This window comes from Crinia signifera, chromosome 19, assembly GCF_055691185.1.
Source record: "Crinia signifera chromosome 19, ASM5569118v1, whole genome shotgun sequence".
Classification (NCBI taxonomy): Eukaryota; Metazoa; Chordata; class Amphibia; order Anura; family Myobatrachidae; genus Crinia; species Crinia signifera.
Genome location: NC_139226.1, coordinates 133,334,944 through 133,623,301, shown reverse-complemented (window position 1 = coordinate 133,623,301; position 288,358 = coordinate 133,334,944). Strand labels below are relative to the sequence as shown.

Genomic DNA, 288,358 nt, shown 5'->3' with positions numbered 1-288,358 from the left:
AAAACGTAACTTTTAATTCTTGTTCCTCTAAAAAAGAGAAGTGACGTTAGTCACACTGGTCTGCACCTTGTGATCATGAGATGCAGGTCCTGTCAGTATTGAAGATAATACAGACGTTTACACACAGATATCTTTTTTATATAAAAGAAGTGATGATATCTATTCAAATATTTTTATCATTCATTAGACACAAAGATTAATTTTTTCTCCAGTTGCGAAGATTTATAGAATAATGGTATTTCAGATGTCAGACGCGCGTTTCGCTCAGGGAGAGCTTGGTCACACTCGATTCTGTGTGAGGCTCCCTTGGTCAGTCCTATTTTTAACTGTTTCCATTGATTGAATAATTGCCTTCTATTGCCTGATTAGCCCATTACTGGAGGTATTCTTATCTTTGATCGCTATTATTAGTAAAAGTATGAGGATAAAGAAGTCAAAGATATTTGAGAAATGTATTAGTTATATAATAAATGATGGGTTATGATAAATTTGTATCAATGATTTGTTGTACGAGAATTTTTATTGGATTTAATTATTTATTAATTTCTATGGTATTTTGTTATCTGTTAAGTAGTTCTAAATGTTATTAGTGCACTCTGTAGTTTAAGTCAAAAGCATTTAAACTATATTGGGTCAGAGGTGTCAGTTTATTTTAAAGGGATTATATGACAGTTTTTTGGGGATTTTAGTTTTAAATTATAACCCGTTTGTCTGACTGGTATGAATCTTGATACCTTACATAAGTATTGATACTGATGGAAGAAGAGGGGACGGGGGAAGTAAGAAAATGGGGGGGAGGGAGAAGGACTGGGGGAGGAAAAGGGGGAGGGGAAAATAATGAAGACGGTTGGGTGGGGGAGGGGGGGGGAGGTTGGTGGAATTGAAATAAGAAGAAGGAAGGGAGGGGAAATCTTGGTTGGTCATGTTGGTAGGTCCTGTGTTTGTGTGTTCTACAAGAAGACACTATAGTTTATGAATTCGTTCATACCATTGGGGTATAGGGATCCAAGTCTGAAAGTCCACTCACTCTCCTTTTTGAGAAGGGTTTTTGTCAAATCCCCTCCCCTTATCCCCATGGTAACTTTTTCCAAGCCAAGAATTCTGAGGTTTGTTGGTGAACCCGCATGTTTGTACAAAAAGTGTCTTGCCACTGATGTTATTTGTTTCATCTTCAGTTTATCAGAGGTCGCATTTCGAATGTTTCCTATATGTTCAAGAGTCCTGATTTTCAACATTCTGGTAGTGATGCCCACGTATTTTTTGTTGCATGGGCAGATGATGCAGTAGACAACATTGGTACTTTTACAATTGAAGTAGTTTTTTATTGTTATATTGTTGTTGTATTTGTCTTTGATTTCTTTCACTGGGGAAATGTGATTGCATGCTTTACAGTTTCCACACGGGTAACTACCTGTAAGTTGCAATTCTTTTGTGCTTCCTGATGTGAAATGACTGTGCACCAATTTGTCCCTGAGATTGGGTGCCCATTTCCAACTCATTTCTATTTTGGGTTTGAGCATTTTGGACAAGTCTGGATCTGATAGTATCACTGGCCAGTGATTCTGTAGAATTGTTCTTATTTCTTTCCATTCATCACAGAAGTTGCCGATGAATCTCACAACACTGGTATCTTCTTTAGTTTTTTGATTATGAAAGATTGTCATCTCTTTTTTTTGTTGAGGTCTCCTTTTTAGCCCTTTTGATGCATCTGGAGCTGTATCCGCGTTCCTTCAATCTTGCGCTTAATTCTATGCTCCTGTTTTCGTATGTTTCGTCTGATGAGCAGTTCCTTCTAAGCCTTAAGAACTCCCCTTTTGGAATATTTGTTTTCGTAGGGGGGAAGTGTGAGCTACTGTGGTGGAGTAAGCTATAAGTGGCTGTAGTTTTCCTGTAGATTTCTGTGGCTAAGTCGTTGTTCTCTGATCTGTAGATGCGTAGGTCCAGGAATGATATGCTGGTTGGGCTACTTTCATATGTAAATTTAAGATTTATGTTGTTGGTATTCAGATCTTTGATGTACATGTCCAGCTCTGTTTGGGTCCCATCCCAGATAATCAGGATGTCATCTATATAACGAGTCCAAAAAATGATGTGCGTGTTGGTTGCTTCCCGACTTTCATGAAAAACAATTTCGTTTTCCCACCAGCCCAGGAAGAGGTTTGCGTAAGTAGGGGCACAGGCTGCCCCCATCGCGGTCCCTCTTACCTGGGTGTAGAAAAGGTTGTTAAATGTAAAGTAATTTTTTCTCAAGACGATCTCAAGTAGTCGAATCAGGAAGTGCTCAAAGTCTCCCATCTGCTTCATGCTCAGAAAATATCGGGTCGCCTGAATTCCCAAATCATGGTGTATACTCGTATACAGGGATTCAACGTCCAAGCTCACCAACAGGTAATTTTCACCTAACTTGATGTCATTGATTTTTCGTAGGACATCTGTAGTGTCCTTTGTGTATGACGTTAGCTCCAAGACATGTTCCCTCAGGTGCGTATCTAAAAAGATGCTGGCTTTCTCAAAGAGACTCCCATTCCCAGATACTATGGGTCTACCTGGTGGGTCAACTAGGTTTTTATGCACCTTTGGTAGCATGTAAAAAGTCGGGGTTCTTGGATTGGTTACTGTAAGGTAGTCATACTCCGATTTGGTGATTGTACCTGTGTCGTATGCTTCTTTGATGGTATTAGTGTAGGTGGAAAGGTATCTTTGGGTGGGATCAAACATGCTTTTTGAGTAGCATTCCGGATTATCAAGTTGTTTCTTAGCTTCTCTTAAGTATTTATCTTTTGGCCAGATCACTATATTGCCTCCCTTGTCCGAAGGTTTAATTAGGACATCATCCATTTTTTGTAGTTCTTTTAGTGCTTGTTTCTCTTTCCATGTGAGGTTACCTTTTGGTTTTTGGGGGCGTTTCTTTAGATATAGCTGATCAAGGTCTCGAGATACCATGTTGATAAAAACTTTAACTTCTGGACATATGTTATCATTTGGAAAAAATTTTGATTTATTTTTGCAAATATATCTGCTCGTATTGGTATGCTGCGATGTTCCCTCATTTGCTAATTCTTCTAGTGTTTCAATGGCTTCCAGTTCTTGATTTGTAAGATCAGATGTTTGGTCTGTGGCCTGTATTTTGGTAGAAAAAAACTTTTTAGGAGTAGCTTCCGGCCAAAAAGCTGTAAATTTGTTTGCCACTGGAATCTGTTGAAACTAGTATTGGGAGAGAAGGTAAGGCCTCTGGTTAAGACTTCCTTTTGTATGTCAGAGAGGGTGTGTTGGGAGAGGTTGATTACCTTGAGGGCAGTTGTTTCTTCCTCTAGGTTCTGTTCCCTCGTACTGGGTAGCGATCCCGCAGTGGGGATCCCCATCTTTCCTTTCCCCTTCTTCTTCTTTGACCTCCTTGTTTTCCTTTTCCTCTTTGGCTGTAATTCCCACTGCCCTGATCTAAAAAATGGCCTCGTGTTAGGATATCTTCCCTCTAGTAGTTTCTACCTCTCGTCCCTTGGGTTTGGTCCAGAGGTTCTTCACGGCCAGATAGTTCAGCTTCTGAGGAGGATGGGGTAATGTGACGACCCTCTCTAATACCCTCTCTTTTGTTGGTATGTGTCCAGCGGAAGATGTTTCCAGTGCTGAAATCTTTTTTATCCCTTGAGAATTTATTCTTTTTTCTTGTGATTATTTCTTGTTCATAGGCATCCAATTCTTTCTGCAGTTTGTCGAAGTTATTCTGGAAGGTGATGTTTTGTTCCCAGGGTTCTAGGTTTTTCCTGACTTGTTCAATTTTTTGTGTACATTGTTCTAGGATTAGATTGTTGTGCTTAATTAGAATGTCAATTAGATCTTGGGAGCACTTCAGCAGGCATTTCTCCCAGTCTTGTTTGAGACTTTCTGTGCACAAATCAAAGGATGGAAACAATTTTGGGCGCAGACCTCTTGGAGTGATTTTTTTTTGCTATATGTTTCTAGGCTGGTAAGATCCCAATTAGTTCTTAACTGTCGTCGTAGAGTGTACTTTAGGGTAGTCAGATCTTCTTCCCAGTTTGTGGGTTGATCTGTGATAGTTAGATCTGTTGGAAAAATGCTCTCTAAGTCATCAACTCGTCGTTTGGAAATAAGAGCCTCCTTCAAGCTAAAGTTAGACATGCCTTGGGAGTATCTCTTTTTAAAGGAAGTGGTTCGTAAACAATTGAATTTGATTCAAATTGTATTGTACGGTGCAGGATTCTGAGCTGAGAAAGACCTCAGTTTTAGTCACTAGAAAAAAGTTTTTTTTGTTTGTTTGTTTTTTGAATCCGCACACAGTCTTTAATTAGTCATATATAGAATTAACCAACATGCATATCATCTGAAAGAGTGATCTATGATATAGCCGGTTGGTGGTGCTCCCAGAAGAAGTTTCAGAGAACTCAACTAGAAAAACGGGGTCTTGTAATAGGTTACAAGAAAAAGACTGAATTAGTTTTGCCTGGGGCACACTTTGTTTGATGTATGTAATATTAGTTTAGTTAAAACGTAACTTTTAATTCTTGTTCCTCTAAAAAAGAGAAGTGACGTTAGTCACACTGGTCTGCACCTTGTGATCATGAGATGCAGGTCCTGTCAGTATTAAAGATAATACAGACGTTTACCCACAGATATCGGTTTTTATATAAAAGAAGTGATGATATCTATTCAAATATTTTTATCATTCATTAGACACAGACATTAATTTTTTCTCCAGTTGCGAAGATTTATAGAATAATGGTATTTCAGATGTCAGACGCGCGTTTCGCTCAGGGAGAGCTTGGTCACACTCGATTCTGTGTGAGGCTCCCTTGGTCAGTCCTATTTTTAACTGTTTCCATTGATTGAATAATTGCCTTCTATTGCCTGATTAGCCCATTACTGGAGGTATTCTTATCTTTGATCGCTATTATTAGTAAAAGTATGAGGATAAAGAAGTCAAAGATATTTGAGAAATGTATTTATACCTTTTAGAGAACTAATTTCACTTGGGTAATTTTTATTAAGTAATATCAATTTCAGTTATATAATAAATGATGGGTTATGATAAATTTGTATCAATGATTTGTTGTACGAGAATTTTTATTGGATTTAATTATTTATTAATTTCTATGGTATTTTGTTATCTGTTAAGTAGTTCTAAATGTTATTAGTGCACTCTGTAGTTTAAGTCAAAAGCATTTAAACTATATTGGGTCAGAGGTGTCAGACTCCTAAGGTGTGTCCAACCTTAACCATGTCCCCTATCCAGATGCATTGTCTACTCAACCAGTACTTTATGTCGTCAGCTGGGATAGTTTCATCCCTCACCAATATCCTTGCTCTGACATTCTCTGGTTTTGACACTGATAAAATTTCATAGCCCTTATATGCTTCTTCAAATTTTCTTACTTGCCATTGGTCTACAACCTCATTCATTTTCCTCATAAAAACAAAACTGAGATAAAAAATTTGAGACCTTTCTGGATGGATACATGCCGTTAGGTCATGAGCACTGCAATCCAGAGTAAAGATTAAATTAAGAAATTTTTCTTTTGTGGGTACCGGATCTGACTTAACCCACTTAAACTGTATCACATTTCTCCTTCTCTGAATTACACTCTGGCTCATGACCTGACTTTGTCTGTCTTCATTTCTTTTATTTGTTTGTTTTATCATATTGGCATAAGATATAGGTGCTGGCATTTGAATTGGGTCTGGAGTTCCAAGCTCAGAAACTCCACTACCCTCACCGGCTTTTACCTGCACTTTCTTTGTACGGATATTTTCTGCAATCAACTTGAAAGCAGCCCCAGCTCTTTCAGGTACTAGTACATCCCCATATACAGTTTGCATTATTTGTGCCTCATCAGCCTTTAAATTTGCCTTATTTAAACATTTTTGGCCCTGTGCCAACTTTTCAGCTTCACACAATTTTACATTTCTGGTAGAAACATTATCATTACTCTCAGCCGTTTCTTTAACACCTTTAAAACATTTTTGGGCATTAGCAGTAACATTGCTCGGTCCGGGCATCTGCCCATCATCCTTCATCGCACAATTTGTATCCATTTTTTCACTGTCCATATTTTCCCCTCCCCCAGCTGTCCCTGCAAGGTTGGGAGTACTGTCTGCAATGTAGACAAAACTTTCCCCTTTACCTGCACCCACAGCCGGAGTTAGAGCACTGTCCCGTATCATACAGTTTTTTTCATTGGTTTCAGACTTTGCACAAGAGTCTCCCCGGGACACAACATTTGCAACTTTCATACTTACTGTGTCCAGGGGGACCTGCTTCATCTTTTCGGTGCCTTCCACCTCAGCTGTTAGTTGCACTCTCTTTTCCTCTGAGTCCATTTGCATGGGCTTCTCATTCTGCAGCTGCATCTCCATGCTGCTGGTTTTTTCCTTCAGCTGATCTGGACTTGCAGGGAATAGGCCGCCTCCTCTGCAGCTGCTCTCCATTACCTCATCTGCATCAGCTGGAGCAAAGGAATCCGGAAGCTCCTGGCTTGCAATTAACCCTTTCTCCGCCTGAGGTAAATCTTTGCTTTTTCTTTCACCTTTCATTTTTTTTGCAATATGAGTCTTTAATTTTGACAAGATTTTTGAATTTGTAACAATGGCCCTTATTCTGATTGATGCGGACTTTACCGCGTACTTACGGATCGCGTCTTTCTGACGTCTGCGCATGCGTGGAGAACGCTACGCGCATGTGCCACGCCTTGACTCGGTACCAGTTCGGCCAAATCCCGTCCAAAACTGTTCACCGCTATCAGTCGGGAAATAGGGGCGTATTATGGGCGTCATGCGGAATGACACATGGGCGTAGTTTCAAAGTGGGCAAAACGGGGCGGAAACATGGGCGGACACGGGGGAGTACACTTATGTTGGGGGGCGTACATTCGGAAACCACTACGAATGCACGCGATGAAAAAAGGGCAGAAATGTGCGGTGTCCACAAGTGTACTATTGCTTTGCGGACACCACTCGTTCATGCGGTTGGCGAACGTACGCCTAATGACTACAACCATTAACACCTGAACCCAATAGAATCTACTCCTTTACTCATTACTCACTAATAGGACGCTTGTCAGTGCTTTAATTGAAACCATTGCTGCTTCAAGGAACCCGTACTAAACACCCACATATGCTGTACTTGTCAGACACTTTCAAACTGCTAACAATGGACATGACAGAATATTAATACTAGCAATACACATGTGTATTTGACATGTACTCATGAAACCACACATTTTGGGTAAAGTAAACACATTTATTTATATTCATGTCACAGTCAATGGCAGTGTGATGCAATGACCATAAAATAATACATACAAACAATAAACAACATGGCAGGAATGCCGCAAAATAAATAATAATACAAAACAAATATAATTGCACACAGATGGACTCCAGCACCTCCTATGTGCCACTGCACATGCAGCCAGTGGGAAATGAGGAGGCTGCTGGCCCTTCTACAGCAGGGCAAGCTGCACCTGACCATTCAACAGCAGGGCACCCTACACCTGGCCCTTCTGCAGCAGGCCAACCTGCAGCTGGCTCATATGCACCATCAGCAGAATCATTTGGAACACAACCGGGGACTTCACAAGATAGTACCATGGCCATCACTTCAAGTACAGCTGACAGTAATGCCAGGCAAAAGAGGGCAACAGGGGAACCACAAAGGACATATGAAGCAAGGCCTCAGCTGGTTCCCCTCAGCACGTGATTGGACACAAGAAGCTGACACACACAGCACAATGGAAGATTTGGGAACACATAACGGCAGAGATTAATGCAGCCACAAGTTCATTTCCGACCACGTTTGGCCTTGGTAGGCTCCTTGGCCTGTGCAGCAGCTCTTCGGGGACGGCCAGATGCTGGGGCAGGTGGAGCAGATGATGTGGAGGGGTTGGCTGGTCTACCCCTCCTGCCAGCAGGGAGTGTTGCCGCTGGTAATGCACCAGAAACGGATGCCATTAGGACCCTGTTGCTGGTAACCAGCTCCACCATAAGCTCATTATGGTGGAGGAGGAGATCATTTTGGCGGGTGGCTTGCTCGGCCAGCACCTGAGCACTTGCAGCCATGGCCTGCATGCTCGCAGCCATGGACTGCTGGGTGCTGACCAAGCTCGCCAGGATCTCCTCGGTCCTACGCACCCGTTCTGATGCCAAGTCTCCCTGCTGGTTGATGTCCCCAAGCACCTCGGCCAAGGCGGCCAAATCGGCTTGGCCCGATGCCTGCTGCTGCACAGGCCTACCTCTGGGGCCAGGTGGCACGGACTCCTCCACCTCCTGAACAGAGTCGTCACCAAGCGGTGGGGTGTCTGTGGGCAAAGATAAACACAATTAGGAGACATTCTACGATAATTACTTGCACAAGTTTATGGCATGACCAATATTTACCTTCCAGAAAAGACGCAAACACTTCAGCTGGGGCCTCGCTATCCATAGTGCTCACCCCCCGGATCTCCTCAACTGATATGCAGCTCTCGGCCATCACCTCCAGGGGGGTGAGCTCTAGCCCTGATGGCATGGGGCCGGCCCCAGATGTCTGGCTGTGGTCCCACCGCTTGGTCAGCTTCCTCTTCAGGTTGGTTTTGAAGTCCTGCCACCTGCAATGTAAGTTGACATATTAATACATGTCACTCCCAATGTTAGCTGTTGCAGCCATTGCTCTGTGCTACATATTACAACATGTGATTATTGTCCCATATATAATTTTACATGCAACTATGATATCAACCGTTACAATACACATTCACAATCACCGTACTCTAACTCACAATGAAATTACATGGCAATAATGTATGTGTATTGTAACAACCTCACGGGCCATTTGCTAAATGCATCTAAGCATCAATTCAATCATTACTTGCCTATTACTGGCCACATGTATCACAAAACAACTTGCCTCTTCTTCACATGGTCCGTCTCACGAACTTGTGGCGCTACTTCATTAATCTCTGCCGTTATCTGTTCCCAAATCTTCCATCTGCGTGTGTGTGTCAGCCTCTCGGATGGACACTCTATCCAATCACGTGCTCGGGGAACCAGGATGGCCAGCTCCTGTGCTTCATATGCCTTATTTTTTTTGGGTGGTTCCGCTGTTGCACTGGCTCGCCCCTTGCCACGTCCCTGGCCACGCCCCCTGGCACCAGTCGCTGCACTTGAAGTGCTGGCCATGGTACTACCTTGTGAAGTCCCCTGTTGTGTTCCAAACAATTCTGCTGATGGTGGATATGAGCCCGCTGCAGGTTGGCCTGCTGCAGAAGGGCCAGGTGTAGGTTGCCCTGCTGTAGAATGGTCAGGTGCAGGTTCCCCTGCTGGAGAAGGGCCAGCAGCCTCCTCATTACCCACTGTCCGCATGTGCAGTGGCACATAGGTGGTGCTGGAGTCCATCTGGTCAAATAGTTGCTGCAGCACTGGGTCCACCTCTGGTTGGGTTCCAGACATGTTAGCAACAACATTGTCACCTTCTAATACACCTTTATATACTGTTTGTGTAATCTGTTTGGCGGACATCAGCGGCAGCTGCGTTCCGTGCGTGAGCGTACGTCGCTGGTTTTTCGCGCCGCATACGGTGGCGGAAATTCCATTGTGTAAAACCTGGCGAAAGTTCGACATGAAATACTGGTCACCAATGCTAACATTGCATCGAATCTTCTGATACACCTGTGACTATTGCTCAATACACATGCTATTTGCTAGCATGACATGACATTTCATTCATGACTACTGTGGTATTGTGGCGTTTTAGTGCAAGCTAAAAGTAGCCCATTCCCTTAGAGAATCCAGGCCACAAGTCATGCAATACTCATCTCTACTGTTATAGACCACACATGTGAGAGCCCTATAAATAATGTCTTCCTGCTAGAATCATTTGTCTTCAGATCTGGACTTGTCAGGGTCTAAGGTAAGCTCTTCCATGCTCCTTGTAGATATGATATCCATTAACAATGTAAGTGTATGAATGTATGCACTATTGCCTCACTGACTACAGATTGTTGGGCCAGCAAAGTGGTGTATTATTATTGCAACATGTCACATGTTCACTATTTCACTCACAGGGCTTAAACCTGTGTGGGTTCATCTATTGCAGGACAACATGTCCCAGCAATAGATGAAATGTGTCATAGTACATGATGTCTGCAAAAAATGCTGACACCTTTATCTGTGTGTTTTGGACGGTGTGTATTGAGTTCATATTATTGTGTCATCATTAGAGAGTCAAATGGATCTGCGGGATTTCATGGGGCGGCCATCTATTGTACGTATTGAAGGCTACAAATCTATTTGTAGTGGGATATGGCCATTATGTGCATAGGTGCATCAGTATTTATGTTCATTTCTTTATAGGTTGCAGAAGCTATTATGCGCTACATGGAGAGGAGGCTAAGGGCACTTGCGGCTCTCCCCACTCGTCGGCCAAGGAGGCCAGGACGTGCTAGAATCTATCGCACACGGGTGACTCTGTTTGCTATGCCCGATGATGAGGTACTTACTAGGTACCGGTTACCGCCACATGTCATTCTGGATCTGCTCACCTTAATTCAGAGCGATCTGGAACCTCTACACGGGATCACGACAGCAATTCCGCCTCACACACAGCTGCTGGCGGTGTTGCATTTCTGCGCCTCAGGATCATTCCAACAAGTAGTGGCAGTACTTGCTGGAATATCTCAGCCGGCCTTCTGCCGAATCCTGAGGCGTGTGACGTCGGCCATGTTCAGGCGCAAGGGGCACTTCATGGCCATGACATTTGCCACCGAGACCCTGCGCAGAAGCCAGCAGGCCTTCCATCAAATTGCTGGCTTCCCTAATGTGATAGGGGCTGTGGATGGCACCCATGTACCATTTGTGCCTCCATCTCGAAGTGAGAAGATATATAGGAACCGCAAATTGTTCCACTCACTGAACGTGATGGTGGTATGTGGCCCATCCATGGAGATTCTCGCCTTCAACTCGAAGTTTCCCGGAAGTGCCCATGACTCTCATGTCATCCGACAAACCGGGATATGGCATAGACTCCAAGAGCTGGAAGGCCGTGATGCGTGGGTTCTGGGTGACTCCGGTTACCCATGTACGCCCTGGCTACTTACGCCGTACAGCTACCCAGCACCGGGCCCACAGGAGGCATTCAATCGGGCGCATGTTGCCACCAGGCAAGTGGTGGAGCGCTCAATTGGGCTTTTAAAAGGTCGATTTAGAGTGCTCCACCGCACTGGTGGTGACTTACAATATGCGCCTGAAATGGTGTCGAGGATCGTGGGCCTGTGTATATTTTTCCACAACATTGCTGTGCGGCGTGAGATACCCTTTGATGAGTGGGAGGTACCATCTGAGCCGCAAGATCCGCCCATGCGCCCATCCCGCGCCCCTGAATGCCGGAGGGGATACCAGCTGCGGGACTCTGTGGCGCAAAGATACTTCAGGTACATGTTATTGAGTTGACAGAACACACCAATTAATGTACAAATCACCCCTTCAAATAAGTACAGTGTGTTAGTTGTCAGTGTTACAACACGAAAATTAGCCAGCCTGCCCTCCTAATGGCAAAGAAATAGGAGATATTTATCATATGTGCTTAGTTTGGGGGGAAGTTCAATATAGGTGCTAATTATTATACCTTGGACAAGGGATCTTATGTGTTTGTTATATCTTCATTATTGTAGTTGATACTATCCCTGATGACTGGTGAGTACATTGATTTATTCTATCATGTGTTGGGGATTATTTCCTGTGTTGATGTATGATTTGTTTGCATATATAGATATATATCTATATATGATGTTGGAATTTATTCACATGTTTCAACATTTCAAGGAGCATGCAGGCAGGCAGGCAGGCAGGCAGGCAGGCAGGGCTGGTGTATAATGCTGGTTTCAGGATACCTGCAAGTGTGTGTATGTGTCTTTTACACATAAATGTACGCATACACATAGATGCATAGAGTAATTAATGCTAACTACAGCTATGCGTTGCTAAGCTATAGCACGCGTTGCTTGGCGGAGCGCGGCCTTATTGGATTTGCTAAGGGCATACACACTGTGTTTTATATATATCAGATTTGTTCATTGCCATACATCAACACTACGGTTTTGAAGGCATGCGAATTTGTCACCATTTGTGTTGGCGCAGAGACGCTGTTAATGTCAAAATGAACAATAAAGTTATTATCACAAATAACTGTGATCAACCAATGCCACCACCTGATTGGTTGATAGATGCCATTGTCAACATGGCGGAGACACGAAGGGCAGAACCCTTCACGCATGAGGAGCTGCGAGTTCTTGTCTCCGTCATGGAGACAAGGCTGGGCCGTGCAGGGCCCTTTATAACAAACAGGCACAAGCGGAGGGCCTATGCTGCGGCAGGGCGCCGAATTTACGCCCGCACTCGGGTGCGGAGGTCCCTCGGGCAGCTGGAGAGGCGGTGGTCGGACCTCCGCAGGCGCCAGCCCCAGCTGCTTCACCAACTCAGGGGCGAAATAGCTGAGTGTGAGTATTTTAGCTATGAAATTTCGCACTTACAACATAGCATATATAAACAATAAAATGTGTCTCATGATAAGTGGGTGTCCATGGGTTTAAAAGTCCATAGACTGTTATGTGTGCTTCTTCCTGGTTAACATGCAGTCATGTGGCTTTTATATGTAATGGCATAGCATTGAGGATTCTGATGCATACAATGTGCCAGATCTAATATGTGTTACACATTGATAAATGCCTGGGTTGTAATGTGTGAACAAATTACTACCAATCACATACTAATTTAAATGTCACTATTTGGAATCCATTAACAGTAAGGAGCTACTTTCCTGCATCGTTTGCCATCATTATCACCCTTCCATGTATGTCTTGTTTTGGATTAATAAATGTGCCCCAATGAGCCAACATTGACCATGATGTTTTTTTCTACCACACAGCACGAGCCCGAGCCCGACAGGCCCGTCAAGAGGCGGAGGCAGGCCTGGCCCAGGACGAGGGCCAACACCCCGAGGAGGACGTGCCGGCAAGGGTGGAGGAGGAGGAAGTTGGCCAGGAGCAAATGGTGGAGGAGGAGGTGGAGGAGGAGGAGTTGCGTGAGGAGGTGGAAGAGGAGTTTGTGGCGGAGGAGGAGGTGTTGGTGGCGGAGGAGGAGGAGGAGGAGGAGGAGGAGGAGGTGGTGGTGGTGGTGGAGGAGGAGGTGGAGGAGGAGTTGGAGGAGGAGGTGGAGGAGGAGTTGGAGGAGGAGGTGGAGGAGGAGTTGCAGGAGGAGGATGTTGTGCCCGAGGAGATGGCGGAGGAGGGGGCTGAGGAGGCCACAGTTGCACCGGACACCTCCAATTCAGAGGGGGAGGAGGCGTGCCAGGCACCGGAGTCGGCGCAGATCGGTATGTTGACATAATGCATAATTCATGAAGTAGTTGTACTGGTATTTGTTTTTTAGCACTGGTGATTACAAATTTTGGGCCCATACTAATCATATAGACCCCAAAGTGGGTAGCTACAGATACAGGTACGGGTTAGATGGGGTGTCCAAGGCATCCCTTTCATCCAGGACACCTCTGAATTACACAGGTTTGTGGGATGGGTTGGAGGTCCATTTTGACTGCCACATAACCGTTGTAGTTAAACTGGATCCTGGAGTAAAGGGATGAGTGGATCATTTGTGGCTTAAATTCACCTGCTGCAAGCGTGGATTATGACCCATCAAATAGTGGAATCTATATTGTTGGTGAATGTTATTTATAAACTCTAGGATGTATGCTATAAATGGAGTATGGCCCGGCCTACCTTGGAATGGAGTCAGAAGTTGCCAGTGTCCCAGGAGCCTCCTCTACCTAAACACCCCCTGTACTTCAGTTTTTTTTTTGGCCGTCACAGAATTGTAGGTTGGTTTAGACAGAATTATGATTTTGAGGATGTGTACTGTGCATTCCTTACATTTGCATAACTCCCATGCCACGAACCATCACTGAACTTATAGACTGAGCAGATTGTGACAAGTTCTTATTGACGGAGCCCATGACCTGCTTGTCATTGGTTAGTCATGGGTGGGTTGTGACTGAGAAGAAACAATATGACTGTTATGTCTTCTGCAGAGTAAAGTGTATAGGCCAAAAAATACAGTATGTAGTAAATAACTTAGCATGTATGTATATATGTGTCATATCTATTTATCTATGTGTGTCTCTATCTCTCTACATCATGGGTCCTCAAAGTGCGGCCCTCCAGATGTTGTGAAACTACAAATCCCGCCATGCCTTGCCACAGTTTTAACACTTCCTTATAGCAAAACTGTGGCAAGGCATGCTGGGATTTGTAGTTTCCCAACATCTGGAGGGCCGCAGTTTGAGGACCCATGCTCTACATAGATATATATATATATATATATATATACACACATGTCACCTAGCATTTGTGCAATTTCTGTCGCAGTATGTGAAATGTATGCAAGAATAACATGACTAATTGTTGCCCCTTTGACATGCCCACAGATGACACCACACCGGCAGATGAGGGTGTGCATGGGGCCCTCCGGCGACTGGAGCACCATCTGCGGCTGGCGCAAGCAGACCTGCAGGACCTGAAGGACCTGCTTCTTTAATTTCTAATTTTATATTTTTTTCATTATGTTATTTGTCTCGTTAATAAAAATCTTTATGCAAGTTCACAGTTGTTGGTTTTATTTGCACTTTAAATAGTATATGTGTAGATTGTTTATAATCTTTTACACAGGGTGTAATACAAAGCATTGCACTTACATTGCTGTAAGGGTTAATGTGTGCAATGCATGTGTTAGGCATGCTTGTAAGGATATATTGGAATCTAATTGATTCCAATTCCAAATAAGCAGTTTTTTATGAGGATAGGTAATTGAATAAGTGGGTCATGTGATGTCTTGCAGAAGATACTTCATAGTGGGTTGTTTGGCGTAAATCCTCCGCTTACGTGCGGTAGCACCGCTTGGCTCCCGGTCGGATGCGGTATTCCCGAGCATACTCTGTAATACTCTGTAATACCGTGCCGAATCGGAGTGTTTCTCCCGCACACGCATGATTTGTATGTCGTCCGTAAACACGCCCTGTTCTTAAAGAGTGAGTCCGTCCGAATGCGGAGGACACGTGGGCGTTTCTACGGACGATGGCCGCATGCGGCAAAACACCGTGGCGTGCGGACCGCTCCGTAAGAATGCGGGAATTTCCGCACAGATCAGAATAAAGGCCAATCTTATCTCTCCATACATGGCGCTCCCATGAAAGGCAAGAATTTCTCTTTTTCTTTGCTTTATAGACTCTTTGGTAAACTTTTTTCGCCTCTTTATTTAATTCCTCCAGACCCATTTTCTCAAAAGCATTATCTTCTTCTGCACTTAAGTCTTCATCCTCAGACTGCATTTCTTCCTCAGACTCTTCTGACATCATTTCACCAGGTCCCCCCGCAGCGACTGCTATGTCACCACCGGCGTTTGCATCCCCGCCGGGTTCTTCCATAATTTCCCCCCGTGGCTGGCTTGCCACAGGGGTACCTCCGGATTCATCCGGGGGGACATTTTCCATTGTACTCACTGTATCTTTGTCAGGGATGTTCTTCCTCTTGGACCGGCTCTCAACTGCACGACCTCCTCCACGTACCATAGAAAGGTACAGCAGGCCCTTGCCTGCAAGCTTCCCCCACCAGGGTCCCCTGGCTTGGGGATTCCCAGAGGAGGAGCTACTGCAAAAGTCTGAGTCTCTACCTTCTCTGGAGCACCTGCAACACACACCCTCCTTGCAGATCACCTCAGCGCTGTGAGGCAGTAATGTAACCATTACACCATCCGTACTGCCCCGTATATAGAACACATGGTGGGGATAGAACCCATGACCTCAGCGCTGTGAGGCAGTAATGTAACCATTACACCATCCGTACTGCCCCGTATATATAACACATGGTGGGGATACAACCCATGACCTCAGTGCTGTGAGGCAGTAATGTAACAATTACACCATCCATACTGCCCTGTATATATAACACATGGTGGGGATAGAACCCATGACCTCAGCGCTGTGATGCAGTAATGCTAACCATTACACCATCCGTACTGCCCCGTATATATAACACATGGTGGGGATAGAACCCATGACCTCAGCGCTGTGATGCAGTAATTCTAACCACTACAACATCTGTGCTGCTTCACAATTGCTCTTCTTTAATTATAAACACACCACTGATACATAATAACATATGAACTATCTGTCATTTTATATCATAATCTCATTGCTCGGATGATGTATTTGTTGGTATTTATAATAAACGTTTTCTTCTAATAATGAGAGCACCGATTGAAACAAATTCATTTTTTTCTCACCTTAATAGGGGCGCAATACTAAAACACAAACCGGACTCTAAACCAGCCATTTACGGGAATGTTTTGTTATCCTCACCTGAAACATGACTGTAAACCATCAGGAAACATGATTCCCCAAAACACAGGAACTTATTAAAACCCCATACACACTAGACGAGTTAACATAAGATATCACTCAGAAGGGCCCCTACGCCGTGTGTCGGAGCCGCGCACCACTATCACTATGGCCCCATACACACAGAGTAATGTAGAGTCATTTTCTAAGTGATCTAGGGCCTTATTCTGGTTCAGGCGGCCAAACATACGTACGTTCCGTATCAGCGTACGTTTCTCGTACGCGGACGTTGAGCAAAAGTCCACCCACAAAACATCCGCATACGGACGGCCACAAACACCGACAAAGGGGAGTGGCGTACACTTGAGCGTACGCCACCGTACACGGACGGATCTCCTCCTATACACCGATAACTGGCGTATAACAGAGCGTACGCCACCATATACGGACGGCTTTCGTCCGTTTTCACAACGACATCTTACGGCTATCTGAGCGTTTGCCACCTTTTAGATGTGGTTTATGTATTTTTATCATAATTAAAAAAACGATGTTTGTATAAGAGTGAAAAGGTTGACACATGTCGACTTGTGTAGATTGAGTGTGCTGCTGTTTAAAGTATATGAAAACACTTTCTGAATGTGTGTAAATGGTTTCCAAATAACTACCTTGGCATATATAAGCAGGTCTTAAAAATAATCTTAACTAAAATTAAACCAACCTTTACATGTAGAGAAGTGTAGAAAGCTATGCTTCCAATGTGTTTGAGTGCTGTGTGTGGCTTACAGGTAGTGAAATAATGGTTTGGACTTAATAGACTTATTACATTCAGGTGTATGTGTTTGAGTAGTAATCAGCGTAAATTAGCAAACCCAGGCGTCCGCTGTCATGCGGTATCTGTAGGGGTGGTCTGAGGTGGCGGTGGCGGCCGCCTGTTTTGTGTCCGAAATGCACGTTGCTTTCGCCGATCGAGCGGTAGTAGCAGCGTACATTTTTTGTGCACACCACCGTGTACGCCCATGTTTACGCCCAGTTTCCCTCATTATTTCGGCCGCTCCCCTCAACACGCCCATATGCCGCCCACAATGACCGTACTCTTGCGGACAGGTTTTTTCGCACGGAAAGACCCGTCCGTGAGCGTTGTGGAGTCGTCGCGCCTGCGCATTGCGGAAGGTACGCATGCGCAGATAAAAAAAAAACCCGGAACGTACGCTAACGGCCCAGCCGCCCGAACCAGAATAAACCCCTCAGTGAGATTGCTTATCTGTAAAAGGGTCTTCTTTTTACGCTAATCTGTAACCTCCTATAAACCTAGAACAAAACCGTGACATGACATGGAGATTAATTATTCAGTAACAGTCCAAATGGTTTCTTCGTTATAGATATACACAATTAAACAGCTACACCGGAGCTTATTAAACTGGTACATGTACTGTATAATAAGTTAAAGTTCTTGAAAAACTAACTCTCTAAATGACAAATTTCCAGTGGTGAAAATAATGCTGTCCTGAGAAAGCCCGGACACATGGGAATTCTTCACTTCCTCTCGATGTTTCTTTAATAAACTCAATTTACATACTACAGATTTCTATATAAAATTCTCCTACAAAAACATGTGTCTTGCATTACGGCAGGGGTGGGGAACCTAAGGCCCGGGGGCCGTATGCGGCCCCCCATAGCCGGTCTGAGTGGCCCGAACACCCACCCGACGGCTTTGCCGGGAGTCAAGTACAGGGGAATTCTGGAGAGGTCGGTAGTTCTTGCGAGATTTCTCTTAATCAGCAGCAGCCGGAGACTGTCAGTCCTATTCAGTGGCAGCCGCTGTAGCGTGGGACGGCTGCAGCAGGACAATTTGTAAGAGAAATTTTTACTTATGCTTCCCAAAGGATTTTTTCCCCATACAAACGGCCCTTGGCACAAAAAAGGTTCCCCACCCCTGCATTACGGTGTATGTTTGCTTTCAGTCTGCTTTTTGATTTTGTTTATTTTTTTCCAGATCAGTTATTCTGTGAGTGCCGAAGTATTTAGTGATAAAAGTATCTATCCCTCCTTCTACCGATCGATTCCGAGTGACAGTAAACAAGTGTATGGTATGGTTACATTGATGACATTCTTCAAGTGGAACTGGATAGCTGCTGTAGCCAGCGACAATGACTATGGTGCGGCGGCTCTTCGACAGTTCTCTTCTGCTGCCATGGCCAGTGGGATCTGTATCGCCTACGAAGGTCTAATCCCAACATATCTTCCCATCACCGAGACACGTGCTGTTATTGATGACATTTTGAACAGCATAGAGAAGACTGATGTCAATGTGGTCCTTGTGTTTGCAACATTACAACCATCGATTGAGCTTTTCAAGAATGTTATTATGCGAAACATGACAAGAGTATGGGTAGGAAGTGCATCCTGGGTCCTCTCACATTCAATTCTTTCTTTACCAGGGATGGAGCGTGTTGGCCCGGTGATAGGGTTTTTCCCAAGTTTGCAAACGGTTTGGGGATTCGATGGGTTTTTGAGAAATATGATCTCACAAATGGAACTGCAACAGTCCTCTCTGGGAGCCATTGATGGGTTTCAAGGTATTTATCTTGAGACTGATAAAATCCCGATCATTTTAAACCCCCTTACATCTCTGTATGCACAGAGCGTTTACACTGCAGTGTATGCACTGGCTTATTCACTGCATAAACTTCTCAACTGTACCTCTGTGAAGTGTAACAAGCAAGAGTCTAACATCTACGAATGGAAGGTGAGTGACTATTCTAAAAATAATTGTGCACAGTAATGTCATTTTCATGGGTTTTTCTCCCAAATATTTTTTTTAGCTTATAAATTCAGTTTAAAAAGTACAATGTATTTTTTATACAATATCTCGCATCTAAATATGGCTGTTACCATGACATTTATTGGATGTAAATTGCTATTACCAAAACTTAGTTGCAGGGGAGGGTACAGTCTTTCTCCCAGCAGAGCACACCCCAGCCCGGCGACAGGGGGGGTCAAGGGGGACAGCTGTGCGGGGCCCCGATGTACTGAGGGGCCCCATGGCCCGCCAGTTCCCCCGCTCAGCCTTCCGTCCCCCCTGCCTTCCCTTCCCCTCGCTCAAATGTCCTTTAGGCTGCGGGCTGCCAGCCTTGGATCAGAAAGCCTGCGTCTCTCCCCCCCCTCCCCCGAACGAGGAGAATAGGGGATGGAGTTACACAGGACTTGAAGGGGCTGGGTTAAACAGGTCCTGGAAGGGGCGGGGCAACATGTGACTTGAGTGACAGACTCCTGCTGTGCGGCCTGAGCCTGGTTAAGAGGAAGAAGAGAAGCTGCTGTCTTTCCAGGGCCACCCACAGAGTGAGATTGCACTCTTACATCAGTGTGATAGTGCATAACCATGGGCTATGGGAGTGCATCAGGGTGATAGAACACAGGCCACAGGGTGAGGGAGGGCATCAGTGTGATAGAACATAGGCCACAGGGTGAGGGAGTGCATCAGTGTGATAGAACACAGGCCACAGGGTGAGGGAGGGCATCAGTGTGATAGAACACAGGCCACAGGGTGAGGGAGGGCATCAGTGTGATAGAACACAGGCCACAGGGTGAGGGAGTGCATCAGTGTGATAGAACACAGGCCACAGGGTGAGGGAGGGCATCAGTGTGATAGAACACAGGCCACAGGGTGAGGAAGTGCATCAGTGTGATAGAGCGCAGGCCACAGGGTGAGGAAGTGCATCAGTGTGATAGAGCGCAGGCCACAGGGTGAGGGAGCACATTCGTGTGATAGAGCGCAGGCCACGGGCTGAGGGAGTGCATCAGTGTGATAGAGCGCAGGCCATGGGCTGAGGGAGTGCATCAGTGTGATAGAGCGCAGGCCACGGGCTGAGGGAGTGCACGTATGATAGAGCTCAGGCCACAGGGTGAGGGAGTGCGTCATTGTGATAGAGCGCAGGCCACAGGGTGAGTGAGTGTGTCAGTGTGATAGAGCGCAGGCCACAGGGTGAGTGAGTGTGTCAGTGTGATAGAGCACAGACCACAGGGTGAGGGAGTACGTCCTTGTGATAGAACACAGGGTAAGGGAGCAACAGATTTCATCGGTGCGCTACTAACTGCAGCTGGTACTGGGGTTGTCAGGTCCCAAATGTATACAGGTAAAAAACAAAATGGTGTACCAGCGCAGGCTGAGAAAAATGCAGTGAGTGAGTATCCTTTACAAAATATGTTATTATATTAATTAGCTGTGATTGTGGAATTCCATAAAACATTAAGTAAATATTAAAATATAAAATTATATAATGGACAGTATAAAACAATGTATAAAACATCACAATGCAACTAACATTTGTATGGGCATATTACCATGAGGACATCATAATTTTGTTGTATCCCATGTATAGCAGATAAGCACCAGGTGGCCAGTGGGTCCCAAGAGCAGAGTCCATAGATGAATTAGGGTCCTCTGAAGGGGAAGGTGGTATAACCTGGATGACTTGATTAGTCTGTAGCTGCCTCGGATAGCTTTCCGGATGGGAATGAGTAAATAGATGACCAGTGTCCTTATTTAATGTATTGCCGTAGGTGATGTTTGTGGGGAATGTCCAAGTTTAAAAAGCTCAACGCGTTTCTCTGGGATTAGCCTCCCAGCTTCTTCAGGATCAGAGCGAAAAAGGGATTCTTTACAGAGGCTCTATATATATACCTCTGTGATAATTGCATAATGAAGTACAGCTGTACAATTGTGCATAACAATTAGGATACCGTTCATAATATATAAATAAAATATTCATTAGTAAGCAGATCTATATGTCATTTTATTATACATCTTAAATATTCAAAAATCAGACATTTGCAATAAATCTTTATAAATAAAGCTGTTTTTTTTATTTATTATTATTCCAGATTAATACCACGTGACCAGTATTGCGGTCACATGGTACGAGCGTCATACCCGGAAGTAAGTGTGTGCACTGACAGATAAGCGATCTCAGCCATATTCTGGTGGAGCTGCCCACCCGGCATTATCAGAGAAAAGAGTAGTGTCCACGCATCTAATAGCACACTACACCTCCCTGAGCCGGTCACATGTGTGCTGGCGTCCAATCAGAATGAAGTCACGTGACCGCTGTCATTCCGATCACATGGGTGCTAGCAACCAATAGAGATCTTTTCTCTAAGGAGATTGTTTGCGGTTACCAGGGAAACTTGATTCTAATCGTGTCAGATATTTATTGAGTTATGTGATTGTCTTCAGCCTATGGTGAGCGGCTGGGATGTTATTATCATGTAATTGAAAAACAGATTACGACTTGATCTAGATATTTCAGCATTTTGGTTTGTTGTCCAAAGTGTCCATGGTACTGGCGCAGGCACCAAAGTGGCGGTGCGTCGCGGCCCCGATCCGATTGTCACAGTGCGCAATGATCGGGGTCACGGATCACACTACCAACACGGAACCGCACCCCCCATGGGCAATGGACATATACAAATATAGCAAAAATATATAACAAAAATATATGATTATGCACATAGAAATAAGTAAATAAATGAAGAAAAGGGAAAAAGGAAGGAATAATATGAAGAGGGGAACACTGTGAATAGTTCTAATATATATTGGTGTATTATTGTATTACTGAATTGAGTTCCATATTCTCGTTGAGACCATCTGGGTGCATTGAGTTAAATTTTAACATCCAATATACCTCATGTTTACAAAGTTTATTATACCTATCACCCCCTCTCTGGGTATGTTCTATTGCTTCTAAACCTATAGAAGATAGATAGAAGATAGAATTCCTTTATTCGTCTCACAATGGAGAAATTTACAATTGTTACAGCAAGGTTCAAGTACAGATAAGGGTGAAAATAGCAAATAAGATAAGAAGTCCAAACAATATAAATCTAGAATCTAAGAACATGTAGGTCCCTACAGACCATGACAGTTGTACATTCTGATTGCAGCAGGTAGAAAAGACCTGCGGTACCTCTCCGTTGAGCATCGAGGGTGAAGCAACCTATCACTGAAAGTGCTACACAGATCCGTCAAAATATTTTTGAGAGGCTGTGAAGCATTATCCAATAATGATGTCATCTTGCTGATCATTCTCCTCTCACCCACAATCTCTACAGAAACCAAAGGCATTCCTAGGACAGAACTGGCCTTCCTCACCAGCCTGTTTAGTCTCTTATTGTCGGCTGTTGAAACACTGCTGCCCCAGCAGACCACTCCGTAGAATATGGCTGATGCCACTACACAGTCAAAGAAGGTCTTCAGGAGCGCTCCCTGCACTCCAAAGGACCTCAGTCTCCTCAACCGATAAAGTCTACTCTGCCCTTTCCTATACAAAGCAGCAGAATTATCAGTCCAGTCCAATTTATTGTTTAGATGAAAACCCAGATACTTGTAAGTTCTTACGATCTCAATATCCATTCCCTGAATACTCACAGGAGTTGGGGGGGTATGCTGACGTTTCCTGAAATCAACTACCAGCTCCCTAGTCTTCCTCGTATTGAGTTGAAGATGGTTCCCCTGACACCAAGTAGCAAAGTTCTGCACAAGTTCTCTGTACTCCCTATCTTCATCATCTACAATAAGGCCCACAATAGCAGAGTCATCAGAGAACTTTTGTAGATGACAGGTTGATGAATTATATGTGAAATCTGCAGTGTAGAGGGTAAAGAGAAATGGTGCCAAAACCGTTCCTTGAGGTGCCCCTGTACTACAAATAATAGTATCAGAATGGCACTCGCTGGTCCTCACATACTGTGGGCGGTTAGTAAGGTAATCCAGGTGATTAGATGATGATCCACCCCAGAGTTGACCAGTTTTTCCCCCAGAAGCATGGGCTGGATGGTGTTAAAAGCACTGGAGAAGTCAAAGAACATTATTCTCATGGTGGCCCCAGCCCTCTCCAGATGAGGTAGGGATCTCTGCATTAAATATATGACAGCGTCATCCACACCAATTCCCGGCTGATAAGCAAACTGCAGTGGGTCCATAGAAGTTCTCACCAGGGGTCGAAAATAGCCTAGGACAAACCTCTCCAGGGACTTCATCAGCTGAGATGTCAGCGCAACCGGCCTATAGTCATTGAAGTCCTTGGGACGTGATGACTTTGGCACAGGTACCACACATGAGGTTTTCCACAGCTTTGGTACTCTCCTTTGCTCCAGACTTAGATTAAAGAGGGTTGCCACTATCCCACACAGCTGCCCAGCACAGGACTTAAGTGCTCGTGAACTGATACCATCTGGACCCTCAGCCTTCCTTACATTACACCTACTTAGTTCTCTCCTCACCTGATTTGTTGTAAAGGACAGGGTGGAGGCGATAGGGATAGTAGAGAATTTATTGTTAAAGTAGAAGGATCACTATTATGAAATAGACTAAAGTGTCTAGGTACACTATGTAAGTTATTATGGTTCAATATATTCCTTCGGTGTTCCATAAATCGGACATGAAGAGGTCTAATCGTGTGTCCGATATATGGAAGATTACATTTAAGGAGATAAATAACATCATTTGAATTGCAATTCATAAAAGACTGTAAATTATATATTTCTTCTGTAATAGGTAATGTAACTGCATTAGTTCTTCTTGGAATATAGTGGCCCATCGTGCACTGGTTTTTGCTGCACTTAAAGAAGCCATTCGGTTTTTGAGTTAACCATCTGTTTCCATCACTTCTTTTTTCAGATTTTTTACATGGGTTCAGATGACTGGGTACTAAAATTGTTTTGAGTAACAGTTTTTTTCTGTATATGACCTTAGGGATTCTTGGGAGAATGTCGCCAAGAATTTTGTCCTGTTAATGGATTCTATAATTTTGAGGTATTATTTTCTTTATTGCAGTAGCTTGGTTATTATATTTACAGACAAAAGTAATGTCCTCATGCTGATTAGATTCTCTTTGTTGAGGACTTTTTTGGAAAGTAAATCTTGTCTATTCATATTCTGGACCTCCTCTAGTGCTAAGTCTATCAATGAATTAGGGTAACCTCTATCTCTATCTCTGAACGATTGTCACAAGTACAATTACGTTTAAGTTGCATTAATTTACTTTTTGGTATATTTTGCTTCCACGGTAAGTGGTGTGTATAATGGAGATAGGAGTTTGTATTGATAGATTTGATATAGTTCTGAGAAACTATATGATCTAAATTTGATTGAAGAGTCAGATCCAGAAAATTAATAGTGCTGGTGCTGTAAGTGTGTGTGAATGATAGATTATATGAATTATTATTAATATGTGTGACAAACTGTGTGGCAGAGTGTAAAGCCCCATCCCAAATAATAAAAAGATCGTCTATGTAACGGCCATAGAAGACTAGGCTGTCACCCCAGCCACCGCCCCACACATAGGTGTCTTCAACCTCACCCATGTATAGGTTGGCATAGCTGGGGGAAAACCTAGTCTCCATGGCCGTCCCCTTCACCTGGAGAAAGAATTGATCCGAAAAAAGAAAATAATTGTGTGAAAATATGAATTTAATTGAATCGATTAAGAAGGCCCTATGTTTGCAGCCAAGGTCCACATTTTGTATTAATCTCCTCTCTATTACGATACACCCCAAATCGTGCGGGATGTTAGTATATAGGCACTGACATCAAGGGTCATGAATGCATAGGTGGATTTCCTCAGAATGTTCTGAATTTTAGATAAAAGATCGGTCGTATCTCTGATGTAGGACCTCAGCTGCACAACATAGGGTTGTAAAAAGTGGTCAACATAATAAAATAGATTAGAGGTTAAAGAATTAATGCCAGAAATAATAGGACGCCCCCCTTGTGGGGAAGTGAGTGACTTGTGTATCTTGGGAAGAAAATAAAAAGTGGGAGTCATAGGAAATTTGGAAAATTAACCTCAAATAATCTCCTTAGAGAAAAGATCTCGGTACTTATGTATTATCTGGACTCCCATGTTAAATGCACCCCATTTTTTCATACCCCTACTATCCAACTACGCATGGAGTTGATTTTATATAGTGTGGCAAGCGCAGCGAGCCACCGTGCCCGAAGCGTGGCGAGTGCAGCGAGCCCCGCAAGGGGACGCGGTCTCATAAGAAAAACGGAAGCCCAGATATTACATAAGTACCAAGATCTCTATTGGCCGCTAGCACCCATGTGATCGGAATGACAGTGGTCACGTGATTTCATTCTGATTGGACGGCGGCACACATGTGACGGTCTCAGGGAGGTGTATTGTGCTATTAGATGCGTGGACACATGCGCTGCCTCTGGGCGACTGACCCTTGTTATTTAGTCATAGTTAAGCGCTACTCTTTTCTCTGATAATGCCGGGTGGGCAGCTCCACCAGAATATGGCTGAGATCGCTCATCTGTCAGTGCACACACTTACTTCCGGGTATGACGATCGTACCATGTGACCGCAATACTGGTCACGTGGTATTAATCTGGAATTGGTGTGGGGGCACCGGTAGAAAGATCACACTTTGAATTACTCAGCCAAGATTACAGTACAGTATTCAGCCTTTTATACCCTATTACATAGAACTCCAAACATGTTTTAACTTCTCCTTCACTCACGTCACTGACTTAAACATTTTATTAAGCATTATTGCTTTTCTTTATTCCATGACAGTTGCTGGAGGAAGTGAGGAAGGTAAACTTCTCTTTTGCTAATTCTTCATTCCATTTTGACATAAATGGAAATCCAAATATCGGCTATGACATTGTGACCCACAGAGAGATTGGGTTCACAAAAATCGGCTCCTACAACAACAAATTGGATTTGGATAGTTCTCTCATTAACTGGGGAACTAAACTGAATGTGGTAAGAAGCTGCAGAATGTTGTGCACATCACTTTATATAAGTGTATTCTCTCTTATACAGAGAGAATACTGTATTATGAAAATGGAATATAATAAACTACAGAACATTACTCAAGATGAAATGTAATGGAAATAATATTTAATATGGTATTTTAGCAAGCAGATGCATGACCATCGTAACAGCATTGAAGGGTCTGGGCAAAGCAGAGCACAGGGCCCCCCCCATTACCAATTCTCAAGAATAAATGTAAAAAAATCATAGCTCCGTCTCACCAATTCACAGGAATACATAAAAAATAAAAAAAATATACCACCAACTACCCACCAGACAGCAAGATGGCAGCAAATCACTATATGGGTGCAGGCTGGAGGAAGGTAGACAGTGCAGTACTCTGATTGGTGGATAGCTCCAGCCAGCCCAAAAATCTGCAAGTTGACAGCCATTCGATGTCTTTCTACTGTACAGTCTGGGCGGTGGGTAGATAATGCTGCCTGGCCACTCTGATCGGGTTTACTTCACAGCATTCTATACCTGAGAAGGTGCCAGCTGGGGATGCAGATGCCCTCTTGCCCAGCCCATCCCTGCTTGGAGGTCCCTAGAATTGTGGGGCTCTGGGCATCTTCCCAGCGTGCCTATACATTAATAAGTTCCATTAAGATGCCATTGTTGTTATACAGTATGTTGATTACACTAGCTAACAAAAAACAACTTTTTATTTGCTTCTTTTACAAAAATAGTAATTTTTTACTTAATTTGGGTCAGGAAAACCGAATTTGACCTTAGAATTTGTTTATTAGCTCTAGTTTTTTAAATACACTACTTGTGATACATGTACTGCTGTAGTAAAAAACAATATTATATTAATATGATATCTGTACACAATACAAGTAGCAATTGTTTTAATTCAGTCTATGTACAGGTAAATTAGCAGAAAATAAGATAACAAGCCTTGCTATTTCGTATGACGACCTATTTATGAGTGCGCCTTCGTTTTGCTTGTCGTTTGTACTCTTGTACTGGAGCATTTCTTGTCACCGTCCAACAATAGTCTGCAAGCATGGAAACATCCCATTTACCCTGATATCTTCGTTCCATAGTTGAAATATCTTGTTGGAATCTCTCACCATGCTCATCACTTACTGCACCACAATTTGGAGGAAAGAAGTCCAGATTAGAATCGAGAAAATGAATTTTGAGTGACATATATGACTAACATATATATTGAGTAACAAAATATGGCTGACAATAACTCAGGATACCTGTACTAAGGATTGCCAACCTACAATTTATTTAAATAAAAAAAATTCCTAGTATTTTTCAAAAATCCCTCAAATTCTCTAGCATATAATTAAATGTGGATATATCTCAGAACATAGAGCTAACTCAGCAATTTAAATGCCATATTCGTATTTCCCATGCTCGAATAAACATGAAATGACTATTTTTGTTTCGGAAGCATTTTCACTATTGGCTCGTGTTATTTAATAAGTGCTAATGGCTATACACTGACATTAACGAACTAATTAGGAGTTATGTGGTGAGTCATTGATATCACCAGTATTATAATGTTATTATCTGGGGTACAGCTGATGTATTTGAGCAATTAGCTGTTCTATGACAATATGCATATACCATACTTGCCAAATTTGTGTCATCAAATGGGAGGGATTTCAATGTTAGGGCCTATGCTATGTTCAACTCAATTCACTCCACCAACATTGCATTAAATTGCATAAATGAAGTGTAGCTGTGTGTACCGATATTGATTATTCAAAGGGTTGTTAAGGTAAGTGATTGTAGGGCTAGTTCAGTAGCTCTCGCAAATTGTCAAAAATTGCCAGTGCACAAGCTGGAGCCCTTACAATGACCACAGTTTGCGCTTCTTTACAATGCCCCAAATTCACTGCATCATGGTCCCAACTTCACTGCAGGTATCCTCAGGGAATAACACATTTATCTGATAGAGCACAGATTCTCAAACTCAGTCCTCATGCTGCCAAAACACGGTGCGACGGACAGGTGCGACACGTTGCAGAATAGGGACCCTACACAGTTCAGGTGTTCTAGGTCACCTGTGAATTTTTTAAATGTGAGAGTTGGTGATACACGGTGCACCAAACATATGAATATTTGTCTTATTACTTCGTTGAATGTATTGATTACCACTTTTGTTTAATTTAGGTCCCTGAGTCTCAATGCTCCAGAAACTGCTTACCAGGACAATTTAAGAGAGTGAAGGGAACACATTCCTGCTGCTTTGATTGTATCGACTGCCAAGAAGGAATGTATCAGTCTAGTGAAGGTACGGCTCTTTCATCATGTGTACCATATATCCCGTGTATGTTACACAACGACTGTGATGTTTCTATATGGTAAAAGCAATGGGTGATAATATATTTGGACTATGGCTACTGCTCATTAGGGGCATGGCTACTTGGACTGGGAAAGTGACCTCTGCAGCTTGGGGGCATACCTTGGGCCAATCAGGGTGTGATTATTGTTGCCCTGATTTGCAAGAAAAAGATACAAAGGTGCAATTACTACATGCCTAGAAGATGTCATGACAATCCCATTAAATTACAAAGGAAATTATCTTTAAGGTATAAATCAGACCTCCCCACTTCCCAACAGCACACATTGCTGCCCATATCTCTCTAATCTGTTACTGCTCAAGAACGCAAATAGATGGAGGGCATGGGCATTCAGAAGGAAGTGGGCTGGCAGCTGACATCCGGTGATGTGCCCACGTCACCGGGCCCGGTGCACCCGGTGTATACATACTGTATGCGCAGAAATGCAGCTAACCCCCAATGACTGTGACTGTCCACATGCCATGTCACACCCTCTGACAGTAACATACCTCCCAACAGTCCCGAAAACCACAGGAATGTCCCGGATTTCGGGGACATTCCCGTGTCCCTCCCGTGGCCGTAGGGGTCCCTCGGTGAGGGGGGGCTGTTGGAAGTCCCTCCTGTCATGCACAGCGTCTATTCCCGCAGCCAGGGGGCTGGGGGCATGGCTAGACCCTCTGGGTCATGCCCCCATAGCGCCAAAAACAGGGCATGGCCTCGCGGGAGAGCCACGAGTATAGGCCATGCCCCTTTTATTAGGCAACGCCCCCAACATTTTCGGCGGGGCACATCCCTCTGTCCCGCCTCCGTCTCCCTGAAAGTTGGGAGGTATGCAGTAATCAATTATTTAAAAAAAATACAGGTCACTTAATAAACAATAGTAATGTAGAGTCTCTCACTTCTGACTTCTCTTGCAGATGAATATCAATGCCATTCATGTCCAGCGGGTCAATGGTCCAGTATAAGGAGCACCAGCTGCAGTAATCCCACCTACATGTATTTACAATGGACTGACATCTCTATTATAATTCTCCTGCTCCTGTCATTAGTCCTCATGTGTCTTGTTCTGGGAACCCTCTTTCTCTTCCTCCAACACAGACATTGTCCTCTGGTCCAGGCCTCCGGAGGTCACATGTGCTCCTTCGCCCTCATTTCTCTGCTTGCCGTAACATGCAGCTTGTTCCTGTTCATTGGAAAGCCGGTTGATTTTGTCTGTAAAATGCAGCAGCCGTTCCTGGCTTTGGGGTTCACTTGCTGTCTGTCTACCTTCTCCATCAAGGCCCTACAAGTGATGTTAGTGACTGATTTCAAAGATGTCCCTCCTAAGTATATTCTATGGTTAAAAACCACAGGAACATGGTTCATTTTACTGTCTAGTATTCTCCTCCAGGGCTTCTTCTGTACCTGGAACATACTCACTACAACTCATACGTCTGTCAATGAAGAGGTCACTTTTCTGTATAAAGTCCTCAGGTGTGAAATCGCCAACATCTTCTGCTTTTTTTTGATGTCTGGATACAATGGAATCCTCGCTCTTATATCCTTCATGTTAAATTGCGTAGCCCAGGCTCCACCAGGACAGTACAACCTGGCCAGAGATATCACGTTCTCTACCCTGGCATACTTGCTGGTATGGATTGTGTTTGTTCCTGTCTATGCCCTGCTCACAGACCAGAACCAGCCTCTTCTGCAGATGGCAGTCACTCTCGTCAGCTCCTTTGGTATAATGTTGGGTTATTTTGTTCCAAAATGTTATATTCTCATATTTAAACCAGAAACGGCATCAGAAGAATATTTCAGAATTTATAATAATTAATTTGCTCTTATTTCATGTTCTGAGCAATAAATGTATTTGTACCTGAAATAAAAGTAATGCATCAGCTCTGAGTTATGATTACAATGAAGTAATTCGGCATGGTCTCACACTAGACAATTTCACTTTGCTTTAATACTGTATGTCTACTTCTGTTATTAAAAGTAAGGGTTATAGGGTCGGATGCATCAAGCATTGCATTTTGCATGTCATTCGTCTGTCAATGATTGGAAGCAGGGCCGGTGCTAGGGTGTTCAGTGCCCCACTGCAAACTATAAATTTGCACCCTCCCACACTTTGCCGAAGGTGCACACTGAAAAAAAAAGGTTGTATAGTGCCCCTAGTAGTAGTGCCTCTTATACACATAATGGTCCTTATTCAAGTCCATTCGTTCGGACCCCTTCGTTCGCAAGGGGTCAGATGGTGAGCGTATGTGCAGGGTCATTTCTGGTCATGTGCTGCCACGGTGAACAAGGTGTACGCTGGGGGGGGGGAGCTTTTGCATATGGGATCGATGCTGGCCAGAGAGAGGATGAGGGCAAATGCTGGGTAGAGGGGGGACATATCCTAGGCAGAGAGGGGTAACAGATGCTGGACAGAGAGGGGGAACAGATGCTGGACAGAGAGGGGGAACAGATGCATGGTCAAAGTTGGGGGCAGATGCTGGGCAGAGAGGGGGCAAATGCTGGGCAGAGAGGGGGGACAGATTCTGAACAGAAGGTGAGCAGATTCTGGGTAGACAGAGTATAGAGAAGAAATATAAAACATGCAGGAAAGAGAGAGAATGAGATGGGGGGTGGGGTGCGGGGGTGGGGAATAGCAGGAGCTACAGAGACAGAGGAGGCATGGTGCTGGATGCTTACTGTAACTCACCGATTGGGCCATTCTGTTAGATAATGATCTTTAGTAAGTAGTTCAGGGGTCAGAGGAGCACATGACCGAGCCCTCCAATCCGGAGCTCCTCTAATCAGCAAGTGCTGAGCTCCTCCAATCACAGCTCGGCACATGCTGTTCTGACCCTGATGGTGGAGGGCTCGGCACCGCAGTGAGCCTGGGAGATGCAGGGACTTCCCCCGCTGCTGCTGTTCCCTGTCATGCAAGTCCTTCCCTCTGCTGCAGGCGCTGCTGCCTTACACCACACACCAGGAAAGGTGCAGCAGCAGCCGGCAGCACTGTACACAGCCTGGCCCCTCCCTGCTTTGCAGGCTCTGCTGAGCGGGTACCGCCAGCCCTGATTACAATGGCATTACTAATGACTTCTACTTAAATAGAATCGCTAAGGATAGTTCTCCTGGGAAGAGCTGTCCTTATCGGTGATAGGTTTTCCTGACTGGATTGGATCCCTGCCAGTGCACCACACGACAAGAAGCCCATTTGTTTCTACTGGGTATAGAATTTGTTACATGCAGTACCAGCACCAAGCTTATGCGGAAAACGGTCAAACCACCAAAAACAGCATTTTAGGAGGTTTGACCACATAAAGATCTACTTTGATGCATAGTATCCACATATTGCATTAATCGGTCAAGCAAACCAACCAATTTACATGCTGATAAAACTAAAGACTGCTGTCTGCCTTTGGATTCCTGTGTTCCTGCATTTCCCTGGACTCCTCTGCTGTATTCCATCCTCAGCCTGTGAGCCTGCCGTGGACCCACAGCTTCCATCTTCCGTGGGTCACAGTAGCTGCCGCAATCGGCTAAGGTGTGACTAATATAATAATTTGAAAGCCACCACTCAAAAAAGAGTCTAAAAAAATGATACAGTGTATTGACAAGATCTGTAATATGACCCTCAATCAGTACATGTATCACAAAACATTTAATTCCTACTGTATCAATTATGTTAATACAGCCGGGGGTCGCGTAGTGGAGCGATTTGTCTGGTTAATTCCGATAACGAACGAGACTCCCGCATGCTAACTAGCTACGCGACCCCCGGCTGTATTAACATAATTGATACAGTAGGAATTAAATGTTTTGTGATACATGTACTGATTGAGGGTCATATTACAGATCTTGTCAATACACTGTATCATTTTTTTAGACTCTTTTTTGAGTGGTGGCTTTCAAATTATTATATTAGTCACACCTTAGCCGATTGCGGCAGCTACTGAGAACCATACCACACTACTGTATCTCCTACACACTGTACGATATAGTGCTTTGGATATAGTACTTTTTCCTATATATTTTTCGCGTGTTGTTAAACTTTTAGTGACATCGTATCACTAATTTAGAAAGGTTAAACTGTGCAAATTTGCACGTATATGTTCTTCGTTGTGTTGTCTGTTATGTAGTTTTGTGACATTTCTTTTTCTTATCTAATAATAATTAAAAGCTAAGTTTTAAATTTAACAAAAAGCGTGCCCCCACAAAGAGAGAGTACTTTCTTTCCTATCTTGTTCTAACTAACCATTACTCTCTGGGGAGCACCTCCACTACAGTGATACCGATATTAAAATCATAATTCATCAGTACAGTGGATCACAATAATATAATTCTGTACATGTCTGTTTTCTATTATATTTGCTACCTGTGCGGCAGTCACTTCCCACCTTCCCCCCTTTTCCCTTTTACAAATCTACTGCCTCTCCCCAGCATCATCTACTGCCTTTTCCCAGCAACACCCAATGCCTCTCCCCAATGTCTACCCACTGCCTCTCCCCAGCATAACCTAATGACACTCTCCAGCGTGACCCACTGCCTTTCCCCAGCATCACCCAATGTCTGTCACCCGCTGCATCCCCCCCGCCCAGTGTTACCCACTGCCTCTGGTAGTTACATAATGACTGCTGGTAATGACGTTTGCTTGTGCTGCTCTTTATGGTGCTGATTGTTGCTCCTGGTATGAAGTGTGCATACAACACCTTTACAGAAGAAAGACCTGCTCTTCTCACTGAGGGTGTTTCACAGTAACACGACTGTGGTCTGGTGGATAAAATCATGTCCTCGGCTACTCCGTCAATATTTAAGCCATGTAAGTTTTAGATTAACATTACTGACCCTGTGTTCCTGAGTAGTTCAGTTCTTGAGTAAGTCGCTATTGGGGTTAGTATTTTAAGCTGCGGAGAGAGAGATAGAGAACCAATCAATCAAGCTACAGTACAACTGCCATGTGTTAAGCACAGCCTGCACATTGACAATTAGAAGCTGGTTGGTATTTTATCTCTCTTTACTTTATATGTCTCCAGCGCATGGTACATCTCACTTTGGGCGGGATGTTCTAACATATGCGATAATTATGGCAAAGGACAGCTCTTGCATTAAGAGCTGTCCTTTGCGGTGAGTCAGTGGGTCCCATCGGGTCCCGGCGGCTCCCCCCTCCCCCCCTTACCCGGTGCTGCTGCTGCGGGGGGGCTGGCTCTCCTCCTCCCTGCACCCGGAAGAGGATTATAGTGCAGGGAGGAGGAGGTCACAGGTCCGGGCAGCACAGCTCTGTGCTGCCCGGACACAGGTAGGGGGGGTCCGTGCGGGGCGGCAGTGGGTCAGTGCGGGGAGGCGGTGGGTCGCGGTAGAAGCCCATAGGCTTCTATGGAGGCATTCCCAGATTTTTCTGGCGATGCCCCTCATTGCGGTAACCCGGCGGGGGATGCTTAGAGCATCCCAAAATGCAGTAAAAACCCCAATAACAGGGTTTTTACCGCATTTTTAGTTTAGAGAATCTCCCCTGTGCATGTTCCCCTGAATGATAATTTATCACTAGTTTCCAAACTAAAACCCTGGCCATTCGAAATCCTAGATATATTTCTCCCCAACATGTTGACAGTCAGGGGGAATCAGGTGAGAACAGTCCTACATGAAGATGTGGTGCGTGTTATCAGCATGTCACGTATGTGAGATGTGTGTTTGCCTACTACCAGCTGGGAAGCAGAGCGCTGTACACAAATCCAGCAGAGCAAATAGCTGCTTATTTTCATGCACTCTGTAATCAAACGATTTTCTGCAATACCAACGGACACATAAACACGCTCCTGCGTTCTCAATGGAGATCTCCAGCTTTGCTGTATTTTCCATTTTATTACTTGTCCATTACCGGCCAGTGTGGGCTCATCTGAAGACGGACTTTACCAGGCTGACATCGCTCAACAAACCTGGAGATTTCAAACTTGGTGGTCTGTTCTCTATCCATAAAGAAACGTATGTGCCAGGCGACAGGAGGAATGACACAGCTGCATGCAAAAAGTAAGATACACTTATATATATATATATATATATATATATATATACTGTATAGTAAGGCACTCCACCTCAAAAAGGGTAAGATGCACTAAGCTTCAAAAAGCTTCGAAAAACAAACAACCAATTAGCTCCTAACTGCTATGTCACAGACTGTGTTTGAAAAATGTCAGGCAGGAGCTGATTGGACAGTTGTTTATCACTTTTGAAGCTTAGTGCATCTGGCCCAAAGGCTTAATGGTCTCCAGTTCCCTCTGCAGAATGATCAGCGGCAATCTTGAAAATGTAAGTACAATATAATGCATTTTAAAGACTCTGAGTGCCCCTGATCATTCTTCAATATATATATATATATATATATATATATATATATATATACAGAGAGAGAGAGAGAGAGAGAGAGAGAGGAGTGGGGACTAGTGACATGGCCAACAGCTCACAGAATGCTGGGCATGCCCACACAGTGACAAAAGTGTATGGCAATCTCAGCATTTGTAGCAAGGCAATGTCCTCTTTTGGGGCTGCCACTGGGAATTTTGGGGCCCCGGACTGATTTCTAGTCTGGGCCCCGGCAAACCCCCCAACCCTTCCCCCAGCCCCACCCTCACCCTCACTTCACTTACTGCCCGGCTCCCCCTTTTCCCCCTTCCGTTATGTTGATTGCGCTGCTCAATGGCTAAACGAAGCCTTGTTCCCGGAGCGCAATCTTCTTCACTTTCAGACACCGATGGCTAATTAATATGCGGCACCGGGTGGTGAGCCAATCAAAGCTCACGTTCGGCAGCCACTCTGATTGGCTAAAGATACATGAACTCTGATTGGCTCAGCACCCAGTGCCACATATTAATTGGCTACCAGCGTCCTGATGTAAAGAAGCACAGTGGAGGGGGAGGGGGGTTGTATTACAGTGGACACTCTCAGAGAGGTCGGGACCAGGACAGCTGTACCCAGAGCACCCCCCTAATGGCGGCCCTGCTCTCTTTTGCTGAGGCCATGCCCTCTTTTTGGAGGATAGATTGATAGGTTGAACAATAAATAGATATATAGATAGATTGATTGATTGATTGATTTTGAAATGTAAGTAATTTCCATTCAATATTTAATAAAACATTAAAAAATGACCTAAACCCAATAAACAGCCATGATAATTTACCCAAAATATGACGTGCATTGGTTCTTTTTATCTCATCCTAAAATACTTTTTCTGCAGCTTAAATCTACATGAGTTCATCGGCTTACTTGCAATGATGTTCACTGTGGAGGAAATTAACAACCGCAGCGACATCCTGACTAACATCAGTCTCGGATATGAAGTATATGACACCTTCTCTCGTACAGAAGTGACCCTACAAGCGGCTCTGAGGCTTCTGGCCGGGAGAAATGACACAACTCTGCAAGTCCTCTGTAACTACACAGATTACAAGACAAGGGTGTTGGCTGTCATAGGACCTTCAACATCAGGCCTGGTTCTGCGAACTGGAAAGATATTTAGCTTCTTCCATATGCCCCAGGTAAACACAAGAAGACTTGCTTCATGCTAAGGTTATGATATTACCTTACGTATATTTATCCCGGTATTCATGGAAAATCTTTGATTCACAATATTTATTTTTAGAGATATTGTATTACTGGATCGTGGTGTAATCGCCCGGACACAGATATTTATTTATTAACAGTTTCTTACATAGCTAATAACATAACTGGATAGATACAGACAGACCAAGGGGGCAATTTATCATTTAATATTTGTAGCTAAATTCCCAAAAAATAAACCATTTTCAGGGGTTGATTGCAAACATTAAGTACCCTGGAATGCAGAGGCGTAACTAATATTGTGGCGCCCCCCCCCCCCCCCCCCGCCAAAAAATTACCTTACCCCTCCGCATGCTGCCGCCGGCCCCGCATTCAGTCCGGCACCGCAGATAGCCTCCGGGCTCCGTCTCCTGCAGTAATGAAAAATGACACGACAAAATGGCTGCCCCCGTACAGCAGACAGTTTTTTTTAGGGATGTTAGAGGAGGCGGCGGCCTCCTCTAGCATCCGTAAAAAACTGTCTGCTATTAGGGGGCAGCCATTTTGTCATGTCATTTTTCATTACTGCAGGAGACAGAGCCCGGAGGCTATCTGCGGTGCCGGACTGAATGCGGTGGCGACGGCATGCGGAGGGGTAAGGGGGGGTCTGACCAGAGTGCCCGGGCACCGGGGGCGCCCTGCTGGCGCTTGCTCCCCCAAGCAGCCGCGGTGGCTGCCTTACGGTAGCTACGCCTCTGCTGGAATGTATCACGGAGGAACCGCATCAGGATCTCCGATCCCTGCGGTGATCCCTCCTGCCCCACCGTCAGTCGCATCCATGTAGGTTTCTATAGGGGATGCAATGCTGGACAATCAATACTGGGCAGCATCAGGTCCTGGGGGTACCACCATTCTGAGATTGCAGAAGCCCATTGTAGACTAAAGGCTATTTACTGCCTTTCTGGTGGGCCAGTGCGGTCACTGACCCCAGCTCTAACCGCATCTGTGCAGACCTCCCAGCCCCAAACTGGGAGCACTTGTCCCTGCGTGTACAAGAAGGGCCATCCCAGCGATAGGACTGCATATAACAATGCGATCCTCTTGGGGCATCCAATCTGGTGCAAGTAAGGAGACCTGTTACTGGTAGCAATGTATCACCTATCTGCATTAACCCATGTTGTCCCTGCAGACTCTCTAGCCAAAGGCTGTGCTGGGTTGTGTACAGCATGTCTCAGTATCCTTCAGACAGACATGCTAAGACTTATAGTTCCGCAGGCTTTGGGTGTACCACATTATTATTATTATCCTTTATTTATATGGCGCCACAAGGGTCCTGCAGCGCCTTACAAAGTACATAAACAATGAGCAGAGCAAGAAAACAGCGAATAATACCCCTTTTCCACTGAAATTCCAGGTCTCACCAGGGTTCTGAAACAAGTTTCCAAACCTGGTCAGACCCCGTTTAGAATGGCACGTTGACATAGGTTATGCCTGGCACTCAGGCGAAAACAACTGTGGGAAGTAACCGGTCAAAGAATATATGCTTGCTTGCTTTTATTCATTTCTGCAGCGCTTAAATACAAATGTATTCCATTATATGAGCCCAATTGAGCAGCTCTTGTATTTTCCAATGAAACCATAGCGCAGTGTCCACCTTTCCTACTCGATTTGAATGAGATTATCAGGGCAGGGCCGCCGCCACCACTAGGCAGGTTTAGGCATTTGGAGGGCGGTAGTGAGCTGCAGGCCAGCAGCAGCAGGTAAGCTACCCCAGCAGCAGCAGCAGCAGCAGCAGAGAAGCAGGAGAGCCGGAGGAAGGAACTCACAGGTCTTCAGTGAGTGAGCAGCGCCCCCCCCCCGAGCAGCATGGCGGCAGCATCGCACTCCCCCCCCCCCGGCGGCCGGGTGGCCACATTGCGCATCCCCCCAGCAGCTCGGCGGCCACATCACAGGCCCGGTGGAGCGGGTGAGCGCCGGGGCACATCTCCCTCCTGGTGTGCACCGGCCCTGTGTATCAGGGTTGCTGTAGCATTGAGCTGAGATTAATTTGGAGGGCAAAAAAATTTGGTAAAAGCCTTGTTTTCTGGGTTTTTACTGCATTTGTAAATGTGCTAAATCCCCTCCCGGTGGCGCTTCACTGCATAAAGGGGTTTCACCAGGTCTAGGAGGTGTAATCCCATAGAAGTCTATGGGCTTCTCTCCGTAGCGCTGCTGTGTGAGGGATCTGCCACAAATCCCTCGAAGCATGCCCCGCAGCCTCCATGTCTCTACGCATGTGCAGAGGGATTCCCAGGTCACAGAACAGGAAGTCCAGGCAGCGGCGTGGATCACAAAAGGCAGCTGTTATAGGGATAGCTTCCCTTTCGTTTTACTCATCGCATACAATATGTCAGTACATCAGCGAGGAGCATCAGCGCGATAGATAGAATATGAGAGAGAGAGCTGGTGGAGGACATTAAGGAGACAGGTGATAACAGGGGGCAGAATAATGAATTGGGTAGACACTTATTGATGGGGTAATTGAAGAAAATTTAATCATGATGTGGATGAGAAACATGAGGCGGAAAACTGGAAGTAGGAATTGAGGCAGTGCAGTTATTTGCAGAGGAATGCAGGTGAAAGTTCAGTGTCGGTAAATCATACTTACCTACTTTTTTTTGTTTGCAATGTATTGCCTCTCCGGGAGAAGTTGGAGAGACAATACGTTGGGTAACGGGGATGAGGCTGACTTCACAATGCTATATACGTCATTTTAGCCCCACTCCCTCTCCGTGGACCTGTGAATTTTAATATTTGTGCCCACGGAAAAGCAGGGGCTCCAGCAGTGGCGTGCGGTGGGGTGAGGCAGGTGAGGCACAGCCTTTCCTGTCATACTAGCATATAAGCCAGAGTTTTGAATTTATAAAGTATGTCAAAAGTACAAAGAATATATAAAATCTTATTTTTATTATTCTAATAATTTTTATAGTCAAAACTCTGGAGTAAAAAGTCTATGGCAGGTGAGGCAGTGCCTCACCTACAGTGCCTCACCTGCAGTGCCTCACCTACAGTGCCTCACCTGGCTACCTTTTCTGTGCATCTCTTATCAAAACTCAGCGAATCTCCAGCAGTGTATATTGCTGCACATGTGTATAATGCCGGCATGTACCCCTGGGGTCATATATATTATGTGCAAATCTGGGTCTGGCACTTGCCAGGGACTCTTCACCACACCTCCCTGGGCTCCATGGAGCGAACAGGAGATTTGATACTTGTGTATTATAGCGGCGCCCCCGATGTACATCGTACGATGAACGTATCGCATCGCATGCCATGTACCCGATGGCATGCGATGCGATGCGACGCGACGCGATTTTGACCCCCTATACGATAAAAAATTGTATAAGCACCCTAAAGGGTGCTTACAATGTTAAATGCACCCCCACCCCACCCCCCCACTATAAACGTGAACCCGAAGCGCGGCGAGCGCAGCGAGCCCTGCGAGGGGACGTGGATACCTTCACAGGTAAACGCGTCCCTTTGCGGGCTTCACAGGTATCTGCGTCCCCTCGCGGGACTCGCTGCGCTCGCCACACTAATCTATTCTCAACTCCACGCCGACGTGGATAGTGGGGGTATGAAAAGGTCGTAGAACGCGTACCGCCGCCCCACGTGGGCTCGCTGCGCTCGCCACGCTTCGGGTTCACGTTTATAGTGGGGGGGTGGCGTGGGGGTGAATTTAACATTGTATGCACCCATTAGGGTGCTTAACATTTTATAAGCACCCATTAGGGTGCTTATACAATGTTTAATCGCATCGCATCGTATGGCATTGTATGCCATGTACAATGGCATACAATTAGAAAATTGTATGCCATCGTACACTAACCAACGAAATCGCGTCGCATCGCATACCATCGCATGCGTTATGGTATACGATGCGATGGGCGCCGCCAAAATACACAAGTACCGGAAATTTATCCACCAGCCCAAGGGGCAGGGAGGGGGACCCGGTTTTCGGGAGACTCCCAGCCATTACAGGAGGGGAGGCAAGCATGTGGTAAATGTGTATCCGCTGGAATTCCAAGTTGATCAATTCTGCTCTATTTAGCAATCGAGTACTGTATAGTGCTCAGTACACTACTGTATAAAGGACTAGGTGATTCAACCGTTCTAAAACACTGTGAATATATATGTATTCAAATCTGTACACACAATTCCAGTCTCACCAATTTAATTTATTCTTTATTTATTACCAATCGCCCCAGTGGAGCTTACAATCTATATTCCATATCCACATGTACACGCAAACACACACTCCAGGGGTAATTTGTTGGGTGCCAATTAACCTACCAGTATATTTTTAGATTTTTGGAAACGCACACAGGCACAAAGGGCCTTATTCTGGTTCACTCCTTCTGGAAAATTCCTTCTTATATGGACAAAACCATGTGCACTGCAGGTGGGGTAGATGTTACTTGTGCAGAGAGAGTTAGATTTGGGTGGGGTTTTACTTTAAAGTGAGATCTATATTGCAGTGTAAAAATAAAGCAGACAGTATTTCCTCTGCACATAAACAAAATAACTCACCCAAATCTAATTCTGTTACATCTGCCCCACCTGCAGTGCACATATTTTTGCCTATTTTGTGAACAAATTTGTGCTGCGATCAGATCTAAATAAGGGCCTATATATTAACTGCATGATCTTTAAAATCACCCTGAACATGAGCACTTGTGTTAATGATAATAGTCGTCATCTTTATAATATTTTGCACTTCTCTCACGGGACCCCATGTTTTTATCATATTTACAGATCAGCTATGAAGCTACCAGTGAAAGGCTGAGTGACAAGTCTACATTCCCGTCCTTTCTGCGCACCGTTCCTAGTGACCGAAGCCTTGCACAAGGGATGGTGCAGTTACTGAGGGAGTTCCAGTGGAACTGGGTGGCAATCGTGGCTAGTACGAATGAATATGGAAAACAGGGCCTATTACAGTTCACCTCCGAAGCTTCCCAAGCTGGCGTTTGCATTGCCTACCAAGGCTACATCCCTCAGAACACAACGGACCCCAACTTTAACACATCTTTGAAAAAAATACTTATTGAAATTCAGAACACTGCAGTTAATGTCACTGTTATATTCTCCACTCTACCCGAAACACTGGGATTTTTCCAAGTGGTGATAGCTTCAAAGATAAGACTGGTTTGGATTGCAAGTACAAGTTGGTCTCAGGCTGATGGTATCCTACAGCTGCCAGGCATTCGGGCTATTGGCACGGTCATTGGCTTTGCTGTACAGCATAAAACATTGCCTGGCTTTAAGGACTATGTCCAAAATATCTTAGATCAGATACAACAAGAGAGGAAGGAACTTCTGAATGGTAGCTTACCAAACCTAAAAGTCAGCCAGCAATGTTTACTCCGCACCCAAGACCCTCAGGAGGAATGGGGATTATGCAGCATGCTGACTACGGAAAGTATAACAACGATGTTCCAAGACCCAGCGTTGCCCAGCCTGGCATACCAAGTGTATACAGCTGTATACTGCATAGCTCAAGCACTGCACAATTTTATACAAAGTCCTAAGTGTAATCAGTGTACAGGTGCATCCAATATACTCCCATGGCAAGTAAGTATGGCAATCTCCGGAAAAGTGCACGCGGTGCATCTAGAAAACGGTTTCCCTCTAGTTTCTGTGGAACCGCAAGCCCCAGCAATGACTGACAGAGAGTGCTTGGATTTGTACTTCCTCAATAGCTAAAGGGACACTGTGTCCAAGCATTATGGGGTAGTTTTATTAAGGCCTGTGAAGTGATAAAGGGGGAGATTCTCTAAGAATCTCCGCCCCCCTTCGCATTTATAATTATTGCATATGTTCTAACATATGCGATAATGATAGCAAAGGACAGCTGTTGCGTTAAGAGCTGTCCTTTGCGGTGAGAGTTGCCGGGTCCAGCAGGTCCCGGCGGCTCCCCCCTCCCTCCCACACCCGGCGCTGCTGCTGCGCCGGGCTCTCCTCCTCCCTGCACCCGGAAGAGGATCAGTGCAGGGAGGAGGTCACAGGTCCGGGCAGCACTGCGCTGTGCTGCCCAGACACAGGTGAGGGGGGAGGGGGCGATGTGGGGCGGCGGGGGTCCGTACGGGGCAGCGGGGGGTCGTTGCGGGGCGGCGGAGGGATGCGGTAGAAGCCCATTGGCTTCTATGGGGCATTGCCAGATTTTTAACCCGGCGGGGGATGCTTAGAGCATCCCAAAATGCGGTAAAAACCCTGATAACGGGGTTTTTACTGCATTTCTTATTTAGAGAATCTCCCCCTAAGTGTCTGTTTTTTTAATCACCTGACAATTGGCTCCTAACTGTCATTTTGGTACTCTTTACCTAGAAGGGCGCCAGCGATTGGAATCGCGGGCGTCGGGGGTAAAAATCGCGGTCATCGCGGGCATCGCGGGTAAATCGCGGGTACATAAAAATCTGCTACCCGCGATGACCGCGATTTTCCCATAGGGAACAATGTTAAAAAGGCTGATTGAGCGCGATTTTCATGTAAAATGCCTCAATGCCCGCGATTTGGCCATAGGAATCAATGTTACATGGGCCACAGAGCCCAAATAGGCAAAATTAACCCTTAAATGTCCCCCCAAATTTTTAACGCCACCCCACGATCCACGCCAACCCGAAGCGTGGCGAGCGCAGCGAGCCCGCGAGGGGCGGCGTTACGCGTCCTCCGACCTTTTCATGCCCTACTATCCACATCGGCGTGGAGTTGAGAATAGAATAGTGTGGTGAGCGCAGCGAGCCACCGAGCCCGAAGCGTGGCGAGCGCAGCGAGCCCCGCGAGGGGACGCGGATACCTTCACAGGTAAACGCGTCCCCTCGCGGGCTTCACAGGTGTCCGCGTCGCCACGGACACCTGTGAAGCCCGCGAGGGGACGCGTATAACTGTGAAGGTATCCGCGTCCCCTCGCGGGGCGCGCTGCGCTCGCCACGCTTCGGGCTCGGTGGCTCGCTGCGCTCGCCACACTATTCTATTCTCAACTCCACGCCGACGTGGATAGTAGGGCATGAAAAGGTCGGAGGACGCGTACCGCCGCCCCTCGCGGGCTCGCTGCGCTCGCTGCGCTCGCCACGCTTCGGGTTGGCGTGGATCGTGGGGTGGCGTTAAAAATTTGGGGGGACATTTAAGGGTTAATTGTGCCTATTTGGGCTCTGTGGCCCATTTAACTTTGATTCCTATGGCCAAATCGGGTCCATTGAGGCATTTAACAGTAAAATCGCGTCGGTCGGGCCATTTAACATTGATTCCTATGGGAAATCGGGTGCATCGCGTCGCGGGCATCGCGGGTACATTTATGGACGGCCGCGACGCGACCGACGCGATTTCCATGTTTAACATGGGTTTCAATGGGAAATCGCGGGCATCGCGTCGGTCGCGTCGCGGCCAGACATAAATGTACCCGCGATCACCACGACGGGCGCCCTTCTAGGTAAAGAGTACCGTCATTTTTAAACCAAGCCTGTAACTTCACAGTTAGGAGCTGATTGGCCGGTGATAAAAAACAGACAATTTATCACTTCACTGAGCTTAATAAATCTACCCCTGTCTCTCTTCTTTATTCAAATCTGTAAAGGTGCCCATACACTAGTAAGATTTATCTTCAGATCTGGCTGGTTGGAACAAAAACATGGTTATGGATGAGTGACAGTTTGTCAGTTTTCCAGCATTTCCAAGCAAATGGTCAACTGTCATTTGCTCTCATACATAACCATGTTTTTGTTCCAACCAGACAGATCTGAAGATAAATCTGCGTGTGTATGGCCACCTTAAGTCTTCTGTGGATCATTGAAATTAGCTCACGCCTCAGCATTCTATGGCAATTCATTGAATTCGTAGGTATAGACCTTCAGGACAGGTATCTTTTTGTTTTGCCATTCATGGCCCTTTAAGCCCTTATGAAATGTGTAACTCATTGTGGGGTACATTAATCAAAGCAAGGAGAGAGATATCATGTGCAAGGGTAAGGTGCAAACCAATCAGCTTCTGCCATTTTACAGACTGTGATTGGTTGATATCTCTTTCTACTTTATCTCTCTCTCTAAGCTTTAATACATCTCCCCCATAATTGCTTTCTCAAAATTCTGACTACTTAACAAAATGACAATATACTGTACAGTATTAATAGGAAAAATGTCCCGTCGGTCGTCGATATTGAATCGCTATGAACGACTGCCGGATCGAAGCGTCTGTACAACCCTCTGAACAAATGTGTGCTTACATTGGGGTGGCCTAGTTTTTCTTTTGCGTATTATGGAAATCCAAATGTAGAAGTGCCTGCAGATCCATCCCCATCCCCATTCAGTAGGGTAAAGATGGCAATTCTCACAATAGTTAGTGCGTTACACAATTATTTAATACAGAACATTGCATAATTATTTTAACCAGTCACTGTGTTACTCCTTCTGACAAGTAATGATGGGCAGTGGCATTGCCTGTTCCTTTATTTCAGTATAGTACTGCATTGCGTTTTTAATTACATAGTAGTATGTAGGACCAAAATATTATATTTTCTATCCTGAGGGCGCTGACAAGCTCGGGCATCCAGAAGGTAAAATGGTGAGGGGTAGATGTATGAAGCAGCAGAGCCGGATTAAGCCTTCGGGGGGGGGGGGGGGGAGGAGGCACTTTAGAAAGGAGGGCCTTGACTTCTGATGCTCAGCACCATTAATCATTGTCACATTGGCAGATAGGTGAAGCTGCAGCACTACCCCGCTCCCATGCTCAAAACCTTTAGCTAAAAAAAAAAAAAATACATGCCAACCACAGGGGCCCCTAGATAGAGGGGGGCCCAGGGGCACTGATCCCCTGTGCCCCCACTATAATCCAGCCCTGTGAAGCAGTGATAAGGGAGTAGAAGTGAACCAGAGGAGGAAGTGGCTCATGGCAACCAATCAGCTGCTCTGTATAATTTTATATTATGTAAATTATAAATGTTACTTCAGTGCTGATTGGTTGCCATGGGCCACTTCTCCTCTGGCTCACTTCTCCCTTATCACTGCTTCATACATCTACCCCTAAGTCCTTTCCAATATTCGCTCTCTGTGCATTCACCAATGCCTGTAAATCCTCCAATAGTATAGTGGTGAAGTATCTGGACATGTTATGGATATATTTTAAATGAACTAGAGACCCATCTAATGTATTTGCCCCCACCCTTCCTTAGTGCCACAAAGCATTATCTTGGTAGGAGGCAGTAGCGCATGCAGGGGGGTTTCTGGGTACCCAGAAACCCCCCAGGAGTCTAAGTGTCCTAGGCTGAAAGCTGAGGGTCCCCTCTTTCCATGGGTGCAAAATTTTTAAAAATCGGCCCTTGGGAACCGGAAATATCTGACTTCAAAGCAGTGGTCCCCATCCAAGCCTGTTAATTGCTATTCCCAGTCAGATATTTCAGGTTCTGTCTAACTTAGAGTTTTTCTGAGGGTATATTCCAAAAGCTGGGACTCTCCCCCTTTGAAGGACACTAGTAACTTGTCTCTACTGTGCCCAGAACCAGAGATATCGGCCCTCCAGCAGCTGGTTACTGCTGCAGCTCCACACACTTGGTACAGTATGTAGTTTTATATACTCGTTGGCGGATTGCTCTGCCTCCTGAACTCTGATCCCCTAGTCCCCAGTACCATTTGGTAGGTGGGATTCTCTAGTTTTTAATTCCATTAAAATCTAAGAAATCTATTTCCAGGAACTGGATATCTGCAGTCAAGCAAGTTGTCCTCCCACCAGAAAATTATGAATAATAAGCCCACTCCACTATATATATATTTATTATTATTATTATTTATATACATTTGGTCTATCTATAATACTTTAACTGACCCGGCTTTGCTCCGCCCCTCTGGAAACCCCCTTCTGAAAGTCCTGCGTTTGCAACTGGGAGGTCTGGATTTTACACGTCCTATATAGGCAACACGTTACTTGTTTCCTAGCACCGCCACAATCGCGGGCATCGGGTGTTATTTTTAGTGGTATACGACGCGATGCCCCCGATTTTCCCATTGAAATGCATTAAAAACTGTCAAAATCGGGTCGGTCGCGTCGTATGCGGCTAAAAAAGGCTTAAATGGTCCAGACGCGATGCCCCCGATTTCCCCATAGGAAACAATGTTAAATGGCTCAATGTACCCGCGATGCCCCCCGATTTCCCATAGGAAACAATGTTAAATGCCTCAATTTCACCAAATCATCATAGGGAACAATGGTAAATGGGCCACACTATTCTATTCTCAACTCCACGCCGACGTGGATAGTGGGGGTATGAAAAGGTCGGAGGACGCGCACCGCCGCCGCTCGCCACGCTTCGGGTTCGCGTTGATCGTGGGGTGGCGTAAACTACTTTTGGGGGGACATTTCACTGTTCTGGGGTGTTTTTTGGGTTTTCTGGCCCATTTACCATTGTTCCTTATGATGATTTGGGTAAATTGACCCATTTAACATTGTTTCCTATTGGAAATCGGGGGCATCGCGGCTAAATTGAGGCATTTAACATTGTTCCCTATGGGGAAATCGCGGGCATCGCACCCGATTTTTTAGTGCATGCGATGGCCGCAATGCCCCCGATTTTTCCTCACGATGCCCACGATCATGATCTTTGTGGCCGTGCTAGGAAACAAGTACCGGCAACACTACTGTAGGGAATCATTCACTCATAGGTCCTGCTGCTACAGTACCTTGACCACCTTTGTATTTCCAATACAACCCCAATGTCGGATATCAGATACTGTACCACCTTCCCTAATTTAAACATTTAAACTGCTCCACAGCTGACATTCTCTGATGCTGAATTACTTATAAGTGAGTTATGTTCTCTCATGGTTTATGTGAGTTATCTCCTGAGGTGAGGAAGTTTTAGACATTGGACCACTATGGTTAACATGAAGGATGGGTGGAGTTCTATAATAAAGTAGGGCTTCTAAATGAGTATTAAGTTGAATCCACTCCAATGGGACAAATATTCCCCAATGCACAAACAGTAAATCTCAATAGTGTTTCCAATAACTAAACAAGAGGTTAAATTATAATTTGAGTGACTAAGAAAAAAATATTGGATGATTTTTGAACGGGATTGACTGTGTCAAGCATGGAAAGCTCTGGATAATATTAAGAAATAAGGGAACACCAGAATATGTCATTAACCCATACAGAATGTCACGCTCTTAGAAGCACCAGCTGGAGAGTAACGGAGGCTGGGTGCTTTAACGTATGGTGGTTGCATCCACGACAGAAGGGAGTGAAACAAGGAGGATAAAATATAATGAATTTAATGAAGATATTGCAGACAGTGATAATGATGATAAAAACGGTATATGGCAAGTATGCAAATATAAAGTCAATTGTCCAGTAAGTTATTATAATAGATGATGAAGCTTGGTCCTTGAAGAAATTTTGCAATATAATTGAAGAGTGGAATAGAATATAAACCGGAGTAGTAATTAAGGGTTGCAGAAGGAATTGAGGATTGGATGACTTGAAGAACGAATGAAGATTGTATTGCAGATTGGATGAAGGTTAGAAGATTGGATGATTGGGTGATGTGGATGATGATTTGAAGATTGGATGATTGGATGAGGATTTGAATATTGGATGATTGGTTGCGGATTGGAGGATTGGATGATTGGATGAGGATTTGAAGATAATAAATGAAGATAACTGGAGAAGAGGAATCCTTGCAGTTTATGGTCGTGGCTGCTGCCAGAGGTAACCTTTGGAAGTGACTGTCGGGAGTATAGCAAGGGGAGACCCCTTTGAGGATCTGACCTCGCTGTCCACATAGGCGGTAAGCAGAGTCCGGTGGTACTTGATGCAGTAAACGGCAGGATCTTCTCCAGGGGAAGCTCAGGATTGTAGTGGGAACTACAGAGCCAGGTGAGAGCGGAAGCTCAGGATTGGAGTGAGTACTACAGAGCCAGGTAGGAGCAATGATGCTACGGGATCGACATCATTGTACTGACTGCTGGACTAGCCTGAGCAGCCAGTACTTACCAGGTGAGCTGTGCTGGGATTGGTCAGGCAATCAGAGAGGGAGGCGGAGCCGTGCAGGAGAGGCTGGGAAGCCCTGATTGTATGCAGCTGCACAAGCACCGGCCTTTACACAGACCAGGCACAAACACACATGGCGATATGCTACTCATGTCCTGCATGGAGCTGGAGCACAATACACCAGTGTCACCACGCGATGACAACACGGCCACATGTACCCCAGTGGAGCCAGAGACATAGCAGAGGTGAGCGCCATGGTGGATGTGACACAGAATCTTTACATAGATCAAGAAGCTTTAGTTTGAATAAATCAAGGGAAAACAGAGTGGTTTGAAATCAGCAATGGTGTCTATGACCATGCTGCGTCCTCCCACCATATCTGCTTAACAATTGCTGAAGATACCACTTCATTAGCGGAAAATGAAGAAGATCCGAAACAGCTACTAATTAAGATCAAAGAATGTAGTCTGGAAACTGACTTGCATCTTAATGTGAAGAAGAGAAAGATTTTAACATCAGCCTCAGACATTTTCACCTAAACAGAGGCGGAATTGGAAAAAGTAGATAGTTTTAGCCTACTGTGATCACTAATCAACATTAAAGCAGGGAGGGGGGGGGGGCATTTAATAGGATGAGAGATTCAGAAGATGAGAGGTTTGGTAAGAAATCACCAGTTATTTTAAAAGCGGCAATCCTTTATACTGCAAAACCAGTTTTTAGATATTTCAGTTTAAATGATTGCCACTAACCCCCCCCTCCCTCCCTCCCTCTGCAGCCTAACCCTAGTCTCCTCCAGTGCCTAAACCTTCTCAGCATAAGTACATCCCAGATATCAGCAACCTCATCTATGTTTAAGTTCTGGTGTCTGTGTTCTGATGGCAGTCGGGATTCCATCAGCTGGCATTCCGACCACGGGTAACATAACTGGCACAAAAATCTGTACACAGCTGCAGTGGCTCCAGCGTCTAACTGCCTGCAGCCATGCTGAGTGACCATAGCAGTGACGTGCGGTGAGGCACTGGCTTGGTGGAGCCAGTGCCGATGGGCTCTGTGGGGAGCGTTGGGACCGGGTTGCTTCTGTGCTGACAGGTAGGTGCGGGAGCTGCCGCCTGCATAAGCAGCAGAGACTGGCAGAGCAGCTCCTTCCTGTCAATGCAGAAGCAACCCGGACCAGCGCTCGCCACAGACCCCGTCGTCGCTGGCTCCACCAAGCCACCATGGGGTCTGCCCACATAACTGTTTCACTTAAAAAAACCATGTGGCCAAATGTACAAGCCTCTGAGTTCAGTGGCTGTGCAGGGTGCCGGCTGAACTCAGAGTTTTTTGTAACAGGGCAATCATTTACAATGCATGGTTTTGTCTTGTAGATGTCTGCCTCTTTACAAGAACCCCTGAGTTCAGCCAGCACCCCGCACAGCCACTGTACTCAGAGGCCAGTACATTTGGCCGATATACTTCATTCATTTAAAAACACACAGCATTTTACACAAACACACAGATACACATCTCTGTCACTTTACACAACACACACACCTCTGTCACTTTACACAAATACACCTCACTTTTTAATGGGCTTTTACAGCCCAGTGCTCAGCCCTGCCCCCTGCCCGCCCCCTGTTTCTGTTACTGTACTGTAGACAGTGGGAGGCACCGAACTTGATGCCTCCTAAATTAATTTAAAAAAAAGGTAAAATGATTATAACAATACAGAACATATACCTATGACACATAATTTATGTTATAAGTATTTTCTTTGTATTTTTTAATGATATTAATCATTAATGACAGAAGAGTCCCCTGACTGCACGTCCCTGGACCATAGGACCATTCAAAAGTTCTATAATTGATTGATGTGTGACCAACGCTGGGTGTTTGTATGGAGCCACTGTGACCCTGAAGCTGCAGATGAGAGTCTGAATGCAAACCCTTAGAGCTGTGGCATTTACATATGTTCCCTCAGTCACTGTGTGTACATGTGCAGCTGCAGCGCCATTAGAGTACATCTCTGAATCAGGCCCTTTATTGGTGAGTAATGGAATGTAAAATGTGGTCTGTCGATTGCAGCCTTTATTTATTTGTACCTGATCATTTATTTTATTTGCCATACATATAACTTAAATAAAACTTTGTTCTCCTTTAAGGTTCTGCAAGAGCTGAAAAATCCCAATTTCAGCATGGGCGGTGTTACATTTGACACCTCTGGCAAACCAAACATTGGCTATAATATCCTTAATTGGAGATATAACGAAAAGAATCCATTTTCTACAGTGGGAACATTCCAGAAGAAACTGACGCTGGAGAGATCACAGATTGTATGGTACAGTGCAAAGGTAATAGTTTAGTAGAATTATATATAAGGTAGACCCGCCATATATATGTTCACAGTCATGCCGTCCCATTATTTAGGGCCTTATTTAGCTTCGGACACAGATGTCCGAAAATCGCAAACAGAAAAAGTTTCACAGTGAGGTTGTATCCCCGATCGCACTGAATTTGACAGTAGCGTGTGGTTGAGGCGGCTATGCAGCAAATTTGGGGCAGTGGTCAAACCCATTTTGGCCCATTTTCTCCTGGGACAAAGTTCATCAATGTAGATATGAACTAATCCCCCCTACTCTACACTGTCACTTACAGGGCAGCCGAGAGGTATGCCAGTAATATTTTGGGGGTGTGACCTAATCACAGGAGGTAACCAACCACACCTCCCTTGAATAGGCCACACCCCCACAATGTTTAGAGGGGGTGAAAAAGTCGAGCAAGCCTGGGTCCAGGTAATTAGTACCTGCTCCCCCCCCCCCCCCCTCTCAGCGGCCCTGGTCACTTACACGGTAGTGGGGACAGACAACAGCAGGACCATCTTGTATCCAGGAGTGGCACAGCGGGCAGCCGGCATCGGTACAAAGGGCGGTGACTGGGAGAGGAACAGCGTGCAGGCAGACCGGTGCAGCACGACAATGGCGGGCGGGCTGCGCAACGTGACCTCTGACATCACATTGCACTACGCACAGTCGCACAGATGGGTTCAGGAGCAGCCGGGCAGTGTTTGAGGTGCTCATTAAGAGCAAGATGCACCAGCTTCAAAATGTGATAAAGTAGGAGTGATACACCGCCAGTCAATCAGTTCCTAACTGCCATGATACAGGCTTTGTTTATAAATTGACAGTTAGGTCTGGAGCTGATTGGCTAGCTGTTTATCATTCTCCACTTTTTGAAGTTTTGTGCATCTGGCCCTACAAAAGTAGAAGAGGGTTGACTGGGTTATCTGTGAGTGGGACCTCTACTGGCGGCATTATGCTAAGACAGGTGCCATTCAGATTAGCATTCACTGAATACATGAACACGTATTGGACCTTATTCTGGTTGACACACTCCCATGCGAATTCGCACGGTAGCACGATGTTTTGCATCTGTGCATGCGCACACGCATTTATGCGCATGCGCAAATCCCGGTGTGAATGGGCACGGCAAACTGCAAATTCACTGTCCCATCCGCACCCAACAGTGTGAGCGTGGGGCAGGGGTGGATAGACGTCTTCCAATGAAAACGGTGGGCGTGCCCAGGGAAATGAGGTAGAGGCGCGGCTGCTGGGGGTGATGTCAGCTGCCTACCCTATCCTCCAGGGCTGGCGCCACCACTAGGCAGGTCTATGCATTTGCCTAGAGCGCCAGTTTTCAGCAGGGAGCAGAGAGGTGAGTGGCACCGGCAGCTGCCGATACCCCCCCACCCCCCCCCCCCGGGAAATGACGTGGCGGCCCCTGCCAACGACTCTCCCCCACCCTCCGCCCGGGAATGCCGCAGCGGCCTGCCACCGCAATCACCGGCACCCCCCCTCCCGTACAGAGGCCTTGCACTGGCACTGCTGTCATGTGAGTGTCACAGTGACACCTGTGAGTGTCTTAGTTTTGCGTGCGACCATCCAATGATGTGGGTCTCATCCCCATGGCTGCAAATGTCCATTCATCTATTCACATCTGTGCGGGCGAATTCGCCATGCGAAGGGAGTGGGCGGCAATGTGAACGCGGACGGGCTTAAAAACACGCCTCGCTGCGTGTCAACCAGAATAAAGTCCATTCTCCGTAGCTAATATAGTATTGCTAATTTAACGTGATCCCACTGACACCACAAGAGGGAGCTGTTTTGTTAGAATTTCAGGTTTCTAGCTGAGCAGAGAGCAGGATTTATACTGTGTGCCTTTTCTACGTGTGTAATAAGTAAGTACATGCATAGTAAGGACAGTTTTTCCACTCCATGGGCCAGATGTATCAAGCTTCAAAAAGTGATAAAATGAAGAGTGATAAACAGCCAGCCAATCAGCTCCTGTCTGTTATTTTTCAAACCCAGCCTGTGACATGGCAGGTGGGAGCTGATTGGCTGGCTGTTTATCACTCTCCATTTTTTCACTTTTGAAGCTTGATACATCTGGCTCCATATGTAAAGTTGAACATGCTCGTGTGTCTTGTGTGCTTTTACCCTGCGTATTCTGCCTAATTCATGTTTGGCAATCGTACATTACCAGGGAAGTCCAGGAACAGAACATTTCCTCCCTGAAGGAGAGGGTCAGGTAGGCAACCCTGGCGCAAATGCAATTGCAACTTCGGGTACTTGTTTCCTAGCACGGCGCCCACGATTTCCATCCTATGGCATCTTATGCCATCACATGCATCGCAAGCCATAATACCGCATACGATGCATGCAATACGATTTTTAAATGTTTAAGCACCCTAACGGGTGCTTACAACATACCTCCCAACAGTCCCGATTTTATCGGGACAGTCCCGATTGTCAGGGACTGTCCCGCTGTCCCACCCGCAGGCGGCAGTGTCCCGCGGTGTGGGGGGGCTGTTGGGAGTCCCCCCTGTCAGCTGCTAAGCAGCGGGGAATAAACGCTGTGCGCATGCGCACAGCGTCTATTCCCGTAGCCAGGGGGCTGGGGGCATGGCTAGAGGCTCACAGAGCCTCTGAGTCATGCCCCCATAGCGGCAAAATGGGGGCGTGGCCTCGCGGGGGAGCCGCGAGTATAGGCCACGCCCCCAAATTAGGCCACGCCCCCGAAAATTTCGGCACGCAGCAGCGTCCCGCTTCCTGTCCTCGCAAAGTTGGGAGGTATGTTACAATGTTAAATGCACCCCCACGCCACCCCCACTATTAACGCAAACCCGAAGCGTGTCGAGCGCAGCAAGCCAGGGGGGGTGGCTGTACGCGTCCTCCGACCTTTTCATACCCCCACTATCCATGTCGGCGTGGAGTTGATTTCAGATAGTGTGGCGAGCGCAGCGAGCCCCATGAGGGGACGCGTATTACTTTACATGTATTCCGCGTCCCGCGCGGGGTCGCTGCGCTCGCCACGCTTCGGGCTCGTTGGATCGCTGCGCTCGCCCCACTATATAGAATCAACTCCACCCCGACGTGGATAGTGGGGGTATGAAAAGGTCGGAGGACGCTGCCTCTCAGGAATAAGGATACACCAAAACTGCGTAAACATATTGCAACCTATGTGCAAATGGAGAACATTGAGGTTACGCATACCTCCTAGCAGTGGCATAACTAAGTTTTGGGCGCACCCCCAATCCCCCGCCGCCCATGCAAACACCCCCCCCCCCCCCCAATCCCCTGCAGCCTTACCTATCGCGCTGGTCCCGGCGGCTCCGTTCTTCTTATGCTGATGACCACCACAAAATGGCCGCCCCCATACAGCAGACAGTTTCAGAGAACTGTGTGCTATATGGGGGCGGCCATTTTGTGGTGGTCCTCAGCAGAAGAACGGAGCCGCCGGGACCAGCGAGATAGGTAAGGCTGCAGGGGATTGGGGGGGGGGGGGGTGTAACTATAGCACCGCAGCCCCCGGCGCCCGCACATGCACAGCGCCCCCCCCCCGCGGTGGCGGGGGCTGCGGTGCTATAGTTACGCCGCTACCTCCTAGTCAGAGTCCCTACCCTGCTGCATTCATTTTACTGAGCCTTCCGCTGCCCCTCTAAGCTCTCTTACCCTCCCAGTTTTCAGTGGGTCACCGCCTAAAATCAGGACTGCACATGCGTTCTGTTCACTGGGTGTACGCACGCTACATGGCGGGCAGGGGGTGGAGAAAGGTGGGGGGGGCGTCGAGCAGCCCCATTAGCATATGGGAAAGCCCAACGTTTCATGGGTGTTCCCCGCTGGGCTTCTCATGGTAATAAGGCCGTGACGCGGGTGCAGGGGGTGGGCAGCTGACATCACTGGATGCCAGCTGCCCGCCGTGTCCTCACACAGGGCGCCCGCAGTTTAGAGACACAATATAGGTCGTCGTTGACCATCGTATGATTTCTCCCCGCCTGCGAATGGATGATCATGTAAATCATCCATTCGCAGCCGTGCGGGGGGTCGTGTGTGCGAGGGGCAGACGGAACAGCGGGCAGGGGGCAGCATCTGATGGACTCGCAAGGCCTTGCGAGTCAATCAGAATAAGGTCCATTGAGTGTGTATAAGGGGCACTATTCCTGCCGGCATTGTGTGCATAAGGGACACTGTGTATAAGGGGCGCTATTCCTGCCGGCATTGTGTGCATAAGGGACACTGTGTATAAGGGGCGCTATTCCTGCCGGCATTGTGTGCATAAGGGACACTGTGTATAAGGGGCGCTATTCCTGCCGGCATTGTGTGCATAAGGGACACTGTGTATAAGGGGCGCTATTCCTGCCGGCATTGTGTGCATAAGGGACACTGTGTATAAGGGGCGCTATTCCTGCCGGCATTGTGTGCATAAACTGTGCTAATCCTGCAGACATTATGTGCATAAGGGGTGCTATTCCTGGGGGCATTATGTGTGTAAGGGTGCTATACCTGCAGGGATCGTGTATGTAAGGTGGTGCTATTCCTGCAGGGATCGTGTATGTAAGGTGGTGCTATACCTGCAGGGATCGTGTATGTAAGGTGGTGCTATACCTGCAGGGATCGTGTATGTAAGGTGGTGCTATTCCTGCAGGGATCGTGTATGTAAGGTGGTGCTATACCTGCAGGGATCGTGTATGTAAGGTGGTGCTATACCTGCAGGGATCGTGTATGTAAGGTGGTGCTATACCTGCAGGGATCGTGTATGTAAGGTGGTGCTATTCCTGCAGGGATCGTGTATGTAAGGTGGTGCTATTCCTGCAGGGATCGTGTATGTAAGGTGGTGCTATTCCTGCAGGGATCGTGTATGTAAGGTGGTGCTATTCCTGCAGGGATCGTGTATGTAAGGTGGTGCTATTCCTGCAGGGATCGTGTATGTAAGGTGGTGCTATTCCTGCAGGGATCGTGTATGTAAAGTGGTGCTATTCCTGCAGGGATCGTGTATGTAAGGTGGTGCTATTCCTGCAGGGATCGTGTATGTAAGGTGGTGCTATTCCTGGGGGCATTATGTGTGTAAGGGTGCTATACCTGCAGGGATCGTGTATGTAAGGTGGTGCTATTCCTGCAGGGATCGTGTATGTAAGGTGGTGCTATACCTGCAGGGATCGTGTATGTAAGGTGGTGCTATACCTGCAGGGATCGTGTATGTAAGGTGGTGCTATACCTGCAGTGATCGTGTATGTAAGGTGGTGCTATACCTGCAGGGATCGTGTATGTAAGGTGGTGCTATTCCTGCAGGGATCGTGTATGTAAGGTGGTGCTATTCCTGCAGGGATCGTGTATGTAAGGTGGTGCTATTCCTGCAGGGATCGTGTATGTAAGGTGGTGCTATTCCTGCAGGGATCGTGTATGTAAGGTGGTGCTATTCCTGCAGGGATCGTGTATGTAAGGTGGTGCTATTCCTGCAGGGATCGTGTATGTAAAGTGGTGCTATTCCTGCAGGGATCGTGTATGTAAGGTGGTGCTATTCCTGCAGGGATCCTGTATGTAAGGTGGTGCTATTCCTGCAGGCATTGTGCGCATAAACTGCTCTAACCTTAGCTTCTTTCCCTTCCCCTGCCGCCAGCACCATCAGGAGATGGTATCAGATGGCAAGCCTCCCGAGTCCTGACAAACATAGGAATATGTATTGCTTCCATGCCCATGCCATTGTAGGGGGTTAAGGCTGTGGGGCTAAGATGTACAGAAACCCAATGATGCCAGTCCATCTGTGCACGGTGTCACTTCCCTGGTCCATTGGGTTACGGTGTAAATGGTATACAATGTCTACGGTGACAGTCACTAGGTCAACCACTAATTTTTGACAGTGACTAGGTTGACACCTTGAAATGGTCAACATACCCAAGGTCAACATTGACAAACGGAAACCATCAAGGCTAAAAAAAAAAAAGAAAAATCCCATGTCGACCTTTATACTGTCGACCTTCCCCCATGTCAAAAAATCCCATGTTTTACTGTCAACCTTCAGTCATGTTGACCTTCCTGCATGTCGACCTTCAGTCATGTCGACCTTCATGCATGTCGACCTAGTGTTGTTCACCTTAAACTTGTTGGGTGGCCTGGGATGGGTTGGTGACAAGCCATGAGCCTATCAGGTTGACAGGGGGCATTTCTTAAGTACAGGGTATATATAGGTTTTTCCCATGATGCCTCTTCCTCTTCCCTGTTTGGAAGAACCTCCCGCCCGCCCTGGATTTTATGCGATTTGGCACTAATTTTTGTTTCCCGCTGTCACGATCCGGTCAGGTGATGGATTAAATAAGGCATGTGTCCTGTCATTATTATGTGTGAGATGAATGTATTTCTGGTATTGTTTGTAAAATCATGTCTGCTATTATTATGTGTGAGATCGGGGCATGTCTTGTATTATGTGTGTAAACTTAATGTTGTCACAACATTCAAGTATTTTAGTGATACCTGCTTGTGAAATCCTGCTGGTTCTGCTCTGTCTCATGCTGCTGACAGTGCTGTGTTAGTTTGAACACTGCAGGCTGATTACAGCACCTGGGTGAGTCCATGCTGCCAGACAGTTCTGTGTAACCTGACCATTGCTTAATGATTAAAGCACCTGAGTGAGAGACATGCTCAGCCCTCGTTGATTGAGGCACCTGTGAGAATCCAGTTCCTTGTGCTTCGTATAAAAGGCAGACAGACCTTGCCAGAGTATAGGTTCACTAACCTGCTCCAGCGTTCCCAGTGCTTGGTCTGATATCCTGTCTTTCCAGTGTATAATTCCGGCTATTCTCCTGACTATTCTCCTGCCTGATCCTCTGGTACCGTGTCTAATGATTCCAGTGTATGACTTCGGCTATCCTGGTGACTATTCTACGGTTGGCTCCCTCTGTACTGCATCCGTGACATCCTGTGTATGACCTTGGCTTGTTCTGTGACCATTCTCCTGCCCGCTCCCTGTGTACTGCATCCTGTGACTCCCAGTGTATGACCTTGGCTCGTTCTGTGACCATTCTCCTGCCCGCTCCCTGTGTACTGCATCCTGTGACTCCCAGTGTATGACCCGGCTAGTACTTGGACTCTTGCTCAAGCCTGCTCCTTCATTACCTGTATCTGTCTGCAAGTTCTTAACCCGGCTAGTCTGACCATGAGCATTCCAGAGCTGACCCTGCCTTACGCCCAGTATTTGCCAGCACCATGTGGGAAACCTGATCAGGGGACCGCGACCGGCGTACCGAGTGCAGCGAAGCCCAAATCCCGCTTGGAGGGGTCACTGGCGAAAACCACCGGTACAGTTAGATTCCGCACCCCTGGGTCAGGTAAAGCCAATTCCCGGTCTGGTATTCACCTTTCCGAGTTTAAAACCGTGACAAATGTGATCTGAAAGGGGGCTGCCTGCCATTTCCCCTTGAGTGTAAGCACTGTGAACATTCCTCAGAGTAACCATCTCTTATCAGACTTGAAGCCTGTCTGTTATGCATCTCACTGGATAAGGAATGTGTACCAATCACTTTGAAAGCAGCAGACGAATTCTTCATGTAGAAGTTTAATTATCTAGGGACATTCACTAGGTCCAGCAGGGAAATGGTAAAAATCCCAAGGGTGGGAGGGATGAGGGAGCCTGCAGGTAACTGCTTATCTTGCCCCTGTGGTTTTGGTACTTCTTGATGGAACAGCAAGCTGTCTGGAAGTGACCCGTTTGTTTCAGGTGGAAACCCCCCACTGCAGAATGAGTACTTGGGTGTAAGATACAGTTCTGTCTTTTTAATTCCCTTTTATTTTGTTTGAGATGTATTTCTTTTGTGTGCACTTTTAAAAGCTTTATAACCATTTTTACCACTAAAGCTCTGTAGTATTTTCTAGGAATAAATCATACATATTTCCAGTTCTGATTTTGTGTTCTGAAGACTTACGCCAGAAGAGAACGCTATAACCTTCTCTATATATTGTGTTGTGTGGTTAGGTGCGAGCAAGGCGTACCTTGTGCAATTTAAAAGTGCTAAATCAAGCTTTGCTGGAGGCAGTGTACCTCAAAGAGGGGACTCGTGTGTCCAAAGTAAGCTCCAAGCACGGCCGGAGCTGCTCAGATTGATGTACCAGTGGGTCCGCGACAGAGCCAGCGGTCAAAGAATGGCATAAGCAGTCATTTTGGGGCACCCACTTTTGGTAGGACGGCGGTTATGTCCTTCCCATGCGGGTGGACAAGGGACATTCCTGTGCGGGAGTGCCCATTGTTCTGCCAGGTTAAAGGGTGGTGTGTCCTGCACAATGCAGTTTATGCAGATAGGAGACGGTGGTGAGACCCTCCTAGAGTTTTTGGAGTTAAGTTGACTGGGCTGGCGTTTTAGTAGCAACTTGTTTTTTGCCATTCTCCACATTTAGTTTAATTAGCTTAAATCTAGTTTAAATGGCAGCTACAAAATTTAGTTTAAACTAGTCAACATGGTCACCAAAAATAAATGATTGTTGACCTTTAAAAGTAAGCACTTGGTTGTCCGTGTCTTTATTTATTGTCCGTGTAAGCTATTTGGTGTCGGTGTCATCTATTGTTAGTTAAGATAGTTTAAGTTAAGGAAAAAGGTATGGCACAATAAGTTATGGGCACCTTGTACCCCGTCCTTTCCTGACAGTATGCTGAGAATACCCCGTCCTTTCCTGACAGTATGCTGAGAGTACCCCGTCCTTTCCTGAGAGTATGCTGAGAATACCCTGTCCTTTCCTGACAGTATGCTGAGAATACCCTGTCCTTTCCTGGCAGTATGCTGAGAGTACCCCGTCCTTTCCTGAGAGTATGCTGAGAATACCCCGTCCTTTCCTGACAGTATGCTGAGAATACCCTGTCCTTTCCTGACAGTATGCTGAGAATACCCTGTCCTTTCCTGGCAGTATGCTGAGAGTACCCCGTCCTTTCCTGACAGTATGCTGAGAATACCCCGTCCTTTCCTGGCAGTATGCTGAGAGTACCCTGTCCTTTCCTGACAGTATGCTGAGAGTACCCCGTCCTTTCCTGAGAGTATGCTGAGAATACCCCGTCCTTTCCTGAGAGTATGCTGAGAGTACCCTGTCCTTTCCTGACAGTATGCTGAGAGTACCCCGTCCTTTCCTGAGAGTATGCTGAGAGTACCCCGTCCTTTCCTGGCAGTATGCTGAGTGTACCCCGTCCTTTCCTGAGAGTATGCTGAGAGTACCCCATCCTTTCCTGACAGTATGCTGAGAGTACCCCGTCCTTTCCTGACAGTATGCTGAGAGTACCCTGTCCTTTCCTGGCAGTATGCTGAGAGTACCCTGTCCTTTCCTGAGAGTATGCTGAGAGTACCCCATCCTTTCCTGAGAGTATGCTGAGAGTACCCCGTCCTTTCCTGAGAGTATGCTGAGAGTACCCCGTCCTTTCCTGGCAGTATGCTGAGAGTACCCTGTCCTTTCCTGACAGTATGCTGAGAATACCCTGTCCTTTTCTGACAGTATGCTGAGAGTACCCCGTCCTTTCCTGACAGTATGCCGAGAGTACCCCGTCCTTTCCTGACAGTATGCTGAGAGTACCCCATCCTTTCCTGACAGTATGCTGAGAGTACCCCGTCCTTTCCTGACAGTATGCTGAGAATACCCCGTCCTTTTCTGACAGTATGCTGAGAGTACCCCGTCCTTTCCTGAGAGTATGCTGAGAGTACCCCGTCCTTTCCTGACAGTATGCTGAGAATACCCTGTCCTTTTCTGACAGTATGCTGAGAGTACCCCGTCCTTTCCTGAGAGTATGCTGAGAGTACCCCGTCCTTTCCTGACAGTATGCTGAGAATACCCCGTCCTTTCCTGACAGTATGCTGAGAATACCCCGTCCTTTCCTGAGAGTATGCTGAGAGTACCCTGTCCTTTCCTGACAGTATGCTGAGAGTACCCCGTCCTTTCCTGAGAGTATGCTGAGAGTACCCCGTCCTTTCCTGACAGTATGCTGAGAGTACCCCGTCCTTTCCTGACAGTATGCTGAGAATACCCCGTCCTTTCCTGACAGTATGCTGAGAGTACCCCGTCCTTTCCTGAGAGTATGCTGAGAATACCCCGTCCTTTCCTGACAGTATGCTGAGAATACCCTGTCCTTTCCTGACAGTATGCTGAGAATACCCTGTCCTTTCCTGGCAGTATGCTGAGAGTACCCCGTCCTTTCCTGACAGTATGCTGAGAATACCCTGTCCTTTCCTGACAGTATGCTGAGAATACCCCGTCCTTTCCTGGCAGTATGCTGAGAGTACCCCGTCCTTTCCTGACAGTATGCTGAGAGTACCCCGTCCTTTCCTGACAGTATGCTGAGAGTACCCCGTCCTTTCCTAACAGTATGCTGAGAGTACCCCGTCCTTTCCTGACAGTATGCTGAGAATACCCTGTCCGTTCCTGGCAGTATGCCGAGAGTACCCCGTCCTTTCCTGACAGTATGCCGAGAGTACCCCGTCCTTTGCTGACAGTATGCTGAGAATACCCTATCCGTTCCTGGCAGTATGCTGAGAGTACCCCGTCCTTTCCTGGCAGTATGCTGAGAGTACCCCGTCCTTTCCTGGCAGTATGCTGAGAATACCCCGTCCTTTCCTGACAGTATGCCAAGAGTACCCCGTCCTTTCCTGACAGTATGCTGAGAGTACCCCGTCCTTTCCTGGCAGTATGCTGAGAGTACCCCGTCCTTTCCTGGCAGTATGCTGAGAATACCCCGTCCTTTTCTGACAGTATGCTGAGAATACCCTATCCGTTCCTGACAGTATGCTGAGAATACCCCGTCCTTTCCTGACAGTATGCTGAGAATACCCTATCCGTTCCTGACAGTATGCTGAGAGTACCCTGTCCGTTCCTGACAGTATGCTGAGAATACCCCGTCCTTTCCTGACAGTATGCTGAGAATACCCCATCCTTTCCTGACAGTATGCTGAGAATACCCCGTCCTTTCCTGGCAGTATGCTGAGAATACCCCGTCCTTTCCTGACAGTATGCTGAGAATACCCTGTCCTTTCCTGACAGTATGCTGAGAATACCCCGTCCTTTCCTGACAGTATGCTGAGAATACCCCGTCCTTTCCTGACAGTATGCTGAGAATACCCCGTCCTTTTCTGACAGTATGCTGAGAATACCCTGTCCTTTCCTGACAGTATGCTGAGAATACCCCGTCCTTTCCTGACAGTATGCTGAGAATACCCTGTCCTTTCCTGACAGTATGCTGAGAATACCCCGTCCTTTACTGACATTATGGTTTGGATGTGTTGTCATTCACAGATACCTGAGTCTACTTGCTCCCGACAATGCTCAGCTGGCCAGGTGAAGATGATCAAAGACATCCAATCATGCTGCTTTGAATGTATCACATGTCCTGAAGGAACCTATGCAAATTCTACAGGTGACTATTACATCAGATGTGGGCCACCACAGGACATTTAAAAGGGTAATAAGCTATGTAATTAATAGAAAGGTTAACATATCGTATTTAGCTTAATTTTCTCCAACAACCAGTCTTATCCTTCACTAAGACTGCTGCTGCTTTCTGCCGGAACAATTTAAGACTAACTATAGAGTCCTTGTGTGCTCCAACTAATAGCATTACACTTAATCACCAGTAGCTGGTGGAGTAGACTGGAAATCCACTCTATGGTCCAGATGTACTAAGCTTCAAAAGTGATAAAATGGAGAGTGATAAACAAACAACCAACCAGCTCCTGCCTAACATTTTTTGAAACACAGTCTGTGACATGACAGGTAGGAACTGATTGGTTGGTTTTTTTATCACTTTCCATTTTATCACTTTTGAAGCTTAGTATCGGCTGACCACAAAGCATGTGCTGAACTGCATGGCATCCATAGTGGCTGCACCAATGGATCGTTGGCTTCCCAACACTGCTAGGCCCCACAGTAGCTGCTGATGGTGCTTTGGGAGTATATTTATATAGTCAACATGTCACATATCATGTTTTATTCCTATATTGCTGTAATCTCCAATTTTGCATGCATAGTGATATCAATAATGTCTTTCCTTTCTCACAGACTGTCCATCATGTCCTGCCGGCCAATGGTCCAAGCCAGGAAGTATAACCTGCCAGCAACCCACTTTTCTCTTTTTAACGTGGCAAAACTACTACGTTCTTGCTCTCCTTGGATTCCTGGGACTCACCATATGCCTTGTTTTGTCAACCACGGTCATCCTGTTCCAGCACCGGCATACTATTCTGTTTGTTGCTTCTGGTGGCCTTCAATGTTTCATTATCCTACTTGGGCTGCTATGTATGTGTGTCTCAATCATCTTTTACATTGGAGAACCTTCTGATTTAAAGTGTCTTCTACAGCAACCGTTGCTGTCCCTGAGCTTTACCACATTCCTGGGACCTATACTGGTGAAATCCATACAGCTTCTGTTTTGTTCTCTGTCAAGAAGATCATGTCTTTACAAAGTCATACACCCAGGCAGGTGGATCATCTTACTCTGTACTTTCCTGGGTCAGTTTCTCTTCTGCGCTATGTATGTGAAGTCCACCCAGCCCTTCTCGGTGGGAGTGGCTTCCTTAGATGTAAGTTCATTGGTTATTTATCTCAGTTGTAAATATGAACCATTGCTACAGTTTGGGCTGATGTTCGCCTACAATGGGCTGCTAGTCTTGCTTTCCTTCACATGTTCCTTCATGGCTGAGAAACCAGTCCATCAGTATTACATGGCGAGGGATATAACTGTTGCGATGCTCGCTCTGATTCTGGCTTGGATCATTTTCATTCCCACCTATGTCAGTGCAGGTGCTGCATACAAATCTCCCATTCAGATGGGTTTTATTCTTAGCAGCTGTCTTGGGGTCTTGTCGGCTGTTTTTTTCCCCAAATGCCACCTTCTCATCTATAAAAAAGAGTTAAATAGCAGCGAGTATTTTGGGACGTACATTCCGACCAGACAAGATGAAAGGATGGCAGAATAGAGACACATTTTAATTTAACTGCCTAAAATATAATCTATTCTTAAAAAAAAAATCATGATTTGATTATTTTTTCTAAAGGGGTTGCGGGCATACTGTACTGTGACTTTCATCTAAATATAGCTGCGGTCGGTGTCGCCTCTGTTTCCTTTCCTTCTGTGTCGTTCTCCCCCCCCTTCCCCCCCACAGTCTGCCCCTCTGCTCCCTGTACCCTCAATCTGGGGACTGTGGGTACAGCTGTCAAGGGCCCGGCCTCTTTGAGAGACAGAGAGAGAAGGGCACGGGCCACTCATTCTTCCCAACGCACTCCACTCTGCTGTGATGTGCTGCCTGCCCTGCTCAGTGGCTGAACACAGGCTTTTTTACATCAGGACGCTGGCAGCCAATTAATACGCGTCACCGGGTGGTGAGCCAATCAGAGCTAGCGTACTGTTAACCAATCAGAGTGGCTACCGGTACGCAGGCGCTAATTGGCTCACCACCTGGTACAGCATACTAATTGGCCACCAGCATCCTAAATCTAATGTCCAGGAGCAGGGCTTTGTTCAGCCACCGAGCAGCGCAGGCAACACAGCGGAAGTGGGAGACAGGGGAGGGGGGGTGGTAAATGAAGGCGGGTGGGGCGGTGTCGGTGTCCCGGGCCTGGACTAGAAATCAGTCCAGGGCCCCAAATTTCCTGGTGGCAGTCCTAATCCACCTCTTTTACCTTCCTGTAACTATCCCCCTCACACTACATAGCCTGACATTGCTCCAGTCAGCTCATCTTCTCTCTCCTGCACTACTGCTCTCCCTCCCATAAGGATGCAGTCAGCATTCCTCCGGTCAGGATGCTGGACTTCAGTATACTGAAGCCGGCATCCCATCTGCTGCCAAAACAATGGTGCCAATCACTCTGTATGTGGGGCAAGTTAGGGTCGGGCTGAGGAAGGGGATTTAAGTTTAGACACAAGTACGGGACTTAGAGTTAGGCTGCAGGGGAAGACTGTTACATACAGCAGTACATAGTTAATGAGGTAGAAAAAAGACAATTGTCCATTGAGTTCAACCTAGAAATTAATAAATACGAGATTTAAGAAAGTAATTTTAGATAGACGTCCCCTTGTTTAATGACCAATGTATCATTGACCGGTCCCCCTATCACACATTCCAATAGGGGGGGGGGGGGCTGTATACCACCTGGTATATACACACGCCACACCCCTTTATTTGGCTCTTATTTAGACTATGGTCTATCATCAGAAATGATGCGTCTCATAGGTCACAATTGTAATGTCTAAGACGCACACTAGACAAATACACCGAAGACATTATGCTATCATTTTGGTTTTGGACAGGAGAAGGATCACTTCTCTGTTGACATGTCCTTAATTCACTCTAACCTTATAATAAAAGGAATGCTTTGTGCAACCAGAATATTGTATTAAATATGGCAAAAAGATAATCATTTCATTTCATCTGTGAATAATGCTTTATATTGCTACATTAAAAACACATAAATAATGTGAATTAATTTTTTATACATTTTCTATTCATGGTTCCATTTTTTAAACTCAATAAATAAACACGCCCTCTTGGCTCACAGAATACAGTATGTCAGGAAACCGCCGCCTTTGTACGCCTACTTAATTCTATTTGCACATTATGCCTCTGGCATTATTAAGACAAAGCTTCGAGTGCAGGACAGGGGAGATGCAAGAAAAAGTTACATTATTTAAAATGATAAGCCGTTCTTGCATAAAGTATAATAAAGTATAATAAATAGGTAACGTGCTATTTGATATTACATTTGAAATCCTTCTGTATACCACATAAATTAATAGCTTTATTTTATTAGTCAATATATTATATGAATCATAGTTGCTACGGGATACTCTCATGTCACATGGGCCCTTATTCTAGCTGAATCGGTCAGATGCATATTTTCGGACGGAACCGAGTGTTCCTAGCCCCGCCTTCCATACGGATCGCTCACACCGTCCCAATGCGGTAAGAAGCCGACCGAATGGACCGCGAGTGGATTTTTCATGTGAACACCTCCTCCAACGCCTCCCCCATCTTTCGATGGTCGCCGACCATCGAATGCTGGACCGAGTGGTCAGGCAGCACCGAGTGCTCCAGACCATTAGGGCATTTCTCAGTGCAAAACCAGGTATATGGGCGGGCAGCTGGCATCCGGCTATGTCATATGTCCGCCCCCCAAACGTGCATCACGGGCGGATTACCATACGTACGCCCAGCGGTTTCCTGGGAACGCCTATGAAATGCGGGGCGTACGCATATGGTAATGATCCCAAACAGCCCTTCACGCCCCTTTCCACCCCCTGTTCGGATTGTTCCAACTGATCGTTTTCTGTACAGAATTTACGCCATATTCGGACATGCGCAAACACCAACCATCGGCCGTCCATCCGCATTCGGAGCCATCCGACTCAATCAGAATAAGGGCCATGGTGACATGTGGCCTAGGTTAAAATCTTACCAATAGCAACATTCCTTCGACATTTTGGTGAGCATCCGCCCTGACCAACTTGATGTTTCCATGGTCTACAAAGTAGTCTAATCAACTTCCTGCGCAACTTGCTGTGCCCGATCAGCAAGACAAGGGGGCTGAAACCCATGAAGATATACGCTCCAAAGTTTGCCATGGTCAGAAGGAACAATGTAGAAGATGAGCCTTTGGTAAAGTTGTAGAAGTTGGTTGCCAAAATGTTGGTGCCCCAGCAGATAACAAACAGTACCACCAAGGTGGTGATCACCAAGGCTGCTTTGCGCTCAGATGCCATGCGGTTGATGGATTTTTGGGCCGATATGGTTTTGGAGTGCTGTTGAAGGGCATATAGGGTACTTATGTTGGTACTTAGCATAAGTATGACAGGAATGGCTTCATGTATGACCAGTGATGCAGTGACAAATAAAAGGTTGGAATTAACACTGGGGAAGTCCCATACACAGCCCAGCAGAGGCCTGGTACTGGTGCTTATTAACTGCACTGAAAAGGTCACGTTGGACTTCCCACGGGCTGAATACAACAGAGCTGGTATGTAATACAAGAAGTTAAATATCCACAATGCAGCTAGGGCTTTGACTGTGGTCCAGAAAGCATTTCTCCTCAGTTTTAAATAAGAGTTCTTGATGCTAATATAGTGGTACACACTGATGGAAAATGTTCCCCAGACACTCATAGACCTCAGAAGAGTCCATACGAACATAAAGACCTTACACCAGAATGTGGAGAATAATATGTCTATACCAGTCTGTAAGGTGACAACTAAAACATTTCTGAAGAGGGACAGTAGGAGGAGAATGACGGTCAGGTTGGCCAGTATCAGATCGGAAGCTGGCATCATTTTGTGCTCTACCATGTTGCTTAGTACCGTCACAAGAACCAGTGTGTTACCCAAGAGTCCACATGCCACCAAGACAATATAAAACGCTGATTCTATTGCTATGGACATTATAGTTTGCAGTGGTTTCGAGCGGCTCGATGATAGATCTTGGTAGATACTTTGAGCAAGTCTGAGAAAGAGAAAAAAAAAAAACAGTTTTTTTTTCTGCAGAATATTTATGCAGAATGTATTCACAGGTTTGGTGACATCAAAGTGAGGGAAATAACTAGAACTCTATAATTAGCCAATCACAGGGGGCCCAGGAGTACTGACCCCCTGTGCCCTCATTATATTCCGGCCCTGTATATATCCAAACAATTCTGATCGGCACTCACAAAAAACAGCATAAGAGGGTAATGGCCTAGGTTCCCTGACCTGTGTGTTAGACACACAGTATGTAGTAGCAGGATGGGGACCAGCACTCATAGGACTTGAAAGGAATTAGACAGACCCAAGAGTCTTTCAGCAACGTCAAGAGCTTGACCCTATCCTGCTACACACATACATACATATATATAGATAGATATACCATGTATAACTAGAACATCTCCTTTGTGCACCCCTAGTGCTCCAGTGTGGCATATGGAAAACACATGGGTCTCTATGAATAAATGTTCACATAAATTGGAAAAATACAGTTTTTTCTCATTCTAAAAAATGCTGGTAATTGTCAGTGCTTTGTGGAAAGACCCTTTTTAAAATGTTTTAGTTCTGAAACTAGTTATTATCTCTATTACATTAATTATAATTTATATTTCAAAAAGGATATATGTCTAAAAACAACCGAATGTGAAGTGAACAATCTGATGTGACATTTCCAGCCCAAACCCTGCGGCTACCTTCTTTTTGCCAGGTACTGTGGTATAACTTGTAGGCTGTTAGAGCAGCTTTGCTGAGTTACATTTAGTCTATGAACTATATGTATTTCTACTTATAGTAAAAGATAAAGGGCCAGATTCTCTAAGCTTCAAAAGTGATAAAATGGAGAGTGATAAATAGCCAGCCAATCAGCTCCTACCTGCCATGTCACAGACTGTGTTTGAAAAATGTCAGGCAGGAGCTGATTGGCTGGCTGTTTATCACTCTCCAAGTTATCACTTTTGAAGCTTAGAGAATCTGGCCCAAGGTTGGGTTTGGCCATGTCACAAACCTAAAATTGGCCACTTATCAAATTAATCTTATTATAGGCAGTAACACCCTATGGCAGAAGCACTTACCTGTGACTTTAGGAATATGTCTTCATTTGAGTCTGAGGTCGGGTACACTGGTCACACAGCCTGGGAGAATTGTCAGCAATCTATTCAGGAGCATCATTTTTTGCTGATAAATCGAGTTTGCAGCCCAGGAAACCAGAGCATTAGATGCTAAGCAACTACAGAACTCATTCTTCAGGTGTACTAAGATATTAGTAATGTCTACCTAAATCACATTCTGTATGAGTCTTTCATTCACCTGTCCCAACGCGCACTTAAACCTCATTGCACACAGGTTTCCCATCGTCCCAAACCCCTCCCATCCCTCACCTGTTCCTATTGAGGATTGGCCACAAACCATTGAAATAATGAACGGCCAGACACACTAGAAACCCGATTGAGAAAGCCTAAACGGTGAAACGTACGTCTCGGTTCCTGGTTCCCGCTGTGCACGAGCGGGACCCTCACCGCCTCATTCATTTGTCATCCAGCTTCCCTGCAAGCCGACCGACCTGGACAGCACACGTAGCTGACGATCGACACACTCCAGACGCCCCTAACCGGCGGCTCACTGTTGAGCACACTGCCGGCTTCCACGACGCAAAACAGAGACTTTTTGTCCCAGGACCTATACGGCACGGTTCCTAACATCCAGACTACCGTGCGCCCACTCCCGCTTAAACACCCAGCGCTTGACATCGCGACCCCGGCACACAGACTTAATCACTCCTGAGCAGACAGTGCCGGCTCCCGTCGGACACACAGCGCGCTTGACAGCGCGACTCCGGCACACAGACTTTACCACTCCTGAGCAGACAGTGCCGGCTCCCGTCGGACACATAGCACTGGGACTCCGGCATTTACACTCCACAGAGGACATCTCTCCCTTACCGGCAGCTGCATCCTTGCTGCCACAGGCGCTCTCACTCCATCTGGATACAGCGCATAAGACCTCTACATTACCTGCAAAACGGCCACCGTGGGGTCCTGTCCGTGAGTGTATCAGCCCTTGTGGCACCATTTAAATAATTGTGCTTAACAGATAATTGCAGCAGTATACACATCTATTGCCTTACCAAACTGCTATCCTTAACAGCACTAGAGTAGTAATATTTAGCTTAAATCAGAATTGTGAGTTGCAATACACCTGTCTCAGCTTTCACTACCATAATACCTATATTAGTGAAATTATTGTAGCACTAACGTATCCAACGTGGAACCAAACTGTCGCTGTTAACTAAAAAACGGTGCATTGTATACAATTAGCGGATCACCGATGACCATTAAGCTCAATAAACTATTCTCTTGCTGTGATTTCAATTCCCACTTATTAAGGAAGAATAGACTTGACAGCCAACTCATCTTTTAGTTTTAAGCATTACAGTGTGGCAGAGCTAATATTTGCTTATAGTAAATGAAACTGACCATAAGAGTATGCCTGTATGAAAACTGTCTAATATCACGTCCAAGTTAGGGTCCCACCCCCACCCTCTCTTAAAACTTCGCTCTGGCTCTACTTTTTTCGCACAGCATTCCAGCGGCAAACGATAAGATCCTGAGTGTCAATCCACCTGCAATGTCACTTACCTGACAACAGGAGGAGACCTTGGTAATCGTATTAATACCTATCTATGTGCAAACTACACTTTTTTCGACACCTCACCACCCGGGTGGTATCGCTCAACCTCTGTTCACTACAGCCAGCTCTGTACACAGAGGACAGCAGCATACACCAGGGATAGAGTGAAGGAGTACTCTATACTTACTACCTATACCTACTCAGGGTTCTCTCATTTCTAGGGGACCCGGGACCCGACTCTGCGCTGTCGTTTGTATAACAGAGCCAGGCAGGTCACCCCTGGAAACAGCAGAAACTCCCTCATCTATATTCTGATACCTGTGACGCTCTTGGGGTCCGCTCAACTGTGCATTCACTGGCATTTGTCACATGCACAGGCAGCAGCGACTCCTTTAGCAAATTCAAACTCGGGTATTCTCCAACTCTGCCTATACTGCTATACTATTCATACTCTGGTGAAACGGGGCTGTGATACTATTATTACCACAGGGAACATTACCGTAATATAATTTTTGATGCTTATTGAGACAAATTGAATATATACATTGGTATTTGAGGTGTTTATTGTCTAATAGGATTTCCTAACAAAGTATTCCTATATATAGTTACTGATATCTGGAGGGATTATCTCCCCCTCAAATCCATTGACATAACTATCAAGAGGAAATCATATTTCACTACTTTCTCTCGCATATCGTTATAAGTGTTATTTGTTTGTCTTTGTCTTCTGTCCTCGTCTGACCCAATTTTAGGGTCATGTTTTAATCAAATAAAGTTTGTATTAACAGTTACCCACTCTTTCTAGAAGGCTGTGCCCCACCCGGGAGACTTTTTTGATATCCTCTCTTGGATATCTAAATTTTTCATGTCACAGACTGTGTTTGAAAAATGTCAGGCAGGAGCTGATTGGCTGGCTGTTTATCACTCTCCAAGTTATCACTTTTGAAGCTTAGAGAATATGGCCCAAGGTTGGGTTTGGCCATGTCACAAACCTAAAATTGGCCACTTATCAAATTAATATTATTATAGGCAGTAACACCCTATGGCAGAAGCACTTACCTGTGACTTTAGGAATATGTCTTCATTTGAGTCTGAGGTCGGGTACACTGGTCACACAGCCTGGGAGAATTGTCAGCATCTATTCAGGAGCATCATTTTTTGCTGATAAATCGAGTTTGCAGCCCAGGAAACCAGAGCATTGGATGCTAAGCAACTACAGAACTCATTCTTCAGGTGTACTAAGATATTAGTAATGTCTACCTCCTGACCTCGGAGAATTCTCAGCATTTATTATTTTCTGCAGCAAAATATGACCTGAACACCAGGGAAACCTTTTAAATACCCCTCTTAACATGACTGCATTTCTTTCCAGGTGTCTGGGCATACAGTAGAACAATAAAGTGTCAGTGTTTAATGGCTGGTAACACTCAATTGTAAACTATTGTAGTTTGTAATGCTTCTAATGCTTATTATGCATGTACCGATGTAACTGCTGAGGTCTGTATCTGGGATATACTGTAATCAGGGCCGGCAATAGAAAATTTCAAACACTATCACCCCTTTTGCTGGGACAAAAACTGGAAGCGCATGCCCATTACTGGAGTGGTGTGCTATCTCACTCTGATGTACTCCCTCACCCCACGGTCTGCGCTTTAGCACACTGACGCGCTCCCTCACCCTGCGCTCTATCAATTGACATGCTCCCTCACAACGCGGTCTGCGCTTTAGCATACTGACACACTCCCTCGCCCAAGGCCTGTGTTCTATCACCCTGACGCACTCTCTCACCCCGTGCTCTGCGCTTTAGCAAACTGGCGCACTCCCTCACCCTGTGTCCAGCGCTCTATCACTCTGACACGCTCCCTTACCCTGCAGCCTGCGCTCTATCACACTGACGCACTTCCTCACCCCGTGTTCTGCGCTTTAGCAAACTGGTGCACTCCCTCACCCTGTGTCCTGCGCTCTATCACTCTGACACACTCCCTTACCCTGCAGCCTGCGCTCTATCACACGGATGCACTCCCTCACCATGCAGCCTGCGCTCTATCACACTGACGCACTCCCTTACCCTGCAGCCTGTGCTCTATCACATGGATGCACTCCCTCACCCTGCGCTCTATCACACTGACACACTCCCTTACCCTGCAGCCTGCACTATATCACACTGACGCTCTCCCTCACCCTGCAGCCTGCGCTCTATCACATGGATTCATTCCCTCACCCTGCAGCCTGCACTCTATCACAGGGATGCACTCCCTCAACCTGCAGCCTGCGCTCTATCACATGGATTCATTCCCTCACCCTGCAGCCTGCACTCTATCACATGGATGCACTCCCTCACCCTGCAGCCTGCGCTCTATCACACTGACACACTCCCTCACCCTGCAGCCTGCGCTCCATCACATGGATGCACTCCCTCACCCTGCAGCCTGCACTCTATCACTCTGACACACTCCCTTACCCTGCAGCCTGCGCTCTATCACACGGATGCACTCCCTCACCCTGCAGCCTGCGCTCTATCACACTGACACATGCCCATTACTGGAGTGGTGTGCTATCTCACTCTGATGTACTCCCTCACCCCACGGTCTGCGCTTTAGCACACTGACGCGCTCCCTCACCCTGCGCTCTATCAATTGACATGCTCCCTCACAACGCGGTCTGCGCTTTAGCATACTGACGCACTCCCTCGCCCAAGGCCTGTGTTCTATCACACTGACGCACTCTCTCACCCCGCGCTCTGCGCTTTAGCAAACTGGCGCACGCCCTCACCCTGTGTCCTGCGTTCTATAACTCTGACACACTCCCTTACCCTGCAGCCTGCGCTCTATCACACTGACGCACACCCTCACCCCGCAGCCTGCACTATATCACACTGATGCACTCCCTCACCCCACGGCGTGTGCTCTATCACGCTGACGCACTCCCTCACCCTGCAGCCTGCACTCTCACACTGATGCGCTCCCTCCACGCGGCTCTTGCTCTCATACTTATACATACTCATCATACTTATCATACTTATGCACTCCCTCATGCCCCGGCCTGTGCTCTATTACACAACATGCTCCATAACCCCCCCCCCCCCCCGCAGCCTAATCCTGATTCTCCTCACTTGTGCCGACCCTGGTAGGCTGATACCTAACCCTTACCTCCCTCCACCCCCTAACCATAACCCACCCCACATATATGCACACACACCACTTACCTCAGAAACACCAGCAGGGTGCAGTCTTACTGGCTGGGCATCCCTGCTTGGAAGTTCCTGGAAGTGCAGCAGCCTCTCTTCCTCCTCAGGCAGCAGCAGCATCTGTGTGAGTGCCCTGTAGCCCCGCCCCATTGAGCCCAGTGTAGCTCCACCCCCATTGAGCAGGCTGCAAGTCAAGACACTGCGGGGATCAAAGCTGTGGGACGGCTGAGCAGGGGGGGAGTGGATGGCTGTGGGGCCCCTCAAATCATCAGGGCCCGGGTCAGCTGTCCCCTTTGACTCCCCCTGGCGCCGGGCCTGAGTGTAACTAGACTTTTGTGGGCCCCATAGCAACATATTTGAAAGGGCCCCCCAGCAATCCTCCAAAATGAGGGGGGGCATGTTGGGGTCAGAATAGAAAAGAGGGATGACAGAATAGAATGCAGAACAAATAGATAGAGAGCAGGAAAGTGGTGTGTGTGTGTGTGTGTGTGTGTGTGTGTGTGTGTGTGTGTGTGTGTGTGTGTGTGTTGGGAGGAAATAGATATGAGGGGGACACTGGGCTGGAGGGGATTCCTTATGGGGGGCAGTGGGTTGTTTGAAAGGGAAGAGAGGAAACACTGGGTGTCAGAGTGTGAGTCAGATGGAGGTCTTTCAGCAGGTGGGGACCCTGTACTGGATGGTCAGAGTATAGTTGGAGGACACTGGCTTTGTCTACTTTTTAGATTTCGATTTGGGTGGGCCAGATGTACTAATCTTGAAAAGTGATAAAATGGAGAGTGGTAAACCACATGCCAATCAGCACCCACCTGTCATTTTTCAAACACAGACTAACATGACAGTTAGGAGCTGATTGGCATGTGGTTTATCACTCTCCATTTTATCACTTTTCAAGCTAAGTACATCTGTCCCAGAGTGAGATCTATATTACAGTGTAAAAATAAAGCAGCCAGTATTTTCCCTGCACAGAATAAAAATAACTCACCCAAATCTAATTCTCTCTGCACATGTTACATCTGCCCCACCTGCAGTGCACATGGTTTTGTTCATTTAAGAAGGAATTAGTTTCCTAACGTTTATATAATTCAGTGGTTTGACCATGGTTCAGATGACCATGATGCATTGCACACCACTCGTATTTAGTGATAGAGGTTAGATCTGACTATAAAAAAAAAAGGTACTTGTTTCCTAGCACGGCCACAATCGTGGCCATTGTGTGCCTTTAAGTTAAGGTACACAAAAAAGAAGAAAGTTGTGCCAGCGCTGGCTGTTTTAAGACAAATACAGTACACGGTTCTCAAAAGTATAACAATTTATTAATAACATCAATTACAATAAGTATTAAAAGAAGTAAAAAAGGTAAATCACTCTAGTGGTGTAGTTAATGATACACAATTTTGAGCTAGCTATCACGGGGATAATCAGATTTGAATTTAAGCTTTTAGCTTAAGGCCCCCATACACTAGCCGATTTTGGTCCGATTTCGGCCAGATCAGTCGGATCTGGCCAAAATCGGACCAAAATCGGCTAGTTTTGATGTCCCCTCAGATCCGATGCGCGGTCCCGTGCGCATCGGATCTGCGTCGGGTGGTCGGACCTGCTGCACGTCCGACCACCCGACTTGGGACCTAGTGGGGCGGCGCGGCGGTGGAGGGAGCAGGGGGGACTGGGGACGCTGCGGGGGACACAGGTGGCATAGAGCCGGGCAGGGGGAGCCGGGAGCTGTCAGTACTGAATAAAAAAAAAAAGCCCATACAATGAATGGGCGGCCTGTGATTGGCTGAGCGCTCTCTGAGCCAGTCAGCAATTGGCTGAGAGAGCGCTCAGCCAATCACAGGCTGCCCATTCATTGTATAGGCTTTTTTTTTCTAGCACTGACAGCTCCCGGCTCCCTCTGCCCGGCTCTATGCCGCCTGTGTCCCCTGCAGTGTCCCCAGCCCCCCCTGCTCCCACCAGCAGCCCTGCTCTGTAGCCCCCCCCCCCCCTCCCTGCTCCCCGAGTTTTTTACATGTGATAAATCAAGACGATTTATCACATGTAAAAAATGGCACATCAAGTGCCAATCTAATCAGCAGCCGGGGAAGCTCAGGGGGAAGTCGGGGGCGACTTGTCCTAAGGACAAGTCGCCCTAGTGTATGGGGGCCTTAAGGGTGAGTTCAATTGTGAAAAACAATGTGAATAGGCCTATTCACATTGTTTTTCACAATTGAACTCACCCTAAGCTAAAGGCTTAAATTCAAATCTGATTATCCCCGTGATAGCTAGCTCAAAATTGTGTATCATTAACTACACCACTAGAGTGATTTACCTTTTTTACTTCTTTTAATACTTATTCTAATTGATGTTATTAATAAATTGTTATACTTTTGAGAACCGTGTACTGTATTTGTCTTAAAACAGCCAGCGCTGGCACAACTTTCTTCTTTTTTGTTTCCTATATATTTGGGCTTGACAAACCCAGTGCCAGCAGCTGCTGATAGCGCACCACACACCAACCAAATTTTTTTAAGTTAAGGTACACGATGCCCGCGATGGACCCGATTTCCTTTGAAATCAGGTCCATTTTGCCGGCAAAGGCAAAATCGGGGGCATCGCGTCGGTCGCGTGCATTAACATGGCCCCCGACGCGATGCCCCCGATTTTGCCATAGGCTTTAATGTTAAAATATTTTTAACATTGAAATCGGGAGCATCGCGTCGGTCTTGTGCCATAATAATGGCACAAAATGAGATGGACTTGATTAAGTCCATTTTACATAGGAAACAATGTGAAATGGGCCAATATGACCCATTTAACATTGTATATGGCCCCGTCATGGGTTACGCAAACCCATTGTGAGCGTCACCCCACGATTGCCGCCAACCCGAAGCGTGGCGAGTGCAGAGAGCCCGCGAGGGGCGGCGGTGCGTGTCCTCCAACCTTTTCATACCCCTACTATCCACGTCGGCGTGGAGTTGAAAATATAAAGTGTTAAGTTATACGCGCGCCACGCTTCGGTCTCGGTGGCTCACTGCGCTCGCCACACTTTATATTCTCAACTCCACGCCGACGTGGATAGTAGCGGTATGAAAAGGTCGGAGGATGCGCACCGCCGCCCCTCGCGGGCTCGCTACGCTCGCCACGCTTCGGGTTCGCGTCAATCGTGGGGTGGCGTTGAGGGGGTAAAATTGGGGGTCTGGGGAATACTTTACATTGAATCCAATGTAAAATAGGGTCCCAGGGGCCCTATTCACATTTGATTCAATGTAAAAATCAGGTCGTTCACATTGACGCGATTTTTCCGACACAATCACCCCGATGCAAATCGGTGTGGCCGTGCTAGGAAACAAGTACCAAAAATAATGAGTGAATGATGAGTGAAATGTATTTCAAGAGAAAGCAAGTGAAGGTAAAAACAAATAAGCAACATGCTCAGTATTTATACAACCATGGGTTAAATGAAGAAGTATAACATGAAGAGACCACCCACATATTGGCCATAAAACGGGGGGGGGGGGAATTATTGGCCTCCACATGAACGAAAAAATCATATTAGACCCCATATTAAAAAACAATCCTTCATACTGTTCCCAACAGGACACAAAAATAAGACGCATTGGCCTCCAGATACAATACAGAGTTTGAGCCAGGTTTATTTGCTTTCAGAGACTGGAGAGACCTTATACCAATTCCAACTGTTTTCAATATGGAGTGCCCCAGGGTGTAGAGTTTAAAATGCATCTCTGCGCCGATGGCACACTAATGCTGAGCTAAAGCGTACACAAGGAGAGCCAATCGGATTCAATTAGGTTCTTGCACATTATCCCACTTGCAATTGTTGTTTGATATTTGAGGTGCTACAATGCCTCAATGGATAGAATATTCCCATATTGCTCCAACTCCACAACCTGCCAAGCAAGTATTGTTACTTATAAATTATAATTACTGAAATTAACTTTTAAATAAGTCCATTAAAGGCTAATGGGGCCTACACAGGCAGCGAGTTTGCTGAGCATTCTGAGCGATTGTACAGCGCTCAGCAAGGTCGCTCAGCAGACAGTGCCCCACACCCTATTCTATCAATGCTAATCTAGTTTGATTTAATCTACTTGGATCGGGATTGTTTATAATGGAACTGCACATTGTCCCTTACAAAACCATGTGCACTGCAGGTGGGGCAGATGTTACTTGTGCAGAGAGTAATAAGATTTGGGTGGGGTTTTACTTCAAAGTGAGATTTACTGTATATTACAGTGTAGAAATAAAGCAGCTAGTAATTTCCCCCAAATAACTCACCCAAATCTAATTCTCTCTGCACAAATTACATCTGCCCCCTGCAGAGCACATGGTTTTGTCCATTTGGCCAATGTACATTGAAGAAGCTGTTTTTTTATTGACTAAACAAATATTAAGACATACAATATATAGTAATACATAAATAAATTATTGTATTACATGTAGGGAAAAATAAATTCAGTGACCTCTAGTGGCGCAATGCTGCCTGAGATGTATAATAGGGCGGAGTGAAAAAGTTGAAATTAAGATATTCAAAATCGGCTAGTGTGGAAAAGTTGTGACTTGACCTGAATAAGAAACGTGCAAAGTCAATATCTTCTGTTCTGGCAAGACTTCTAAAGTTTCACTTTTTAGCTAAAAATAATGAAACGTATGAAAAAGCTCCGATCTAGTTATATTGGGCGAAATTTAATAGGGGTCGATTTTTCGGACATTTTCCGAAAATCGCATATTTTATGCAAGTCCTTATACAATCGCATATTTTATACAAGTCCCCCCGGCCAAAGCATTCATCCCCCTTACCGGTCAGCATGGGCAGGGGTCCCTGGGAAGTGGGGACCCCCCAAAGAAGGGGTCCCCCCCTCCAGAACTTACCTGCCCATGCTGAAGCCCGGGGCTGTCCTCGATGCCCCTGGGCGGTGGGCATCGAGCTGATATTTGGAGTAAAAAATAGATGAAAAACTATTGTCTTATACTGTGGAACTATGAGTCCCAGCAAGCCTCCCCCGCATGCTGGGACTTAGAGAACCACAAGTCCCAGCATGCGGGGCATTAAAGGGTCCGCTGGCACTTGTAGTTCGACAGTAAAAGAAATAGTTAAATAAACACACTGACACCCAGTAAAAATAAAACTTTAATACATACAAAGCCCATACATACTGATACTTACCTATCTTGAGCCCGTCGGTAGGTCCCTGGGTCCGGTCCGGGGGCTTGGTTCCGGGGCGGTTCAATAATATACTTTAGCATAGTAAAAAGAGTACGAGCTTGTCCTAGTGCAAAGTTACTGACTTTGGCAGGAGAAAAAAATTCCTGATAACTGACCCATTTTCATGGTCACAATTGGGAATATTGTGTGTTTTCACCCAAAAATATATATATATTTTTTTTGGTACTTCTTTACTTTCACGGCGCGAGCGTAACCCGGAAGTAGCGCGGCGCCATGCTGGCGCCGTGAAAGTAAAGAAGTACCATTTTTTTTTTTGGGAGAGGATACTCTGTAATTGAAGTGACCAAGAAAAAAAAACTTGGGGCAAAAAATAAGGGTAAATCCCTTTTGTTTGCCCTTAATATAATAGTGCACCTCTGTTTCTTCTAATGTCCAACTCTTTACTGAATGCTACAGTAAGTTAAGTAAACAATGCATTACACTCTGTTCTTTAGGTGCAGTAGTTTATACACTTATGTTTATTGTCTTTAATTGTGGCAGTTTATTTTAAACATGAATTGGTCTGAAAAACTGTTTTGCATCCCCTATGCTGTTAACATGAGATATACACAATATCTCACACCTGATCATAGGCCCCACCCTTGGGATATGGACACAAAACAGAATTAAGGAATACATCTCGTCAGCATACTCCCCTATGACACCACTATTTGATAATCCAAACTTCATACCAGGAGACTCCAAAATGGCTTTCAAGTCATGGTATGAGGCGGGTATCTCGAGAATAGGTCAATTATACAATTCTTCGGGTGTGTTGCCATTCCCAGAGGTCCAATCCAAATGGCTCCTCTCCAATAGGGAAATTTGGAGATACCTTCAAGTTAAACACTTCCTTTAGTCTAAGGAAATGAGGTTGGCAGGCTCTAGAGACTTAACACTCTTTGAACAACAGAGCATTCAACACATCTTACATCACATATACAAATATTTAATTGAAAATCAATTCTCCACTTTAAAAAATTGAACACAAACTGGGAGAGTGACTTGAATTTGACACTTACTGTAGTGGAAATCCATTTTGTGAGTCACAGTGGAAATCCATTTTCGAGAAATCATGGAGCAGCTCCACTAACATACTTACTTTAGAAACCCATTTCAAGGTTATCTCTTGATGGTATCGCTGCCCATCCTGGTTCCCCAATACATATTTGGTGGACATGTCCGACATTACGGCCCTTCTGGAACAATGTGATTGCGACCACTAGAGAAATACTGGGTCCAGAGATTCCAGAATTTTGGCTACTAAACCTACACCCCTCCCCATTATCAAAATATAAAAAATCCAATGGAAATAAATCTCCCCACCATCCCCACCATCCCTTTTAAATTGGTTCCAAAGGATAGAGCTCTACAGAACAATGGATGACATTATAATGTCCTCCCCTGACAAATTCCAAACATACTCCATGATTTGGCTCCCTTGGCTAGAATTCTGTGAAACAGACAAATACAAAAGTACTGCTAACAAGCCTCAACCTCCGTCCTGAGCCCAAGCACACCAATAGAAAACAGCACAATCCCCGATAGATGTTCCTGTTGGTTCCCACACCCGACTTATCCCCCTTCCCCCTATCTTCTCTGTCTTTCTTTCCCCCTTCTCTTTCCTTCACAATATATTGCTGATATATATTTTCTGTTAAACCTGTCAACAACAAGTTCATTGTTAAAATGTTTATTGGGAATTATATTCAAATGTAATGCTATGTATTATGTCACCTTTTTGTTTTATACTTGATTACGGTAATTCTAATAAAAATTAACATGCAAAAAAAAGAAAGTACACACCTCACTTAAGGAAGGGTGAGGTATATAAAATATATAAAGGTATCTTTAGGGCCAAAGTTTAGGGGGTGCCAGACAGTTTCCCGACAGTCAGGATCCCGTCAGTCATCACCCCGATGTCGGGATCCCAACAGTCAAAACCCCGACACTCGTGGTCCCGACGGCCACCGGCTATTCTCCCTCATGGGGGTCCACAACCCCATGAGGGAGAATAGAATAGTTGGCGAGCATAGAGAGCCACCGTGCCTGCAGCGTGGCGAGCGCAGTGAGCCCGCAAGGGGCTTTGTTGTGCTCGCCCCGCTGTCTGAGTCCGGCCAGTCGGGATCCCAACTTTGGGCTAATGACTGTTGGGATCCCGACTGTTGGGACCATATACCACACCCAAGTTTATGTATGTGAATAATGCAATAGCATACCTTACTCACCACTTAAAGATAGTGAGGAAAACCCAAAATGGTTTCTTTTAGGGCATAGAAAGGTGGTCGTACCCAACTCACTGTATAGTAGTTTATTTTAACAGCCAGATTGGAAACCTCATGTAGGGTGGCTACAAGTTTTTTGGGTATACACTTTCACACAAATACAGTAGGTAACCATTCCAAAAGTTTTAGTAGTCCAATATATATATGAAAACTCAGGAGTAGGAATACACAGTACTCCAAGGAAAAAACAATATACACAGAAGTTTGGTCGCAGTCCTAGGGAAATCCACAACACCGTAAAAAGTTAAATAAAAACAACAATGAAAAAAAATCGTTAAAAATAGTAAAAGTTCTAAAGCAATTAGTGGCTGCTCACGGTTCTCAAGCACCGTCGACGCGTTTCGGTCAAAGGACCTTTCTCAAGACGTGCTGGAGGAGAGTATGCCCGTTGCATTGCTTCATCATAGGAATTTCTGACTACGCCATCCGGTTATCATCATATATCATAAGCTTACCTTTAAACTATATCAGACGTGTCATTACCAAACATTTCTTCTGATTCTGTTACATTCATCAAAGTTAGTGGGATGTCAGAAGTACAGTACATAGAAAATGGAAATGTGTAATTATTATTAGCAATTTACTAATAATGTTCTGAGTATTAAGATCTGCTTTCTATTCTTTTATCGTTTTATTTCACTTTAAAATCAGCAGCATTTGTACATTTGTTTATTTGCTTATTTTACTTAAAGGATTAAATGGATTTTTTTTTTGCTGCAATAATTATTAATCCAAAGTGTTTACAATATTTTAGGTTAGAAGTTTTGTTTACATTTTGTTACTTTTTTTCTCTTAGTGTTTGTTGGATATATAAAGCAATCATTATCTGGAAGGAAAATGCGTCACGTTTGCTTTTCAGCACAGACGTCTTGTCCCCTAAGATTAATTACTTGTGACTCTTGAATCAGCAGATTCAGTTTTGTACCAGACATGCTGAGCTCGCTGCGCCCCCCATTCCTTAAACCTCTGGAGCGATTAATATCTCCTCAATACATATACAGTAGGTTGACTGCTTGAAGGTTATAAAAAGAACCAAGTCATCATGCACACTTTAAGTATTTGGCACTGCTACACCGAGTAACAGAGAGGAGGTGTTTTGTAAAATAGAAATGAAGTTTTGTCTTCTCGTCATTACGATTGTTATTCTCTAACCCTATTATTGGTTCTCTAAACCTATTATTACACCCCCCTCCCCCTTTTTTCCCAGTAGGAACATAAGGAGCATGTACTCATGGGGAATGGACATGACGTATCTCATGCTATGCTGTCCCTTGTCACAATATATATCAAATTCACCCCCTCCTCAGAGAAGAATGCAGAACTGGTACTCTGGATAATCAGCAAGGGGGATTACTCTGGTTGATCCGCAAGGCGGCGAAATCACAGCCTTGCGTGTCCACCAAACCCTGGCCTGACCGCTACCCATTCGCAAGGGCGATTCCCTCGCAGGGCCTGTGAATGGATGTTACCAGGGCCGGCTCTACCACTAGGCAGCTTTAGGCAGCTGCCTAGGGTGCCAGGATCTTGGGAGGCACCACTGAGTCTGGATCCTGGGCTAAAGCCATTTAACTATGTGGGTGCGCCACAGAGCTCTAGTGGAAGAGCAGTGATCACACATGGATCCCGCTGTGAACCGCACAGGTGCTGCTGTACATGCAGGTGCCCCTCCAGTGCTGTTAATCCAGAGGATTGCCTCTGGGAGTTATGTTCCTGAGGGGGCAGAAGGTTGATGTTTTGCCTAGGGTTCCGAGAAACCTTACACCGGCCCTGGATGTTACACAGTAACATCCATTTGCAGCCTAGTGGGATCCACGCACATCATTCAATGGTCGGCGACAATCGAATGATGGCGAAGGTGCACGCATATAAGAGTGACTCTCAAGTAACTTAGATATGCGTGGATGCTCGGGAGGAAGTGGGCACGGTGCGTTCCCATATGCACATGGCCGGCCCGCCGCCCCACACCCACACACTTGGGCGTGTGCGCCCAGCGAACATCATCAAGACGGAGAAGGCGGATTATGAGTCCTACTCCTGTGCCGTTATGTGAAAAAAAAAGAAAAGAAACTGAACAAATAGAGGAAAACGAACACACAGAAGCATCGTTGACAAAGAGCCTATGCTCAAAACGCGTTGGGTTGCACACCGCTGATGACCGGAAGCGCACGCAGCTGAACTGCCAGTCAGACAGGAAGATGGGACAGGCCGAAGATGGCCAGCAAACCAGCACGCTGCCGCACAACAACACGATGCAAGGCGGTCAACTAGGCAGCGTTCTGACATCCCCTACAAGTCCGGAAGAGGACACAAAGGTATGATAGGGACAGATTAGCATACCGGAAACTTCTTACAAAACGGACCCTTAAGCCGCATACCATCAACAAACCAACTTCCCAAAAAAGAGCTGATTAACATCTGCTTTTACAAAAATCTTATTTTTTATTATTACAGGTACCAATCTTCAACAGTTTATTTTATTCATTTTATGGTACTTGTTTCCTAGCACGGCCACAATCGCGGGCATCGTGTACCTTAAAGTTAAGGTACACGATGCCCGTGATGGACCCGATTTCCTTTGAAATCAGGTCCATTTTGCCGGCAAAGGCAAAATGGGGGCATCGCGTCGGTCGCGTGCATTAACATGGCCCCCGACGCGACCGACGCGATGCCCGCGATTTTGCCATAGGCTTCAATGTTAAAATATTTTTAACGTTGAAATCGGGAGCATTGCATCGGTCTTGTCTTATAATGGCACAAGATGAGATGGACTTGATTAACTCCATTTTACATAGGAAACAGTGTGAAATGGGCCAATATGACCCATTTCACATTGTATATGGCCCCGTCATGGGTTACGCAACCCCATTGTGAGCGTCACCCCACGACTGACGCCAACCCGAAGCGTGGCGAGCGCAGCGAGCCCGCGAGGGGCGGCGGTGCGCGTCCTCCGACCTTTTCATACCCCTACTATCCACGTCGGCGTGGAGTTGAGAATATAAAGTGTGGCGAGCGCAGCGAGCCACCGAGCCCGAAGCGTGGCGAGCGCACGCGTATACCTGTGAAGTTGTACGCGCCCCCTCGTGGGGCTCGCTGCGCTCGCCACGCTTCGGGCACGGTGGCTCGCTACGCTCACCACACTTTATATTCTCAGCTCCACGCCGACGGGGATAGTAGGTGTATGAAAAGGTCGGAGGACGCTCACTGCGGCCCCTTTTTATCCTAATGCCCCCCAAAAAACGGAGCAGCTCCCACCACCCGCACAGAAACACTTCTTTTAGTACCAGCGAATGACCTAATGACCCTGTCGACCTAGCCCCATGTCAACCTTCAGACATGTAAACCTTTAGAGGTCAACCTAATGACTGTCAACCTAATGCTTGTCTGTCCAATGATCCATACCCATTTATGGTAAATACTTTGAGTAATAGAGAAAGACCTGCAGAAAAGTGGGTGAAGGGGGCTGCAGGCTTAAATGCATTGATCAATACATTAAATAAATCTCCACTATTTACTATTATTAGTTCATTTATTGAGTCTCTCTCTCTCTCTCTCTCTCTTTCTCTCTCTCTCTCTATATATATATATATATATATATATATATATATATATATATATATATATATAGCAAACAGATGGCGGCACTCAAGTAAATAAATCCAGTCAAGGCTGCATCAGATAATCAATCAACATTGCAAACCTTTATTGGTTCTTCATCAGGACATAACAATACAGTAGACACAATAACACATATTTATACCACTGCCATGTAGAGCCGGGTGTGGGACGCGTGTCCCGTGCCGTTCGGCGGCGTCATCACGCCTCGCCAGCCCACGTCATCACACACAGCCATCTGTGCGAACCAGTCAGCGAAAAAAGTTTTTATGTATGTGTTTTTTATTATTGTGATTAAGTATCGCCCATTAAAAAATAGGGCATAATTATAATTCTTGTTATAATTACATTTTAATGTTTTTAGTGACACTGCTGTATAATTCCAGTCCAGTGATACTGCTGCTAAAGACCAGTCCAGTGATACTGCTGTATAATTCCAGTCCAGTGACACTGCAGTATAATTCCAGTCCAGTGATACTGCTGTATAATTCCAGTCCAGTGATACTGCTGTATAATTCCAGTCCAGTGATACTGCTGCTAAAGACCAGTCCAGTGATACTGCCGTTAAAGTTCAGTCCAGTGATACTGCTGTATAATTCCAGTCCAGTGATACTGCTGTATAATTCCAGTCCAGTGACACTGCTGTATAATTCCAGTCCAGTGATACTGCTGCTAAAGACCAGTCCAGTGATACTGCCGTTAAAGTTCAGTCCAGTGATACTGCAGTATAATTCCAGTCCAGTGATACTGCCGTTAAAGTTCAGTCCAGTGATACTGCAGTATAATTCCAGTCCAGTGATACTGCCGTTAAAGTCCAGTCCAGTGATACTGCTGTATAATTCCTGTCGAGTTATACTGCAGTATAATTCCAGTCCAGTGATACAGCTGCATAAATCCAGTCCAGTGATACAGCTGCATAAATCCAGTCCAGTGATACAGCTGCATAAGTCCAGTACATTGATACAGCTGTATAATTTCAGTCCAGTGATACTGCTGTATAATTCCAGTCCAGTGATACTATTGTATAATTCCAGTCCTGTGGGAGAGGGGTGCTGCTGTAAATTGTAAATTGCGTTACTGATGAATGACGACACACTGGAGAGTTATCCGGGCACTGAGAGAGAGGTGTGGTGCTGTATTAGATATTGTGTGTGTGGGCGGGTGGCTTGTATTACTAGGGATAGTCCTCAGGACCCCAAATGGTTCATGGCTTCCAGGTCACCTTTGTTTGGAGTATAATACCAATGATTTATTGTAGATTTAAAATTGAAAGCACATACGAGGGTAGATCAATAAGTACCCGTGTTAAGAATGAAGACGAAATTTTTTCACAAAATTTTTTTATTTATTTTTCAACATAATCTCTTTCACGGCAATAGATTTTCCCAACATCCCTGCCATTTCTTTAAATCCTCTAAAAAAATACGATTAGTGAAACTCACGTAGGCTTCTGTGTCGACGTTGACCTTCTCGTTTGAGCTGAATTTTTTCCTGAGGCACGGTTTCAGGTTAGGGAACAGAAAAAAGACGCAGAGAGCCAAGTCTGGCAAGTACGTTGGATGCGGCAACGATTCATAGCGCAATTCACGCAATTTGGCCGCAACAATTCCGGATGAGGGAGCTGGTGCAAAAAAACTAACCTATGAATCAATCTGAAATGTGGTCTGGCGGTGTTCGAAAGATGGTCGTACATGACAGTAATACCAACTTTCCTCAGCAATGCCACCTGTCTTCAAACACAGGTACTTATTGATCCACCCTTGTACTTTTGTAATTATACTTTTGGAATTTTATTTGATTACATTTAAAATGTAACTGACAAAAATATTGGTACTCTTTACTAGCACGGCGCCCGCGATTTTGATCGTGGGCATCGCAGGTAAAAAAATCGCGGGCATCGCGGGCATTGAATGCACTAAAAATCGGGTGCGACGCGACCGACGCGATGCCCGCGATTTCCCATAGGGAACAATGTTAAATGTCTCAATTGACCCGATTTTCATGTTCAATGCCTCAATTGACCCGATTTTTCCATAGGAAACAATGTTAAATGGCCCACAGAGGCCAAATAGCCACCCTGAAGTGTGAAATGGCCCCCACAATTGTTAACGCCACTCCACGATCAACGTCAACCCGAAGCGTGTCGAGCGCAGCGAGCCCGTGAGGGGCGGCGGTACGCGTCCTACGACCTTTTCATACCCCCACTATCCACGTCGGCGTGGAGTTGAGAATAGAATAGTGTGGCGAGCGAAAGCAAGCCACCAAGCCCGAAGCATGGCGAGCGAACGCGGATACCTTCACAGGTAAACGCGTCCCTTCGCGGGCTTCACAGGTATCCGCGTGCGCTCACCACGCTTCGGGCTCGGTGGCTCGCTGCTCTCACCACACTATTCTATTCTCAACTCCACGCCGACGTGGATAGTGGGGGTATGAAAAGGTCGTAGGACGCGTACCGCCGCCCCTCGCGGGCTCGCTGCGCTCGCCACGCTTCGGGTTCACGTTGATCGTGGGGTGGCGTTAACAATTGTGGGGGCCATTTCACACTTCAGGGTGCCTATTTGGCCTCTGTGGGCCATTTAACATTGTTTCCTATGGAAAAATCGGGTCAATTGAGGCATTGAACAGGAAAATCGGGTCAATTGAGACATTTAACATTGTTCCCTATGGGAAATCGCGGGCATCGCGTCGGTCGCGTCGCACCCGATTTTTTAGTGCATTCAATGCCCGCGATGGCCGCGATGGGCGCCGTGATAAGTTAAGAGTACCAAAATATTAACAGTGTAAATGTCCTAATTACATTAACAGATAGATTTTGTTCATTACTGCAACATAGGATTAATAGTAATTATACAGATGTGTTATTTGCCCATTAAAGTCTCGGTTAATAATGTATTTTCATCATAAAAATAATCAACTTAATAAACATAAAAAGAAAATGTTGTTTTTTTTGTTCGTATAGTGCTCTTGTGAATCAGAGCTCAGATACAAATGTAACACGATGTGATAACGGTATCAAAACATAATTATCCTAATTGTAACAAACATCTGTTTAAGCCTAGAGCAATTTATGACCTCAAACGCAATAACATTTTTTTTTTAATATAATAATAAGTGGAAACATAATAATTAGTTTAGACGTCAAATAAAGAATTAGAATAATTAAAAAAGTTGAGGCTGTACAGACAAAATCTAATAGCCACAAATCTGTGGGGGGTGTGCCTATATCGAGGCAGGTATTAAAATAAATAGAAGTCATTTCCAAAATGGTAATTTTCTAAAAGCAGAACTCTGAATTAGTGATGTGTACCTTTCTAAGGAGATCAAGAAATGCTTAAAGGGACACCAGTTGAAACAGCGTTCATTGGGCCTGATTCAGACTCAGTTGAGGCTTAGTGAGGCTTTGCTAAAGGGGGGGGGGGGCTGGGGGCAATTCAGTGTAGATTGCATTAGAGTCCAAATTTCCCAGTAGAGGGAACCAGCTGCTGAGCAACTGACAGTATCAATTACTGCCCTGTGGAGCAGCATATCTGTTTATCCACCAGAAGCCACTGATCATCTGTTTATCACATCATAGATAAAGGAAGGAAGAGCTCCAGTGGAAGGCCACATAGATAAAGCCATCAAAACACCTGAATTAATTAGCCGCAGGGCCCGATTTAGAACTCATGGGGCCCTAGGCAAGATACCACCTTGGGGCCCTCCCAGGGCCGGTGGAAGGCACCTGAGCGCCAGGGGGGGGGGGGGGGAGCGCACTGGCGCTCACCCACTCCACCGTGGGGGTGGGGGGGTCACTCTGTCGCTCTACTGGGGGGGGAGTGCCGGGCACTCCGGCGCTCACCTGCTCCGGTCGCTCCGTCGCTCCACAAGGGGGTGCCCAGTAATGCGATGCGGGCCGCCGCGACGTTCAACGGAAGGGGGCGGGTGCAATGCGGCCGTGGAGTAACTCCACGGGGGTGATGCGGCGGTGGCGGCCACTGAGTCGCACCAGGGGGGGAGATGGGGGGAGAGAGTTGCCGCTAACCTTCATCCACGGGGACCGGCGCCCTAGGCAAATGCCTAAGGCTGCCTAGCGGTGGCGCCGGCCCTGGGCACCCCTCCCTCACACAATTCATTGCACTATATCTTCATTCCTGATTCTGAGTAGCATCCCAATAGTGCTCAGTCCTCAGTACTAACAAAAGTTGCATGAACATTAGCATTGCCTACAAATTTGAATCTTTGGAAGCAGACACATTTAAAGTAAACTGACCTCCCAGATAAGTGAATAAACAATAAATATAAAAAAAATAAAAAAATGTTCACCAGTGACCCCCGCAAGGAAGTATGGGCATAGCTGCATCCAGACAGCAGGTCGCGGCCCCTAGCAGGAAGTTCCCACAGTCATCCAACGGTACAGTATGGCGATTGGTAATGTAAGCAGGCTGCAAATGGATTACAAGAATGACTAGGCTACAGTAGCTTCAGAATGTTCTTAGACAAGAACTGAGGTATGAAATGTATCTCCAAAAAACAATAAAAAATGGCATATAGTGTAACACCATTTATTTGACAATAAAATACACACAACAAATGAACAAGGCTGGATGGACAAAATAGCTAGTTACCGTAGGTGGTGGAGAATCTGAAATGCAATTTAGTTCTCAAAAATCACAGAATAATAGATAGTGATACCCGGGATACAAGAATCTGATCTGAAATCGGTAATAAGTCCAGGTACTCCAACTGCGTTTTCAACTGCTACTGGCTGCAGTCTTTCTCAAGGAGAATGTACATACATAAAACAAGATGGGGTTTAGATAACCCGCATATTCTATCACCAACGGCCTATATCTGATTGACAAGAATTTTAGCAAATAAAATCGCAGCCCGCCATGTGACTTCCGGTCGGGCGCCACATGTGATACTGATCAGCCCACAGTCTCCACTGTGGCGTCATCAGCCTGCGCCAACTTCAGACACTGGCCGGGTGCCGTACATCACTCAGCCCCGCTTCCGGTCCTTCCTTCCAAAACTGTCCTCTATCCGCGCTGGACATCACTTCCGGTCCGCGGCACATGCTTCAGCCTAGTAAGGTAGAATAAGTCTTAACTTTACCTAAATTACCCAAATGTAATTTGCAACTTAGGACATTTCTTGGTCTGGTGGGATACTACCACTGGTTCATATAGGATTTTTGCCACTAGAGTGGTTCCACTAACTGAATGTCTTAAAAAAAACATACCCCACACAAAATAACGTGGTATAGACCAGTGGAAACTGCTTAGCAGGATTTAAGACAAGCTTTGGGTACAGAAGCCGTCTTGCAAGCTCCTGATTTTTTTTTTTAAGTTTGTGCTACAGATGGATGACTCTGCGACAGGATTAGGGGATTTCCTTTCCCAGGAGGTAGAGTGAGAGGAGAAGCCCATCCTCTATCTTATCTACCCTCCTTTTCCCCTGCCTTTTTCTCTACAAATCACCTTAGGGGGATGAGAGAGAAAGGGGGGAGTGAGGTAGAAAGAGGGTGTCGGTGTTAGAAAGAGAGAATGAGTTATAGGAACAAGTTGGAAAAGGAGAGAGAAAAGAGAGCACGTTTTCAAGGAAAAATAGGGAATGAGAGAAAGAGAAAGTATCAGGGAGTGAGAGGGAGGAGGAGCGACAGTGTCAGGGAGTGAGAGGGAGGAGGAGCGGGACGGAGAGACATTACTTGATTAGAGCACAGGATGGGGTGGAGGCATAGACAGATGGTCTGGAGAACGGATGGCGGCACTGACTGGCAGATGGACAAAGAGAGCACAATATTGGAACACAGACAGACGGACAAACGGGAGGGAGCGTAAATGGATGGATGGTTGGGAGCGGCATAGATGGATGGGTGAGGGCGCATAGACCAACAGGCTGAGAATCATATGTAGATATAGACGGATGGACGGCTGTATAGATGGATGGACAGATGGATGGGTTGGACGTAGATGGAAGGACAGATGGATGGGCGGGCGTAGATGGACGGACAGGAGCATGGATGGATGAATGGAAGGGGGCATAGATGGACGGACAGATTGATGGGTGGGGCGTAGATGGGCGGACAGATGGATGGGTTGGACGTAGATGGAAGGACAGATGGATGGGCGGGCGTAGATGGACGGACAGGAGCATGGATGGATGAATGGAAGGGGGCATAGATGGACGGACAGATGGATAGGTGGAGCGTAGATGGACGGACAGGAGCATGGATGGATGAACGGAAGGGGGCATAGAAGGACAGACAAACAGACAGAGCACCCTCTGAGCATATAGATGTACAGATAGGGGTATAGAGAGATGGACGACAGATGAGAGGGTGCATAGACGGACAAACAGACATATGGAGCACCTTATGGGGGTGTAGATGTCTCATACATGGCCTTACAATATTGATTGCATTTTAGATATAATAATGTCCTATGTATATCTGTGTGTTCATGGGACTGGACCAGAGGAGTGGAATAAAAGAGTAGACATAGACCGCTCTGGTCCGTTCGTAGTGGCTGCTCGTTCACATGGGGACCGATGTTATCCGTATGCCCAGCCGCATTTCTACGCATGTGCATACTCTGGGTACGTCCATGGGCGTTCCCACGGAAATCACCCAGTGACACGGGCACAGCGAGCGGGCAGATGACATCGTTATCTCAGAGTAACCTTAGATGTGCGTGGGCCTTCCACATCATTAAGGTCGGCGACTATTGAATTATGAGGGTGTTCCCCTACACCAGGGGTGGGGAACCTTTTTTGTGCCAAGGGCCATTTGTATGGGGAAAAAATCCTTCGGGGGCCATATGTAAAAATGTATCTTAAAAATCACGCTCCGGCAGCCGCCGCTGAATAGGACTGACAGTCTCTGGCTGCTGTTGATTAAGAAGAAGCTCGTGAGAACTACCGACCTCTCGCAAGAATTCCCCTGTACACAGCCTCGGCAAAGCCGCCAGACGGGTGGGCCACTCAGACCGGCTATGGGGGGCCGCATATGGCCCCCGGGCCTGAGGTTCCCCACCCCTGTCCTACAGGCTGTGAATGGATGTTTATGTTAAACATCATTTCACAGCCGCTGCAACGTGGCGTGTATGGGGGGTGTGCGTATCGGTATTCGCATGGCGATGTCTGGGGGACTCGTAAGGCTGTGAATATCCCCCCCCCCGCCATATATCTGGTCTTGTGCTTACTATTGGGTGCCTTTATTTTTATCTCCGGACACTAATATTAGTATTCTCACTGTGAACTGTAGCATACTGCTGACTCCAAGATACAGCTGCGATGTCCTTCCTAGAAGAGATCTGCAGGACATAGCTAGGAATGTTATACGTGGCATATATACTAGCCCTGCTAATCAGCGGGGGCGTGCTACAGCTGAAGCGCCAAAGGTTGCCCAGCCATTCCTCATATAAGCTATTGTCACTTACCATGCAGAAATAAAACCATGCCAGCCTCTCGCTGGCTTCACATGGCTGTCAAACAACATTCTGCATTGTTAACCTCCCTGTGAATGAGGCACAAGTAATATGACCCTCTTCCCAAAACTGCTCCTGCAGCTGTGTTGTCCTTGTCCTGCTGCTCACAGCATATAACAGATACACTTCCAGTAATGGTTTCTCCTCCAGAGGAAGCATATTCACCAAACAGGATGTTTCTCTGATCTAGTACATTAAATAATCAGCTCTGGACTTTGATATGACAATCTGTGTCATTTTAATTGCTGTCTGCAATAGCAAAAATCTGCTGAATCTGGTACCATCTATTCTTAAGGTAAATGAATGGAAAGTCATCTACCAGCAAACAATATGTCAGTGCTCACACGTTATTAAAATATGTTCATCAACAGAAATCTTCGTCCTCTTAGTGAAAGGTGCCTGCCATAGTTAGTAAGTATACAGAGCACTGCACAGTATAATCAATTACAGCATGTCTCCTTGCCAAGCAGCAGGAAGCTGTATCTTTACTGCAGAAAATCAGACTGTGGGAGTCTCATTATGAAGAGCATCATAATTGGTAAACAGATTATTTTAGGTTTGTTTTTCGTGACAACTGTTCTTCTCCATGTGTCTGTTGCGCCACCTAATATATGATGCAGACTGAAAAACTTCAGCACTTTAGAGCCTGAGTTAATATGACTTTATTATATTTTTAATCAATTTAGGCATTGCTATACTGCAGGGTTGCCGACCCTCCCAGAATTACCGGGAGTCTCCCGAAAACCGGGTCCCCATCTCGGCCCCCCGGAAGGGCGGGCAACCCTCCCGGAATCAGGGGGACCCCCACTGAGCCCCCCGATCGCAGCATTTAAATGCCGCAATCCGCAGGTCTCAGAGGAGGGGGCGGAGCTAAAATGGCACTCGTGTCATTTTAGCCCCGTCCCCTCCATGGAGATCAGTGATTTAGACTATTTCCCGTAATGGGGGCGGGGTTTAATGACGTCACAGTCAAGCCCCGCCCCCCGAATGGGTAACGAAAGTCTCCTCTCCGGGCTTCTCCCGCAGAGGAGAATTTGAAAGTCGGCAACCCTGCTATACTGTATATAACATAGGTTGGGGATTACTGAACTGACTAACATATACTAAATGGTATCCGGATGGGTGGCAGTGTCATGTGATTGACATAAATACTGTCCACGTGGTCAAAAGATCAACCCAAGCAATACAGTAGGTCAATGGTCAACACAAGACAAGACCCACAATAAATAATTGCAATGTTTCCCATAACTACATCATATAATATATGCAGCATTGGTTGTTTTTCACTGAAAATATTTATTAAAAACAAAAAAACAAAACTTTTTTCTCCCGTTAAGCTCCGTACACATGGTTCAATTCATTTTGTATTCATTCACGACTTGATCAGGATCGTATCGCACGGTGCGGTGTACACATTTGATTTTGAGTATACGATACAGATAGTCCTATATAGTCTTGCCTGCACAGTCTGATTTTCTGTTTGATTTTGATGCTGCTGCATTGAATGGGCAATGGATGTGGCTGAAATCCGTTCCATGTCTATTCGATTTTGATTCAATTTTGACTATAAAGTCACAATCAAATTGAAAGCTAGTCAGAATCCCACTGTGGTCCTGATTCTGGATCACTTGCAAAAGCAAATTCTCTCTCTAATGGACAAAACCATGTGCACTGCAGGTGGGGCAGATGTAATGTGCAGAGAGAATTAGATTTGGGTGAGTTATTGTTTCTGTGCAGGGTAAATACTGGCTGCTTTATTCTTACATTGCAATATAGATATCAGTTTGAAGTACAAACCCCACCCAAATCTAACTCTCTCTACGACGCTACATCTGCCCCACTTGCACATATACAGTATGTTAGTATGTAATTTCCGAGTCAGAGCTTTCTAGCTCTTAGATGCCCCTTTTCTATGTACTGTTCGCTACAGCACTGCTGTTGGTTCTAGAGTGTCCACCATCAGCACCTATCGCAACCACCATAGACACTTGAACTTGCATTTTGGCAAGTGCATTGTCTCCAGATGGACATGGTCTCTGCGGAAGCAGCTATGAATCTGAGAATGTAGCTCGCTTCTGCTAACATTCCCACAACTCTCCCATAACATGGCAAAGATTAATCTCATTCACTTGGTGCCACCTCCCAGTCACCACCAGGGCCGCCAAGAGAAATCCTGGGCCCCGGTCCAACAAATTCGTGGGGCCCCCACGGACGGAGCTCCCTGCACACTCTGTGGACCCTTGTTATGCCACTGCTTTGAAGGTGGATACAAGGACAAAAATTTACACCGTAATGCCGATTACACACGTCACACACCCATTACATATTATACCAAATGCCATAATGCTTATTACATGTTATGCCACACACCGTAATGCTCATTGCATATTATGCCATACACTGTAATGTCTATTACATATAATACCACACATATTATGCCACCAAATAAAAAAAACCTGTGTGTCCAGGCCTGGGCCCCCCTGGCAGGCCCAGGCCCGGTTAAACTGTACCTGCCCCCCCCCCCCTCTCGGCACCCCTGGTCACCACGTATAAAAACCATGAGCACCTTTATGTAAACGTAATTTCATTGTTCAGCAAACATCTACAGCAAAATCTATTCACTGTGTCTGGAGAGGTAATACTTTACTATGAGTTATATTCATTATTGAAATGGCCCCGCCCTGATAGTTAAGAATTGAGCTGACTGCAACAGTGGATAGAAAAGTACGAGAGCAATGCAGCAATGCTCCAGTGGTGGGAGAAAAGAACAGAAGTGCATTAATCGCTATTCAGCAATTTCCAGAGAGCCCTGAAACTGCGATCAGTGCTAGACAACGGAGCGGCAGGGAGCAGCATCTGACTGCTTTGTGGGAGTGGTCTGGACAAAGCAGTCATGTCCGGACCATTCAGCTGTGTGACGCCACATGCAGCCACAGAAACCCCTATCATGGCAGCCTGCATCTAGCTTCGTAGCCAGGGGGGTAGTAGGTAATGTGCGAGCGCTTTACTGTGTAGCAAAGCACATTCACTTAAGCGATTCGCAGGTACAACGCAGAGTTGGACCCAGTAAGCAGGACAGCCTTGCCCTGTGCTGGGCTACTGCAACTTACACTGAATCAGGATACTGACACCGGCACACTGATAGGCGGACGGAAGATTGTCACCAGAAAATGCCGATATCAAAGAGGATGCTGATGCTGGAATCCAGTTCATATATATATGCAGGGCGGGTTAAAAGTAGGCTGGGGGAAGTATAAGTTTAGTTACTAAAGGGGGAGTGTATGTCTGCATCCATCAGACTCATCTAAAGGATTCGAACATGCTGCTATGTAAATTACAAGATTTAACGAACATTCCCCCAGAAATGCTTATGGCCTCAATAGATGTCACAAGCCTTTACATGTGCAAGGGGAGGGGCTCGCAGCTACGAGGAGACTAATCATTGGTAATCCAAGCTACCAAGGACCGGACATTTACTTTTTTATGCTGCTATTACAGTTTACTTTACAGCATAACTACTTCCTGCATAATGGTCATTTTAAAAGCAGCTGATAGGATGTGCAATGGGGTCCCCGGTGGCCCCGACATTTGCAAATGCTTTTATGTGGGAAGTAGAGAGGGATATTTTCTTTGTACATGAGGAGATATCTAAGAAAGTATTTGTATATTATAGCTATATAGATGATCTCTTACTTTTCTGGCTGGGCACAAGGGAGGATCTGGAACAGGTTATTTTTTAACAGAACGGTTCTGATAGTCCGATAAAATTTACGTTTGACAGCAGTTACAGTTCATTATTTTATCTTGACTTACAAATAATGGTACAGGAGGGGCAGAAAACGATGAAATTGTACACCCACCACATAAATTTAACTGGATGAGATGATGGGCAAATTCATCCAAAGAGGCCATCCCCTTAAAGAACTGGAACAGGCAAGAAAAAAAAGCCTTAGCCATTCCATGACAAGAGATCCTAAATAAGATGCCCGAGAGAGATAAACAGAAAAAAGTAGAGCCCTTTCCATGGGTGAATCAGTACAATACTATTAGTAAGGCCACAAGTAAGAAGGCGGAGCAATTTTGGCCTATTATCTCTACAGACAGGGGGTTAAAATTCTTACACAACAAAAGGATCATGTCAAGCTACACACGTAGCAAAAGCATAAAAGATATTGTCGTCAAAACTGATATCAGTAAATTCAAGAAAGCAACAGTCTCACACATTTTATCTATAAAATATGGTTGCCTTGGTTGCAGGACATTTAACTATTTGACACCAGGAAACTACATACTGCATCCACAAACGGGTAATCGCGATGAAATCAAATGGCCACTAACTTGCGGTTGTAAATTTGTGATGTATGTAATTATCTGTCCGTGTGTACTATATTACATAGGTAAAACCGAATGCCAACTAAAAGAATGCATGGCACAGCACCACACAGCAATTATAGCCGCTTTGTTTACAGGGACGGGAGAACAAGTGGTTGCCCAACATTTTGCAGAAAAAGGACATAGCATGGCAACACTGCATTATAAAGCAATAGATCATGTTCCTAGTTCACAAAGGGGAAGAGGGCGAGGAAAATTACAAAGCCTGCTGAAGCACAGATTACCTGCAGCGAGAGTGGTAGTGGGTGGGTGTAAATAAATACTTCCTTTGGAGGAGTTCTGGGAGATAGTCTTCTCTTATTCTGATTTCAAAAGATTATCTCTCAGGACATCAGTTTTCAATGCATAAAAGGAGAAAACCAAGAAAAGAACCAATGTTAACTTCTTGTCTTCACGGTAACTATGGTATGTCTAAAATAGTGCATACATAACTTACACAGAATTAAGGGTGGTAACACATATAGCGGTATCTTTAATATGCAATTGGGGTGGCGTACCCATACTCACGATGTGGTAAGTAACTAATCTCATCAAAGTATCTTTTGGTTTTCATATACATAAATTCATATTTATTATGAGAAAAAGGGAAATTTCATTCTGGTTGACTTGCTCGGATACACATACGCACATATCCGAGCGTATGCCTCGCTCACTCGCTCGGAGAGCGAAAGCATGCCCATAAAGCCACTGCACACATTTGGTCGGTCACACAAGCAAAGGGGAGTGGCTTGCAAATGCACGTAAGCTACCGTGCTCAGACGGATCTCATTCCTACCGCTTGGAGACTGGATAGCTATACAGACAAAAGAAACAAAAATCAACCTTTGTGTCTGTATTGATTTTGGTAATCATGTTATTCGATTTTAGATAAGATTTAACTTTTAATAAATGTATTATTAAAAATTCCCTTTCATGTGGTTTCATTTATTGAGACGAGAGGGAGTAGATTTTCAAGGTGAAATAAAGAGTTAAAATCATATACAACATTTAACACACATAGTGCTCAGACATGAAGAGAAATAAAAAGTGTAAATAGTATTTAAAAATTCAGAGCCCGTTTTGTGCTACAATGTATTTTATAGTATATTCATGAGAGACATAGTGTAATTTATTTGTTGCACTTTATTGCCATTCAGCCCAGATAGGTCTCTGTTGGGTGGTGTGTGTTGGTTACAATTGTTTCTTCTTCAGTTAATCTGGAATAATAACTCCAATTATACAGTATTTTTCTCTGAGAGAGGATCTATGTGCCGAGATCGACTAATATAGTTGTAAAGAACAATTGTGTCTTGAAATTTAAATATGTATATAATCCCTCCGTTTATGTCGACGGTAAGGATTTTTTTATATTTACAGTAATTTGTCCATCTTTGTCTCGTTGTTCAGTTAGATGAGATATATTAATTATATCTTATATATGGAAATGCTTGTCATCTTAATTTAACACAATCATTATAGTGCAATTGTATCCTTGGGCAAAGATATATCCATATATATATAGAGTCCCCCTGCCTGGACTGACAGGCTGCTGTATGAGAGGATCCACAATGATTGGTCCTTATTAATATGTATAGCCCCCTGTTCAGTATTAGGATGTACACTATTCTAGTGTTGTTGTATCCTGGGATATAAATATTATAGTGTATATGGTTCCTCTGCCTGGACTGACAGTAGGAACTTCTGTTAAATTACTATATTTGGGGATCCACAATATTTGATCCTTATTTATAAATATGTCCCCTATCCGATATTAGGATATACACTTATGAAAGACTGTGTTTGTGGAACTTCCTATCTGAATAGCTGGTTGCGCTGGGTCCCTTCTCATGCACACACATACTACTTATATTTGATATTGTCATTACATAGACATATAAATTAGCATTTAAATGAGCTCTGAATGAGTCGTGACACGTGTTTCACCTTTTACAGGCCTTTTCAAGACCAGACGGGTCTTGAAAAAGCCTGGAAAAGGTGAAACACTTGTCATTAAGAGCTCTTTTAAATGCTAATTTATATACCTATGTAATATGACAATATGAAATAAGTTACCAGGTTTCTCAGTGAATTTCGGCATTAGTTTCTTAGTAAAAGTCAGCATGCTGGTATTAGTATTCTGGTGTTGGATAAATGATAAAGAGAAAAACAGCAGTGACACAGAGGAGTGACAGGATCAACATAGAGGAATGTAATGGCTGACAGACAGGTAAGCCAGCAGTTAAGACCCATACACACTTGCCAACATTAAGCTGAAACTCGCTCAAAACATCTGTTTTGAGCGAGTTTCAGCTTAAAGTCTGCAAGTGTGTATGGGCCACCAATGCCCGACTAGCGATGATGCACACTCCTGCATCATCGCTAGCAAAGTGGGCTGTCTGCTGGTTTTACAGCACGTCTAGCGATGATGGCTCATATTTGAGCCATCATCGTTAGGTGTATACGGCAGTTGGGCTAAAAGATGAGAGACTTTCAGCCCGACTGACCGCCTGCTCCCTCCCCCTGCTCCCCGGCCCTGGCACATACTCACCCCATCGCACCACTCTACTCCATCTGGAGCTCTGCTGTTCCCCTGCCCAAAGCTTCCCTCTGCTGTGTACGCTCAGCCGTGCTCCACACGGAGCATTCACTGCCCGTCAATGATTTATTTAGTAGGCAGTAATATATACATTGCTGGCACAAAATTTAAATCTACAAGTGTGTATGGGCCTTAAGATACAGGCAACCAATGGAGGGACTGGCAGAGCAGATCAGCAGACGATGAGCGTCTTGCTTGGAAGATCAGCCTAGCAGCAGCATTTAAAATGGATTGTAGCAGTGGGAGTCTGTTCTTGGGAAGACCAGTTAGGAGACTATTGGGTACTTATGTATTATCTGGGCTCCCATGTTAAATGCACCCCATTTTTTTCATACCCAATTACGCATGGAGTTGATTTTATATAGTGTGGCGAGCGCAGCGAGCCACCGTGCCCGAAGTGTGGCGAGCGCAGCGCGCCCCGCGAGGGGACGCGGTCTCATAAGAAAAATGGGAGCCCAGATATTACATAAGTACCAACTATTGCAATAATCAATGCGGGATATAATGAGTGCATGGATAAGAGATTTAGCAGTGTCTTGTGGGAGATAGGGTCGTATTTTGGATATGTTTTTTAGATGCATGTAACATGATTTCGAGACGGATTGAATGTGGGGAACAAAGGACATTCCGAGGATGACCCCTAGGCAACGAGCTTGTGGGGTAGGGTAGATTGTCGAGTTGCCAACATTGATGGAAATATCAGGATGGTAAATGTTCTTGGCTGGTAGGAATATAAGTAATTATGTTTTGGAAATATTAAGTTTGAGGTGGCGAGAAGACATCCAGGATGAGATGACAGAGGCATTCAGAGACTCCGCCCACAGTTCCACACGTGCAAGAAAATCTGGATTCTGTCTGTGATCTGTGGTGGATCTGGCTGCAGAAATGAATCTTATAGTGACGGCCTGTTTCCAGAATGTTGTGACTGATGCTGCGCAGTTCCATGCCTTACAACTTTCTATTTGATGGTTGCAGGACTCCTTGCAGATTTTTCTGGAGTGTGGCCTAGCAATACGGGGAGGCATGGCCACACCCCCGTTTTCAGCACTGTGGGGGGATGGCTAGCTGCTCTCTGAGCTGCTGGCTATGTCCCCAGCCCCTCAGGCTAGAGCAGTGGTTGCCAACCCTAGCCTTCGAGAGCTACCACAGCTGCACTCATTAATCACTGGCATATTTTGAAAGACACACAGATGGAGCTAATTAGCTCACTTGTGATCCTGTGAGGAGATCTGCAAAACATGCACTGTTGGTAGCTCTCGAGGACTAGGGTTGGCTACCCCAGGGCTAGAGAATAGGGGGTGACAGGGGGGAACGACCCAAAAAAAGGGACATTCCCGCGAATAGCGGGATGGTTCGGAGGTATACAGTTCTATCTTAGGCAGCAACTGAGTCCAGCAGGTTGGATTCAGAGGTTTTTCCTGCATACACTGGCCATCGTGACACAGCAAGATGATTGTAATACGCTATAAAAGTCATTAGAATTGGTGAAAAATATAGAAGGTATTATCACCTTTTTCAAGCTCTGGAAAATACAGAACTTGAAAATAGGATCAAATATATTGGAGGCAACATGTTTATAAAAGGGGCTGACTAGATGGGCCAAGTGGTTCTCATATGCCAACAAATTCTATGTTTCTATGGAAATGTGTTTTATATAAATTCAAAGTAGATATGATATGTGAATAATCTAAGAGGTAATTATCTGAAAATAAAAGAAATGAAATAAAATATTTTCCTTCAGCAACGGATCAATTCTACTCCTCATCTTTCTGTGATTTAAGAAGAATTATTTTCTTATGAGGCGCTGCGCTTCCAATTTATATCCCTTCTGCTCCATTTGTGAGGTTTCTGTCCTCCCTGAGCTTGCCTCAGGCTACATGTTACATCTGCCCCACCTGCAGTGCACATGGTTTTGTACATTAAAGAAGGATTTTATTTTTGCAAACCACCCTGAATTAGGCCCATTATTATTAAAGCAAAAAAATACAACTACAAAAATAAACACAGTTATAAACCACATATAAAAAATACAAGAAATTAAAATGATAACAAAAAACAAGTGGCCACCTGTGGAAAATAATATTCAATGCATTATATGCCGGCAAATGACAGGATCTGATTCTTCAGGCAATTAATAATATTGTTGTTGTTGATTGCATCAACCGTATATAATAATTTATCCTTTTATGTTGAACTATAAAAAATGAAATATATAAATGTATCCTTATAAATAATAATAGTCAGCTGTTTTGCAAATAGATATATAAGTGAAATAAAGCTTGATGGTATAGTCCAAGCATGTCCAAACTGTGGCCCTCCAGCTGTTGTGAGACTACACATCCCAGCATGCCTTGCAATAGTTTCAGCATTCCCTAATAGCAAAACTGTGGCAAGGCATGATGGGACTTGTAGTTTCACAACAGCTGGAGGGCCATAGTTTGGACATATCTGGTATAGTGACTTCAATGAGTTCTACTAGTGTCCAGGTACCATACCTCCCAACTTCTGCCGAGCTCGATCGGGGGTGTGGCCTAATTTTGGGGGCGTGGCCTATGCTCGCGGCTCTGCCGTGAGGCCACGCCCCCATTTTGCCGCTATGGGGGCATGACCCAGAGGCTCTGTGAGCCTCTAGCCATGCCCCCAGCCCCCTGGCTGCGGGAATAGACGCTGTGCAGCGTTTATTCCCCGCTGCTAAGCAGCCGACAGGGGGGACTCCCAACAGCCCCCCCTCACCGCGGGACACTGCCACCCGCGGGTGGGACAGCGGGACAGGCCCTGATAATCAGGACTGTCCCGCTGAAATCGGGACTGTTGGGAGGTACGCCATAAGGACGGGAACCAGAGTTCTTGTGTCTGGGGAATAATACACAGCACTACCTGGCTGATCGATTACAGTTCTGGATCACCATGCACAGATTACAGAAGAATGGAAACAATCGAGTCAACTTCTCTCTTGTTCATGTTTTTATCATTTTCATTTCTTGTGTTTTGTATATGTGGTTTATAACCGTATTTATTTTTGCACTGGGATTTTTATTGTTCTCTTTTACAATTGCCTTCAATTAGAAACAATAAATGTGCTAAGTTTCTTTCTAAATATATCATGTGACGTGATTTAAAAATGAAGCGCAATGCCTCATATGTTGTTTTTGGTACAATATCCAAGGAGTCTGCCGATTGTGGGGACTCCAAGGCTATTGTTTTTCTGGGTGTGTATGGGCAGACGTACCGGAGGACAGCAGTTGCCATTATTGAAATCATTTAGGTTTATAATCATAGAAATGTAGCGTGTATTGGACAAGGCGTTACGGCTGGAATGTCACCCTCCTCTACGCAGGTGAGTATACTAGGTGAGTTTAGGTTTTCTTCCTTGCAGGTACAATCACGTGAATGCGGAATAAATAACTTTGGTTTATTAACGTTTATTAGCAGGATAATGAATATCAGAGAACCATAAACAATAAGCTGGCCTGCAAGCCAATATTAGATTTTCACAACAAAGGCAACAAGGTTTTTATTATGCCGGAACGTGCTCTGATCATCCAGGCCTCCGCTTCCTCTCTAACTTCAGGATTCACCAGCAATCAACCTTACCTTGGTTGCTCACAAAGGGGGAAATTTACTAAGATGTGTATTCTACTTCACATGTGATGTTGCTATGGGCAACCAATCAGATCCGGTCTACTGTCTTCTAGAGGGGGCTAAATAAATAAGAAGTAGATTCTGATTGGTTGCCCATAGCAACATCACATGTAAAGTAGAATACACATCTTAGTAAATTTCCCCCAAAGAAAGATAAACAACACGTTTACTTAACTAATTTCCTTAAGAAGTGATAGGCCTTTCACTAATATCACTCTAAAATGCTACAATTATTATTGCGCAATAATGAGCAGGTTATCTTACTAACACATAAACTCTACTTTGGTTACTATAGATTCCTTATCTACTCTTCATTGAACTACAATACATTTCTTGGTAAGTGTACACAATGTATCAGCATAGTCTATCACTGTATAAATTTCAGCATCGCCGTCTAATGTACTGTACTTCTGCTTAGTTAACAACTTTCTGTCTCTGTTAATATAATCCTTCCTTGATGACGCCGATATAAAATCTTCCCAGCTGATTCCAATGTCACCCAAATCTATCTCCGTTTATACACAGTCTACTGTTAACTCTGAACTCCCTGATGCTGCAGATGGATCTATAGCAGTCTCTGTTCTTGCCTTTACACCTCTGCCAATGACCCTGTAGCTGATGATATTGGATTAGTACTTTCTCTGTGGACGTCCCCTGGCTCTGAGCCTGGTTTAGTCCTTCTTCTTCTATCAGTGGTGACAGGGTTAATAGTGACACTTCTGCACTGTATGGTTATGAATCTAGCGTCTCTTCTAAATTGGCGCTGATAACTAGTGGGTGTCCCCTGACATTTTACATCGGATTTAGCCCTGTGCTTCTGGCTGAGTTCTCTGACTCCACAAGTCTCTGTGACAGTGCTTAAGCTGCAGCTTGAAGATACCCTCCTTTAAGGCATCCCCTGACCAGATAGGTCGGGTTTCACCCTCCCCCTTGCACAGTCACTCTGAGTGACAGGAAATGGTTGGGAACTGTATCAACCTATAGGCTGGCTGGGGCGGGGTTTGCACTCACCACTTCGACGGGCGCTTCAAATGCAGGCGGCTCTGCTTGATACTGCCTTCGCAATGACACAGCGCCTCACTCATCCAGTCCATCGGGTCTGCGTCACTGCCGGAACCCCGCCTCGGATGCTGCGTCACTACCAAGTCACAGGTCTCTTCCGGCCTACTTGACTGCCGCCTCCGTGCAGGAATACACCGCACTGTCGCCGACCTCCGTGCGCACCGTCCAGCGCTCCTTCCTCTCTCCCCGTTCTCGGTCAGGGTCTCCCTGTCAATGCCGTTGGTTACTGCCGGTACCCGGGCCGGAGGATAATTACTTGGCTGATCTCCGGTGAGTAGCTCAGTACCTCACAGCAACGCTTTCCCCTTCATCAGCTGCCTAGCTCTGCTGTTTATTCTGTCCTGACGGCAACTGCCCTCCAGCCGTTAACGGCTGTTAATTTATCAGTTCCCCGTGCCTCACGCACAGTACCCTTCTCACACCGGGAAACTTTATTGCCAGCCTTCCATCCTTGACAACTTCTTAGAGCACGAGGACTACAGCACTCTCTGTTGTTTTAGCAGTAATGCTTCATGGGTGCCTAACATATGTGTAAACAGTCTATTCAGCCCATATAAGTATCCCATAAGAGCTGATAAAACACCCAGCAGTCTCAATCTTCCCCAGTATATACATATGTACAATTTGCTCTATTAGGGGCTGCCACAGGTACTCACTCTTCTGGCTGCCCTGGTCACGCGAAACGACGGTCTTACTCCCAAGTTCCTCTCCTGCGGTTCCTGGCTGATACTGCTGGAAACAAAATCGGAATTAACAAGAGTCCGCCACTTGCCGATCTCATCCGTGTGCAGTCCCCAAGCCGGCACTCAGGGAAAAAGGGAATTTCTGTTTTGATATTGCTCAGTGTGACTCAAAAATTGTGGTTCAGGGAAAAAGGGAAACAGACAAACGGAAGGAATACTCCTGCGAGCTGGTCACCTTGATGGACGCTTACCTGCGTCTACAGGGAAAAGACAGACAACCTCCCTATCCTACAACCTTTCCTAGCGCAACACTGGGGGAGGCGGCGGGGACCGGTGGCAGGCTCCGTTTGACAAGGGGCACGCGAGTGTCTCGTGCGCCCGCTGGCGGGGCTGGCGATAGAATCGCCATCTCCTGCAAAGTTAAGGCCGGCTCCATCTGTAGGTAAGTGGTGGCTGCCCAGGGCCACTTACCCCAACTGCTGGGAGACTCTTGGGCCTTCCTGGTGGTACTGCCGGGTCTTCGGTTCCTGCTGCCGGCTCCCCCTGGTCCACTGCCGCTGCTTCTTATTCTCCTGCTGGCGCAGGGGAGTCTTCCTCTTCTGCTGCCGTCTCTTCTTCCGGGTCCCCACTCCGTTTGCGCCTCTTCTCCCTCGCTGCACCACCGTCTTTCCCTCTTCCGCCCATGCCTCCTGGCCTCCAACCTCTGACGCAGGAAGGGGGCGGGGCTAACTCGTGGCACTACACCGTCGGCCGCTCAGCCCTTTACATTTATGCCAAACTTCTTTTTTTTTTTTTTTAGTTTAACACCAGTTAATGGCAAATGCATTCATGCTTACAGGTGTTATGTTAAAGGGGCCTATACACGGAGCAATGTGCGCCAATGATCTGAGCGATGCTAAATCGCCCAGTAAGATTGCTCAGCACACAGCGATGCACCAGCGATGTGTGCTGAGCTATCTGGCAGGGTCAGGGTACTCCGGTGAGAACACTGGCGATGTGACTAGATTTACTGCATGCAGTATAAATCTAGATGGGCAATATCGACTCACGGGACTACACATCGCTATCATGATGGCTCCTACACAAGGAGCAATTTTCTAAGCGATCTAGTAAAATCCAGTCAGATTGCTTAGAAAATGACCCACATTTGCTCTGTATATAGGCCCCATAAGATAATAGTGTGACATTATATGGTTATTTCCACTGGCATTAAAGTGTTAATGTAGCAGAAACTTAAAGTGTACTGAGTATTTGTCACAACTGAAGGGCTGGATGAAGTCGTGTGGTGTGTAGCAACCGGAGGCGGACCAGAGGAGGAAGGATTAAATCGTGCAGGTTTAATAATAGAATTCATAAATGGAAAACAATACACACTTAAATACTTTCTTTAAGTGGCAGTTAGTGGTAATGATATTTGAGCCAGCACGGCACTTTGGAAGAAGAAAGTTCATTTAAATAATGACAGTTCAAGGCACTGAGGACGGCAGGCTGGGGTCTTGAAGAATGTGAGGATCCGGAAAGAGAATGTACTTGATGGTAAATGAAGGATCCTTGAAGACTGAAAGAAGGTGAATGATGACTGGAGAATGAAGAATTGTTTGGAAGCAGAAGACTTGAAGAGCTAGGTCAGGAAGCTCAGGGATACAGGCAGAGACCAGACTGTGGAGAGGACTGGCAGCGATGGGGTTAAGAGCTGGAGTCAGCTGGGAGCTGTGAACGCTGCCTGCTGCCCACCAGACTGCCGCTGCCTGCTGCCTCTGAGCCGGAGACCACTACACGCTAGCCGATGGCGGGCGCGAACGGGTGAGTAATATGCCCGCCGCGCACTGCCGCAGCTGCGTGTGACAGTACCCCCCCCTTTCTGGGTGACTCCAGGGCACCTACGCACCTTGTGTGGATTCCTTTGAAAGAATTGTCTCACCAGTCGGGGAGCATGGAGGTCTGCATCATCAACCCAGGAATTCTCTTCAGGACCGAATCCAAGCCACTCTACCAGATACTGAAGATGGTTATTGCGACAACGTGAGTCGATAATGCGCCTCACCTCTCTCTCTGTCTCTCTCTCTGAGCCAATTTTGGGCGGTTTAGGCACCTTCTTCTGATATAAGTTCAATCTCAAGGGCTTTAGAAGAGACACATAGAAAGAATTTGATATCTTCAGGGAAGAAGGGAGCTGTAGTCTGTAGGCCACCGGATAAATCACCTGAGTGGATTGGGTACGGCCCGATGAACCGGAGAGCCAGCTTCATGGATGGTAACCGAAGGCGTATATGGCGGGTAGACAGCCACACTCGATCTCCAACCTTCAATTTAGGAGCCGCTCTTCTTTTCCTGTCTGCCATCCTTTTATATCGAGCGGATGCTTTGAGGAGAGCGGTATGAACGTCTGACCAGATTTTTGCAAACCGTTGTAGGGAAGAAGCAGCTGCAGGTACATCGGACGGAGATAAGTCTGAGAACTCTGGAGATCGGGGATGTTTGCCAAAGACAGTAAAAAAGGGAGTGGTGCCGGAGGATGAATGATAGGAGTTATTGTGTGCAAATTCCGCCCAAGGCAGAAGGTCTACCCAGTTGTCTTGAGAGGAAGAGATGAATAAACGGATGAAGGCTTCCAAGTCCTGGTTGACACGTTCCGTCTGCCCGTTGGTTTGTGGGTGGAAAGCAGTGGAGAACTTGAGCTTGACTTGTACAGCGGAACAGAGGGCCCTCCAAAACTTTGCAACGAACTGCACTCCACGGTCAGATATAATCTCTTTGGGCAACCCATGGAGTTTGAAGATGGTGGAAATGAAGAGCTGAGCCAAAACTGGAGCGGATGGGAGGCATTTCAATGGGAAGAAGTGCACCATTTTTGAGAACCGGTCAACTACCACCCAGATTACCGTATACCCTTTGGAGGGAGGAAGTTCGCAGATAAAGTCCATAGAAAAGTGGGACCATGGTTCTGTTGGTATGGCTAGAGGCAGAAGAGGACCGGCAGGAGATGTTCTGAAGGCCTTATGCTGGGCGCACTTTACACAGGAGGCGACAAAGCTGGTTACATCGCGACGAATGGTAGTCCACCAGTATGAATGCAACAGGAACATTAAGGTCTTCTGTGCCCCAGTATGTCCTGTGAAATGGGGAACGTGTGCCCAGGACAGCACTCTCTTGCGGAGATTGAGAGGAACGAAGGTCTTGCCTGGTGGGGGTGAAGGCTGGACCGTTACTTGAGCAAAGACCAGAGGGTCGAGGATTGGTCGAGGAAGAGTCTCAAGGTCTGCCGGGGTCTCAAAAGAGCGTGAAAGAGCATTGGCCTTGGCATTCATCGTCCCTGGTCTGAATCTGATTTGAAAATCGAAACGTTCGAAGAACATGGCCCAGCGGGCTTGACGAGCTGTAAGACATTGGGCGTGCTTGAGGAATGAGAGATTCTTATGGTCAGAATACACAGTGATTTTATGTCGTGCCCCCTCCAGGAGGTACCGCCACTCCTCCAACGCTGATTTGACTGCCAGTAACACCTGCTCCCCAATGGGGTAATTCTTCTCCGCAGGAAGAAACTTCTTGGAGAAGAAGGCACATCAGTGAAGTTCCTGGTCCTCCCCTCTCTGCGACAAGATTGCCCCTACCCCCTCTGAGGATGCGTCCACCTCGAGAATGAAGGGTTTGTCGAGGTTCGGCTGGAGAAGGATTGGGGCGGAGACAAAAGCATTCTTTAGTTGTTGGAAGGCTTGAGAGGCCTCAGGTGACCATTGACTTGGGTCTGATCCCTTACGAGTTAGAGCAGTAAGGGGTGCAGCGAGGGTAGAGAAGTTCCGGATGAAGCGACGATAATAATTTGAAAAGCCCAGGAACCTCTGGATGCCTTTGATCGTGGTGGGCGCTGTCCAGTCTAAGATGGCTCTTACTTTTTCTGGGTCCATCTCTATCCCAGTGCTGGAGAGGATGTGGCCAAGGAACGGAATGGAAGTGACCTCGAAGACGCACTTGTCTAGCTTGCAGAACAGTTGATTTTGGCGAAGGCGCCGCAGGACTTCAGATACTGTTTGACGATGGAGATGGAGGTTAGACGAGAAGATGAGTATATCATCGAGATACACCACGATGGAATGATACAGTAAATCTCGAAATATGTCGTTTACAAATTGTTGGAAGACGGCCAGGGCATTGTAAAGACCAAATGGCATCACCAGGTATTCATAGTGGCCGTCTCGGGTGTTGAAAGCCGTCTTCCACTCGTCTCCAAAACGGATTCGGATCAAGTTGTACGCCCCTCTCAGATCCAGTTTAGTAAAAATAGAAGCCCCTCTGATCTTATTGAATAATTCGGTGATGAGGGGTAAAGGATAGCGGTTCTTGATCGTGATATCGTTCAGGCCCCTATAGTCGATACACGGCCGGAGAGTTCCATCTTTTTTTTTTTACGAAGAAAAACCCCGCTCCGGCTGGCGAAGTAGATGGGCGAATGAACCCTTTATTCAAGTTCTCACGAATGTAGTCGGACATAGCCTTGGTCTCAGGTAGAGACAAGGGGTAGATGCGACCCCGAGGTGGAAACTTCCCAGGCATCAACTCTATCGGACAGTCCCAGGGTCGATGAGGCGGCAGGGTGAAGCTGGTGAAGACGGAAGACTGGAAACTCCTTCTTCTTGAGGATTAGTTTGATGGAGTGGAATGACATGAGGCATACAAGTGGTTAGGCAGTTCGTACCCCAGGCTTTGATCTCCATACTGGTCCAATCAATATGAGGATTGTGTTTAGCAAGCATGGTAGGCCCAGGACCATCTGGTGTGACGACTGAGGAAGGACCAAAAACTCTAGAGCCTCTTGATGTAAAGCACCCACGAGAACTGTCACTGGATTGGTTTGAAGGGTGATTTGCCCACTGCTGATGCGACTCCCATCCACTGCAGTGAGGACCAAGGGATGGACCAAAGGTTGTCCAGCCAAGGAATGTTGAAAGACGAAAGAAGAAGAAAGAAAGTTTCCAGCCGCTCCGGAATCTAATAAGGCCTGGATCTTGATTTTCCCCTGAGGGCAAGAAAGGGTAACAGGAATGGTGGAAACAGTTGAGGAGGGAGATGAAAGCAGGACTTCTAACCTGGCCTCCCTCGGGGAGGTTAGGAGCGGTCGTTTCCCGGACGTAATGGACAGGAAGACAGCAAATGAGCGGAAGAACCGCAGTACATGCAAAGATTCTCTCGACGTCTACGGGATTTTTCTTCCAAGGAAAGCCGAGAGCGGTTGACCTGCATGGGTTCGTCTGGTGGTGTAGTTGCGGAGGGACCTGGTCTAGGAACAGGAACAGGGTTGGTGGTGAAACGAGGGCGGAGGCGATCGGAGCGATTTCTCTCTAGTTGGCGCTCCTGCATCCGTAGATCTACTTTGTTGCACAAAGAGATGAGTTCGACCAAAGTAGCAGGAGAGTCACGGGTAGCTAATTTGTCCTTGATACGACCTGTCAGCCCATTCCAGAAGGCGGAGACGAGAGCCTCTTCGTTCCATTTTAATTCTGAAGCCAGGGTCTGGAACTGCACAACATATTGTCCCACTGATTGGCTACCCTGGCAAATCCTCAAGATCTCAGTGGCGGCAGAAGACACTCTGCCAGGTTCGTCGAAGATGCGACGGAAAGAGGTAATGAAAGCTTCATAGTCATTGAGCAGGGGGTCAGAGCGTTCCCAGAGAGGAGACACCCAGTCCAGAGCTGGCCCTGCCAGGAGAGACACAATATATGCCACCTTTGCCTTGGAGGTAGGAAAGTGAGATGACTGTAAGGTGAAATGAACATCGCATTGGTTCAGGAACCCACGGCATCCCTTCTGGTGAACCATCATATTTGCTGGGGGTTGGTAATTGCATGTGATGAGGAACTATGGGTCCAGGTGTAGGAACAGGGACTGGAACCTCTGGTGCTATAGCCACAGAAACTGAGGGAGCCGCCTGGGGCGGAGACAAGGCCTGAAGAAATTGAGCCACTTGGCGTTGGGTAGTCTCCACTTGCTCTATACGAGCCACGATGCTTTGAAATGCGTCCGCCATGGAAGCCTGTTCTTCACCCGACTCCATCGGGTCAGTACAAACTGTCACAACTGAAGGGCTGGATGAAGTTGTGTGGTGTGTAGCAACCGGAGGCGGACCAGAGGAGGAAGGATTAAATTGTGCAGGTTTAATAATAGAATTCATAAATGGAAAACAATACACACTTAAATACTTTCTTTAAGTGGCAGTTAGTGGTAATGATATTTGAGCCAGCACGGCACTTTGGAAGAAGAAAGTTCATTTAAATAATGACAGTTCAAGGCACTGAGGACGGCAGGCTGGGGTCTTGAAGAATGTGAGGATCCGGAAAGAGAATGTACTTGATGGTAAATGAAGGATCCTTGAAGACTGAAGACTGAAAGAAGGTGAATGATGACTGGAGAATGAAGAATTGTTTGGAAGCAGAAGACTTGAAGAGCTAGGCCAGGAAGCTCAGGGATACAGGCAGAGACCAGACTGTGGAGAGGACTGGCAGCGATGGGGTTAAGCAGTAACCTCGACCAGCCACAGAGCACAGGAAGCAAGGCACCAAGTCAGGAGAGGTGAGTCAGAGAGACAGAGTCAGCTGGGAGCTGTGAACGCCTCTGGAGACTCTTTGTACTGACACTGAACAGGCCTAGGCAGATCCCCTATATCCCTAGAGGGCGGCTGCCATTGGCTGTCAGGTCAGTATGGGCGGAACCTCAGACATGGGCCAATATGCTATTTGCCCTTAACCAAGATGGCGGCGCCGGCCTCCCGGCGCCACTACAGCACACACTGCTACACCTGCCGGCGTCCCACTGCCGCTGCCTGCTGCCTCTGACCCGGAGACCACTACACGCTAGCCGACGGTGGGCGCGAACGGGTGAGTAATATGCCCGCCGCGCACCGCCGCGGCTGCGTGTGACAGTATTGGATGTTTGGAAGTTACGTGCCCTGTATGCTACAAGGCAGAAGTTGGCTTCTTATTCAGAACATTCACTTTTGCAAGGGTTAATGAGTCTTGGGCCACAAATTTGACACCTGAAATCAACAAAGGGGTGTCACGTACATATACTGTAATTGAGAACCTGTTCCAATCCAGGAACCACAACGAGAGAGAAAGGCGAACCACCGGGGACAGAATGATGAACTGGAAACGAATTCCGTTGTGAAACGAACCCTAACCGTTTCACTAAAATCTCCCTCTGGAGAGGACGGGAGTGGAATTGTGCATACTCCACCATTTCGAAGGGCAAGACCATCGACCCCAAGACCTTTGTGCACGAATGCACCAATACCCTCCTGTAAGAGAGCAGGTCCCGGATCCAGGACTGAAGAGTCCTGCATCTGTCCTCTGGCAGGAAAACCCGGTACTTATGTAGTATCTGGGCTGCCGATTTTTTGATTGTATGCCTTAAGTTAAGGCATACAATCAGATGCGATGCGATGCGATATCGCATCGCATACGATGCGATGCGATGCGATGACCCGATTTTTCCATAGGATTCAATGTTAAAATGGACTGAGTCCATTTTAACATGAAATTCAATGGGAAAAAGGGGTCCTTTTCATACCCCTACTATCCAAGTGGGCATGGAGTTGGATATAAACCTGTGGCGAGCGTAGCGAGCCACCGAGCCCGAAGCGTGGCGAGCGAAGCGAGCCCCGCGAGGGGACGGTATTCTGTGTCCCCTCGCGGGGCTCGCTACGCTCGCCACGCTTCGGGCTCGGTGGCTCGCTACGCTCGCCACAGGTTTATATCCAACTCCATGCCCACTTGGACTCAGTCCATTTTAACATTGAATCCTATGGAAAAATCGGGTCCATCGCATCGCATCGCATGCGATCTGGTCGGGTGCGATGCGATGCGATGGACCCGATTTCAAAATCGGCAGCCCAGTTACTACATAAGTACCGAAAACCCTATTTTGAACCAAATCCAAGCAGGCCCCCAGATGGATTATGGACTGAGTCGGAACCATCAATGACTTGGGCCAGTTGATGATCCACCCATCTGCAACAGTGCCACAGATTTGGTCAAATGCTCCTGAAGCACCTGCGGCGCTCAGACGCTGCTTGGCATTTGGCTGCGTATCTGCAGTCTACTCCTGAAATCCCGGGATTGCAATCCTGGCAATTTTGGGGCCAAATAAATCCTGGGATTGGTGACGCTAGTACTGGTAGCTGCTGCTGTGATTTGTGCTGGGTGCTATGTTGTGGGGGCTGTGCTGGGTCACAGTTAGAACAAGTGGCGGTGCAGCTGATCCATTACACTGGCCCCCACCGCAATGAAGGGGCCCACAGCAGATGGCATTATGATAGCATTAAATTCGGTGGTGGAATTATCTCATACCTCCCAACAGTCCCAAAAATCACGGGAATGTCCCAGTTTTCGGGGACATTGCCGCGTCCCTCCCGCGGGTGGCAGTGTTCCACGGCGAGGGGGCTGTTGGGAGTCCCCCCTGTCGGCTGTGAGCAGTGGTGAATTCCCGTCTATTCCCGCAGCCAGGGGGCTGGGGGCATGGCTAGAGGCTCACAGAGCCTCTGGGTCATGCCCCCATAGCGTCAAAACGGGGGCATGGCCTCGCGGGTGAGCAGGGAGTATAGGCCATGCCCCCGAAATTTTACGACATGCCTACGGCGCGCAGTCCCCTGTCCCTACTCCGGCTCCCAAGTGGGAGGTATGTTATCTGCTAGGGGGCAACAACTAATATTTTGCATAAGGGCATTAAATTTGCTAAGGCCGGATCTGTACCTTTTTACCTGATAGAGCAGATTATTGTTAGTGGGGGGCAGGTTTGCTAAACATTTGCCTAGGGTGCATTTGCCTTGCACCGGCCCTGATGTGCCCCAATAGGTGAAAAGGTCGACAGGGTAAAACGATCAACATGAAAAATGCTGACATTCAATAAGTCGACAGTGTCGAAACAGTTGACATGTAAAATGTTGACATTCAATTGGTCGACAGTGTCAAAAGGTCGGCGGGGTCAAAAGTTTGATATGAAAAAGGTAGATGCAGACATTCCTCACTTAACGACCTACCTGTTTATCAACCGTTCAGACTTACGACCCCGCCCACTCAGACTTACAACCCGCCCTTGCGTCCCGCCTACCCATTCGTACCCACCCAGACGGTTTAGTGACCCGTGCTGCACACATCTGCAGCGTCTCCGCGACATGTCAGAGGATAGAAGTATATCTTTTCTTTATTTAGGAGTATACTGTACATGTATTATGTATTTTAAACACGGGATATTGGTATAAAAGTGGTATTAGTACATTTTTGGGTGATATTCTTTTTTACAAACCTATCTAATGTTGTGGAATTAGTTTTTTTGTTTTTACATGCTTACTACCTCCAGGCCGGGGGAGGTACCGATTATCGCATGCGTTTTAGATCAAAATGCATCGAATGTGGATAAAATCGCACCGTGTACCTGTGGAGCATGCGATGCGATGCACGTCCCCGCGGGTACAATATTGTACAGGCAGTACTTTTTGTGCTACATCGCATTTGTGGCCCAGCTCATTAACTCTTGCAAAAGTGAATATTCTGAAGAAGAAGCTGGAGGTCGAATAAGAAGTGAATTAGACATTTACTTCAGCCTCGTTATATCTATCTATGCTGGCCACACATCAGACCAACTTTCCTCAAACCATCCAACTAGTTGGTTGGTTGGACTGAAAATCTGGTACTGTATGGGGACAAAGCCAATAAACAATTTGCTCACAAACTCAGGAGAATGGACAAAAGCTTTCAGAGACAATGGGGGTTATTCTAATCCACTCTTTCTGACAAAATCCTTCTTAGATGGATAAAACCATGTGCACTGCAGGGGGGGGTAGATGTAAACTGTGCAGAGAAAATTAGATTTGGGTGAGTTATTTTGTTTCTGTGCAGGGTAAATACTGGCTGCTTTATTTTTACACTGCAATATAGATCTCACTTTGAAGTAAAACCCCACCCAAATCTAATTATCCCTGCACATGTTACATCTGCCCCACCAGCAGTGCACATGGTTTTGTCCATCTAAGAAGGATTTTGTCAGAAAGAATGGATTAGAATAAGGCCCAATGTACTGTAGTTGGACCTATTTGATTTCAACAATTTCAGAGTGACAGTTGTTGTCCATTTTCCGATTTGGGAAACAAATGACTTAATTACAAATTACATTTGCAACCAACTAGTTGGATGGTTGGAGGAAAGTTGGTCTGATGTGTGGCCAGCATAACTCCCTACTTCATATCTATCTACATACATTTATTTACTATATTTCAACTCACATCTATTAGGGCAGACTAGCTGAGCCAAGTGGGGGCGGGGCTGCTAGACCCCTAAATTCGCCACTGAGCAGTGGGTATATTGCGCTTGTGACAAGTGGGGCAGTACGGATGGTGGATAGCATTACTGCCTCACAGCATGAGGTCATGGGTTCTATTCCCACCATGGCTCTAACCAGGGCTATTTTTCAGCAGGCTCCAGCAGGAACTGAGGCCCTTATTTTAGTTCACTCTTTCTGACAAAATATTTCTTAGATGGACAAAACCATGTGCACTGCAGGTGAGGCAGGTGTTACTTGTGCAGAGATAATTAGATTTGGGTGGGGTTTTACCCTTGCACATGGTTTTGTCCATCTAAGAAATATTTTGTCAGAAAGAGTGAACTAGAATAAGGGCCTCAGTTCCTGCTGGAGCCTACTGAAAAATAGCCCTGGTTCTAACTGTGCGGAGTTTGTATTTTCTCCCCATACCTGCGTGGGTTTCCTCCGGGTACTCCGGTTTCCTCCCACAATCCAAAAATATAGTGGTAGGTTAATTGGCTCCCAACAAAATTAACCCTAGAATGTCTGTGTGTGCGTGTACATGTGGTAGGGAACATAGATTGTAAGCTCCACTGGGGCAGGGACTGTTGTGAATGTTCAACTATACTCTGTAAAGCGCTGCGGAATATGTGTGCGCTATATAAGAAACTGGTAATAATATTCTCTGTAAAGCGCTGCGGAATATGTGTGCGCTATATAAGAAACTGTTAATCAATAAATAAAATACAGTAAGTGCAGCACTGACTTGCTTGTTGCTGCTACTGGAGACTGGTTAGAGTGCAAATAGTTAAAAGGCATTGGACCTTTAAGAACACTAGTCCCGCCCCCCTAAGAAGCTGAGCCTGTGTGTAGCAGCCATTGGACGGGTCCCCTGTCACTCACTCCTGGAAGCTGAGCTTCCTCTTTGAAAATGTTGCAAGTTTTGTGCGGGTCTGGGCGGCGTGAGAAGGGGACTGCCTGTGCCATGGGCGCCTAGGTGCTGTGTTCCGGGCTGCGGGTGGCAGAGAAGGGCACCACCCAGGAGACATGGGATCCGTGTAGCCCTCTGTAAAGTTCTCTGTGCCAGCAGGAAAGGGGGCTCTGCGTGTGACTGCCAGGATCTGCTGTGGGTATAGGGGAAGTGGGGAGACTCCTGGCACCTGCTGCGTTCTGCGGATATGAATCACACCTCTGGGTGCCCCGGGGAAGCTGCTGAGGACTTGAGCTAGGAGGAATACAGCAGCCACGTTCTGGTGCCAGGCAGGGAATCTGGTGCCCATGCCACAGTGAAGTGCCCTTATACAGCTGTGGGTCTTATGTGCTGAACCATGGGCACTGGGGTCTGCAACAGGAGACAGAAGAGCCTTCTCCACACAGGCTTCTGCCTGCTGGCCGTGGTGGGGCTGGGCAGTGGGGTCTACTTGTACAACTACATGCTGCACAGATCCAGGACATCGGAAGCCCAGGCTCAGAAATTCAAGCAGCAGCATGAAACTCTGTCTGCCCAGCTGCAAGGTAACCCACCAGCCCCCCCTCCTCCTGGTACATGGCACAGCCACATGCCCCCTCCCCTGTGTGCTGCCACTGAGAGGAGAGCTCCAAAGTGCCCTGGAACTTAGAGGGTGCTGCTTCCAATGGGAGGGTCAGTTCATCGGATGTGGGATTTACTGGACGGTATTTATAGGGATAGACCAAATGATGGGGAAATAAGTACCTGCACCAAGTGTGTGTGTGTGTGTGTGTATATGTATGTATGTATGTATATATATATATATATATATATATATATATATATATATATATATATATATATATATATATATATATATATATATATATATATATATATATAGTGCATTTTAATTGTGTTCCTGTTTTTAACACTTTGGTCTAAATAGACAACAATATATTGCAACATATAATGTCCATAATGAGATGTGAGGAGTCCCAGGTGCTTTTAGATGTAATGTAGGGTACACCCCAGGACGACCCGCTCACGGTGACGCGGGGGGGCATGACCCGCTCACGATGTGCACCGTGAGCGGGTCCGATCCAATGGCGACCCGCACCCGGCTGTATGGTTGTCATTGATATCCTACCTGCAGCAGGTAGGATCTCAATAACGACCGACCCGCGGGACCGCGCATCGGATCGGTATCGGTCCACACCAGGACAGAAAAGGGCCCAATCACCACACAATCTACATCCAATTGGTCGGAATTGGATCTAGATTGAGGGGATCGGGCCCTAGTCGTCCTGGTGTGTACCCAGCATTAGTTCCTGTGTATAATCTACACGTGCTTCATGCAAAGCTTGTTTAGGTGTTGCTACGTTGTGGTATATACTGTACTTATTTTACTGTACTGTCCCTTACTAGGACACACCTGAATTACACAGGTTCTGTGGGTGAAATGCGGGCTATGGCAGTGGTAGAACTTGTGGAATTCACGCCCTAGTAGGGCATGGAATACCCCATGTCGACCTAACCCCATGCAGACCTAATGCTTGTGGAGCTGGTTGTTGTAGACCTAGTGTCCGTATAGCATTTCATAAGAAACCAGAACATCGTATTGTGTGTGCGTAACCTTTATGTATTGTATAGCAGCTTCTCCTCTGCTCTTAAACTGTAATGGTGCCCATACACCGTGCGATAGGCTCCGTGCGTTTTGAACTAGATACGGCGCGATCTAATAAAAATAAATAAATAATAATAATACCTGCAGCACGTACTTTTTGGACTCTGCGATGCGATTTCATCGGCAGCCCAAAATGCCATGTTTATGGGCACCATGAGAAATTTCCAGCTCTTGATGGTATTCTGTGTCCCCTCGCGGGGCTCGCTACGCTCGCCACGCTTCGGGCTCGGTGGCTCGCTACGCTCGCCACAGGTTTATATCCAACTCCATGCCCACTTGGACTCAGTCCATTTTAACATTGAATCCTATGGAAAAATCGGGTCCATCGCATCGCATCGCATGCGATCTGGTCGGGTGCGATGCGATGCGATGGACCCGATTTCAAAATCGGCAGCCCAGTTACTACATAAGTACCGAAAACCCTATTTTGAACCAAATCCAAGCAGGCCCCCAGATGGATTATGGACTGAGTCGGAACCATCAATGACTTGGGCCAGTTGATGATCCACCCATCTGCAACAGTGCCACAGATTTGGTCAAATGCTCCTGAAGCACCTGCGGCGCTCAGACGCTGCTTGGCATTTGGCTGCGTATCTGCAGTCTACTCCTGAAATCCCGGGATTGCAATCCTGGCAATTTTGGGGCCAAATAAATCCTGGGATTGGTGACGCTAGTACTGGTAGCTGCTGCTGTGATTTGTGCTGGGTGCTATGTTGTGGGGGCTGTGCTGGGTCACAGTTAGAACAAGTGGCGGTGCAGCTGATCCATTACACTGGCCCCCACCGCAATGAAGGGGCCCACAGCAGATGGCATTATGATAGCATTAAATTCGGTGGTGGAATTATCTCATACCTCCCAACAGTCCCAAAAATCACGGGAATGTCCCAGTTTTCGGGGACATTGCCGCGTCCCTCCCGCGGGTGGCAGTGTTCCACGGCGAGGGGGCTGTTGGGAGTCCCCCCTGTCGGCTGTGAGCAGTGGTGAATTCCCGTCTATTCCCGCAGCCAGGGGGCTGGGGGCATGGCTAGAGGCTCACAGAGCCTCTGGGTCATGCCCCCATAGCGTCAAAACGGGGGCATGGCCTCGCGGGTGAGCAGGGAGTATAGGCCATGCCCCCGAAATTTTACGACATGCCTACGGCGCGCAGTCCCCTGTCCCTACTCCGGCTCCCAAGTGGGAGGTATGTTATCTGCTAGGGGGCAACAACTAATATTTTGCATAAGGGCATTAAATTTGCTAAGGCCGGATCTGTACCTTTTTACCTGATAGAGCAGATTATTGTTAGTGGGGGCAGGTTTGCTAAACATTTGCCTAGGGTGCATTTGCCTTGCACCGGCCCTGATGTGCCCCAATAGGTGAAAAGGTCGACAGGGTAAAACGATCAACATGAAAAATGCTGACATTCAATAAGTCGACAGTGTCGAAACAGTTGACATGTAAAATGTTGACATTCAATTGGTCGACAGTGTCAAAAGGTCGGCGGGGTCAAAAGTTTGATATGAAAAAGGTAGATGCAGACATTCCTCACTTAACGACCTACCTGTTTATCAACCGTTCAGACTTACGACCCCGCCCACTCAGACTTACAACCCGCCCTTGCGTCCCGCCTACCCATTCGTACCCACCCAGACGGTTTAGTGACCCGTGCTGCACACATCTGCAGCGTCTCCGCGACATGTCAGAGGATAGAAGTATATCTTTTCTTTATTTAGGAGTATACTGTACATGTATTATGTATTTTAAACACGGGATATTGGTATAAAAGTGGTATTAGTACATTTTTGGGTGATATTCTTTTTTACAAACCTATCTAATGTTGTGGAATTAGTTTTTTTGTTTTTACATGCTTACTACCTCCAGGCCGGGGGAGGTACCGATTATCGCATGCGTTTTAGATCAAAATGCATCGAATGTGGATAAAATCGCACCGTGTACCTGTGGAGCATGCGATGCGATGCACGTCCCCGCGGGTACAATATTGTACAGGCAGTACTTTTTGTGCTACATCGCATTTGTGGCCCAGCTCATTAACTCTTGCAAAAGTGAATATTCTGAAGAAGAAGCTGGAGGTCGAATAAGAAGTGAATTAGACATTTACTTCAGCCTCGTTATATCTATCTATGCTGGCCACACATCAGACCAACTTTCCTCAAACCATCCAACTAGTTGGTTGGTTGGACTGAAAATCTGGTACTGTATGGGGACAAAGCCAATAAACAATTTGCTCACAAACTCAGGAGAATGGACAAAAGCTTTCAGAGACAATGGGGGTTATTCTAATCCACTCTTTCTGACAAAATCCTTCTTAGATGGATAAAACCATGTGCACTGCAGGGGGGGGTAGATGTAAACTGTGCAGAGAAAATTAGATTTGGGTGAGTTATTTTGTTTCTGTGCAGGGTAAATACTGGCTGCTTTATTTTTACACTGCAATATAGATCTCACTTTGAAGTAAAACCCCACCCAAATCTAATTATCCCTGCACATGTTACATCTGCCCCACCAGCAGTGCACATGGTTTTGTCCATCTAAGAAGGATTTTGTCAGAAAGAATGGATTAGAATAAGGCCCAATGTACTGTAGTTGGACCTATTTGATTTCAACAATTTCAGAGTGACAGTTGTTGTCCATTTTCCGATTTGGGAAACAAATGACTTAATTACAAATTACATTTGCAACCAACTAGTTGGATGGTTGGAGGAAAGTTGGTCTGATGTGTGGCCAGCATAACTCCCTACTTCATATCTATCTACATACATTTATTTACTATATTTCAACTCACATCTATTAGGGCAGACTAGCTGAGCCAAGTGGGGGCGGGGCTGCTAGACCCCTAAATTCGCCACTGAGCAGTGGGTATATTGCGCTTGTGACAAGTGGGGCAGTACGGATGGTGGATAGCATTACTGCCTCACAGCATGAGGTCATGGGTTCTATTCCCACCATGGCTCTAACCAGGGCTATTTTTCAGCAGGCTCCAGCAGGAACTGAGGCCCTTATTTTAGTTCACTCTTTCTGACAAAATATTTCTTAGATGGACAAAACCATGTGCACTGCAGGTGAGGCAGGTGTTACTTGTGCAGAGATAATTAGATTTGGGTGGGGTTTTACCCTTGCACATGGTTTTGTCCATCTAAGAAATATTTTGTCAGAAAGAGTGAACTAGAATAAGGGCCTCAGTTCCTGCTGGAGCCTACTGAAAAATAGCCCTGGTTCTAACTGTGCGGAGTTTGTATTTTCTCCCCATACCTGCGTGGGTTTCCTCCGGGTACTCCGGTTTCCTCCCACAATCCAAAAATATAGTGGTAGGTTAATTGGCTCCCAACAAAATTAACCCTAGAATGTCTGTGTGTGCGTGTACATGTGGTAGGGAACATAGATTGTAAGCTCCACTGGGGCAGGGACTGTTGTGAATGTTCAACTATACTCTGTAAAGCGCTGCGGAATATGTGTGCGCTATATAAGAAACTGGTAATAATATTCTCTGTAAAGCGCTGCGGAATATGTGTGCGCTATATAAGAAACTGTTAATCAATAAATAAAATACAGTAAGTGCAGCACTGACTTGCTTGTTGCTGCTACTGGAGACTGGTTAGAGTGCAAATAGTTAAAAGGCATTGGACCTTTAAGAACACTAGTCCCGCCCCCCTAAGAAGCTGAGCCTGTGTGTAGCAGCCATTGGACGGGTCCCCTGTCACTCACTCCTGGAAGCTGAGCTTCCTCTTTGAAAATGTTGCAAGTTTTGTGCGGGTCTGGGCGGCGTGAGAAGGGGACTGCCTGTGCCATGGGCGCCTAGGTGCTGTGTTCCGGGCTGCGGGTGGCAGAGAAGGGCACCACCCAGGAGACATGGGATCCGTGTAGCCCTCTGTAAAGTTCTCTGTGCCAGCAGGAAAGGGGGCTCTGCGTGTGACTGCCAGGATCTGCTGTGGGTATAGGGGAAGTGGGGAGACTCCTGGCACCTGCTGCGTTCTGCGGATATGAATCACACCTCTGGGTGCCCCGGGGAAGCTGCTGAGGACTTGAGCTAGGAGGAATACAGCAGCCACGTTCTGGTGCCAGGCAGGGAATCTGGTGCCCATGCCACAGTGAAGTGCCCTTATACAGCTGTGGGTCTTATGTGCTGAACCATGGGCACTGGGGTCTGCAACAGGAGACAGAAGAGCCTTCTCCACACAGGCTTCTGCCTGCTGGCCGTGGTGGGGCTGGGCAGTGGGGTCTACTTGTACAACTACATGCTGCACAGATCCAGGACATCGGAAGCCCAGGCTCAGAAATTCAAGCAGCAGCATGAAACTCTGTCTGCCCAGCTGCAAGGTAACCCACCAGCCCCCCCTCCTCCTGGTACATGGCACAGCCACATGCCCCCTCCCCTGTGTGCTGCCACTGAGAGGAGAGCTCCAAAGTGCCCTGGAACTTAGAGGGTGCTGCTTCCAATGGGAGGGTCAGTTCATCGGATGTGGGATTTACTGGACGGTATTTATAGGGATAGACCAAATGATGGGGAAATAAGTACCTGCACCAAGTGTGTGTGTGTGTATATGTATGTATGTATGTATATATATATATATATATATATATATATATATATATATATATATATATATATATATATATATATATATATATATATATATATAGTGCATTTTAATTGTGTTCCTGTTTTTAACACTTTGGTCTAAATAGACAACAATATATTGCAACATATAATGTCCATAATGAGATGTGAGGAGTCCCAGGTGCTTTTAGATGTAATGTAGGGTACACCCCAGGACGACCCGCTCACGGTGACGCGGGGGGGCATGACCCGCTCACGATGTGCACCGTGAGCGGGTCCGATCCAATGGCGACCCGCACCCGGCTGTATGGTTGTCATTGATATCCTACCTGCAGCAGGTAGGATCTCAATAACGACCGACCCGCGGGACCGCGCATCGGATCGGTATCGGTCCACACCAGGACAGAAAAGGGCCCAATCACCACACAATCTACATCCAATTGGTCGGAATTGGATCTAGATTGAGGGGATCGGGCCCTAGTCGTCCTGGTGTGTACCCAGCATTAGTTCCTGTGTATAATCTACACGTGCTTCATGCAAAGCTTGTTTAGGTGTTGCTACGTTGTGGTATATACTGTACTTATTTTACTGTACTGTCCCTTACTAGGACACACCTGAATTACACAGGTTCTGTGGGTGAAATGCGGGCTATGGCAGTGGTAGAACTTGTGGAATTCACGCCCTAGTAGGGCATGGAATACCCCATGTCGACCTAACCCCATGCAGACCTAATGCTTGTGGAGCTGGTTGTTGTAGACCTAGTGTCCGTATAGCATTTCATAAGAAACCAGAACATCGTATTGTGTGTGCGTAACCTTTATGTATTGTATAGCAGCTTCTCCTCTGCTCTTAAACTGTAATGGTGCCCATACACCGTGCGATAGGCTCCGTGCGTTTTGAACTAGATACGGCGCGATCTAATAAAAATAAATAAATAATAATAATACCTGCAGCACATACTTTTTGGACTCTGCGATGCGATTTCATCGGCAGCCCAAAATGCCATGTTTATGGGCACCATGAGAAATTTCCAGCTCTTGATGGTGATCGGGTGTGGTGGTTGTTTTTTTTTTTTTTTTATGGACCAATGGTTGGGCTATGGAAGACTAGTCTGTCATTAGTGTTAAGGCCCCCATTCACTATGGCCCTCATTCTGGTTCACCTGCAAAGCTGTGAAATTCTAAATGCTACCCGCACGAATGCCCTCGCACGCTGATTTCCTAGCACACATGATCGGATGTTTAGCATAAACCTCCATTTGCAGCCTTGTGTGCGGGGGGGGGGGGGGGGGGGGACACCATTCGATGGTTGCCAACCATCGAATGATTTTGCAAGCGCTTGCAGACTTAAGACACCGCTCTGTTGTCTTAGATGTACGGTGTCCCTGTACATGAAGCTGACGTCACCTGCCTGCCCCCTGCGTCACCGGCGGGAACCAGAATGAGGCCTATGTCTGAGGCACAAGTTGGACCTAATTTGCGTTGAACTTCCCTGGCGATACATCGCAAGTACTAAAAGTGCACCACCTCTGACCTCCGACCCTATGTGCAAAGGACCGCGCATCGGATTGGATGGTAAGTTGAAGACATGCGTTTGGCCACTTTCCACCCGATTTCTTGTCCAAATCCATCGGAATCGGCTGAAAAGTGGTGAAATCGCACTAGTGTATGGGCACCTTTAGTGACTGTTTAATGAAGGGCAGGTCTTTGGGAAATACGTATGTACTAGTTATATCCCCATTAGAATGACGGAGCTGTGTCTTTGCCCGCATGGATGGCGGTTTGGCGGGCACCATCTAGTGGCCGGCCTCATTGAGGTGAGGAGCAACGTTGGGCATTTATTTGTTTATATTGTCTGATCTGCGTAAGCATGGGGTAAAATAGCCCCTATAGTCTTCTAACCTGTGAAGTGAGAACATACATAGATGTGGTATCCGGTTATCGATCTACAGTGTCTAGGTAGACATGCAATAGGTCAAAAGGTCGACTTTTTTTTTTTTTTTTGGTACTTGTTTCGTTTCACGGCGGCAGTTATGTACTTAGCGTCCCTTTCAGAATCGGCCTTATGTTCCCGCGACCAGCGCATTCAGCGAAGTAGCGTAGTGTGTACTGTCACACTGTATAAAATCAACTCCACGCAGATGTGGATAGTCGGGGTATGAAAAGGTTGCTGCACTCGCCGCGCTTCAGGCTGGTGTGGATAGTGGGGGTTTCAAAAGAAGGCATTTGCCAGTATGTAACATGGAGCACTGGCAAATACCTCCTTCAGTATCAATGAGACTCACTTGCGTCCGCACCCCCACTTTGGAAAGGAGACACGCTACAGAACCCCTAACCCTGTCCGCAGGCTTGATGTACCCTGCCGCAATAGCTAATGAGATGCAGGAGCATCTCAATGCAGGCGTGTCTGAGACGCTCCTTCATCTGAAAAAGATGGAGCGCCTCGCCGCCGGCGCCAGCATGATCCCCTCTCTGCCAAAGAGAGGGGATCATGCTGGTGCCAGCGGTGTGAGAGGCGCTGGCTAGGCTTGCCAGGGACAGAGATGCAGTTCCCGACAACACTTGTGTAATTTCATGGCGGCAGCCTACGCTGATAACGTAGCTTAGCCTGGCGCCGTGAAATGACACAAGTAAGGCAGACGTTTGGCTACGCTAATATCATAGCTTCAAACGTAGCGTAAGCTGCCGCCGGGAAACTAAACAAGTACCTTTTATTTTTTTTTTTTATTTTTTTTTTACTTTTTCATACTTCACAATCCATGTTGGCATATACAGTTGTAGCCCTCTTCATCCTTGCAGGGGCTGACGATTCTATCGCTAGCCCCCACCAGTGGCTGGCTACCGCCAGGGGGGCGCATTACACGCTTGCGCGCCCCGTGGCTACGGAGCCTGTCGGGGGTCCCCGTCACCTCCCCCACCATCTCTGCCGGTCCCCCTCTCCACCCTGACTCTCCCCCCCCCCCCTCCTCCGCTTCAGGGAGATGGGCAGCATCTCCCTGAAGCGGAGACAGGCAGGGAGATGCTGCCCAACCGCTGTGATACTGGGACTCGCGTGTCCCTATCGTCGGCGCTCTCCACTGAAATGGATCTGGCGGGCGCCGGGCAAAGTTAAAGCTGGCTCCATCTGTAGGGAGAATATAATAGTGTGCCTGAAGCTTGGCGAGCGTAGTGTTACACTAATTGGAGGTCTATGACACAAAAAAAGTGAAAATCTTACGTCAACCTTTTGACCCTGTGGACCTACTGTCTATTGTGGTGAAACAGGGTTAGTTTCACTAGAGACTGATCTATTTCTGGCCTCAAATAGAGAGCTTTGTAGCCGGGTATCAGAACCTGATTCACTGCAAAGCCAGGAATGGGTCTCTGAGGTGTGCCCGGGTGGGCTTTCAGGCACGTGGCTCCAGTCCAGGTTTTCAATCCTGCACAGCCACATGTGGGAACTGGGCTAATTGTCGGAGAAGAGATTTAAACCTTGTGCAGTGTGCTGCTCAAGGCGCTGACGCCCGGTAGGGGCCAGTAAGTAGGCTTAAGTGTTGTAGCGTCAGGGACTTGGACTGCCAGTGCCCGGAGACACTGAGGCATTGTGCGCAAGGAGCGCTGCGTGGACAAATCTTGCTTTAGTTGTTCTATGTGAAGCTTTGTTTGCTGTGAGTGGATTTGTGGCTTTTAAGTCATTAAATACCTGCACAAATACTGAAAACTGCCTGCCGTGTCCTATCTGAATGGCGAAGCTGTTACATTATCTAGACACTGCGGGGCAGATGTATTAAGCTTGGTGAATAATGTGGCTGGTACTTTATCACCGGCCAATCAGCTCCTACCTGTTAAGTTGCAGGCTTGGTTTGAAAAATGACAGGTAGGAGCTGATTGGCCGGTGATGAAGACCAGACACTTTATCACTTCACCGATCTTAATAAATCTACCCCTGTGGGTGAAATTTTAATAGGATGAGAGATCCAGAGAAGTGAGAGATTTGGTAAGAAATCTCCAGTTTTATTTAAAGTGGCAATCATTTACCCGGCAACATCAAACAGATTTTGCAGTGTAAATGATTGCCGCTTTTACTTGGTCTAGACTTTCCATTCACCCTATTGTGGATAAGATACATCATTATTATTATAATTTTATTTATAAGGCGCCACAAGTGTTTCGCAGCGCCGTACAAAGGAACATTACAGGGAAACAAAACTTGGCATAACATTGAATAAATAACAAAAATACAGTACAAATAAAGAGCGCCACAGATCAATACACATTACAGCTTGGATATAAGTAGTGAGGACTCAATCAACATACAACTAGAGGCTTGAGGCCAATGATGGAGATGAGTATGAAGATGGTCACTGGGTGTTGGAGTAAAGGAGAGCAGTGAGTGAAATGTGAAGAGAAGTGGGCTTTGACAACAGGAGGGAAGAGGGCCCTACTCGGAGGAGCTTACAATCTAGTAGGAAGGGGAGACAGATTACAAGAGGTGCAAGCGAGGGGGTGGTGGTTAGATAGCAGGATGTAAACAGGCAAGGGGTCGGAGAACCAGCTGGTTTATGCAGTGGAAGGGTACGCTTTGATGAATAGGTGAGTTTTCAGTGCCCGTTTGAAGCTTTGCAAGGTCGGGGAGAGTCTAATGGAGCGAGGGAGTGCGTTCCACTGAAGGGGTGCAGCACGGGCAAAGTCCTGTACTCTAGCATGGGAAGCAGTGATCAGGGTGGAGGAGAGACGACAGTCGTCAGCTGACCGTAGAGGGCGGGAGGGTGTATGAATGGAGATGAGGTTAGAGATATATGGAGCAATGGAATTCGAGATGGCCCTGTATGTGAGTGTGAGGTGTTTGAAGAGGATTCTGTAGGGGAATGGAAGCCAGTGCAGATTTTGTTGAAGGGGAGTAGCAGAATTAGAGCGGCGGGAGAGGAAGATAAGCCTGGCTGCAGCATTGAGGACAGATTGGAGAGGAGCTAGTTGGGATTGAGCGAGGCCGGTGAGAAGAGCATTACAGTAGTCAAGCCGTGAGATGACCAATGAGTGGATGATCAGCTTAGTTGCACTCTGTGAGAGAAAGGGCCTGATGCGAGCAATGTTGCGTAACTGGAACCGGCAAGAATGGGCCAGCGTTTGGATGTGGAGTGCAAAGGAGAGGGAGGAGTCAAGAGTGACACCCAGGCAGCGGAGTTGGGGAACAGGGGAGATGATGGTGTTGTTAACAGTGATAGAGATATTAGTAGGGGGCATAGCTCTGGGTGGGGGAAAGATAATAAGTTCGGTTTTGTCCATATTCAGCTTCAGAAATCGCTCAGACATCCAGGTAGAGATGGCAGCGAGGCAGTTGGAAACTTGAGAGAAAACAGTGGGGGACAGATCAGGAGAGGTAGATTTGGGTGTCATCTGCATAGAGGTGATATTGGAAGCCAAAGGAGTTAATGAGTGCACCCAGAGAGGAGGTGTACAGAGAGAACAGAATGGGGCCAAGGACGGAACCCTGAGGGACCCCGACAGGAAGGATAGAAGGTGGTGAGGTAGAGCCAGAGGCAGAGACTGAGAAGGAACGGTTGAAGAGGTAAGAGGAAAACCAGTTGAAGACTGTGCCAGAGAGGCCAATGTTTTGGAGTGTGTGGAGGAAGAGAGGGTGATCCACAGTGTCAAAGGCAGCAGATAGGTCCAAAAGGATAAGCAGGGAGAAGTGACCCTTGGATTTGGCTGACAGCAGGTCATTGGTGACTTTCACTAGGGCAGTCTCAGTGGAATGAAGTGGGCGAAAGCCAGATTGAAGGGGATCTAGGATGGAGTGGTCAGACAGGTAGCTGGTGAGACGCCTGTAAACCAGGTTTTTTAAGAATAGGCGAGACCAGAGCGTGTTTGAAGGGTGAGGGAAAGATGCCAGTAGAAAGAGATAGGTTAAAGAGGTGAGCAAGGTGGGAGCAGCCAGTGGGGGAGAGGAAACTGAGGAGAAGGGAGGGGAGAGGGTCCAAGGGACAGGTAGAGGGGGGAGAGGATGAGATGAGGGAGTGGACTTCCTCAGCTGTAGTAGGGCAGAAGGATGACAGAGTGGGGTAGTTGGTAGGGGAGGATGATTGGGGTGGGTGGGCAGCAGAGGGGGTATGGAAGGAGATATCATGTCGGATTACCTCAATTTTAGAGAGGAAGAAGGAGGCAAAGTCAGTGGCAGTGAGGGATGAAGGGAGGAGGGGTGGTGCAGGGCGAAGTAGAGTGGCGAAGTAGAGTGTTTGAAAGTTTCAAAGAGACGTCGGGGATTGGAGGAATGGGAAGAGATGAGAGATTTTAAGAAAGATTGTTTGGTATAGGAGAGAGCAGCGCTGTAGGAGGAGAGAATAAACTTGAAATGGAGGAAGTCTTCCAGAGAGTGAGATTTCCTCCAGAGGCGTTCAGCAGAGCGTGCACATTTTTGCAAGAATCAAGTTATTTTGTTGTGCCAGGGTTGTGGTTTAGAGCGTCGAAGGGGAACAGTGTGGAGGGGGGCTACAGAGTCGAGAGCAGAGGTGAGAGAAGAGTAATAGAAAGAGGCAGCCTGGTTGGGGCAAGTCATGGTTGAGAGAGGAGAGAGGAAAGTCTCCAGGGAAGACAGGACAGTGGGGTCAAGAGACCCGAGGTTACGTCTGGTGACTGTGGGTCTGGGCAATGAGGGGAGAGGGGAGGATGAGAGGGTGAAAGAGAGCAAATTGTGGTCAGAGAGTGGGAAGGAAGAATTAGAGAAATCAGAGAGATTACAATGGTGGGTGAAGACTAGGTCAAGGGAGTGTCCGAGATTATGAGTGGGGGTGGAGGTCCATTGAGAAAGTCCAAAGGAGGTGGTAAGGTCAAGAAGGTTAGAGGAGGCAGCATTATTGATGTCAATAGGAATGTTAAAGTCACCGAGGATGATAGAGGGGAGGTCAGAGGCGAGAAAGTGTGGAAGCCACGCAGCAAAGTTATCAAGGAAAGGGGAGCAGGGGCCAGGGGGGCGGTAGATTACAGCCACAAGGAGGTGAATGGGGTAGAAGAGGCGGATAGTGTGTACCTCAAAGGTGGAGAATGTGAGGGAGGGCTCAGGTGGGATGGCGCGGAAGGTGCAGTTGGGGGAGAGGAGGATGCCCACTCCTCCACCCTGGTGGCCATCCGGTCTGACCGAGTGTGTCAAGGACAGGCCTCCATAAGAGAGGGCAGCAGGGGAGGTAGTGTCAGATGCGGACAGCCAGGTTTCAGTGATGGCAAGAAGGTTAAAAAAGTGTGAGATAAAGAGGTCGTGGATAGTTGGGAGCTTGTTGCAGACTGATCTAGCATTCCAGAGAGCACAGGAGAAAGGAAGGGAGGGGACAGGTGAGATAGTAATTAGGTTGTGAGGGTTGTGGGTGCGTGTGAAAGGTGTGGAGGTTGAGAGGGGGTGAGACCTGATAGCAAGGACTGGTATGGGACTGGATCTAGGAGCCATATTTCTGTGTAAAGTTGGTCAGGGTAGTGATATAGAGTGAGATTGGAGTGGCCTAGAATGAGCAGTGAGAAGGTGGTGTACTGGAAGTGTGGAGAGCCTACAGGAAGTATAGGGAATGTATAAGTGAGACAGAAGCAGTGTGTGACAGCATTTAGTTCAGCATGGAGATCAGTGTCCAGGTTGTGCAGAGTAGTGATATAGAGTGAGATTGGAGTGGCCTAGAATGAGCAGTGAGAAGGTGGTGTACTGGAAGTGTGGAGAGCCTACAGGAAGTATAGGGAATGTATAAGTGAGACAGAAGCAGTGTGTGACAGCATTTAGTTCAGCATGGAGATCAGTGTCCAGGTTGTGCAGAGTAGTGATATAGAGTGAGATTGGAGTGGCCTAGAATGAGTAGTGAGAGGGTGATCTACTGGAAGCGTGGAGAGCCTACAGGAAGTATAGTTAATGTATAAGGGAGACAGAAGCAGTGTGTGACAGCATTTAGTTCAGCATGGAGATCAGTGTCCAGGTTGTGCAGACTGAAGGTGATGATGATGCAGGTAACTCACTGCAGTATGTTGATTGCTGGGCTTGCAGATGGAGGACGAAGGGTGCCATGCCATTTACTACATACTGACATTAGTATTGTGATTACACTAGGGACATTGGAAGGGATCAGATTGATCCCTCACAGAATGCACAAAGAAGCCAATAGGCATCTATAGGACAGCGCTATTTAAAATCTAACATTCCAGAGCTTAGTACATAAAGAAATAAGAGAAAACTCAAGTTTCCTTTTTTTTTTTTTTTTTCTGCTCAGTAAATCCTGCAGGTGGTCTACACGACCGAGAGACACTTTATCTAAACCTTGTTGAAAACTTCCCCATTTGGTTTCTAAAAGCTCCATTCAATAGGGGCAAATGGGCAAAACCATGTGCACTGCAGGTGGGGCAGATGTAACCTGTGCAGAGAGAGTTACATTTGTGTGGGGTGTGTTGAAACTGAAACCTCATTTGCAGTGTAAAATTACTGCAGCCAGTATATACCCTGCACAGAAACAAAATAACTCCCACAAATGTAACTTTCTCTGTACATGTTACATCTGCACCACCTGCAGTGCACATGGTTTTGCCTATTTTGAGAACAAATTTGTACTGCGATCAGATCTGAATAAGGGCCATGTTCTGCTATATCTATAAATCCAATAGCAATGTTTAGCCATTGGGACTATGCATACTTCTGAATGAATAGAGGCAAATGTGGTGAAAATGGCACCGCGTTCTATTACTGACATAGTCCAGTTCATCCGCATCGTAACACAACTGTATCCTGTCTCTGCCTTCTACAAATGTCTGATTAGCGTATGGTACGTTGCTTTGCGTTGTATTTACCCGTTTTTTTTATGTAGCCTGTTAGATGTTCATTAATAACCATGAATTGTCCAGGGGTTTGCAAAAGAGCGTTGTCCGTACTAGCAATAGCTATATTTATCTATTGATTGGCCTCCCGTGGGCCTCATAACAAAGCACATTACGGGGGCTTATGGAGTTAGAAACCAATCCATCAAAAGCGCCACACAGCAAAGAAGGAGCCGGTCATACCAGGAACAAACCACATAGCAATGCAGAAAGGGAGTTTTTGCACTTGCGCTGCTGGGTCTAATGAAATAACCTGTGAACCATGCTGAACAAAAAAGTATCCAGACACATTTGAAGTTACAGTATTAAATTTTATAAAGAATACACAATAAAAAATGAATTACATACAATTTAGACAACAATTTAGTCTAAAAACAAGTAAAGTACAATATAAAAACAGGTAAGCAATTAATTTAATAGTATTTGAGTATCTCACTCCAATGAGGTTGCAAACTGAAAGGGTTTATTGTACCTGGATATATCCACAAAGCAAGTAAAAGCAATAGTCAAGCAGCCAGTGATTGGTTAGTAGCAAGAAGCCAGTGGGTTAGCTTGCAGGGAGTCAGGGGGGGAAGAGGTAATTGGCATAGGTCAAAGCAGGTAAGTTAGAGCAGTGGACAAGCTGTGTGGAGCCTGTTAGCGCATAAACGCAAGATGTTAACAGTCAGGGAACACACTTGGTCCAGTTGTATAATGCTCACCCTCCTTGTAGAATTTGAACGGAGGGCACGGGGAGCCTGATGGTAGGAAGGGCTCAACCCAGTGACACGCGGTGATGTAGTATCCGCAGACAGATATCCTGCTGTAAACGACCTTTGTAGATGGGGAGCCTCGGTGTAATTAAGGCTCAACCCGATTGGCTGGGAGATGCAGTGACCCCAAATGGGGCGTCTGGCTCGTGGCTGGCAATCCGGAGCAGCGTTTTGCGGTGGAAGCGCTGTAGATAGCAAAAGGTAGCCTGTAGTAAGTGCCGGGCGCACGTTGGCTCCGGAACAATTGTCGCGACCTCAGGGGTGAGAAGGCTCAGGGCGGAAGTGCTTCGCTCAGGGCGGAAGTGCGTCAACGCGTTTCGTTCCCCAGGAAACCGGGAACTTTCTCAAGATGCAGGATAAGGGATAGATATGTTATCCTGATAATTGACCCCAGCAATCCTATTCAAGGAGAAACCTGACCCACTAGTGCCTAACCCCAAACCCTGCCACCTAAATCTGCCCTCCCCCACTAGAGCCTGAACCTCTGCATTCTGATCCTTTTGAAGTTCTGGCACCAGTCTTCTAAAGGCAGTTGGGACGCCAACATCGGTAAACCGATCGCATCCTGCAGGATAAATACAGTTTGCTTTGTAGCGGACTTCATTCTTTGACTAGGACACGCCTCTTCCAACCATTCTGCCGGTGTAATGTGTCCAACCGGCAATGTAGAATGTTGTCTCTAATGAAATTTTATTGATTTTCAAGAACCGTGAAATTTGGATTCTAGTTATGATATTGTGTTTACATTTGTATACTTTTACTAGTACATCTGCATTTGTACTTTTGCAGTAGTTGGCTGTTTCAGAACATTTAAAATTGGGTGAAAATATATAATTAAAGGAAATTACAATACACATACCATGCACTGAAACCCCATCTCCCCCATAACGCAGCTTTGTACATCTGCACCTGTTTCGCCACCACTCTGCATTTTAGAAACCAGGATTCCTTTTTCTATTGTTTAGACCTAATGCTGACGCTATTCCTATGTATGTTACAGCAGAAATAGATTTGTCAGACCAGTCCATGTGTTTCCAATCTTCAACTATCCAGCTTGCTGAGCCTATGCCCACTGTAATAGAATTATACTGTACACAGGCATGAAGGCCCAACATGCAGATATACAAACGTCTGACTAAGCTTCGGTGTACAGCTCTACAAGTCATACGGTCATTAAAGGCAAAAAGCTGACGGTGGTAGGTCCACAAACGGGACAAGACAAATATAAAAGTTACAATTAAATCCGTCTTGAACTTAATAAAATAGACTTCGCTCAGATTTCCTTCCCCCATGATCAAGCTGAAATTGGGGATCGCTCTTAACCATTCATAGAATATACCAAGAAGTGTTACACAAAGGGGTAGATTCATCGCTGTGAATTTAGCTCCCGGAGGGAGCGCCCAGAACTGTTGTAATCATCACACTGCTAAGTCTTGACTTGCAGATTTCCGACAACTAAGTTGGCAATGCTATTTTGTGCATTAGCGCAGCGCAACAGTATCACTTTAGTTGCGAGAACCAGCATTTTCCGACTTAACACCCACGAATACTGGCATTCTCCGCCATAACTCTCTGCTGCTTTGATTAGCTCTGGGAGCTCCCTACCGGCGCTATTTACATTGCTGCGAATTTAATCAACCCTTTTGCATTTCGAATTTTGGTCTGCACAAATGTTGAACGAGTCACAATAAAACTGTTTGGGGTTTAAGCCTTTTCATGCACTACCTTCATTAATGCTATTTGGAAGAGAGAGAAACCGCTTGGTCTTAAAAAGAGAGAAAGTAGGCGGGGGCTCAGGTTGTATTGCAGACTAGAACAGACTATGGAGCAGCCATGCTGACTGTCAATAGTAGGTGTGTGTGTCCCACTTTGACATTCGAAGCCCTCTTGGAAGAATGCCAAACATTTGCCCATTCAGGGTTTAATGACCTATAATTAAACCATGTTCCTGTGAGTAACGACCCACTTGTAACCAAATTCTAAGAATTAATGCACAGGTGGACAGGACCACAAACAATGGAATAAATCATCCTGGGCCTGGCCCCTTTTTAGTGAGTTGAAAGCCCAATCACAAACCTCCTTTGTAGAATCCGTTCGGATCTATGGGCCAGATGTACTAAGATTGAAAAGTGATAAAATGTAAAATGTAGAGGGAAAACTCACCAACCCATCAGTTCCTTACTGTCATGTCACAGGCTGGGTTTGAAAAATGACAGATGGTAGCTAATTGGTTGGTGGTTTATCACTTTCAAGCTTGGTACATCTCACCTTCAGTTATATATTGAGGAATATCTCTGACTACACGGCACAGGAAAACGTATGAGCCTTTAATAAATACGCTATCTGCGGGCCCGGGATTTGTGTAATCTGCAGCTAATTGCCCCTTTGGGAAACAAAATATTCTAAAAGCAGTTGTAAATGTCTAGGTTCTCAGCTGCCCTCCTGTGTGTGAAATTACTGTTAATTGATATTAATTACCCCCTCCCACGCTCCAGATATTAACAGGTTGCCTAGCCTGGCCCTCCTAAAATAAAGAGTAAAGTCCCCCATACACTTGTCTGACCCAATTTCCCCTCCGCTCCCAAGGGAGGGCTCACATATGTTCTGGAACTTGATGTGCCATTTATTGCATGTAATATTCCGGGGAAGTAGGAGAATAAAAAAAAAAAAAGAAAAAAACACAATAGAAATGGACGGCCACTTATTGGCTGGAGCAGCCGCTCATTCTTTTGAATGTTTTTTTTTTTTTTTTAAGTTCTGTTGGCCGCTGCAGAGCGAGGAGAGCGCATCTTCCCTGCTCGGTCAGTTGCGATACATGCGCGTGCTAAAAAGGACCTGCAATGTGCCATTGACGGCTGCATATATGATTTTATATTTTATGTTCCGCCCATCCGACCTCTGATCTGATGCGTACGGGAATCCGGCAGATTCCGATCTGGCGAAATCGGGCCCAAAACCCGAAAGGTCGATAGAGATTTGTGCACATTGAAATTGTTTTTATGGTGCAGAATGTGCCTCAATTTCCTGGGGAGCCAGAGCAACGGATTCTTCTTGATCATAAAGGTGTAAAAAAAACCATTACCAGACCTCCCCCTTCAAGTAATTCCCTCTCCAGGTACTTACTGGTATAGACTTTCTATTCATGCAGCCAGTATCTGAATTAATGTAAAAGAGTCACTTGGGAGTAGCATTGTACATTAGGAAAATGAATACTACAATTTTGTCATGATCCGTATAGCTAAAAACACATTTACTGCTTATCCAGCCTGACTTTGCGATCTGCCCTCAGAAGAACTCATCTTCACTGTTTCTGTACAATCCGGTGTCCAGTCGGCGCTTCCCTGAGGCATCCAGATTCCTCTGTGCTGCCGCTGTACTACATACATTCCTCTGTACTGCCGCTGTACTACTGTGCTGCCGCTGTACTACATACATTCCTCTGTACTGCCGCTGTACTACTGTGCTGCCGCTGTACTAATACATTGAGTATTCCATCTCCTGCAGCCATTTCCCGACGGGGGATATTGCTGCAGGGCCCTATTCAATGCTGTCTTCCCCGATTAGCATTAAACAAGGGAACTCGGCAGAACGAGCCCGACTTCACAAGCAGTCAGACACGTTCTGCCAGGAACTGACGAGCTCCTGGGCCGCAGCTTGCGGCAATGCCCCCTTCTCGTCCCGCTGCAGGCGGGACATTGATTCCCGCCTGCAAATTCTCAGTCGAGCAGACAGAACGGGACAGGGTCACGGCTGTCGGGCCAGCTCCACATCTGTGTCCCGTAATTGAATACCCCCCTGGTAAGTATGTTGGGAAAGCACTCCCAACTTGGGAGTACAATGTGGGAGGCACATATAGATACTTGTAATTCCTACACCATTGACCTGATTTGGATGTAAATACCCTCAAATTAAAGCTGAAAGTCTGCAGTTAAAGCACTCCTTGATTGGTTTGTTTCAAATCCTTTGTGGTGTTGAATAGCGCCCAAAATATGATGTCCCAATGTGTGTGTGTGTGTGTGTGTGTCATATATATAGATCTAGATATAATCTATATATCTACCTCTCTTCCATGTTTTACACAAGCCATTACAGTCCATGTATAGGCATCTAGCACACCACCACTTCAAATGCAGACAAAGATGATTTATTCAACACCGATACAGAAGCAAGACTACAGCCGCAGTACCGCAGTATACTTATCAGTCGGGAGAGATGGCGTCGCATATTTATAGAATGATCCTAGGCAGTACCAATGGCCATTTCGGTGCTAACTGGCACCTTCATCATGGGTCAGCCGTACTAACTCAGCCCACACAGACAGCTAACTTTATGCTGCACAGAATTAAATCGCAATACAGCTCACCCATGTGAGGCGATGCTGGGCATCCAATCACCGCCACCATACCATGGTTTATATCATTTTAAACAACATATGTCTGGATAATTCTATACTGGAATCAGTGGATTTCGGGTTAGATGTAGCAAGTGGAGTTAAGGTGTATTATTTACTTGTTTTTGTTTGCCTATTTTTTACATGCCGCCATGTCCGGTAAAAGCTTTTGTTGTCAAACACACAGCATCATCTCAGGATGACATTATGTTAACTTCTACATGGGAAGTGGAGCTTCTGTTTAGCAGGGGGCATACACCGCTACCTGATAGACTGTTGTATGTCCAGCAGCTGCCACTGTTAGCAGTAAGTGTTTTGCGCATGTGCACTAACCAAGCAAAAGACTTATGTGCTACTTCTGCAGCAGAGTTCTGGTCACTGCAGGAGACACTTCTCCTGGGGATAATTACCTGGCTTGCACACTCCGGCCAGTAGAAGACAGATATGGTACACAGCTGATCTAATCTGTTTCTCTGCAATACATGTTGCCCCCTCTCTAACTTGTCCACGCGTCCTCTCTGTAAATCAGGCAGCGGTGTTGATGCGGGGGAGAAACCGGTGCTATTTGCGGCGAACATTCCGACCGATTCTGGCAATGTCGGATCTTAGATTACTAAGACATTCGCAGTGCTGGGATCACAGCTAAATGCAGGAGGTATCTCATCTTATGTCTTCTCTAGAGTTAAAATCTGTTTGATGCTTATACCTTGCATTGCTTCGAAAATAGTTGTTATTAGAATAAAGTTTTTTATAATATGCTATATATTTACTTATTTGATGCCCAAATGTCTTATTTGCTATTTATTAGGTTATTGGTTATGTTACTTTTTCTTAAATGACCAACAAATAAAAGTAGGATTTCCCATTTCATTTATTTTCCTCCTGGTGACAGCAGGGAGAGTAGTGTCCTTGCTGTACCAGCAATTTTGGACAATAAGTAACATTTATATGGCAGATGTGCTATTATTTTATTGTTCTCTGTAGTTTGTTGGCAGAAAGTACTCTGCCATTTGTGTGTTGTTGATGAATGCATTGTCCAGTCTAGATGTTAGTGGCCAACACCTTCTACTAGATCTTCTATACATTTATCTTCTCTTGGTGATAGTTTGTCTGGGGTCTTTTTAATGACCATGCAGGATCCGTTGTGCACATAAGCGGTGCTGTGTAGGTGCCCCACCATCCCAGATGTACGCCATCATGAATTACAGAACAACAGAAATTTCTTCCTTGTGGCGTGTATTGTCCAATAGAAAAAAAAAGGTTGTAGTCTTTGTGACCAATTTTTTTAAAATATTTTTTACAAGTATTTGCAGTCTATTTTGAATGTAACTGATATTTTAGGAAAAAAATCTATTTCAACACTGACCTAAGATGTGCAAAATGTAAAATTGCCAACATCTCTCACATTTTGTTATATAAATTTAAATAAAAAAAAATGTTTGCTATATAACGGTAAACATTACAGGTCATTATGATGAATAAAAATGTGATTACACCTATTTTGATAAATTCACTTGGCACTCAAAGGTTTAAAACAGACTGTTTAGTAAATATGGACTTTTTTCCCTCAAACCCTGAGCGTGGCAAAAACACGTTACGTAGGACCTTCTCCTCCACCCGCGTCACCGGCTTATTGCACTTCAGGAGCGACAGCGTACTTTAACCATCATCCTTCGGCAACAGCCGCGCCGTCAGCCACATGTATCCACTATGTGCGAGAGCACACAGGACATTTATTCCGGAGGACTCAGACCCGCTTGCGGTCAGCGCGGCAATAGCAGCGCACCCCCTACCCCCCGCACTACAGGTACCCCCAGTGCCTTTACAGCGGGACTCAGATCTGTTAGCCAGTGTGCTTTCTAAACTTTTGCACTGAGCTAATGTCTATATAATTGTGCTAACTGCTGAGTTTGCCTCTGTCAGGGGAGACCAACGATTGAAGCAGGAGAGTGTGGTTGTATACTGTTAACCATAAGAGATCTGCTTATCTAAGTTACATTTTTGTGTATAAATACACTTGAGATAAACTTGGCTTCCCTTGCTGGGTTAATTCTACAAGTCCTCTACCTGCCCCCCATACTTTAACCTAGGAGCAGACCAGAAGATCCACGTATATTGATTATTAACTACTGTTTTTGGTCACAATATTTTCAATATAGAATGTAGTGCAGCTACATTTTATTTTTTATTATCTTTGCTGTTCCACTTTTTTATACTTTTTTTTTTTTTTTTTTTTTTTTTTTTTATTATTGATTTGATTGCTTATTGAATTAAGCGCCATTGGATCTGGTGTTGGTTTTGTGTTAAATTGGAGGCTGGCATACCTCCATCTAAGTGGCTGCTGATACACAAATACACCTGTGTGTGTGTGTGTGTATGTATGTATATATATATATATATATATATATATATATATATATATATATATATATATATATATATATATATATATATATATATATATATATATATATATATATATATATATATATATATATATATATATTTCTTCTCTTGGGTCTTCCACTCCTTGCCATCATTAATGATGTAACCGGAATTGATTAGAAATCTGCGATAACATTTTTATTGTATGCTTGTGCAGAATAATGGTGACAGAGACAGATTTATATCCAGCAATTCCAGCAATCTCCTAATGGGTTATGGAATGATGAAGAGTTGTCTGAATTCACTTTCATTTTTATATTTGTTTTGTGTTTGCAAATTTCATCCCCTGCATTTAGATTCATTAAGTGTTTAAAAAAATGTTTTATGGCTCTTGTTGAATGGCATTGTCAACATTTAGATGTTTATTAGATTGTACATTTCTTTTTGCAACTGTTACAAAATACATAGGAACTGGAAAAGGATTTAGCAGTCCAGTTTGACACTGACTGGGTTTGTAGCCGCAAATAAGGCCAATGGGATACTATCCTGCATAAAAGGTACATGGAGACTAAGGACACACATGTGATTCTGCCACTCTACAAAGCATTGGTTAGACCACATCTAGACATTTTGGAGTGCAATGTTGTGCTTCACAGTTCAAAAAAGAACAGGATATAGGCCCTTATTCAGATCTGATCAGTACAAATTTGGGTACTCTTTACCTAGAACGGCGCCCATCGCGACCATCGAATGCACTAAAAAACGGGTGCGATGCGATGGCCGCGATTTCCCATAGGGATCAATGTTAAAAGTCAGATTGGACGCGATTTTAGTGTTAAATGCCTCAATGCCCGCGATTTTTCCATAGGAAACAATGTTAAATGGGCCACAGAGCCCTAATAGTCCCCCTGAAGTCTTAAATGGCCCCCACAATTTTTAACGGTACCCCACGATCAACGTCAACCCGAAGCGTGGCGAGCGGCGGCGGTACGCGTCCTCCGACCTTTTCATACCCCCACTATCCACGTCGGCGTGGAGTTGAGAATAGAATAGTGTGGCGAGCCACCGAGCCCGAAGCGTGGCGAGCGCACGTGGATACCTTCACAGGTAAACGCGTCCCCTCGCGGGCTTCACAGGTGTCCGCATCGCCACGGACACCTGTGAAGCCCGCGAGGGGACGCGTATAACTGTGAAGGTATCCGCGTCCGCTCGCCACGCTTCGGGCTCGGTGGCTCGCTGCGCTCGCCACACTATTCTATTCTCAACTCCACGCCGACGTGGATAGTGGGGGTATGAAAAGGTCGGAGGACGCGTACCGCCGCCCCTCGCGGGCTCGCTGCGCTCGCCACGCTTCGGGTTCACGTTGATCGTGGGGTGGCGTTAAAAATTGTGGGGGCCATTTAAGACTTCAGGGGGACTATTAGGGCTCTGTGGCCCATTTAACATTGTTTCCTATGTAAAAATCGCGGCCATTGAGGCATTTAACACTAAAATCGCGTCCAATCTGACTTTTAACATTGATCCCTATGGGAAAATCGCGGGCATCGCGTCGCACCCGTTTTTAATGTACCCGCGATGCCCGCGATTTTTTACCCCCGACGCCCGCGATGCTAATCGCGGGCGCCGTTCTAGGTAAAGAGTACCCAAATTTGATGTAATGTGCAGAGAGAGAATTAAATTCGGGTGGGTTGTGTTGAAACCGAAATCTTAATTGCAGTATGAAAATGATGCAGTTAAAATTTAGCCTGCACAGAAACAAAATAACTCGCACAAATCTAACTCTCTCTGCACAGGTTACATCTGCCCCACCTGCAGTGCACATGGTTTTACCCATTTTGAGAACCAATTTGTACTGCAATCAGATCTGAATAAGGGCCAAAGTCGAGACCAGAGCAACCAAGCTAATAAAAGAGTTGGGGAATTTCAGCTATGAAGGTAGACTGGACAAATTGGGATTGTTTGAGCTGGAAAAGAGACATACTTAACATGTACAAATATACACTACCTTTTAAAAGTTTGGGGTCAATGATGGTGTTTATTCTAGCACCCGCCATCTTTAAAAACCCATGCAGTTCCTCTTCCCTGCCTGTGGTTTCGCTGTCTGTTGTGGTGTTTCTAGCAATGGTCTGGTTTGCCTATCAGTCCTGATCTACAGACCACACTGTGCTAGAAGCAGACCGCGACACCCCAGGCAGGGAAGAGGAACTGCATGGGTTTTTAAAGATGGCGGGTGCTAGAATGAACACTAAATGAGTGCTTTTCTTTAATGAAGATTATATGATTAGAATGATATGAAAACCCTTGTGCAATTATGTTACCACAGCTGAAAATGGGTTTGCTTGTTTGAGAAGCTGTAAAACTGGTCTTCCTTTGATGTAGTTGAGTATATGGAGTCATCACATTTGTGGGGGCCATTACACTCTCAAAATGGCCAGAAAAAGAGAACTTTCATGTGAAACTCGACAGGCTATTTTTCTTTGAAAAAAAGGCTATTCCATGCGAGAAATTGCCAAGAAACTGAACATTTCCAACAATGTTGTGTACTACTCCCTTGGTATTCCAAAAAATAATTAAAAAAAAAAATGTATTTGAAAGATCCTGCTATTTTTATTAAAAAACATGCAGCACGTAAATATATTTTTAATTTTATTTTTTTCATGACTTATGCACTCCTTAATATTCACTGTGCTGGGTCCCTGCCCTGTCCCCCTCTTGGCTATGCAGCGCCGGCTGCCCGCCATCATGCCTGCCACTGCCGTTTTGGGATACTTTCTTCGTCAGTGGCAGCAAGCTCCTGATGCATTGAATACGGTGCACGGCGGGGCAGGTGGCAAATCAAAATGTCAGCATAAGCGCAGGCGAAAGCGTTACAGCGTACGCTGCCCCTGCGCTCGCCGGAGCATTGAATACTGGCCTTGGCTGGAAATGAAGTAAGAAGAAGCAAGTTGCATTGTACCTTGGTAAAGCCATAGTCTATTGCAGGTGGGGAAATACATTAAAGGAGCGCTCCAACCAGCTGTATAGTCAACTTTGTCCGCAGCATTCCATTGGATGTTGTCTTAAAGCCAAGCTTTTCCTGGCTTCTAGCATGGCGTTGTGAGCTAGTGTCTCTCAGCTGTTACCTCCATTATTTAGTACTAGTTGTAAAGAATAAGGTGCTGACAAAAGCTATGTAGCTAGAACATTTTATTTTTTTATGTGTTCTTTTGTGAGTCTATGTAGGCCCATACACACTAGGAGACTTTCATTTCTAAAGCTTTTGCTAAAATATCTTTCACCAAAATAGTGCGTACACACTAAGACCCAAGAGATTTTCAGGAGGCGAAAGACCTTGCTGAAAATCTTTCATTATAAAAGGCTATTTACATAATGAGCTGTGTTTGAATTCCAAGGGTTCCAGATATACATTGCTGTGGGCAGTCTGTGTTTCACATTGGCAGCAGTGGCTACTCACTTTTATATTGTGTTGATATTTGTTCCGGAGCTGCTTGCCGTGGGCGGGCCGGCGGGTCGGCGCACGCTGCTGTTCTCCTCCCTGCTCCGTGCAGTGTGACAGTGACTGAATGGAGCAGGAGGTCAGCCCGGCTGTCTCTTGCTGGACAGAGTACGCTGTGGGTGGATAGGTTGGCGTGGTCACCGGGCTGAAAGTGTATCATCTTTCAGCCCGGCAGCGCTGTGAATACACTCACACCCCCCCCCCCCCCCTACCCCTGGTGTGAGCAGCTAGCCTAACAACTCACCTCACCAGCGCCTGTATTTCCACTTGGATGGAAATTTTCTTTCTCATTGCTAAGATCATATATACTAAGCTGCTGCAAGCTCTTTTCATTTAAACTTGAATATTGTATTACCCTTATCCTGGGATGGAAGGTTATAGGTTGTAGTACATGTCATTTCAAAATTGCTCCCGTGTGAAGCTGGGACCGGGCACTAGTATAATAATAAAGCTACATTATATTATATAGCACGCGTTGGCTTTTGCAGATGGGTCCTGACTAATGACAGTGAAGGTTGATGACGTATGATGTATGTGTGTGTGTCCCCATATTATGCAGCACTTGCAGATGATTTTGAAGAGTTCACATCCATACGTGCTCCACTGGAGCAGACAATCTGTATTCCTACCACACAAACACACCAGTCATTTTGTGGAAAGACAATTCACTTACTGGTATGTGTTAGTGGAGGGGAAATAAAATCAAAGCTCCCTGAGTTAGCAAAAGTGCCCATAAAAAATAAAAAAAAAATAAAAAAAAAATATATATATACAGGTTGAGTATCCCGTATCCGAATATCCGTTATCTGAATTATTCCGAAAACCATACATTCCAGAAAGTGAAGACATTTTTTTTTTTTTTTTTTATAAAAACTCACTGGGGACATATGTAACAGCATCACTGGGGACATGATATGTAACTGGCACTATATATGTGCAAGACAATGATTGCTTGCGATTCAAATTCAGTATCTGAGATAGTACACAAATTTTGTTTCATGTTTTGAAACCTTGTTTTTTGAACAAATAAAATATATTTGTGTGTATTTTATGTGGTAATAAAATATATATGTGTGTATTTTATGTGTTTATACAGCATAAATGCAAGATACTTCAAAAAACATCATTGAAATATTAAAATATTCCGAAATATGGAATAATCCGTTATCCAAAATTCTCCTGGTCCCGTGCATTTTGGATACGGGATACTCAACCCAGGGCCGAAACTAGGGTTTCCGGCGCCCGGGGCAAGGCAGTCTTTTGATGCCCCCCCCCCCCCCCCTAGTGATGCTGCTGCGCGCCGAATTGTCGGGGGGCGTGGCCTATAATCGCTGCTCTCCCGCGAGGCCACGCCCCCATTTTGCCGCTATGGGGGCATGACCCAGAGGCTCTGTGAGCCTCTAGCCATGCCCCCAGCCCCCTGGCTGCGGGAATAGACGCTGTGCGCATGTGCACAGCGTTTATTCCCCGCTGCTTAGTTAGCAGCTGACAGGGGGGACCGGACCAAATGACGCCTTGTCCCTGGCGCCGGAGACCCCCCCCTCCCCGCACAGTCCTCTCACCGCATCTTTCTTTGACTTCGTCCGTCTCCTACTAGCGCTGCGGCGGGAAGCGCTGATGACTTCTAAAAGACTTGCCGGACGCTGATTGGCTGAATTCAGCCAATCAGCGTCCGGCAAGTCTTTTCGAAGTCATCAGCGCTTCCTGCAGCCGCGCTAGTAGGAGATGGACGGAGTCAAACATGCCGCTACAGCGTCCGACCACACACCTGTCACCAGACCTCACAGCGCCCCTCACCTCCAGGGCCCGGTGCGCGTGACCCCCCAGCCCCCCCCCTAGTTACGGCCCTGCTCAACCTGTATATACCTCCTCTGCAGCACTGTTGAGAAATATTTACAATTTTTTTCAAATTGCAGAAAGCATAACACATTATACAGGTTGAGTATCCCTACAAATATCCATTTTTTTTGTGTGCTAAAAACCTACTGGGTACATCTGTAACTGGCACTACTGGGGACACCTGTAATGCTGCTTTCAGACCGCAAAACTGGCTTTGACCAGGTATTTTGAAACGTTTCTAAAAACGGGTCTGCCAGGTAAAACCCCTTTCACACCGCATCTCTTAAACGGGATATTACCATTTAAGTGCCATTTTTTGACACTGGCAGACCCGTTTTTGGAAACTTTCCAAATACAGGATCAAAGCCAGGGCGGTCTTCAGCAACCCCCCCCCCCCCCTATGTGTTTACGAAAGCCCCCCGTGCAGCCGGTACCTCATGCCTTGCGGATCCCGGCTGTGCAGACTCCTGCTGCTTTAAAAAAAAGGGTCTGAAACGTGTAGGACCCTGCTTTTTTACCGTTTTAAAATACCGGTTATTTTAAAACGGTAAATTCACTCTGGACCTTTCAGACCGCACATATTACCATTTTGAAACGGTAAAGAAACTGCAATATACCGTTTAATTTGTGCGGTCTGAAAGGGGCATAACTGGCACTGTTGGGGACATCTGTAAATGGCGATGTTGGGGACATCTGTAAATGGCGATGTTGGGGACATCTGTAAATGGCGATGTTGGGGACATCTGTAAATGGCGATGTTGGGGACATCTGTAACTGGCACTGTTGGGTACATCTGTAACTGGCACTGTTGGGTACATCTGTAACTGGCACTGTTGGGTACACGTGTAACTGGCACTTCTGAGTTTGAGACACAAACCTTGTTTCATGCACAAATATAATATATTTTGTATGTATTTCATGTGTTTGATGTGCTTATAAAAGATAGATGCAAGATACCTCATTCGAATATAAAAATATTCGGAAATATGGAATAATCAGATATCCAAAATACTTCTGGTCCCGAGCATTTTGGGTAAGGGATACTCAACTTGTTACTCTGACAGTGCACCGTAGTAGTTACCCTGTAAAATATATACATTGTACATGGAGAGAGTGACCAGTTATACCACTTTCACATCGCCGACACGTTTTAAAAACCGGTATTTAAAACAGTAATTAAAACGGGTCAGAGCCTTAACATTGCCGCAGATTACCGTTTTAAATACCGGTTTATACTCCTTTCACATCGCACTTTTAAAACGGTAAATTGCAGTTTTTTTTTTCCCTTTTTAAAACGTTTAAGCCTGCACTGTGAATGCATAGCATTGTACACATTCACATTGCACAAAAAACGGCAAGGAACCGTGTAGGACTCTGCTTTTTACACGGTTCGAAATGCCAGTTAACTTTAAACGGTAAATCGGCTGTGGTGCATTCACAGTGCAGGCTTAAACGTTTTAAAAAGGGAAAAAAACGGCAATTTACCGTTTTAAAAGTGCGATGTGAAAGGGGTATTACCTTTTCACAAAGGGGTCTGTCCGGTTAGGTGTGATGTGCTGTTGCAACAGTGGGGAATGCTGACAGTGGCACATCAACCCACCCGCATAGGTCTTCGAACACAAATCCAGGTGTAAGTTTGGCAATTTTTTTTTTTTATTAGATGGTTCTCAAACTTCCTGAATAGACCCCAAAAGTAGATGCGGGCATCCAGCCATAGTTTTACATAGAAACTCTTTTTTTTAAGACCAGCATTCTAAGAATAAAAAACAAATGAATATTTGGAACTTTTATGTGATCTGTATGTTTGAGAGTGGCTGCCGTTCACGGTGGATCTCTTGGTTACGGTTGTAGAGAGAAAGCTGACGAGATCTTATCGGATTGTTTTGCTCTAGAACCAGCCTGAAACTGAGACCAGGAAACGCCGAGCCCTTTGTGGTCAAGTTTGGTTTCCTGAATGACTCTGAATTGTTTTACTTACGTGCGACCCTTTCGCTACTGCAGCCTCGCAGTTCTTACTGAGAAGTTTTATGGAACCAAATTTTATTGTACAATTCATATTTTTACATTTTATCGAATAAAAATTAATGTTGGCTATTTGAGGAAAGTTTTGGTTTGAAAGTGATTGGAAGCTTTGGGAACTTAAAACTTTTTCTAGCAAGGTCCCGGAGTTAAGGTCTTATCTCACTTGGAATGTGTGGTATAAAAACCGCCTTCCTTTTTTTTTAATCGCTATATTTCCATGTAACCTGCAAAGTGGAGGAGTGTTTATTTTTATTTTTTTGTGGACAAAACAATCCGGATCCATGTTCTGTAACCTAATCTTATTAGCAGTGTGTTTTCTTTAAGGATTTAAGTTCAGGAAGAGGTAAATTGCCGTGTATGTAGTCTTACCACAACTTGTGCTTCACTCATACATCCTAAATGACGTGGGTCCCGATATTGTGTGTACACACTGAAAGATGTCAGTAAACGATATTTATGTTATGTCACCGGAACCCACTGATTAGCCAAATGGATCTGCCTGTTCAGAAGACATCAAGCATTGCCAACTACGCACAGGAGCGTGCATAGTTAATGGTATTGAGTGTAGACACTGGACACTGTATCATATTGTGAACAAAATCAATTAGAAGGCCCTTTCTGAGCGATGTTGTTCAATGTATCCGTGTGTGTGTGTGTGTGTGTGTGTGTGTATAGGGCTTACGAGCTGGGAGTGTTTTGGCTCTTTGTACAGAGCGTTTCTACTGCGCTTTGTCCATTCTGCTGGCGATTTTTGGCTGCAACTGGAGCTCCAGCATTGAACTCCGGAAAGGACCCATTATAAAATTACCTACTGTCTCCTACATTCAATTCAGGCACTCACCAAAATGTCCGCGCTGGATGAGAGGGACTCCATTAGACTGGGACGCGTGAGCGTCTCATACGCACACGCATCCCAGTTACTCGGCGGCTAGGCGGCGAAACCCTGGGAGACGGTAGGGTTGGAGGGGGGGTGCGGCAGCAACCGACGGGGGGCTCTGTCAGAAGGGGGCGTGCAAGCGTCTCATGTGCGTGCGTGCGCCCCCTTCTGACGGATGGCGGTGCCTGGCGGCTGGCGATTATTGCCAGCCCCTGCAAGCATGAGAGGGGCTCCCTCTGTACATAATAAAAACTCTTTTGATCTTGCTACACATTGCAAATATCCAAAATAAAAGGTGTCCTAAATAAATTTGCTGTAGTGGTGTAACTAATCGCAGTGGGTTAATGCATTTGCCTATAGGAGTGTTTTATCCACTATTTTTGCGCAGAAGGCGAGCATGCTTCAGAAAATTATCGCAGCATAAAGGCGGTGTGTCAGCATCAATGGCAATTATGTGTAGTTGTAATGTTACACATGAACTGTAATTAAATATTCTTTAATTCAAATATTCTTTACATACAACCGTAGTCTAACAGGTTGTCCTCAGCATCCCAAGTATTCACAAAGATAATGGCATGCATGCATAGTGGCCCTGTGGCTTCAGGGTGCTAGCATTGTTCCATACCTGGACAACCTTCTTCTCAAAGCATCTTAACCTCAGAGGCGCTACGGATGTATCAGTTCCGCATCAATCACGGATGGATTGTAAATTTCTGAAAACACAGCTGCAGCCCTCACAGAGGCTCCTCTTGGAGTTGCTATTCGACACTGTTCAGCAACGAGTTTACCTCCTCATGGACAAGATCTGGTCTCTTCAAGCTTTGGTCAGACAGGTTCTATGTACACCCCGGGTGTCAGTTCACCTATGCATCAGGCTCCTGGTGAAGATAGTGGCCTCCTTCAAGGTTCTTCAATATGGGACATTCCGGTCAAGGACTTTCTAATGGGATCTTCTTTACCAGTGGATGGGATCTCACCTCCACATGCACAAATCTGTAACTTCGAAGCCAAACACGAGGCTGTCCCTGCACTGGTGGCTTCACACAGACAATCTCTTGCAGGGTTGCCGATTTGGTCTTTTGGACTGGGCATTAGTCAATGCCAGCAGTCTGGACTGGGGGGGTGGTGGCTCTAGGACACACCTTTCAAGGTCGGTGGTCCAGGGAGGAATCCCGTCTTCACATCAATGTTTTGGAATTGAGAGCGTTACGCTTGATGTTGGTGCAAGCATCGTTCCTTCTTCAGGGGTGGCGGACTATTTGAGCCGCCAAGATCTCCACCCAGGGGCGTAGGCTTTGAACCCGGAAGTTTTCCACCAACTGTCTCTCAGGTGGGGCGTGCCGCAGGGTAGATCTCATGGCGTCTTGGCAGAACAACAAGCTCCCCTCTTTTTTTTTTGGCTTGCACTCCGGACCCAGTGGCAGTAGACACCTTTTCCATTCCATTGCGGTACAATCTAGTGTACATTTTTCCTCTCTTCCTTCTACTGCCTCAGCTACTCAAACATGAAGAGGGAGTCTGCGTCCATAATTCTCATGGCTCCAGACTGGCCGTGGAGATTGTGGTACACTGATCTGTTTCCTCCTTTTAGACGACCTTGGCGTCTTCCGCTATGGGTAGATCTGCTAGAACAAGGACCATGCTCATACCCAGACTTACCTAGTCTTCATTTAATGGCGTAGCTGTTGCGGCCGAGTTGTTGAAAAGGCATGGTGTTGCGGCCTCATTTATTCCAACAATGTTAAAGGCTAGAAAGCAGGTCACAGCTGCCCATTACCACCATACTTGGAGGGCATATGTTGAGTGGATTGAAACTCGTCATTTCCCGAAGGTGTTTTTTTCTTTAGTGCATCTCCTTTGTTTTCTGCAATCTGGTCTTGCAGCAGGTCTCCGGTTAGGATCCTTGAAGGTCCAGGTCAGCTTTTTTTAATTTTTTTTTTGGGGTGCTCATCCCAGAGGTTCAGACATTCTTTAAGGGAGTTCTTCATCTGCAACCTCCCCCCCCCCCTTTACTGATCCAACAGAACTGTGGGACCTGTCTTTTAGTCTTGACTTTCTTGCAGTTAGACAATTTTGAACCATTGCTGTCTGTGGATGTGTGATGGTTGACTTGGAAGACGGTAATGTTACTGGCTCTCTATCAGCGCAGGGTTTCTGACCTGACTGCGTTGTCCTGTCATTCTCCTTTCTTGGTTCTCCATGAGGAATGAGGACAGAGCAGGGTTGCGTACCCGAGTGGATTACCTCTAAGGTTGTATAGGCATTTCATGTAAATTAACCTATAGTAGTTCATGTTCTGTCCGGGACTTTTCTTCTTTGGATGTCTTTGTGCGTTACCTTTTTATATGTCGATCATATGTCTTCCTTCAGAAAACAGATTCTTTATTTGTTCTGTATGATGCCGTTAAGATAGGATGGCCAGAATCTAAGGCAACCTTGGCTTGCTGGATTATTATTTTTTTTTGAGAGGCTTATTGTCATTCTTCACAGAGCCTTCCCGCAGTTGTGTCTGCCCATTTCACTCGTTTGGTGGGGACTTCTTGGGCAACTGCAAGAGCTCGCTCTCCTCTCTCTCCCTCTCAGTCACTCCCTCGTGCCGGGTGGCTACCTGGTAAGGAGTTAACACATTTGTTAAATTTTACCGGTTGCTAGGTCTGAGTCCCGGTTCTGGTCGGGCAGTGCTACAGAACAGTCAGAGATTTCCCTCCCCTGGGGGTAGCTTTGGTACATCTCCATCGTAGAAGACTGCAGTGTCCCCTGCTGGATGTGGAAGTAAAAATTTGTTACTCATCGTTGATTCCAGTCAAATCTACAGGGGACACTGCACGCCCTCCCAGTGTTTGTTTGTTTTTCTGTACGCTGTTTGCATGTTGTGTGAGGGTGTTTACTTTTGTTTGGTGCTTTTTACTTTGTCATCTCCTGCTCCTCCTCCTTGGAGGAGCCCTGGTCTCCTCCTTTTTTTTTTTTTTCTAAGACGAGGGTCTGGATGGGGATAGATGTCACCCTGAATTTTCTTAAAGTGTTGACTCATCCAGACCACATCTCTAGCTCTATCGCCATTGTAGAAGACTGCAGTGTCCCCTGTGGCTTTAGAGAAACGGAATTGACGATGACTATTAAACTCCATGGCAGAGTAATACAACAGTCCGCAATATAAAGCAAACTTTTATAACCCATCCATGTATGAGTGACAAGTGTGCGCTACAATTTTATAGTTACAAATCTAATCAGCCATAGAGTAATGGGGAAAATACAAAAAAATAAAATGTGTGATATCAGTATAAAGTTGGAGTGTAGCAAAGTGAAACCCTACAATCATTAGGCTTTATGGGCGCTAGAACCCGGGAGGATGATGCCAGTCATGTAAAACCTTAACTTAAGGAAATTGGTGGATCTTGCTCAGCCATCCTGGTAGGATAACAGGTGGTATGAAGTCTGAAAAATATTTAATGGAGCGGTTGTGGCCCCTATAAAAGAAAGCACCATCTGGAAGTGTGAAAGTATTGCATTTTTAAATCTATTTGTGTCTGCAAGGGCAGCATTTCGGCTCGGCTTGGTGGAAAGCTGGAGAAGTGAACTGACCTTTTGATAGAGGGGATGTAGTCAGACATTTCTGCCCAACTATTGCAGAGCAGCTCCAAGTAAAAGGGGCATGTACACATGTAGTGATGCTGAAACATTCTTAGCGGTGCTATATTGCTCAGCACACAAAAATGTGCTCATACACTATGTAGCCTAAATCACTGAGGACACTAAGGGGAATATTCAATCACCGGCGAGCATCTCCCGTCGGGGGAGGTGGCCGCTGGGCCCTATTCAATGCTGTCTTCCTCTACAGCATTGAGCAGGGGTTCGCACAGAACGAGCCTGACATCACAAGCACTCGGGCTTGTGCTGCCAAGAACGGCCTGGAATTGCCGAGCTCACGGACACAGCTTGACTATTCCTGGCCACTTCACTTCTCGTGGCGACACCCCTTTCTTGCCCCGCGGCAGGCGGGACATTGAATCCCGCCTGCTTGTTCTCGGTCGAGCTGAACGGGACTGGCAGCTCGACAGCCGTGACCCCAGGATTGAATGCCACCCTTAGGCTTAACAGGCATCTGTAAAATAATGCCCCACAGTGTCTTCCATTTGTTACCTGTGAGTTTACCAGATGGTCATTTTAGGTGCAGAACATAAGAGTAATTTTTTACTGCCCATGATTTTTGGATCTTTTTATTCTGGGAAATACCTTTTTTAAACCTCAAATAATACATGACCTGATGAATTTTATAAGAACCACATTCCGCTTGTCTGATTGTTTAACTATTTTGACACCTGTTTCTTACATGATACAGGTTAAAAATTGCAGTTTGGGGACACTTTTGGAGATCTACTTGGAATATTTACAGTAGCTTGTCAGCGTACAGTATGTACTGTAGACGTTTTCTGCTCTTGCGTTTAGTGCTGCAAGAGAAGTGGTTGTATTCTGCCAATATTCTTCTTCTGCCAATGTGTTACTGCTGTTCTCACACTTTGGCCTACAGGGTGGATATTTATCACTTGTTGTTCGTTACCAGGACGCGGGCTATGGCTGTAATTTCCGCCTCCTTTTTCAAGGATTTGGGAAAATTGAATGTTTTAAGCAATGCAACCTCAAACCAATATTTTGTATCATTTATTTAATTAGTGATTTATTTGCAATTGTTGATGTTATTTATATGTTGCTATTTTACCTGAAATAGAAATCACATTAGGTACTCTTTACCTAGAACGGCGCCCGCGATTGGCATCGCGGGCGTCGGGGGTAAAAAATCGCGGCCATCGCATGCACATAAAAAACGGGTGCGACGCGATGCCCACGATGCCCGCGATTTTCCCATAGGGATCAATGTTAAAAGTCAGATTGGACGCGATTTTAGTGTTAAATGCCTCAATGCCCGCGATTTATACATAGGCAACAATGTTAAATGGGCCACAGAGCCCTAATAGTCCCCCTGAAGTCTTAAATGGCCCCCACAATTTTTAACGCCACCCCACGATCAACGTGAACCCGAAGCGTGGCGAGCGGCGGCGGTACGCGTCCTCCGACCTTTTCATACCCCCACTATTCACGTCGGCGTGGAGTTGAGAATAGAATAGTGTGGCGAGCCACCGAGCCCGAAGCGTGGCGAGCGCACGCGGATACCTGTGAAGCCCGCGAAGGGACGCGTTTACCTGTGAAGGTATCCGCGACCCCTCGCGGGGCTCGCCACGCTTCGGGCTCGGTGGCTCGCTGCGCTCGCCACACTATTCTATTCTCAACTCCACGCCGACGTGGATAGTGGGGGTATGAAAAGGTCGGAGGACGCGTACCGCCGCCCCTCGCGGGCTCGCTGCGCTCGCCACGCTTCGGGTTCACGTTGATCGTGGGGTGGCGTTAAAATTGTGGGGGCCATTTAAGACTTCAGGGGGACTATTAGGGCTCTGTGGCCCATTTAACATTGTTTCCTATGTATAAATCGCGGGCATTGAGGCATTTAACACTAAAATCGTGTCCAATCTGACTTTTAACATTGATCCCTATGGGAAATCGCGGGCATCGCATCGTACCCGGTTTTTAGTGCATATGATGGTCGCGATGGGTGCCGTTCTAGGTAAAGAGTACCTCACATTATTATGTACTTACAGTATCCCCTCATTGGGTAGGTTCTTAACATGCTAATGATCTGGTGTGCGGGACACCCCCTAAACTAGGGCCTGTCCAAATAAATTCCATAAAGACGGTGGTACAATTAATGCAGAACACCAGGGGTTAAAGTGAGGGGGAACGGGGTGGAACTGAGTTTCACCACCTCTAATGGTAGGGGGAACTGAGTTCCACCTCTACCACAGTCCTGAAAAGTAATTCCAACAGAAAAGCCTGTTCCAGCAGCTTCTTCTTCTGGTATGGCTAATGTAATGTAATGTTAAGATGAACAACTGTGGACATTATGTGTATAAGCGGCATTACTGTATGGTTTAATATGAATCCATGGCACTACATGTAGTGTAATGTGTACACGATTGTGCTACCATGTGTTGTGGGACCATTATCCCTTTATGGGTGGTAGGGAACAAATTCCCTGGCACTGGTCTAGGCTCTGCCTAACGGGGAAGGGGGGGGGGGTCATTGTTTAGTGAATGGAATTCCGCCACCTCTCCAGGACCACTTCAAGTCCTGGTAGTGACATAGCAATGGGTGGAGGTATTATTCAGGAACTCTGTGTGGTGAGAGAGCAATGGGTGGAGGTATAATTCAGGAGCGCTAGATGGTAATAAAGCAATGGGTAGAGGTATAATTCAGGCGCGCTAGATGGTGCTATAGCAATGGGTGGAGGTATAATTCAGGAGCGCTAGATGGTGCTATAGCAATGGGTGGAGGTATAATTCAGGAGCGCTAGATGGTGATATAGCAATGGGTGGAGGTATAATTCAGGAACACTAGGTGGGGGGGGGGGGGTCATTGTTAGGGGAACGGAGTTCCACCACCTCTCCAGGACCACTTTAAGTCCTGAAGAACACCTTTTGATTTAACCCTTTTGTGGCTTAGATATTTACCTGCATTTTTCCCGCTCCACGTGACACATTTTTTGTAAAACGCTTTGTCTTTGGAGTGCATTTTAGTCCTTGTAGCTTTGTCTTGTCAATTTCCTCTACTTTTGGCATTTTCAGAACTAAATGTACAGAATATAATCATAAAAGGCCGCAGCGGAGTTTATAAACTCTCTCTCCTGCCGTAGCCTATTCTCACAATGAAAAGACATTTATGTGCACTTCAGCAGCTGAAAGCCTCCCGTAGGGAATGTGTTTTAGTAGCGCAGGAATGCTCTGTTACAGAACCTTGTACCAGTGTAAATTGCGATGTCCTGCTTCCCTACCACTGTAACAGTTTGCCCGGTCTCCGTGTTCTTGTACCACTATTACATGTTTACAATGTTCAGTACCTTTTTATAAACTAGATTTTTTTTTTTATTTTTTTTTTGGAAAAAATGTTCTGTTCTTGTTTTCATCTTACTAATAATGTACGATGCAGACTCTGCTTCAAAGCAGAGACTAAAATGTATCGATTGGGCAAATCCTTTTTACATACAAATGAAAACTCCAATTTGCCAATTTGGTGTTGAATCCCAGGACAGCACTAATAATAGCAAAGTGGGGTGCGTTTTATGGTTGCTGCACTTGACCTGCTCCAAGCTTTGTAAACTTGCTCCATCCGTTTTCTGTGCGCAGAATGCTAAACATATACAGTATTGATGGAATTGATCCGGAGTGGCTATAATCACTAATGCACTTAGGTATTCTGTGTTCCTATTGCCAGTACCTTCAGAATGGTGGGTGTTTTGGAAAGGCGCTAGGGGCCAGATGTATCAAGCTTCAAAAAGTGATGAGGCGGAGAGTGATAAACAACCAGCCAATTAGCTTCTACCTGTCATTTTTCAAACCTAGCATGTCAGTTAGGAGCTGATTGGCTGGCTGTTTATCACTTTGCATTTTTTCACTTTTTGAAGCTTAAAACATCTGGCCCCAAGAATATAAAATGCATATTTATTATAATGTACCGTATATTTGCGTTTTGCACGTATCAGGGATAAGATGTCAGGTTAGGGGTGACATCTTGTCCTCCCGCTACTGCAAAATGATAAACCTCTCACGACCAGCTGCTACCTTACCTGTGACCCGTGATTGTTGCTGACAAGAACTGGGATAAGTAGGCTTGAACGGTGTGCTTCCACCCAGGGGCGTTTTAGCCGAGGAGGCAGCCAGAATTGAGCCCCTTCCCTCTGCGGTTCCATAGACTCTGGCATTGTGCTAGAGCAGGGGTGGCCAAACCTGTCCTCAAGATCTACCAACGGTGCATGTTTTCCAGGCAACCTGTGGATCTAAAGTAGGAATGAATGCAGCAAGTTTGAAAATGTGACAGTTAGTAATGACTACAGCTGTGCACCAGCTAGGTGATCTGGAAAACATGGACCGTTGGTAGATCTCGAGGACCGGTTTGGCCACCCCTGTGCTAGAGTCTACTGTGCATGCGCAGGTCTCCAGAAACATGGTGCCCGCTATGTTCCAAAGTCTAATGCAGATGTGCTGTGGCGCAGGACTACGGAGAGGTGAGCATTAATACATGAGTGCACTGTGGGGTTCGGTGGGGGTGGGGTTGTGGGGGTGTTTTGGGGTTTACAGCACTAAACAAGTATAATAATTTGAATCAGCTGATTCTGATAGGCCCATGTGTGTTTTTTGCTGCTGTCCCCATATTGCATTATGGTAATGCGGGTGTCCGCCCATGTATACTATATATCATGTGGAACCACCCAATTATTTTACATCTGTATCAGGACTTCAGCTGGGTGCACTCGCCAATACATTGGCTTTTCAATCGTTCATAGTTTCATTTTTAACTCAAAGTTGGTGGATAATTCATTACAGTCTTTCAACTTTAAAATCTAGTTTCTCAAAATTGGCTTTTATTGACTGAACCATCCATGTCCCCAGTAATTACCACCTCACATGCATTGTTGAGTTATGATGCAATTACAGATGAGGTAGGTCGACCGTGTTGAAAGGTCAGTACAGGCAATATGTTGCTGTGGAGTAGTTTCCTTTGCCTACCTGGACACGTATAAGTGTACCGCATTCTCTCGCAGTGCTTCGGGCACGGTGCCTCACTATGACGGCTGGGTGAATAGCCCTTCTATGTACCACTTATCCCAGACAATTCATAGGTTTCCACTGACTGGAATGAGGCTGGGTCACATGTTTGTTCAATTGTCTGTGTTCTTTCCTTCCTTCTGAGAGTGACCTTTTTGTTATGGAGTTTGGCAGATCTGCGACAAGGGAACAATTCCGGGCTTGCCTTAACGAATTACACTTCTGACTAAAATACAAAATAAAAACTGAAGTGAACGTTCGGCTTTCTTTTTGGGTATGGATCATAGGATAGACGAGCATTCGCTCCTACAAGCATTACGATGACCACTGAAGGTCAACATGAGTAAAGGGTGACTCAAGCATTAGGTTGATATGGGGAAGGTCGACATGGGGTTCACTTTTTTTTTTTTACCAAATGTCGGCACAGTTGACATGTACAATGAAAAAGTGCACCACGTCCCCTTGCATGGCTCGGTATACTATTCTCCCATCCCCCCCTAGTGGATCGTAGGGCATGAAATAACACATGTCGGCTAAAAATCAAAGTGAAAAACCCCATGTTGACCTTTTGACTGTCGGCCTTCAGTCATGTTGACCTTCATGCATGTCGACCTAATGCTTGTCTGTATCCATTCTTTTTAACTCCTTTTTTAGTTTTGTTTTTTTCTTAAATGTTCTTACACTCAGATAAATGTAAAAGTATTGAGTACAATGTCCTGGATACAGGGAGTTTTTGTAGGCAAGTGCCTGAGTGTTGTCCTCATATATGTTTTAGTAAATAGGCTTAGTGTTGCTTGGTCCATCCCGGTAAAGGGCTGCCTCTGGCGTGAGTATGTGCGTGCTTGTTCCTGACTTCTCACTTTCCGCCCCAGCGAGCTGAACTTCTTCTCTTCATTTACTAATACAAATGAAACCATGCAATAAGTGCTTTGTTTGTACATTGGGTGCAGCTTGTTTCTTTGCCAGAAATAAACTAAAGGTATAGGAGACACCTAGTACATTCTGCATATTGCTTCAGAATTCTCTGATATTCTATTACACTATTTCTCCTTTCAAGGGGGGAAATGTATATTAAACCATGCTTGACTACACTCCCGGAATGGCCGGGAGGGACCCCGAAATTATGTCCCCCTCCTGGCCCCGTGGAAAGGAGGACAAGTCTTCCAGTATGCTGTCTGTCTCTCCCTGAGACCAAATTGCTGTGCAATTCCTGAAATACTGGCACAGCGTGGGTGTGTCCATGAGTATGTGTTCGCATTGGCCACGCCCCAAAACATGACATTTCCTTGTTGCTCTGCCCCTTCCCACCCCTTTCCCATCCCTTCGGCGCCCCGCCACCCCTGCCTCAAGGAACTGGCTGCATTGCTTGGTGGGAGGAGTGGTTTACCTTCTGGGGTCCAGGAGGACCTGCAAGAAGGTAAGCTGGAGGGAGGGGGAGAGGGGGTTCGGCGTTGCGGCAGAGGCAGCGGGCGGCGAAAAGAAACCCATAGGCTTCTCTAGGGTATCGTCACCCAAAGGTGGCGATACCCTACTATGCGTTATTGGTGTGGACGGGTTTTAATACATAGGAAAATGCGGTAAAACTGTGGTTTTACTGCATTTTAAGCTTAATACATCTCGCCCTAGATCTGCACATGACATTGCTGAGACAAGTACTTGCAGGAAGAGTCATGGACAGCGAGGGACTACGAACACCAATAATCCTTGTTCTATATTTGCTGAAATGCACAGCTGTTACTACAGAGGTCTAAAGGAATGTCCTACAGACATAAGCCAGAATAGGGCTCTTGGGGTCTATTTTCATATTAGCGCTGATTGGGATCAGCTTTTAAATGAGTTGGTGCAATGTACTGTTTTATGTAACTATATATTTCTTGTAGATCTACTTAAATTATAACTGTATGGAACATGTTACTCTTCTATAAATCAAATGTAATTAATAATATGTCCCAAACCATCGGCATACTGACAGAAGCGTAATTATAAACCATAAATTAATATAAAGCGGTAAGGATCATGGTTCGTGTCATACTTAAGGATGCTTTGCTGCTTTACAATTTGGAAAACGTTCCATATGAAAATAAAGTACAGATGCTGTTTTTTATGTCAATTCACGTAACATGATCTAGAGACAGATTAAGGGCGGGATGTATTAATATTTCCTGACAGCCGCCGCGATGCTACCGCATATGTACTAACCTATGCAGCTAGCATTGGGTTGCGGTGACTGAGACCCCCGCGATACCTGTAATGTGGTGTCCGTCACATCCCGGCGGCTTTCAGTGTCCCCCTGCGTCTCCTCCTCCCCCCCCCCCCCTGCAGCCGGATGTCCTCCCGGCTGTGACACCTGCTGGGGGAGGAGGAGATCAAAGGCGGACAGGAGGGGGGGCGCGCGGACGGTGGGCGGCGATAGAAGCCCATAGGCTTCTATAGGGTATCGCTACCCAAAGGGTGGCGATATGCTGCCCAGTGGAGACAGGGCGGACGGGTAATGGTACATAGGAAAATGCGGTAAAACCCCCGTTTTACCGCATTTTCCCTTTAGTACATCCAGAGGGTATTCAATATGGGGCAGTCAGAATCCCGGACTGTTTTTGTTTGATCCGATAGTAACTCGACAGTCTGAATCCAGTGTTCCGGCTGTCGTGTGTCGGAAAGTCAGTGGATCTGCGAAAACAGCCGTGGATTGTCCAAAAATGGCCATGAATATGACAATCCATGGCAGTTTCCGACAAAACAGGTCAGACTTTAAAAATAGTCGGCTCTGACACCCTACAATGCTGTCGTTACCGGTACCATTAAATAGGAGAGTGCCGATATTTCCCGTCTGGAAATATCGGCACTTATTGAATACCCCCCTGAATGTGAGGAATAAAGGACCGTTCAGAGTCGAGGATGACCCCTCGGCAGCAAGCTTTAGAAGTAGGATTGATTTGTAGTGTTCTCAAAAGTGATAGAGATATCGGGTTGGTGACTACTCTTGGCTTATGGTGGTAATTATTAATTCTGGTTTGAAAATGTTGAATTTGAGGTGGTGAGATGTTAACCAAGATGAAATGGCAGAAAGGCATTCAAATAGTATAATACATATATACACTATATCTCTATTCTAATAGTTGATGATGGAGACCCTTTATGTATTGATTACAAAAACATAGACCTTCATTTGTAAACATTGAGTTTTGGATGCCATCCCTGCCAATGCTGGATAAACAAGTCAACTGGCATGTTGCCCAGGGTACACCTTCACAAAGCTACGCTACAAGTGTGGAGGGCACCGTGATAGGTGTGGACATGGGTTTCTGTGTTGCATAATGTGAACTAGGGCACTGTAGTATATTGGACACATTTTTGTTGATCGTTTTATTAGTAAAGATCCCCATAAATTAGTTCCACAGGGGCCCAACAGAAACTTTAACCTGCACTCAATCCCAATTTTGGACTCTGTTGGGTAAATGTTTTTCCAAATTGTTTCTGATGTAAATGTTTCTGACTAGGGGTAAATAGGTAAATTAATTTAAAAAATGTTTCAAATAATGTATGATACCATTAAAACAATACAATACTCTCATTACTTTAGCTATTGTAAAAATAGTGTAAGTGGCTTTAGGGCTAATGGTGATGCTCATGTAATTTGTGGTTTGTGTGTGTGTGTGTGTGTGTGTGTGTGTGTGTGTATATATATATATATATATATATATATATATATATATATATATATATATATATATATATATATATATATATATATATATATATATATATATATATATATATATATATATATATATATATATGCATCAAAATTCTGAAGAACTTGTATTCATTCTATTTTGTCCTAGGTGTCAGTCCTGATTGTTTTTTTTTTGGATGGTTTTGACTGAAAACGCTCAAAGTGGGCATCCCAGCCCTGGTGTGGTCAGAAGTATGGTTATACACTGGGTTAACATAAAGTCAGATGCATGTACACAACAGGCATTAATAATACCCCTTTTACACCGCCTCAAAACCCTGGGTCTTTGGCGGGTCAGACCCGGGTCAGTGGCGGTCTAAATGGGACATGCCGTGTCCCTTTACACGGGACTTCTACCCAGGTCCTGACCTGGGTAGAGGGTGGTGTAATGGGTACGCCGGGTCATCCGACCCGGCTTCCATTTACATCAATGGGGGACCTACAACCTGCGGACCACAGTGTCCGCAGGTTGGACGGGGGTCACAGACAGCCTGCGCTGCTGTCTGCTATACGCTGCACAACGCAGCGGTGGCAGCGAAGGAGGTGAATGGATGCCTGTGTGTGGCATCCATTCACCTCCCGGACGACGTCGGGGGCTGGGGGCAGTCCTGCAGATTACCTTAGTGCTGGGCGTTTCCACCAGCGCAGCCATCCGGCGGCGGCGATCGTCGCTTGGAGATGATGTAATCTCCAAGTGGAGGCTCAGGAACCTCCTGCTTCGGCATGGGGGCCGGTGTACAAGGGACCAAACGCTGGGTCACACCCGGCTTGTAGCTGGGTCTAAAAACCCGGGTGCGACCTGGCGGTTTGGTATAAAAGTGGTATTGGTGTTAATTCTAGCACCCGCTACCTTTGAAAACCCATGCAGTTCCTCTGCCTTGCCTGGAGTGTCGCTGTCTGCTGTGGTGTTTCTATCACAAGTCTGGTTTGCATATCAGTGCTGATATACTGACCACACTGTGCTAGAAGCACTACAGCAGACAGCGACACCCCAGGCAGGGAAGAGGAACTGCATGGGTTTTCAAAGATAGCGGGTGCTAGAATGAACACTAGTCATGATATTGCAGCTGTGTGCAACTCAGAATAAGCCGCTTTGTATACTCAGAAAATGAACTGTTCATTGTTCAGGAAAAAAACAGTTTTAGCTGGAAACTCCCTGACTTGTAAAATTCAGAAATGTATCATTCCAGAGATTTGTCATATGGTCCTGATTTCTCCACGTTCTTTTCCTCCTTCCCATCAGGCTGACTACAGCAGGTTTCATGTGGTCTGCGACTGCAATATGTAGTTCAACTCATTGCGGGCTGTGTAAAGGAGGGATTTAAGTCCAAAATGTTACAGTTCACATCACCCAAAAGCTATTTCCTCACGTGCAGCAGCCTGTAGACTTATCTGGCGGTTGTTTAGTCAGAAGCATGTCCACCTTGGGCACGTATCCATGCATTCTTTTTTTTTTTTTTGTAGATATTGGCATAGCTTTTTAAGCAAGTGCAGAAATCCAGTATTTGCAGTCTAACCTTGGCACAGTGTTACTTGGCATGAGATACTGCTACCTTGTGCTATATAGGTTATATGACTGAACATTTTGTTTTCTCCAGTATTTTATTCTATTTCTCAGAGTTACAAATTCTTATGTTGTATCCTGTTCAAGTCGGGGTCCGGCAGAAAGCGCAGCGGGGAGCCCAGCATCTGCCCGCGGCTAGGCTGTGCAGTAGGGGTCCCGTCACTTACCCATCCGGACGCTCTGTCTTCTCCGTCTGGGCTGGTGTCCGGCAGGCTGAGTGTTTCGCGTCGGTGTCCTCCACTTCCTCACCTGACTGTGCTCTCACCTCCCGGTGGGAGCGCCGCCATTTTGTGGGAGTCTATTAATCCTAGTTTTGTTAGTCCTGTATTTGGGCACTGCCATCTTCCTGGAGTCTAGTGACTCCTTCCTGTTATTTTAGGCTAATTTTCCTTGCAAACCCTTCCTCCCTGCCTGAGTCAAACCACAGGCAGGGGTGAGTATTTAGGCTGGCTCCCAGTATGTGCACTTGCTGGTGCAACTTCTTTCGCAGTCCCACTGTGTTGTCAGTTCCTAGCTCCTCCATTGTGGTCTACAGGCCTTGTGTGCTAGCTCGCTGTGAGTTATCCAGTTCTATTCTCTACATTCCCATTTTCGGTCCAGTCCCCTAGTGAATTATCCAGTTCCATCGCTACATTCCCGATCCCGGTCCAGTTATCTGGGGAAACATCCAATTTAATTTAGATAATCCCGTCTCCGGTCCAGTCATCTGGTAAATCATCCGGTTCCACTACTACAATCCCGTCTCCAGTCCAGTCATCTGGTAAATCATCCGGTTCCACTACTACAATCCCATCTCCAGTCCAGTCATCTGGTAAATCATCCGGTTCCACTACTACAATCCCATCTCCAGTCCAGTCATCTGGTAAATCATCCGGTTCCACTATTACAATCCCATCTCCAGTCCAGTCATCTGGTAAATCATCCGGTTCCACTACTACAATCCTGTCTCCGGTCCAGTCATCTGGTAAATCATCCGGTTCCACTATTACAATCCCATCTCCAGTCCAGTCATCTGGTAAATCATCCGGTTCCACTATTACAATCCCATCTCCGGTCCAGTCATCTGGTAAATCATCCGGTTCCACTATTACAATCCCATCTCCAGTCCAGTCATCTGGTAAATCATCCGGTTCCACTACTACAATCCTGTCTCCGGTCCAGTCATCTGGTAAATCATCCGGTTCCACTATTACAATCCCATCTCCAGTCCAGTCATCTGGTAAATCATCCGGTTCCACTATTACAATCCCATCTCCGGTCCAGTCATCTGGTAAATCATCCGGTTCCACTACTACAATCCCTTCTCCGGTGCAGTAATCTGGTAAATCATCCGGTTCCACTACTACAATCCCTTCTCTGGTCCAGTCATCTGGTAAATCATCCGGTTCCACTACTACAATCCAGTCTCCGGTCCAGTCATCTGGTAAATCATCCGGTTCCACTACTACAATCCCTTCTCCGGCCAGTCATCTGGTAAATCATCCGGTTCCACTACTACAATCCCTTCTCCGGTCCAGTCATCTGGTAAATCATCCGGTTCCACTACTACAATCCCTTCTCCGGTCCAGTCATCTGGTAAATCATCCGGTTCCACTACTACAATCCCTTCTCCGGTCCAGTCATCTGGTAAATCATCCGGTTCCACTACTACAATCCCGTCTCCGGTCCAGTCATCTGGTAAATCATCCGGTTCCACTATTACAATCCCATCTCCGGTCCAGTAATCTGGTAAATCATCCGGTTCCACTACTACAATCCCTTCTCTGGTCCAGTCATCTGGTAAATCATCCGGTTCCACTACTACAATCCAGTCTCCGGTCCAGTCATCTGGTAAATCATCCGGTTCCACTACTACAATCCAGTCTCCGGTCCAGTCATCTGGTAAATCATCCGGTTCCACTACTACAATCCCTTCTCCGGCCAGTCATCTGGTAAATCATCCAGTTCCACTACTACAATCCCTTCTCCGGTCCAGTCATCTGGTAAATCATCCAGTTCCACTACTACAATCCCTTCTCCGGTCCAGTCATCTGGTAAATCATCCAGTTCCACTATTACAATCCCATCTCCAGTCCAGTAATCTGGTAAATCATCCGGTTCCACTACTACAATCCCGTCTCCGGTCCAGTCATCTGGTAAATCATCCGATTCCACTACTACATTCCACTCTGATACTAGTCGGAATAGTATCCGGCTCCTCTTCTCTGAATTGCTCTATCCTACAGTACTTTCATAGAAATTACATAGTATCCGGTAACCTGTGCAGAGGGCTGCGACCTGCTCACTGGACGCCGACAAGACCACACTCCATATCTGCAGCTCCAGCGACTGACCTATTGAACTTGAGCTACAGTTGGAGCCACCCTCATCTAGCTTGCCCATGGCGTTTGTCCCACCAACTCGCCACAGCGCGCTTAATCGGGCAAAAAGTCACACATCATGGCGTATGGCATTACAGTATGAGTGCAATACCAGGGATCGTCCACCAAATGCCGCTTTTAAAAATCACCACTGCGCATGCGTCCGATGTCTAAGGCAATGCTACAGAGAAATAATCTGCATTGCGCGTGCATGAAGTCTCCATTGAAATTCACTAAAAGAACTATTGTAAAATACTGCATAGATACGCTATTTATAACACGATGAGTGTGAATACAGTATGGTCAAAGTACTGTACATACTGTAGGCCAGACTCTGGTGAACAAAATGGTTACACTTGTGAGGACGCTGCTGTACGTGCATCTCATTACGCTACACTGGATAAACAGTATGAATGACCTACAGTATTGGCCGGCCCACCAGAGCGATTTGTGCGCCGAGACTGGAACGCATGAGTGTCTCACATGTTCACACGGGGTGCGCAAGCGTCTCACACGCACAATTCTCAGCAAGCTTCAGCGCTCCGAGTTGGGCTCCCATCTGTATAGTCTGCAGCAATGGTGACTCTGCACAAGTCTTTTAAGATAGTGTAGCAGCGCTGCTGACACTGGCCCAGATGCTGCAGTGAAAAACCTGCCGCGGTGCTTTCTATGCCGCTATCCCTGTGTAAACTGCGTCTCTACTGTGGTCCCACACAAAGGGGTATCTGTATACATATTGGGGGTTATTCTGGTTGAACCCACCCTGCAAATGGTGGTATGTCCCCCCTCCCCCTTCGCACGCCAGGTTCATTTGCCCAACTTGTGAATGGATGTTTTACAGGCTGGGCCGAGCCTCCCACATCTTTCGATTGGTCGCTGATCATCGAAAGATGTGGTGCGTGCACACATATCAAAAAGTTACTCTCCGGTCACTGAGGTGCGTGCACATTTGGAAGGAAATAGGTGGGCAGCTGTCATCCGGTGATGTCATCTGGCCGCCCATCTCACGGGGTGATTACCATGGGAACGCCCAGCGTTTATCTTAAACATCCATTCGCAGCTTGCGTGCGAGGAGTAAATTACTCGATGGTCGCGGATACATCAAATCTTTTCTACTCGCAGACCTAAGACCCTGTGAGGGAATCCAATGGGCAGATGACATCAGCTTCCCGCACCTGCGTTTTCATGGGCGCTACTGCTCATCTCTGCCCCCTGCCCGCAGTGCTGTGTGTGTGTGCGGCCGGCGAATAGTCAATTCACCGTGATCGATCGCACCAAGTGGCTGCACATGCGCAGAAAAGAATGTGCAGTCGCCAAACATCGCTTGCGAATTTGCCGCAGTGAGCGCCAACCAGAATAACCTCCTATATCAGCACTAGGGTGGCCAATCCTGGGATCGGCGGGATCCTGGGATTTGGCCCCAAAATGTCTGGGATTTCAGGATTAGACTGCGCATGTGCAGTCTAATGCCAGGCAACATCTGAGCAGCCGCTCGGACGCTGCCCGGCTGTTCCCGACCCGGTGTGTGGCCTGCGCAGTGTGATTCGGTCATAGGTCACGCTGCGCAGGCCGCAGCGTGGAATCCCCAGAAGACGCTCGCCGGCGGGCCTATACCAGCCTCATGCGCCATACCCGATGTGCCTCCCAGCCGCCCGCGTCATTTCCGATGCCTGCCTTCGCACCACTGCCGCCTGCCCCCCTCCACAGCTCCCAAAAAGTAAGTTATGTGGGGGTACAGCGGAAATTTTCTTTTAGGGATGCCAATCCTGGGATTGAAAAAATGCCCCGGGATTGGCATCCCTAATCAGCACGTTATGGCGAAAAGGCTGGAACTAGGATTTTTGTTTTCTTGGTCAAAGCAGTGATTTGGCTCTGTTCTCTGCATATATGGATCCAGCCCCTGGGGATTGTGACACCTTAGCCCCCCCACCCAGATTTGTCCCTATCCTGGGAGCTATAGTTTAACAGATCCTAACAGCTTGATTGTCCTTTCCAATTGTCACAATCTAACAATTCCCTTTTTTTTTTCTTTGTTAAGTGGTGTACGAGCATCGGTCAAGGCTGGAACGTTCTTTACAGAAAGAAAAAGGTGAACACAAAAAGACAAAAGAAGGTCAGTGTTGGCAGTGTTTTTTTTATTTTTTTTAGAGGGGTTCCTATATCAGGAAAGTATTGGGGCAATGCCTTGTTCTCCTGATACCTGGGTTTTGGGATCAACAAAATCCAACTTACTTGAAATTCTCTATTTACTGATTATATCAGCATTGGCCCCTTATACAAGCCTAAACTTAAGGTGCAGAACTTGATCTAGTCTATTCCAGAATATTCGGAAACTTTAGGGTGACCCCCTTTTTACTTTTAACAGCTGAGAGCAGGTTCTTTTTAAAATAGTCTATTACTATTACCCATTTATTTTTTACTAGCTGAAGAACCCAGCGTTGCCCGGGATATTAAGAATGTTTGATAACAAAAATCAATTTAAATATTAAACCAACAGTATAAATAACATTTAGTTTTGTTAATTTACTTTAAACCGCAGCACATTATGCATCTCCTGATATATTTGGTGCTGCTGTGGGACCCTGCTACTGCCACTATTGAACTCTGTGTTTGGGTTCGTGCTCTCTCCATTCCCCTTCCTTCCATCATGTCACTATCCCTGACGCATGCAGCCCTGTCATCACCGACATATAACTCATCTCCTGATATACTCTGTGCTGCTGGGGACCCTGCTCCTCCCACTATATAACTCTCAGTCTGTGGCTTCCTGCTGCCTCCATTCCCCTCCTCACATCATGTCACTGTCCCTGACACATGCAGCCCTGTCCTCACTGACACATCACTCATCTCCTGATATACTCTGTGCTGCTGGGGACCCTGCTCCTCCCACTATATAACTCTCAGTCTGTGACTTCCTGCTGCCTCCATTCCCCTCCTCACATCATGTCACATGCAGCCCTGTCCTCACTGACACATCACTCATCTCCTGATATACTCTGTGCTGCTGGGGACCCTGCTCCTCCCACTATATAACTCTCAGTCTGTGGCTTCCTGCTGCCCCATTCCCATCCTCACATCATGTCCTGATATAGTCTGTACTGCTAATCCACCCCTAGGGGTGTGTCACCCACACAGTATTTGTTCACAGATTGTAAGTAATATGTGTACCAAGTTTAGTGCAAATTGCTTCAGTCATTTGAGTTATGCCGGACATACACATATGAGTGTACATCAAAAAATTGTGGTTTTGAATTATTAAAAAAATGAACCATAATTTTGATTTGAATCATTTTTTAGTTTCCTCGCCCATGTTTGAATGTACTCGTAAAACGCTCTTACCTTGTGCACTGTGGATTTAAATCCTGCACTTTCCTCTTTAATATAATTGTCTCACTCACTGTAAATGTGTCTGGTTCTGTCCCGTTCACTTATTTTCTTGTGTCACTGGAAGCTATGACAATAATCGGGCAGGTTTTTTTTAAATTTGAAATCTTGAATAAGGCACCTTGGTAGTAGCACAGCTTGGCTGGGCTAGATATTCCATATATATATATATATATATATATATATATATATATATATATATATATATATATATATATATATATATATATATATATATATATATATATATATATATATATATATATATATATAATTTGTCCAGAGTGCGCTCTAGTGGTACCACCTAGCCAAGAAGGGTATAAAGTCCCAAATTGATGTGATCCTGCAGTCACTTATATTCAGATGGAGTGTTCATAAACTTTAAAATAACACTGAAGACTTCGAATGTAAAAAGTAGTTCTTTATTAGAAGCCCAACGCGTTTCGTCTACACGACTTCATCAGGGGCAAAGGCATGGCCTGGTATGGCCAGAAATCCAGACAAAGGCAAAAAATGGGAGTGTCCCTTTACACGTACAGTTAAAATCAGTGTGGGTGGGTATGGGAACTTAGCGCCAAGGGTAATAAATCCAAATATAACTCCTTCAGAGGAAATATATAACCAAAGGGGTGGGATCCAAGGTGTGGGTTTAACCCACAGACTAGAGGAAAAAGACTTCCTTTCTCACAATCAGCAAAATAAAATCAAATACGATAGAATCCGCAGCAGGCGAATATGGATGCTTACTCCACTGATCCTGGTCTGCAGTGGAGTAAGCATCCATATTCGCTTGCTGCGGATTCTATCGTATTTGATTTTATTTTGCTGAACAATAAAGTTTTGAAACGTTGATCGAACCTCTGTGGCAGCATATCGTTGATTGTTTGACTGATCGTGAGTGCCGCACCTTCGTTTGTATATCACAGCAAGTCCCTGCAGTGAAGGCACCGATTGCTGAGAGGTACTGTTACTGGGAGTGCCGGACCGTCATATATATATATATATATACTGCTCTGCTGGCCTGGGAAGTGTCGCAGAGGTGATCGCTTCAGCAGAAGTAGTTCTAGGATCAGGAAGACCTTTCTTGTCCTGCTGTCAATATGCCTCTGGTGTTATATTAGCAACATGTGCAAATCTATGTATGTGTCCGGAACTACATCCCCAAGCAGCAGCCGAATTTATAAGTGTCCATTTGACTGCTAGAACTGCAATTATATTTTGCTCCATACTTTTCCATGTTTCTAGATGGGAACTTGATCCTATTTCATCTGATTTGTACTGTATAAAATCATAAATTGTGTGTCCGATGCATATGCACAAATCTTACTACCTACCCTACACATTCACCAATGGCTCAGGCTTTTATTTGGATTGTTACTGTCAGCTACAAATTGTAGGATTGAAGCCCACTGCACTTACCAATCACTCCATGCAGTCATTGTGTCAGATTTGACTTTTCACCGCAGTTTTCTGTTGCGTCCTCTTGATCGCTGCATCATAATAGTGCCCATCACAGACCTATACAATACAGAGCTTTTCAGTCACCTGTGGAATTCTTATTGCACTATCGCTGGTCTGTCCTGCTGGGATCCTCACATACCTCCCCTATACCAGAGACTCTCTCGGTGCTAACCTGCCTTACAAAGCACGCCTTGAATTCTCCAGTATGTCCCCGGGCACTCTCCGTAGTTTCCTGTACTGATCAGAACTGCTCTTATCTAGCAACTGTACATTGTGCACTATCCAATATCTGTGCTTGTTGTGTTCAATAAACAAGTTCCATTTCATAATCTCTGTGGAGAAACATCCAAGTTTCCATCATACAGGCTCTACACCTAGCTGAGCGTCTGGCCCATCTCCAAAGCCATACAATTCACCCACACACTGGAAGCCACTTGGTATTGGAAACATCACGGCCGCATTAAATAGTGTCCGTAGCCAAATGTTTTAATGGGCTTCTTGTAGATGGGACACACCTTGTAAAGTGGTGCAGAGGAAACTGGTGGTGTCGACCATGCTGTCTTGCTCGATGCTTCCATATGCATATAGTATCGTCTAAAAAAAAAAAAGAAAGCTGACGTACAGTAGCATTGGTTGCAGTGTTTTTGCAGTAATGTGGCCAAAACGCCATCTGCGCAGTCAGTGATTACACGTACTATGGATTTTTAATCTCCAAAAAGCTTCTCGTATAAGTGCAATAAAACCAGTTGTATAGTGTTGTATCTGCATGTTTCCATACACCATAGCGTTTTCCTCTGATTTGCGTATGCTACATGTTATTGAGAGGTGGTCCTTTAGATACCACGGACGTTGTGTTAGATACCACGGACGTTGTGCTACACACGGTTTGTTACATTTCATGCAGAACTTACAACTTGTTTTATCTGGACAGTTGCACTGATCTCGGCTGCATTTCGTTACTTATCGTCAGTCCTTTCATGGAACGTTCTGCGTGAATGTGTGTGTGATCACTTTCTTGTTTGTTTCCTCTCTCTACAGATTATTTAGTCTATAAATTAGAGGCTCAGGAGGCATTGAACAAAGAGAAGGTAAGCGGTTCATCTGGCAGATGTGGCAGCTGGAGACAATGTGGCTGGGGGTTGTAGAGGTCACATACTTTTGGGGCCTACACACGTAGCGATAAAGGGCTATTTTCTAATTGATTTGACTAGATCACTTGGAAATTTAACACACATCGCCGTGTGTGTAGGGCCCATGGTGATAGCGATGTGCTTTGCTAGTGCTGGGAGATGTATAACCAGCATGCTGTATATATCTAGTCAGATCGCACAGCCAGAGACTGCAAATCGCCCGTCTTGTGGGTGATGGCGATCGGCATTAACTTGCTTAACTCATCTCTCCCATAATTAATCGCTGGGGCACATCACTGGCACTTTGTGAGCGATCTAGAGGTGCATACACACTGTACACTTTTTTTTTTTTTTTTGACCAATTTGGTTGAAAGACATTTCCATTGAACCCAGTGTCCTGGACGAAAGATGTTGATGAAAGATATTGACGACAGACGAAAGATCTAGCTATAGTTTATAGGCTCTTATTGAAAGATATCCAAATTGAGCTGCATGCACAGTTGATGAACAATCTTGATGAACAACTGGCGGGTACGTGCATCATCATCCGTCGTTCGTCTGTCGTCAATATCTTTCGTCCACATCTTTCGTCCAGGAGACTGGGTTCAATGGAAATGTCTTTCAACCAAATTGGTCAAAAAAATTGTACAGTGTGTACCTGTGTATTCGATACTAATCAGCCTGCAGACATTTATATAAAGGTACAATCTACCTGCACTGGGTGCTATGGTGATTTTATTGCAGGTTTCACAATGACATTGGGTTAATAAAATTCCTCAAATTCATTCAAGTCAGATTTTGTAAGTAATTTTCTAGGATCTGACTATATATATATATATATATATATATATATATATATATATATATATATATATATATATATATATATATATATATATATATATATATATATATATATATATATATTTGTAAGCAAATAACAGGCGTCACTCGGGGGCTTCGTGTAAAAGATATATTCAAAGCAGTGTAACGGTCAACGCCGTTTCGGATAAACCGTCTTCAGGACCACACAATGTGCAAATAAACATGAAATACATTTATACTTACAGAGTCAGATACAGCAGCGTGGCATCTCCCTCCGAGCGGCTTCCGCCGGTGACTCCTCCCTGACGTCATCAGGTGGTGTCCTGCCGCAAGGTACTGGCAGCGGAGGATGCCCATACTGCTGTAATAGAAAAAAGTGCAGCAAAACATTATAATATGCAATAAGAATAAAAAAGTGTATCATATGAGTGAACACAAGTGAAAATTGATAAAGAAATGGAAATGTTAAAAACAAGCGCTGTGTGTTTCATGGCTAATGATATAATCCATAATGCAAATGTCCACCAGGTGTCAGTGTGGTCCCCTATCGTAAGAAAGGACCAGACTGTGAAAAATGTATAAAATAATCTATAAATCTATTGGTAGACATAGTCATCAGTGATCATCATCAGTCGAACTGTGAGTTTACATTTGTGACATATATATATATTCAATTCATAATATTGATACAAAAAGCAATAATTTAAGAACAATTCATGTACGCTGAAATGTGGTCCCAAGAGTTATAATTAATGGGCCTCTACAAAAAACATCCTAGATTATAACATTCATTAAGACCCCCCGGGGCTATGGTTCCCAACCTGTGGATCCATTTGTTCTCTAATTGAAGGAGCCGTTTGCCCCTATTTCCACCCCTCGAATTTTCTGGGATATGGTCAATGAGTTGGAATTTTAAATTGGCCATAGTGTGACGGGCCATGACAAAATGCCTGGCCACTGTCTGATCACTCTGGCCCTTTTCAAGTGCCTTGCGTATGGCTGCCCTGTGGTTGGCCATTCGTTCCTTGATGGTACCTATGGTTTTGCCAATATAGCTCAAACCACAGGGACAGGTCACCATATATATAATGAACTTCGTTGAGCAAGTGAGTATATATTTAATGGGGATGTTTTTCCCTGATTGGGGGTGTCTAAAGGTGCGACCTGGAGTCATGTATCGACATGTCAGACATCCAGTGCATCGATAGCATCCATTAGGTCTGGACAAAAAATGATGAATGGGTGTACTTGAGGATAAACAACTTTTTGAACAGCCAATCTGGTTAGCAATTGTTGGACCCCGTAAGTAAGCGGTCTGCAACTTGGTATTGTTGAGACTGGGTAAAGCGGGATCTGTAGATACTATCGGCCAGAACTTTTTAACCCTTTTAACAATTCCCGGGGTTTTGTTATTGAAATGAGTTACCCAGGTAAAGCACTTCTCTTGTTGACTCTCATTTTTTCTACTGGTTTTAAGGAGATCATCTCTGGACATGGTCTTGGCCTTCATCATGGCCTGCATTAGTAGATCATATGGGTACCCCCTTTGTAGAAATTTGTCACACATAGCTTCTAGTTGCAAATCTCGTGTGAGGCTATCATTGTTAATTCTACACACCCTTAAAAATTGGGAGTAGGGTAAACTCCTTACTGTAGCCCTTGGGTGGAAACTCTGGAAATGTAAAAGCATATTTCTATCGGTTTCCTTGGAAAACAATTCGGTGCTTAATTTATTGCCCTTTTTGGTTATTCTCACATCCAAGAAGTCTAATTGGCTATCACTAATGGTGAATGTGAATTTGGCTGGACACACCGAAGCATTGTGTTCAAGAAGTAAGTTTACCAGTTGGTCTCTTTCACCGGTCCAGAACAAAATCAAGTCATCGATATAACGATAATAGAATATGGCATGTTTCTTAAACAATTCATTATTCAGAAAGCAGTCAGTTTCCACCTGGAACATAAATGCGTTAGCATAGACCGGAGCAGCTGGAGATCCCATGGCACACCCAGAAGTTTGAACAAAAAACTTGTTGTCGAACAAAAAAATATTGTGAGTAAGTACAAACTCCAGAAGTTTAAGAAAAAAACTGATGTCAGGACCAGTATATAATGGGTTGTGTGCCATGAGATCTGCAGCTGCCCTCAAGCCCAGTGCATGCGGAATGCATGTGTATAAACTCGAGACACCAATGTAAAATTTGACGATTTCGACTGGATGGTGGATACTTTCAAAATAAATCGTAAACTCAGATTAAAAGAATATTTCGACCAGAAGGCCCCTGCACAAAATGAGACAGCATCCATTGATCCTATCATACAGCAGCTAAAACCCAAAAGCACATTTGACCCGTTAAGCAACAATTCCTCCCTGAAGACATTTGGAAGAATTTTGGAGGACTCTAGCCAACATGTCCAAGGTTCCTCTAAACCTAATTTAAACAAGCATGAGCTGGCGGCCTTAAAGAGCCTCAGAGAAAAAGATACCATCATCATCTCTAAGGCTGATAAAGGAGGAGCCATTGTGGTCCTGAATAAAGAGGATTATAAGATGGAATGTGAGCGTCTTCTATCAGATACATCCACATATGCTCTACTAGAAAGAAATCCCATTATGGAACATCAGCAGGAATTGGAACAACTATTGGACAGTGCTATTGAGTCCCACATCATTGCTCCAGAGGTCAAACCTGCTCTACTTAAGAAAGACACTCTCATACCCTATTTTTATGTACTGCCTAAATTACATAAGAATCCCCAAAAGCCACCGGGAAGACCGATTATAGCAGCAGAGGGCTCCTTATGTGAACAAGTTGCAAGATACATTGATTTCTATCTCCAATCATGTGTTCAAGGGACCTCTACTTATTTGAAGGACACAACATCTCTGCTATTAAAATTAAATGCTTTAGGAGACATTCCAGAACATACTTTACTGGTTGGAATTGATGTCTCGAGTTTATACACATGCATTCCGCATGCACTGGGCTTGAGGGCAGCTGCAGATCTCATGGCACACAACCCATTATATACTGGTCCTGACATCAGTTTTTTTCTTAAACTTCTGGAGTTTGTACTTACTCACAATATTTTTTTGTTCGGCAACAAGTTTTTTGTTCAAACTTCTGGGTGTGCCATGGGATCTCCAGCTGCTCCGGTCTATGCTAACGCATTTATGTTCCAGGTGGAAACTGACTGCTTTCTGAATAATGAATTGTTTAAGAAACATGCCATATTCTATTATCGTTATATCGATGACTTGATTTTGTTCTGGACCGGTGAAAGAGACCAACTGGTAAACTTACTTCTTGAACACAATGCTTCGGTGTGTCCAGCCAAATTCACATTCACCATTAGTGATAGCCAATTAGACTTCTTGGATGTGAGAATAACCAAAAAGGGCAATAAATTAAGCACCGAATTGTTTTCCAAGGAAACCGATAGAAATATGCTTTTACATTTCCAGAGTTTCCACCCAAGGGCTACAGTAAGGAGTTTACCCTACTCCCAATTTTTAAGGGTGTGTAGAATTAACAATGATAGCCTCACACGAGATTTGCAACTAGAAGCTATGTGTGACAAATTTCTACAAAGGGGGTACCCATATGATCTACTAATGCAGGCCATGATGAAGGCCAAGACCATGTCCAGAGATGATCTCCTTAAAACCAGTAGAAAAAATGAGAGTCAACAAGAGAAGTGCTTTACCTGGGTAACTCATTTCAATAACAAAACCCCGGGAATTGTTAAAAGGGTTAAAAAGTTCTGGCCGATAGTATCTACAGATCCCGCTTTACCCAGTCTCAACAATACCAAGTTGCAGACCGCTTACTTACGGGGTCCAACAATTGCTAACCAGATTGGCTGTTCAAAAAGTTGTTTATCCTCAAGTACACCCATTCATCATTTTTTGTCCAGACCTAATGGATGCTATCGATGCACTGGATGTCTGACATGTCGATACATGACTCCAGGTCGCACCTTTAGACACCCCCAATCAGGGAAAAACATCCCCATTAAATATATACTCACTTGCTCAACGAAGTTCATTATATATATGGTGACCTGTCCCTGTGGTTTGAGCTATATTGGCAAAACCATAGGTACCATCAAGGAACGAATGGCCAACCACAGGGCAGCCATACGCAAGGCACTTGAAAAGGGCCAGAGTGATCAGACAGTGGCCAGGCATTTTGTCATGGCCCGTCACACTATGGCCAATTTAAAATTCCAACTCATTGACCATATCCCAGAAAATTCGAGGGGTGGAAATAGGGGCAAACGGCTCCTTCAATTAGAGAACAAATGGATCCACAGGTTGGGAACCATAGCCCCGGGGGGTCTTAATGAATGTTATAATCTAGGATGTTTTTTGTAGAGGCCCATTAATTATAACTCTTGGGACCACATTTCAGCGTACATGAATTGTTCTTAAATTATTGCTTTTTGTATCAATATTATGAATTGAATATATATATATGTCACAAATGTAAACTCACAGTTCGACTGATGATGATCACTGATGACTATGTCTACCAATAGATTTATAGATTATTTTATACATTTTTCACAGTCTGGTCCTTTCTTACGATAGGGGACCACACTGACACCTGGTGGACATTTGCATTATGGATTATATCATTAGCCATGAAACACACAGCGCTTGTTTTTAACATTTCCATTTCTTTATCAATTTTCACTTGTGTTCACTCATATGATACACTTTTTTATTCTTATTGCATATTATAATGTTTTGCTGCACTTTTTTCTATTACAGCAGTATGGGCATCCTCCGCTGCCAGTACCTTGCGGCAGGACACCACCTGATGACGTCAGGGAGGAGTCACCGGCGGAAGCCGCTCGGAGGGAGATGCCACGCTGCTGTATCTGACTCTGTAAGTATAAATGTATTTCATGTTTATTTGCACATTGTGTGGTCCTGAAGACGGTTTATCCGAAACGGCGTTGACCGTTACACTGCTTTGAATATATCTTTTACACGAAGCCCCGGAGTGACGCCTGTTATTTGCTTACAATTGTATGTATGGGCTGAGCCCAGAGGAGGAAGGCACCCGGGCACAGATATCTCCTTGATAGGAGTGCCGGACAATCCATCCCAGCATTATATATATATATATATATATATATATATATATATATATATATATATATATATATATATATCTATATATATATATATATATATATATCTATATATATATATATATATATATATATATCTATATATATATATCTATATATATATCTATATATATATATATATATATATATATATATATATATATATATCTATATATATCATTCCTTTATTGCTTGTTATTGGGAATCCCGTGAAAACATCAGCTTTTCTTCTTCTTTCAGCTACAGATAAGATAACCTGTAGGTACTGTGAGGCTGGTGAACGACCAATGACAGATGATTCTATGTATTGGTATTTTGCAGGTGCTCTTTGTGTACCATTTTAGATACTTTAACTCTCTGTTTTTTTATTCTTCTTGCAGCAAGATGCTATGAATCGTTATGGGGCTCTTAGCTCACAGAACAAGATTCTCAAGGTGAGCAGTGCACAAAACACAATCCGTCATAACGCTGCAATTGTCTGTATTGTAAGCTCCATTCTGCATTCAAGGACTTTCTGTAGAGTTCCTTTTAAAAAACTTGATGACCAGTATAGGACCTAAATTACCCTTTAGTATTGCACTAGTACATCTAGTACAGGCATGTCCAAACTATGGCCCTCCAGCTATTGTGAAACTACAAGTCCCATCATACCTTGCCAACATTTTGCTATTAGGGAATGCTAAAACTGTGGCAAGGCATGCTGGGATGTGTAGTTTCACAACAGCTGGAGGGCCACAGTTTGGACATGTCTGATAGAAATTTGTGTTTTCCACGAAAAATGTTTTTATTCAAGTCGAGCAGAAACATCATACAATTTAAATGCTGTGGACATATATTATGTAAATCATGCAATAATAACAATGCAGAGAACAGAGATCTAGTTTTGAGATAATATGAGTACACAGGGGCTCACTCTTGTGAGTCTTTTTTTTTATTCTCCTAATGTTAAAGCCTTTAGGATGTCTACTTCTCACAATGTACAGATGGTACATCTAGTAATGATTGGTTTTCCTTGATGTCATCCGTTATTTGTCCTGGAAAAGCCAACGGCACAACTGCCAATCAAATCCATCGTCCTCCTCCGTTCTCTGTTGCCATGAGAACTGAACTCCTGTATATCTGTTATTATAAAACTTTGTTGTTTGAAGACTTTCTATGTCCCCGTGGTCAATAAATGCCCAAACTATCTTTAGCATGTTCTCTTAACTCTGTGGTTATGGTGATTGGGCTGGTCCCCAGTGTTTCTGTCTATCTGCCGAGTTCACGACTGAAGGGCCTTGATCATCCTGAACAAGACTCTCTGGAGGATCCTGGGGCTTTTTCTTTTTTGTTTGTGGCAAGTCGTATTTTATATGTATCCTTTTAAATCCCCGACCCTTTTTTTTTTTTTTTTTTCGCAATACACTTAGGGCGGTATTCAATGAGGCTGATTCTCCAGGTTTTTATGGCGATTTTGTGCTGTAAGGCGAATTTCTGACTAAAACGGTGAATCACCCTATTCAATGACCAGATGGCGAATACATTTTAAGGTTTTTTTCGCCATGATTCACCGAGTAGCAATCGCTATCTTTTTATGGTGAAGTGGAAGGTGAACTTTTAAAATAAAGTGTTTTGTTTTTTTACATTTGGTGTCAAAAAATCTGGAATTTTATTCTGAGGAGGGGCATGCTATTTTTATTCAAGTGCTGTAAGCACATGAATATATATTTAATAAAAAAAAAAAAAAAAAAATATATATATATATATATATATATATATATATATATATATATATATATATATATATATATATATATATATATATATATATATATATATATATATTATACAGACCAGCCAGCAGGGGGCCGGAGCCGAGCCGCTCATTACATATTCATATATTCACTTCACCCGATCATTACATATGCATGATCGGGTGTAGTGAATATATCCGGTTCCCTGTTGGCACCCCCGGGGGGCAGCCTGTGCTGCCTGGCTCCCGGGGAGCCCACCTCCCCCCCACAAACGTTCTGGGGCAGGCAGGGAGACTTCCATCTCCCTGCCTGCCACCGTCCTCAGGCTCCCTGTGGTGTCCGCAGGAGCTCAAATTCGCCGGTCAGGGGCAGCGAGCCCCTGACTCGTTGAATACTGGAGCCGGCGAGGCTCCGGAACGCAGCAAGCAGTGGCGAATGTGCAGCGAATCCTAAACAGGATTCGCTGCACGTCGCCGGTATTCACATTGAATACTGCCCTTAGACAGTGTCCATGTCGACATAGACACCCTAAAAACATTAAAAACTCATGTTGACCTTTTGGCCATGTCAACATGTAACCTGTTGACCATTTAACCATGTCAACCTTTTGACCCTGTGGACCTTGTGACTGATGACCATTAGTGGTCTACCATATGACTGTCTATCATGAGTCTGTCTATGATTTATACCATAACCGTGTTTTTTGGCTGATATATCCAACCACCTTCCAGTTTATCAGTCGGGCTATGGTAGAGGGCAGCCACAGCTTCTTTCTTTGAGACCTGGAGGTCTGCATCAAGTCTCTGGCTAATATTCTGTAATATTTTATGTGTGCTAGAGCGGAAGATCCTTGTTTGCAAAGGTAGGTTGTTGCAAAAGGTAGCAACTTTTTGATTGCCTCCTCATGTGCTATTTTGAATGCCTTTGCAGCTGTTGACATCCAAAAACATGACCGATCTGCTTTGTTTTCAAATGCAATACCAGCTTCATTATTGCATCAAAGCTCAAGAAGTGCCTCTGCCAACCCTTGAGGCTCTTCTGGTACAACAGCAATGTCACAATTAAAGGGGTCTACAATCCAGTTGGATCTGGAAAGTAATCAGAGAACCGCTCTTTGAGTTTGGTAAGATGCCCTTATAACCGTATCCTTGATTTCTTCAAAAGTAATATTTTCACAATCTTCCAAGAACAAAGCTCACTTTGAAAAGGTAGCTATCTTTTTCTGTTCAGCTTTCTGTCTCCAATATAAAAGCTTTGATCCAAACAAAGACATCTTTTCTCTGGCTGAAATTATATTTATGTGTTTCCCTTGCAATTCTTTGTTCAATGCATTAACACGCTCAAACATATCAGCTAAATATGCGAGATGTGCAGCCCACGAGGAGTTTGTGAACTTCTCTGTGAGAACATAACTTTTGATCAACCATAAAATTTAAAGTTCGGGTTTGAGAGCCCACATTCGGTTCAGAACATTTCCACATGAGAGCCACGTAATTTCTTTATGATGAAGTAGGTCTGTATATTGGGCCTCACCATCTTTACATAATTCACGAAATAATCGCGTGTTTAGTGCATGTCCTTTAAAAAGATTGACAATCTTGATAACATCATGCATGACGTTATCTTAACTTGACGTTCCTAAAGTATTCATTAATTTTATTGAAGATCTCAATTCCATGAAATCGCAAGTTTAGAAGAGAACCCAACATCAATTCCTCTTCAATTAAATGTAAACCTTTGAAACGGACATATATCGTCAGCTAAAAATTACTACTAACATTTGTGGTCTCATCACACTGAATAGCAAAGTATTTACTCTCTCTTTTATTGAGGTAATAACTTATCGCCTCATTTTCTGCTAAAATAGAAATTCTTTCTTTAGCAACGTCTTGCAGACAAGTGCACTGAATTTACTCTCTTGGCTTCATTCTGACCATAACTAATCTCTGCCATTTTCAAAGCTGCTGGTTTAACCAATTCCTCACCAATAGTATAAGGTTTTTTGTTCTGGGCATTAAACCAGGACACTTCAAATCTTGCCTTTGATGCTGAACGTTGATTGACTGTACCTCTCACGTTGCTGTCCAGTCTTTGTCTTTTGACAGATTTTTCCAAATTTACGAAATATTCCCGCAGTTTTGAAGTCAGATGTGGGTGCAAATTATCCAAGTGTTTCTTCAATTGACTCTTTTAGAAAGATTATGCAGTCAGTACATTCAAACAAACAACACACAGTGGTGTCATTATTACTTTTGTCGTCAATTTGTGTAGACCCATAATCAAGAAACGATTTCCTGGTATTTTTCTATTTGATGTCATCTGAGGGGTAAAAAAGACAGTAATGGGAAAAGTATCTATTGCGCTTTTAATATAGATGGATCCAAGAGCTTGTAAACTGTGTATATTGATATACAAGGTTTTAGTGAGGTTTAGTGATTATTAAAGAGGGACTTAAACCAAAATAAAGGTTCAAGTAAACAGGTGTATTAAAATCCTATATACCCCTGATGAATGTTTATGGAACACATTGAGGAATTGGTTATATCTGTTGACTTTGCTCTGGAGCCAGCGGCGCTGTGTTCGGTGCCGGAGGGCTGCTGCTGTAATAGGTGCTGCAAGTTCTTTTGCGCAGGGGATTGCCTGTACTAGCTGTCCCTGTGCTTACCTAAAGTCCGGTTCTCCTCCTGGCGGCAGCGTGGCAGCTTCTTCTCCCATCTCCGGAAGTCTTTCCTTGCGCAGTGTGCGGCTGTAGCTCCTTCCTGTCTTGACCAACTCACAGATCGAAGATGGCTTTCTGGTGTCTTAGAACTTCGGGATCCCTGTACGGTAAGCAAGAGGGCAGCTGACATTCACTGACATCAACTTCTGGTCTCCACACCCGCATCACCGGCGCATTTACATGGGAATGCCCAGCAATTTTATCGCGACTCCCATGAAATGCTGGGTGTTCCCACGGGCGCAGCCGCTGCCCCCCCCACTGCTAGATACGAACGTGATTGCGAATAATCAATTTGACATACACGCTCTCACCAAGGCCCTTATTCTGATTGAGTCTGATAGCTCCTAGTGCGGACGAACGGCCGATGGTTGGTGTTTGAGCATGTTCAGAGACGTATCTGCGCATTTGCGAACACCTCACACGTACAAGCGTGGTTCGAGGTCCGTGCAGAAAATTATCGTATGGAAACATCCGAACAGGGGGTGGAGAGGGGCGTGAAGGGCTGTTTGGGCTCATTACCATATGCGTACGCCCCTCGTTTCATGGGCGTTCCCATGAAAACGCTGGGCGTACGTATGCAGCTGTGACCCACGTGTGGGGGGCGGACAGCTGACATAGCCGGATGCCAGCTGCCCGCTCATATCCCTGCGTTTGCACTGAGAAATGTCCGAGACATTAATAATAATGAGACCTTACCTCATTTTTATCTTTTTTTTTTTTTCCTCTTTTTTTCCTCTTCTCTTTTTTTCTCTTTCTTTCTTTCTCTTTTTTTCTCTTTCTCTTTTTTTCTCTTTCTTTTTTTCAAAAAAATTGCCTTACAGCACGAAAATAGCACAAAATCGCCATAAAACATGGCGAATCAGCCTCATTGAATACTGCTCTTTGTCTCTCTCTCTCTTTGTCTCTCTCTCTCTTTGTCTCTCTCTCTTTCTCTTTGTCTCTCTCTCTTTGTCTCTCTCTCTTTCTCTTTGTGTCTCTCTCTCTTTCTCTTTGTGTCTCTCTCTCTTTCTCTTTGTCTCTCTTTCTCTTTGTCCCTCTCTCTTTCTCTTTGTCTCTCTCTCTCTTTGTCTCGCTCTCTCTTTTTCTCTCTCTCTCTCTCTCTCTCTCTCTCTCATATTTATATATATATATATATATATATATATATATATATATATATATATTTTACAATTAAATGAAATTCCGGGGGTAATGGACGGTCGTGCTCAGTGGCCTAACTATAAATTTAGCTCCCCCTGCCAAAATATTCTTGGCGCTCCCCTATAATGCCCATTACACATACATGGTAATGCCTATTACACATTATGCCACACGCCGTGATGCCCATTACATGTATAGTTTTTATAGTGTTTGTGTGTGTTCCACCATGCCACACCAAGACTGAGACTCACCATTTATTAACAAGCAGTCCCACTAAGAGAATAATGGAACATTACCGGTATCCACAATTACCGGTATCCACAATTCCATTCCCAAAGGAAGTGTTTGAATAAAGCATCCAGTAAGTGGCATTTCCTCAGAGTCCTGCTCGAAAGCATGAACGCAACCTATCTACTTATTCCAGCAAGTTCCTGCTTAGGATGTAAGAAAGTAACTGATTTGGCAGGAATGATTTTATGGTGATTGAGAGCCCATATTTTGAGTCAATATCGATTATTCCCATAGGCGAATCTAAGGGGGGGGGGGGGGGGGCTGCACCAGTCCACCCATTAGACTGCCCGGCTGTTCTGCACATTTAAATAGAATCATCACCGCTGCCCATTTATCAAACCAAAAAGATGGCCACGGGAGGGCTGCGCGCATGCCCAACTGCACGCAGCTCCTCCCATGGTCCTTTGCGGAGTGTGAGCGCCCTCTCTGTCCTCCTCGTGCTGCTGCAGGCTAGCGCGTGCAGGGTCCGGGTCTCATGCGGTTGGGATTGACAGTTCTGGGCGGCAGTGGCACAGAAATAGTAAGTGAAGTGAGTGTCATTTGCACCTCAGCCTGTCTCCCTCCACACCACTCCTGACTCTACAGAGGACTTGTTTGAGGCTTTATTTGTGGCTTTCGCTTGAACATTTTGTTTGTATAAATAATGCTGTTTCTGTATATTGGCTATAATAATGTTACTATACTATCAAACTTGCCAGTATGATTCTAGAGTGACTGCCAGGCCCCCTGCCAATCACTCTGCAATCATACTGGCAAGTTCGATAGTATAGTAACCCTCCCCCCTACCCTGCCTTGCCTTGCCCTGCCCTCACAGCGGTGAGAAAATGGGGGATTGACTTGCCCCTGTTAAACCACTCCCCTCAAATGAGGCCTCATCCCCATTCTGTGTATTCTGGGACCACTCATTAGCATATTTCTAGATTCGCCTATGATTATACCAAAGTATGCCCATATGATTGTAATGTCTTAAATTGAGTGCAATACTTTGCTGAGGCTCAGCAACTCAACACAAGAATACACGCATAAATTATGATTTAATCTGTGGAATCAACAAATTTGTCAACATTCAAAATGGCTACCAACAAACACATACATTACACATCTATTGTAACATCCTGTAAGTTATTTACTGCATCTGATAGATGACAGTGGCTTCTAAGGTTTACAGCCTTATCCATTAAAAATAAATTATAAATCAACTATATATGTCTAGTTTTGTGTTGTCTCCGAAACATTGCCATCTGTTGCCAGCGAGTGAAACTACATCTCTTTCTCTCACACATACACAAACACAGAGGCAATCACAAGGTAGCTGCCTCCTCCCCCCAGATGATGCACCACTGCCCCCCCCCCCCCCCCCCCCTCAATGATGTCAGCAATCCCATTTATTGCCGGGTCGCTGTGTGAGCTTCGTCTTGCAAACGCCTGGTCGCTCCCGGGATGGACCAGTGTCCAAATTTTGGGTGTGACCTGGCATTTACAATGAGAAAGGGGTATAAAGAATAAGATTTCCACAAATATTCCTTGCAATATTTACTAGTAATAATATGCTGGTGCCTTTTATAGTCGTAGAAATTGGCATTTTTATTCCCCACAGACTCCTGTAAAGCTTAATTTGCAGATTAAAAATCTAACAGTCAAGTGGATTTCTGGAATGTCACGTCAAGTGGATTTCTGGAATGTCACGTTGCACAGCAAATGCCTTTGTACTGTCCAATCTCTTGGAAGTTTCGGATGTGCGTGATTGCGTGTCTGCTTTCTCTTAAGATTGCTCTGCTTTTGTGCCAAGCCTCGTAATTGGATCTGTCTGAAGTCTTTCCTTGTCCTCTCTTGCACACTTGGGCTTGTCTTATTGCCACATTGGGGGCTACCTACGCTTGTGCTGGAAATATATCTTCTGCCCCCAACATCCCTATTCTCATTACCGTGTACAGTATCACAGTGTAGCAGTTTCATTACATTTGAGTCTGTGATTGTCTTGTATTTGTGATTTTTCACATTGGGGACTTAGGGCCTTATTCTAGTTCATTCTTTCTTACAAAATCCTTCTTAGATGGACGAAACCATGTGCACTGCAGGTGGGGCAGATGTAACTTGTGCAGAAAGAATTAGATTTGGGTGGGGTTTTAATTCAAATTAAGATCTATTATGCAGTGTAGAAATAAAGCAGCCAGTGTTTACCCTGCACAGAAACAAAATAACTCACCCAAATCTAATTCTCTCTGCACATTTTACATCTACCCCCCTGCAGTGCACATGGTTGTGTCCATCTAAGAAGGATTTTGTCAGAGAATGAACTAGAATAAGGCCCTTAGTGACGGAAATGTAATAGCCTACAAGATACAGGCATTAGCTGCGACATACAGAGTATGGTTTCTCCCTTATCACACCGTTATATAGAGGGAGATGTACAATAGGCAGAGTTGGACATACAGGTGTTTGCAAAGATCATCTTCGATACAGTTTATTTATGTATAGTAATGCTATTGTTTATGCTTTCTGCACAGTGTGTATGGTACTTTAGCTGTTTTCATATTGCCCGGCAGCCTGGGCTTGGAAATATGTCCTTTTGTATGGACTGACATAAAAATGGATTCATTTTCAGCACCGGTTTAGTGTTCCTTCTAGCACCCACCAACTTTGAAAACCCATGCAGTTCCTATTCCCTGCCTGGGGCGACGCTGTCTGCTGCGGTCTTTCTAGCACATGTGTGGTTTGCATATCAGTGCTGATATACAGACCATACTGAGCTAGAAGCACTGCAGCAGACAGCGACACCCCAGGCAGGGAAGAGGAACTGCATGGGTTTTTAAAGATGGCGAGTGCTAGAATGAACACTACCAGTAGTGCTCTGTTCACATAATTTAATTCAGAATCCACAGTTGTTTCACTACTGTAACTTGGGGGGGGGGGGCGCTTACTGTGCATGTGCAGTGAATACAGCGAGGATTTATTAGCAAGTAAGTGTCAGACTTGGGCTGTTTTGTGGGCAGTACCAGGTGGGTGAAAAAACGCTGGTGGGTTGTGACCGTTGTCTAGGCTTGTATCTGCCTATATCTGAATCCGGTACAAAGCGTACAGAAGCCTGCTGCAATGGTAGACACTGTTATGCCTTATTGAATCACCCTCCAGGTCTGTATGCATATTAGGCCTCTATATCAAATGAATAGTTGTCCACTGAATGGGAAGTCGGTGTGGAAGGGGTTGGGTGCTTCCAGGCCAAATGTTTCTTCAGCAAGGTTTGTGTAGAACCTTCCTTTGAACGTGGGGATTTCATTTCAGTAGAGTTGGAACCTAAATTAATAACAAATATGATATTGTTCTAATAGTCATACCGTGAAAGTTTGCTTATGTTTCAACATGAATTTAATTGCAGTTTTTGTGTCTCCGGTAGAGCGAGCATGAATTTATTGGTGTATTCTGGTTTTTACAATTATTATCTGTATAGAACATTATTTCCATACTATAGAACTGGGGAGGCCAAAGCGGTCCTTAGAGATCTACCAACGGTCCACGTCTTCCAAATCCCCTAGCTGGCGCACAGCTGTAGTCATTACTAACTGCCACATTTCCCAGACTCCATAGCTGGTGCACAGCTGCAGTCATTACTAACTGCCACATTTCCCAGACTCCATAGCTGGTGCACAGCTGTAGTCATTACTAACTGTCACATGACCCAGATCACCTAGCTGACGCACATCTGTAGTCATTACTAACTGTCACATTCCCCAGATCACCTAGCTGGTGCACAGATGTAGTCATTACTAACTGTCACATTCCCCAGATCACCTAGCTGGCGCACATCTGTAGTCATTACTAACTGTCACATTTCCCAGACTCCCTGGCTGATGCACAGCTGTAGTCATTACTAACTGTCACATTTCCCAGACTCTATAGCTGGCGCACAGCTGTAGTCATTACTAACTGCCACATTTCCCAGACTCCATAGCTGGTGCACAGCAGTAGTCATTACTAACTGTCACATTCTCCAGATCACCTAGCTGGTGCACAGCTGTAGTCATTACTAACTGCCACATTTCCCAGACTCCATAGCTGGTGCACAGCTGTAGTCATTACTAACTGTCACATTCTCCAGATCACCTAGCTGGTGCACAGCTGTAGTCATTACTAACTGCCACATTTCCCAGACTCCATAGCTGGTGCACAGCTGTAGTCATTACTAACTGTCACATTCTCCAGATCACCTAGCTGGTGCACAGCTGTAGTCATTACTAACTGCCACATTTCCCAGACTCCATAGCTGGTGCACAGCTGTAGTCATTACTAACTGTCACATTCTCCAGATCACCTAGCCGGTGCACAGCTGTAGTCATTACTAACTGCCACATTTTCAAACCTGCTATAGATCCATTCCTACTATAGATCCACAGGCTGCCTGAAATACCTTTTGGTAGATCTTGAGGACAGGTTTGGCCACCCCGGCTATAGAACATTACTTATACTATGTGTAGAACATTACTTTATACAGTTTTTTTTTTTTGTCTGTTGAGTGTTTGTCTGTGGATTTATTTTCTTAATACTGGTCTTTCATCACCTAGAACCAGAATGACGAGATTAGGAAGCAGTTGTCTGAGCTACAAGTCGAACAGAGTAACTTACAGCTGGAACATCGAAAAACCATAGAGATGCACAACCAGAAATTGTCCCTACTGCACAGAGAAAAAGAGATTGAGTTTCTCGGTCTGCAAGGTGATAGTTTATCCAGAATTCCTGAAAATGTGTTTGGAATCTTCGAACAACATTTAGAAGAAGATTTAAATTGCATTTTGCTCTAGAAAAGGACGTTCACACAAGGAAGCTTGTAATAAGCATATGTGTATGCACTGGATCAGCCCCTTATAATTAAATAAATGTCCTCATGGTAACCCAAGAGGAATGAGAACTTGCTGGCTGGATGTTCTAGGAGGCAAATTATGGTTTAAAGCAACCTTAATTTATATCTAGTGTTAATTCATCTTTTGTATAATAGTGTGTTGTAAAATCAGATGTGTTACTTAGGGTTCATACACACTGGCTGACTTTGAGCTGAAAGTCGCTCAAAACAGCAGGTTTAAAGTGGCTGTCAGCTCAAAGCCACCCAGTGTGTATGGCCTAGCGGTGAGTGCTGCTGCGTGCTCCCGCAACATCGATGGGAAAGCCGATCATCTGCTGGTTATACCAGCAGATGAGCAGCTTTCAGGACGGCTTGACATAGCGCTGCGCTATGCAACGTCGCCCCCCCCCCCCCCAGCATCGGGCAGGGGGAAAGCCGCTCAGTGTGTATGCATTGAGCGGCTTTCCCCACAGCGATTAATGTCATCATAGCTTTCCATACACGCTGGGCATAGTCGCCCAGTGTGTATGGACCTTTAGACTGAGATCACGGAAATTTTTGCTCGTTATTTAGTATTTTTGAACCTGTCTTTTCACTTTTTTGGGGGGTGAAATGGCATGGGTGAAAACGTCTGCAATTTTGCTGATGCACGCGTTTATTGCCAATGCTGGATTTCTTTTACAAATGAAAAATCAGCAGTGGGACTGAATAGGCCAATCGAATTCGCCCTAAAAAAAGGGGCGAAACGGCTGTTTTTTCACCTGACGAAAATTTTGCCAAGGATTAAATACCCCCTTAATTTAATACTATGTGGTGCCTATACTCTATATAATTCATCATACCCTGTTTATAGCATTAAGGTGCCCATACACTAGTAAGATTTATCTACAGATCTGGCTGGTTGGAACAAAAACATGGTTATGGATGAGTGACAGTTTGTCAGTTTTACAGCATTTCCAAGCACATGGTCAACTGTCATTTGCTCTCATCCATAACCAGGTTTTTGTTCCAACCAGCCAGATCTGAAGATAAATCTGCTTGTGTATGGCCACCTTTACACTTAGTCACATCGGACGCTGAATAATGAGAGAATTTTCCCAGCTTTATGTACACCGTTCATCTTACAGTATTCACCTACTGAAAATTATAGTTCTGTAAAAAAAAATTACAAATGAAAAACTAAGAGTTACAGGGTTGGAAGAGTGATCAGTCCCCTGATGTAATACATCGCAGAGCCCCCTCTTGCTGCCATTGCATCCATTATTCTGTTTTGATAGTACTCTTCCAGCTTTGAACACCTACTGTAGGTTGAGAAATATCTGCCCGTTCTTCGTTTCATCTCATCTCGGCTCAGGTCTACCCACAGATTTTGTCTCCACACTGGATCAGGGCTTGACCATCCAATAACATCCACTTTCTAATATAAGCCACTACGTTGTTTTCTTGGTGGGATGTTTAGGTTCATTGTCAAACAGTAGCGTGTTCTTGTATTTATTTTCTAAAGTATACTGAGGGTGATTCAGGTTGGTTTGCAAAAGCAAACTGTTCTTTAATGGACAAAACCATGGGCACTGCAGGTGGGGTAGATGTAACATGTGCAGAGAGAATTAGATTTGGGTGAGTTATTTTGTTTCTGTGCAGGGTAAATACTGACTGCTTTATTTTTAAACTGGGATATATATCTAGCTTTGAACACACCCCACACAAATGTAACTCTCTTTGCACATGTTACATCTGCCCCACCTGCAGTGCTCATGGTTTTGCCTATTAGAGAGAGATTTTTGCTTTTGCGAGCCAACCTGAATTAGGCTCACTGTTTGTGTGCATGTAGCAAAACTCACTTGAGCTTGCTTTGTGTGGGTGTGATAAAACTATTAAACATTCAAAAAAAGTATATATTAAGCTGCCCATATACTACTGCGATGTCTCGGGCTATTCTTCCCCCTGGGGGTCCATGAGAGAATAGAATAGGAGGCAAGCGCTGCCCATATACTACTGCGATATCTCGGGCTATTCTTCCCCCGCAAGGGGCCTCATTGCTCTTGCACCCCTGTCAGCCGGGCTTCCTGGCAGTCGGGATTCTGACATCTGTGTGATGACTGTTGGAATCCCGATGAGCAGGATGTCATACCACACCGGAGACAAATACTTACGGATACATACTTTTAGGGTGCATACACACTGTATAATTTTTTTGACCAATTTGGTTGAAAGACATTTCCATTGAACCCAGTGTCCTGTACAAAAGATGTTGACGAAAAATATTGACGACAGACGAAAGAAGAAAGATCTAGCTACAGTTTATAGGCTCTTTTTGAAAGATATTCAAATTGAGCTGCATGCACATTTGACAAACAATCTTGATTAACAATTGGCGGGTATGCACATCATCATTCATCGTTTGTTTGTTGACAATATCTTTTGTCAACATCTTTCGTCCAGGACACTGGGTTCAATGGAAATGTCTTTCAACCAAAGTGGTCAAAAAAATTGTACAGTGTGTATGCACCTAGCCTTAAGATGTGTACACACGCATCGATTTGCTTTCGATTTGAGTACGTTTCTGTTTGCTTTCGATTTCAGCTATTCCACCCCTTCCGATTTGGCCTTTGCTTTCCATTCGATTTCACATTCGATCTGCACGCTTGCATTCAATATCGATTTCGATATCAAATTCGATTTGCATTCAAGGCGCAGTGCACACATTTTTGACTGGATCCAATTCGATATTTCCTTGTCTGCGCGGTCTATTTTTCTTTTCGATACAGAGAAACCGGGAGCGTGCCTTGAATCGAATGTAGATCGAAAGCGTCTTAAAAAAACTATTCAATTCGATTTTGCTTCTATAAGCAAAATCAAGTCAAAATCGAAGCGTGTGTACACCCCCTTTGGCCAACTGTTCAAATGTCAAATGGTGAATAGGTTGAAGACCAAAAACAATCTACAAAATGTAAAATAAGTGTTGGAATGAAGCACCAACTAAATCAATAAAAAAAATTGAGAGGCTGCTCTCCTACATACCAACTAGCAAAAATGGTCTTCAAATCCAATAATGGATGCACTGAAATGAGAAGGGATAAGAATGTAAATATACTAATTATCTGGTAACTAATTACGTGGTCTTATATGAATGGTGTAGTGCCCTTGTTGGTAGGGGAAGGAACTACGTTAGTATTGCAAATCCTTTTTTTATGCACCGCAGTAACAACAGAAACCAAAAAGGTTCTTTTCTGTTCCTGTTTCAGCCTCCACTGAGGCAGTGACATAAACTTGCCACAAGGGATCCCCTATACCTCTTTACAAAGTGCATATACAGAAAAAGTAACAATTCTCCTTATTAATAATAATAACAGTTATAGCGCACACATATTCCGCAACACTTTACAGAGTATAATTGAACATTCACATCAGTCCCTGCCCCAGTGGAGCTTACAATCTATATTCCCTACCAAACGCACACACAGACATTCTAGGGTTTTTTGTTGGAAGCCAATTGACCTACAAGTATATTTTTGGATTGTGGGAGGAAACCGGAGTACCCGGAGTAAACCCACGCAAACACGGGGAGAATATACAAACAAATATATATTTATATTTTGTATGCAGTGGCCCTCTCTGGCAAATTATTTACTTTGGTGTATTTGTGTATTTATAAAATACTACAGCTCACAACTTGCGCCAAACCACTCCTCTGGACCCACCAGGTTACGCTAGAATCTTCTGCTAATTTATTGCTGAAAATGCATCTTAGTAGCAACACATTGGGTAGTATTCAATGCGGCCGGCGAGGAGTGTAAAAATGGCAGGGATTGCCAAAAACAAGCGACCCTCTCCTTTTAATCCCGGCGCCGGCCGCTCACCCTTTTCTATGTTCCGGGGGAATCCTACCTGATTCCTCCAAACAGCGAGGCTCATGGTTAATGCATTTAGTCGCGAGCCTCCCTGTCTTGGAGGCTGCACACGCCATTTTCCTGACCATAATACATTTTTGTATTTGCAGATACCATTTCAAAATTGCGAGAGGAGAGCAAGCTTCTCAGGAAAGCCTACCAAGAGGTTCACTCACAGCTCCTCGGTGCACAGGTGAATACCTCCAATGGGAGACCTACCTCTTCTATGCTTTTTTACTGTAATGATCGGTCTTAAACCCTCCAAAAAGGTAAAGTGGAGGTGAACTCTTAACCAATAATATTTGATCTATCCTATATTTACTACAAAAAGGCTTATTAGTTGCTGTAGGGCATCACCTCCACCTGTCAGTAGTAGGTTTGCTAAATCTTCACATTAGTGGTAGAACTTCCCAGGTGGTCTACTTAAGTTACTTTTCCCGGTACTTGTTTCCTATCTGGGCGCCCAGGTTTTCAACGTACGGCACCGTAATAAAATCGTATCGCATTGGATTCGGTACTCGATGATGTACGATGGCATACGATGCTATCCGATCCGATTTCATTTTGCATCGCATGCGGTGACGCGATCAACCCCGATTTTTACATTGAAATCAATGTTAAATGGTCCCTGAGACCCGATTTTACATTGATTTCAATGTAATAACCCCGCAAACCCACGATTTGTATAGGAAACCCCCCCCGATGGTTTAAAATGCGCCTCCATTGTTAACGCCACCCCAGTATTGACGTCAACCCGAAGCGTGGCGAGCGCAGCGGTACGCGTCCTCCGACTTTTTCATACCCCCACTATCCAATTCGGCGTGGAGTTGAGAATAGAATAGTGTGGCGAGCGCAGCGAGCCATCGAGCCCGAAGCGTGGCGAGCGGCCGCGGATACCTGTGAAGCCCGCGAGGGGACACGGATACCTGTGAAGTATCCGCGTCCCCTCGCGGGGCTCGCTGCGCTCGCCACGCTTCGGGCGCAGTGGCTCGCTGCGCTCGCCACACTATTCTATTCTCAACTCCACGCCGACGTGGATAGTGGGGGTATGAAAAAGTCGGAGGACGCGTACCGCCGCCCCTCGCGGGGGGCTTCGGGTTGACGTCAATACTGGGGTGGCGTTAACAATGGAGGCGCATTTTAAACCATCAGGGGGGTTTCCTATATATCCTATGGGCCAACCATAAAGCGGGAACGAAATCGCATCGTTCAATATCGTGTATGTGCATTTGTGGTATCCGATGCGATGCGATCCGATTTTTATACGGAGAATAGCATGGTGCGCAATTAACGTAGCGGGCGCCCAGATAGGAAACAAGTACCCTTTTCCCTATGAATGGGCTTTTTGAATTTGAAGTCGTACTAATAGTTTATTTTTTGCATCATATTACAAATTCGTTTAGAAAATGACTATAAGGGCAATAAATGTACCCAAAAATACTCAAAATACTTTTATTCGCTGAAATACAAATGCTATCACTTTTTCCACAATTTAATTAAAAACTCAGCCATTTAACACCATGTAACTGCAGCCAGTACTTTACTTGTGGCACTACAGCCTTCTTCACTTTCCTTATTTGTCCCTTTTTTGGGATTCTGGATGGTTTTACACAACACAGTGTAGGGTGCACACTACAGGATGAATGTGCGATTTTGGTGACTCATCGTGTCTGATTGGCTTGCACAGGTGTTGGGAGCAAGCTTCAGAAATATACCATTGTGCACACCATGAAATAAAGAAGGGTTTTTAAAGACCAGTCACGCATCCTGCTCTGGTTAGAATGTCCTAATACAGTCCGTGTTCTTACATTGTACTGATTCCCTCCCTAGGATTAGGCTTGTCCTGTTAAATGCGTTGTGATTCTGGAGAATAAGAGGAACATAAATAAGACTATTTACCAGTCTCCGTATTGATTTTTCTGTAAATTCATTTAAGAAAATGAAATGCTAGTACCGAGCAGGAGGATGGGCAGACACAGGGATAAATTGGTTTACAGAACGTGCTATTTAATCAGGAACCAATAGGGGCATATCTGCATAGTAATTTGACATTAAAGGCTCCTAGCATTTGCTGAATCCCAGTATAAGGTTACATTCAGCTGGTTCACGGCTGAGGATAAAGCAAGCTATACAGTATTCTGCCAGAGGACTTTGTTACCCCCTCTGCCTTATGCACTGTAATCAGGGTTTCATGGAAGCTTTGTGTAGGTGCTGCGGAAGGGGTGGAAGTGCTAATGGGCTGCAAATAAAAACAAAACGTGCCTCCCCGTATTGCTAAAAATACTTTTTAGCATTTTCAGAAGGGCTCACAGGGGATAACGTCTTAATGAGAATGCTGGTCACATACACTACAGGCTCCTGTTTTGCTGCTTATCCCGGTTCCAGGTCCTGCTCCTTCTTCATGGGATTGTAGTCCTGCTGCTCAGGCACAGGGCGGGATGTATTAAGGGGAAAATGCAGTAATACCCGGCCGCTGCGTTTTCACGGCCCAGGGTATCGCCACCTTTGGTTTGTGATACCCTATAGAAGTCTATGGGCTTCTTATTGCCGGCCACCTCAGCTGACCCCCGCCGCAGATGCTAACCCCCCTTCCCCTGAAACCCGGACCCGGAAGGTAAACTCCTCCTCACCCTAGCAACACAGCCAGGAGGTCCTTCCGGATACAGGGGGAGGAGGAGGCACCCGGGGACAGCTTGCTTCTGCTTACCGGCGTGGGGGGAATGAGGAGAGCCCAGGGAGGTGACGGAGACCTCCCGTACACCACCTCACAGGTGTCGCGGGGGTCCTCCTTCACCGCATTGCGATGTTGATCGCATATGTTAGTACATATCGGTGCGAGGGGCGGCCATGTATTGTAATACATCTCGCCCACAGTGTGGGGCCACATTCACTGAGGGCCAGATGCACTAAGCTTGATTAAATGATAAATTGATAAAATGGAGAGTGATAAACAGCCAACCAATCGGCTCCTGCCCGACATTTTTCAAACACAGTCTGTGACATGACAGGTAGGAGCTGATTGGCTGTTTGTTTAGCATTCTCCATTGTATCACTTCTGAAGCTTAGTGCATCTGGCCCCCAGTCTTGGAAGCACTTCTATCCGGTGTGCCTGTCTTTTCTGCCTCCTGGTACTTTATTACCGGCCAATCAGCTCCATCCCTTTTTAAACCCAGTCTGTAACTTAACAGGAGCTGATTGGGTACCAGGCACTTTATCACTTGTCCTACCTTATCGCTGCTTCACACATCTACCCCTCAATTCCATGCATGCAAATTATATGGTTTTGTGGTGGGAGCTGAACTGCATCCACTGGCTACTTGATATGAATGTACAGGAAATATGAGGTCCGCTTTCAGCACCAGTACGCGCGGTAATACCGGTACATGTGTCGTGGAGCTATTTGCATGGACACGCCCACAACACTCCCATAGAAGCTTTAGTGAATGTACACAATGTGTGTCTATTGCAACAGCACCTGTGTGCAAGCACCGTGTAATCCATGCGTCATATCGGTTTTTAGACATTTTTCCATATGCGCTGTTGCAAATATCGCTTAACTACGTGAACATCCGTGTTACGTGTGGTTTGAATTCAGTTCCGAATCAGGCCCTATATTTGCAAAATTGTCACAACACTCATTTAACCCTTTGAGTGTGCACAATGAGAACAGTCTTCTGCCATCCACATTTATCAACCTGTCAGATAAATATTCAATCTGGTTGAGTTTATTCATGCCGATAAACCAAACTACACCAACATACATCTCTTCTCTTGTCTCAAAATATCATCCAACACGACCTCTACGCTCCTCCCAAGATCTGAGTCTCTCATCCACACATTACTCGCTCCCATTCCCGACTGCAGGACTTTCTTCCGGCTGCACCCACTCTGTGGAATGCCCTCCCAAGCACAATAAGACTCTCCTCCAGTCTCCAAACCGATAAGCGTTCCCTAAAGACTCACCTCTTCAGGCAAGCTTATCAAATTCCAGAACCAGTCATAGAACCTTGCATACTGGTGGAATCGATGCAATAAAGAATACAGTATCTATCCTTATGTATCAATGCCTATTTCCCTATAGATTGTAAGCTTGCGAGCAGGGCCCTCCTACATTTTGACGGTCTGTAAATACCCTGTTTGTTATATCACTGTCCCCTTTGTAAAGCGCAACGGAATATGCTGCGCTATATAAGAAACTGTAAATAAATCTACAGTATCTCCAGGTATAATAACCATACCACATAATCCATTGTTACCTGCCTTATCAAATCCATATTACCAGCGTTCATCTTCATTTTATATGATCACCATCTTTAAAGTGTAATGGTTTTAAACCATTCTTTACTGGTAACATCTGCAAAATACATGACATAGGTATGTGGTATAGAATTCTATAAATATAATCTCTCCCCCCCCCCCCCCCCCCCCCCCCCCCCAATTACAGTATCACGAGTCATCTGCAGTATGTTTTTTACACTTGAAGTACCTGTCAGTGAATAGTTTTTGATGGCACAGTGGATACCGTACAGCCATGAGGCAGGAAATGTTGGCAGAAAATGCGATGTGACAGTGTATCCCCCCTTAAGACATGTGAATAACATAGTGAGCACTATATTTATAACAGAAATTGTTGAATCACAGGATGGAAATTTGTAATCGTGGTTTTAAGCTTGGTCTGGAGATGTATTGAAGCATCTGGAGACTTATTGAGGTTAATCTGGAGATGTATTGAAGCAGCCCACATAAGGTTTATTCCCCCCTATAGATAATAAGGGGCAGATTTATTAAGCTTGGAGAAGATATAAACTGGAGATAAAGCGGAGAAAAGGTAAAAGGAGATAAAGCACCAGCCAATCAGCTGTGTTTGAAAAAGACAGTTGGGAGTTGATTGGCTGGTGCTTTATCTCCTTTTACCTTTTCTCTGCTTTATCTCCAGTTTATCTCTTCTCCAAGCTTAATAAATCTGCCCCTGAGTCATTTACCAATTTTACACATTCAAATCTTGTTCTGTCTCCGTTTCATTTTCTCCTTTCAAAAAGGGCCTGATTCAGAGAAGTCCTCTAATGCATGTGTAGCTTTGAATCTTCAAGCAGCGTAGGTGCTTATGCTGTAGCCACCTGGAAGCGGATTAAGACACCCACCACCAAGTTCGCAAATCAATTGCGAGCAAACCTGATTTATTTTTATTTTTTTCCTCCTTGTACGGCCTCTATTAAAGTCAGCAGCAAATGGTTGTACATCGGATCGGGAGTTAAATGTGCTTTAATTGTAAAGCACAATTTGTATCAAATGGACAAAATCGTGTTGCACTGCAGGTGGGGCAGATGTAACATGTGCAAAGGGAGTTACATTTGGGTGAGTTGTTTTGTTTCTGTGCTTGGCAAACACTGGCTGCTTTATTGAATCCAAGTGATGATTTTTCGACACTGCGTGGTCGGATAACACATGGATCAGCGAATTACTCATCGATCCACGTGATTTAGTCGAAAATGCTGGGCGCCGCTCGCCTTCTCCACGCGAGGTGGAAGATTGTGCGGTGCCGCTGCCGCTGTCCTACTGCTCCATGGGATGCCGCCGGTAGAACTGAAGCTGCTGGTCGACAAGCATGCTACTACGACCATTGCAAGGCTGGCCGCGGGAGCGTGCTCCCGGCGACAGTCACCCCCCAGCTATCCTTGCTAGAATCGCACCATGTGGGGCTTAAGGGGTACATATTTACTAAAGCTTCTTAAAATTCTGCCCCTAGCAATCAGATTCGGTCTATTATTTTCTAGGATGCAATAGAGAAACCATAAACAGAATCTGGTTGCTACTGGCAACATCATCTCTTTTCATTTTTAGAAGCTTTAGAGAATTTACCCCTAACTGTCTAAGTAGAGAAGTGGACAGATAAGGATACTCGAATACTATTGAAGTCCTCCCAATAGAATATATAATGTATAAGTTGAAGATAAATTCCAAAATAAATGGGATGGCCCTTGGTTCACAACATACGGAGGGACGCAGTTATTTGTTGCTTGTAAACTGGGTATAAAATGCACTTTCCTTTAGGATTTTCTGCTTTTTGGGGGGTTCTCCCCTGCATCATACTGTATAACCACTGTAGCATTACTTCTCATTGTGTACAGCCGGAGTGTCACTCTTCCCTTATGATCCCCATATTGATTTACTGGAGCCTCTTTCATTTTTTGACCTCCATCTTTCATCTCCCGCTACGTCGATATACATTTCTGTCTTCTGTTGTACTCTCTGCTGACATTGTCAGTGCTATTTCAGCATTACTCCATATGTAGCAGCATTGATCTTGTATTAGAGATACACTCTTCTCACACAGAACGGAATTACTTGGCATGATTTACAGACCTGCAATCATTTTAACGATCTTTCAGCCGTCTCTTGTGTTTTCAATCCACCCTTTTAATATTAATAGAATACAATTTACGCCGTGCTCGTACATCAGCTACATGTCTGCACAAACTTCTATACTTGGCATTGACCTTCTGGTGTACTATAAATAATTTCCCAGCCCCAACTGTTTGATTTTTAAATCTGTGCTGACTTTGTGATATATGTTGCTTTGTACATACTTTTTGTTTTGAGGACATTTGTTTGTGTATTACGTACCATAGATTAAATGTCAAACTGCTCTCACTCCACTAACGTTCCACTAACGATACCATCTACCTCCTGCCCACTTCAGTCTGCTTGGGCCAGATGTACTAAGCTTGAAAAGTGATAGAGAGTAATAAACCACCAACCAATCAGCTGCTTTCTGTCATGGTACAGACTGGGTTTGAAAAATTACAGCCCCAAAGCAGTTAGTAAGAGCTACTATACTTGCTGGGAAATGGTGCTGATATTCAATGTAAATGTATCTGTCTCTTATGGTGTGTACACACGGGGGCGATTTTTGCTAATATCGCGGGCAATATGGTCGCCATTTTTTCCCCATAGTGATCGCTGGTTGCAGGAACATGCTCCTGCGACCAGCTGATTTCCACTGCCAAGCTCCCCCGCCAGTTTCTTTTTCATCAGCGACCATCTCTGGTCGCTGATGCAAACGGAATACTGAGTGATATATCGCCGAGCGATATATATCGCTCGACGATATGTCTCCCCGTGTGTACACAGCTTTATTCCTTTTTTCCCCAAAAATGTAACCGTGTAATGTGGGCTAGGTGACATAAGGGAGATTGCTAGACTAATGCGGGAGAGAGGGAGATTGCTGCTATGTCTGGGAGTCTCCTGCAGAATGCAGGAGGGGAGGTAACTATGATGTAACAATGTGATGTGGGCTAGGTGACATGAGGGGAATTGCTAGACTAATGAGGGAGAGAGGGATATTGCTGCTATGTCAGGGAGTCTCCTGCAGAATGCAGGAGGGGAGGTAACTATGATGTAACAGTGTAATGTGGGCTAGGTGACATGAGGGTGATTGCTAGACTAATGAGGGAGAGAGGGAGATTGCTGCTATGTCAGGGAGTCTCCTGCAGAATGCAGGAGGGGAGGTAGCTATGATGTAACAGTGTAATGTGGGCTAGGTGACATGAGGGAGATTGCTAGACTAATGAGGGAGAGAGGGAGATTGCTGCCATGTCAGGGAGTCTCCTGCAGAATGCAGGAGGGGAGGTAACTATGATGTAACAGTGTAATGTGGGCTAGGTGACATGAGGGTGATTGCTAGACTAATGAGGGAGAGAGGGAGATTGCTGCTATGTCAGGGAGTCTCCTGCAGAATGCAGGAGGGGAGGTAGCTATGATGTAACAGTGTAATGTGGGCTAGGTGACATGAGGGAGATTGCTAGACTAATGAGGGAGAGGGAGATTGCTGCTATGTCAGGGAGTCTCCTGCAGAATACAGGAGGGGAAGTAACTATGATGTAACAGTGTAATGTGGGCTAGGTGACATGAGGGAGATTTCTAGACTAATGAGGGAGAGAGGGAGATTGCTGCTATGTCAGGGAGTCTCCTGCAGAATGCAGGAGGGGAGGTAACTATGATGTAACAGTGTAATGTGGGCTAGGTGACATGAGGGAGATTGCTAGACTAATGAGGGAGAGAGGGAGATTGCTGATATTTCAGGGAGTCTCCTGCAGAATGCAGGAGGGGAGGTAACTATGATGTAACAGTGTAATGTGGGCTAGGTGACATGAGGGAGATTGCTAGACTAATGAGGGAGAGAGCGAGATTGCTGCTATGTCAGGGAGTCTCCTGCAGGAGGGTAGACAGCTATGATGTAATGGAAGAAAGAAGGACTGTAGATAGATGCACTTGGAAGAGCTCAAAGATTAGATGTCCCCCATTGTGTATTACAGGATGTAGTATAATTGTATTTTTATGTTACGATCTACAATGACCAGCTCCTTCCCAGATAGTAAACTCCCTTAATCGTCTGTTTCTTATCCTAGGACCAGATAGAGGAATTCCGCCAACTCAAAGATACGTTGAAGAAAATGCCAAGTTTTAAAGATCCCAGAGCGGACTCGCAGAAGCTGCTATTTCTAACGTCCAATAGAAAGGTATAATAACTGGAGATGCCCCTTATACATTATATGATATGTGATACAAAATCCGTAACCATATCATTCACTGATGTGACCACGACCCCTGCCAAACAGTCACTGACTATATCGGCAGATCTTACTGCATGTTTAGATGATAGGGAATATAGGCATCTATCGATCAGGAGCGCCCATCATTGACGATACATTGAACGAGACGTACGTTGATATTGTTATTGTGCGTATCGTTCACTATGGTTGTATATTGTGTACCCACATTCAGTAAACTCCAGAAGCAGAACCATCATATACTCCCTGTCACATGACCGGCTGCACATGACCCTGTCACATGACGTGGTCGATTGTCACCTGCTCTCATCCATTACCAGAGTTTCATTCCAACCAGCCAGACTTGGCAGATGATCTGTCAGATAATTGTACAGTGTATGCCAAGCTTAATGATTTTCCTTCATTGTTCGGGTTGGCTCTGCTATCTGGGCAGATAATGACCGGAGCTCCTGATTTCCGAGGGCACAAAATGTGCGGCTGGATGACCACATTAATAATCAAGCCCAAGGTCTTTAGAATTCGTTGGGGTAATGTGGTTGTACAATATTGACATTGAATAGATCCCAAGTTGATATGTATTTTTCTGGGCATTCATTTGCAGTCTTGTCTTGGGCTCCCAGGTTTTTGTTTCACCAGAGCAGTCCCCTTTTTTATTCCACATATAATTTAATGTGACCAATGTTTATGTTCCAGTAATTATAGCATTTGAGGCTGTCAGATTAAAAGCACAAGTTTAAATTATGTTCCTATAAATTTAGCTTGTGGGTGTAACAGATGTGGCTTTTCTATTTTCATTGTAAGTAGGCTTGCCATCATATTCATTTAACCCGGGACACCTATGATTTACAGATTTACATTAAAGTCTGTATTTATAATCTGCATGAGAACCTGGGAAAATCATTGGAGTCCCAGATTCAATCCCCACCGCTATTTCCGACAGGGGAGATAGCTGCGGATGCCCTTTTTAATGCAGTCTTTCCCAACGGCACTGAAGCGGCAGATCGACAGAACGGGCCCGACTTTAAAAACTGTCAGGCCCGTTTTGCCGTGTACGGCCGTGAATTGTTGCGATCACGGCCGGAACTCTACAATCCATGCCGTTTACATGGACACACCCCCTTTTAGCCTTTATAAGGTAAACATTACAGGCCATTTTAAGGAATAAAAATATCTGCTTGCCAATTTTGACACCTTTTTTGACCAATTCCTTTGGTGCACAAAGGGTTAAAGGGATATTGGTAGCTTCCCACCTCTTCTGTTGGATAAGGCATTATAATTGTGTTTCATGACGATACCTATAACTTTAATTGATTGCGAAGAACTGTTAATGTAGATACATTTTGATTGTTATTTGTCCGTTAGGCCCCAGTTATGCAAACTCTGTGGGTTTTTTTTGGAAAAGGGAGGAGAAAGTGGCCATACACCAGAATCTTACATAGGGCCCTGTGAGCTTTTAATTAGGTTCCTGTTAGGCTCCTATGTATGAGCTGATCATTTGGTTCTTGGAAGATACAGTATGTATTTTTTTAGCCCAACACAATGTGGTGCAACCTACAGTACAGTGTGTCTGTTGTATTTTGGGATTCGGTATGAAATCCCGACGGTCAAAGTCCCGACATTTCAAATCCCGACAAGGTCAGAATACGACATATAGAATGTACAGGTGAAACGGTCAACATGACTTTCGGTCGACAGGTCTCGAGGTCGACATGGGTTTTTTCACTGTTTTTTTTTTTACCCGAATGTCAACATGGACACAGTTGGAAGTGAACCGCAGCCCCTTGCATCGCTCGCTATGCTTTGGGCACGGTGCCTTGCTGCGCTTGGCACACTATTTTATTCTCCCACCATGCCCTAGTGCAGGCCTTCCCAACCACGGTCCTCAAGGCACACCAACAGTGCAGGTTTTAGTGATATCCAGGCTTCAGCACAGATGGTTTAATCAGAATACCTCAGATACTAATTAAGTCACCTGTGCTGAAGCCTGGAGATCTACAAAACCTGCACTGTTGGTGTGCCTTGAGCACCGTGGTTGGCAATGCCTGCCCTAGTGGATGGTAGGGCATGAAATACTACCTTTCGGCACATGTCGGGTCAAAAAAATGAAAAAACATGTTGACTGACTCCTGTACATTCTGTTTGTCGGGGTTTTGTCCTTGTTGGGATTTTGTCCTTGTCGGGATTTTGACCCTTTACACGTGGAAGAAGGAAAGACTCATTTTTTTCTTGGGGCACTCTTTAATTTATGTAACCTGGGATGATCAGTAGAACATTATACTATATGGTTTGCGTAACATTAGAATCTGAGGTGGGGTATCCTCATACAAGCTTGGCTAGGATCTCGCCGTTCAGGCGGGTCCTTGTTGGATGTCTAAATAACAGCTCGGACCTGTCTCTAAAGGGCTAGTAACACAATGTTAAGGGGTGAGTGGTCCCCCAAGCAACTGGCAAGGATTTAAAATATAACTTTTAATATTCAATTTAAGAAAAGTACTAGACAAAACGTTATCTTGACATTTGACACACAAATATTAAAACTTATAACATTGATAGCAAAAACACTTGTATATCCGTGCTTTGTATGACTTGACCTCTAAATTATTGCACCGGGTTTAAAGGCAGGTAAATGTCTGAGGGGTGTCAAGCGCTTATTCAACACAAAGTTTAGGAGTAATGGTAAAGGAGGTAACTGCAGTTCCCTGCCTCCCTCTCCCCCGGGGAAGGGAGGGGAAATTGTTTGGACAAGGGGGAGAAAGAAGGAAGTAGAGTAGAGAGAGAAAAAGTGAGCACGAGATAAGGTGATGGCGTAAGGTAGGTTTTAGACCTGATTCTCACAGGAGCGGAGTAGGTGATCCCAAATCAACTTTATATACCAATAACAGTAGAGGGGAAGCTGGTTAAATTTAGGAAGTCTCCTATCCTGTTTTAGCAGTAATTCCCCAGTCTAGTGTCAGCTGCCACTCAGCGTGTAATGGGCTTTCGGGGTATTGTGGGCAGGGCTGTGGAGTCGGAGGAAATTTCGAGTACCTGGGGTCGGAGTCGGCAAACAATGCACCGACTCCAAAAATGATAATTAATGACTTCTCTACTGTAAGAATAAAGACCAATGCATGCAGTGCCTCACGTAACCGCAAAACGAACACGTTAAGTGACCGTGAAAAAGCATGCTTTTCATGTGCTTCACTATATGGCACACAACGCACAATTCGGAGCACCAATACTTATAAATGTATTCTCCCTTGTAGTTTACAACTTATTTCCAACGTTCAATAAGGTTTTCAATACCTCGTTGGTAGAAATCACCTGGTGTAGACTCGAAAAATTCATTCAACCGACCTCTCCCACCATACGCACAACATCTTTTTACGCGGATGAAGATCTTGTTTCATGCGCAGGGTCGTTTGTTTACCTTGGCTAAGCCATTCCTTACGCTGGTTCATATTGATGTACAGGCACCATTTTTCGTCGCCAGTAACGATTCGGTAAAGAAATCGTTCGTTGTGTCCATGAATTGAACGGTGACGAGCAAGCAAACCGGCAGAGATTGTGGCTCGTTGATTTTTGTTGTCGTCATGGTCCACACTTCTGAACCTTTCCTATTGTTTTTGTTCCCAAAACAACCAAATAATGTGGTTTTTATCTTTGAACTGGTAAAGTTCCTGTTCCTGGTGTTTATGCCTACTGCTACTATCCAGCCATTTAATTAATAAAAAAATTAATAAAACTTTGTTTTCATTTGTCCTTTGCTCAAACTGTTCAATACAGTAGACTGTTGGCTTCCCAGCCTCTAGTTTCTGTAGTAATAATATGTATGTTGCCTTTCTTTCCTTCAAGGAATGTATCAAATACATTCGCATATTAATACAGAGGAGTCTGAGTCGAGGAGTCGGCGTCAGAAGTACGAGGAGTCGGAGTCGGAACATTTATCTACCGACTCCACAGCCCTGATTTGGGAGATCATCCCTCCTAGGTGAAGATCAGGGAAAATCTAGGAGGAAGGGAGCTCTGTGGTCCCCTTTGTAACAAGCGGCTGCTGCCCTGCTTTGTATACCTTAGGTTTGGGGCGGAATTAGTGCACCCTCTGGTTGGCGATACCCTATAGAAGCCTATGGGCTTCTATCGCCGTCTGCACGCCCCCCCTCCTGTCCTCCTTTGATCTCCTCCTCCCCCAGCAGGTGTCACAGCCGGCAGGACATCCGGCTGCAGGGGGGAGTAGAAGACGCAGGGGGACACTGGCAGCCGCCGGGATGTGACGGAGACCAGATTACAGGTATCGCGGGGGTCTCCGTCACCACAACCCGATGCTAGCCGCATATGTTAGTACATATGCGGCAGCATCGCGGCGGCTGTCAGTCGAAGGGCGGCGATGTATATTAATACATCCCGCCCATAGTGCTTTCAACACCTCTAACTGGTTACCATCAAGTTCCCTCTGATGGGCCTTGTGGGTATGGCGGGTGAGCGGGCTTATAATGTACACAGGAGGGGAATCGGTTAACAGAGCTCTATAGTGGGGGTACTGCTGTCTGAGTTGGTCCTTCAGTCCCCCTGGTTAGTTAGATCCCAGTGCAGGGTAGACTGTTAGGGCAAGGCCCAGATAAGTGTTCCCTGATATCTGGATAGTAGCCAGGAAAAAGAGAGTATATATGCCGAGGTTGGTGCACTGCTATCCTCCACATATATCGTATATAGAGGTGGAGGGTGAGCGGCACCTAGAGATTTACCTCCGCTACGCAGAAAGGTCTAGCAGGAAAAGTGGAGGGGAATTGGTTATGGGGTGAGCGGAGTGTAGCTGCGATAGAGAGGGAGGGTAGGCGGGAGAGCGGGAGAGGGTGTACCTGTATGTGTACCCCTGTACACTCAGCGGCACCCGTTGCGGTCAGTCAGGCGGAATGCTACTGCTGCAGGAGGCGCTCTCTGATGGCTTCACTCCACTAGATCCCACCAGGATTTTGACCCTGTCGGGATTTTGACTGCATCCCGTATTTTATACCTATTACTCTGTAGCTATTGACAGAACTCCAGACCTACAGTAACAAGGAAACCGGTCACATTTCTGATCACACACATTTTTGTTTCTTATGCTGGAACTATGGAGGTCATTCTGATTGACTCGCATGCGAATTGGATGTGTTACATAAATATCCACTCGCTGCTTGGATTCTGACCATCCAATGATTTCTAAGGCGTTCGCAAATCTAAGTCACTCTCTGGTGACTTAGATATGCGGTGCTTTGCTACGGGAAGAGGGCAGGCACATCATGTGACATCAGCTGCCCACCCCTGGCGCATATGCACATGTGCAGTCCATCACCATCGCTCACTGTTTCAAATTCACAATGAATGGATTAGAATGACCTCCTATGTGTCTTACAATAATCAGGTAACTGCTTCTGACCATTTGATTGTGATAACCAGCCTAATACAGAGTTAGTTCTCCTTGGTATTTGGTTGCCTTTTATGGTCTCCACACTTCAGCTGTAGACCTGTTGGTTTATCTCGAAGCTGTGAAGCCTAGTCTGTACCAGAGACACGAGGCGCATTGGACCAGATGCTCAGTGACATCTCTGCAGATAGATTTGAAGTACTTGTGTGCTATATTCCAGCTGCTTCTTCTGTCTGACTCCTATTTTCCTCCTTAGGATATCAAAGGACATGACACACAGGTGCCTCAGAGCTCACCGCGAAGAGAGAAGCCGGCGGAAAATGTCCCTGGGGTTTCAGCCCAAAATTCAAAGAGGTTTTCACAACCCCAACTGGCATCACGGGAAAAGTCTCTCCTTCAAAGTCCTCCTGTGCACATAGCTGGCCCCAGGCTAGGCGCACAGAATGAGAGCCACGTAGCAAGATTCACCAGGACAGTTAACAGTCTCCGAGACGACAAAGAGGTAAAGCACAGCCTGCATTGTAGCAAATGGTTATTCTCTGCATGTTGTTCCTAGATTGCTATTCTATTGCAGGGAAACAAAGTGACAGACTTCATTATTCGAAATAAGGAAAAAAACAGAAGACTGGGGCACATTTATTAAGCCTGGTGAACGGATAAAGTGGCGGGTAATAACGCACCAGTCAATCGGCCCCTAACTGCCATTATTCCGACCCAGATTGTAACATGACAGTTAAGAGCTGATGAGATCTAGTACAAAAAGTATGTGCAGCACAAAATATTTATATTTTAAAGAAAAACATTTATGTACATTAATTTTATTCGGTTTTACCCTTGGTGATATTTAGGGAATTCAAGTACAACTAAATGTGTCTAAATGTAGCGAGTAGTAAAATAAATGTTGTATTTACGTGATGGGTTACATTGAGGGCCTGGTTGGCCGTACAAATGCCCCTTGTGAGTAAATGCAAGGATGCGGCCATACACATGTATTTTAACCCTTTATCAATATTGCCAAATGGCTACAAGTACTGTACATCAGGAACACGTTGTGGCCATTTGGTAACATCAGACCGGCCATTACCATCTGGTGGGGAAACTGGAGTACTGCGGTCATATGACCGATAGTTATTTACATGCATTCAAAGATATGTGCAGCCTCAAATCTCAAAACTTTGCATCCCCGTCCCATGATATTTCAGAATTCATATTGCGCGTTATTAGACTCCTCCCAAACGCACATACTTTTCTGCGTACTCTTCTTACTGAAGAATGGCAACGGAAGAAACCTTTTGAGGTATATTCAATGCCGCCGGCGAGGATAGTTTTCAGCATATTCAATGTTTTGCAAAAATCCTCACCGTCCCCTTAAACCAGGCATGTCCAAACTATGGCCCTCCAGCTGTTGTTAAACTACAAGTCCCATCATGCCTTGCCACAGTTTTGCTATTAGGGAATGCTAATACTTTGTCAAGGCATGCTGGGATGTGTGCTCTATATACAGATGCACAGTGTTTATATTTTGCACCAAGATTCATATTTTGCAGATAATAACCCGGCGCTTCAAATCCCGGGTAATTGTGTTATTCGGCCGCCGCGGTCTGAAAGCGGAATCTGGGATTCCTGAGGCTGGAGCTGAGCAATACGGTTTTACACAATTAAATGATGGTGAAATTGCACATATATTTGAATATATTGTACTAACTGTGTGTTCTAGAATCCATTTTTCGTGGGTACTTATGCCGTCAACACAAAGCATACGCTGTGAGGAGGCACAGGATAGGGCTTGCCTGCATTTTTAGAAATGAGTTACTCTATGGCCCAAGTTTTGTATTCTTAAATTAAAGCCCTCAGTCTGCAGAGGTTACAAACAGGAAGACATTCAGAAGCAGACAGTAAGGAAGTGTTCCCTTTGGAAAAGCTTTCCTCCTCCCCCTTTGGAAAGATTGACAGCATGGTCCACCAATCCAAAAGGAAAGATCAATCAAAGGTGGATTGTGGGATAGAGGAAGTGGAAGAAGAGGTGACTGTGTGAGGTGAGGGGCACAGCTATAGTCACTGGAGGTTGGGGTGCTGTCCCCTCTCTGTGTAATCAGTGAATAGCCATTCTGTGTGCTCTGCTACAGCTGCCAGTGCTGCTCAGGACTGTAGGAGATACACTGATACATTGTACAGCAGCTTGAGGAGACTTTGCTGAACTGTGAGTGGACTTTGTTAGTATAATCCTGATGCTGCTGGTTACTGGATTTCTTGGTCTCCCTGAATAAAGTACAAGCTGTTTTCATTGTTACCCGCTCTGCTGTGTGATTCCTGAACCCCAGGGTACCCAGGTCACCCGGTATCCTCACATTTGGAGGCAGCGGAGGGACATCACACCGTTTCTGCAGAGATTACAAGGTACTGGATAGAAGCAACAGTAACACTGCAGAATATCAGGATGGAGCGTCAGCCAGAAGTTGTGGTCAGCAAGGGGAGAACACAATGAGAGAGCAGGAGAAGTTTTACCGTACAGCACGGAAACCTCACCTGCAAGGATTTTGCAGGATGAAAGGTATTACTTATGATGGGACTGAGACCCAGGAGACACTGGTGCTGAGGTTGTTGGAGTGGGATCGGGCGCACCCAGAGGATCCCAACCACCTGAGTGATGATGAAGAGGTGCCGACAGGCAGTGGTTACCAGAGTCCACCACTGTTACTCCTGCTGCATTACAGAGCTGGCTGGGGGCACTTGGTGATGGTGCGACCCCACAGATGAGAGCTGGGGTAATCAAAGCAATACTTGGGGTACAAATTCCTACTGGCGGTGGAACTCCAGAGCCACCCCAAAGTTCTGGCCAAAACAAGCGACACTTGGGATTTAAGGATGTTCCCACATTCTGGGAAAATGAAACAGACATTGACACTCACCTCCAGATCTTTGAGAATCTCATGGAGGTGCATGGAATAGAGCCAGCTGAATGGCCAAAGTACTTGGGGCCAAGTCTCACTGGTAGGGCTTTGGAAGCCTATCGGGCCCTAACTCCCCAGGAGTGTAAAGTCTACGCCAGTATAAAGAAGGCATTGCTGGCTACGTTTCAGATCACTGCAGAATCTTATTGTCTCAAATTCAGAACACTGAATAAAAGTGGGACTGCTTCCCACAAGGAGTTTACTAGTCAGCTACGGCAAAACTGTGGGAAATGGCTTGAAGGGAGGCAGGCCTCCACTGCGGATCAGATCATCAACTTAATCGTGGTGGAACAGCTAATGATTAAGATGGCACCAGAGGTACGGTAGTGGGTCATGGACAGGAAGCCTGATACACCTGAGCAAGCTGCGGAATGGGCTGATGAATATAGCCAATCGTCCCCAATGGAGAGTCGCTGCTGCAAGAATCCCAAGAGCAGAGAAGCCCCCTGACAAAGAACCGTTCATCAATAATATTAACAAAGGAGTCTATGTCAGAAGCACCACCGATCAGCCGCCCAGATTTAGAGTGGCTAACCCAGAACATTGGAAGTGTTACCGCTGCATTCAACCAGGGCACTTGCTGAGAGACTGTCCACGCACACGAGGACCATTTCCTGGGGCTAGACCAGCCCCAGTCTCTGTGGTATCTTACTCCATGGAAGATTATAGTGAAGAGGTCATCCAGTCAGATACATATGGGATGGCAGATGGGGTGTACATTGTGGATCTGGTACTGGGGGAGGAGAAGGCAACTCCCAGAAATATGCGAGGGCACCTACAGACTGTGGCAGTGGAGGATCAGCCTGTTCAGGGCCTAAGAGATTCTGGAGCCTCACTCACTTTGATCGAGCCAGACCTGATTCCCGCATCCAGGGTGATTCCTGGACAGTATGTACGAATTGCCACCGCCGGGGGAAAACAGACCGACCTCCCCATTGCCAAGATACATCTAGACTGGGGAGCTGATCAAGGAATTGTGGAGGTCGGAGTACTCAAGGGGCTACCAGCCAAGGTCATCCTCGGAAATGATCTGGGACAAGCACTGGTGACACACTTTGTCCAGGCGGTGACAAGAAGCCAAGCCAAAATAGTTACCCAGGCAACAGATATGGAACAGAAACAACCTACCCAGACAACCACGGTGAGTGATTCTAGTCCCTTATCTAACACACTCTAGAGGTAGACTTGGGGGAGGTGGACCGCACTGAGTTCCAACCGGCCCAAAAGACTGACCCCTCCCTGAGTAAATTGAAGAGTGCAGCTGACCTGGGGCTGGAAACAGCTGATGGAAACAAGATAGTTTGGGAAGAGGAATAACTGTACCGACTAGTCGTTCCTCAGCCTGGACAGGAAGCTGCCATGCCTACTAAACAGTTGGTGGTACCTACACCATATAGAGTGCAATTACTAGCTCTTGCTCATGACATCCCTGCAGCCGGGCATTTCGGCACCCGTAAAACCCTGGCCCGACTGCTACGGAATTTCTTCTGGCCAGGGATGTCTAGAGATGTTAAGCAGTATCGAAGCACCTGCGATACCTGCCAAAGACTGGGGAAGCCTCAACGGAAAGTGCCTCTGCATCCATAACCTATTATTGGGGAGCCCTTTGCCCGTGTTGCCATAGACCTAGTTGGACCATTAGCTATTTCAAGTCATATGGGCAAGAAGTACATCTTAACACTAGTTGACTTTGCTACACGTTACCCTGAGGCCGTGGCCCTATCATCCATTGACCAAGAGCATGTTGCACAAGCACTGACAGACCTCTTCAGTCGGGTTGGATACCCACAGGAAGTAGTCACAGATCAAGGACCCCAATTCCAAGGCGAACTTATGCAAACCCTATGGGAAAAGTGGGGGGTTCGGCCTCTTCGGACCTCCCCTTATCACCCGCAGACCAATGGGCTATGTGAACACTTCAATGGAACACTTAAAAGACTCCTACAAGCGTATGTACAGTCCGAGGGGAAGGACTGGGAAAGAGCTCTACAACAACTTCTATTTGCTTATCGGGAAGTACCTCAGGCATCTACCGGATATTCCCCGTTTGAACTCTTGTACGGTCAGAAAGTACGGGGGCCTCTAGACCTGGTCAAAGAGAGTTGGGAGGGAACTTTTCAAGAATACCAGTAGCCCATTTTGCAGAATGTAGAGAACATGCGAACATGGATGAGAAGACTGCTGCAGTTAACTAAAGAGCATCTCCGGGAATCACAAGAAAATCAAAGGGAATGGTACGATGCCCATGCTCAAGACCGGGAGTTATATCCTGGGCAAAAGGTCATGATGCTTATCCCAGTGCGAAGAAACAAACTGCAGGCCACCTGGGATGGACCTGTCAATTATGTGGTCTCCCTAGATAAGGGAGGGAAAAACCTACGCACCTTCCATATAAATCGACTCAAAGCTTATAGAGATCGTCAAGTAGCGACCATGGTAGTGTGCTGCCCTCCGATGGAGACTCCAGAAACTGATCCGTTACCTGACCTTTTGGGAGCTGCTAAACAGAGGAAAGGTGTGGAATCAGTCCAGGTGGGAAAACAATTGAATGCAGCCCAGCAGCAAGAGATGCAGAGGATCTTAGAAGATGAAAGAGACCAGTTTTCTTGTCAACCCGGTCAAACTCACCTAACCACTCACCATGTGGACACTGGGACCGCTAAGCCCATTCGACAAACCACTTACCGAATGACGCCAGATGTTATGAGGCAGGTAAAGACTGAGATCGAGGAGATGCTAGCTTTGGGGGTCATCGTACCATCTAAAAGCCCATGGGCTGCTGGGGTCGTGTTGGTTACCAAGAAAGATGGGACTACACGGTTTTGCGGCAGGTAAAGACTGAGGTCGAGGAGATGCTAGCTTTGGGGATCATCGTACCATCTAAAAGCCCATGGGCTGCTGGGGTCGTGTTGGTTCCCAAGAAAGATGGGACTACACGGTTTTGCGTGGACTATCGCAAATTGAATGAAGTAACCACAACTGATGCTTATCCAATGCCCCGTGTTGATGAACTACTAGACCGGATTGGAGGGGCCAGGTTTGTTTCAATGCTGGATTTAAGCAAGGGTTACTGGCAAATCCCACTTACCAAAGAAGCCCAGGAGCGTTCTGCCTTCATCACACCAATAGGACTCTTTGAGTGGACTACCATGCCTTTTGGGATGAAGAATGCCCCTGCCACATTCCAGCGAACAGTGAATGACCTACTGGAGGGGTGTCAAGACTTTGCCCAAGCCTACCTCGATGATATCCCATCTTCAGCCATACCTGGGAGGAGCATTAAACTCATGTGTCAGAAGTGCTCAAAAGGATCAGAAAGGCCAAACTCACCATACGTCCAGATAAATGCCAGATGGGGATGGCTGAAGTTCAATACTTAGGACATCGGGTTGGAGGAGGAGTTATTAGACCTGAACCGGCAAAGGTGGAGGCTATTGCCAATTGGCCCCAACCAGTCAACCAGAAGCAAGAACGGGCCTTTCTCGGAGTTGCTGGCTATTACAGAAAATTCATACCACATTACAGCACCGTGGCCAAGGCTCTAACAGACTTAACAAAAAAGAGATATGCTCGGAAGATCGAATGGACCACTGAGTGTGAACAAGCCTTCAGAACCCTAAAAGACATGCTGACTAGAGCCCCAGTGTTGGCTGCCCCTGACTACAATAGAACATTTTATTGTGCAAACAGAGTGTGGACTTGGGGCTGTGTTGAGTCAGGTAGGAGAAGACGGTAGGGAACACCCAATCGTGTATCTATCTCGTAAACTAGCTGACAGAGAGATAGCTTATGCCACTATCAAGAAGGATTGTTTAGCCATAGTGTGGGCCTTATAGAAACTACATCCTTATCTCTATGGGAATGAGTTCAGTGTTGTGACTGACCATAACCCTTTGAGTTGGCTACAGAGAACTTCAGGGGAAAATGGGAGGTTGTTGAGGTGGAGTTTGGCATTGCAAGGTTTCACCTTTTCCATTTCTCACAAAGGGACGAGACCATAACAACGCTGATGGGTTATCCAGACGTGAGGAACAAAATGGCAAGCTTCGCAGACCTTCGGGCCAAGTCGACAGTCAGGACTCTGCCTGTCTCCTCGATTTTAAAAAGGGGGAGGTATGTGAGGAGGCACAGGATAGGGCTTGCCTGCATTTTTAGAAATGAGTTACTCTATGGCCCAAGTTTTGTATTCTTAAATTAAAACCCTCAGTCTGCAGAGGTTACAAACAGGAAGACATTCAGAAGCAGACAGTAAGGAAGTGTTCCCTTTAGAAAAGCTTTCCTCCTCCCCCTTTGGAAAGATTGACAGCATGGTCCACCAATCCAAAAGGAAAGATCAATCAAAGGTGGATTGTGGGAGAGAGGAAGTGGAAGAAGAGGTGACTGTGTGAGGTGAGGGGCACAGCTATAGTCACTGGAGGTTGGGGTGCTGTCCCCTCTCTGTGTAATCAGTGACTAGCCATTCTGTGTGCTCTGCTACAGTTGTCAGTGCTGCTCAGGACTGTAGGAGATACACTGATACATTGTATCAATGCTGCTCAGGACTGTAGGAGATACACTGATACATTGTACAGCAGCTTGAGGAGACTTTGCTGAACTGTGAGTGGACTTTGTTAGTATAATCCTGATGCTGCTGGTTACTGGATTTCTTGGTCTCCCTGAATAAAGTACAAGCTGTTTTCATTGTTACCCGCTCTGCTGTGTGATTCCTGAACCCCAGGGTACCCAGGTCACCCGGTATCCTCACATACGCCTTAAGTAAAAAACTGACCAATCAGCCCGCCCTCATTCAATCCTATGGAGAGTGTCTGCAATACAGAAATTGTCTCAGTATTGTTGCAGATCTCAAGTTTATTTCTATGGAAAATGTACATAGGAAGTAACCTCAAATCGATTTGACAAATGTTACTGCATAATGATTGCATACATTATCGCACACATTGTATGTAAGAAAATAAATAATTAAAATTAATTAAGGTACTTGTTTCCTAGCACGGCGCCTGCGATTTCAATTGTATCCATCGGGTCAAAAAAAATTGCGTCGATCGCTTTGCATGCAACCAAATCGCATGCGATGTGATCGACGCGCTCGATGCGATTTTTTAAATTGGAACCAATGTTAAATGCCCCCCAGACCCCAAATTTCATTGTATACCCACCCTGATGGGTCAAATGCCACCCCCCCATTGTTAACGCCACCCCACGAACGCCAACCCCGAAGCGCGACGAGCGCAGCGTTACTCACACTATCCACGTCGGCGTGAAGTTGGTTTTATATAGTGTGGCGAGCGCAGTGAGCCCGAAGCGTGGCGAGTGGACGCGCATTACTTCACAGGTATTACACGTCCCCTCGGGGGGCTCGCTGTGCTCGCCACACTTTCTATTCTCAACTCCACGCCGACGTGCATAGTGGGGGTATGAAAAAGGTCGGAGGACGCGTACCGCCGCCGCTCGCCACGCTTCGGGATGGCGTTCATCATGGGGTATGCGATCACCTACGACGGGCGCCGTGCTCGGAAACAAGTACCTTAATTAATAATACTACTAAGCACAACCTAGGCTAAAGTACTATATTTATTGGAGAACATTGCGTAAGGAAAAAACAGAAAAACACGGTTTTATAACATGTAGAAGACTTCTTCTCGCAAAGTGGCAAGAACATTTTTGTAGTACTGTTGATTCGCCATTGCGCCTTCTGGGACACAGTCTGCCTGAATAATACCCTGAATATCAAAGAAAACTATTAACATGGCGTTTAATTTGGATTTCCTTTAAAATGCTTGGTGATGATGGTGTTCTTCACCATCTGGACTGGCATTTTGTCTCTGGATTGTGCTGTAGAAATCCTTGAAACCATCGTAGCATAATAAAAACCCTAACCATTGTACTAATAGGATAATTGCCGGCAAAAGTCTTCAATTTACACTGATCCACTGTTTAAACACATCTTTTGTTGGACTGATTGGATACATTGTATAATAATTGTATTAACATTAACACACTATCTTTCCCCTCCATTGTAACTGATCCTTCTTACCCTTTACTGTTACATATTTAATAGGGGATGTTACCACTGTCCTGAAATATAATTACGGGGATAATTTGGGGTAGGGGACCCACTAAGTGAGGATTTATATCCTTTTTAAACCACTTAGTTTGTTTTCATGTGTATATGTTGTGTGTCCATATTTCGCCCATATTTAAGAACAATTTAATAAAGGTTATATTTTGAATGGTCCTTTCTCAGGTGCACCTCAGAGACATTCTTTTCCTGTCCTCTTTGATTGTATTATTCAGTGTCCAGCGGTAGCACACCCTCCTTTGCCTCACGACAACCACAATTCTCTACATCCAGTTTGAGGGTCCGCACTTAAATTACGACAAACTACTATCTCCTATGTGACCGGTAAAAAAAAACCTTTGTGTATTTGTAAATTTTGAGCAATTTTCTCATTTTTTCCCCCACATTTTCATTTTTGATATGCGAGGTCTTCTAGAGCGTTCATCTTCTTTCACATCCTTACAAATGTCACTAAATCTTTTGTACTTCTCGAACACATGTTCACATGACATACAATCTGCCTGATTAGGAGTTGATTGGCTGGTTGTTTACCGCTCCCACTTTGTCACTTTTTGAAGCTCCGTGCACCTGGCCCTGAATAATTTTGGTGGATGTTTTTGTTCAACAAAAAGTTGTGAATTAACGGGCTCTCTACTTGAACCAATCAATTTTACGAAGCACGGGAACAACACAACTTCCTCTAATGCTGTATGACCGCAAACTATCTGTGTTAGAGGGGTGACACTTGTAGAAAGGTATGTGTTGTTACGTCGACAGCACGAAGATGGACATGCATTGGTTTCGACCACTGAAGGTCGAAATGAGCCAAGGTCTAGAAATGGGAAGGTCTACATGGGCTTAGTTCTACATGTCATTAGGTCGACATGGGCTAGGTTGGAAGGCAAAAGGTCGACATGGGGGACACAGTGCACCAATACAGTGTCCACAATTGAGTAAAAAAGGTAAAAACCCCATGTCGACCTTTTGACTGTTGACCTAGCCCATGTTGACACAATGCATGTGTTGACCTAATAACATGTAGACCTTGGCTGATGTCAACCCAACGCATGTCGGCCTTAGGGCTCTTGACCCTATGACCCATACCCTCTAGAACAGGCATGTCCAACGTTGGCCCTCCAGATGTTGTGAAACTACACATCCCAGCATGCTTTGCCACAGTTTTGCTATTAGAGAATGCTAAAACTATTGCAAAGCATGCTGGGATGTGTAGTTTCAAAACATCTGGAGGGCCAACGTTGGACATGCCTGCTCTAGAAGCATTTTGGGATAGTCCCAGGTCAATATTCCCTGTTAACTCGCACTGTATGGTTTATGTTTTTTTTTTTTAATATTTCTTTATTAGCATTTTTTTTTTAAAAAGTAACACATAAACACAGCTAAACAACATTACAAAATTTTTTCCCATTGATTCTTCAAAGTTTTTTACATTTATACATACGAAAAGACAAGTGCACATCATATGAAGACAATTAATCCTGTCCTCCTAAGCTCCTAATAACCTTGGTTCCCCCTATTATCAGAGTACCTACTACTTCCCATTCTACTACGCTTATTATACAGAGTTCCCAAAAATCACGTGGCTAATAATTATTTATTTATTTATCTTGCTTCTTGCTCCTTTAATGGGATATTGTTCCAGGACCCCTTAACCCAAACTAACATAGAAGTGCGAAGAGAAAAAAAAAAACAATCATAAAAATACAAGAAATGTGTTTTAATCTATTTTACTATCTATTATGTAAATTTTTATTTCATTTTTTATTGATTTCAATCTTTCATCCAAACTATTGTGTTTGTGTCCGTGCTAATTTCAATCAGTTATAAATATCTACGTTTTTATCGTGTTTAATTTATATCTCATAAATTCCTATGTGTTATATCGTGATGCTAACCATCCCCCCCAAATTTCATAAAATTTCGAAACTTGTTTTCTAGTGACGTATATATTTTTTTCGTGTTGAACCGTGCTATTAATTAAATTTATCCAGTGTTGAGTGATTGGGCCCTCTCTCGCCATCCAGGAGCGTGCGACTATAACTTTTGCAAGTCCACAAAGATTAATTAAAAGTTGTCTCTGATCCGAGGTCAATAGATGTTCCGACCACACTCCCATCAAGAGACCCAGTTCATTTATATTCTGTTTAGGTATACCTAATACTTCTAATGTTTCAATAACATCCCACCAAAATTTCTGCAATTTACGGCATTGCCATATCAAATGCCAAAAATCGCATACATTATTTTCTCCTGGCATCCTACACTTCGGGCAAATATTGCTTTGATTCTGTGAAAATTTATTCAATTTAACTGGGGTTAGATAAATACGATGGATAATATTAAACTGTATTTGTTGCACTTTGATAGACTGGGTGGTATGGCAATGTATCGCCAGAGCTTTATCCCATGCTTGCGGTGTCAGCTCCATGATATTATTCTCCCATTTATGTCGTAACCCTACAAGGACCTCACCCGGTTCACTATCTCGGATAAATTTATAACACTTTGAGATTGCTTTTGTTCTACTCAACTGTTTTATAAAAAATTTAAGTGGAGAGTCAACTAGCCTTACATTATTTTGCAAAAATAAGTGATTTAATGCGCTCCTCATTTGTAGGAACCTGAAAAACATGGTCTGAGGGAGTTGATATTCTGACTGTAGTTGACCAAATGTTTTAATCCCATTATCTGAAAGTACCTGCCCAATTGTGTTTATACCATAATGAACCCATAACCGCTGTCCTTGAGATTTGGCTATTTGGAGACATGAATCTAAGGTAAATATAAAGGTGTCGGGGTCTATTCCCTCGTAGCCCTTACTCTTATTTCCCCCATGCCAGATTCTTTTGGCCTGTTTCAATATGGGGGGTTCATTTACAAACCTACCCTTCCCCAATAATGCCTGAAGCGGCGTTAATCCATGAGTTGTCTCATGTATCAGCGCCAGTAGTTCTGCCTCGGTATCCTCTATATGTATCCAAGATCTTAATTGTGTTATTTGAGCGGCCAAATAATAAGCTTTAAAGTCCGGCAATGAGAGTCCTCCTTCCTTTTTATCTTTCATTAATGTTTTATATTTAATTCGCGGAGCCTTATTTTTCCAAATGAAAGAGGATATCACAGTGTCAATCCGCTTAAAAACTTCATTAGGGATATACATCGGGGCCCTTTGTAGAACATATAAGAATTTAGGAAGCATTATCATCTTAATGAGGTTTACACGGCCAATCATAGTGAGTGAAAGTTTCAACCAGTTCTTACATTTCATTTTCAGTTGTATGATCAGAGGGTCAACATTATCTCTTATAAAGGCATCCTCTTCATTGGAGATTACTATTCCCAGATACTTGAATCTTTCTGCAACTGGGATTCCCACATCCAGGTTAACCTGGGGAGTCCCTTGCTTTTGAGATACAAGTAGGTGGGATTTAGTGCAATTCACCGTAAGACCCGATATGCTACCAAATTTCTTCATACTACTGATCACTGCTGGAATCTTTTCCTGGCAGTTAGATGACCCTATTAAAAGATCGTCTGCGTATAAGGAGACCAGACAGGGTTGATGTTCATCTATCCTATTTTTTCCCCCCAATTCTGTTCTCAGTTTGGAGGCAATTGGCTCAATGGCTAGTGCGAATAATAAAGGGGATAGCGGACAACCCTGTCTGGTCCCTCGTTTTAGGTGAAGAGAGTCTGAGACGTATCCGTTGACCAAAATCCGGGCTCTTGGGTTCTGATATAACAGAAAAACCCACCGTATATATCTAGGACCAAATCCCATTTTTTCCATGACACATTTGAGATACCCCCATTCAACTGAATCAAACGCTTTGTTTGCGTCGAAGGAGGCTATCCCAAACCTGCCCCCCACATATTTTTGCAATTGTATGTAAGAATAAACTCTTTGTATATTTATGGCAGTAGAGCAGCTCTCCATAAATCCCGTTTGATCCCTGTGCACCACTTCTCGTATTACCTTGCCCAGTCTAATCGCTAATATTTTTGCAAATATTTTAACATCGGTTGTAATTAAAGATATTGGGCGATAGGAATCCACGATTGTGGGGTCTTTATCTGGTTTCAACATAAGAGATATTATTGATTCTGTCATAGAGTCTGATAGACTTCCGTCCTCTTCCATCCCTTGTAGTGACAATAATAATTTTTGGGACAAAATATCACTACAGTGCCTATATATTTCTGATGGTAAACCATCTATCCCAGTGGCTTTCCCTAAAGGTAAGTTTTTAATTACGCTCAACACCTCATCTATAGTAAACAATGCCTCAAGACTATCATGGCTTTCCTGGGAGAGTTTAGGGAAATTAATATTATTAAGATATTGGTTGATTTCGTCCCCACTAGGTTTAGCTTTGGATTCGTAAACCTCCGAAAAATGCTCCACAAAGGTAGCCGCGATGTCCTGTGTTTTAGTGACCATCTCACCCGAACGGGTCCGAATGGCAGTTATTATTTTTGCAGGTTCATTAACTTTGGCTAAATATGCAAGATATTTGCCAGCTCGATCATTATTCAGGTATATCTGATGGGATTGGTTTATTAACCTAAATGTGGCCATATTTTGTAAATGTTCTACCCATTTTTTTTGGGCATCTAACCAATTTAATTTTGAGAGGGTGTCCTTATCTCGAAGATAAATTTTTTCCTGTTCTAACATATGAGCCTCTAGTGTAACCTCTTTCTGGTGATATCTCCCTTTAATTACCGATATTTTTTTTATAAGTAAACCTCTAAGGAAAGCCTTAAAGGTTTCCCATACACATGCTGGTTTTGCAGAGCCAACATTGTACCCAAAGAAACCCTCAATCTGAGGGATAAGATCATCATTTTGATCAAAAGCTTGTAACCATGAAGGGTGAAATCGCCAGAAAGTATAGCCTCTATCCGTGTCAAAGTCTATTTGAACAACGACCGGGGAGTGGTCGGAGATTCCACGTGCTTTGTAATCTATATGGGATATGTATTTTAACAGATTTTGAGAGGCAAACACCATGTCTATACGTGAGAATGTGTTATGGGAGGCCGAGTAGCATGAAAATTGCTGCTTATGTGGGTTTCGAATTCTCCACACGTCATACCACCCAATTTCTGCTATGAGAGCTGCTATTCCCCTTTCATCTTTATAGACCCTTATATCTTTTTTCCATCGATCTAATACTGGATCCAAAACCGCATTATAGTCCCCCAAACACAAAACCATATTATCCGGACGTGAGGAGACAAAGTCTACTGCTTTGTTTAGTATAGCATATGAGAATGGGGGAGGGACATAAACTGCTAGTATAGATACTCTGAATGAGTTAACAATCCCGTCAAGGAATATATATCGCCCCATCGTGTCAATTTCCGTCGAGATACATTCAAAAGCCACATTTTTTTTAATTAATACAGATACCCCTCGTGATGCAGATGTGAAAACCGAGTGATATGCCCAACCAACCCATGGTCGCTTAAGGGCTTGTGTTTTCTCGTGGGTTAAGTGGGTTTCTTGTAAACATATAATCTCTGCCTTCATGTTTTGGCAATATTTAATCACTAGGGAGCGCTTCAGCTTATCGTTTAAGCCACGTGTATTCCAAGATATTACTCTCACCATGATTGTTTCAGTTGTTCAATGAGATGACACTTAAGGAGGCCATAATTGTGTCCCCATCTGAATGTGCACTACACAGAATACATCACAAAAGACAACAAAGAAAAAAAAACACATACCCACCCTCCCTAACCCTCCCTGTCTTGCCCACCCCTTTAGGCCGACCTTAATTCCCATCCCTCCTTCTGCAAATCCTATTTGCCTATCTTTTAACCTTACCCTAAGGCGTTTAACTACTAGTCACTTTCCCGGCGTGCCTGTCCCTCCGGAACAATGACTTATCAACAGTGAACATTGGATAGGAGGGGGGAGGGAGCAAGGAAAGATTTACATTATTGGTATCCCAATCCTGGTATCTATTGGTATCCTGCTCCTCACCTCCCTTCCCCTCCTCTCGCCCAAAAACCCCCACCTCCCGTCACGTCCTATTTCTGTATACCGTGGCTAGCCACTATATTGTTATTATACCGGCATATTCCAATGTACCATCCAGGCTTATATTATAGCAAGAGATCAGCATGTGTTACTATCCATGTCACGAGCAGGACAAGCTATCCTGACCTCCCACCTTTCCAGACCAACATTTAGAGCTTTAACACATAGGAATTCTATCCCAAGGTTATGAAACAGTCCGATCATTAGTTCACTTTGTAAGTACATAATTTAGGGCCAAATGCCCACTTATCTACCGGATAACATGTCCAAGATGTTCCCAACAGAAAAGTTGTCAAAATATGGAGGGATCGAAAGAAATAAGCAGATAAAAAAAAAAAAAAAAAAAAAAAAAAAAAATTTATAATATTACAATGTACCATACAAGCCAAAAATATAGCAAGAGATCAGCATGTCCTATTGTCCAAGACCCGAAGCATAACAAGCTATCCTGACCTCCCACTTTTCCAGTTCAACATTTAAAGCTTTGACACTTAGGAATTCTGTCCCAGGGTTATGTATCAGTCCTATCATTGATCCACTTTGTAATTCCATGATTTAAAGACTAATACCCGCTTATCTTCCAGAAAATATATACAAGATATTCCCTTCAGAAGAACAGACAAAATATGGATGGATCGAAAAAAAAAAATAAGCAGTGAATAAAATATACCTTAAAAAAAAAAAAAAAAAAAAAAAAAAAGTATTCCAATATACCATACAGGTCAATTAAGTAACAAGAGATCAACATGTCTTACTATCCGAAACCCGAAGCAAGACAAACTATCCTGACCTCTCACTTTTCCAGTCCAACATTTAAGACTTAAAGACATCGGAATTCTGTCCCAAGGTTTTGAGTTAGTCCATTTATTGGTCCGCTCTATAAATACAAATATTTAGCAACAGATGCCCACTTATCTTCCAAAAGTTTGTGCAAGACGTTCCCTTCAAAAGTGTAGTCCAAATATGAGAGGACCGAAAAAAAAAAAAATGGGCAGTTAAGGGGGGAAAGAGAAAAAAAAAAAAAAAAAAAAACAAACAAAAAAAAAAAACAAAAAAAAAAAAAAAGAAAAAAAATAAACCACACAAAATAATTCTCTTTCGATGATTATACCACCATCAACATTATGAAATTACATTAATTCTTTGCCCATTGTCTCGAGTCAGGATAGAATTTGTCTATCCAAATTGCAGCATCATTCGGGGTTGAGAAAAACCTGGTGATATCTTGGTCCACCACCCGCAATTTTGCCGGGTATAACATTGCATATTTGATGTTTAAGACTCTCAGCCTTTCTTTAATGTCCCGAAATTCTGCTCTCCCCTTCCTGACATCCAAAGGGAGGTCGGGGAAGGCAGATATCTTTTTCCCATTATAGGAGAGTACCCCATTATTTCTGTCCATCCGCAGGATGGTATCTCTATCTTTTGATTGCAGCACCCTCACAATCAAGGTACGCGGTGGGCCACCTGGTATCGGGGGTCTAGCGGGAACCCGATGGGCCCTTTCAATAGAGAATAACGGGGACATAGCTTCTCTGCCAACACACTTAGCTAACCAGTCTTCAATAAATTTTTCGGGACAATTTCCCTCGATTTTTTCCTCAAACCCAACAAATCTGATATTATTTCGGCGTGATCGCCCTTCCATATCCACTACTTTTGCGTTTAGCTCGGATATTTTAGCTGTTAAAGATTTAATTTGAGTTTGCATGGGAAGGATGGCATCCTCAGTATTTGATATCCTGGCTTCAGCTTATAATACCCTATCACGGGTTTTTTGAGCATCGGCCCTTAGAAGCATAACGTCAGATTGTAGACTATGCATTTGTTCAGACAGTCTAGATTCACAGGAATTGATGGCTTCTAAAACTTGTGTTAAAGTAACATCTTGGGTTTGAGGGCTGGAACTAGCTTTGGTGGGGGTACTTAACGGAGTATTTTCTGTAGATGTTGAAGGGGCTTTAGACTGAGTACGGGCAAATTTCTCGAGTTTGGCAGCCGCCGCACTCTGCGTCGACTTCCCCATTTTTATAAACTGGTGTCAACAAAAACAGACCCGGGGCTAAAAAAAGCCTCAAATATCAGTTTAATGAATTTTGTAAAGTCCTGCCCCAACAACTAGGTCTCTTAAATGGGTCCACTCCCTGTATCAGGCAGCAAGTCTTTAAAGTATCAGTAACTGCTTTACTTACGGAACCTTTTGGACCGTTATGTGGCAACCCGTTTCTTTTCTGGCAAGCCGTCTAGCCCTCTGCGCAATTTTTCTGTGACCCTGAGTCACTGGGTGTAGCGATGGTACCGGAAGCCGCTTCGGAGTCCCCGTTGGAATGGAGGCAGCGCCGCAGCTACCCAGCCGCAGCCACCCTGTGCACTACGTGATTTCCCGCCGCTGTATCCCGGACGCCGGGAGATGATGTCACAGGCTGACCAGCGGCGTCTCCCGTCTCGTTGTCCCTGACGGCTCCGCTTAGACTCCCCGGGTATACTTCACAGTCAATGACTATGCTGCCGACTCGTCCATTCCACACCCGGTCAGGTAGGGCTATCTGGGAGGGGAGGGAGGGGAGAATTCAGGCTCTCAACAGCGTTCCATCAGCGTTCCATTCCTCCGGAGGGACAAGCTTTCCTCCCTCACGTGCACGCCAACGTGACTCCGCCCTCTCCCCGTATGGTTTATGTTTCACAAGTACGGTATAGTTATTGTGATTAGAGATCGGTCCAGGTGATTTCTGCTGTCATCCCCCCGGTGCTCGTAGGAAGATGTTGCTACATAAGTGAGAAATGCTTATTACTTATAACGTATGCTTTCTAGATGAAGACATTTTCTTTGGTCATTGTCTACCATTTATGGTTTACAGGATGTGAACCGAGCAGTCCTACCACGTGTTCAGCAGCCACCCCAGGACCAGGGACTTGAGAATGAAGTTGGTCATGACCGGCCAGGAGATAAAAGTACACAGACTGTGAATGTTCAGGTGCCGGTTCACAGGTGTGTGGTTCAGTCCGTGTCTTTCCCATTGCTTATGGCATTGACTCGGATCTTCATGCCTTTCCATCTCTTATAGGGAGTACACACAGGAGCCTTGTGCTGAGCTATCCGTCACTGCCCGTATTATCAATAGAGAGAACATGGGCAAGGACTAGATGTATACTGCAAGCAGTATACATCTAGTCAGGTGATAGCAGCACTGCCCCCCCCCCCTCCCACACACACACACACACACACACACACACACACACACACACAGCTGATTAATTACTGAGCACTGCTCTTTTACATAGTGAATCGATGTTCAGGTGTTCCAATTCAGGCTCCATAACTCTGTTGTCTAATTATTTGCTGTTATTTTTATCTATTTGTATTGTATGTGAGAAGATAGATAGATAGATAGATATACTGATGGAGCCGCCCTCAGCATTGCCATGTGCTTGCCAGATAGCTAGGTGGCGAGCGCTGGCAGAGGGCAACGATGTGTGGGCCAGCTCACTCGCTCGTGTGTCCCTGTCAGCAAGGTGGCTGGCACAGGGTGCTTCCCTGCCCACCACCTCTATATATAAGAGAGAAATATATAGATATGGAGAGATATAGATATAGAGAGGGATGTATTGATATACATCACCGCCATTCGCCACCCGGCTAACATATGGGGCTGGCATCGCGGTGTATTTGGAATTTTAAATGCCCAAGAACAGTGGTTCCCATCAGCAAGCCTCAAGTTTTCCTAACAGGGTATGTTTTGAGGCTTTCTGTATGTGGAAGCAGGTGGCATAATTATTAACCCAGTAACTCACCCATGCAGGATGAGAGAAATCCACAAAGATGCCGGTCTGTGGTACCCGAGGACCCCTGCCATAGAAATCCTCTTCTAAATGGTTTACACAGCGAGATACATATGGTGCTAAAACGATTGAGGTTAAATTGAAATAGATATAATTTATGACTGGTTTACAAATGATCATTACTTTTTCTGATGCCACTTGGTGCAAAAATAATAATTGTTTTGAATGTTAAAACATCAAATTATTGAAAGTAAATGAGATTTGAAAAGACAAAACTGCAGGTTAATGGCTACGTTGTTAGAGAGACTTCCTGTGAAGAAACGGGTCAGCGGACCTAGCTATCACACACATGCGCTGCACCATATGCTATGGAGGTTGTGGTCACATACAGTAAGATTAACAACCACAACATCTATAACACCGGACCTTCTCCATTATCTCAACCCACAACCATTGCAGGATCTGTCATTAATACTGGTTATGTATGACCAGACTTTCACTCTATACAGCACATACCAACTTATTATTATCCTTAATTTATATGGCGCCACAAGGGTTCCTCAGCGCCCAGTTACAGAGTACACCTAATCAAACAGGAAAACGGTGACTTACAGTTGAAGACACTACAGGACAAATACAGGGTAAATGATGATAGGAACATCAGCCGATTTACTGCAACATAAGTATCCAGGGGGCAGCAAACAGCGTCCTTTGGTGCAGTCGTAGACTACTGAAGTAAGATGGGATAAACACATGGGATGCGGTCATTTGGTCTACAACATGATGGTCGACACCATTAGGTGTCGACCTAGACCCATGTCGACATGGGAAAAGGTCGAAAGGTCATTCATTCGACAGGTCATTAGTTCAACAATGTCTAGGTCGACAATCAAAATGTCGACATGGGGTTTTTCACTGTTTTATGAGCCGACATATGCCGACAGGCGGTATTCCACGCCAAACCATCCACTAGGGCGTGGTGGGAGAACAAAATAGTGTGCCGAGCGTAGTGAGGCACCCTGTCCGACCTATAACCATGTCGACCTAGACCCATGTCGACCTAATGGTGTCGACCTAATGACTGTCGACCATCATGCTGTAGACCAAATGATCCCAAGCACATGAGGTAGGAGGTCCCAACTCGTGAGAGCTTACATTCAAAAGAGGAGGGGCAGACAGACAGGGGTGACACCAGAGGGGGTAGACAGGGCGAGGAACAGAAGGTTAGGAGGACAGTTTGCTGGGTTTGGTGAAGAAGTGGGTCTTAAGAGCTCGTTCTGTATAGAAGTGGAGAGTCTGAGAGGGAGAGGTGGAGAATTCCAGAGTAAGGGAGCAGCACGTGAAAAATCTTGGAGGTAGGAGTGGGAGGAGGTAATAAGTCGGCAGGAGAGCCGACTGGTGTTAGCCGAGCGAAGGGGACGAGTGGGAGTGTAAAGGGATATAAGGTCAGAGATGTAAATGGGAGAGGAGTGGGTGAGGGCTTTGTAAGTGAGTGTGAGAAGTTTGAATTGCAGTCTGAAAGGGAAGGGAATCCGGCCAGCTTAGTACTGAAGCTTTAATTATCGCTTGGTGGAGTATTGTAGCTCCTGTGTTCATTTTCAATATTTTCAATTGCGTCCATTCTAATGTGTATAGACCTTTTCATGTTACTAATTGCACCCTTACCACTGTGGGAAGCTTATTCAGGATACATACAATGGGCCTAATTCTGGTTCAAACGCAAAAGCAAATTCTCTCTCTAATGGACAAAAACCATGTGTACTGCAGGTGGGGCAGATGAGTTAGATTTGGGTGGGGCTTTTACTTCTATTATTATTCTATTATTACATCTATAATTAAATCAGACCGTATTTACCCTGCACAGAAACAAAATAACTCCCCCAAATCTAACTCATGTTACATCTGCCCCACCTGCAGTGCACATGGTTTTGTCTGTTAGAGAGAGGATTTGCTTTTGAACCAGTATCAGGCCCAATATCCCTACTTGCAGCCTAATGGCCCCCATACATCAGCAATCATAATTAATTGCTTCTCAGATCCTGTGATTTTTTTCCACAGATAAATGGTTTCTTCAATCTATTTGACTTGCCCGCACACTACAGATTTGTTTCAGTGATCGGCAGATTTTGCCTGTTAGAATGCCCACACATACAAAAATGAAACTCCAATAAAACCAGATTTTTAAACATAATATAAATATAAAAATTTGATTCAGCAATCGATTGGCGATCCCTATTCATTTTTGATCGGGATCGCCAAAAGGGATAGCCCACACATTAAAGATTAATTGTGACAATCATCTCCAGAACGGAGGATTGTCACAAATAATTGCTGATGTATGGGGGCCATAACAGGAAAAATCTGCCGATCATTGAAACAAATCTGTAGTGTGTGGGCAAGTCAAATAGATTGAAGAAACCATTTATCTGCGGAAAAAAAATCACAGGATCTGATAATCAATTAATTGTGATCGCAAGTGTATGGGGCCCTTAACCCTAGCTCTGCACCCACATCCATGTTTAAGTTCCAGCACCTTTGTTCTGACTGCAGTCAGGATTTCCGTCAGCCAGTATCCTTACTGTCTGTAATATAACTGCTTCCCTTTCTGTGCATATATAATACTCACTGAGCTCTCAGGACTAACCTTTTAACAGACCGTGTACGAGATATACAGTATAAAGGGTGAATTTATTCTTAGAATGTCCTTTTTATGTCTGGATTGACATTCTTGGTCGGTTTCAAAAGCTCAATATTCCGCTATTCAGGAAGTCACTGTGGAGTATTTCTATTGAGGACCTAAGATACCATTCTGCTCATTGTAGGATTATTGTATATAGAATCAGCGTATTCATTTGTCTATGGCAGGGGTTCCCAATCTTTTTTTTATTTTATTTTTGAATCACGGCACCCTAGAATATCAGAATTTTTTACGTTACCCCTAGGCCCAAAAAGAAAAAGCAGAATAAATATAACGCTAAGTAGATTGGGTTTATAGTGATTCTTAAGGTCCGTTATGTGGTCGAGGGCAGGATTTGCTTCTGTTTTTACACATTTTATGATTGGCAGCCACCAGCACTGGTTTTGCCCATAAATAATTTGAATTGGTCCTAAACCACCAACCTATATATGAGATAGCGTAAATTATGTTTTCATTGAAATGCATTAAGCTTAATATCCATGTTGAGCCCTGCAGGCGCGAGAGTGTTCAGTTTGTAAATCCGCCTTGTTTCGTTCTTTTCCAACTAGCCAACAGGTTTCCTCCACGCCAGTGTGTGCTGACTCTCTGGATTGCATTGAATTGTCGTCATCCAGTGGGATCTTGGCAGTGATTGTTGGCAAAGTGCTGTGATAGGCTGTTCACCCTCGGATGCAGAATACTCACATGTGTCGCAACCGTTTTCTGGGAGTGTTTTAGCCTGCAGGTGGGAACTTGTATGCGGTTGTAAAGGATTCAGTGGCTTACTTGCAATGGACATAATCGATGGTGTGGTCGATGCAATGTCTTGGTATGTTTTTTACACAATAGGGTCAGAGACTCAGTCAATGGGCATCTTTGAACAAATTGCTACATATATTTGGAGATCCACTACATGCACAGTCGCAGAGAGCACTGAGGTGGTAAATTGCTAAGATGGAAGTTCTGTTTCAAATGGGAGCTAGCTATTGGCTGCCAATCTGAATCGACTTATTTATTTTGCACCTTCTAGACGATAATAGATGGTATCTGATTGGTTGTCAACAGCTACATCCTGTGTGAAATAGAACTGCCCTCTTGGTAAATTTTCCCCCTTAGTGTTCACCCCTGAATCGGGCCCTTATTTGGTGACGAGGCTAAAACTCCATTTTAATGTTGTCTGATGGTTGTGTGGAAAAAAAAAACACAAGTGAACGGTAGCAGCAGTCTGCAGCTGTAACTGGGCGCAGAGTATGATCCAGGCTTAAATATACCGTTACTTGCAAATAGGGCCTTATATACAGGTCAGTAACATCCATATTCTGCTTGTGGGGACGGGAGGTCACAGGAGAAGTAGGAGGGAGACTACCGTTGAAAAAACATAAAGATACCTTTATGTGCATATAGGGACCCCTACGGAGGTCAGTAGGAGGCCCCAATTATTCTACAGCACTTTGGGGACACCAGTAGACTCAAAGTTCTACAAACAAGTCCTTTTTGTGCTGGAGGGTGTACTTTGTAGGGATAGCGCTGAAGTGTATTCTCAAATTGTTTTTCTATGTATTGGTGTAGTGGGGTGTAGTGACCCACAGAGAACACACACATAGCAGCAATCCCAGGCGCAATCACCTACCTGTCGAATCTGTTTTTACTGGACAATATGGCGCTGCACTTGGTGAAATGCAGTATCGATGACCACTGAGTAAACTTCGACACTTAAGATTCCAGTTTACAAAGAGAGAAAATTAATATGACGTCATATAAATAATGTGTAAATTAAAAATCCATTTTATATATATATTTTTTTATTTATTTCTTTATACCATTGGGGGATAAACAGCTGGCGCGAGATAGTCAACAAAGTGAATGCTAGGATGACGGAAGAAGAAGGTGACCAACTTGGTGCTGAAGATGTTGTAAAACCTGAAGGTCGTCATCCCAATATACCTGCTGGGGACAAGGAGAATAGGGTTCCACAGCATGGCTACCAAGAAGCCAGAGCGGATGATGAGCTTGTTATGGGTAAGTGTGATATAGCGTCTACCTTGTCATAAATTCTGCCTGTGTTGCAGAAACACCTACCACACTCAATGGGAGATGTCTCAATCGTTGAAGAGACTTAGGGCGGGATACACTAAGCAAAAAATGCGCTAAAACCCCTGTTTTCAAGGGTTTTACCGCATTTTCGAATGTACGAATACCCGGTTACCGCGTCATCGCAGGGCAGGGTATTGCCACCCTTTTGTGGCAATACTGTATAGAAGCCTATGAGCTTCTACCACTGCCAGCCACCTGCTGCAAACTCCTTCCCCCCCTTCCTGTCCTCCGTGAAACTCATCCTTCCCCTAGCATATGTCACAGCCTGATGTACTTCCAGCTGCAGGGGAGAGAAGGCGGCACCGGGGACAGCCGTGCTAAGCCGGGATGTGGTGGAGACACCCCCGCTATACCGGTATAGCGGGGGGCGGGGCTCTGTCACCATACTGCGGTGCTAGCCGCATATGTTAATACATATGCGCTAGCATTGCTGCGGTGTGGGGTGGCGATGTATTTAAATACATCCCCCCCTTAAAAGCAACCAATCAACTTCTTCATTTATCTTGCTCAGTAGATGAAGTGATAGAAGCTGATTGCTTGCTAGGTGCAGCTTCTACATTCTAGATTTCGTGATGGTTTGATGCATCTCCCCTCCAGCAAGTTTATCATCTTAAAGAGTCAGGAGTCAATGTTGTTGGTAGAACCTGGATCAAGGATCTTGATAGTATATAATAGACTGCATTGCATCAGGACTGGACTGCACATCTGACACTTCTAGCTGATGTTTATAAGGAGACACACAGGTGACCGGCTCCTGGGACTCCTCTGTAACAACTGCAGCAGTTACACAAACAGTCCATCTATAAGCGCTGTTTGTTTAACTTCTGTAGTGAGCGGTAGTGCACCTGCCGCTGCTGCAGTTGTTCCGGACGAGTCCCAGAAGCCGGTCACTTGTGTGTCTCCTAATAAACTGCAGCTTTGCTTGTCCTGTCTCTGCCGGGCATCAACATGTGCTGCGCCTGGCTTTCTTCAGCGCCAATGCAGCATTTATCTCCTCTTATCGCTTTATCTCCCTGCCGCCGCTGGATCCCTGCCACATCGCCTCTTGAACTTTGCACCCATTAATGTTAGTACTGTAGCCTATAAACGTCTGTGTTGTCACTCTCCCGGTCCACTGCTTGTTACTCTGCTTGTCCACGTCCCTGCTGTCACTCTCCTCCGCCCGTGTCCCTGCTGTCACTCTCCTCCGCCCGTGTCCCTGCTGTCACTCTCCTCCGCCCTTGCCCCTGCTGTCACTCTCCTCCGCCCGTGCCCCTGCTGTCACTCTCCTCCGCCCGTGCCCCTGCTGTCACTCTCCTCCGCCCGTGCCCCTGCTGTCACTCTCCTCCGCCCGTGCCCCTGCTGTCACTCTCCTCCGCCCGTGCCCCTGCTGTCACTCTCCTCCGCCCGTGCCACTGCTGTCACTCTCCTCCGCCCGTGCCCCTGCTGTCACTCTCCTCCGCCCGTGCCCCTGCTGTCACTCTCCTCCGCCCGTGCCCCTGCTGTCATTCTCCCCTACTTGCACTGTATAGGTTTGCACCGTGACAAAAGGGTCAGGGAACCCCGAAACTTTTGGTCTGCATTTATTGTAAATACAATTTTTTTTTTTTTTTAAATATCACGTCTCTTGAGTGCCGCTGTCAATCGACATATTGCATCTACTACCTCAGAAGGCACCGGAGCAACAACCGTGAGATGGTTGAGTGCCGATACGTGCAAGTTATTATACACTTGCACACATTCGGTCTGTAATACCTGGGATAGCCACCAGGGCTGTCTGTGTTATCAGGGGTTCACCAATGCTGTGTGTGGGAGGGGCAGGACAGGGGGCGGGGTGTCAAAAGGGACACTCGTACTGGGCCCGACCATTTGAGGGGCCCCAAGGCTTTGAGGGACTCCGGGTCTGTAAGCATGGCTGCCTAATCACCTGTCTGGCTACCCGTACTAATGAGTTTAGTGACAACACGCCAAACCACACAACGCATAGTGCTGTACCTTCCCATCTGCCCTTCCCTAATAAATTTCATTGTAAATATTAATTATTTATTTCTAATAATAAAAAATACATTCAATATGCAATGTAATAACGATCCGCGTTCTGTATTGGGGGAGATAGCAGTGATCATCTATGCTGCCTCCGGGAACCTGATATGAACTTGCGTTACATTTACGGGTGGTTAAAACTACTTCTACTAACACAGAGAGAGAGGGTGCAAATGCACTATGCTATCATTACATTATAATATATAATAAGAGGTTGTTGGTATATCATTGGCCAGTGATATTGGCCTGCCCACCAATCGTCCAGGTCACCTCTTGTCGAGCAGGTCCCTAACACTCTGTTAGGGACTTGCTCGACAAGAGGTGACCTGGACGATTGGTGGGCAGGCCAATATCACTGGCCAATGATATACCAACAACCTCTTATTATATATTATAATGTAATGATAGCATAGTGCATTTGCACCCTCTCTCTCTGTGTAACCCATTTTATTCTCAGCAGATGGCACCTTTCATTACTGAGGGTGTGCAATTTAGAGCCAATTCCCCCTACTTCTACTAACAATTGTAACTCTTTTTAAAGTACATTTGTATCCTGTTACTGTAGGTTAAACCCCATCTGCACCCTCTGTTCAGTTCTCTTTTGATGGGTTTCATGCGCGTACTGCTATGTGTACAGGTCAGTTCCATGTACTGTAGCTGGCTTATAGGAAACCAGATTTGGGGCAGTTTGGCAGGTTACCAGTTACGCAGCATTCCGTCTGATTTCTGAGCATCCAATGCCAAACTTCCAGTGCTAATATTAGTGTAACCACAGGGAGTAGGAGCGATGCATGGGAAGCCCAGTGGGAGGTGGCTTGCATCTTTTAATGAGAAATCACACATCAGGGTGGTATATCTCCATTCGTGATCTTTCATTAAAACTTCAGTTAGTCCTCTGATTTTATTTCTAAGCACCAATCTGGATCTAGGCCAGATCTGAAGGGAGCTTAGTTGTGTTCGGATACAGGCTCCATCACAAAGCACTTCTTTACTAACGCCGCTCCATGTGTCTCCAATAAAATGGCGGCAAAAAAATATGAGCATCCAGGTGATTGTTTACTTAAAATTCTAGATTTCAATTGGCTAGTTTCACAGGAGTCTGGGGGGCAAGTTAAACGGCATGAAACTAACCAATTGGAGTATGGGAGCTTAACATTGTGTAATGGCTTATGCTGATTTCTGGCAGAATTTTAACTTTCTGCCCATTCTAGTATTTTATGGAAGTAATTCTGGCCATTAAGAGTACCTGGTCATGCCGTTCTGCCTCTCTAATGCTCCGGCCATATTTCAGGATTTGATACACGACTTTAGGTAAATTTGTGGTAATCTATTTAGATGATATTCTGATCTTTTCTGAAAACTTACTGATTTACATCGGTCCCAGGTTCGGAAAGTTCTTTAGAAATTGCGTGTGGACCATCTTTTATTTGCCGAGCTGGAGAAGTATGAGATTGAGGTTACCCAAGTCTCTTTTTTAGGGTATATAATTTCTCCAGAGGAGAGCCTAAGATGTTCCAGTCTATTTTGGATTGGGTTCGGCCCACTAATATCAAGGCTAACAAAAGATATTTAGGATTTGCTAATGGATAGTGGGGGAAATGTGTGTGTGTTGTGCATTACCCTTACCCTCCTCTGGCACGGCCATCGAGTCCTCTGGGTCCCCGCGATCCACGATGGGTCCCCCTCCTCCGGCAGTCACTCCCCAGTGCCATCGTTCAGTCCCCCTCCTATGGCACTGGCAGCGGACAATGTACGCAATTAGCATAGTGCCGCTGGGGGAGCAGGGAAACCATGTGATGCTCCCTAGCGGCAATGCGCTGAATTACGTACATTGCTGGCGCCGCAGACTAGGAGTGACTGCTGGAGGAGAGGGACTGAAAGCTGTCGCCCACGGGGATCGGTAATTATAAAACCCACCCTGCTCCCTCTGCCACCCACCACCCTGCTCCCAGTGTAGTTTCACGGCGGCGCCTGCTACGCTGACAACGTAGCTTAGGCTCGTTGTCAGCGTAGCATAGAGCTGCCGCCGTGAAACTAAACAAAGTTTCCCCATTGCCCGGCCCTACAATGCTGTTAAGGTGGCCCTGCCTGCGTACCTCATACCTCACTGGTTTCAGCCCACAAAATCTGTGCCTCCGCTGTGTTCTATATTGTCATTTGATGAATCTGAATACTGTACGGCTGGTTATTATCTTGTCACAGTGGTGTAGACGGAATGATTGATGCCCACGTGCATCTGCCGCTTAATGTGCAAGGTAAAAAAACAAAACTGCATAGATTAATAATTGAATCACCCTCTTGCAGATGCTGGGATGATTGACAGAGAGGAGATCCAGCAGTCTCAGAAGCGGCACGTAGGGCAAGACACCCTGGTAAGGAAGCGACATTACCATTCAGCTCCCTGCTTCCCAACCCCTGTAATTGTGCGCTGATAAATGCCAGCTCATTGACATGCAGCAGATATGGGACTTGTCGCAGGCTGCGGGGCTCTTTAATCCCTGGAGATCGCTATCTGGGACTGTCGGAGAGACTTCTCTCACGTCCTCCTTTTCTTTGTGTAATGCAGAAACGTGGCTCTTAGTTGTATCTGGGTGGTTGACTGGCATTGCGTAGGTCGACAGCCAAGAGGGGCACATGTCCACACTGATACCAAATAAAGTGAAAACCTCATGTCGTCCTTTTGTTTGTGTCAATCTTTTGTGTGTTGACCTTGTGCATGTCAACCTTTTGGGCTGAACTATTGAATGTCGACATACAGTAGACCTTGTCTGTGAGCTATAGCACACTTCCTCTTAATATGTTCAAGCTGCCTTCTGCTAATACTTGTCCTTACATGTATGTAGTAACACAGGTGACTGATACATGTTTATCTGTGTGTGGTGTTCTCTTAGCGCTGATGTCCTCTTTAGATGCCTATGACCATTGTATGCAGCTGCTATAGGATGTCCGTGAGAGCAGCAGCTATGTGTGTGCGTGACGCTTTTCTCTTCATAGCTTTAGGAAATGAAATTCCAACCCAAGTGAGAGGGGAAGCGGTCATCTATTAGAATGAACTTAGGTCGACTGGCAGGAAGGTCGACATGACTTAAGGTCGAAATTGCATAAAGGTCGACATGAGGAAGGTCAACTGGTCATAAGGTCGACATGGAGTTTTTCACTGTTTTTTTGAGCCGACATGTGCCGACAGGCGGTATTTCATGCCCTACCATCCACTAGGGCGTGGAGGAGGTTATTAAAGCTGTGGCGAGCGAAGCGAGCCACCGTGCCCGAAGCATTGCGAGCGATGAGAGGGTCCGATTCTCATTGCCAACTGTGTCCATGTCGACTGTGTCGACATTTGGATCAAAAAAACAGTGAAAAAACCCATGTCGACCTTATGACCAGTCGACCTTCCTCATGTCGACCTTTATGCAAATTCGACCTTGAGTCATGTCGACATTGGCTCATGTCGACCTTAAGTCAGGTCGACCTTCCTGCCAGTCGACCTAGTTGGGTCGACCTAATGACTGTAGACCTAAGTTCATTCTGATAGATGTACCGATTCCAGTAAGAGAGAATACAGTTCTATATTCTACATTACTCATTAAACCATCTACTTATAGGCCCTTATTTAGGTGGAGTCGGACGGCTGCGTGTTCGGCCGGACGGCCGATGTATTGTGTTTGCGCATGTGCAGAGGTGTCTCTGCGCATGTGCGAATGCTGCGCACGTCCGAATACTGCGTGAATTCCCTACAGAAAATGATCGGTCGGAGCCATCTGAGCAGGGGGTGGAGAGGGGCGTGGAGGGCTGTTTGGGCTCATTACCATATGTGTTCGCCCCAAGTTTCATGGGCGTTCCCATGTAAACGCTGGGCATACGTATGGTAATCCGGCCGTGACGCACGTGTGGGGGGCGGACATCTGACATAGCCGGATGCCAGCTGCCCGCCCATATCCCTGCTTTCATACGGCGAAATGTCCGAGTGGTCTGGAGCACTCGGTGCTGCCTGACCGCTCGGTCCAGCATTCGATGGTCGGCGACCATCGGAGGATGGGGGAGGTTCCCACAGATGGGGAGGTGTTCACATGAAACATCCACTCGCGGTCCGTTTGCTCGGCGTCTTACCGCATTCGGACAGTGTGAGCGATCCATACGGTAGGCGGGGCTAAGAACACTCGGTGGCCGTCCGAAAATACGCATCTGTCCGAGTCAACAAGAATAAGGGCCATGGTCCTTGCTTTGTGCACTGGGGCACAGTCATGTTGGAATGGAAAGGGGCCTTCCCCAAACTGTTGCCACAAAGTTTGAAGCATAAATGTCTTTGTATGCTGAAGCACTAAGATTGCTCTATACTGGAGGTAAGGGTCCCAGCCCAAACCCTGAAAACAGACTGGTATAGGAGGAATACTGGAACAAAACACACTTGTCATAATGCGGTCAGGCAGGTAACATTCTCGCAGCATCTGCCAAACCCAGACCCGCCCCTCTGACTGCTCAACAGTGGGATTTGCCCCTCCACAGAACCTGTTTCTTGTACTCCACAGTCCAGCGTCTGTGTGCGTTACACCACTCCATCTGCCGCTTTCCGTTATACTCAGTGATGTGAAACCCATTCCATTAAGCTTCCACCACACCTTTCTGCGCTTACATTAATGCCAGGGGAATTTGGGAACTCTTCCACTCTGAATCGGTATAATGTTGGTGGGCGGAGTGGGACTGGATTCCGGCCCGAGAGCGAGGGGGGGCGTGGCCGTATGTAATTCGCGGGTGGCGGTGGTATGTAATGCGCGCGGGGGGTTGCATTATGCAATGCGCGCGGGGGGCGGTGGGCGGCTTCCCTGCTGCTGCTGCTTCTTCTTTCAGTGAGGTGCTGAGCGGCAGCAGCCTCCCGCGGCCATTTTGGATTTTGGCAAAGTGCTGCAGCCGCGGCCCAGCCAGCCCAGGGGAGAGCGCGGCCGGCCCCTTTTTAAAGAGTTGGGCCGGCCCACCGGGAAATGGCCCAGTTTCCTGGTGGGCCAATCCGCCCCTGCTGCTGCGCACCATGAGGCCTTAGCAGTCATTGACCCTACTCTGGTCTTCCACTTCATGGCTGAGTTGCTGCTCTTCCTAAACACTTTCTAAGAACATCACTTACAGTTGACCATGGACTGTTCAGCAGGGATCCGTGTTATCAAGGTGGTACCCTATCAAAGTACCAAGCTTGAAGTCACTGAGCTGTACAGAATGACCCATTCTCTATCATAACTGTTTGCAAATGGAGACTGCATGGCTCGGTGCTTGATTTTATACACCTGTGGTAACAAGTCCGATTTAAACACTTAAATTCAATAATGCACAGGCGCGGCCAAATACTTCTGACTATTTAGCCTATTTCAAGAATACATTTGATTTTTCTTTCATTTCACCCATACTACTTCCAATGACCTGGGCCCAACTTTCCAACTTCTGTTAGTGATTAAAACTCAAATTTGGTGAAAAATGTCATTGGTAAATGTGAAATTACTTTTCCACCTTGCCCCTATTATTAAACACACACGCACACACTATATCCCACCCTTTCATAAACCTGAGGAGCAAACAACCGTTTCATCAACTTTATCCAGTTACAACTTGTCTGAAGACCCCCATACACCTTAAAGACATTGCACACAATCTCGAGGGACTGTATGATGGATTGTATGCAGATTGTGTGCACACATGCAATGCATGGTCCCGTGGGTTGGAGGACTGGTATTCTAATCAGACGTGCTGCACGTCTGATCAGTTGGGCTTGGGAGCAGATTGCGTGTGCTTTGTAAGCACATGCAATCGGTCACTTGATGGCTTATACAACCATATGCAGCAGCTGGATTTTTTGATGGATTGTGGGGTACATTGTGTCCAAAAATGACCCAGGACTACCGGGGAGTAGAAGGGAAGGTTGGATACAATCATGATTGTAAGCAGGTCTTTCTGATGTATGGCCACCTTAAAGTGTTGGCTATATCCCTCCTGCAGGTTTCAGAGGATGCTGCTGATCCGGCCAAAGACCCCAATAATCAAGGCGAAGATGAGTACGAAGAAGCTGAAATAGACAGACCCGAATTCGAGGAGAAAGGGGAGATCGAAAAAGTGAAAAAAGTGGAGGTAGGGTCTAATACTTTCTTAGTGCCCATGTTTGATCTCACAATGTATAAATGCCCTTTGATGCGGTGTCTTCAATATGTACTTATTAGAGATAGAATAGTTGGGTAGAAAATGATGCACATGTTGTATACTGTATATATTATTTTTTACGCATCAACTTTTAATTGGAGAATTTCTCAAAAATAAAGGTGAGCAGGGGAGAAAAGGAAAGGACGGAAGCAAGCGAGGGGGCTTGATCCCATGCAGGATGAAATATAGCATGGCAAACAGTATACAATCAACTTTGCAACGTCGTTTCAATCCAAACATGTTAAAGACCATAAACTGCAATAGCCACAGACACTTGCAAAAGTAACACTTGGACACTGGGGGCATCCCGCAGCCTTGTGACTCAACCAGAATAACCCCCAAAATGTAGTGGTTGTGTATAGGAAGATAGCACGCAGTTGTTCTATAGCAAAGAGACTTTTGCAGAACACACCTGTAACCCGTGTATATAGACATGAAACATGGAAACTGTAGTGAGAAACCTGTCACCTATACATCTGGAGATACATTTTATAAAGCGTTCTTACAGTCATGAACCGAGTGGTGAGTGGTGTGAAATTGTCCCAATGTGTGGGGGGTGTAAAATCCGCAAACCTCCTGCAGTGTGCAGCAATCCCAACAGGGGAATAAAACTAAAAAACATTCCCTCCTCATTTTGAATGATTTGTAATGCAGCGAATCCTTATCAACCTAAATGATAGTATACACGTTTCGGTTTCTAATGAATGTGGTCACATCTGTGCTTTGGGATAGATATATACATTATAATATACATTTTATGTTTTTAAGTCTTTTAGTGGCTGCGTGTTAATGACGTGCTGTAAACCACATGTTTAGGTAGAATACTGAGAACACACAATTATTAGAAAGAAAAGAGAAAAAGAATAAGAAGAGGAAATGAAAAAATAAAAAATAATTAAACAAAGGGAGTAAAAGTAGGCTCTATTTGGGGTAGCATCCCCTGGGTGTAGGTGGGTAGTGGGCAAATGGAGTAATGTGAAAAGAAGGAAAAATAATTGAGATTGTATCCATGAAAGGAGTAAAACTTTAGGTGGTATACACTACATGGAAGAAAGTCATTGGACACCACATGTCAACGGAAACCATGCGTTTATTTACAATCAATAGGGGGTATGTCCACATTTTGCAGAAATAACAGCAGCTACTCGTCCTGGTAAACTTTCCACAAGTTTGTGTAGCAGATAGTGGGATATGGTGCCATACCTCCTGCAGTACCGTCACCAACTGTGGTAGTGTAGAAGGGTGAGGTGATCGTGACCACAGCCTGCGCTCACGTTCGTCCCACAGATGTTCTATGGGGTTCAAATCAGGGCTTTGCACAGGCCACAGTAGTCGGGTGACGCGATTTTCGTCATAACACCTCACTGTAGCCCTCGAAACATGACACGTCACATTGTCGTACTGGAACACACAATCGTCGTTCCCATAGAAACGCCACAACGTAGGTAACATGGAGTTATCCAGAATATCTCGGTAGGTCTCCAATGTCACGTTCCCATGCACCTGTACCAATGGGCCCATGCCATGCCAACAGAAACAACCCCAGAACATGATGCCTCCACCTCCAAATATTACTGTTGGCACTACACATTCGGGTAACCGGCGTTCTCCAGGCAATCCCCATACCCACACTCTCCCATCTGATGGAAACAATGTGACGCGTGATTCATCGCTCCGTAGGACTTGTTTCCATTGCTCCACCGTCCAGTTTTTCCGCTCCTTACACCAACAAAGTCTCTGTCGTGTATTGGTTTTTGTGATCAGAGGCTTGTGAGCCGCAGCTCGACCATGATAACCGAGTGCGTTTCCTGTCCGACATTTTATCAGCAAATGATCTGCTACGACGCTTGCTTCCATATTTATACATGTAGGAAGAGTCCATATTCACTTTGTCAGGAAGATTCCATTATTTCAGACCAGGGTGTCCAATGACTTTCTTCCACATAGTGTACAAGGTTTCCATTCCCATAGAATAGTAATTGCATCTGGTGGGGTGGGACATACCAAAGAAAGAAAGCTATAACCTTTTAACCTTTAGGAGCCATATACAGGTCGGTCTCCCTTATCCGTGTATTCCAAAGACCCAAATATTCCGAAAACCGTGTTTTTTCAGAATATTTCAGGTTATTTTTGTTGTTGTTGTTGTTGTTGTTTTTCCCCCAGCCCCTTTTTTTTCATACTTACCTCGTCCCCTGATATCCACGGTGGCCTTCAGGATCCTCTTCAGCGCCATCTGCGGTCCCTGGAGTGCATTGGACAAATGCGTGGGCGCGCCGGTGATGTCACTGGCGCAATGCAACCCTAGGATCCGGAGATGCCGCTGAAAAGGATCCTGAAGGCCACCAGGGGACGCCGTGGACATCGGGCCACCACGTGGGGACCAGGTAACTATGAATTTAAAAATCCGAAAAAATCCCTTATCCAAAAATGCACGTGCTCCCAAGCATTTCAGATAAGGGATACTCAACATGTACTATATCTTAGAATTAACTCCTGAAGGTGTCCATACACTAGGGTGATTTTGTTTTTATCCGATTCCGATGGATCGGGACGAGTATCGGATGAAAAGTGTCAAAATTGCATGTGTTTGACACCAGGTCCGATTTGACGCCTGTCCCGAGACCATTGCACTATAGATTTGTTGGATTGCCAAGCCTCTAGTAGGCTTGGCTGGCATCACATACAATACATCCTATGCAAAATGACTGCATACAGTCGTAGCCGTCCAGGAAGCTGCCAGGTAGTTCAAAGGTATGTGACTTCTCCCCTCATGGATTGTATGGCCGACCTAAAGATGGTCGACACCACTAGGTCAACATACTGCAAGGTCAACGGGTGTAGGTCAACATGGGACAAGGTCAACAGGTCATTAGGTCAACAATCTAGGATACCAGTCCAAAAGGTGAACATGGGGTTTTTCACAGATTTTTTTTTTTTTTTTACCCAAATGTCGACACAGTGGGCATGACACAGTTTTAAGTGTCCATGCGCTCGGCACACTATTTTATTCTCTCCCCATGCCCTAGTGCAGTGATGGCTAACCTTGACACCCCAGCTGTTGTTGAACTACACATCTCAGCATGCCCTGCATCAGTTTTAGCATGGCCAAATAGTAAAACTGTAGCAGGGCATGCTGGGATGTTTAGTTCAACAACAGCTGGAGTGTTAAGGTTAGCCATCACTGCCCTAGTGGATGGTAGGGCATGAAACACCACCTGTCGGCTCAAAAAACAATGAAAAACCCCATGTTGACTTTTTGACTGTTGACTTAGACCATGTTGACCTAATGCTTGTGTCTACCTAATGTCCTGTGGACCAAGACCCCTGTGGACCTTGCAGTATGCCGACCATATCTTTAGGTCGACCAACTGACCATATCCCGGGGGAGCACATGGGAGATTCGGTCTGCTGCTGCAGGGGAAGGGGGCTGGGGGGAGCACATGGGAGATTCGGTCTGCTGCTGCAGGGGAAGGGGGCTGGGGGGAGCACATGGGAGATTCGGTCTGCTGCTGCAGGGGAAGGGGGCTGGGGGAGCACATGGGAGATTCGGTCTGCTGCTGCAGGGGAAGGACTGGGGGGAGCACATGGGAGATTCGGTCTGCTGCTGCAGGGGAAGGGGGCTGGGGGGAGCACATGGGAGATTCGGTCTGCTGCTGCAGGGGAAGGGGGCTGGGGGGAGCACATGGGAGATTCGGTCTGCTGCAGGGGAAGGGGGCTGGGGGAGCACATGGGAGATGCTGTCTGCTGCTGCAGGGGAAGGGGGCTGGGGGGAGCACATGGGAGATGCTTTCTGCTGCTGCAGGGGAAGGGGGCTGGGGAGCACATGGGAGATTCGGTCTGCTGCTGCAGGGGAAGGGGACTGGGGGGAGCACATGGGAGATTCGGTCTGCTGCTGCAAGGGAAGGGGGCTGGGGGGAGCACATGGGAGATTCGGTCTGCTGCTGCAGGGGAAGGGGGCTGGGGGGAGCACATGGGAGATTCGGTCTGCTGCTGCAGGGGAAGGGGGCTGGGGGGAGCACATGGGAGATTCGGTCTGCTGCTGCAGGGGAAGGGGGCTGGGGAGCACATGGGAGATGCTGTCTGCTGCTGCAGGGGAAGGGGACTGGGGGGAGCACATGGGAGATTCGGTCTGCTGCTGCAGGGGAAGGGGGCTGTGGGGAGCACATGGGAGATTCGGTCTGCTGCTGCAGGGGAAGGGGGCTGGGGGGAGCACATGGGAGATTCGGTCTGCTGCTGCAGGGGAAGGGGGCTGGGGGGAGCACATGGGAGATTCGGTCTGCTGCTGCAGGGGAAGGGGGCTGGGGGGAGCACATGGGAGATTCGGTCTGCTGCTGCAGGGGAAGGGGGCTGGGGGGGGCACATGGGAGATTCGGTCTGCTGCTGCAGGGGAAGGGGACTGGGGAGCACATGGGAGATTCGGTCTGCTGCTGCAGGGGAAGGGGGCTGGGGGATCACATGGGAGATTCGGTGTGCTGCTGCAGGGGAAGGGGACTGGGTGGAGCACATGGGAGATTTGGTCTGCTGCTGCAGGGGAAGGGGGCTGGGGGAGCACATGGGAGATTCGGTCTGCTGCTGCAGGGGAAGGGGGCTGGGGGGAGCACATGGGAGATTCGGTCTGCTGCTGCAGGGGAAGGGGGCTGGGGGGAGCACATGGGAGATTCGGTCTGCTGCTGCAGGGGAAGGGGGCTGGGGGGAGCACATGGGAGATTCGGTCTGCTGTTGCAGGGGAAGGGGGCTGGGGGGAGCACATGGGAGATTTGGTCTGCTGCTGCAGGGGAAGGGGACTGGGGGAGCACATGGGAGATTCGGTCTGCTGCTGCAGGGGAAGGGGACTGGGGGAGCACATGGGAGATTCGGTCTGCTGCTGCAGGGGAAGGGGATTGGGGGGAGCACATGGGAGATTCGGTGTGCTGCTGCAGGGGAAGGGGACTGGGTGGAGCACATGGGAGATTCGGTCTGCTGCTGCAGGGGAAGGGGGCTGGGGGGAGCACATGGGAGATTCGGTCTGCTGCTGCAGGGGAAGGGGACTGGGTGGAGCACATGGGAGATTTGGTCTGCTGCTGCAGGGGAAGGGGCTGGGGGGAGCACATGGGAGATTTGGTCTGCTGCTGCAGGGGGAAGGGGCTGGGGGGAGCACATGGGAGATTTGGTCTGCTGCTGCAGGGGAAGGGGCTGGGGGGAGCACATGGGAGATTTGGTCTGCTGCTGCAGGGGAAGGGGACTGGGGGAGCACATGGGAGATTTGGTCTGCTGCTGCAGGTGAAGGGGACTGGGGGGAGCACATGGGAGATGCTGCACTTTTATACCGCTATGCTTGCTTGAGCACTGAATAATACCTTTTGAAAAAATATCTTACAAAATAAACCAACGCTAAATTTTCATGTCTTTTAATTTTTATTTAAATCATTGAGGGAAGGTTGGCTGGCAGTTTATCAGTCCTAAAATGGACATTTTTAATATCATCCATAGGGAAAAGCAGGGCTGACCCAGGTTCAGTGTAAATGGTGCAGACCCAGGTCCAAACCAGGTTGAAGTGCTGTGTAAATGGGGTATGAAGCTGGGACCAACCCTGGAAACTCCCGTGTTCAAAGACCAGGGTCCGACCAGGGACTTTGGTGTAAAAGGGTATTACAAAATCAATGTAAGGCCTTTTGCCGTTTACACAAAGCCTTCATAGTACAGCTAGCAACTCTGCTTGGTTCTTGACCCTATAAGTATCAATTAACCTGCCGGATCAATCATCCCATTAATGTAATTTACTAATTTAGTCAGCAGATGTCATTTCTTGTAAGAGGCTCAACATTCACTCTTAAGTCAATTAGGGGCTCTACATCCCTCCTCCACTGACAGTGACCACCAAGGCTTATCCTTTTTATAATGAAATGACTGTTTCTGTTCTGTATGTCACAAACTGTTGTTGTTGTTAGTTTTAAGAATTATTATAAGTATTGCATACCTCAGAATATACATCCAAACTAGGTATCCATGTCAAGTAAAGTAATATTCAAGTCACATCTGTCAGTAGCAGCGCTACAATGAGTATCTGAGTCACCTTGCTCCAGCCTGATATTGCCATTTAAATCCCCGGCTTCTACAAAGATAAGATCATACATTTTTGTATTTGGAAGGATTAGCTGTATGTTTGATTTACCGGTGACGCGATTCTGTGCGTTGATGGCACAGAGATCAGATTTAAGCTCCCACCGGCAGTGTGACAGGAATTAATGTCTAACTTATTACAGGTTTGTCATTTAAAAAAAAAAAACAATTTTTAAATGTATTTTGTGTGTGTATTCACGTAAATGAAAGCAGCTACATTTGTACCTAGCTTCAATACGCCATGCAGCATTAGCGATGCCTGGCGCAAGTATGCCGTGCTGAGATGAGAGATGTTCTCCCTCTATGCCCATTGTGATGGTAAAGTCGGTTTTAAAAAAAAAAAATCATGGAAAAATCACGTCAACTTTTTTCCATATGGACATTTTGACAGTGGTCCGAGTGACCGCATCCCCATGCAGAGTGGTTAGTTTGTCTGTCTGTCTGTGCGTAATACGCACAATTCAATGCAGCACTGATCTATCTGTGTGGGGTGGAGTCTGTATGCAAATTACAAAGGAAGTTGGCGGTATAAAAGCTTTGTATCGTAGCAATTCATATACTCAGATGCACACAAAGATAGAAGTGCGACATGCCATATTAAACAGTGTGCTGCAATAAGATGCTTGGTGCAAGCTGAGCTGCAGAGAACATGGGATATTTAGCCGCGGCAATTGTGTGATCGGGCCCATTTCTACATTGTCCTACAATTTAGAAAAAAAAAGGTATTGTAAATATTGTAGTTTGGTACTTGTGTATTAGCACAGCGCCCACTACGGCATTTGCGTAGTGGGCTATTCAGGGTAGTGAAATCGCATCACGTTGCATTTCATTATTGTATGGCATGCGATGCGATAGGATGCGATTTTTTGGTACTTGTTTCCTAGCACGGCCACAATCTTGGGCATCGTGTACCTTTAAGTTAAGGTACACGATGCCCGCGATGGACCCGATTTCCTTTGAAATCAGGTCCATTTTGCCGGCAAAGGAAAAATCGCGGGCATCGCGTCGGTCGGGACCTATATCATTGGCCAATTTATATTGTGTGGCGAGCCACCGAGCCCGAAGCGTGGCGAGCGCACGCGTAACACATGTAACATATACGCGTCCCCTCGCGGGGCTCGCTGCGCTCGCCACACTATATAAAATCAACTCCACGCCGACGTGGATAGTTGGGGGTATGAAAAGGTCAGACGGACACGTACCGCTGCGCTAGCCACGCTTCAGGATGACGTCGATAATGGGGGTGGTGCGTAAATAAATGACATTATATGCCATATAATGGGTAAAATACAATAAAGGCATGCAATGCGATTTCACTACGTTTGCATACGTAGTGAAATCAGGCGCCATGCTAATACACAAGTACCTGTAGTTATTTACATCTAATTGAAAAAAAAATGGGGTACTTATTTCCTAGCAAGGCGCCCGCGATTTAGATTGTATTGATCGGGTCGGACCAACCAAATCGCATGCAACGCGATCGACCCGATTTTTACATTGGAATCAATGGAAAATGGTCCCTGAGACCCTATTTTACATTGATTTTAATGTAAAAAGCCCCAAACCCCCCCCCATTTTAATAGAAAACCCCCCTCATGTTTTAAATGCCCCCCCAATGTTAACGCCACCCCACTATTGAAGCGTGGCGAGCGCAGCGGAACGCGTCCTCCGACCTTTTCATACCCCCACTATCCATGTCGGCGTGGAGTTGATTTTATAAAGTGTGGCAAGCGCAGCGAGCCACCGAGCCCGAAGCGTGGCGAGTGCAGCGCATAACTTCACAGGTATACGCGTCCCATCGCGGGGCTCGCCGCGCTTCGGGCTCGGTGGCTCGCTGCGCTCGCCACACTTTATAAAATCAACTCCACGCCGACGTGGATAGTGGGGGTATGAAAAGGTTGGAGGACGCGTACCGCCGCCCCTCGCGGGCTCGCTGCGCTCGCCACGCTTTAGAAAATCAACTCCACGCCGACGTGGATAGTGGGGGTATGAAAAGGTTGGAGGACGCGTACTGCCACCCCTCGTGGGCTCGCTGCGCTCGCCACGCTTCGGGTTGACGTCAATAGTGGGGTGGCATTAACCATACTTTATAACCATACTCAATGAGAAATTGGCCATATTGGCCCATTTCCCATTGTCCCCTATGTAAAATCGCGTTGATTGCATTATAATGGGCCGCGGCCGACGCGATCAACCCAATTTTGACTTGGAAAATAATTTAACATCATTCTCTATGGGAAAGTCGTGTTGATCGCATCGTGGCCCATTATAATGGGCCGCGATCAACGCGATTTTCTCTTTCACCGGCAAATTAGCAGGTGATTGACAGAGAATCGGGTCCATCGCGTTGATTGTATGCCTTAAGTACCTCACACTTAAGGCATACAATCAATGAGACGGGCGCCGTGCTAGGAAACAAGTACCAAAAATGGTAAATAGAATAGTCGTCAACCTTCCAGGAGTCTGAGATCACTTTGTTAGGAAACTCTACTACTAACGATGCTTGAGGCATGTACTGTATAATTGTACTTATTATTAATTACTGCTCTAACGTTATTTCTCTTTCAATGGTCCTGGTGACACAGCTTCACATTGGGATGTAGGAGGGTCCGCAGGAGCCAGGCACCTATCCTAAAGCTTTTGGAGGGTAGGCTCCTCCCCTACTGCATCCCAGATTCCTCAGTTCGTGTTAGGTGCCCACTGGAGTGGGTGCTATTCTAAAGGGCTGCTGGAGCAGCCGAAGGAGTAGAGTTAGTTAGGGTTTTTATTATTTTATTAACTTCTACACTAGCTAGGTAGGCACAGTGTGAGGATTCTCATTAGTGAATCCTCACACTGCTAGCGCAGCAGGAGCTGACAGAAACGAGTCCTGTCAGCTCACTGTGCACGAGGGAGACGCTGTCTGGTCTCCCTGTGCAGCGCTTACAGCTTCTTTTAAGAAGCTGCCTGGGCTCCGGAGCGCTCTGAAACCGGCTTCACGCTAGGTGGGGATCATGGGGGACAGGCGCTCCGTGATGGCGGCGGCCATTTTCTGCGGAGCTTACACACTGAGCTCCTATACTGAGAGGACAGCAGTGTTGTTACAGGCATGTTCCGAGTGGTCCCCAGCTGAGGGGGAGATACTGGAACGAGGAGATCCTACAATGGGAGCGGCTGTCTGGGGGTAGTTGGCGCCAAAAGTCACAGACCCCGCAGCAGCAGGGACTTGGTCCCTTCCCTCACTCTGTTTTGGCGCCATTCAGAACGCTTGCAGCGGAGCTGAGCTGGCTTACTGATCCTGACAGAGTGATTGGATTTCCTGGGCTTCGCTTTCCCCATTCTGAAGACTACAGAAAGCTAAGTGACTGAGTACACTGTATATAATGTATGTACAGTTAATGCTGTGACTGTGTTATTGAGAACATCATGTCTGAGCAACAGTCTGTGGTTTTGGGGGAGGGAGCCTTTAATGCATTGAGCGCTTGCAGTGGTTGTACACTGAAATTTGTCCCTAAGGGGGGCTTTTGTATTTTATGCGCTGCTGTGAAACCCATGGGGAGTGAACCCCAGAGGGTAGTGCATCGGACCTTGCGAGGGTTAAGTCCCTGAGACAGGTCTGAAAATGCTTTGGTGCATTACTGGACAGGCAGAGTGATGGCTGGTAATTTCCCTAGACCATGGCCATTCTCTCAGCAGTCCGTCCAGCTCTTTGCCTCGGACCCAGACAGATCCTGACTTATACAAGTCATGCAGGATACTGCTATGGGAATCAGCAGGTTTAAATTACTTGTTTGACAAGCTTTATGGTTATTCTGGGGGGACCCCTAAAAGGTCTTATTCAGTGCCATTATTAGCTGCTGATGAGGAGGGAGAGTACACAGACATACCCTGGGTTCAGGGTGATGTTTCTGAAGAGTCCTCACCCTCAGGGGTGGAGGATTTGATTACTGCTGTAAACAGGCATTGAATTTGTCTGTGAAGTAAAAAACTCCTGCTAAGGTTGTTTTTAAGAGACAGCGTGAGGGAAATGATATCTCTCTGCAGACAAGGGTTTACAAGATTTATTGGAAAACCCCTGACAAAAGGCTTTAGATGCCAAAATAGATGGTTAAGCCTGTATCCCATGCCTGAGGATCATGCAGACCTCTGGGAAAATGTTCCAGTGGTAGAGGCTTCTGTGGTATACTTGTCAAAAGCCACTGTGCTACCAGTGCAAGCCTTCAAGCAAGCAAGTCCTCTGATTGGCTTCAGTCTGGGTCTCTAAGGCCAGGATTGGTGGGTCAGTGACCTGTGCTCTAGTTGACATACTGTTTTGTGTGTGTTGTTACTATGCAGAGAAGTCTAATGCTGCTGCAGAAATGTGATTCAGGCTGAGCAGGAAGCTCTCAAAATGGCTGCCAGAGTTTCCTCAGTGTTTGGAATGCCAGGAGAGTGCTCTGGCTTATAGCTTGGAAGGCAGATAACAAGTCTAAAAAGGCTTAGAGGCATTTGCTTTTAAAGGAAAGCTGTTATTGGTTTACAACTGGAAGAGATTAATAAGCAGGCCACAGGTGGAAAAAAGCACTTTCCTGCCTACCCCTGCAGCCAAAGCAGACATCAAGGTTTTCTGCTTTCAGGCCATCCTTTTGGCCCTCCCCTAGAGGAGGTGCGTCCTTTTGAGGACAGTCTTTTAAGGGATAGTCTCAGTCCTCCAGGGGCAAGGCCCCAAAGTCAAAATTTGGTTCTTTTTATAAGAAACCAAAGGAGAGGAAAAATCCTCCGCATACTGCCAGGGGTTTTGCCCGGCGGTGTTTAAGGAGGGGGGACGTCTGTCACTGTTCAGAGACGCAGGGGCACTGTTAGACCGGAACGCTTGGGTTAGAAATATAACCCAGGGTTAAAAGATTCCCTTCAAAGTTCTTCCACCGAGAAGGTTCATTCCTACACCACTACCAAAGGAGGCTCGGCTCCGTACAGCTCTCTTGGGAGCGGCTCATTCTCTTTTAGAGAAGGGTGTGGTAGTCCCGGTCCCCAGAGCGGAGGGAAAAAAGGCTTTTATTTCACTCTGTTTTTGGTGCCCAAACCAGACGGGTCTTTCAGCTGATCCTAAACTTAAAGGCATTAATAGCCATTTGTGGGTAGACCATTTCAAAATAGAGTCTCTACGGTCTGTGCTGCTAAGCCGGGACCAGGGAGAATTTTTAGCGTCCATAAAGGTCCAGGACGCATACTTGCAGGTTCCTATCCACCCGGATCATCAGGCACTATTGGGGTGTGCAATAGGAGACCTTCTCCTGTAATTACAGGCGTTGCCTTTTGGTCTGGCCACAGCGTCAAGGGTATTCACCAAATAATGTCAGAAATGGCGGATGTGCTTCGACTGAGGGAAATCATGGTTATTCCATTTTTGGACGACCTGCGGTTTAAAGCGGAGTCAGCAGACAAGTGAAGAGTCACTTGGCAGAAACCATCAGGTTTTGCAGATTCACGGCTGGCTTTTAAATTTACAAAAGTCTCAATCGGTGCCGTCACAGAGACTCCAATTCTTGGGGATTGGTTTGGATACCCAGTTGCATTGGGTGTTTCTACCAGAGGCATAGGCCAGGGATCTGGCTGCCTTGGTACAGGAGATCCTAGGGTCTCAGAGCACAGCAGTATGGAGGTGCCTCAAACTGCTGGGGAAGATGGTGGCGTCTTTCGAGATGTTACAGTTCGCCAGGTTCCACTCTAGAGTGTCCCAGTGGAACATTCTGACAGGCTGGTCAGGGAACACTCAGACCATGAGGTCAGAACAAATGGTGTTGTTTTCAGAAACTCGATCCTTCCTAAAATGGTGGATGGAGGTGGATTCCCTTCGGGGGGGTCGGTCCCTGCAGTCCTGGAGCTGGTTGGTAGTCACTACCGACGCCAGTCTCAGAGGCTGAGGGGCAGTAGTCGTGGACCTGCGTCTGCAGGGCTTATGGACTCTAGAGCAGAAAGACTGATTCTTTACAGTCTGCCTTACTGATCAACATCGTGGAACTGAGGGCTGTGTGGAAGAGGTTTTCTCTGGCGGGAGAAAAGATTACAAGAGCCCCTTTTAGGCATTCAGACCAACAACGTCACAGCTGTGGCGTATCTGAATCACCAGGGAGGCACACACAGCAATCTGGCCATGTGGGAGGTGTCCCGAATCTTCTTGTGGGCGGAACAGAATGTTCTAGCATTATCAGCAATATTCATACCAGGAGTGGAGAATATAGAGGCCGACTTCCTGAGCAGGGAGAAACTGATGGAAGGGAAATGGAGGCTGAATCCACAAGTATTCCACTAGATTACAATAAGGGGGAAACCCCGGATAGGGACCTGAGGGCATACAGGTTCAACCATCAGGTACCCAGGTTTTATGACAGGACGTGGGATCCACTGGCAGAAGCAGTGGATACCATGACTATCCCCTGGGAGGGGAATCTTCTTTATGATTTTTCGCCAGTTTCAATGCTGGCAAGAGTGTTGAAAACAATACAGGCCCAGACAATTCCAGTAAGTTTAGTGGACCCAGATTGGCCAGGGAGATCCTGGTACTCGAGGCTTCAGAGATTCTCTGTGGACTCGTGGCGTCTACCTCTGAGGTCAGACCTTTTAAAACAAGGACCGTTCAACCAGCTGGATTCAGCTCGATTAATTTTGACGGTCTGTCTGTTGAAAACGCCATTTTGAGGAATATAGGATTCTCAGAGGCGGTGGTTAACGCAATGAGGAAAGCCAGAAAGTCAGTGTCTTCTGTAAATTATTTTGGGGCCTGGAAGACCTATATTTGGTGGTGTGTAAGACAGAGGTCACGCACATCGAGATTTAAAATGGCTAAATTGTTGGAGTTTTTTACAGGAGGGCCTTTCCTCTGGGTTAGGCCTTCAGTCACTCAGAGTACATATCTCGACTGTGTCAATTTCTTTCCAAAGAAGGATTGCGTTAGAACCAGAAGTACAGACCTTCCTGCAGGGGGTTTCTCTATTGAAACCTCCCTACAACCAACCAGTAGCGCCAGGGGAATTATCTCTGGCTCTGGAGTACCTTAAAGAGGCGCCTTTTGAGCCGTTAAGGTCGGATGACCTTAGTTTCCTTTCAGGGAAGCTGGTATTTTTGTTGGCGGTGGCGTCAGAAAAAAAAAAAAAGAGTATCGGAGTTGATAGCTTTGTTCTACAAGTCTTCCTCCCTTATATGTCATGATGATAGGGCTGCCTTTCGGACAGTACCCCTAGATTTTTACCAAAAGTAGTCTCTGCTTTTCATCTAAATCAGGAGATTGTTCTGCCTGTGTTTCAACCCCCAGAGGGTTGTTAGAAAAAGGGACAAATTGAGGAATTTGGATGTTGTGCGCGTCTTGCGCGTTTATGTGGACAGAGTTAAGAGTGTCAGAAAGACTGATACTTTACTGGTTTGTATGACATACACAAACTTAGTTGGCCTGCTTCTAAGCAGACCATTGCTAGGTGGTTGCGCTCTGTTATTGCGTTTGCATATACTAAAGTTGGTAGGCCTGTACCGGCCAGGATTAATGCGCATACCACCAGGTCGGTTGCCACCTCTTGGGCGGTTCGACATGGGGCAACAGCTGAGCAGGTTTGCAGGGCTGCCACTTGGTCATCTGTTCATACTTTTGCCAAATTCGATAGGTTCCATGAGTTCGCGTCGGTGGACGCATCATTCGGGCAAGCAGTGATGAAAACTGCAGACCTGAGCGTACCCACCCAAAAGGACCGGCTCTGGAACGTCCCAATGTGAAGCTGTGTCACCAGGACCATTGAAAGAGAAAAAGGGATTTTTGTAAGAACTTACCGTTCGAATCCCTTTCTCTGATATGGTCCTGGTGACACAGCGATCCCTCCCTTACGCTCAGTAAGTATGCCAGTGTTCATGATGTTTCATGTTATAATTGGTTGAAAAGTTAAATTTAAAATTGTGCATATAATATGTGCAGGTGTTTGTACTGAGTTAATGTATTCCAGTGGCTTTGAAAGATTGAACTGAGGAATCTGGGATGCAGTAGGGGAGGAGCCTACCCTCCAAAAGCTTTAGGATAGGTGCCTGGCTCCTGCGGACCCTCCTACATCCCAATGTGAAGCTGTGTCACCAGGACCATATCAGAGAAAGGGATTCGAACGGTAAGTTCTTACAAAAATCCCTTTATTCCCAGAGTGCGGTTGCACAGAACTTTGTCGTGAATAATGGCGTCAGATGAACACGAGGAGTCTGTATTTGTATTTAACCCTCTGAATGCCAAATTAATTTGTCAAAATAGTTGTGAAAATTGGCAAGCAAACCTATTTATCCGGTGACCTGTAATGTTTACCTTTATATAAGTAATAGAAACTTTTTTTATTTTTTTCTGTTTACGCAACATTTTTTTTTTTGAATGTATATAACTAATGTGAGCGACGCTGGCATTTTTAGTGGACATTTTGCGCATCTCACAGAGATGTCGGCACTCAAAGGGTTAAATGGCATCCCAAATATCGCAGTACTGTCGAGTTCTAAGCGTCCGCTCCAGCAGCTTGAGTAGTCCGTGTGTGTGCCAGGATCGGATTGGGACTACGGATGCATATTGTAAACTTGACGCTCCTGGTTTCCTGAAGGTCCATACACACCGGGCGATTTTACCCAGCGTGTATGGACAGTGGTGATCGTTGAAACCGATTTGCTGAAAATGTTTTCCGTTCAGCGATTTCCGCCACTCTAGCAGGAGGCTGGAAGTCAGCAGACGAACGGCGGCCGCCGGCGATGCCCTGGGAGTGCGCATCAGCATTCACCGCTTGCCCATACACACTGGGGCGGCTTTGGGGATGAAAGCGGCTCAAACGACAAAACTGAGCTACCTTCAGCTCAAAGTTTCCCAGTGTGTATGGGCCTTTTATGGGGGAATTTACTAAGATGTGAGTTCTATTTCACAGAATCTACTTATTTATATAGCTCCTTCTAGAAGATAATAGATCGTATCCGATTGGTTGCTTAGAGCGACATTCCATCTGAGATAGGGGTGACATTTACTAAAACGGGATTCCTATTATGAGGTTCTGCCTGCAGATTAATATAATGGGTGTTTTGTCTCTTTTTTATTTGTTTTGTATTTTAGATTTAATCCACGCACAGTATATTATTCATTTTCTTCTTGAAAATAATGTAACTTACTGTGATTTCTCCCATTTATTCCTGGCAGGTGCCAAACACAGATGTTAAATCTAGAGAAGAACCAGAGGAACACTATCAGGATGACCAAGAACAGGACCTAGTATGACAATATTTTGTTTCTAGTGGGAACGAGTGGGTGATGTTCTGCTTGAGGAATTTCCTAGTCAATGTTTTATTTTGGTAGCTTATGTACTAAGCCTTGGAGAGAGAGAGTGACTGACTGTTTTCTTAGATTTAATTTCTCTGCACCTTCACTTTGGGGGCCACGGCCTTTATGCTCTTTTGCTGGTCCCCAGCACCTCCTTTGTGTTCTCCACCTGGGGGCAGCGGTGATGTGAGCTCTTTTGCATTGGCCGCCGCCCACCTAGGACTTTACAGTTTTCAGGAGCACTTACCAGCTCCTCCTCCACCATCGGTCTGTATGCTCCCCTTCTCACACCGGCTAATATGTAATAAAAGGGGCGTGTGTGAGTCATTGGCGACTCACGGCGCTATTTTTTTTTAAATGGGCAACAAAGCCAACCCCAAGTGTTTTCTCTTCGATCATTCAGGAGAGGAACACTATGGCAACGATCTGCTAGACTCCAACTTTTTACACATTTAATATCCCCAATCACCCGACCATCAAGGGAAGGTGGGAGGAGGGGGGAGTGGAGATGGGGGGTCCACAATACAGGTCGGTATAGAATAAAAAAAGAAGAGAGTGGCTGTGCGTGGTCAGACCACAGTGTAATACACTATGAGCAATCACAGCTATTCTATTCAGGTAGCAGTCACCTGGGTACTTGGACCAATTATAGAACAAACACAAAGAGAGAAAAAGACAGACTGCGCTAAAGTAGAAATCAAATGTAATTAAAAAATGAAACACAAATATAACAATATCAAACCAATTTCATTTTAGGGTAATTATGGCCAGTAGTAGTACAATCACATATAGCAGAATGAGAATCACATCCTTATAATGTTTAGTTGATTTGTGCATGGAATTGATTCCATTTAGATGAACTGAACAGAGGAATTAGTGTTTAATGATCAAAGGCAGCCCTGATTAATCAGTATGAAGTTGTATTAGACATTCATGACAGTCTCTTGTATTATAGTTACCACTGCTTTTGCAGTTGAGAATATGCTGGCCTCAGCCAGATTTGCACAAGAAAGACTATGATAAGACCATTCCAGGGACATTTTTTGTTATTGTGCTGGTGTTACCCGTCTCGGCCAGCATTCCACAGCCTTCTCCGGGTCCGCCCACGTGCTGGTCATCGATGGAGTGATAGCTGGTACAATAGCTCTTGTTTTCTGGTACCAGCTATCCCTCCCTAACATCCTTCTCAAAGGGCCAGATGTACTAAGCTTCAAAAGTTATAAAATGGAGAGTGATAAACAACTATCCAATCGGCTCCTGCCTGACATTTTTCAAGTCTGTGATATGGCAGGTACAGTAGGAGCTGGTTGGCTGGCTGTTTATGGCTCTCCATTTTATCACTTTTGAAGCTTAGTAAATCTGGCCCAAAGCGAGAACGGGAGATATGAAGCAGCAGAAGTACGCTCCATCCCACCCGCCAATATAAAGGCAGAAGAGGGGGTCGTGCAGAGGCAGGCGGCATAAAAATAACCATAACCAGTAGGAGCACAAAGGACGTAATGGTGCACATCACATAAAATATCAACATTCATAACAGAACAAATCAGACATATTAAACACCACAAATCTATAATAAGCATATACAATTACTGAGGAAGAGAAGAGAACACAAATGGGTACTTATGTATTATCTGGACTCCCATGTTAAATGCACCCCATTTTTTCATACCCCTACTATCCAACTACGCATGGAGTTGATTTTATATAGTGTGGCGAGCGGACGCGGTCTCATAAGAAAAACGGGAGTCCAGATATTACATAAGTACCAATAAATGCAGCAATTAAATAACCATGAGGGCGAGTGAAGGGTTGTCTTGGCAAAGCAAGGCGGACCATCCTATGAGGCAATTCTGGAAGCCAGATAACGGGGAAATTGCAGAGGAACCAGTTTAAATAGTAGGTGGTGCAGAGACCTGAGAAGGTGTGGGGTCATTTATATTCTGGTCTTGTGTATTGGACCAAGGAAGTTCTCACAGGAAGGCCTCAGCATCAGAAGAGGAGAGGAAGTATTTGAGCCATCATAAATTCTAAGATGTGCTGGGTATAATAAGCCGAATTTGCAGGCCCTCAAAAACCAAAAGAGAGCAAAATTGGGGAGAAGGCTTTGCAGGCCTTGGTAATCTCCATTGAGTAGTCATGAAGAAGATGAAGTTTATTCCCTTCCCATTAGATATCCTTAATAAAAGAGCTTGTTTGTGGAGGTTATTCAAGCACTTTAAAAGAGTGACCCTGGGTTTGTTCGGAGAGGGGGAAGGGTGAACCCTGTGCGGTGTGCGCCTATTCAACAAACATGTCCATACATTCTTGTTCAATTCCCAGGAGAACCGGCAGGGTGTCATGCACGACATTGGCCATGGACGGTCCTTTAACGGATTCAGGGAGGCCTACAAGCCCAATGTTATTCCTCCTCGCCCTGTTCTCAATGTCGTCAATTTTGTTCCAAATGTGAAAGTTCTCCGTTGTTAAGTCCTTAACAGAGTGCTTAAGGCCATCGATGTCATAGGCTGCAGCTTCATCTGATTCCCAGCATGTCAGGGCTTTAACCTGAGGGGTAATGCCAGTGACAGCTTGCTGGAGCAGGGGAGTCCTAGTGCTCCTTATGACATCTACATTTGGTACCTTGTGCAGGGCATCAGGGGTGTCCACAGGGGCCTTTTTGGTGACCTGTGCAACCACATGTTTGCCACAGTCCAGCACCATATTGTATACCACCTGGTGCTTCTCATGCCACAGTGGTGCTCTGGAGGCTGCAGGCAGATGGGAACAGGGGTGTATCGGTGAGAGGGAAAGGAGTTCCGGCGCCTGCTACCTCACTCCATGCAACCCGGAACCGAAAGTCCAGATTCTACTTTTTATTTACTTAGCACTTTCTAGACCAGGGGTGGTAAAACCAGTCCTCAAGATTAACCAACAGTCCACATTTCCCAGATCACCTAGCTGGTGCACAGCTGTAGTCATTACTAACTGTCATATTTACCAGATCACCTAGCTGGTGCACAGCTGTAATCATTACTAACTGCCACATTTCCCAGATCAACTAGCTGGTGCACAGCTGTAGTCATTACTAACTGTCACATTCCCCAGACCACCTAGCTGGTGCACAGCTGTAGTCCTTAGTAACTGTCACATTCCCCAGACCACCTAGCAGCTAGCTGCTGCACAGCTGTAGTCATTACTAACTGTCACATTCCCCAGATCACCTAGCTGGTGCACAGCTGTAATCATTACTAACTGCCACATTTCCCAGATCAACTAGCTGGTGCACAGCTGTAGTCATTACTAACTGTCACATTTCCCAGACCACCTAGCTGGTGCACAGCTGTAGTCATTAGTAACTGTCACATTCCCCAGACCACCTAGCAGCTAGCTGCTGCACAGCTGTAGTCATTACTAACTGTCACATTCCCCAGATCACCTAGCTGGTGCACAGCTGTAATCATTACTAACTGCCACATTTCCCAGATCAACTAGCTGGTGCACAGCTGTAGTCATTACTAACTGTCACATTCCCCAGACCACCTAGCTGGTGCACAGCTGTAGTCATTAGTAACTGTCACATTCCCCAGACCACCTAGCAGCTAGCTGCTGCACAGCTGTAGTCATTACTAACTGTCACATTCCCCAGATCACCTAGCTGGTGCACATCTGTAATCATTACTAACTGTCATATTTCCCATATCACCTAGCTGGTGCACAGGTGTAGTCATTACTAACTGTCACATTTCCCAGACCACCTAGCTGGTGCACAGCTGTAATCATTACTAACTGTCACATTTTCACACCTGCTGCATTCATTCCTACTATAGATCCACAGGCTGCCTGAGACACATGAACTTAATAGATCTTGAGGACAGGTTTGGCAACCATGGAATGATTTTTCCAGTCTGAGCAAATGTAAGTCTGAGCCTTACACAACTCTGGGACAGAGACCGGCTGATCGAGGCCAGCGCTGATGTCACACACAAAACCTTAAAAAGCATGGGAACACAATTGTTTTTTGGACACTTCCTGAAAACGACAGGTGTCCAACCACCAAACGCTGACTTCCTGTCAGTCAAATTGCAACAGGATTGCGATTAGTTCCTTTCATTTTTGTTGCTGTTTTGGCTTGTGCAGTCATTCGATAATTGAACGGATTGCAAATTAGCACATCAGCGATCCACTCTGAATCAGGCCCATAATATCATACTGGGTTATTTCATTTTTTTAAAATCAATCATTACGTATTATAGCGCATACATTTCACAATGATCTAATACAGGTCGAGTATCCCGTATCCGAATATCCGTTATCCGAATTATTCCGAAAACCAGACATTCCAGAAAGTGAAAAAAATTATTTTTTTTTTTGCTAAAAACTCACTGGGGACATTTGTAACAGCAGCACTGGGGACATGATATGTAACTGCCACTATATGTGTGCAAGACAATGATTGCTTGGCATTCAAATTCAGTATCTGAGATAGTACACAAATTTTGTTTCACGTTTTGAAACCTTGTTTTTTGAACAAATAACATATATTTGTGTGTATTTTATGTGGTAATAAAATATATTTGTGTGTATATTATGTGTTTTATACAGCATAAATGCAAGATACTTCAAAATACATCATTGAAATATTAAAATATTCCGAAATACGGAATAATCCGTTATCCAAAATTCTCCTGGTCCCGAGCATTTTGGATAAGGGATACTCAACCTGTAATGATTTTGCAGTCATGCGTTTTAAGCCCCGTACACATGGTCAGTGCCGTCTTATCCCCTGGGCTTAATGGGCAGTTGTCCGGGGGCTCAAGGATTCTAGGGGCCTACCGCCCACCCCAATGGGGAAGACGGTACTGCCCTGGGCAGTGGTTGCTGGAAGCTTGTAGTGCTGCGATATTTGCTGGGCGACGGACGGGAAGCGCTGCTGAATTTGAAAAGACTGGCCGGATGCTGATTGGCTGAGAGAATTCACTTCAAATTCAGCAGCGCTTCCCGTCTGACACCCGGCAAATAGCGCTACAGGCTCCCAGTCCCCGCTGCCCAGACGCCACTGCCTGCACGGAGAGGGGCCCAGTGAATTATTTTGCCCGGGGCAGAGCTAATGTTAAGACGGCCCTGGACATGGGGCGACTTGAGCCCTATGCTAAACGATAAAGTTTAGCACAGATCCTTTGCACACATCGCTGATACCTATGCAATGCGCCAGCGATGTGTGCTGGGTGATCTGTGCTGCAGCAGAGAACAGTGATCTGACTGGATCTTGACTGCATGCAGTCAGGTGATGGTGATGCGTGGGACTGCGCCTTGCCTTCGCTATGGGCTGTACACGGCGATGTGTGCTTAATTAGGAAAGTACTAGACAGATTGCTTAGAAATGAGGGAGAAATTCCCCGTTTGCTTGGACCTATGGAATAGTCACTGAATTAGATAAAACGTGTGCCCAGACTTTGGATTTACACAATCCTTTTACCTCAAATAACCTGCCATATTTTAAGCATATGATCGTTTGGGTTTTAAGGTGAAGCTTCACTGTGCACATTATCATGCATCGCAGCTCCTTCGCATAGCGCGTCTCATTCAAAGCACGTAATCCGTCCTCTCCGAGGTGACAGTACACATCTGTGCTGATTCTCTGCTCAGGGAGTCTCGGCATTACACGGGAAGAGAAAAACCTCTTTCCTTTTTACACTGTACACATAATCCTACAGGGGCGGACGCCATGCGTCTATCTTATACATGTGGACACAGAAAGCGATTTCAGTTTATTTAATGGACTCTTCTTATCTTTTAGGATTTAAGAAGAAAAACTCCTGAGACTTGTCCATGCAGCTACTTTATAGTAATATATAGCGTCTGTGCTTTGTGGTCTGTGGTTAATATCAGGCACAGTTGCTGCCTACGGATAACACAGGCTTATTACAGCAATTATCTTAGTTTCATGCATGTAAGGATTTTGGGACAGTTCAACTTTGGGATCCACATCTCCTGTTTGTTTTGTATTTGCACGGTAATAGCATTAAACGGAGGGCCGATGTTTTGTGTCTGCGTGTGCGCATTTCTGTACATGTGCAGACGCAGGGTAAGGTCCTTATTGCATAACAATAAATCTGTAAATCATAGGTTAATGGACCTTTATACACGGAGTGCCGGGGGGCTCAGGCCATACGCTGGGCATTTTGAGTGAGGTTAAAATAAAAACGAACCACAAGCCACAGTGAAGAGAGTGAATCTTGTGATTGGATCACCTCGCTCACACACTCCCTATGCAGCCCTTTATCGGCATCCTGGGGGGGAGGGGGGCACCTTTATAATTACATTTTACATGGTGATCGTGCAGCTTCAAATTCTATATTTGTTTTTATGTTAACATCGTCTTCCCAGAATTAAGTAAAAGCCGATCTATTTTCTTTCATGAACCACTCACAGCTAATATGTGGAATTTGATTAAGGACTTTGTCCAGGAAGCAGTTACTGAGCCATGGTGGCTTCACGCACCCGAGTGCCGGGAGATGAGGGCTCAGCAGTGATGGTCTGCTCAGTAGAGGGAACAGCTGTGCTGCCTTCATCGTCTAGTTAGGTCTAATAGAGCAATCGCTGTATCAACTTCTGCAGGTTTAACCGTTTGCCTCCAGTTCATTCACATATTTCAACTTTATTCTGTGCTCTTTAAAGGATACCGTAGATAGTGGAGCAGAGGAATCTGATTTTAGGATATGGACATATACGGTATATAGTAAAAAGTAAGCTATCCAAAAAGCTGGTGTCTCGGCTCCATAGACAAACCCTTATAATAATTGTAAGCATGTACCCTTGCCACACTGTGGCAAATCCCAGTCTTAGGGGGATATTCAATCCCCGCCACTATTTCCGACAGGGGAAATAGCGGCAGGCGCCTATTCAATGCGGTCTTGTCCGACAGCATTGGAGAGGCAGATCGACAGAACGGGCCCGACTATGAAAGCATGTTCGGGCATGTTTTGTCGATTACGGCCATGAATTGTCGCGATCACGGCCGAATCTCGACAATCCACGCCCGTTTGCGCGGACACGCCCCCTTTTCACCGATCCCGAAGCAGGACATTGAATCCCACCTGGCGATAAGCAGTTGGTCAAAACAAAAATGTGAATCACAGTAGAATGAGAGATATATCATAATACATTAGCAGTAACAAGTTGGCAATGAGTTAGGACACAACAAATTGATTTATAATTGTAAAACTAAAAGGAGAGAAGCAAATACAACGCTGTGTCGGTGTGGCAAGCCATCCGTGGTATCGACCCGGGAAGGTAATTAGAAAAGTGAAAAGAAGATGAACAGAGAAGTAACCAGAAATAGTAGGACAGTAAACGGAAATAGAGAGAGAGCAAGAAAAAGGGGAAGTGAGGAGGGGGGGGGACCTCTACAAAGAGTAGATGTGGTGGTGACTGGAGACAAGCCTGAGGAGAGCACAGCACTCTGTAATGACCGCAGTGAACTGCTAAACAATCTGGTCGGAGCAACTCTCAGGTACCAAGAGCCGGATCCCCACTTGTCCCCAACTACTAAACCCTCAATGAGAGTGAGTTACAATCCACTAAACGTGCACATGAGTGGGGGACATCAGCGCTCAAACTCTCCTTTTCCTTTTTTGTAGTTAGGGTAGCCATACACGGTGCGACAGAGCAGTGCGTGGAGATGTGCGCTTCCGTGCACATGAGGATTGTGAAGCCCGTGCTTTTAGTACTAGATTGCATCGTATCTTACAACATGTATGGTGCTGTAGCAGAATTGTATACGTCTTGTACTAGATGCTATGCAATCTAGTACTGAAAGCATGGAGTTCATTGCACCGTGTATGGGCACCTTTAGATCTATATTGTGCAATTATGAGATCTAAAGATCAGTCTGCATAGGAACATTCACGTCATTTCTAAAACAATACATATACAATACATGCATGCATACAAAGCATTTGGTTTATCCTACGATTGGATGGGGCAATAGGAACAAAGCTATATATGCTACAGTAGATTTATAATCCCATTACTTTTGGGATGATTTTAGAGGTTATTTATACCTAATTTACATTTTTTTTTCTTATAGTGTGCATCTTTTTACCTTTTTTTAATGTATATATTTGTTTGTGTTGTCATTAGTCGCATACCAAGTATTAGGCCCATTGCTTCAAATCTGATCTTGTATACAATACTAGGGCTGTCCTCCCCTTTTACACCTGTACATCCATACTATTCCAGCGGTTCCCAAACTGTGGGGGTTATTCTGGTTCACTCCTTCTGGCAAATTCCTTCTCAAATGGACAAAACCATGTGCACTGCAGGTGGGGTAGATGTTACTTGTGCACACAGTGCAGTGTAAAAATAAAGCAGTCAGAATTACCCCTGCACAGAAACAAAATAACTCACCCAAATCTAATTCTCTCTGCACATGTTACATCTGCCCCCTGCAGTCACATGGTTTTGTCCATTTAAAAAGGAAGCCACCGAGCCCGAAGCGTGGCGAGCACACGAGCAATACATGTAAAGTAATACGCGTGCGCTCGCCACACATCTAAAGTCAACTCCACACCGACGTGGATAGTGGGGGTATGAAAAGGTCGGAGGACGCGTACCGCCGCCGCTCGCCACGCTTCGGGTTGGCGTTGATACTGGGGGTGGCGTTGACAATGGGGGGGGGGCATTTAACATTGTAAGGACCCATCAGGGTGCTTGTACAATTAAAAATCGGATGGCATCACATTGCATTGGATGGCATACGATTCTATGCGATATTTTATTGTACAATATCGCATCGCATACCATTGTATACCATATTTAGTGGTATGGTATACGATGCGATGGGCGCCGTGATAATACACAAGTACTCAAACTTTTTGCATATGGTGCCATAAAATAATACAGATACTCTAGGGCTCAATGGTTTAGAAAAGTTTGGGAACCCCTGTACTATTTATTGTTTTATCCATTTGTAATAACCTCCCCTCCCCACAGCCTCACCTGAATTCCCCTGCTACTCCCTAAACCTAACCCTAACCCTGCTTGCATACTTAGGTTTGGGATTCTGGTGCCAGCATCCACACCTATGTCTGCATTCTGGTGCCAGTCTCCTGGTAGTAACTGGGATGCCAGCATCGAGTACAGTAGCCAGTATTTGGTATATGTTGGGTATTTGGATGTACACAGGTTGAGATGTAAACATGTGGGATTGTTTCTATGAAACTGGTTTAGTCGGTGGCTGATACTTGATCATTATAGAGAGATTTTTTTTTTGACCCCATGTTTGTGTTGTACTATATTTCCTCAGTCTCTAGGACTTGGGTAGCCAACCCTAGTCCTCGAGAGCTACCAACAGCGCATGTTTTGCAGGTCTCCTCACAGAATCTGTGGATCTTTTAAAATGTGTCAGTGATTAATGAGTGCAGCTGTGCAGCAGCTAGGTTGTCTGGAAAATGTGAACTGTTGGTAGCTCTCGAGGGCTAGGGTTGGCTACCACTGCTCTAGGACATGTTTCTTTAAGTACATGGTCCCTTAATTGCTCACTGTAATGACTGATGCAAGTACAACAATCAGATTGTATTAAGCCCTCTGCAAGTGGTGCAGTTCTGACAGAACTAATTTACTTCTCTCATACTGGGTCCTGTGAGGCTAGCAGCTATTTTTGACTCCAGTTGAAGATGAGGCCTGTGTGTCATTACTCAGTTTTAGAAGCACATAAAATGGCGCTTTACAGACGCCTGTCATTCCATGCTGCTATTTTCCCATTGTACCTCTAAATATACCTTCACCAGAATCTGGCCACATTTAGAGTGAATATAAATTGTATTTATGAGTGAAGGGGAGCGAAGGGCAATCTTTAAATTCTACTGTGCGGTTCCCTTTGTGAGAGAACGGAAATTCGAGCCGTTTATTTATTGAGACATGTCAAATTGCCGACACGCAGTTCTGCTCGCTGTGTTTCCATCACAGCTCATTTCTAGTACACGTGTAATTGTAACACAGCAATACAACACATGCCTAAATACAAAATGTATTCTGATTATATCTGTACGCTGTCCAAATCTATTCTATCACCAGCCAGTAATTCATGTATTGTGACCTATTGAAGGGTTTTTCCATACAAAGCCAAAACTGCCATTTATCACAATTTGATCATTTTTATATAATATCATTTTATGTTCATGTCCTTTCACGGACATCTACACTTGTAGATTCTAAACTTAAAACGAGTTGTTTTGTAAATAGTTAATAAACATTTCTGTTGTCTTTTATATAATTGTGCTGAAACTAAGGATGAAGGACGGGGTCCCTGTCGTATAGATGTATCCTCATGCACCTAGCCTTTATACGCCATACTGTGAGACACACTTGGCGTAAATAAGCCACTCCGAAAGGTATAGGGGAGTATTCAATCCCCAGCTGCTATTTCCGACCGGGGAAATATGGGAGCCTATTAAATGCTGTCTTTCCCGACAGCATTTAACAAGGCATCTCGGCAGAATGGACCCAATTTTAAAAACAATCGGGTCCGATATGCCAAGAACGCCCATGGATTGTCGAGCTCACAGCCGTTTCTTGTGGTCATGCCCCCTTTTCGGTGTTGAATACCCCCCATAGTGTCTATTTCTATTAATTCTGCAACTTAATTGCATCACAAACACCGCAAAACAGCATTCTGCAGACACTGGGAATTTATTCACAAAGGAATTTGTTTTAAACATGTACAAAGTTGCAGATGAAACGACAAAATCTGTCATCCAAAAGTCGCGGCTGCTGCATCATATCCCTTGGTATGCGGATTCAGAATCACTTGATGTACAAATATCCACATCAACCGATCAGGAAAGTCTTTTTGTTCCTGAGAGATGTTTTGTCTGTGTGAATAAAATGCACATTTTGAGCAAAAAGGAGTAGAACGCGTCTGTGTCCCCAAGACCTGGTGAGGTAAGAGGGGCTGGCTAGTTTGGCTTGGCCACAGTGCAAGAGGACAACTCTGTAGTTGTTTTTTAGGTAAGTGTTAGTAGTTTGATGGACTTCTTTAATTACTGGACCTGCTTAGGAATCTGTAACCTCATTATTACCAGAGGTGATTTAGGGGTGAGGGCACCCCTAGGCACAAAGAGATAAAGTAGCCCGACCCCCTTCACAAAATTTTTCTGTCCTCTGCCACCCCACCAGGTGCAAATACAAAAATGAGTCATACTGACCAAATAAAATCACCTGACCTCATCTGGTTAGTAACCTATCAGGGCTCTCATACAGGTGAACATGCTCTGCTACCCCCAGCCCATGGCGCACCTGGGCAAATGCTGCATGTGCGTAGAGAGAAATCCACCATTGCTAATAACTACCCCTGTGGGGTAGATGTATGAGGCATTGATAAGGGAGGGGCAGCGAGCCAGAGGAGAAGTGCCCCATGGCAACCAATCAGCTGCTCTGTATCATTTTTTATATATGTGTGTGTATTCTTTGTTCTCTTTGTATTTGCGTAGTCCTCATGGAGGTGGCCTGGTTTGGACCATCAGACCTGAGAGAAAAGATTGCATGGTATGTCTGTATGTGATTATTGAAGTAAATTTGGCTGAAGTAAGTCTGCCCCTTGTTGTGATGCAGAGAAGATGGTTGAGGTTGAGAGAGCATGTACCATATATTTTGCAAAACGGGAGTTTCCAAATCCATTGTGTAATGATGAAGCTCAAGTACTGCCTCCCTGCAACTCGGCACCTCAGTCAGCTCTTGCAGTAATTGTCCCGGTTTCTCCATCCAGAGTACGGGAAGGTGCGTCCTCCGTTTGTTTCTGAAGAATGCTCTGATGACGTCACACTGTAGAGCATTGCTTGCCCGTGCTTCTCTAATGTAACGCTTGAGCTTACAGGATCAAGGCCCAAGGCAACTTTTTACCTACCCCACATCTAGTTCTCAGAAAATACATTTTCAGGTTATTATTAAAGCTCATTAAGTAAGCAAATGTATAGGCTTTTTATGTAGTTCTATTCCTGTACCTGTTGTATGACACCCAAAAGAGATAATGTACTGTACATTATCTGAAATAACCTAGGGGATAATCCAGCAGCTGAGGCCAACACCTAATTTAAATAATGCCTCGGACAACATGTAGAAGGCACAGGGAGGCTCCAGTGCAATTTATACTGGATGTTCTCCAGAATGGTGTGTCGGTTAATAATTGTATATAGCAATTAGGGGTTTACTCAAGCTTGTCTACGAAGATCTCGCTGGTGCAAGTAATCTCAGCAGCGGCTGCACTTTACAGCGGCCCATAGTCACACAAAACTGTCTAATGTGGCTCCAAACACTTAAATTCGGTCACTTACCTCATATGCACAAAGCCCTGGCATGCAATAAACTTGGCTCTGTTGAGCATCGCCATTTTTAGATTACATTTTCCTATAGCCTATGGATATCTATCATGTTTTCCCACTGGGAGGGATCCAATCCGATCACATCAGGACTAACAGGTCATAAGCCAAAAAGTCCTATCATTGGAAAGGACAGATCTTAGCGCAAGATCTGTCCATGGGGATCATGTTCAAGCATACAGTGTTACACACCAAATTATGCATGTGAATCTCTAAGGTCTCGTACATTACATATCCATCCCATAAATCATCATGCACAAGTGGCACAAAAACATTCCCCGATGCTGGAGGTCACTATTACAACAAACCGTTTTTAATATTTAGGTTTCCACCATCTCCTCCTCCAAATCATCTAATCTCATGTCCCCTTTTTGGTTTTAGAACTCAATACTTATGAAATGTTTGGTTCCTTTCATAGCCTTGTTGCGTGATACCTGTCATCCTTTACCTGATCTGATCTGTGGCCTTTGTTTGTTTGACAGGAAGAGCAAGTTGGTGAAGCAGATAACGCTGATGACTTGGAGCTGGCCCAGGACGATGGGTTGGATGATCTGGATATAAAGAAGAGAAGAGATCGATATTACTGATCTACGATTTCAACCTGCACTGGGATGGAGGACTGGACAGGCCACGTAGTATTGCCGGGCCATAACCACCAGCTGCACATTGTGGTCACTAGACCTGTATATCCGGCCTGCCAGTTGACCAACTACCCTCGAAGAGGATTTTTGTCAGTTCCTGGTAGAGGCGGACCGGAGCCACACACATTACACAGTTCTCTCTGTGCTGCTCTAACCATGAAAACACCTTTCTCTTTCTTATGACTAAATGAAGAATATAAAGATTTTTCACCTTGTTGTGCAGGTCATTCCGACCTCATGATATTTTTGAACAGATACAGTATAATGAACTACAATGGATGTCGCCCCTTTTGATACTTATTTACTGATAATCCAAACACTAAGGAATGAGTGGTACGGTCTTTATTCTACAACAAAGCTTTTTACATACATACATATATATATAGAGAGAGATTTAATTGGTTTATTTGATACTTAAAATCCAATAAGGTTTAATTTAATAATGTCAATATATGAATTTCACATTAATTGCGTTTTCTGTATTTGTGTAACATAGGCCGATAAACCGTGAGATCGTTCTTTTCCATTTATTTAGAAATTGCAGTTTTTGCTGTTGGAACGCTGGGCGATTGCTCAGTTGTACATTGAATACATCAATTCTCTACACTAAGGATCCTTTGTAGGCTGAGGTACACAACTTATCCTAATTAGGCAGAGGTTATGTATCCAGCTGTCCTTTTAAACTGAAAGACATTGTCTCCATAAATCTGACACAGAATAGACATCTGTTACAAATTTGTGGTCCAAGAATATTAGGCAACCGACCAATTCAACAAACAAAAAGATTTCAGAAATCCTGCATTGTCCTCTAGAGGCCGAGGAGCTATGGGCTCTGTCTGTTGCCTTACATTTACTGCCCACAAAATGCCATTTTATATCCATTACTGATGGTAGGCATGTACACGTTGTAATCATGGAGATAAAGGGTGCAATGTAATGCCGCCTGAGTTTGGTGGGTGTGGCCGAACTTACAAGGCAAAACCATGCGCTGTACATTCTTTGCAATTGCACATTTTCATCTGCCGTCACATTGAAACCTCTTTCTGCAAGATTTCACCCATTCCAAGCCTGGTCTCAGACCCCTCATCGCAGCAAGTTTTTTTTTAAAAAGATTCGGAAAAATCAACGTTCTCAATGTAATGCTGAAAGGAAAGCAGAACATGGACTTGTTGCTTCATTGCATTGTTGCAGCAGTTGTAAACCAATGATCCTGTGCCCACAAGTCAACGTGGTTTGTTTAGCATCAAAGTCCATCTTGTTACATCCCAAATCAATGTTTCGCAACAGGCTTGAGGATATGTATGCCGTCACAAGTGCCTATTTTGTACACCGGCATGTTTTGAGGACATAGCCATTTAAAAAATATATAGTTTTGCAATAGATCACTAATGTGGTTGGGAAATTTATGCAAAATAGATTCTGGAAAAGGCCCTGGCACGGAGAGCGCGGCTCGTGTTTCACTTCTGGGGCAATATAATAAAAATATCATCTGTCCGGGCTCATGAGTGGGGAGGGTCACTTTATAAGACTATAAAACAGCTCGTAAAGCAAACAATCGCGTCTGTCACTGAGCAGATGTACGGCCCTCAGGGAAGTTCCATTTTTATAGCACGGCGACATTTGGCAGCGCATGTGAAGATCATCGGCCTCTACTACAAGCAATAACATCCCGTGAAACATCCTGGTGTAAATGCAGGTATGGCTGACCATATCTCTCCCTTTAGAGGGTCGCTGACCTTGACAATTCTTACAATTGAAAAACAGGATGACGTTCTATAGTAATTGTAAATAGTCATGCCAACATTTATTTGTTATTTTTAAATCGGCAGCTTGGGAAAGGTGCTATCTTCTCTGTTCTGATAACAGCTATGATTGGTCATGTAAAGGCCCATACACACTGGGCGATTTTGAGATGAAAGCCGCTCAAAACACCAAGTTTGAGCGGCTTTCATCTTAAAGCCGCCCAGTGTGTCTGGCGCTCCCACATCATCGTATTGAGTTCGGCTTTGCATAATACTGCGCTATGCATAGCTGCCCCTGCCCCCCCCCACTCGCGCAGTCAGGGGAAAAGCCGCTCAGTGTGTATGCACTGAGCGGCTTTCCCCCCAGCGGTCATCACTGTCCATACACGCTGGGCATAATCGCCGCTCAGTGCATACACACTGAGCGGCTTTTCCCCTGACTGCGCGAGTGGGGGGGGGCAGGGGCAGCTATGCATAGCGCAGTATTATGCAAAGCCGAACTCAATACGATGATGTGGGAGCGCCAGACACACTGGGCGGCTTTAAGATGAAAGCCGCTCAAACTTGGTGTTTTGAGCGGCTTTCATCTCAAAATCGCCCAGTGTGTATGGGCCTTTACATGACCAATCATAGCTGTTATCAGAACAGAGAAGATAGCACCTTTCCCAAGCTGCCGATTTAAAAATAACAAATAAATGTTGGCAGTTCTGGCCATGGGATTTAAACCGCATTAATATTAAAAATGAATTCACAGCTGTCTTCGCGTATAATGTGGTAGCTGTTGTAAATCCTGTAGGAAGAACTGCCAATTATTGGTACTGTCATTTCCAAAAACTGCTTCATCCATATACCAACTGATCCATGACAACATATAATGCTCAGAGCATGTAGACGCTTATAGAAAACAACACACGGTGATATATTTATAGAGTACTGGATTTTGCCTTCAAATTTAAAGAGCCATTGGTATTATGTGCAAAACACATCAACTATAACACATCCAATAAATTTCCGTTTTGCAACACCGTGGAAGTCGCAAGCCACGGAGCCCGTGTTTATTTCAACAAATCCTCTCTTCTGCAGATCACATATTGTACTTGCAGAGCATCCAGCATTCTCATAGGCACACAGGTGATCCCATAAATCTGTGTTCCTATACTAATAAAAAAAAAATTTGAAATAAATTCAGATTGTCTAAATTGACCCAATGCTCATCTTTAAGTTCATGGTCTTGTGTTCAGTGACGTATTGGTGACTGCGCTGTGATCTAGCACTCAGCAAACTTAGGAAGTTATTGCTGTAATCTTTAGGATTGCCTTAAAAATGCTACTACTGAAAGAAGAGGGTGACCTATCAGCCAACTGAACTTTGCCTAATGTTGCCTAACAGTAAATCCTTCTAAGATAAAAAAAAAACTCCCTGCACCTTCTGCTCAAACTGTTTTTGGCTTAGTGGTATCAAGATAAGAGACATTGGTGTGAGGGGATGCGGTCATTTGGTCTACAGCATGATGGTAGACAGTCATTAGGTCAACATGGGTCTAGGTCGACATAGGAAAAGGCCAAATGGTTCTAGGTCGAAAGGTCACTAGTTCGAAAGGTCGTTAGGTCGACAGTCAAAAGGTCGACATGGGTTTTTTTTTCATTTTTTATGAGCCGATATGTGCCAACAGGCGGTATTTCATGCCCTACCATCCACTAGGGCGTGGTGGGAGAATAAAATAGTGTGCCGAGCGCAGCGAGGGGATGCGGTGCACTTTAAACTGTGTCCATGTCGACTGTGTTGACATTCAGGTAAAAAAAACCTGAAAAACCCCATGTCAATCTTTTGATTGTCGACCTAGATATTGTCAAACTATTGACCTGTCGAACTAACGACCTTTCGACCTAGAACTATGTTGACCTTTTCCCATGTCGACCTAATGACTGTCTACCATCATGCTGTAGACCAAATGATCCCAACCCGGTGTGAGACGGACTATTGGATTTAATGAACATTATTTGTGATAGTTTTCCGTAACTGAACAGCAGGTCACCGGCCCGTGCACAGAACACAACCACAGTGCTGTATCTGTAATCTACCTATCCGAAAGACAAGACGATTAATGATAATATTTGGGATCATGTTATGTCATAACATTCAGGAGCAAATTCACATTGGTGTTCTATTGAGGAAACTCACTGACCGGGATAATGGGCACTTACTACAATGCATTATAGAAGTGAGACGAGCAATATTGGGGAAGAACAAGACAATACAATATGCTACCAAATTAGCTGCTCGGGTGCTGGCAGGGGAGAGTCTGTCAGTGTTTTACAGCGCAAAAAAAAAAGAGAAAATAGTAGCGCTAATATACCACTGAGCAGGGCTATTTTTCAGCAGGCTCCAGCAGGAACTGAGGCCCTTATTCTAGTTCACTCTTTCTGACAAAATATTTCTTAGATGGACAAAACCATGTGCACTGCAGGTGAGGCAGGTGTAAAACCCCACCCAAATCTAATTATCTCTGCACAAGTAACACCAGCCTCACCTGCAGTGCACATGGTTTTGTCCATCTAAGAAATATTTTGTCAGAAAGAGTGAACTAGAATAAGGGCCTCAGTTCCTGCTGGAGCCTACTGAAAAATAGCCCTGCCACTGAGGAGGTGGACACAACTGGTAACTATACCGCTATCCGAGAACTTTACTGGAGACTGTGTCAACTGATGTGGTTCAATCTTTCCCCATTTCTACATACAAATACAGCGGTACATATAGGAACGGATCCCATTATCATCTATTAGGAGGTGTGGCAACCAAATGTATAGTTTTTAATTTCCTTTATTATTTGTCTTATGTATGTTCATGTGCACCATTAAATGTATATTTTAATTTTTAATGCCTCATTGGTTTATTAGCGCTACTTTTTTTTTCTTTTTTTTTTTTTTGCTAAACAAGCAATATTGGCCCGCTTTTCTATCACACGTTAATCCTTAGTCATTCAAATCTTTAAATACCTGTATATGGAGGAAGAACATGCTCAAGGACGTAACTACCATAGGTGCACGGGGTGCAGCTGCTATGGGGCCTTACTGTATAAGTAATATGTTTCACATACATTTGTCATCATCAACTGCAAAATAGGGGCCCTTAAAAACTTTTGCTATGGGGCCTACGAATATCTAGTTACGCCCCTGAACACGCTAACTCATTTTCTAGACCAGTGGATTTCAGTGGACTGCTGAGGACAATTAGAAACATAGCCAAAAGTAGCCGTTCCTGTTTGCTGCCCCTCTAGCACCAGAACAATTTCACAATAAAGACCCCAAAACTCTGCAGGGAGCAGAACCGCTGGCAGGTTAATTGCTGCACAGCAGGGAAACCCGTCCAGTACCTTCCTCTACTTAGAGAAATATGAAGTCCTTGTAGAATATGGAACGATGGGTGACTCCTGGCAACTGCTGACAGTCTCCAATAAAATTAAGTGAACTGTAGTATTTGACTTCATTATAATTTATAAGATACAGTATACTGATTATAATAATGGCAAAATGACTCATGTAATTGAGTGGATTGGGCATTAGTTAAAGTTCTTACAGTTTGATGTAGACCTTCTTTTTGTCCTAACTGTAAAATACATCTGTACTGTTTATGTCTCAGTCATTGCAGGAACCAATTGCAAAAATGTGTACAGGGAGCTCCCAGCAAAGATCCAGTAGCTCTGTATGGCTTTGTTCTATTCTGTTACTTATTTTATGCTCTGCGTGTACCATGCTCCTGAACAAATGGGCTGATACTCTGTGCCACATTGAATTTGTAATCTAACATGCAGGGAAAGATGAAAAAGCCCCTATATTTTGTATCAACATTAGTCATTTATACATATCACACCAGCCATGGTTTGTCCACACAGAGCACATGTTAGACTACACTACCTTAAATATGCCACAGTCCTCAGGAATGCTGTCCTGTTCACTGAGACACACTTCACTCTTTTGTTATCAAGGCGGGGGGGGGGGGGGGGTGTACCCCACTCCGTTGTTTTTTTGTTTGTTTGTTTGTTTGTTTTTATTATTTATTTAATTTTCTATTTTTTTACTCACTGAAGCCTGCACGGATCTGACTGATCCGTGCAGGCTTCTGACAAATATGCCAAGAAAATGAAGTGTATTTTCCTGGCGTATTTGGCCGGCAATTAGCATCCGTTTACCGCTAATTAGCGGCTGTATTTTAACCCCTTCCCGACATTTGACGTACATTTACGTCATGGCCGGGATGTACTTCCCGACACATGGCATAAATGTACGTCATGACTTTAAACTGTCACTGCGTCTCGAGACGCAGTGACAGAGGGACGATGTCTGCTGTCCCTGCATGCCCAGGGGGGGCTGCGATGTCGCCCCCCCGTCGGCGATCGCTGTGATTGGCTGTTCAGTGTGAACAGCCAATTACAGCGTTTTCCTGTGTTACCAGCGAATCAGACGCTCGGTAACACAGGTGTCAATCACCGCCGGGCGTCAGGGGGCATGAGGGGGTCATCGGTGACGATGACACCTCACCCCACCCTCACCCCACCTGCCCCCAAGGCTGTGATTGGTCCGTGGGACCCACGGACCAATCACAGCCAAGGCGCGACATTTAAACTAACGGTGACTGCGCTGCAGACGCCATTCCGGTCTGGAGTAGCGTGCAGAGCGGTCACCGTGCCGATCTGCCGTGATACTGACCTGATCCTTGCTAATACTTACCTGATCCTTGCAAATACCTTACCTGATCACTTGATCACTGCTTGTAGCGTGCTGGACGCTTCCTGGATCTGACTTCCTGAGACTTCCTGCTGCTGCTGCAGTGTGATAGAGAGATAGAGAGATAGAGAGAGATAGAGAGATAGTGACAGAGAGAGCTATATTTTGTGTCTGCTACCCCCCCTTTTTGGGGGTGCAGGGTTTTTTTATATATAAATAACTGTCGCTGCTGCTGCAGTGTCATAGTGATAGATAGTGAGAGATAGTGATAGATAGTGAGAGATAGAGAGATTTGTGTCTGCTACCCCCCCTTTTTGGGGGTGCAGGTTTTTTTTTTATATATATATAACTGTCAGTGCTGCTGCTGCAGTGTCATAGTGATAGATAGTGATAGATAGTGAGAGATAGAGAGATAGAGAGAGATAGTGACAGATAGATAGAGATGATAGAGAGTGTATATTTTGTGTCTGCTACCCCCCCTTTTTGGGGGTGCAGGTTTTTTTTTATACATATAACTGTCAGTGCTGCTGCTGCAGTGTGATAGATAGTGATAGATAGTGATAGATAGTGAGAGATAGAGAGAGATAGTGACAGAGAGTGATAGAGAGTGTATATTTTGTGTCTGCTACCCCCGCCTTTTGTGCTGATCACCATATCTGAGGTGATCAGCAACTTTTTGGGGGCGCAGAGGTTTTTTTTTTTATATATACCTGTCAGTTGCTGCCAGTTGCACCAAAGGTTGTGCACCTGCTGCCCCTCACTGGTAATCAGTGTCGCATCACTGATCACCTTTTTTTTTTTTTTGTGGGTGCTGTGTGGTCTTTTTTTAATTTTTTTTTTACACACACTGTGATTTTGTGGGTGTCCTGTGGCCACTGTGCGCTGATCAGTGACGTACATCACTGATCAGCTTTTTCGGCACAGGGTTGATCTAATTTTTTTTTTTTTGATCAAATTCCTGTTGCCTTTGAGCGCTGTTCAGTGACAGACGTTACTGACCAACATCTGTGCTCAATTTTTGGCGCAGGACCTTTTTTTTTTTTAACCCCTTCAATTTTTTTTTTTAACCCCTTCAATTTTTTTTTTGGGTATAAAGTATTTTTTTTTTCTGCACTACATACACATTACACACTACATTCCCCCCAGGTTGAAATAAAGTTTGTACCCCCCCCTACACTATACACGTGTTGAAACATTTCACTACCAGTAACACAAAAATAAAAATGGCATCCCAAATGTCCTCCCAAATGTCCTCCCAAATGTCCTCCCAAATGTCCTCCCAGTCATCCAGGAGAATGTATTCAGTGGAGGAGGCATATGCCATGCTTGCCTCTGACTCTGACACAGCCAGTGATGCAAGCGGGGAATTTGAAGGATTCGTCTTAAGCTCCTCTTCCTCCTCTGGTGATGAGGGACCCCCTCAAAGACGCCCCCGTAGAGCAGCTGAGACCCCCCCCCCCAACAATTGATCTCGTATGGACCCCACCACCAGACAATTTTGAGCCCCAGGTTCCTGAGTTTTTGGCCATGCCAGGAATCCAATTTGATTCCACAGGTCTCAGAGAAATTGACTTTTTCAAATTATTTTTCTCTGATGATTTTATAAATTTAATGGTGGACCAAACTAATTTATATGCCCAGCAGTTTATTGCTCAAAACCCCACGTCATCATTTGCTAGGTGGACCCCTGTAGATGCAGTAGAGATGATGACGTTTTGGGGTCTGGTGTTTCATATGGGCATAGTAAAAAAGCCAGAAATTAGGCAATATTGGAGTACAGATGTTCTGTACAGTACTCATTTTACCGTATGGCCATGACCCGGACTCGATTTGAGACAATTCTTAAATTTATACATTACACCGATAATGCACAGTGCCCACCCAGAGATGATCCCACCTTTGACCGGCTATTCAAAGTCAGGCCGGTCATTGATCATTTCAGTGCCAAATTTGAAGAGGTGTACATCCCTGAAAAATTTATTTGTATCGACGAGTCCCTTATACATTTTAAAGGAAGGGTTAAATTCCGCCAGTACCTTCCCAGTAAGAGGGCAAGGTATGGCATAAAAATGTATAAACTGTGTGAAAGCACCTCAGGGTACACCCACAGGTTTAGGGTTTATGAAGGGAAGGATTCAAGAATTGAACCGCCAGAATGCCCCCCCTCCCTCGTAGGTGTTAGTGGGAAAATTGTCTGGGATTTAGTGCACCCCTTCCTGGATAAAGGTTATCACCTCTATGTGGATAACTTTTACACTAGCATCCCCCTGTTTAAGGCCCTTGGTTCAAGAGGTACAGCAGCTTGCGGTACTGTGCGCAAGAACCAAAGAGGCCTCCCAAAAACGCACATTGCCCAAGTAATGAGAAGGGGTGAAAGCAGGGGAATATGCAACGAAAATATGTTGTTGGTCAAATATAAGGACAAGAGGGATGTCCTTATACTGACAACAATTCACGGAGACAGTACCACCTCCGTCCCTGTACGAGGTACCAGTACCCACACCTCAAAACCTAATTGTATCCTGGATTACAATAGGTACATGGGCGGAGTGGATCTTTCAGATCAGGTACTGAAGCCGTACAGTGCCCTGCGGAAAACAAAAATCTGGTACAAGAAGGTGGCCGTGTATATCATCCAGATGGCACTGTATAACGCTTACGTGCTATTCCGTTCTACCGGCCAGAGGGGGACATTTATGCACTTTCAAGAGGAAGTCATAAAGGGCCTAATATTTGGGAACCAGCAGGCAGAGGGCCCCAGTACTTCTAGTACTGGCCCCCGTATTGTACCAGGGCAGCATTTTCCTGATGAAATCCCCTCCACTGGAAAAAAGGGCAGGACACAAAAAAGGTGCAAAGTTTGCTATAAAAAGGGAATAAGAAAGCAAACTATTTTCCAGTGTGACACTTGCCCCGACAAACCCGGCCTATGTATAAAGGAGTGTTTTAAAATATACCACACATCTATGGAATATTAGGTTCATAATTTCACCGTGCTTCGGGGGTCTTGCTAATGCCACATAGCACCCACCATTCATTCCACCAGAATCTGAGCCGCAAAATCCAAAAATCACTCCTTCCCTTCTGAGTCCTGCCATGCACCCAACTGGTATTTTTTGGTCACATGTGAGGCATTGCCGTACTTGGGAGATATTGGGGCACAGATTTTGGGGTGCTTTTTCTCCTTCATTCCTTGTGAAAATGAAAAATTTTGAGCCAGAACTGCATTTTTGTGTAAAAAAATGTAATTTTTCATGTTCACTGCCCACTTGTATCAAAATTGGTGAAACCCCTGGGGGTTTGAAATGTACACTATACCCCTAGATGAATTCCCTGAGGGGTGTAGTTTGCAAAATGGGGTCACTTGTGGGGGGGTTCCACTGTATTGGTGCTTTGGGGGTCTTGCTAATGCGACATAGCACCCACCATCATTCCACCAGAATTTGTGCTGCAAACTCCAAATATCACTCCTTCCCTTCTGAGTCCTGCCACTTTTTGGTCACACATGAGGCATTGCCGTACTCGGGAGAAATTGGGGCACAGATTTTGGGGTGCTTTGTCTCCTTCATTCCTTCTGAAAATGAAAAATTTTGAGCCAGAACTGCATTTTTGTGTAAAAAAATGTAATTTTTCATTTTCACTGCCCACTTGTATCAAAATTGGTGAAACCCCTGGGGGTTTGAAATGTACACTATACCCCTAGATGAATTCCCTGAGGGGTGTACTTCGCAAAATGGGGTGACTTGTGGGGGGGTTCCACTGTATTGGTGCAACATAGCACCCACCATTCATTCCACCAAAATCTGTGCTGCAAAATCCAAAAATCACTCCTTCCCTTCTGAGTCCTGCCATGCACCCAACTGGTATTTTTTGTTCACATGTGAGGCATTGCCGTACTCTGGAGAAATTGGGGCACAGATTTTGGGGTGCTTTTTCTCCTTCATACCTTCTGAAAATGAAAAATTTTGAGCCAGAACTGCATTTTTGTGTAAAAAAATGTAATTTTTCATGTTCACTGCCCACTTGTATCAAAATTGGTGAAACCCCTGGGGGTTTGAAATGTACACTATACCCCTAGATGAATTCCCTGAGGGGTGTAGTTTGCAAAATGGGGTCACTTGTGGGGGGGTTCCACTGTATTGGTGCAACATAGCACCCACCATTCATTCCACCAAAATCTGTGCTGCAAAATCCAAAAATCACTCCTTCCCTTCTGAGTCCTGCCATGCACCCAACTGGTATTTTTTGTTCACATGTGAGGCATTGCCGTACTCGGGAGAAATTGGGGCACAGATTTTGGGGTGCTTTTTCTCCTTCATACCTTCTGAAAATGAAAAATTTTGAGCCAGAACTGCATTTTTGTGTAAAAAAATGTAATTTTTCATGTTCACTGCCCACTTGTATCAAAATTGGTGAAACCCCTGGGGGTTTGAAATGTACACTATACCCCTAGATGAATTCCCTGAGGGGTGTAGTTTGCAAAATGGGGTCACTTGTGGGGGGGTTCCACTGTATTGGTGCTTTGGGGGTCTTGCTAATGCGACATAGCACCCACCAAAATTCCACCAGAATCTGAGCTGCAAAATCCAAAAATCACTCCTTCCCTTCTGAGTCCTGCCATGCACCCAACTGGTATTTTTTGGTCACATGTGAGGCATTGCCGTACTCGGGAGAAATTGGGGCACAGATTTTGGGGTGCTTTTTCTCCTTCATACCTTCTGAAAATGAAAAATTTTGAGCCAGAACTGCATTTTTGTGTAAAAAAATGTAATTTTTCATGTTCACTGCCCACTTGTATCAAAATTGGTGAAACCCCTGGGGGTTTGAAATGTACACTATACCCCTAGATGAATTCCCTGAGGGGTGTAGTTTGCAAAATGGGGTCACTTGTGGGGGGGTTCCACTGTATTGGTGCTTTGGGGGTCTTGCTAATGCGACATAGCACCCACCAAAATTCCACCAGAATCTGAGCTGCAAAATCCAAAAATCACTCCTTCCCTTCTGAGTCCTGCCATGCACCCAACTGGTATTTTTTGTTCACATGTGAGGCATTGCCGTACTCGGGAGAAATTGGGGCACAGATTTTGGGGTGCTTTTTCTCCTTCATACCTTCTGAAAATGAAAAATTTTGAGCCAGAACTGCATTTTTGTGTAAAAAAATGTAATTTTTCATGTTCACTGCCCACTTGTATCAAAATTGGTGAAACCCCTGGGGGTTTGAAATGTACACTATACCCCTAGATGAATTCCCTGAGGGGTGTAGTTTGCAAAATGGGGTCACTTGTGGGGGGGTTCCACTGTATTGGTGCTTTGGGGGTCTTGCTAATGCGACATAGCACCCACCAAAATTCCACCAGAATCTGAGCTGCAAAATCCAAAAATCACTCCTTCCCTTCTGAGTCCTGCCATGCACCCAACTGGTATTTTTTGGTCACATGTGAGGCATTGCCGTACTCGGGAGAAATTGGGGCACAGATTTTGGGGTGCTTTTTCTCCTTCATACCTTCTGAAAATGAAAAATTTTGAGCCAGAACTGCATTTTTGTGTAAAAAAATGTAATTTTTCATTTTCACTGCCCACTTGTATCAAAATTGGTGAAACCCCTGGGGGTTTGAAATGTAAACTATACCCCTAGATGAATTCCCTGAGGGGTGTACTTTGCAAAATGGGGTGACTTGTGGGGGGGTTCCACTGTATTGGTGCAACATAGCACCCACCATTCATTCCACCAAAATCTGTGCTGCAAAATCCAAAAATCACTCCTTCCCTTCTGAGTCCTGCCATGCACCCAACTGGTATTGTTTGTTCACATGTGAGGCATTGCCGTACTCGGGAGAAATTGGGGCACAGATTTTGGGGTGCTTTTTCTCCTTCATACCTTCTGAAAATGAAAAATTTTGAGCCAGAACTGCATTTTTGTGTAAAAAAATGTAATTTTTCATTTTCACTGCCCACTTCTATCAAAATTGGTGAAACCCCTGGGGGTTTGAAATGTACACTATACCCCTAGATGAATTCCCTGAGGGGTGTAGTTTGCAAAATGGGGTCACTTGTGGGGGGGTTCCACTGTATTGGTGCTTGGGGGGTCTTGCTAATGCGACATAGCACCCACCAAAATTCCACCAGAATCTGAGCTGCAAAATCCAAAAATCACTCCTTCCCTTCTGAGTCCTGCCATGCACCCAACTGGTATTTTTTGGTCACATGTGAGGCATTGCGGTACTCGGGAGAAATTGGGGCACAGATTTTGGGGTGCTTTGTCTCCTTCATTCCTTGTGAAAATGAAAAATTTTGAGCCAGAACTGCATTTTTGTGTAAAAAATGTAATTTTTCATTTTCACTGCCCAGTTGTACCACAATTGGTGAAACCCCTGGGGGTTTGAAATGTACACTATACCCCTAGATGAATTCCCTGAGGGGTGTAGTTTGCAAAATGGGGTAACTTGTGGGGGGGTTCCTAAATTTTAGCATCTTATGGTGCCTAGAAACCTACATGGTGCCTAAAAAATAATCTCATAAAAAGGAGGCTCCAAAATCAAGTAGGTGCTCCTTCTATTATGAAGCCTGTGGTTTGGTCAACGTGCACACTAGGGCCACATATAGGATATTTTTGAAAACAAAAGAATTGGGGGAATCAATTTTTAGTCACATTTCTCTAGTAAAATGTACTGTGTTCCTTAGAAAAATGTATTAAAATTGCAAATCTGCAAAAAAAATGAAATTTTGAAATTTCACCTACACTTTGTTTTAATTCCTGTGAAACACCTAAAGGGTTAACAAACTTCCAAAATGCTGTTTTGAATACTGTGAGGGGTGCAGTTTTTGAAATGGCATCATTTATGGGGGTGTCTCACATACAAGTCCCTCAAAGTCATATCAGAACTGAACTGGTCCCTAAAAAAATCAGTGTTTGAAATTTTCTTGAAAATTTGAGAATTTGCTATTCATATTGTAAGCCTCCTAGTGTCCAAAAAAATTAAAAGGAAGTTGAAATAATGATGGCAACATAAAGTAGACATATGGTCTATGTTAGTTATTAACTATTTTGAGTGGTATGATTATTTGTCTCACAAGCAGAAAATTTAACATTTTGCAAATCGCTAAATTTTCCATTTTTTCACGACATTTTGGTATTTTTCACAAAAAAACACAGACTGTATCGACCCAAATTTACCACTAATTTGAAGTACAATGTGTCACGAAAAAACAATCTCAAAATCACTGGGATAAGTAAAAGCAAAAAAAAGTTATCCCCACTTAAGTGAGACATGTCAGATTTGAAAAAAATGGCTCTGTCAGGAACGCAAAAACTAGCTCTGTCAGGAAGGGGTTAATAAATTAGAAATCACCATTCTTTTGAATGGCGATTCCTATTTGTATTTTCTGATGGCGTATACATTCGTATTTGTAAATACAAATACGAATGTGCCATAAATACGAATTTACGTATTTTCAGGATAGTAAATCCTGAAAATATGTATACGCCTAAAAAAATTACTTTACTATATTTTACGTATTTTACTATACGAATACGATTTTTTTAGGCGTATTAGCCTTAGTAAATTCACCCCTATATGTTTAATTATATTAAGTACATTTTAACTCTGTTCCTCTTCTATGTATTCACCTTCTGTGATTCTGTGATTTTTCGAATCACACCCTAAACCAGTGGTTCCCAAAAAATTTTGATTCACGGCACCCTAGATCAGAATTTTATTCACGGCACCCCTAGGCCAAACGTTTGTTACCATGTATTTCAGGAAAAAATATTTAATTAAATAAGTTGGACTTATATGTTATCCTTGGGTCTAGTTATGTGATCAGGAACATGATTAACTTCTATTTACAAGCACTAATTTTCCTTATTACATCAACTATAAATAATTTCAATTGGTCCTGGACCACAAACCCAGGGCACCCCTGCAAGTGCTCCGCATCACCCCTGGGAGCCCTGGCACACAGTTTGGGAACCACTGTTTCCAGCAGGTGAGATTGACAGAACTATGTACAGATCAGTGAGATCTGTGTATGGTTCTGTAAAAAAAAAGTGTTATAAAGTAAAACAAAAAAAAAAATGGCACACACACAAGCCAGTCCTTTGAGCCAGTCCTGTTTCCCAAATAGATCAAGTCCGAGTCTCATGTGTTAAACATGCTGTGGCCACACTCCAGGGGGGGCGCCGTGAAGTTGTTGTACCAGGGCCTAGGATTTTTCTTGGCAGCCCTGATGATGAGTTTGGCTACATCTGTGGTTCTCTATCTAATCACAATTTCTGGTACGGTATGAATGTCCACCAGGGCCGGCGCAAGGCACCGGAGCGCCCCAGGCGAGTCGGGGTGGGGGCGCCCCGGTGCCGGGGGAGGTGGGGGGGGGTACCTGTCCTGCGGCGCTGTGTAGTTAAAGCTGGCGGCGGCGGCAGCGGGGGGTCCCTGCCGTCAATAAGAAGAAATAACCAGCGCTATCCGCTGGGCTATGCGGAAGCGCTTCTGTTGTAAAAACACTGCCCGCACAGCCAATCAGCGTGCGGACAGGGTTTTCACAACAGAAGCGCTTCCGCATAGCCCGGCGGATAGCGCTGGTTATTTCTTCTTATTGACGGCAGGGACCCCCCGCTGCCGCCGCCAGCTTTAACTACACAGCGCCGCAGGACAGGTACCCCCGCGGCACGGGGGGCAAAATGCCACCCTCCAGTGGCCGGCGCCCTAGGCAAATGCCTAGATTTGCCTAGTGGTGGCGCCGGCCCTGATGTCCACTAGTCTTTAACTGGTGGTGATCAGAACTTCTGGTGTTGCCATACCTGCTGAGGGAGAAACATGGCGGATGGCATTAGGGGCATCTGTTGTGTCATGTTAAAATGACTGTTTATTAACTAACCTAGGGCCTGGCTCAAAGGGGCACAAGATTGTGCTTGCGGCTGCAATTATGGGTGTAGCTGAATTGCAAAAATGTGCTAAATGACAGGGTTTGGGTTCAGAGATGCTGATCACTTGCATATCAGATCCGCTGCTCATATATAAAGGGCCTGATTCACTGATGATCAGTCCTCGGCATATTCACTCAGAGGACCAATGTTTTGGCTCTGCGCGTGTGTATATGCTAATATAAGCATGTGCAGGGCCATTGTGCCGGTCGCCTTTGGCGACTTGCAGTCGCCGAGGCCTTCGCACATGTCCCCATGAACATTTTGGGTGTTCCCATGGGTATGCGGCGGGCCAATGTCCTGTGATGTCAGCCGACCACCCCATTCTCTGAGCCGCAAATATAGGCTCAGCCAAGACTGACTTATATGTACAAACAGGGGAAAAACTAATTTGATGGTTGGTGACCATCAAATTATTTTTTTTGCCCCATATGGTCCAGTGCAAGTGGATATATACGCTAAACATCCATTTGCATTACGGTGGGGATGTTTGTGCGGGTGGTTAAGCGGGCATTCGCTCGCCCGGTGGGCAGCATTAGGACCAAAAAACACAACATGGGGAACATTTTGCACGATTCATGTGAGGTATTAGTTGTACAGTATGTATCAGACAGTGCACTGCACATGTGCAGTACGGGTCCTGCGCCACTGGACTCATTACAACTGCAGACTTCAGGCGGCCATTTTGTGGTGGGGAGAAGGTAGCAATGGTTTCCATTTCACAAAACTCAGATACAGCAGAGGATTAAAAAATGGATGCAGAAGGTGTCTATTTTTACCAGACATCTTACATCTTCCATGTGTAAGCCTAGTAGTTGCGTTATCAACTTCTGAGCAACCCTATGGAAATTAAAAATGCCTGCCTTAATTACGACGGCAGAGCCAGTCCAACTGTGCGCAAAATTTCAGTCACAGTTTAGGACACGACCATAAAACGGTGGTGAAATGACTGCATTTTTGTAGCCACTCCCTCAAATAGGGCCAGGTGCACTAAGATTCAAAAGTGATAAAATGGAGAGTGATAAACAGCCAGCCAATCAGCTCCTACCTGCCATGTCACAGACTGTGTTTGAAAAATGTCAGGCCGGAGCTGATTGGTTGGTTGTTTATCATTTCTCCATTTTATCACTGTTGAAGCTTAGTGCATCTGGCCCACAGACACCGCCTCTCACTCACGAATAAATCATCACTGCATCTGCTAATAAATTGTTGCGCGTGTGCAGTGTCTCTGTGATACGTGCACAGCGGCCAAACATCAGGCCCCAAGTTAGGAAAAATCCATTTAAAGATTCTCACATTCACCGCAGCCCTTCAGCGAGATGTAGCTGGTTTTGGGAGAGTATTTGTGCACTGAACATGATCAGCACCATTAGAATTCCTAGCGTTGCAAAAAAACGTTACGCTGAAACAGCTGCCAACAGCATTACGGAGCATTTACCCCATTTTGCACTGGTTGTTTAAAAATATACTATAATATGTCTTCTTTTTAAATGCCAAAAATCAGAAGCATGTCCATAATGATTAGATGCTTGTTTCTTGGGTAGCAGAACACACAACATACTCCTCCTTACAATGTAATGTGTTCAGCAATGCACAGCACTTTCCTGATATACGCACATATACTGTAGATGGGAAAGAATATGCAGTATTTTATAATGATTCCTGGAGGGAAGGTGCCAGTATTATCACATTTCTCTTGAAGTGTTAGCTGTTAGGGCGTAAAGACTGGAGGCTGCTAATGGAATGAACCGTTGTCTGGCTGATTCATAAGCGTCAGTGCGAGTCAGACAAAGGCAGGGGTACGATTTTCTAGGAAGTGGTGAGTAATCTAGAGGCAGCGCTTAGAAAGAAACTATAGCAACCTGCTTTTTCCATCATTATGAACCCTGCAGCATGCCGAGCTGTGTACGTACCAGGGACTGTGTGGGCATTTCATAGATTGCAGGAAGCCAGGTGCACAGCAGACAGCCCTCGGTAGGTATTCAGGGGATAAAAGTGAATGTCAGTTGTAACACTGTAGGGGAATTTGGATGCCTTTTCCTGGGGTAGAAGGCAGCCAGCAGCAGCTGAGAAATCATACAAGTCCAGTCTTTGTGGTGCAACTGGCCGCAACCAGTTTTATTCAGCAGAAAATAAAATAAACATCAAAAGAAAATACCTGGCCTGTCCGGCACTAACTAAACACAGGATGTTCCTAACTGTCACTAAACAAAAACACAAAGTTTCCCAGTCAACACTGGATGGCTCACTTGTATAAGGCAGCTTGTTTCTCACACAGAGATTCTGCCGTCTCCCCAGGCAGTCTGCACACACTGCTCAGTCTGGCAGCCTTTTCTCATCCCACTCACAGCTGCTCGCTGATTAGCCCTCTGTGAGGTCAAAAACCTGTTTCTAAAAGGTGTAAGACAAGAACCTGGGACAAATATACCTGCCACTCCAGTGTTCTTGTCACACCATGAAGAAAATTCATTCTTATTGCAATCGCTGGTACCCACTAATGCCTTAAGCATCCTTTAAGTCAGATATTAGCCACTTGTTCTTCAGCTGCTTTGGAATCAGAAGTCCTTAAGGCATGAACTTGAGGTAGCTTTCTATAGTCTCTCAGGCATGCTTCATGTTCTAGGCGCTATAGATTGGACACACACAGGAATACTGCACATGTCTATACCAACAGACAGCATGCATAGTCCATGAATGTGGACTAAAGATCATGAGTGTTGTGACTGGCTTTGCTGGATCATGCCATGATTCCCACATCCTCAACAATTCATCCCCCCCCCCAGTTAAAATCCGCCACTGTTCTCTGCCTATGAAGCCAGATGCAGTCTGTGAGACCGCTCTGGCTTCACTGTAACTGGCAGTGACTTCCTATTGGAAGTCTGACTTGCCAGTCACTCAAGGCAGTCCCATTGGGAGGCGTTCTCTCCCTCCGGGATGCCTCTCTGTCCGTAAACACGCAGCAGTCCCAAAAATGCCACTGACCTTTGGAAACAAAGACTATTGACTATTAAAAGCAAGGTTTAGATGTCGGAAGACATATTGCTATACAATCCAGCAAGTGTCCAAAATTGTGCTTGGCTGCTGTCAATTGCATAATTTTGCAGTAAATCAAACACTCCCTCCGATTAGGCAAGCATTACAGGGTGAAGCTGTGGGGGGTAGGTTAGGGTTAGGCTGCGAGACGAGGGTTTAGGTTAAGGTGGCGCGGTGCGGGAGTTAGGCACTAGTGGGGAGGGATAGGATCAGGTTGGGAGGTGGGAGGGTTAGGCTGTTGCAAGGGAGCATTAGGGGGAGGGGTAGAGGGTTAGGGTATGTACGGGGCTCTTGTCAGGATTCAACATATGGGGATGCTGAGTTTGGTCTTTTGACTGCCTGCATCCCGACCGCCTGGATATCATATGTATCTCTGTGGTGTGGTCCCAAAATAGCCTTTTATATGTTTATAACTAGAAGGTGCACAAGTGTTTACATTTTGTATGCGATTTTAATAGGGAATTGAGATTTGATTTTGGAAGAGATTTCATTAAATTCCTTCTTTAAAAAAATCAAATTTGATTTGAAAAATCGAATAGTAAATCAAATATTAGTAAAGAGGGATTTATTAAGGGATTTTGCAGTTCAATTTAGATTTGGTTTCAGTCTATTTCATAGACTCAGAGGGTGAAATGTACTTAAGGAAAAATGTAATAAAACGCTGTGTTTTCGCTGCATAGGGTATCACCATCTTTGGCTATTTTAATACATCGCACCCATAAAATGGAATACCAAATCAAACTTTAGTGAATTTACGCAGGGCTGCCACCAGGAATTTTGGGGCACGTGACTGATTTCCAGTCCGGGCCCCACAAGCCCCCCCGCCACGGACCCCCCATTATCCTTTACTTACCCCCCGACTCAGCACGTCCCAAAGCACAGCGTGGCTTCTTCAATACAGGACGCCAGCGGCCAATTAAAATGCAGCACCGGTGGGTGAGCCAATCAGAGCTTGTGTACCGGCAGCTGCTCTGATTGGCTAATGGTACACAAGCTCTGATTGGCTGAAAAGCTGAGGCAGCAATTTAATTGGCCGCTGCCTTCCTGTATTGAAGAAGCCAGGCTGTGCTTCGGGACCTGCTGAGGAACGAGCGCAGCGCAGGCAGCACAAAGCGGAGAGTTGCTGTGGGTAAAATGAGCTGCTCGGGCCCTTCCAGATGCCAGATGTCTTTCCAATTGGGCACGATGGGCAGTTGCCCGGGGGCCCTAGGACCTAGGGGCCCCCGGCCCAGCCCAATGGGAAAGATGGTGGCCGGGGTCCGGGAATCCGCTCACCCTCGCTGGGGGATCCGGGCAGGGGGATCAGGGCGGTGGCGGTAGCTAGAAGCCTGATTCGGCGAAGCTCTATTTGCCGGCGGGGCAGGAAGCACTGTTGCATTTGAATAGACTGGCCGGACGCTGATTGGCTGAATTCAGAAAATCAGCATCCGGACAGTCTTTGAAAAGGCAACAGCGCTTCCCACCCCGCCGGCAAATAGCGCTTCACCTCCTAGCTAGCAGTGAATTTAATTTCGGGGGTCCGTGTGCCGGGGTTCTGATCACCCTCACTGGGTGATCCGGCAGGGGGATCAGGGCATCGGTGGCGGTAGCTAGGAGCCCGAAGCGGCGAAGCGCTTTTTGGCGGCAGGGGGGGGGCGAGAAGCGCTGCTGCATTTAAAATGACTGGCTGAATGCTGATTGGCTGAATTTTCAAATTCAACAGCGCTTCCCGCCCCCGCCGACAAATAGTGCTTCGCCGCTTCGGGCTCCTAGCTACCGCCACCGCCGCCCTGATCCCCTTCCCCAGCGAGGATGGTCGGATCCCCGCCACCCGGCCACCATCTTTCCCATTAGCGCTATTTGCCGGTGGGGCGGGAAGCGCTGCTGCATTTGAAAAGACTGGCCGAACGCTGATTGGCTGAATTCAGCCAATCAGCGTCTGGCCAGTCTTTTCAAATGCAACAGCGCTTCCCGCCCCGCCAGTTAATAGCGCTTTGCCACTTCAGGGCAGGCTCCTAGCTACCGCCGCTGCCCTGATCCCGCTGCCCGGATCCCCCAGCGAAGATGATCGGATCCCCGGCCGCCGGAAGCTGACTGGCTGCCGCACGGAGCCAGAGAGGTGAGGGTTGGGGAGGTGACTGTGGGCTCCTGGGCAAACTAATTTGGGGGGGGGGGGGGGGTCCAGTGAACTAGGTTGCCCAGGGGCCCTTCCTAATGTTAAGACGGCCCTGTGCCAGGGCCCAGGACAGCTGTACCCACAGCACCCCCCTGTCCGCGGCCCTGCCTGCAAGATGTGAAACATTACAGATGTCCGGGTTTCTTTGTAGAATATATATGTCCCTGTTTAGTAGTCAACACTGCCCAGCTGAAGATGAAATGGTAACTGAATTGGTAAAGGTGTCGTACAAGTGACAATGAAGCCATTACATTTATAACTATATACATCTATATTGCTGTTACTGTATCTTCTTATATTACTGTTATATCCACTCAAGCAGTGAATGAGCAATGAGCTCAGATCAAAGGATTCCTGCTCAGGAACTTATATTCTCCAATTATGCGGCATAGATCTACATAAGAGGATTTCGTACTTAAGAAGATTCCTGCTTCGCAGTCATGTTGAGTTTTTACATAACCGTCAAGCCCATTGTCCGCAGGAAAAGTATTTTCTGATTCATTTATAACAATTCTCAGTCAAACAGCTAAGTTGTGCAGTTACACAATGACCTATATTCCTGCCTTAGTCTGTGCACAAGGACACTGCAATGTGTAGCAGTGCGGTTACTGATGAAGAAACTTCACCCTACAAATACCCTTGTTTGTCACTTAATGTTTTATTACCAACGCATGCATTCATTAATAGCCATTCCTTCCACGCTGTGTCAGCACATCCCCCCCTCTATGGCTGTTCAATTAAAAAAACAGTAACGTAATGTACAAAAACCTAAAGAACAAAAAATACAATTAAAGGAAAAGTATAATGATGTCAAAATCTTGGCGGCCCTTTGTAGCATTGACCACAGAAAAATCTCAGCACAGGAATATAGGGGCCAATTCAGAATTTCAGATGTTCGGTTGGGTTCGAATTCGGCCCAGTTTCCAATGGTGGGGGCTGCGTATGTGCAATCCCCCTGTGAGAACACCCTTGTTGAGTATCACACTCGCTTGGCCATCTCCGGCCAAGATAAGTCAAGTTCAAACTTTTATCTGCGAATGGTGAAAAAAAATCATTTGACCATCGATGGGGATGTGTTTGCGTACACATCCCCTTGCATACTAGCAAGGGGATTTGGGTGGTGGGGGTGCTTACTTGTTATAGTCCCAGCCTAGCGGACAGGTCTAAAACAGGCGCATAGTTTGCGACGCATTCTAGAGCTATCTACCCGTTCTTCTGGGTTCAAACTGAGCTGGAGATTTTTCTATATCAGTTAGTGGGAAAGATGATGGGAGATCTGCATTAAATTCATAAGCAACCTTACTGTGGATCTTGTTAAATGGCACAGGAACTGTTTCCATATTGACTCTTACCAGACAGTATTTATGGTTTCGGAAAAGGATCTGTACAGTTATTTGCACTCATTTGCAGTGGTTGTGCTGGACGGATTTTTTCATCACATTTTCATGTGCATAACCTTAGTCCGTAATGTGCGGCGTACATATATTTCCGTCGCTGTACATTATAATGTCTGCGTCCCTCCCAACATTGAGGAGGTACGAAGAGGTGTGACCTAGCGGGAAAGGGCATGGCCCGTACTCGCGATGATCCAGCGAGGCCACTCCCCTGTTTTTGCTGCTGTAGGGGAATGAATAGACTCTGTCTGTGCACAGGGTGACAGGGGGGACTCCCAACGGGACACTGCCGGCACCGGGCGGGACGTGGGAACATCTAAAAAAAATGGGACGTTCCCGTGGAAAGCAGGACAGTTAGGAGGTATGAGTCTGTGCATGACTGTCAGCAGTGGAGTCATTGATATGTGTGGATGAAGCATAACTGGTGCACGGAATACTGTGGACTGCCTTTGTCATGTCACACTATTACTGTAGGGTGTTACACAGTACTCAGTCTTCCTTTCCTCTTTCATGTTTACCAATTGCTCTTGATCACACTGTATACACCATGTTTACCCTGAATTTATTTCTGCTGACTGCAAAATAAAACACGCCAATAAAACGTTAAGTAACATTTTTAAATCATGTCCCTAGAAAAGCGCTTATGGCTAGTTGGACATCTATACCATGTGCGTTATCCTGCACAGTACTCGTTAAAGGAAGACAAATGCTCAATTATATAAGTCCGCTATGATAGCTAGTATTCTAACAATTGAAAATAAGGTTCACAAACAGTTTGGCTTCAAGACAGCTGATGTTATGTGATCTTCCTCGGCCTCCTCTATCCACACGAATTGGTTGAGGTGGAATGTATATAAAGAGGTCAGGCATATCTTGCATTTATAGTACACTTGTGCAGTTACGGAACATGTGAGTGGTTGGCCCCACAAATATAATTTGAGCCCCTCTTCTCCACTCCAACCCAAGTTCACAGTATGCCAAACAGCAGTTTTATATACTGTGAGGCCCTGGTGCAATGCACCAGCTGCACCAATGGTAGTTCCGCCTGTGGATTTATATGTTCCTCAATCTCCTGACTCAACCTCAAACTCAGATACTTAAGGTCTGTTAGTGCCAAATATGACTTACCACTATGGGTGATATTTAATGAGTTTTAGTAACTTTTCAAAATCGCCCATTATCGCACTTTTTAAAATCTAATTTTTTGCCGCGAATTCCCATATTTAATGAGCTGCATATTCCAGGGAAAAAAATGTGATTAAGTGCGATAATGTGTAATTTTTAGTCATGAAAATGTGCGAATTTCTGGAAATGTGCGAATATGGCCAATTTCTCATTGTATAGGGTTAGAAAGTATGGTTAATGTCCCCCCATTGTTAACGCCACCCCACTACTGATGCCAACCTGAAGCGTGGTGAGCGCAGCGAGCCCACGAGGGGCGGCGGTACACGTCCTCCGACCTTTTCATACCCCCACTATCCACATCGGCGTGGAGTTGATTTTATATAGTGTGGCGAGCGCAGCGAGCCATCGAGCCCAAAGCGTGGCGAGCGGACGCGTATACCCGTGTGTGTTCGCCCACCGGGGGGATTTCAGGGACTATTCTTCACATGCCTGCATGAGCTTTATCTGTAGCCAGCATTCATTTATGGTATCTCCCCCCTAGAGTGAAATCTCGCCTTGTAAATGAATGTGCCAGCTGTCCAAAACCCATTGTAACCAGAGCCAGATTAAGGTCTAAATGGGCCTGGAGCTGAAAATGATCAAGGGCCTATTATGCGCAATAATAGGGGTTGCGGCGGCCAGCACCTAATAATGTGGGTGGCGTGACCAGTGTTCTGTTTGGGTGGTCTGCTCATGGGTGTGTCTCTATTTGTGTAAATACTTTCAACTAATTATATATACCTGGAAAATGCAGGGGGCTGGCATAATAAAAATGCAGGGAGATATATTGGCAGGTGCACTCCAAAGGTGCACCCACAGGATGCCAATGTCCTAAGATACTTGTGGGGTGAGGCGGCACTCCAGTCATAAAAAATTACTGAAAACCTTTTATGTGGTCACCTAAGTTTACCACACCATATACCCCTTATACAAATCATGTAACACAATAGTAACCCCTTATACTGTACTTGCTTCTTACACATTATGCCACATGGAATGAGACAAAATTCACACAGATTGAGCAAAAATTCACACTATTACACACAGAATGAGTCAAAATTCACGTTATGCCACACAGAGTAAGGCAAAATTCACATTTTGCCACATGGATTGAGCCAAAATACACACTATACCAGGCATGTCCAAACAGTGGCCCTCCAGCTGTTGTGAAACTACACATCCCAGCATGCCTTGACATAGTTTTAGCATTCCCTAATTGCAAAACTGTGGCAATGCATGATGGGACTGGTAGTTTCACAGCTGGAGGGCCATAGTTTGGACATGCCTGCACTATACCAAACAGATTGAGCAATAATGCACAATATGCTTCATAAATAGGGGCATTGCGCGCCAAAGGCTCACATTAAAAATTTACACCATAATGCCCATTACATGTTAAGTCTCACACCATAATCTCCATTTTGTATTATGCCAAACACCATAATGCCTATTAAAAATTGCCAGGGGTTCCATGCTCATTGCCAGGTCATTCCATGCTCATTGCCATGTGGGATTACATGCTCATTGCCAAGGGGGAATACATGCTCGCGGTAACTGGGGGACAGTCGCCGCTGGGCAGAAATGACAGCCATTAACAGCCGGGCAGAGAGCAGGGGGCTGCCCGGCTGTATTCAGAGCACTGCATGTCCCGGCTATTTGAAATAATACCCCTTTCATACCAGAAAATGCAGGGAATATGGTCCCAGGATCATGCAGGGACATTCTCGGACTGGCCCCTTTTACACCAGCCTAGTCCCTGCATTTTCTGGTGTGAGGGGGAGAGAAAACCACCCCGCCCCCTTTAAACAACCAGCTATATCTTCGGAACCAACTGACCCATTTACATGTAGCCTTCGAATGATTTTGGTCCCGTGAAACTGGGCCGTTTGGTTCCAGAGAAATCTGTCCTCAAACAACAAAAAACATCCGTGAAATTACATTTCAGAAATGAAAAAAAAAAAAAATTGTTTTACCTGCAATATCTCTAGAACCAATGAACTCATATGGACCAGATATCAGATTGAAGGCCCAGCGATTTGGGTTCCACTGAGATCAACCTCAAGTTTCTGTGATGCTGTAGGGGGAACTGGCAGCCGTTGGAACCGGGTGGAGGTCGGAATTAGCGGGTCCCATGTTATCCTATGGAGAGTGGGCCTGGAGCTATAGCTCCATCAGGCCCATTGTTAATCCGGCTCTGATTGTAACAGGTTCAGCATCTAAGCATTTTTACACTAGGCACCAGTCATTGCAGACGCCGCATAGCCTTGGACTAACTCGACAATGCGATCGATAAAGGCATATCCGGCCTGAAGCTGACATCAGACACCCCTGGATGCGCAGTCTAATCCCAATTTCCTGGGATTGGAAACTCCAATCCCCGGATTAAAATCCTAGCATTTTGGGGGCCAAATCCTAGGATACCACCGATCCTGGGATTGCCCATTCTAGGTACAACTGTGTGGCATATAGCGTATAAGGGATACTACCAGGTAGCGTAATGTGAATGAAGGGCTTTAGCGTGTGACATAAAGTGAATAAGGGGCACTATTATGTGGTGTAGTGTAAAATATGTGGCACTATGTGGCATCATTTGAATTGGGTGTCACCAAAGTTCTTTCTGGCACAGGGCACCAAAATATCTAACA

The 288,358-nt window shown here is 45.4% G+C and overlaps 4 protein-coding genes across 6 annotated transcripts; 3 read left to right on the top strand and 1 right to left on the bottom strand.

Annotated features, from left to right (window-relative positions):
- The first annotated feature begins 34,293 nt into the window (after positions 1-34,293).
- LOC146041630 (taste receptor type 1 member 3-like) lies at positions 34,294-41,741 on the top strand. The gene is made up of 3 exons (XM_083161565.1): positions 34,294-34,493; positions 35,698-35,998; positions 40,794-41,741. The coding sequence occupies exons 1-3, from the start codon at positions 34,294-34,296 to the stop codon at positions 41,739-41,741; spliced, it is 1,449 nt and encodes a 482-aa protein (XP_083017691.1).
- A 6,192-nt stretch (positions 41,742-47,933) lies between these two features.
- Positions 47,934-63,405, top strand: LOC146042177 (taste receptor type 1 member 3-like). 2 transcript variants are annotated; one of them, XM_083162102.1, is made up of 4 exons: positions 47,934-48,253; positions 50,150-50,338; positions 61,577-61,697; positions 62,339-63,405. In XM_083162102.1, the coding sequence occupies exons 1-4, from the start codon at positions 48,221-48,223 to the stop codon at positions 63,253-63,255; spliced, it is 1,260 nt and encodes a 419-aa protein (XP_083018228.1). In that variant the 5' UTR covers positions 47,934-48,220; the 3' UTR covers positions 63,256-63,405. The 2 variants fall into 2 exon arrangements, with proteins under 2 accessions (XP_083018228.1, XP_083018229.1); XM_083162103.1 differs by having other exon boundaries at positions 61,577-61,742.
- A 2,241-nt stretch (positions 63,406-65,646) lies between these two features.
- Positions 65,647-66,745, bottom strand: LOC146042176 (olfactory receptor class A-like protein 4). The gene has a single exon (XM_083162101.1). The coding sequence runs from the start codon at positions 66,705-66,707 to the stop codon at positions 65,715-65,717; it is 993 nt and encodes a 330-aa protein (XP_083018227.1). The 5' UTR covers positions 66,708-66,745; the 3' UTR covers positions 65,647-65,714.
- Positions 66,746-120,137: 53,392 nt separating this feature from the next.
- Positions 120,138-263,111, top strand: LOC146043030 (uncharacterized). Of its 2 annotated transcripts, XM_083163396.1 has the most exons (14): positions 120,140-120,754; positions 163,919-163,993; positions 167,764-167,813; positions 174,203-174,256; positions 184,265-184,415; positions 188,540-188,622; positions 196,838-196,948; positions 202,642-202,887; positions 220,320-220,450; positions 225,756-225,937; positions 230,339-230,406; positions 234,014-234,142; positions 249,465-249,536; positions 262,423-263,111. In XM_083163396.1, the coding sequence occupies exons 1-14, from the start codon at positions 120,568-120,570 to the stop codon at positions 262,525-262,527; spliced, it is 1,644 nt and encodes a 547-aa protein (XP_083019522.1). In that variant the 5' UTR covers positions 120,140-120,567; the 3' UTR covers positions 262,528-263,111. The 2 variants fall into 2 exon arrangements, with proteins under 2 accessions (XP_083019523.1, XP_083019522.1); XM_083163397.1 differs by lacking the exon at positions 249,465-249,536 and having other exon boundaries at positions 120,138-120,754.
- The last annotated feature ends 25,247 nt before the right edge of the window (positions 263,112-288,358 follow it).

Coding starts and splice junctions, on each gene's coding strand:
- LOC146043030 (XM_083163396.1), top strand. CDS start 120,568: ATGGGCACTGGGGTCTGCAACAGGAGACAGAAGAGCCTTCTCCACACA. Junction 167,814..174,202: donor AGGCATTGAACAAAGAGAAG/GTAAGCGGTTCA, acceptor TTCTTCTTGCAG/CAAGATGCTATGAATCGTTA. Junction 196,949..202,641: donor TTCTAACGTCCAATAGAAAG/GTATAATAACTG, acceptor TTTCCTCCTTAG/GATATCAAAGGACATGACAC.
- LOC146041630 (XM_083161565.1), top strand. CDS start 34,294: ATGGAGATCTCCAGCTTTGCTGTATTTTCCATTTTATTACTTGTCCAT. Junction 34,494..35,697: donor GACACAGCTGCATGCAAAAA/GTAAGATACACT, acceptor CTTTTTCTGCAG/CTTAAATCTACATGAGTTCA. Junction 35,999..40,793: donor GCTTCTTCCATATGCCCCAG/GTAAACACAAGA, acceptor TCATATTTACAG/ATCAGCTATGAAGCTACCAG.
- LOC146042177 (XM_083162102.1), top strand. CDS start 48,221: ATGTACCCCAGTGGAGCCAGAGACATAGCAGAG. Junction 48,254..50,149: donor GAGCCAGAGACATAGCAGAG/GTGAGCGCCATG, acceptor TTCTCCTTTAAG/GTTCTGCAAGAGCTGAAAAA. Junction 50,339..61,576: donor TTGTATGGTACAGTGCAAAG/GTAATAGTTTAG, acceptor TGTCATTCACAG/ATACCTGAGTCTACTTGCTC.
- LOC146042176 (XM_083162101.1), bottom strand. CDS start 66,707: ATGTCCATAGCAATAGAATCAGCGTTTTATATTGTCTTGGTGGCATGT.